General features: G+C 51.6%; 48 protein-coding genes and 4 pseudogenes across 48 annotated transcripts; 28 read left to right on the forward strand and 24 right to left on the reverse strand.

Moving 5' to 3' along the window:
• Positions 1-3,718: 3,718 nt before the first annotated feature.
• Positions 3,719-5,645, forward strand: SAPIO_CDS3631 (putative histidyl-trna synthetase protein; the record flags this gene model as incomplete). The annotated part of the gene is made up of 4 exons (XM_016786385.1): positions 3,719-3,904; positions 3,992-4,660; positions 4,740-4,959; positions 5,035-5,645. 4 exons carry the CDS (start codon positions 3,719-3,721, stop codon positions 5,643-5,645), a joined length of 1,686 nt encoding a protein of 561 aa, XP_016644391.1.
• A 7,159-nt stretch (positions 5,646-12,804) lies between these two features.
• SAPIO_CDS3632 (Uncharacterized protein) lies at positions 12,805-14,128 on the forward strand (the record flags this gene model as incomplete). Its single annotated transcript, XM_016786386.1, has 2 exons — positions 12,805-13,188; positions 13,265-14,128. The coding sequence occupies 2 exons, from the start codon at positions 12,805-12,807 to the stop codon at positions 14,126-14,128; spliced, it is 1,248 nt and encodes a 415-aa protein (XP_016644392.1).
• Positions 14,129-16,459: 2,331 nt separating this feature from the next.
• On the reverse strand, positions 16,460-18,203 carry SAPIO_CDS3633 (Calcium/calmodulin-dependent protein kinase; the record flags this gene model as incomplete). Its single annotated transcript, XM_016786387.1, has 6 exons — positions 16,460-16,843; positions 16,954-17,339; positions 17,423-17,579; positions 17,675-17,882; positions 17,949-18,000; positions 18,197-18,203. The coding sequence occupies 6 exons, from the start codon at positions 18,201-18,203 to the stop codon at positions 16,460-16,462; spliced, it is 1,194 nt and encodes a 397-aa protein (XP_016644393.1).
• A 2,561-nt stretch (positions 18,204-20,764) lies between these two features.
• Positions 20,765-21,551, forward strand: SAPIO_CDS3634 (uncharacterized protein; the record flags this gene model as incomplete). The annotated part of the gene is made up of 3 exons (XM_016786388.1): positions 20,765-20,809; positions 21,026-21,176; positions 21,283-21,551. The coding sequence occupies 3 exons, from the start codon at positions 20,765-20,767 to the stop codon at positions 21,549-21,551; spliced, it is 465 nt and encodes a 154-aa protein (XP_016644394.1).
• A 1,711-nt stretch (positions 21,552-23,262) lies between these two features.
• On the reverse strand, positions 23,263-24,844 carry SAPIO_CDS3635 (uncharacterized protein; the record flags this gene model as incomplete). The annotated part of the gene is made up of 4 exons (XM_016786389.1): positions 23,263-23,287; positions 23,508-23,995; positions 24,083-24,545; positions 24,654-24,844. 4 exons carry the CDS (start codon positions 24,842-24,844, stop codon positions 23,263-23,265), a joined length of 1,167 nt encoding a protein of 388 aa, XP_016644395.1.
• A 2,816-nt stretch (positions 24,845-27,660) lies between these two features.
• On the forward strand, positions 27,661-32,640 carry SAPIO_CDS3636 (ABC transporter transmembrane region; the record flags this gene model as incomplete). The annotated part of the gene is made up of 12 exons (XM_016786390.1): positions 27,661-27,849; positions 27,920-27,997; positions 28,057-28,084; positions 28,178-28,322; positions 28,397-28,451; positions 28,518-29,024; positions 29,115-29,209; positions 29,287-30,058; positions 30,139-30,718; positions 30,784-30,962; positions 31,068-32,531; positions 32,614-32,640. 12 exons carry the CDS (start codon positions 27,661-27,663, stop codon positions 32,638-32,640), a joined length of 4,119 nt encoding a protein of 1,372 aa, XP_016644396.1.
• A 569-nt stretch (positions 32,641-33,209) lies between these two features.
• On the reverse strand, positions 33,210-34,676 carry SAPIO_CDS3637 (Uncharacterized protein; the record flags this gene model as incomplete). Its single annotated transcript, XM_016786391.1, has 3 exons — positions 33,210-34,103; positions 34,164-34,304; positions 34,422-34,676. 3 exons carry the CDS (start codon positions 34,674-34,676, stop codon positions 33,210-33,212), a joined length of 1,290 nt encoding a protein of 429 aa, XP_016644397.1.
• A 3,240-nt stretch (positions 34,677-37,916) lies between these two features.
• On the forward strand, positions 37,917-39,794 carry SAPIO_CDS3638 (Uncharacterized protein; the record flags this gene model as incomplete). Its single annotated transcript, XM_016786392.1, has 4 exons — positions 37,917-38,743; positions 38,850-38,955; positions 39,058-39,114; positions 39,183-39,794. 4 exons carry the CDS (start codon positions 37,917-37,919, stop codon positions 39,792-39,794), a joined length of 1,602 nt encoding a protein of 533 aa, XP_016644398.1.
• A 4,296-nt stretch (positions 39,795-44,090) lies between these two features.
• On the forward strand, positions 44,091-48,855 carry SAPIO_CDS3639 (C2 domain-containing protein; the record flags this gene model as incomplete). Its single annotated transcript, XM_016786393.1, has 4 exons — positions 44,091-44,288; positions 44,379-44,679; positions 44,761-47,456; positions 47,527-48,855. 4 exons carry the CDS (start codon positions 44,091-44,093, stop codon positions 48,853-48,855), a joined length of 4,524 nt encoding a protein of 1,507 aa, XP_016644399.1.
• Positions 48,856-49,875: 1,020 nt separating this feature from the next.
• Positions 49,876-50,866, forward strand: SAPIO_CDS3640 (Proteasome subunit beta type-5; the record flags this gene model as incomplete). Its single annotated transcript, XM_016786394.1, has 2 exons — positions 49,876-50,013; positions 50,147-50,866. The coding sequence occupies 2 exons, from the start codon at positions 49,876-49,878 to the stop codon at positions 50,864-50,866; spliced, it is 858 nt and encodes a 285-aa protein (XP_016644400.1).
• Positions 50,867-57,172: 6,306 nt separating this feature from the next.
• On the forward strand, positions 57,173-59,761 carry SAPIO_CDS3641 (annotated as a pseudogene; the record flags this gene model as incomplete).
• A 599-nt stretch (positions 59,762-60,360) lies between these two features.
• SAPIO_CDS3642 (uncharacterized protein) lies at positions 60,361-61,768 on the reverse strand (the record flags this gene model as incomplete). Its single annotated transcript, XM_016786395.1, has 2 exons — positions 60,361-61,272; positions 61,421-61,768. The coding sequence occupies 2 exons, from the start codon at positions 61,766-61,768 to the stop codon at positions 60,361-60,363; spliced, it is 1,260 nt and encodes a 419-aa protein (XP_016644401.1).
• An 878-nt stretch (positions 61,769-62,646) lies between these two features.
• Positions 62,647-63,743, forward strand: SAPIO_CDS3643 (uncharacterized protein; the record flags this gene model as incomplete). The annotated part of the gene is made up of 3 exons (XM_016786396.1): positions 62,647-62,997; positions 63,237-63,276; positions 63,346-63,743. 3 exons carry the CDS (start codon positions 62,647-62,649, stop codon positions 63,741-63,743), a joined length of 789 nt encoding a protein of 262 aa, XP_016644402.1.
• A 252-nt stretch (positions 63,744-63,995) lies between these two features.
• On the reverse strand, positions 63,996-64,425 carry SAPIO_CDS3644 (uncharacterized protein; the record flags this gene model as incomplete). Its single annotated transcript, XM_016786397.1, has 3 exons — positions 63,996-64,021; positions 64,075-64,188; positions 64,314-64,425. The coding sequence occupies 3 exons, from the start codon at positions 64,423-64,425 to the stop codon at positions 63,996-63,998; spliced, it is 252 nt and encodes an 83-aa protein (XP_016644403.1).
• Positions 64,426-65,111: 686 nt separating this feature from the next.
• Positions 65,112-66,595, forward strand: SAPIO_CDS3645 (uncharacterized protein; the record flags this gene model as incomplete). Its single annotated transcript, XM_016786398.1, has 2 exons — positions 65,112-65,467; positions 65,536-66,595. The coding sequence occupies 2 exons, from the start codon at positions 65,112-65,114 to the stop codon at positions 66,593-66,595; spliced, it is 1,416 nt and encodes a 471-aa protein (XP_016644404.1).
• Positions 66,596-70,485: 3,890 nt separating this feature from the next.
• On the forward strand, positions 70,486-74,299 carry SAPIO_CDS3646 (uncharacterized protein; the record flags this gene model as incomplete). Its single annotated transcript, XM_016786399.1, has 2 exons — positions 70,486-71,120; positions 71,383-74,299. 2 exons carry the CDS (start codon positions 70,486-70,488, stop codon positions 74,297-74,299), a joined length of 3,552 nt encoding a protein of 1,183 aa, XP_016644405.1.
• A 3,339-nt stretch (positions 74,300-77,638) lies between these two features.
• SAPIO_CDS3647 (Ammonium transporter 1) lies at positions 77,639-79,417 on the forward strand (the record flags this gene model as incomplete). Its single annotated transcript, XM_016786400.1, has 4 exons — positions 77,639-77,758; positions 77,851-77,915; positions 78,006-78,766; positions 78,846-79,417. The coding sequence occupies 4 exons, from the start codon at positions 77,639-77,641 to the stop codon at positions 79,415-79,417; spliced, it is 1,518 nt and encodes a 505-aa protein (XP_016644406.1).
• Positions 79,418-80,294: 877 nt separating this feature from the next.
• SAPIO_CDS3648 lies at positions 80,295-82,844 on the forward strand (annotated as a pseudogene; the record flags this gene model as incomplete).
• Positions 82,845-83,240: 396 nt separating this feature from the next.
• SAPIO_CDS3649 (uncharacterized protein) lies at positions 83,241-85,895 on the reverse strand (the record flags this gene model as incomplete). Its single annotated transcript, XM_016786401.1, has 2 exons — positions 83,241-85,606; positions 85,700-85,895. The coding sequence occupies 2 exons, from the start codon at positions 85,893-85,895 to the stop codon at positions 83,241-83,243; spliced, it is 2,562 nt and encodes an 853-aa protein (XP_016644407.1).
• Positions 85,896-86,708: 813 nt separating this feature from the next.
• SAPIO_CDS3650 (uncharacterized protein) lies at positions 86,709-87,503 on the forward strand (the record flags this gene model as incomplete). The annotated part of the gene is made up of 2 exons (XM_016786402.1): positions 86,709-86,774; positions 86,826-87,503. 2 exons carry the CDS (start codon positions 86,709-86,711, stop codon positions 87,501-87,503), a joined length of 744 nt encoding a protein of 247 aa, XP_016644408.1.
• Positions 87,504-87,760: 257 nt separating this feature from the next.
• On the reverse strand, positions 87,761-92,413 carry SAPIO_CDS3651 (uncharacterized protein; the record flags this gene model as incomplete). The annotated part of the gene is made up of 10 exons (XM_016786403.1): positions 87,761-88,207; positions 88,364-88,574; positions 88,696-88,756; positions 88,851-88,983; positions 89,084-90,393; positions 90,461-91,047; positions 91,129-91,157; positions 91,224-91,826; positions 91,939-92,032; positions 92,376-92,413. The coding sequence occupies 10 exons, from the start codon at positions 92,411-92,413 to the stop codon at positions 87,761-87,763; spliced, it is 3,513 nt and encodes a 1,170-aa protein (XP_016644409.1).
• An 866-nt stretch (positions 92,414-93,279) lies between these two features.
• On the forward strand, positions 93,280-95,154 carry SAPIO_CDS3652 (uncharacterized protein; the record flags this gene model as incomplete). Its single annotated transcript, XM_016786404.1, has 2 exons — positions 93,280-93,670; positions 93,758-95,154. 2 exons carry the CDS (start codon positions 93,280-93,282, stop codon positions 95,152-95,154), a joined length of 1,788 nt encoding a protein of 595 aa, XP_016644410.1.
• Positions 95,155-95,591: 437 nt separating this feature from the next.
• On the reverse strand, positions 95,592-95,957 carry SAPIO_CDS3653 (uncharacterized protein; the record flags this gene model as incomplete). Its single annotated transcript, XM_016786405.1, has 2 exons — positions 95,592-95,730; positions 95,857-95,957. The coding sequence occupies 2 exons, from the start codon at positions 95,955-95,957 to the stop codon at positions 95,592-95,594; spliced, it is 240 nt and encodes a 79-aa protein (XP_016644411.1).
• A 1,341-nt stretch (positions 95,958-97,298) lies between these two features.
• On the forward strand, positions 97,299-100,555 carry SAPIO_CDS3654 (uncharacterized protein; the record flags this gene model as incomplete). The annotated part of the gene is made up of 6 exons (XM_016786406.1): positions 97,299-97,716; positions 97,784-98,214; positions 98,924-99,185; positions 99,292-99,393; positions 99,460-99,537; positions 99,615-100,555. 6 exons carry the CDS (start codon positions 97,299-97,301, stop codon positions 100,553-100,555), a joined length of 2,232 nt encoding a protein of 743 aa, XP_016644412.1.
• Positions 100,556-111,138: 10,583 nt separating this feature from the next.
• On the forward strand, positions 111,139-112,985 carry SAPIO_CDS3655 (Hex2 protein; the record flags this gene model as incomplete). Its single annotated transcript, XM_016786407.1, has 2 exons — positions 111,139-111,815; positions 111,950-112,985. 2 exons carry the CDS (start codon positions 111,139-111,141, stop codon positions 112,983-112,985), a joined length of 1,713 nt encoding a protein of 570 aa, XP_016644413.1.
• A 1,131-nt stretch (positions 112,986-114,116) lies between these two features.
• Positions 114,117-117,533, reverse strand: SAPIO_CDS3656 (uncharacterized protein; the record flags this gene model as incomplete). Its single annotated transcript, XM_016786408.1, has 4 exons — positions 114,117-116,733; positions 116,794-117,128; positions 117,211-117,321; positions 117,507-117,533. The coding sequence occupies 4 exons, from the start codon at positions 117,531-117,533 to the stop codon at positions 114,117-114,119; spliced, it is 3,090 nt and encodes a 1,029-aa protein (XP_016644414.1).
• Positions 117,534-124,019: 6,486 nt separating this feature from the next.
• On the forward strand, positions 124,020-125,904 carry SAPIO_CDS3657 (putative beta-glucosidase btgE; the record flags this gene model as incomplete). Its single annotated transcript, XM_016786409.1, has 2 exons — positions 124,020-124,188; positions 124,451-125,904. The coding sequence occupies 2 exons, from the start codon at positions 124,020-124,022 to the stop codon at positions 125,902-125,904; spliced, it is 1,623 nt and encodes a 540-aa protein (XP_016644415.1).
• A 1,981-nt stretch (positions 125,905-127,885) lies between these two features.
• On the reverse strand, positions 127,886-130,325 carry SAPIO_CDS3658 (uncharacterized protein; the record flags this gene model as incomplete). The annotated part of the gene is made up of 2 exons (XM_016786410.1): positions 127,886-129,088; positions 129,180-130,325. The coding sequence occupies 2 exons, from the start codon at positions 130,323-130,325 to the stop codon at positions 127,886-127,888; spliced, it is 2,349 nt and encodes a 782-aa protein (XP_016644416.1).
• A 5,176-nt stretch (positions 130,326-135,501) lies between these two features.
• SAPIO_CDS3659 (Chitin synthase 4) lies at positions 135,502-138,930 on the reverse strand (the record flags this gene model as incomplete). Its single annotated transcript, XM_016786411.1, has 2 exons — positions 135,502-135,947; positions 136,065-138,930. 2 exons carry the CDS (start codon positions 138,928-138,930, stop codon positions 135,502-135,504), a joined length of 3,312 nt encoding a protein of 1,103 aa, XP_016644417.1.
• A 10,061-nt stretch (positions 138,931-148,991) lies between these two features.
• On the forward strand, positions 148,992-151,523 carry SAPIO_CDS3660 (uncharacterized protein; the record flags this gene model as incomplete). The annotated part of the gene is made up of 2 exons (XM_016786412.1): positions 148,992-151,116; positions 151,285-151,523. The coding sequence occupies 2 exons, from the start codon at positions 148,992-148,994 to the stop codon at positions 151,521-151,523; spliced, it is 2,364 nt and encodes a 787-aa protein (XP_016644418.1).
• Positions 151,524-153,400: 1,877 nt separating this feature from the next.
• On the reverse strand, positions 153,401-158,496 carry SAPIO_CDS3661 (uncharacterized protein; the record flags this gene model as incomplete). The annotated part of the gene is made up of 8 exons (XM_016786413.1): positions 153,401-153,961; positions 154,033-155,923; positions 155,994-156,442; positions 156,522-156,835; positions 156,924-157,007; positions 157,718-157,935; positions 158,086-158,344; positions 158,412-158,496. 8 exons carry the CDS (start codon positions 158,494-158,496, stop codon positions 153,401-153,403), a joined length of 3,861 nt encoding a protein of 1,286 aa, XP_016644419.1.
• A 537-nt stretch (positions 158,497-159,033) lies between these two features.
• SAPIO_CDS3662 (uncharacterized protein) lies at positions 159,034-160,859 on the reverse strand (the record flags this gene model as incomplete). Its single annotated transcript, XM_016786414.1, has 4 exons — positions 159,034-159,639; positions 159,763-159,870; positions 160,466-160,589; positions 160,696-160,859. The coding sequence occupies 4 exons, from the start codon at positions 160,857-160,859 to the stop codon at positions 159,034-159,036; spliced, it is 1,002 nt and encodes a 333-aa protein (XP_016644420.1).
• Positions 160,860-163,224: 2,365 nt separating this feature from the next.
• On the reverse strand, positions 163,225-163,873 carry SAPIO_CDS3663 (uncharacterized protein; the record flags this gene model as incomplete). Its single annotated transcript, XM_016786415.1, has 3 exons — positions 163,225-163,284; positions 163,350-163,666; positions 163,816-163,873. 3 exons carry the CDS (start codon positions 163,871-163,873, stop codon positions 163,225-163,227), a joined length of 435 nt encoding a protein of 144 aa, XP_016644421.1.
• A 5,334-nt stretch (positions 163,874-169,207) lies between these two features.
• On the reverse strand, positions 169,208-172,658 carry SAPIO_CDS3664 (uncharacterized protein; the record flags this gene model as incomplete). The annotated part of the gene is made up of 7 exons (XM_016786416.1): positions 169,208-169,923; positions 170,223-170,444; positions 170,521-170,785; positions 170,852-171,070; positions 171,156-171,356; positions 171,426-171,743; positions 171,810-172,658. 7 exons carry the CDS (start codon positions 172,656-172,658, stop codon positions 169,208-169,210), a joined length of 2,790 nt encoding a protein of 929 aa, XP_016644422.1.
• Positions 172,659-175,859: 3,201 nt separating this feature from the next.
• Positions 175,860-179,074, forward strand: SAPIO_CDS3665 (Calcium-transporting ATPase sarcoplasmic/endoplasmic reticulum type; the record flags this gene model as incomplete). Its single annotated transcript, XM_016786417.1, has 4 exons — positions 175,860-175,977; positions 176,052-176,209; positions 176,294-178,920; positions 178,984-179,074. The coding sequence occupies 4 exons, from the start codon at positions 175,860-175,862 to the stop codon at positions 179,072-179,074; spliced, it is 2,994 nt and encodes a 997-aa protein (XP_016644423.1).
• A 495-nt stretch (positions 179,075-179,569) lies between these two features.
• Positions 179,570-180,996, reverse strand: SAPIO_CDS3666 (uncharacterized protein; the record flags this gene model as incomplete). Its single annotated transcript, XM_016786418.1, has 4 exons — positions 179,570-179,713; positions 179,844-180,295; positions 180,378-180,396; positions 180,988-180,996. The coding sequence occupies 4 exons, from the start codon at positions 180,994-180,996 to the stop codon at positions 179,570-179,572; spliced, it is 624 nt and encodes a 207-aa protein (XP_016644424.1).
• A 325-nt stretch (positions 180,997-181,321) lies between these two features.
• On the forward strand, positions 181,322-182,910 carry SAPIO_CDS3667 (UBX domain-containing protein; the record flags this gene model as incomplete). The annotated part of the gene is made up of 2 exons (XM_016786419.1): positions 181,322-181,455; positions 181,536-182,910. The coding sequence occupies 2 exons, from the start codon at positions 181,322-181,324 to the stop codon at positions 182,908-182,910; spliced, it is 1,509 nt and encodes a 502-aa protein (XP_016644425.1).
• Positions 182,911-183,393: 483 nt separating this feature from the next.
• Positions 183,394-184,124, reverse strand: SAPIO_CDS3668 (uncharacterized protein; the record flags this gene model as incomplete). The annotated part of the gene is made up of 4 exons (XM_016786420.1): positions 183,394-183,474; positions 183,543-183,624; positions 183,844-183,944; positions 184,068-184,124. The coding sequence occupies 4 exons, from the start codon at positions 184,122-184,124 to the stop codon at positions 183,394-183,396; spliced, it is 321 nt and encodes a 106-aa protein (XP_016644426.1).
• A 1,368-nt stretch (positions 184,125-185,492) lies between these two features.
• SAPIO_CDS3669 (uncharacterized protein) lies at positions 185,493-186,098 on the forward strand (the record flags this gene model as incomplete). The annotated part of the gene is made up of 2 exons (XM_016786421.1): positions 185,493-185,863; positions 185,921-186,098. The coding sequence occupies 2 exons, from the start codon at positions 185,493-185,495 to the stop codon at positions 186,096-186,098; spliced, it is 549 nt and encodes a 182-aa protein (XP_016644427.1).
• Positions 186,099-187,306: 1,208 nt separating this feature from the next.
• Positions 187,307-188,470, forward strand: SAPIO_CDS3670 (annotated as a pseudogene; the record flags this gene model as incomplete).
• Positions 188,471-191,135: 2,665 nt separating this feature from the next.
• Positions 191,136-192,584, forward strand: SAPIO_CDS3671 (uncharacterized protein; the record flags this gene model as incomplete). The annotated part of the gene is made up of 5 exons (XM_016786422.1): positions 191,136-191,147; positions 191,361-191,368; positions 191,451-191,804; positions 191,971-192,058; positions 192,219-192,584. 5 exons carry the CDS (start codon positions 191,136-191,138, stop codon positions 192,582-192,584), a joined length of 828 nt encoding a protein of 275 aa, XP_016644428.1.
• Positions 192,585-194,364: 1,780 nt separating this feature from the next.
• On the reverse strand, positions 194,365-194,991 carry SAPIO_CDS3672 (annotated as a pseudogene; the record flags this gene model as incomplete).
• A 1,320-nt stretch (positions 194,992-196,311) lies between these two features.
• Positions 196,312-201,241, reverse strand: SAPIO_CDS3673 (uncharacterized protein; the record flags this gene model as incomplete). Its single annotated transcript, XM_016786423.1, has 7 exons — positions 196,312-197,722; positions 197,789-197,898; positions 197,978-198,087; positions 198,150-198,682; positions 198,762-200,054; positions 200,137-200,880; positions 201,156-201,241. The coding sequence occupies 7 exons, from the start codon at positions 201,239-201,241 to the stop codon at positions 196,312-196,314; spliced, it is 4,287 nt and encodes a 1,428-aa protein (XP_016644429.1).
• A 1,249-nt stretch (positions 201,242-202,490) lies between these two features.
• Positions 202,491-205,049, forward strand: SAPIO_CDS3674 (uncharacterized protein; the record flags this gene model as incomplete). Its single annotated transcript, XM_016786424.1, has 5 exons — positions 202,491-202,562; positions 202,631-202,843; positions 202,960-203,063; positions 203,589-204,797; positions 204,875-205,049. 5 exons carry the CDS (start codon positions 202,491-202,493, stop codon positions 205,047-205,049), a joined length of 1,773 nt encoding a protein of 590 aa, XP_016644430.1.
• Positions 205,050-208,232: 3,183 nt separating this feature from the next.
• Positions 208,233-209,479, forward strand: SAPIO_CDS3675 (Cytochrome c peroxidase, mitochondrial; the record flags this gene model as incomplete). Its single annotated transcript, XM_016786425.1, has 3 exons — positions 208,233-208,722; positions 208,812-209,185; positions 209,267-209,479. 3 exons carry the CDS (start codon positions 208,233-208,235, stop codon positions 209,477-209,479), a joined length of 1,077 nt encoding a protein of 358 aa, XP_016644431.1.
• A 1,996-nt stretch (positions 209,480-211,475) lies between these two features.
• Positions 211,476-213,400, reverse strand: SAPIO_CDS3676 (uncharacterized protein; the record flags this gene model as incomplete). The annotated part of the gene is made up of 2 exons (XM_016786426.1): positions 211,476-212,951; positions 213,068-213,400. 2 exons carry the CDS (start codon positions 213,398-213,400, stop codon positions 211,476-211,478), a joined length of 1,809 nt encoding a protein of 602 aa, XP_016644432.1.
• An 18,234-nt stretch (positions 213,401-231,634) lies between these two features.
• SAPIO_CDS3677 (Glycerol-3-phosphate phosphatase) lies at positions 231,635-232,519 on the reverse strand (the record flags this gene model as incomplete). The annotated part of the gene is made up of 3 exons (XM_016786427.1): positions 231,635-232,128; positions 232,219-232,328; positions 232,413-232,519. The coding sequence occupies 3 exons, from the start codon at positions 232,517-232,519 to the stop codon at positions 231,635-231,637; spliced, it is 711 nt and encodes a 236-aa protein (XP_016644433.1).
• Positions 232,520-233,405: 886 nt separating this feature from the next.
• Positions 233,406-235,179, forward strand: SAPIO_CDS3678 (Nuclear GTP-binding protein NUG1; the record flags this gene model as incomplete). Its single annotated transcript, XM_016786428.1, has 2 exons — positions 233,406-233,433; positions 233,555-235,179. The coding sequence occupies 2 exons, from the start codon at positions 233,406-233,408 to the stop codon at positions 235,177-235,179; spliced, it is 1,653 nt and encodes a 550-aa protein (XP_016644434.1).
• A 438-nt stretch (positions 235,180-235,617) lies between these two features.
• On the reverse strand, positions 235,618-238,642 carry SAPIO_CDS3679 (Exosome complex exonuclease dis3; the record flags this gene model as incomplete). The annotated part of the gene is made up of 2 exons (XM_016786429.1): positions 235,618-238,373; positions 238,447-238,642. 2 exons carry the CDS (start codon positions 238,640-238,642, stop codon positions 235,618-235,620), a joined length of 2,952 nt encoding a protein of 983 aa, XP_016644435.1.
• A 14,680-nt stretch (positions 238,643-253,322) lies between these two features.
• SAPIO_CDS3680 (Chromatin structure-remodeling complex protein) lies at positions 253,323-255,005 on the forward strand (the record flags this gene model as incomplete). Its single annotated transcript, XM_016786430.1, has 2 exons — positions 253,323-254,076; positions 254,131-255,005. The coding sequence occupies 2 exons, from the start codon at positions 253,323-253,325 to the stop codon at positions 255,003-255,005; spliced, it is 1,629 nt and encodes a 542-aa protein (XP_016644436.1).
• A 2,195-nt stretch (positions 255,006-257,200) lies between these two features.
• Positions 257,201-258,375, reverse strand: SAPIO_CDS3681 (Nardilysin; the record flags this gene model as incomplete). Its single annotated transcript, XM_016786431.1, has 4 exons — positions 257,201-257,622; positions 257,749-257,867; positions 257,947-258,080; positions 258,175-258,375. 4 exons carry the CDS (start codon positions 258,373-258,375, stop codon positions 257,201-257,203), a joined length of 876 nt encoding a protein of 291 aa, XP_016644437.1.
• A 3,217-nt stretch (positions 258,376-261,592) lies between these two features.
• Positions 261,593-263,291, reverse strand: SAPIO_CDS3682 (uncharacterized protein; the record flags this gene model as incomplete). Its single annotated transcript, XM_016786432.1, has 2 exons — positions 261,593-262,956; positions 263,273-263,291. The coding sequence occupies 2 exons, from the start codon at positions 263,289-263,291 to the stop codon at positions 261,593-261,595; spliced, it is 1,383 nt and encodes a 460-aa protein (XP_016644438.1).
• Between the last annotated feature and the right edge of the window lie 14,850 nt (positions 263,292-278,141).

The raw sequence follows: 278,141 nt of genomic DNA on the forward strand, positions 1-278,141 counted from the left end.
ACAACAATGATACCAGCAAGAGGGACTAACAGAGCCCGCCAATAACTGACGAGCTGACAACCATCAATCTCGGACATAGTTCATGCCAAAGAAAGCAGTATGAAGAGGAACATGGAACAAAAGCAGAGATGCGTAAGCTTGCCAAAGCGGAGCGCTTGTTCTGTCGCTCTCGGGGACTCCGAGATGACATAAGTTTGGAAATGTGCGGTCATGGAGAGCTTTAGACCGGGAGAGTAAATACTGGAAATCTTGTCCCACACTGCTGGCGAGGATTTTTTATGGCGACGAGATCGACCTACACTGGCAGTCGAGTCACGGTACTTGTCTTCATATCTCCGCCACTTTGGATGTGTGAGCATGGTCCTGATAGTGTCCAGGATAGATTCCGTTTCCCGGATGTGTTAGTACAGGAGATTCTTCGTATATTTGAGGCTAGAGAGGCTTCAGAAATAATCCTCCTGGGGTAGGGACGTCCACTTGTCGAGTTTGTGATCAATGATATTGAGAAAGTCCCAATGTGAGGTGGCCACACGAAGCGGAACAGTTCACCAAGAGCGTAAAAAGGGTCACAAGCCATTAGATCTGCATGTAGTGACCGACCATAGTCGAAGTGAAGCTGGGAGGCACGCTGTTTCGGCTTGGGCAAAGATGACCCCGAGGCCTTTGTGTCGTGGGGTGGTGAAATAACGTAAAGGTGGCTCAGAAGTCCGACCACGGGTTGATGGCAACTTGCCGGGAGGAGAGATCGCTTGCGCAGCATGGGGATATTGTCGTCGGGGATATCCGCACCGGAGTCGAGCCAGGCAAGCACTATTTGATTGTCAAACGATCCACTTAGTAGTATCAAACTGAAGCGAGTTCGTCGAATAGGGAGAGGAAAAGGAAGGAGAGGCCATGGAAGTTAAAGTGTGTTACAGGAATAACGATGTAGAACCAAGGCACGAACCCGAGAGAGAGAAGGGCGAAAAGGGGGGGGAAGTCCAGGAGACTTACAGGTGAATGTTTCTCCATGATTAGCTTCTTTCATATAAATTTCAAAGTGTTCTTCGCCGAAGACAGCAATCTCGAATCATCGAGTCACCAATCATCAGTCCCGAAGATGATAGTTTGCAACTTCGTGGTGATGGCATTCCATTGCCTTCGCTGCTCCCTTTCGCAGCTCCTCAATCTCTTTCGCACGCATGCTAACACGATAAGCGGCAAAGCGCCGTCCAAGCGTAATAACAGGGAGCTCGATCAAGTTCCACGACGAAGATGACAAGGCGGGAGCAGAGAAGTTGTCGACAATATTGGCGGTGAGAGTGAAGTGGAGATGTCGACGAAAGAACTCGGGGTCGACCTTATAGAAAGCACCAACAGTATTGAGCCAGGATGGTGGCATGAAATCTCGTAGGAAAACAATGCGGCTCTGTGACGTTTTCTGTGCCAGGTGAGAGCGGAGGGAGTCTTTGGGATCGGCGAAAGACTGAGGCGTTCTGGGTTCATGACGCCGTCATCCGGGGACTCGTGTCCCGGGGACGGGCCCGGATCTCGGCCCTGCTCGGAAGCCGCATTTGGTTGGGCCGTTGATGCGGGGGGCATCGATGGCTCTGATGGAGCATTCTTTCGGCTGTCGCAAAGGGGATACATTGTGACATCTTCCTTGAGCCGGGGGAAAACTATCCCACGTGACGCCAGTTTCTCAGGGGAAAGTAAAAGTTCACCTAGATGTAGTTGCGGCCCAAGGTGTGATGTTGGCAACGATCGACCGCTGCGGCATACTCTTCCGACTTCACGTTTTCTTTATTAGAAGAGCCGAGTTAGCTTGTTTCCCGGATCACTGAGTCAATAAACGAAAAGGGGAGGTCGCCGGATTCTTCCTTACGCGTTATCCTAGCACCCGGTCTCACCTTTTGATGAGTTTCTGTCGGAGGTGCGTCAGCCGACAGGAGGGGGCCTTCGAGGACACGCTTGAAATTGACCGTCCACCAGAGCTTGTGCTTGGGGGCACTCTAAACTGTTGATGGCCACCTTACAGATAATTTCTTGGAGTCGATAGATAAATGGCGATGTTACCAAAAGCGACTGAGCAGGCGTGGGGCAATGGACTCTTAAATAGGTGTAAGTCCGAAGTAGTAAACAAGATGGGAGCGCCTGTGTAAATGAGGGTTTTTTTATTTCTTTAACGGCTGAGCTAAGTAGGTGAGTTCTTTGGCTATAGTCTAAAAGCTTAGAAGCAGTGGGATCCAGAGGAGAGTATTGAGCTTTCATTCCCTCAGTCTGCTTGATTGATATAAGTATAGATGCTGCATTATTGACATAAAAAGATTGCTTCTAGTGATTGGCGGGAGCTTCCTTTCTCCCACCACTCTAAGAAAAGCGAGCCGAGTGTGGAAGAGGCATTCAATTCCAGAAGGTTTAAGCAACGAAAGGAAGCAAGACACTGGTCGAAAAGAGAGAACGAAGTTGATAAGGGGGAATGAATTGGTCAAGAAGAGAACAGACTGATGGTATTGATGGGCATGAAGTGGAAAAGATGAAACGAGGGGCAGAGATAGAGCAGAGGAGAGTCTGTCCTCATCCTCCTCATCACTAGCATTCCCAGATATCCATCCACCAGTAAACACTCAGCTCAAAAGACAGGCTTAGTAGAGGACGCCAAAGGTCCAGCTACAGCTGCTAGAGACACAAGGCTGATCTCAAGCACAGAGGTGTTCAATGCAGTATTATAGTTACAATACACCCCTTAAGCTACTAGGACCAAGGATTAGACAGAGAGGAAGAAATAGGGGTACATATTCCATCGGGCTACTAGGAATGGCTCATGTAAGTTGCAATACTTCCAAACACTGGCGGTGGTGGCTCAATGCCATCTAGGGTTTGTTCTAGAGTCAGAGAAGCTTCATCTGTTGACGTAGATCTTTTGTTGAAATAATAGATTTGTGACCAATCACTATAGAGTGGCGCGTTGCTCATTTTTGGTGCAGTGGTCTAAATCTAACATCTTTTCATACCTTGGATCTACTTTTCTACTACATGGCAGTAAAAGTTATAGATTAGTGGAAAGACAGTCCATTTCCGGTGTACTGGAGAGGTTAACTAGAGTGCTACATCAGCCAAAGGGGGTTTCACTGCCATTCGCGTCCGACAGCAGCCTAGGTTGTTCGCAGCAATCAGTGAAGCCTGATGTGTTGGATAACCAGCGTGTGCTGTCGAAGTCGACGAGCTCAGTATGGTGATAAATAAAGTACACTGTACTTCTTACCTCGGCCCTGAGACAATACCAAGGACAGTACCTTTGTAGTCGGGTACTTGGTCCCTGAAGTAGTGTAGTACGACGAGAAGGCTCCTGAACTCTGGGCCAATCACAGCCCCTGCCCCCAAAAGATGGTCAGTCGCAGCCTTGTTGTACCTTGAACTGTCAATTGCAATCTTAAATTTTGATCCAGAAGGTAAAGCATCTCTCGTTTCGCTCAAGGAAGTCGAGTTCCACGTCTACCTTTAATTCTACCTTCCTTCAGATGTCCCGGGGTGATCCTCCCGGCCGGATTGGATGAAGGGCCTGTTGCCGTCACGCCTAAGGTCGGCGAGGCTGCTTAGGGTAGTGACTCATCACCCACACGAGTGTTTACGCCTAAAACCTTTGGTCTGCCAACTGCAATTACAGCCTGCGATCTCCGCCACCCTCTCCAAGTCCTTCACCACAACCATCCAAAATCGACGACACAGGCCGGACAAGATGCCTCCGAAAACAAAATTCGAGCTTAAGGTCCCCAAGGGGACCAAAGACTGGGAGGGAACTGATATGGTCATTCGCGACAAAATCTTCAACACCATCACACAGGTTTTCAAGCGCCATGGCGGGGTAACCATTGATACGCCCGTCTTCGAATTGAAAGAGATTTTGGCAGGGAAATATGGCGAGGTGCGCCTGACTTATACAGAATATAGTCTCAATGGACTCGATGTTCTAATTTTATCATTTGCGACAGCGTTGCTAACAATTTTCCAGGACTCCAAACTCATCTACGACCTTGCCGACCAAGGAGGGGAGATTTGCTCACTACGATACGACTTGACGGTGCCGTTCGCTAGATGGCTCGCCATGAACAAGGATATCCAACACATCAAGCGCTACCACATCGCAAAGGTGTACCGGAGAGACCAGCCCGCCATGACCAAGGGCCGAATGCGAGAGTTCTACCAATGCGACTTTGACATCGCCGGTGTCTTCGACGCCATGGTGCCGGACGCGGAGATCATTCGAATTATCAGTGAGGTCTTCGACGGCCTTGGCTGGAAAAACACATACACCATCAAACTTAACCACCGCAAGATATTAGACGGCATCTTCGAGGTTTGCGGTGTCCCCGAGGACAAGATCAGGACAATCTCCTCTGCCGTTGACAAGCTAGATAAACTACCCTGGGCCGATGTTCGGAAAGAAATGACGGAAGAAAAGGGCCTTGCCGAGGATGTGGCCGACCGTATCGGAGAGTGGGTGGTTCTCAAGGGGCAGCGCGATCTCCTGGAGAAGCTGCAGGGTGATGAGAAGCTTGCTGCGAATGAGAAGATGAAGCAAGGAATGGCAGACTTGGCGCTCATGTTTGAATACCTCGACAACTTCCAGGTCCTAGACAAGGTGTCTTTCGACCTAAGTCTGGCTCGCGGTCTTGATTACGTGAGTATATTCCCACCCTCATATACGTGTCCGCTCGCTTGACAGCGCCTAAGGAGAGCGGGGCTGACTTATAACATAGTACACTGGTGTGATCTACGAAGTAGTAACGGAAGGCTCAGCGCCCGAGGTTAAAGCGCCAGCCCCCGCGGAGGGAGAAGTGAAGCCGAAGAAGAAATCCAAGGGCAAGCAGGATGCCGACGATGATCGCTCGTCGGATCCTACCGTTGGGGTTGGTAGTGTGGCCGCGGGTGGCCGATACGATCACCTAGTTGGCATGTTCTCAGGAAAAACGCAAATCCGTAAGTTTCAGATTCTTCCACATTTGCTGTTCACCGTTCTAAGCATTGGGTACTAACTTGTTGCTCGTGCCCCAGCCTGTGTTGGTATCTCCTTCGGTGTTGACCGCATATTCTCCATTACCAAAGCCAGGCTGGCAGCCGACAAGGCCGCCGCAGCTGTGCGGAAGAACGAGGTCGACGTCTACGTTATGGCATTCGGAGGCAAAGGCTTCACGGGTATGCTGAAGGAGCGCATGTCCGTGTGCTCCAAACTTTGGAACGCGGGCATTAAGGCCGAGTTCCTCTACAAGGTCAAGCCCAAACTTCCCAACCAGTTCAAGGCCGCCGAGGCTGGTGGTGTACCTTTCGCCGTCATCTTCGGCGAGGACGAGTGGAACAATGGCAAGGTTAAGGTCAAGGAACTTGGTTTGAAAGACGGACACCCTGAAAAGGAGGGTGTTGAGGTCACGCTGGATGCGCTGGTGGCGGATGTCAAGGCTAAGCTCAACAGACGGGCGGCGCTTGAGGATATAACGAGGCAAGCGCAGGGTTTGAAGGTAGTTGATGGTATCAAGGGAGAGCAGGTTGTAGCTCCGCCGGTCGAGGTTCCCGCCGAAGCTCCCGCCGAGGTTCCCGCCGCGGCTAATCCGGAGGCGGCACCGGCGGATGCCCCTATCGCCGATACCCCTTCCGTTGAGAACAAGTAAGTGGAGGAAAACATTACCGTAGTCGGGTAGCACGCCGATTTCGACAGAATAATAGACAATAGCAAGAATAAAATGTACGAGAAGAAGAAACAGAAAGATGATCTGTCCCAGTTCCAGTCCGTAAAGTTAGGGCTCTTGGATAATGGTTCTCCGGGTAGCGAGCTTTATGAATAGTTCTCCTTCCACACTCTATCGCCCGTTGACGCAGTCTTGGTTGGGTGTCAACCGTCCACCAACGACATCCATCCCCTCACGTTACGAGATCGATATAGATAGGTGTCATCCTTCCTATCCCTCCCACCAGCACCGACATTTATACTATGGGGAGTAATGCATTCTCCGCTCCTCTTCTACAATTTTATATGTCCATAAGCGTCTCAGAAATGTCCTCCGCCTCGGCTACAGGTTCCGGTGATTACTATATCCCGGCTGCAATGGATGATCCATAGTCGAGCAGACTGAAGGGCTCTTCTTCGCGACATAAAGCATGCTGGGAGTGAACTGGGAGTCTTGCGGTGCAAAACACATGCGAAAGCGGCGCTTCCTAGTGCCTCAGATCAACGAGACGGTCAGAGCACCAAACCCAGTCCCATTCCGTTCATCACAACGAGGTCTCCACAGCCACGACCTCTTTTGTCCCTGAGTGCTTCTCCGCCACCTCCACTTAGCACTTAATTCGGACGATCCGCTATGACATTGCGAACCGCATGCGCGTGCCTCCTACATATGCGCTTCTCTTCTGTGCGCCTGCAGGTACATGTGTCCTCGAACGCCAAGGGAGGTCCGTTCCTTGTGGAAATGGGCGGTGCATGGACGTGATGTTCGCGGTTTACACAGGTGCTCTTACTAGTGTTCAGTCCGCTTGCCACGCTCGCAGCATTGTTATTTATCATTCCACTAGTACAAAATTGGCCTGTTCTCTATCGGAGTGTATTTCGCAACCGGCGAGGGTATCCCAGGCTCCCAGAGGAGAGCGGACGCAGACGCAGGCATGCAGCTGCGCACATGAACGCCTTTGACGTTGCGGCGGAGAGGAATGCTTCATGTCAGCCGTCATCCTTTCTGGTGGAAATGGCGAACGGTCACTCTTGCTCGGATTCAGAAATGTCGCGTTCACCTGAGGCGACGATCTCATTCCTGGGGAAATAACCATCTTGGGGGGGAGGGAACACAGATCAATCAAGTATTCGGCCGACAATGAGAGTGTCCCACAGCCAACCCACGTGGCTCAAGAAATAGTCTTCTTCGCGATCCTCCCAAATGGCTTGGCCTCGTCGGTTGATACCTTGTGTTGTTTACTTCGTATAATCGCTGCACATTCCCTCCGATCCATCCGCGACTCTGAGAGCGCGATGTTGCTGGACAACGTGAAAACGAGGTGGCTGATCTTCATTAGGATGGCGTCCCCAGCACAGACTTCTTCGGTCTCCCCAAGAGGACGAAACCAGCCAGTCGACGCTGTTCTCCGTTCGATAGTGGATTAATGTTTCCTAACGCAGCCCTCAACTCGGGTCCTGGCTAGGCCAACCAGAACTCTAACTACTTGTAGCGCAATCTGCTCAGTGCAATTACTAGGCACTCTGCAGTCTGGATGGAGTACTCCTTCGTACCTCGTCCTCCTCGGTAGCAGTGCGCCCCTGACTACTGGGATTAGCTCCCCAAATGGGCAGAGATGTGAGGGCTGTTATTTCCGCGAATGCGCTAGGAGACAGGGCGGCTTATTTCTACTTCGTACTTCGTAGTAGTTTTATCAGACTTATCAAACTGGAGGGAAGTTGGTGCTTCGGCGATGTGGTGATCGACACGCGAAAAAGTCGCCTGCGGCATTACTTCTTCAGACGGGGCTCGATTCAAGAGGTCCGATACTCCGCTTGGTCACTGGAGAAAGAAAAAGGCGAAGGCTCGAGACACTAGAGGCTGACAGGGAGATATGTTGAGATCTGAAATGATGAATCGCCGGATAAACTGGAGAGCGACCAAATTCCATGGGTCACGATTTTATCCATCTGTGTTGTCCTGAGCAGTCAGTTGGGCAATCTCACAGACCAAAACTAGGGTTGGGACTTTGGAGGGTAGGCCTGAGGATGAGGGTCCGGTTGCATCGGTTGCGCCACCCACCTGCTGCTGCAACCTTGGTGGGGTTCCTGCCAAGTCGACGACAACGAAGCAAAATTGAATATTCTCTGATTTTGAAAGTTTCCTCCTGCCTTAAAAGGCATTTGAATGTCGTAGGTGGTATTTCCAGCGGGTACTGTGCAGGTTACTGTGCGGTCCAGCACTGAACGGAGCTACAGATGCCCTGAGCGCAGTGGATTTCTGTCACTGTGCCATCGGTCAATGGACCAAGATCCCCGCCCTTTTCTCCACGACCGACCAGGACAGGACCTTCCCTCCTCTCCCAGCCACAGTGTTGTTGTCACCGTCCCTTATCGATAAGCCATCAAGTATCCTCATCAAACCATGGTTCTGAATGGCGACCCCAGTTTCGGATGGCCGAGTGGTATTGTTGCAGATCACCAACCTTAACGGCGCGGCAAAGGAGGGGAAATCCTGCCCCTCGGTTTTGCTTTTTTGTCTCTTCTCTATTCTCGTCACCAGCCTCTTTCTCTCGGATTCCGAACCAGATCTCATCACCTTTACAATGGTGGGAGGGGAGGGAATATATCTCGGGGGGAACGACTCTGCAGTCCAACGAAAATCCAACGTAACAGGTCGGTTTCTAATCACCGGCTTTTTATCGAGATGGAACGGAAACTCGCATAGCCAAGTGTGGTGAAACGGGATAGTTTCCATCTGATTTCTTGTTGTTGCTGCGCTGGGACACACAAACACCAATCTCGCACCCACTCACAACCACCGAGGCCCATGTGCCGCCTCTCGTTTGATTGCACTTGTTCCTGTCCAAAGTGATAGCACCGAGTGAAGAAAAGAAAACAAAAGAAAAGGATTTGCACCCCACCATGGCAAGCATCAAAGTTACGCATATGATCCTCTTGCGGTGTCGTAGGATATGCAGTAGGACCTGACACACGGACGTAGGTTGCAGAGGACAGTCGAAATCTGACCGGGGTGCGGCATCAGAAGGGTAAAGTGCCTTTCTGAAATAGATCTGTGCGACGGGTGAGCGATGAGTCTGTCTTGAGTGTTTCGTTTCAAGGTCGCAGCGACGAACAAGGAAATGACCACTTACACGCAGTTTGAGAACAAATTGCGGGGGTTGTGGGATGGAGGGTCACTGTTTGAGGGTTTGCCGTTTGGTCTGAGAGCCTGACCTCGGTGGATTTCCAATATTATCAACAGCATATTACTTCATACCAGAAAGTAGAATTGCAACCCAAACAGTACATTATCAGTGTGATGGAGGGGCAGAGCATCCCGACGGCAACCCCCCACCGGCGAGGTAGGGTGACAGCAACGCCCAAACACATCTCGAGCACACAGGACAGTTTTGTTTTTCAAAAGATCCCGTCGAATCCTAGCTCGATTACACTTCATAGGGTGCGGAGTTGCTAGCATCTGATGAGCAGGACAAAGTCCGATCTACATAGATAATGAGCACAGAGGTGTGAAGATTGCGCCAAGATCCTTGGAGGCTTCGAACCTGGCTTGCTGCCTGTGACGAAAGGGCAATAATTTTCTTTGGCTTCACACAACGTTACCCACTTGGCTAGGGAGAGACCGATGGGGGCAGCCGACGAGTGGCACATTGTGGCGTTTTCCTCGCCTCGTCGGATTGTCTTCTTTGAATGGTATCATGCTCTCTTCCTCTCTTCCTCTCTTCCTCTCAGCTTGCTGTCCGGCGTGGCCCTCCGGCAGAAACAGTTGCTGAAATTTTCATACATGCAATCCTGGCCATACATACAATTAGTGCCGAGCCGACATGGCGGAGGCCTGGGATAACCAGATAGTGGCTGGCGATTAGAGACATAGAATCGACATCAGAAGACCGGGTTCATGGGTTTTCATTCCTTGGATATATCGAGGACTAGCAGTGACGGCTGAATCTGGCACCACGCGACGACGCCCAGCTACGGATGTTTTTGTCGGGATCTTGGTATCGGCAATTACCCCCCTGCTCGCCGCTTCAGCTCAGAGGAGCTCCTTGTGCAAAGTAAAGACAAAAATCCGATTTCTCGAGAACCTCACCTCCAGAGCCTTCCATTGTCTTGGTATTCACGGATACGAACATACTTCGTACTTCCGACCCGGATGCGCTGTCAATCTAAGTCGACGAGGATTCAGGTGTCAGTTAATGTACCAGAAATGTCATTTATCCGATGCAAGCTCCCGAAGCCAGTAATTGCAGAGAAAATACTTCGTATGGTGCGCCTATAGTGATCTGGCACAGGGATGCCTTCAGGTCAACCTAGCCGCTCGTGGTTGCACATCGACCCGACGGCTCTGGCCGGGTGAGGAATCGGAACTTTGGAACAAACTTTGTCCATTTATCAACAAATCCTCGGCTTGCAAGTGCTCCGGGGCTTTCACCGAGGGCTCTACACTAGCCTCTATACCACGTTTCGGTCCGCGTTTCCTCGTGGTTGGCGCAAACGATTCGCCGTCCTTCGAAACCAAAGGTCCCCCCGGAGCAGCGGCAGTCGAACGATGGCGATGGGCAAACCATAACTCTTAGCGTTTTCATGCGAGCTGCAGCGAGATCCAAAAACCCAACAGCCACAAGAAGGGCTACCCCGTTCTTTGCGGACCCGATCATTATTGATGGAAACCGCCCTCGGGAACTATGCAGAGTACTCTTTTCCACAGGGAAGATCCATCGATCGAGTGCAAACTAGTAATATACTTTCCAGTGGGACATCTGCCGAGCATTGGTGTATTGATGAGCTCTACCAAACCTCGCTTGTGCGTGGTTCTAAAGGATCTCGATATTGATCTCTATCGCCTCATCATGTCAACGACGCGCCTCGAAAAACGAAATGACGCCCTGCGGCGAGCCGTTATGCTGAGAAGAGCGGACAATAATAATATCGGCGCTGGAATGAGTTATTCTCCTTGTTTAGTCCAGGCCATTTCCGGATCTGATTGAATTGACGCCATGCAGTCGATAGACACGCGGGAGGAAATTTCCCTGGGCCAGGCTTGTATGTTGTACTCCGTGCCATTCCAACGCTTGCCAACCGTGTGTCCTTGTCTACGAAGTAGACTGGGCAGCAAACGAAGGCCACAATGCATTTTCAGTTTTTGGCATGTCTCCTCTCCTCTTTTCCTCTCATACTGTGAAGCTAGGGTGCCCTGAAATGCACCAAGCTTCGGTACTATTGTGGTGGACGAGGTTCGAGAGTACTTTGTACTCTGTGCTGTCGTGTAGCAATCTGCATTCCACCGCCTGGCTACGGCCCTGGTCCCTGTCACCCCTTCCCTGTCGTCGTCTACCCCTGCCTCCCTCAATGACTTTCCAACATTCAAGTCCTCGCCACCCCTGTCTATCGCTCCCTTGCCCCCCATTGTCCCCATCCTCTTGCGTCCTCCTCTGCAACCTCCTCTCCTTTCTTCAGACTTTGGAAAGGGTCGAGCCTCAGCTTGCTCTTTTGCTCACCACCCCCTGACCCCCCTGTACCTGACGCTATTCCGCTTTAGGCATAATAGCTTTCATGGCTTGACATCGAGGTTGGCGTTGTTGACGCAAGTCGACTCTGGCTTCCTTCTCGACGTACGAGGACTACAAGAAGGCTAACTCGTCTCGAGCAAGTGTGTGTGCGTGTTAGTCGATATACGAAGTATGACAAGAGCACACTCAGGCCTTTGGGCACATGCACTCTCAGACTCGGTGTTATTTACGGTCGACTTCACCCACATACCCTCCCTTCCCATCTTGTTGCCTCTATCTCTCCCCCCTGCGTATTCTGGTGTCCCATTCCAGGCCCAGGCCCCACAGTTGGACGCTTTCTAGCTCTTCTCGACTAGATTAATCCTCCGTGTTCGTTCTTAGAAAAGTCTAGCTATGCGCCACCCTCTTGGGCTGCGCTAGATCATCCCCTTTTACTTCGTACCTGTGTATATATCCACTCAGATACCCATCTGCCCCTGACCCCTACAAGTAACATTCTATCTATCATCTTGACTTGTGTGTGTTGGCATTACTCTCTGCCTCTTCTCATCTCTTCTTTTCTCCCCTTTTCCAACATACCCGGACCCGAAACGGAACCAGTTCATCATTTCCGCACATCATCGATAAGCATCGCGACATCCCATCAGTTGATGACATTGTCTTCGGTCCGTTGCCCCTCGCATTCGACATCGCGACCTCGACTATCGACCGGCGACGCATAAGCCCAAAGGGCTCTCAGAATCATCGGGTTTCGTCATCCGAAGTCCCATTAGTATACAGGCTAAACGAAACTTCTAACACGGCGTCGAGTCCACCCACCTCCTGACACCAAACCCGGTTGAAGATCATTTACCACCCGCTCTACCCACCCACCTACGGACGGCTTAGACGATCTCCTGGCAGGATAGGATAGGACGAAACTTACTGATAAAAGTGTCTTGCCATTTCGCTCAGCAGCCTCACCACTCTCTGGCTTGGGACGAACGATCTACGGGCAAAAAAGGGCTCTCGTTTCAAGAGCACTTTCACGCAAACCTGTCTTCGATTCCTCGACCCCGGCTTTGTTCCCTCTCTCTCATCCTGTACCGTACTTCTCGGTTCTGCGGTACCAGTTTTTTGTCTTTTCTTGCGCTTATTCGTCGTACAACTCGCCATCAGTTTCCGGACATAGAGTTGGGATGACACTGACACATGCAACTCAACCATCATTGACGAGTTGACGATCTAGTTTTCCAGCATTTTGGAACACATATCCCGGACCTTTGCGATAACTAGACAGTCCGAATCAGACGAACCGGCAAAAGGAAAATTACGATATTATCCTGATCTCATCCTCTCTGCTGGTCTGCATTGCACCCGCACCCGCACTTTTGTCCGCTCACACCATCTCCCCCTCTCTTTCTCTCCCCCTTCCAACTTCAACCTCTGCAATTTCCAGGAATATCTTGCGATTTTCCAAGATTAATCGGAGCATAAACTCATCTCGATCTACATTGCCCAAGCGCTAGAGTTAGAGACTCCTACGAGTCGAACATCCACCTTCCCTGCTCTCGCCCGCATCACGCTCATCTCCACCCACGCCCACACAAAGCCATGCCTGGTCTAATACCTCTAATGCTCAAGCCCGCAACGGCGGGCACTCGGCAAAGCGTCCTATACTCTTCAAATCCCCAGACTACTTCCCCTTCAGTATCGCGGTCCCCATCTGCGACGTCGGGGACACCGAAGGATGCCTTGCAACGGTTGTCTTCACCTCCCGCCTTCCCGTCAGGGCAACAAAGCCTACCGCCTGTCGCGATTCAGAAGCATATGAGGCGCTTCTCTTATCAGGCGGCACCGACCACTCTTCCCATGGTGCCTTACACCCAGGCGGAGTGGATCAAAGCGGTGAGCGAGGTAAAGCGTCTGTACCTGCACCGAAGATACAGGCCTTGCTCCGTAAGGTGCAGCTCCATCTTGGACAACATCAAGGACACTGTAAGTATAACTCCATGTTGCAAATATAGGTTCTCTTGAGAAAAAGGTTTCAACTAACATAGTCTCCCCCCCTTAGTCTAATGTCGAGCCAGCCTACCTCATCTACCTTAATTTCTACGCCGCCATCTCTAAGGAGATGAGCTCTAGGGCCCTTCACCCAGCGTCGCCCTACAGGACGACCTTGTTGCGGCAGGCGGAGGCCCACTACAACTGCGCAGCCGACCTCATCCAGGCCGAGGATAACACCATGAAGCGTTTCTCTCGTGTTTCTACTGCTTCGTCCAACATCAACTCGCCCGCTGGCTCTGTTAGTTCGAGAGCGTCGACCACGTCAACCCGCCTCTCCTCGCCCACTCCATCTATCTACGGCGTTGATGACAAGCCTGCCGCAGGGGCAGTGACGGCGCCGGCGAAGAAGCGTGTCACTTTCTCTGATATGGTGGTCGAGCCCATTATCCGGCCTGATTCCCCAACTCTTGGTTTCGATGACTGGGTAGCCCCCACTCCCCCTACCGAGCTCAAGTCGGCTCTCCACATTCCCCAGCCGCAGCCCGTCTACCAACCGGAATCTACCGAAGCGCCGGAATTCGAGGACGAAGAGCGCAGAGTGTTCAACTTCCGAGATAGCGAACTTTTCTTGCCCGAAACGTCGGTCGACCGATACTGCTCGATACTTTCGGGCCTCGGCACTCAAGTCATGATCCATCTCGCGTCAATTCGTGCCGAACTCGAGAAGCCCACGACAGAGGATAACTTCATGTCCGGTCGGTCCACACCAGAGTCCACCACGGGTGCCACTGACGCGGCTGTCGAAGCCGCCAAGGCACTTGAGCTTCGAGCACGCATCGACAGACTGAAGCAAAACGGATGGCGCCGGAGGCGATTTGATCCGTCGAAGTACCAAGCTCTACGCGAGAGTGTTCTTGCCGAGCTCGAGTAACGGTCTTCTGCGCTCGGCTCGGTTATATTCGCGGCGTTTTCGGTTAACTGTTCTTGCCAACTGTTTCCTATTTCTTTTACCTTCAGATACCCTTCTTACACGACTGTACTCTACGACATGGTGTTGACGGATAAGACGCATTTATGGAGTCGACTTGATGCTTTCCTTTCCCATCGGTTTTCTTTCTTCTTCTTACATATCACTTTGGACTCGCCTTTACTAGTGTTTTTCTTCGTTTATACCAGATAGCGCATACCTCATGTGACTAATGTATTGATAAGTCTGAATGTATAATCAGAATTTTGATATTTTCAACCTTGTTCGACCTGTCCCCCTTGTGCTGTGAGCTGTCATTCCAATCGACAACTTGGCAACTATCAATTTGAAAATAAGTGGTAAGACCCGCAGGACCAGGTAACTTGAAACATGCCGTTTGGCACCCTCTTACCGAATCTCCAAACCGCTTATGTCTCGGCTTGGAGCAATCTTTGTCTGTGTGTCCCCTTTAGCCGCCATCACCTGCTTTTCTGCCAGGCAGATCTCTATCAGAGGCAGGGACCCGAGTTCGGACGGAGAGCTTGGGGCGCAAGGGAGACAAGGCATTGACACCATCTAAGTTTCCTTGGGTGAAGACTTTGAGGGCATTTTGGGAGAAGGCCGGACAGGGACTCTTGACGCGGTCATCAATTTTCCCCCTCGAATTATGCGGTGGAATTCGCTTGCTCTCCATACTTCGCACATCTATGGGAGTGTTCTAGATAACTCCAAGAATATGACGAGGCGTTATGCTCGCCAAGGACCCAGGGCTAACATTGAAAGAATTCCGGTAAGCTACACGAGGGAGATAACCAGGTTCACAGGATAGAGGGTTTAATGATTCTTAATTAAAGATGTTTTTCTTCTTCTTTCCAATCTTGGTTCCCCGGCTGTCGGACAATATATATAATATAAATATATAGCATGGAAGTTATAGATGGGGCTCTTCATTGCAACTCGGGATATGACCGAGTTGGGGCACCCGAAGATTTGGACGAGTTTACGCGTCTCTGCTTGACGACAACGCGTGTTGGGTGTTACTCTTGAGGCAGCTCGGTGAGCCTTGCATTGGTTGAGATTAGGGAGACCGGCCAAGGGATCCTGTATCGTACATCTATAGCTAAATAGTTGATGTTCCTTCAATACAAAGAAAGGGTTGGAGGGTCAACTGTTCCCGATGCTAGAGAGAAAAGCCCAAAGAAAGAGAGGAAGGAAAAGAAGTTCCGGCTCCTGCGACCTAATCACTCTGGTCTACCCTCGAGTCGGACTCGAAGGGGTCCTCAGGCTCACAGAGAAAACCAGACGGATGCTCGTTTTCATTCCATCATACAATCAATTCCGCCCTTGACTTCCTCTGCGCCACCTCAGAGCGTGTAGTCACCCAGTCTCTTCATGTTCTCGACTTACACCTAGCATCAAACATCCAGAGTCGGCTCGAGGAAGGTCCGCCACCAACCCGTTCCTTCCCTCCTCTCGATCTCAGAGAATGCCCTCGTAATAACTTTATATACGAGGGCAAGGCCGGAACTTCCAACCTAGCAGCTCAAGCACCAAGACTGCAACCAGTGGCCAAGTGGTCATTGGAGCGCTCAGAAGGTTAGAAAATTGCAATTTTCGTAGCTCGTGGGAAGCTCCCGGATTCGATCCTAGGAGCAACCCGCGAGCGAGCTTTTTGCCAATTTTTTTTTTTCCTTTTTCTTTTTTAATATATTTTCCCTTTCACTCGTACCTACATATCCAACCGAACCGAGCTTTTCTACTACTTCTTCATATATTAGCATTTAAGGGCTTGATTTTCGTACATTTCTTTTCGGATTTCCGTGCAGTTCGCGGGTATTAGTCTAGTTCAGTTTCGGTCGGGGATACGGGGCTTCTTTGGATATCTCAAAGACATGGAAGAAAGTGTTTGGCACCGAGGAGCAACGAGAACTGCATTAAGTATCCTAGTGCCAGTCCGAGTCCCAGCAAAAGAAAAGCAGAAGGATAGATCAGATCAAGGGCATAGAGTTCGAATACTAAGCGGAAATGCGAATGACAGAGACAACATAATTCTCAAGAACCTATGAAATGACACGGAAAAGGGACTTAAAAAGAAAAAGACTGAGAAAAAAAATGAACTTGGTAAATGCCGATGTGGACTATTTCGTTACACCCTTTTGCACCTGGTGTATTAGGTTTCTGCTCCTCATAATACCCCTACCAGCTCCGCGGTAGGACGCGGTCAACTTTTTAACCCTCATACTAGTGCTTCACTTTGCAGCCCAACAGGAAAAATATCCTGGGATGACCCTCCTCTTACATGTTCTGCGAATCTTTCGTCGCCTGCTCCTGGATCTTACGCGTCTCTTCCTCCTGCTTCATCTCACGCACCTTGGCCAACACGACCTCGCGGAAGATGGCACCCTTGATAGTCTTTGATAGAGAGCGCTTGCCCTCTCCAGTTGATGAGCCAGCCGCGGCGTTGCTCGATGGCTCGCCGCCACCGAGAGCGGGGTCGTCTGGGACGTCGGAGTTCTCGGGGTCTTCCTCCTGGGCCTTGAGTGCGGCGATGCGGTTCGCGAGCTTGACCATCTCGACGCCGCGTCGTAGCTTGGCCTTGGCCATGTAAGAGCGGATCTCGGGCAGCAAGTTGTGGTCGGTGGCCGTCTCGCCGGTCAGCCAGGGGTGACTGAGAGCTTCCTGCATGAAAGTGTTAGCAAAATCTAGGGATATAACTAGGGAAAAAAAAAAAGAAAAAAAAAAAAAAAAAAAAAAAAAAAAAAAAGGACATCTATTTTGGTATAACACACCTCACTCGTGGCTCGCTTCTCGGGAGAGGGTTGAAGTAATGTAAGGATGAAATCCTTGGCATCCTGGCTGACATCTTTCCAGTAGCGCTCGTGGAAAACGACCTGGGAAGACATGCACTCCTCGATGAGGTCCTGGAGGTTCTCGGATCGGAAAGGAGAGTAGCCGCAGAGGAGAGTGTAGGTGATGACGCCCATCGACCACATATCTACGGGCTTACCGTGTCCCTGCTTAAGCATGACCTCGGGTGCCGCGTAGCCGAAAGACCCCGCCATCGTGGTGAGGACCTCGTCCTTGCGATCCAACATCTTGGCGATACCGAAATCGGCAAGTACCAAGTCAGAGTCGGGAGCCCTTGTAAGGTAGAGGAGGTTTTCAGGTTTGAGATCTAAGCAGAGCTGTGTTAGTGACTTAGACACTGTGGAGGTTGAATCCACGGGCTGTGGGTTCATCAAGGAAGCTCAAACGAACCTCGATGGACGACATTGTTCAGGTGAAGGTAATTGACGGCGTCAAGGATCTGCTTAATAGTTTGCGACGCATCCTTTTCTGTGAATTTTCCTTGCTCGCAAATGCGATCGAAGAGCTCGCCTCCGGTCGCTAGTTGGGTGACGATGTAGTACTTGTCCTGCGACCAACCGGTCAGATGCACGAAAGAAGCACGAGGCGAGAAGGCGCAGGCCTAGCTAGGTCAGGGACAGCTGCACGAATTCGGCAACTTACTCTCGATTCGAACCAATCAACAAATTTGACGATGTGCGGGTGGTTAAGACGCTGGAGGAGGTCGAGCTCGTCGTATACCATGGTCTCGTTTCCCTTCACATTCTTCTTCAAGATGATTTTGACGGCGACCTTGCCGCCAGGCGAATCGGCCTCGCGGACAATGCCATATGTGCCGGCGCCGAGGGTTCGACCGAACTTGTATTTGGACCTAGACGCGACCGAGTTAGCAAGGGACGGAGACGGGCGTGCCTTAGCTATCATGTCGCAATCGTACTTCTTATCATAGCTTTCGGGCTGGCCGTGAAGCCGGTTGAGCATTCCGGAAACTAGCGAATTGGGAAAGAATCTGATTAGCATATTGAGAAGATCACCCGAGAGAACTTCAGTGATCGATGGTGTGGTGTTGCGACGTTGCCCCGAAGCAAGACTGTCTTCCAAGAGTTGACTTGGGTACCATCGCCGCCACAGAGCGGACTGTGTATAAATCGAGTAAGCCTGTAGGGGAGTCGATCATCAACTCACAGCTCATCTTGGGCTGGACAACAAGTGGTGACGCGCAATAGATATGGAGTCGAGTCTGGAGGCGTGGAGACCTGCGCTGGGCAGGAATGAAAGCTAAAGCTTCGAAGGTTTGATTGGCACAGGAAGCACCAGATGGTACAAGGAGGGGTTGTTGCAGACGACTGCGGACAGGCGTGTCGTATGGGCAGACGAGACGTAACCAGGTAACAAGGAAGGAATATCGATGAAGGAGCAGCGAATGATGGAATGGGCACACCAAGGATCAGGCTAACAGAGAGCTTAGGAGAGAGGCAGGGTAAAGCTAGGAAAACGGGAAACCAGTGCGCCTGGGACTTTTGGTTCAGGTCGACGGATCAAGAGATCAAGGATGGCGGGGTTCGCAATAGGGGAAATGACAAGGAGGAATGACGGAGAGCGGGGTCAAGTCAGCCTTATTATCTGTGCTGCTGCGATGGTGGGGGAGCCCAGTGGATAAGTACAAGTAGTGTTGACAACGAGGCGCAGGAAGGCAGATGGCTGGAAATCAGACCCGAAAAGACGGGTCGCGAATTTCTCTCGAAAGAATTGGAAAAGAGACGTGACACGGAGAGGCTTTGGGAAAAATAGAAAATCCCCTATTGATGCGTTGGGAGTCCTTTCAATATTCCGGGATGCTCCGGGGATGCAGTTTTGGTGATGATGGTTGGTGAAGGAAGACGAGGAAGCAACGAGGCAGCCCCAGACCTCAAGATTTTCGGTTTTCAATCGCCGCCTAAGCGCCAAGCTCGTAATATACGCTGTTCGGTGTTGACAAGAACGGGCGGCTATGGGCGCCCTCTTGAATCTTGAGAGAATCGGGAAGACTGAATGTATGAAAGTCGCTCACTACAAGAAGTCAAGACCTCGAACCCCCCCCCTTCGCCTCGCTTCATTAGACCTTCTAGCAAGGCTCAGCTTCCCGGGATTCAAATTACTTGAGACTAGTCGCCTTTCCACTTTAAGCGACCAGCTGGAGTCGACCTGCAGCTGCATGGGAGCTGGGAACTTTGAGACGATGGGCGGGCAGTGTTAACCTGCGCCTGCTTCATAACTACTTCATACGAAGTACGGAGGTGGAAGAGACCTGGCGCCAAAAAATATGACAAGTCCATTCTCGCAAAATCCGGCCCGACCAAGAGTAATTACGAAGTATATGGAAAGGAGACTGGGAAGGAGACCAAGAGGAAAAGAAGAAGGGGTGAAAAGCGAGGTCAACTTTGGTGAGACTTGATCCCAGAACTTGCCCTCTGTCTCTCTTGCATGCTCTCGCACATAGTCCTCGGAAATTTAGTCAATTCATTCTGTCTTCAAATGTGCAAACTCGAGATACAATGAAAATCCAGACATTAATGCTGCGGACGACTAATTATGTGACGTTATGGGTTGCTGTCAGAACTCAGTGTTGCGATGACAGACACCTCGAGTCGAAGGTTCAATGACGCCGATGATCACTTGGTTGGATTGATCTAATCAATGACACCAAGGTACAGGGCTGCAGGCAAGAGGACATTAATTGGCGAATGATCTCTACTTCATACTTCGTGCTTCGTGGCTGCCAATCCTCGGAGGCAGCCAGCACGATGTCAGCCAGGCTAGGCCGTGCCGGACCTGTGGAACTCATCAACAGCGATGGTGCCCAACCTCACAGACCTCAAGATTGATCTATTAGACGTTGCTATTTCCATTGTTCCCTGAAGCACAGTGCTTCGTAGAGCACATCATCGTCAAATCGGATCAATTCAATTGTTTTGAGAAAGAAACGCATGCGACGCTGGGCAGATTCCAGTGACAGGACGAAGTATGAGCAATTGCAGTGTCTGTACGAAGTTACAGGCCTGGCCTCCATGAGCTCACAATGCACAGTTCCACCAAAACATTTCTTACTCATCAATCTCATGTCAGAGCACGTTGCGGGCTTCCGTCATTGTCCTTCGTCCCCTGACACGGCGGGGAAAGCTGGTGGACATTGCTGGTCGTTCAATTGTTGTCCGCATCGATGGCAGATCATCCTGGCTACTTCACGATCAGTATTCTAAAATTACCACCATCAAAATCATATAAACTGCAAGGACACGCCGCTTCGATATTACATCCTAGCTATACTGATTGACATTGCGCAGAAGACAAGTTCTTGGCCTTCTCTTTGACCCTCGAGTTCTGGTACACCTTTCCCCGGTCGTCCGTCCTGATACTCTTGGCAGCCTGACGCTTTGCCTGGCACCATCGACACTTGCGGAAGAGCTGCCCCTCCTTTACTCTCAGGCCCAGGCTGGACCGGTCACATCGCGAAGCACAACCAATATTTTTTGGAGGGTTACCGCCTCAGCCACCGCCAGCCAATATTTTCTCCATCTCTTCTGTCACGCTCACCTGTTTGTCCGGTCCAGCTCCACGAGTACGAAGTGATGGGCATTATTGCCACGGCTTAGAGATTGCGCAGCGACCTTAGGAAACGCCGGACATTACCGTTCAGCCTCGAGCCGCCCCCAAAACAACACCTTCCCGTGGCAACGCAACCGTAAACATCCTCGTTGTCACTTGTCACCGAAAATGGCCAACTTTGCGTCCAAGAGACTAGCAAAGGAGCTCAGCAAGGTGAGCTCCACTCCCCTCCACGGCTCGGGCTTGCATTTCCCCTCCAGTCCACCCCCCACCATCATTATGTCGCCGACACACCTTGCCCCACAACCTCACGGCACGAGAGTCGAGCAGTCTGGGGAAAGTGCTTGAACATCGTGCATGGGCTTTCGAGATCAAGCTGCGATTTGAACAATGTCTAATGGACAGCCTCTAAACATGTGTGGTTTTTAGATCAATAACAGTCTTCCTCCTGGCATCGAGCTAGTTTCAGCGGACAACTTTGAAGAATGGCTCCTCGATATTAAAGTCCTCGACGAAAACCCACTGTACAAGAACGAGACGTACCGTCTCAAGTTCAAATTTTCCAGCTCCTATCCCATCGGTTAGTTTACTACGCTCTGCTGTAGAAATCTATACCCCTAGAATCTAGATCTATGTCTCTTTACCTGTCCCAGATCAGCCCTCTAATGCGCCGTGCCCACGTCTAGAACCTCCCGAGGTCACTTTCGTGAAAACGACCGACCGGCCGATCCCGATCCATCCGCACATTTACTCGAACGGGATAATCTGTCTTGACTTGCTGGGTCAGCAAGGATGGAGCCCAGTCCAAAACGTCGAGAGCGTGTGTATGAGCCTACAAAGCATGTTGACGGGTAACACTAAGAACGAGCGACCCCCCGGCGACGAAGAGTTTGTACGAGGAAACCGCCTGCGCCCTCGAGACATCGATTTTTACTATCACGATAACACCGTGTAGTTGTCATGCTGGGAATGGCAGGTGCCGATGCCGATATACGTTGATGAGATATGAAATTGTACGGCAGAGAAATGTCTTTCGAAGAGCTTCTCTTGTATTATTGCGGTTATCAAGTGCATTCTAAGTGGATAGGTCTGGCGGCTGGAGGAGCGTTGTTATTAGGCCTTCTCCCACCCTCCCGCGTCTACATAGCAAGGAAGGCGTGCGCATTATGGAGTTCGGCCCCTCTTTATTCTTTATGATCATCATACCCTTCTCGCCTCCTTAGCGCGCTCTGATTGCGGACCCTTTGGCGCGTGTGGAAGTGGATTATGGAAGCGAATCGAACAGGCTCGGTGTGCAAGTGTAGGCTGGCTATTGGAGATGGTAAGGGGCCATAGAGCTAGCATGGGATTCTACTAAAAACAGGGCGTAGGCGGAATACTTTTTTTTTTTTTTTTTCTTTTTCTTCCCTTTATCCTCTCCTTTTGCGTTACTGCGAGTCTGGGCTAGCCCGGACAGTCTGGATGGTTAAGGCTAGATAGCGGCAATGTATGTGGCCTCGTGACGCTGTCGAGGCCAGGTTTTTAACCTCTGGCAACTCCAGAGTTCGTAGCTCGAGGACTTGATCTTGACAGCTTGTGACGTCGTGTGTTTCCTTCAAACTTCTCGACTGTTTGTGATACTCATTGGCGATGGTTGTAAAGAGTGAACGATTGAAATACGGGAGACAGCAACGGGTATCCCATAAAGCATAACGATAGACAGCATGTTACGAGGTGGAAACGTCCTACTAGAAAATGTAGCCGATGCCTTTTTGAATGGTTGGCGATTCGCATCTCGCGGGTGTGTGAGTAGTGGGAGGTAAAGATTATTATGCAAGGAGCTGTCCGATCTCATGCGTGACGTCATGAGGCTCTTCGTTGCCGAATTGTGAGGGTCCCACCTTGCGATTCCTCGGGCGACGGTGAGCCTGAGTTGCCGGCTATGGCGGCCATGCCAGTGCATTAGATGGAAACAGCAAGGAGGGGGTAAAGAGTGCTAAAGAAGATTACCTCGGTACTGTCTTTGATGGAGGAGAGTTGGGCATGCCAGGATGGCTTGTATGTAGACGAAGCAACAGGTGGTTCGTGGGAGGGCGACGAAAGCCACTCTCCTCCTTCGCCGCCCAAGATTACACGCCCTCCTGATGACTTTATAGGCCACGATACAGCGGGAACTCCCGGTGGGGGAGCTCAAGCACCAGAACATGTGACCAATGGCGAAATGGTCTTGAAGCGATGCTCGTAAGGTCCTCGGAACCAAATGGGGTGGGTATTTTTGCCCATATGTTCTATCTAGTTTAGGTCTACATATATACGTATCCTTATTTTGACGTCTCCTCCATCTATTCTCCTGTACTAAAGTTAACCCAGACAAGTATGAAGGTTTGTGAATCTTACTTAACTCTCTGTTACTGCCCAGCCTTGAAATGTTATCTTAACTATTGCCCAGAATCCTCATCGCTCAAGTTAATCTCCAAGTACCTTTCCTCTCCTGACCTCCGCGAGGCGAAATACATTAAAATCGGAATCAGGGAGAGGGATAAGTTAACTACTGCAATGAGAGTGTTCCCCCACCCGTAACTGATGGCATCGAGAAGAGGGAAGGTAGAGAACGGCACAATGGCTCCGCCAACGGACGAAGCCACCATAAAAGCTGACAGAGCAGACGCCGTATTTCTTCACGGCTTCTATGAGGAAGAGTTGGGCCGATAGCTATTGTTTTGAGGTCAGATGAAGAAGGCATATGAATACGGCCGTGTCGAGAGCCTAGGCTTATAAGGAGGAAAGAAAGAAAACAGAAAACAAAGGAGAAATGGGCGAGTGCGGGAACGGGTCAAGCCTTACCCTCGTACACATGTAACTAAAACCGAAGAACTGGAGCCCAAGAATGGGAAAAATCCAGTGGGTCGTCCCTTGCAGGCACCATCCGTACCAGAGGAGCCCGATCGACGTGGTAGGAGTGACAGCTGCAAGGAAGAGGAGAGACGCCTCGCTACTCTCGGCTACACCCTTTGCGATGAACATGCCAGCTAGATACCGTTTAAGTCGTTTCGTCGCAGCCAGCGCAGCCAGCCCGCCGACGCCGATCCCTAGATATGAAAGCCCCGCCGTGGCGGGTCGGAAGTGGTATTTCCTCTGGTAGATGGATCCGAGCGAGGACAAAACCATATTCACCAGACCATTGAACACGGCGATGAGGACTAGCATCCAGAGAACGGTGGAGTGGCCTGCGATCCTGGTCGGCAGGGAAACGGCACAGCTGATGGTACGGATGAGAAGTTTGATGTTCCAACGGGTAGAGGCACGTTCGGTCGGGTTTTCGTCAGAGTTTGGCCGGGATGCGCGACGGGTTTGGCGCCGCTCGAGAGTCGGGAGGTGGGTCTCGGGTAGGATGAGGAGCAGCCCAGCTGCGACTCCTGACTATAACGGTTGGAATTAAGGGAGAGTTCGCACCAGGGGAAAGCCGCTGTCGCTTCTTGTCATGGCGGGGGTTGGCACATAACTTACAAGAATTGCGGCGACCCAGAACAACCATCTCCAACCATAATGACCCGTGATAACGCCCCCTAATACTGGACCGATTGTGGGCCCCATCATGGTCCCGGCGGAGTAGGATACCATCAGCCAATCCCTTTTACCAGGCTCATACATGTCAGCTATGACAGCGCCTCCAATGGCCATGGGGGCGCCACCGAAGCAGCCGGCAAAGAAGCGGAAGGTGATAAGTGCCTCGAGAGACGGGGAAAGGGCACAGGAAACAGTAAATAGGATGAATCCGACTATGGACAGCCGGTAGATTACAATACGTCCATAGAGATCGGTTAGAGGGCCGAGGAGAAGCGGGCCGACGCAGAACCCCAGGATGTAGACGGTAACCGAGAAAGACCCGAGTGACTTGGATCCGCCGAGGGGTCGGAACTCGGCGAGAACTTGAGGGACACTTGGCGCAAGCATCATGGAGACGAGAAATCTTGATGGAAAGTTAGTCTTGAAGTGAGAAGAGATCAATTGCAAATAGGACTCCTTCCATCGACGGCCTGACAAAAGACGAGGGCTTGGTAGAAGGGGCGAAACGGACGTGAGGCATTCGCAATAGCCAACGATGGCAATATACACCCATTTCCACCCTCGCGGCCACTTTTGAGGCTTCTCTGAGTTGGGCAGTGGTGAAGCCGTGACGGTCGTGATATCACCAAACTCTTGTAGGCGGGTGTTAGTTCCCGGGCCTCGCCGATCACTCGGTAGTGATGGCTTTGAATTGTTGTCCATGGTGAACCGGTTGCTTTTTTGACCACTTCCAATTGCAATTTACCTTGCGGTGATGACGATAGTCGAGAGTTGAACGGTTTAGAGCTAGACTCGGCTATCCGGGCGAGGAAGACGTATGCTGGTCAACATGCATTCATTCCATCGGGTTCTTGGAATGGGGAAAACATTGCTTGATGCACGTGCCAATACCGGTCCGGCATAGACCGACTGAAAGACCTGCAATTATATTCATGTTCTTTGTAGAAGAGGAGGTCCTACCATCTGCGGATCAGAAGCAGACAAAAATAACCTTGGTCTCTATCGCGGTTGCTCCCCTTTCATCTTGTCTCAAGCTAATGTCGAGCATTGAAGCTTGGCCATTCCTGAAGCTTGACGTGTTTCTTTGGACAGGGGAAACGGACCTGTAGTTCCTACTGCTTACAGCCTATACGCCACATCCATGCTAGGTAGCCGTCCTTCCCTCTTCCGTACAGGCTGCTTTCTGAGATGACCGAGCCAACGTCCGACGGGTTTCTATGAACGGTGGGATGGCTTGGATGCTCTGCATATGCCACAGCTACTGGCTGTACAAGAGTTCCACATAATGGTGGGTTTTGCATGCGCATCTGATGCCTTGGGATTGCCTGGGCCATCGCGCCTCTTAACAGCGACGAGGCGGAGAATATCACGTTCCTAATAGAGGTTAGCTAGAGGAATTCCTCGATCTGGACGGACCGGGAGAGGATATAATAGATATAGCAATATTTCTAATTTCCACTAAGGGTTCCGGTTCGCGCCATGTCGGTTGCCGACAAAGACTCGGAGCATCAAGAACTAAGGCCAAGGCTGGCGAGACGTGTATTCGGATTAATCCATAGGTGTTAGCTAACTTGCAAACACATTCGACAGTGACTGGCGGCTCAGCGCCATTCCGGTCCGGAGCTTTGAGTTCTTCGAGAAGCCGGTAACAACCCTGTCCTATTATACAGACACCTGGGCCACGGTTCCGTAGGCCAGACCTGGAGCCGGACGGCACGGCTTCCCACCTTACCGTGCTGTTGCTTGAGGGGCGTAACGCGTTCTCCGGCCCTCTCATCAAGAGCCACTTCGCCGGGTCGGGCAAGTCCAGAGAAACCATTTGTGTCTTATCCCCTCAACACGCATTTGTCTGCTGATTGATCAGACGAGAAATTCTTATCCGATCAGGGCTGAAGGTTCCGGACATTCTTCTTCTTCTCTCTTTCCCTCTTTCCCTCCTTATTTTTTGAAAGAAAAAGAACGGCAGCGATGACTCGGATTCCCAATGCCATTCGCTCTTTTGTGGTAGGCTTGTATGAGATCGCAGCGTGTTGGAAGAGCTCAAGGTAATGTTGGGAGGTCCATGTCTAAAAGTAATTCGGGGTACCGGGGGAATGTGGAACCCGAGAATCGGGACTTCTTTCCCTGGTTGCAGTGCATCGACTGTTACGTAAGGTAATATTTTGGAACAAAGGTACATTGATTGTTCGAATTGGGTTGGTTCAATGACCCGCTTCCTTCGATCATGCCCCAAGCCTGCTCAGTGCGACAATGATCATGGATCTGTGGGTTCGGGTCACTCAACTCTGTCCCCCACAGGTCATTGGTCGCCCGAGGACCTAAGAAGCTAATTCCGTTCCGTCTGGAAAACGTGGCGGACTGACCAATCGTATTCGACCCAGTTGAGATTACGCGAAACGTCGCATGTTCCTATTTTCTCTTTTCCTCGTCTGGAACAGTGGAAGCACCCAGATGACCAGGTCATCTTGACGCGCAAAATAGTCCGATTGGGATCTAGGTGGCAACCTCTCGAGGTGAGCAGGAAAACTTGACACCTTTCAAGAAGATGAATTATCCATTTCAACTGTTCTGCCTCTTATTTATTTTTGCAGTGACATACTACGACATACTAGTCTGCTATGAGGCGAAGGTTGATGCTCTTGAAATGTTGCTGCCTGGCGGGGATGGCAAAGATCGGGTCAATCAGTACTTCGTATTATCCGATATCAGACAAAGAGGCCAGCCAAGGCCAAGCTCTCTTTCACAACCAGGGTGAGGCGGTACTTCTTCTTGGCCAGAATGCCGCTTGTAGCTGGGGTACATCATATCGATTGGGGTTCTACGAAGTATAGTAGCCAGGATGCAAGCCGGGGAGCAGAGTCATCTATCTTTTCCGTCCCTACCTCATGGCAGGCTTGGCAAGCCCTGTGCAGGGTGTCTTCACAGAGCATGAGTTGATGCCAGCAACACGAGAAATACGGCCCTCTTCCCCTGGAGACCCGATTTCACCCTGGGTCTTGACAGAGAGCTAAAATTGCATACTATTGCCAGAAAGGGAAGTAAGATGTACTTGTACACCTTTAGGAGTCTAGTCTATTTGAACATCCCCTCTCTTCTTCGCATTTCATCAGTTCAGAGTCTCTTGGTCCTGTCCTTGGGTCTTATTTTCGGACTTCATTCTCTCTTCAAGAACCTATTCTTCTCTATTTTTGTTTTAATTTTTTTCTTCTTCCCTAATTCTACGTTGGTGGACGCTCGTGGCGCTTCTTCTCATACTCACTCCCCTTATTAGCTCCTTCATTTCCCTCTTTTTTCATCACCCTAGTCACGTCTCCCGCCAGTGAAGCCTGCCGCATCCTTAGGCAGCCGAATTATTTATCGAGATATTCTTACACGACGTCAACGTCTGGGAATACAAGCTCGAGGGATACGGACTGCACTTCGTACGGGAAACTGTGATTGCAAACAAGAACGCACTCCTCCTTGTTTGTCCTTTTACCCTACTCCTGTCCCTCCCCATGACCGCCACCTAGAACGCCATGAGTGAAAAAGAAATCACGCCCGCGGAGCCGCCGCCTCGGGCTTCGGACGCGCTCAACACTGGGCAATCCAAACCCGAGACCACGGCGGGGTCTGATGACACGGCTGTCCCAATGCCTACAGAGGACAAGCTGGACCCCAAAGCTCATCCTCAACCCGAAAGGGAGGCCGGTTTCAAAGATCTAGTGGTAGGTTTCTTCCTAACAGGAGCTTCGTGGGCTCTTCGTCTTGGTGAATAGTCACTAATACCAGATTCAGCGCGTCTTCTCTTATGCGACAAAATGGGACTATATAGCCTATCTCATTGGAGCCGTGAGCTCTATCGCTGCAGGCGTTGTAAGTATCTCAGCTGCAGAGAAGATCTATAGGTGGCTCAAGGCTAATAATGCTGCTAGTCTCTGCCGTTGGTAATGGTTTTATTCGGTACGCTAGATGCCCTGTCCAGCCAGGACTCCCCGTGGTTGCCATCATGAAACAACGTCTTGCCGCGCATTTCTTAACACCAGCATCGTCTAGGTCAACTCATTGAGAAGTTCCAGGCCTTTTCCGCTCCTGGAGCGTTTGATCCGGCCGCTTTGGACCCGTCCTCTTTGTCTCCAGAGGCACGACAGGCGATGGAGGATCTAGAGAATGACTTCCGGAAGGAACTCAACCGACTTTCGTCAGTTTCGCCAGTATCCCTCGAGAATGCTGCGGCCTTGCGCTCTTTCCGCTGACTAGTGCTTTCGTCCGTAGCCTCTTCATGACCGCTCTCTTCATTGTTCGATTTGGGTGCAATTATATCAACAAGGTACGACGCTCGGGTTTTCGATCTTTCACGCTCGCTCGTGTATGTCGTCTAACGCCAGTACTTCAGGTCGTTTTCCGCATGGTGGGCATCCGGATATCATCCGGCGTGCGAGCCCACTTTATGCGCGCTCTCTTCGCCCAGTCGATCCATGTTCTCGATTCCCTCCCCCCGGGTACTGCCGCTTCCATGATCACGACTACCTCCAACACGCTGCAAATCGGCATCTCTGAGAAGCTCGGCGTGCTGTTGGAGTTTACTGCCACGATAGTGGCGTCCCTAACCATCGCTTTTATCTACAGTTGGAGCCTGACACTCGTGTGCTTCTCGGCCACTGCATTCATCGTCATCACCTTGGGCGTTCTCCTGCCTCTTATCTTGAAGGGCGTTGCTAAGTTCAACAAGGCTGAAGCGAAGACGACAGCTGTGGCTACTGAGGCTCTTGGTAGCATTCGCATGATTGCTGCCTGTGGCGCCGAGTCCCGCATGTTGAAGCGCTACACAGAGTGGTCCGAGGAAGCAAAGAGGTTGGCCCAGAAAGTGTCTCCTCTTTTGGCTCTGCAGTTTGGTCTCGTCGTAAGTACTAGCAGTTTTGGCTGCTCTCCTTACCGACTACAAACCTGTAGGTAGGGGATGGAGTACTAACAGAGAGGTGGGAAACACTAGTTCTTTGCGCTATGGGCTGTCTTCGGTCTCGCCTTTTGGTACGGTATCAAGTCCTACCTCGATGGTCGGCTTGGCGGCGTTGGAGACATTGTTATGTACGTAGTCACCTTTCTCTCCATGGTGGTGCTGTGAGACCGGTGTTGGGATGCTGACTTGTTTTTGTTTTTGTTAGCGTCCTCATGTCCTCGATGATGATGGTCATGTCCATGGAGAGAGTCTCGTCGCCCATCCTGGCCCTCGGCAAAGCCACGCTCGCAGCATGCCAATTCTTTATCGTCATCGATGCGCCGCCTCCTAACCCTGGCCACCTCAAGGAACCTGATGTTTCGGCAAATGACGACATTATCTTTGAGAAGGTTACCTTCGCCTACCCGAGTCGGCCCCATGTTAAAGTCCTCGATGACCTTGATCTCACCATCGAAGCCGGCAAGCTTACAGCTATTGTTGGTCCTTCTGGTTCCGGAAAGAGCACGATTGTGGGTTTGATCCAGCGATGGTACTCTCTCAATGACCAGTACGTTCTCGAAAAGGCCATTGGAAAGGAGGAAATGGACAAACGGAAGAAGAAAGAGAAGAAGGCCAAGGCCAGAGCAAAGAAGATGAAGAAGGGCAAGGCTGTTTCCGCCGATTCTGATTCCTCCGACGAGGAAGATGACAAGCCCCACAACGCTGAGGAGCATGGTACTGGCGAACCTGTCAAGAATGCCGGCCGGATTATCAGTGGAAAGACTCAAATCGACGATATCGAAGCTATCTGGTGGCGAACGCAAATCGGCTTGGTACAACAGGAACCATTCCTCTTCAACGACACCATTTACAACAATGTTGCTTATGGTTTAATCGGCTCTATTTGGGAGGACGAGCCTGAGGAGAAGAAGCGCGAACTCGTCAAGGAAGCTTGTATCGAGGCCTTTGCCAACGAGTTCATTGACCGATTGCCCGAGGTAAGAACATTCCAGCGTTGATATCTAGTCCGGCCCCCCTGGCTAATCGTCTCTAACCACTTCTCTTCCACAAACCACAGGGATACGACACCCAGGTTGGTGAGTCCGGAGCGAAGCTCTCCGGTGGACAGCGCCAGCGGATTGCGATCGCGCGTTCGATCGTGAGGAAGCCGAAAATCCTCATCCTCGACGAGGCCACGAGCGCCATCGATGTCCGCGGAGAGAAGATCGTGCAAGCCGCTCTCGACAAGGTCGCCAAGAATCGCACCACAATAACCATCGCCCATCGTCTGTCTACCATCAAGAAGGCAGACCGAATCATCGTTCTTAAGAAGGGAAAGGTGGTCGAAACTGGCACCCACGATTCGCTCCTTGAGAACCCTGAAGGTGTTTACTCCGGTCTTGTCCTCGCGCAGAAGCTGAATCTCGGTGATACGGCCGCCGATGATGACTCAGAGGACTCGGACCACAAGCTCGACACGGTTATGAGCCGCGTGAGGAGTGGTGCGCAATCTGCTACGGAGGAGGGTAGTGAGAAGAAGAAAACGGCGGTAGAGGCGCATCGGACCTTCTTTGCCAGCTTTGGCCGTCTTCTTCTCGAGCAGCGTAGCCAGTGGCTCTTTTTCGCCCTCACAGTCTTCTTCGCTGCTTGTGTTGGAGGTATGATATGAACCCCGCCGCCTCCCTAAACAGCATGTTTCTAACAGCCATTGCTTCCTGAATAGCCGGTATTCCCATCATGGCCTGGCTCTTCGCTAAGATCGTTGTCGTCTTCAACTACGCTAATGATCCGGACAAGATGAGTTCGGAAAGCAGGTTCTGGGCTCTGATGTGGGTCGTCTTCGCCGTTGCCATCGGACTCTCGTATTTGTTCATGGTAGCCATCGCCCAACGCGCTTCAGCAGTAAGTCTTCGCGCACCTATCTCCCTCTCTCCAGCCGGGAAATGGCCTCGCTCGTGTTTATGTTGTTGTCGGTGGAACATAAGCTAACCAGCCCGTGCTTAATAGTTTGTCGAAGATGCATATCGGAAGGACTATTTTGCCTCTATACTCTACCAAAAGATCTCTTTCTTTGACCAGGAAGAGAACGCTCATGGCATCCTTACTTCCCGAGTGTCGGGAGATCCCAAAAAGATGGAGGAAATGGCAGGTCTTAACGCCGGAATGGTGTACTCGGCCGTCTTCTCTCTTTTGGGTGGCCTGATAATCGCCTTCATTTTCTCGTGGAAACTGGCTATTCTGGCGTTCTTCGTCACGGTGCCAATCGGTCTGGCCTCCGCCTTCTACCGTATCAAGTACGAACTCGAATTCGACAAGATGAACAACGAAGTGTTTGACGAGAGCTCCAAGTTTGCTGCCGAGACGATTGGAGCGTTCAGAACGGTGTCGTCGCTCACTTTGGAGAACACTATCGCCACCCGTTACGAAAAGCTTCTACAAAGTCACGTCGTGACCGCTTTCCGCAAGGCTCTGTGGACTAGTCTCTTTTTCGCCTTTTCGGACAGCTCGGGCTTGGGATGTCAGGCGCTCATTTTCTGGTATGGTGGTAAGCTCATGCTCGATGGCAAGGTTGACAATACCTCTTTCTTGATCTGCATGATGGCGGTCATCCAAGGCGCCGAGAGCGCAGGTCAGGGTCTTAGTTTCGGCCCGAATGCGGCTCAGGCGAGCGAGGCATCTAACCGAATCCTCAACATGCGCGAGAGCCGCAACACAGACACCGTCGCTGGAGACGAAGGTATCCCCGACACCGATGGCGGTGTCAAGATTGAACTGCAGGATATCCACTTCAAGTACCCTACTCGCAACGTTCCTGTGTTTAAGGGCCTGAACATTACTATCGAGAAGGGCCAGTTTGCGGCGCTCGTCGGCGCCTCCGGCTGCGGCAAAACCAGCATCATTTCACTCCTCGAGCGCTTCTACGATCCTTCCCAAGGCCGGATTCTTGTCAACGGTAAAGACGTTCGGGATGTTAACGTGTACACCTACCGTAACTACCTCTCACTCGTTGCCCAAGAGCCGACCCTCTTCCAGGGCACGCTCCGTGAAAATATCCTCCTCGGTGTCGATCCAGAGACCATCACGGACGAACAGCTCCACACCGCGTGCCGCGACGCCTCGATCCACGACTTTATTGTGTCCCTACCCGATGGCTACAACACTGATGTCGGCAGCAAGGGTGTTTCTCTCTCCGGTGGTCAGAAGCAGCGCGTGGCCATCGCGCGTGCCCTCATCCGCAACCCCCGAGTCCTCCTCCTCGACGAGGCGACGAGCTCGCTTGACTCCGAGTCAGAGAAGCTTGTTCAGGCGGCCTTCGAGCGCGCTGGTAAGGGTAGGACTATGGTTGTCGTTGCGCATCGCTTGGCTACCGTGCAGAATGCCGATGTCATCTTCGTCCTTGGCGAGGGCAAGCTTTTAGAGAAGGGTAGCCATGCTGAGTTGTTGAAGGCTAAGGGTGTGTACTGGAATATGGTAGGTTTCTTTTTCCTTTCCTTCCTTTCCCTGTGCCATATCTGCCATGAGAGTTCAGCTGCTAACGTTTTCCGTTTTACAGTGCCAGAGCCAAGCTCTGGATAGGTAGGAGGAGGCCGAGTCATGGTCTCGGGGATTCGATGCATTCGAAAAAGGAAAAAAAAAAAGTTTATTTGTTGTCTCATCCATGATACCTCACTTCCTTTCAGGGGATCTTTAGCCACACCGAGTCGCGTGTGAATGGCCTCCCCTCTTGTTACTCGAATTATTGTATTTGTATCATTTTCTTTTCTTTTCACCACTCCAGCGCGTTTATCGATGCATGAAATAGAGCAACACATCCCTGCTCCCGACTTCCATAGTTTCTAATACACGCATATATTTGCAAGGGGCATAAATGTAAGAGGAGAGTATCATTATAAGCTTGTATGAAAGACCATGAATATGTGAAACCTTATCTAGAATGCGCCTAGCACTCCTTAACGGCCAGAAAGCTGTATACCACCAACGCGCATCCAAAGTCCCGTCCATCCAACCTCCAGGCCCGAAACCACCATGCAATGCAAATTACTAGAGCAAGAGACAGAAAGAAAAAAAAAAAAAGAGGGGGGGGGGGGGGATCTGATAAACAAATAGGTGCGTATACGTCTGCCCCCTTCCATCCGAAGCGGACGAGCTTTAATTCGCTAGCTCGGCCTTAACACCCCAAAACCGGTCCAACTCCTGCATAATCTGCCTCGAATGCGTCATGACGAAATCATGCCCACCATCCACAAGAGTCCAAGTAACCCTATCCTCGCCACCGACGAGATGAAGGCCATCACTGCGGTAATCGTCGGGGTTGATGATCTCGTCGTCCCTCGCGAGGAGGATACAGGTAGATCCGGGTTCCCTCTCGCCAATCTTCACCCAGGAATCGTGCTGGTCCATGAGGGGCGCATGGCGCAGGCTCGAGAGGAAGGCGGGGACGAATCCGGCGTGGTGTTCGGCCATCCAGGCGATGTAGTCGAGCACGCGCTTCTCGAGGGCCGTGACGTGCTCAGGGTTGGGGGGATCGGCCCCCTCGGCGGCGCCCAGGTCGGCTATGGATTTCTGGTGGTGATGGTCGTGGTGTTGAGAGCCGGATCGATGTAGCGCGGTGTGGAGCTCGTCGGCCGACACGGCAACCACATCGTCGGGAGATCCAGCGCGGTTGGGACTCGGAGTAGCCGACTTCTTCTTCGTGACGCTACTAGCGATGGGTTTCCGAAGCCGAATGCGCGCAAGCTCGCCGACGAAGCGGTCGGGCACGAGACCCGAGCGGAAGAGCACGCGACTGACGATGCCGAAGTTCTGGGGCCGGATGAGCCCCGCGGGGGCGAGGAGGACGAGTGACTCGACCATGTGCGGGAAGGCGCTGGCGAAGTGCACAGCTATGCCGCCGCCCATGGAGTAGCCGACGAGGCGGAGGGAGTTGGTGCCGGTCCAGGGGAGCGGGGAGGAGGCGAGGGCGAGGAGGGCTTGGCTGACGTAGAGGCGGGCGTCGTGGGGGAGATCGCCGACGCCGTCTGAGAAACCTCGGCCGAAGAGATCCTTTTAGAAGTGTTAGTGGACAGAAGGCGGGAATTGGGGGTGGGGTTGGAGAGTTCGTACGAAGAGCATTACGCGGTAGCCTCGGTCGACCATGGCTTTGGCGAGTCTTGAGACGGTCATGCATGAGGTTGAGATGCCGTGGATGAAGAGGACTTTTTGGCCGTCTTCGGGTCCCCATTCATATACTCTTATACTGCCATACTAAATAGGGACAGGAGAGTCAATTTGGGTTCTTTCTCTTTCACTTTTTTTTTTTCCTCATTCTTTATTTTTTCCCTGTATTCATCGCAAACGGCTTTTGGTTTGAGTAAAACGTACCGGTGTAATAACATCACGCGCACCCGGATACGAATCGGGCTTATATTCCAACTTGGCGACCTCCTTCTCCGAAAGCGCCGGGATCTTGGTCTGTAGGGGATTGGGAATGACGGACGGTCTGCGCGGATACAGGACCGAGCGGGCGAGGGCCATGGTGGTGAGGGTCGCGAGGATGGTGATGGCGACTATGGCGAGCGCCGCGCGAGTCGACTCGTCGGCCAGGTCGAGGCCGAGGAAGTCATAGAGAAGCGACATTTTCTTTCTATTGCCTCTGTCTCCGTGTGTAAAGTCCTTTGATCAAGGTGGGAAAACTGGACGCGAGGAGCTTCGGTCTCGCGCGTAGTGTAGGGACAATTTAGTGGACGACAAGACTACGTCACCGACCGAGCTGTTCTGGTGCGCCTAAACTCTTGTACCAAACGTCGGGTGTAAGTCGCAGTCGTCAGTCGGGCAGCGGCACTCGCAGTCGAGTCGGGGTCGTGGGAGCAAGAAAGATGAAGACGGTAAAGGAGGGAGAGCAAGAAGAAAGGAAGAGAAGAAAATAGAGAAAAGAGAAGAGAAGAGGGAGATTCTAGGAATTACCAAAACGGAAATAAGCAGCAAACTTTCCATAAAGTAAAACGGTGTCTGGCAATTGCATTTGGGGAATGGTGAAGCGGTGCCTGGCCTGGCGCCAAACAGGGTGTGTTCTGCTCCATCCTCAAAGTGGAACTGGAACATGGCCTCGGAGGCTTGGGCCTGACAAGGCGCAGCCAGCATTACGGAGTACATGGAATGATTGATCAATATCAAAATGGGCTGGCCTGGGCCAGGTAATTTCCTTGGTTCCCGAACCACAAGATCATACTCCTTGCAAGCTTGGGCTGGCACTCCCCAGACCCCCTTTTGAGGCCTATCGAACAAGCAGGTCACTCAGCCCTGTCCATGCGGGCAACCTTGTGAGCTCTCCCAAGATTAGTTTATGAGAGATACCTCATGATCGTGGAAGATGATGTAATTCCCTCCCCTGTACGAAGTATCTTCCCACCTTTCCCATCTTTTCTCTCCCTTTCCCCACAGCCCAACTCCGGGCCGGAATGTTTCTCAAGTCCGAGGAATAATGATACCCTGGAGATTCCCCAAATGCTGGGTTGAAAGCATCAGAAAGTTTACGCAGTCTAAAACGTGCTTGCCTAATTCAGCAATACTGAGTACCTGGTACCGTACCTGGTACCTGTGCCACTTTGCACTTCAGACGTCAACATGAAGTCTCTTTTTGCTGGCTCTTCCACGTCCCACTCAGCTTCGGTCTCGCGACCATGTGTCGCCAACACGTGTTCGAATCGTTTGTATCTGCGAACTCCAAGTCTCTCCGAGAGAGTCGAATTCTTCCACGACTGTCACTGTACAAAGTACTTGGAAACAATCGAACATCAATGATGTTTAAAGCCTCGACTTCGCCGATGACAGGCAGTCAGCTAAATGCATTCGAATTCACTTAAATGGTGTCTTCTCTCTAGTCCTCACTTAGTACGCAATGTATCAGATTTCCCACACCTAGTTGACTCCGACTTCGACCCAAAATATTAATAGTACCCAGCCGTATTAGTCTAGGGCTTTTGGCAAGGTTATCAAGAATGCTAGACCCTGCGAACTTGCGAAGGTACTATTCCCGGATCAACCCCGGTATCATCGAAGGGTGACTGCGAAGGAGGCATTTTAATATGTAGCCCCGTAGTTTATCAATGGTAGGACAGAGATGCGACAGTCTCACCGAGCCATGTTACTTATCATCCCCAAACTCCGGGTCGTACGGAGTAGACCACTGAGAATCCGGAGTGGAATTCGCACCCACTTCCTGATCTACGGAGTAGGTATTTCTTCCCTAGATGGCGAAGACGATTGACACAGCGCAATCGAACCCTTCGTTCTTAAGGACCGAGTAACATGTTGCCCTTTGCTTCGGCCACCATGTCCCAAGGATCTGTCAGATGGGATATACCATGTTCATCACTAGAGACACTACAAAGATGTTGCATACAAAATCGAGACATGTTGCAGAAGACATGATACCCATCACAGGGTGCATCAATAGACATTATTCTATGCCCTAAGGAAAGGTAGATTGTCATTTCGCGGGCGACTGTTTGAAGAAAGAAACACGGTGCCTAGACGGCTGTGATAGCAGTAAGCTTCAAATTTTGGATGGAAGATCCCCGTACTCATAACTGAACTACGCGGTTCGAGGGGGCGGCGTGGAGGCCACTCAGGCCAAACCGGCCGGATCGGAGGAGGAAAAAGTGATGTTCTGCTTTTTCCCCTTCTAGCTAGTAATTTCATTATTCTAGCCACCGAGATACTTCAACTCTTGGGAACGGTGTTCTGAAGATACCGTGCGTGAATTTCTCGGCCATCGTCTTGGGGTTCCCTTATTCGAATCCACCCTGTGCACTTTTTTTGTTTCCCCCTCTCAAGTTCAGTAGGTTTTTAAAAGTATCTTGCTTCCCTCGGTCTGAGTAGAAACCTCTTCTTGGTAGGAGGTGATGTACGTTAAGCGATAATGGTCCGAAGTTATCAGAAGCTGACTGTTTAAGTAGTGTAATCATAGACAGACCTACCTCACTATTTTCGAAGCTAAAAGGTTAATCCTATCGAGCTATATTTTAGTCAAATAATCTTTGGCTATCGAACTGGTGATTTTACTCTCGAGGGCGACCCGGATATGCCGGCCTGGATTCATGGACTTCAATGCCAGTCCGCATGAACCCGGGCTCTTATGAGTGCCTCCATTCGCGATCGTATTCTATTTTAGTTTGAGATTGGAGAAATGATACCCCGCTACCTGTATTACGGAGTATCTCGATTATCATGCTTGCCGGAGTGTCCTACTAATACAGGAGCCAAAGTGCAGGCGGGCTTGGCAGTTGAAGGTGCGAAGTTCGTATTTGTACGGTATTCACACGGTGAAGTAACAGGAGTGCCAAGCCAATGCCACTCCTCTGACGCACGCTAATCCTCAGGCGGCTACAGCCAACTAGCGGTCGTCTTAATAACATTGACGACCAGGCAAGTGTTGCAAAAGATAGGCGGGGCTTCCATCCGATTTGACCACTCCTTAACAACCAACAACAGCAGACACGCGACTCTGACTTCGCCACAAGCCTTCACCATCTCCCAAAATAATTTTCGCGGTCGCCTTGGATTCCTAAGTTTGGGGCGAATGTCGTAAGTCCTACCGGGATCCTTAATTCCACTTCCAATGTTATCGGAATCTCAGCCTTGCCGCCCTGCCTTCCGTCCCCTCGACGCTGCGCATCTTCCACACTGACTGACCATCACGATCCTCCTCCTTTAGGTGCCCGCAATCAGAGAGGCAGTAGTCCTCGACAGCGCCTCTCCGCGTTGGTCAATAAGGATTTTTATTAATTCGTTTCGCTTTCCGCCCTGTGATAGACCATCCGACTGATCTACGATCGATAACGATTGCCGTACTCCGTCCCACCCATATGCGTCAGAATGCCCACTTCTGCCGATGAGGGCAGCAGCCCCCCGGCCGACCCTTCGGCCGACATCAATGATGCAGACGACCACGAGTCCTCCTCCTCAGGGAGCTCTTACATAGGCAGCGACGCTCCTGCCGTGCCGAATTTCAATTGTCCATGGAGGACAGAAGAGTTTCATGACGAAGAGTGCTCGAGATACTTTGACTGTCCGACACACCTCGTCGAACGTCGTCTCTCTGAGTCCGGGTCGTTGAGTCAGCGGGAAGATACGGTTGGACCCGGGCACGATGATGTCCCATCCTCCGGTAATGAGCAAAGAAGCTCCGACAGCGAACATGTGTCAGACACTAGCTCTCTTGAACAGGAAAGGGCCTCGAGGTCGACATCCCCTGTCCAGCAGTCAGAAGAGGAACCACGCTACCGCGATCCTGCATCTGCATCTGCACCTACTCTCCAGAATACAAGCGGCGATATCACGAGCACAAATCCCGAACCAGCTGCTTCCAATCCCGTCCTCTTACTACCCACCCGAAATGCGAGCCTCCCTCACCCTACTACGAGCGCATCCCAAACTGTCGACGCCAGTCAACATTACCGCCGCTTTCCGAGTCCTCCACTCCCGCCAATTCCCCAGCAGAGGAGTCGTCCAAGCACTTTAGAGTTGCCTTCCTCCTCGCATAACCGGGGAGATCCTCTGGGTTCTGGCACGTTCGCATCGGGATCTAACTATCAAGAACCCCCGGAGATCATTCTACCTCGATGGCAGCCCGACTCTGACGTCACTTTCTGTCCAATCTGCCGCTCACAATTTAGCTTCTTTGTTCGCAAGCACCATTGCAGGTTCGTAGCCTCGTCATTTTACTTCCAGGACAACCTAGCTGACATTACTCGTTGCTTGCTACAGGAAATGCGGGCGCGTAGTGTGCAATTCATGCTCTCCCCATAGAATCACCATTCCATACCAGTACATCGTGCGGCCGCCTAGCCAAGTGCGCATGTCCCAGTTGTACTTTGGTGAGGACGGCTTACCCTACGGTGATGGAGGAGAGCGCGTAAGACTCTGTAACCCATGTGTACCAGATCCCAACACGACTCCTCCTTTAACGGTGACGTCACCAAACCAACACTCGCCTCGATCTCGGCATCGATCTCAGAGCATTATGGGTAATGCGCTGAGCGACCCTTACTCACGTGGTCGAAGCGTTACAATGGTGAGCATTTCTAGGCCTAGAGAATTTTGTGGTCAAATTGATGGGTTCCATTGCTAACTTGGAGGCAGAACTACCCCGCCGCCTCGGGGTCTAGACGCCCCTTCACGTCGACGGAGAACCAGATTCTCGCCGGTACCCCGCCTGTCTACTATTCATCATCGGCATCGGCATCGACATCCCAGCACCCTTCTTCCCGGATGAGGTACCGCGCGGTCAGGGATTCTGCGACCGCATCTTCCTCAAGCCAAAGAGCATTACCGCCCACTCCGCAAATTCCGGAGGAGGACGAATGTCCGGTCTGCCACCGAGAGTTGCCGTCTCGCACCCTCCCTAACTTTGAGGCGTTGCGAGAATCGCATATTACCTCTTGCATTGCCTCTCATAGTGCCTATGGAAGTAGTACTAGCGCCGCGGGCGAGGGCGGCGGATCTCCTGGAGACGGGACGGCCCTCGCTTCCCCCAGGTCCATAAGACGAACGGGCATGTTCCCATACCTAGCGACAGAAAAGGACTGCGTCGACTCGGCCGAGTGCACGATCTGCCTCGAGGAATTCGAGGTTGGCGTGCCCATGGCGCGACTGGAGTGTCTCTGTCGTTTTCACCGGAGGTGCATATCAGCATGGTTTGTTAACCACCCTGGTCGTTGCCCCGTTCACCAGCATGATAGTTACGGTTATTGAGACTTTTTTTTGTGATCTCTCACCTCTGGCCTTTATACATTTCTTGGTGTTTGTGGGAATTTTTGGGGTTTTGGTTAGGAGTTTCTTGTTGTGGGTGGCTGTATTTTCCGCCTCTTTTCTTTGATTGACTATGTCGTGTCATGTTTCCTTAATTTTTCGCTGTCTTACCCACCTGGCGATGACGGGATTATAGATGTCAGATTAAACAAACACATGTCCAGACTCTGTCCGTTGGTAGGGGCTTCTGCGGTGGGAAGCTAGTAGGATTCCCCATACCCTTGGGATAGTGGATCGCAACCTCCGCTCATTGATTCTAGAGCAATTAGGAGAGCATAGTGGTGTTAGTGGATAGGAAATAGAAATCTCATCGAATGGCACTGCTAGATGTGCCTCTATATTATGTGTGTGGGTGAAGGAAGGTATCATCCCCATCTGCCCAAGACCGCACCAACGGTCAAGTTCGCTGTCTCGGCCCCATATCCATAAACCAATTCATACCCCTCGGTACAATAAACTTATAAACTACCCCGAAGAAGAAGAAAGAAAATGAGGGGGAGAAAGGAATAGGAATCTACATGCGGTGGGGGACATGAATGGCGAAGTCGTCAGCATCTTAATGTACTTGGTACGTGGGGGCGGAGGGGGCTTAATACTTCTGACACTGCAAGTCAGATAAGACTAACGAGATCGAATGCAACAGCGGGAATAAGCGAAATCGATCGCGAACATGAGACATCACTTTTATTCCCTCACAACCTAATAAAACTCGGTGGCTTATTAGCGAGAACACTATGACTTATTACCTCTCGGCATCTTCCTTTCTTTTTTGTGCACGAAGATTTGCCAAATTCGAGTGGCTGGGGGGATATCGTGAAAAGTGCGGCTGGGGTTTTGGGGCTTCACAGATCTTCGGGGCTAAACCTGCAAAAAGATCGATTTGATGCACAGTCTTGGGAACTCTTACCTGATAGGGGCAGCCGAGAAAGGTTTGGTGTCATATGCAGCAGGAGGTTTCTATCGATGCTTGACGACAAGGAAGTGATCGTTAGGGCAGAGGTCTGACCAGGATAGGCGAATTTTTTTGAACAGGAGGGTATCTGACTCCGAGAAACTTGATCGACTATTCCTTGATGTCAGAAGTACGTATAGTAATATTGATTCTTTCTGTTTACTTTGTATGGGAAGATTGAAGTTGAATCATAGATGAAGTCACTAGCCCACTTCACAGAGGCTTTGCGGTGTCGTTGCAAGCTCCAAAAAGAAAAGGCAAAGAAAAGGGCAATTGAGCAAATCTGACGTCGGGGAATGTTCCATCCCAAACATTAGTCGTCCGTGATAGTGGCGGATTGAACTCTTAGTTGGTACCTCAGTACACTAGTGTAGAGCCAGCGGGATGCACGGACCGCAACACCCAATGATGCCAACCGAGTAATAAACGTACAAAGAAAACTAAGTTGACGGCACTCTGACATCAACCGGTCATCGGGAAGAGGCTGTCCAAGGACTGGGAGAGATTGGACGTCTGTCAAGATCGCCGATCGCTTGGTGGTTTTAGACTGGAGATGAACCTTGAACTTGCAATATGTCGCTTCTCCCGCAGCGGAGGAATCGCAAGTCCCGGAGAGTGTGGATATCAATATCTCCTGTTCAATTGTTCGTCCCACGACGGTTCAAAGAACAGAGTCCACGGGCATACCGAGGTGTGCGCCGTCTGGAAGTTACTCGTTTGGTGTGGTTGGGATTTAGCACTTTTATCTATTTGGAAGGGATTGCGCGGCAAGACCCTTCATGGTCTGTCAATCTATGTGGGGATGCTGAGGTACACTATGGGTATGTACTAGTGTACATAGATTACTTCGGGGGGGGGGGGGGGGAGAGAGAGAGAGAGAGCGTAGTGTCGGGGAGGGTGCGGGTTAGCGACAGCTGGAGGTGGGTTGGAGGTGTAGTACATTAGAGGCGGCACCCTTGACCAGCTGAGAGTGAAACTAACACCGAGTGGCTAAAGTGGTTGGGTCCAATTCACGACATTGAAGTATCTCGGTCTGTCCATCCGCTTGGGCAACCTTGTGCAGCTCGGCACGAGTAGGGTTGGAGAGTTCGGAGAACCCACTGATATTCCGCTCTTCCTTCGTACACTACAATTCGGCAGTCCCGCAAACCCCAGCATCGAATCGGGCTTACCCTGTGCGTCTTGCATTTTTCCAAGCTCCAGTGCGTACCAAGACCGAACGACCCAGGACACCCAGGACCAATGGTCATCATCCTAGGGTTTTTGGGGTCCAGCGCGTTGGAACTAGCCCGGATCGACAGCCAGCAACGGAAGCTGGGAACATGTTGTAACCCCAGCTCCTGCGGACTTACATTTGCCCAATTTCATGTCGATACTTCTGTCACCTGTGTGATAGTGGCAATTTTTAACGTTTTTTCCCACAACAAAGTAAAATTACTTCTCCCAGCAGACACCAGACACTAGGACGAGAGCTGAGTGCACTGCCTTTGTGGAGCCGCTGAGGGGGCTTGGGGCAGACTGACCGACCACCTCTTCTGGGGGACAAGTTGTCAAATTGAGCTTGGCGCTCGCAGAAACTCGTTAGTTCAGTCATGAGCTTCCTCCTTTGAACTCCGACGATTAATACCTTTGGGCTTGTTGATGGTTTTCGTAGCTGCCGATCGACTGTCAATCAGGCGAGGATGCCCAGAAACGTCGGGATTCATGTCCGATCTCCGCTCGAGAATACCACTGAACCCCCTCGACAAGGCCTACTCTCTGGAGGGAACCCACGCTGCTGGCGACCAGGTCGCTTCTACATTCTGTCCCTGTTTCGTGGCTTCAGGACCCCAGGGCCACACTGTGTAATCTTGAATCTAGGTTCAGATGTTCAGACTCTGGTCGCTAGTAAGTTTAGTGATCTGGCCATGTAACAATAACGGCGGGATTCGCCCATGTAGGACCAGCAGTTTAATTTGAGAATGAGTTCATCTTTGTCCACACCTGCAAACTTTCAGAGGGGTCGATGGTCAATAAGAATTCAGACACTGCTTCGGACGGATGGGCTTCTGTTGAAACACATCCATCAATAGATAGGTATACTCAGGCTGCAGGATATCAACTCATACTAACCCATCGGGCAAGATTGGCCTCCCCCATTAAGTACGACCTCCAAGTAGTAGAACTGCGCGGATCAGCGCTTATCAATTGGTGCTTGGGAGACCACCTTCGAGGTGCCACTTAATGCTGAAATTCGATGTCTCTTTGATGAGTTGGGCTTTGAGCTTGAATTTCTTCCTTTGACAAACGAACATGGAACACACAGAGGAAACAAAACTCACACTGATTGTGGACTCTGGAGTTGATGGAGACACACTGTATGGATGCTGGAGGCTGTGCAGGTACCTAGTACGACGTAACATTGACGAGAGAAATCTTTAATGATACCAGGTGCATACTGAGTACATAGTGGTGTACGAAGTACTTCAATACTTCACCAGACCCCAGCCAGCTAAGCTAGACAGGCACAGTTCACCAATGTTCCTTGTATCAATCATTCCCAGCACAGCTGGCATTACGTCGTGCTGCAATCCAGCTTGAGCCAAATTGGGTCAAGATCTTGGAATTGACGTGCATCTGCTTTCAGCGACCTTCCTTCACTTCATGTTCCCTTGTGCCTCTGCTCTTATCCTGTCTCCATCTCTGTCTCCGCTTTTCCTTTATTCTTCTTCTTTTCTCCCTCCTCTCTACAAGTGCATCCTGTTTCTTATCCCTTGTTACCTTCTGCAAGAACTAGAATGCGGCTACGGCCAGCTAATTAGCTACTAAGCCAAAGCTGAGAGAAGGATCACGTCACTGATGGAGCTTGGCTAGCCAGGTCGTCCTCAACATACCCTTGTCCTAATTTCACTTTCTGACCCAGCTGCCTTGCCTATAGGGCCATCTCGGCCTCCTCAAGCTAGCTCATCCCAATTCCCTCTCATTTCCATTCCTTCTTTTTTTCCCCCAAGTCCCCAACGAAACCATACTCCCCCAATTTCCTGCGACAAGTTTCTGCGAGGCCGCGAACCGATTCCCCTTGTTCGCGCCATTCCTGTTACATTGCCTCAGCTCCCAGCAGATTCAATTGGGGGTTGCGCTAAGCATCTGATCCTTCGACAGAGAAGGGTACGCACTTGGATGCAGTGATAACGAGACCGACGAGAAGGACTAGTCTATCTTTCTAGCGGAACGGTTTAGCCTCCAGCTTCGATCGAGAGGAGACATCCATACTCGGTGTCGCGGTCGGCGCCGAATTCATCGCCATTATGGGGACTGAACAAGATCCGGTGGACGTCGGGCAAGCGGCCGCCGTTGAAAATGCGAAGGCCCAGGAGGAAGCCGCCCTCGCCAGCGCTAACAGAGCCCAGGAGCGGATGGTAGAAGAAGCCAGGAATGCTGGTGTGCCTGCGTTTACGTTCGACCCTGACGCCACCCTCGAGGAGAAGCGAGCCAAGGCACGAGCTGTAAGTTTTTTCCCAATCTTATTTCAGCCGTTCGGAAAGTGGTATTCTGAGACCACAGGCTAACCTGGCTTTCTTCCTGGCGCTTTCTAGGCTATCCCGAAAGACCTCCAACGACCCCATGGCTTCTCCGTCATTACAGACGCCGACGAGAGCGGCATGCCTGTCACTGACCTGCCCGAGGCCACAACTGCCGGAGTTTTGGATGTACCCAAGGATATGGAAGGCAGGCCCGTCAGGGACGGCGAAGATCCGGAATCTGGCGAGGTTCCCTTCTCCAAGACCGGTTGGGCGCCACAATTCGGTTGGCCAGCGGAGGGTGTTCAAGAAGGCGAGAGCCTCTTAGATCATTCTACCTGGTTGGAGGATAGCCTCCCTAATCATCTCTATGGAGGTTAGTAGTAGTTTACTCTACACACTGCCATGTGTCCTGTCCGTAACCAAGAAGGGATATTCTAACTTTTGACGGATGTAGACTGGTACCATAATGCCGCCGTCATCGTCTTCGCTTGTCTGTTTTCGTGGCTTGTCGCGGTGCTGGGTGGTGGCCTTGGGTGGGTCTTCATCATTATGGCCTTCTGCGCTACTTACTACAGAACCTCTCTTCGGCGCGTGCGACGAAACTTCCGCGACGACATCACGCGCGAGATGGCGCTCAAGAAGCTCGACACGGATACCGAATCCCTAGAATGGATCAATTCGTTCCTTGTCAAGTTCTGGCCGATCTACCAACCTGTCCTCGCCCAGACCATCATCAACTCGGTCGACCAGGTTCTCAGCACCGCCACTCCTGCTTTCCTCGATAGCTTGAAGCTCAAGACCTTCACTCTCGGTTCCAAGCCGCCGCGGATGGAGCACGTCAAGACTTATCCCAAGGCCGAGGACGATGTCGTCATCATGGACTGGAAGTTCAGCTTCACCCCCAATGACACGGCCGATATGACCTCCCGCCAGATCAAGAACAAGATTAACCCCAAGGTCGTTCTCGAGATCCGAATTGGCAAGGCGATGATTAGCAAGGGCCTTGACGTTATTGTTGAAGATATGGCTTTCTCAGGCCTCATGCGACTCAAGATCAAGTTCCAGATTCCGTTCCCCCATATCGAAAAGGTTGAGATGTGCTTCCTCGAGCGACCCACCATCGACTATGTCTGTAAGCCTCTTGGCGGTGAAATGTTTGGTTTTGACATCAACATTATTCCCGGTTTGGAGAGCTTCATCCTCGAGCAGATTCACGGAAACCTTGCCCCCATGATGTATGCCCCGCATGTCTTCCCCATCGAGGTCGCCAAGATGCTGTCGGGTACTCCTGTCGACCAGGCCATCGGCGTACTCGCCGTCACCATCCATGGTGCACAGGGCCTCAAGAACACGGACAACTTCGCTGGCACCGTCGATCCTTATTCCGTCCTTACCTTAAACAGGCGAACAGAGCTCGCAAGGACAAAGGTCATCAAAGACACTGCCAATCCACGATGGAACGAGACCCACTACATCATTGTCACCACCTTCAACGATACTTTGTGCATGCAAGTCTTTGACTTTAATGAAATCAGAAAGCACAAAGAGCTCGGTGTTGCCTCGTTCCCTCTTGAAAATCTCGAGGAGATTACCGAGTATGAGAATGAGCGACTCGAGGTTACGTCCGACGGCAAGGCTCGTGGTATCTTGTCCTGCGATATTAGATTCTTCCCCGTCCTTAGCGGTCAAAAGAACGAAGATGGTACGGAGGAGCCGCCCCCAGAATCTAATCAGGGTATTCTGCGCTTCACCGTCGAGCAGGCGAAGGAACTCGATGGCAGCAAGAGTCTTGTCGGCCAACTCAACCCGTATGCCATTTTGCACCTCAACGGCCATGACGTCCATGCTACCAAGAAGTTGAAGCGCACAAACAATCCCATCTGGGACAATGGTTACAAGGAAATGCTCATCACAGACAAGAGGCATGCCAAACTCGGCGTCACTATCAAGGACGACAGGGATTTGGCCGGCGACCAAACCCTCGGAAAATACCAGATTAAGCTCACCGATCTTCTCGACTGCACCGAAGAAGGCAAGGAGTGGTTCATGCTTTCCAACGCCAAGACCGGCCGTGTGAAGATGAAGGCTCAATGGAAGCCCGTTGTTATCTCTGGTGTCATGGCCGGCACTGGAGGCTACGTCACGCCTATCGGTGTTATGAGGTTCCACTTTATCCGCGCGAACGATCTCCGTAACTTTGAGGCTATGGGCAAGTCGGATCCCTATGTCCGCGTCCTGCAGTCTGGAATCGAAAAGGCCCGAACTGTCACCTTCCAAAACGATCTCAACCCCGAGTGGGACGAAGTCCTCTACGTCCCTGTCCACTCATCTCGCGAGAGACTTACCCTTGATGTCATGGATGCCGAGAAGATGGGTAAAGATCGCAGCCTTGGTTTGATCGAAGTCCAGACGAGCAAGTATATTCACCAGGATGAGAACGGTGAATACCTCGTTCATGATGAAAAGGAAGTGCACAAGGATGGTCTCCGTCTCCACGGCAAGGGTATCGAGAAGGGTCGTCTGACTTACACCGTATCGTTCTACCCCTGCCTCAACATCGCTGATCCTGAAGACGAAGAAGAGGAGGCGGCTGCTGGTGAGGCGGCTGCTGACGGAACCCCCGATGGAGCTGCCAACGGAACTGTCAGCAAAACTCCGAGCCCGAGGCCCTCGTCCGATCTCAGGTCCATCTCGACGGCCAAGAGTCGACCTAGTCTCGAGGCTCCTGCAGTCGATGGCGAGCCAAGCACCCCCAGAACTCCTAGAACGCCAGTTACTCCGACCGCGAATGGCCATCCTAAGAAGGAGCGACCAGAGCCTCCTAAGATTCGCATGACACCGGAGGAGCTCCTGAAGCACGAAACTGGCCTCCTCATCTTCCGCCTCATGGATGCGGAGTTCCAGAGGAGTAATTGCCGCGTCGAGGTATTCGTTGATGATATGGCCTTCCCATCCTACGTGTCATCAGTCGCCAGGTCTAGGACGCATAAATTCGAGGAAGTTGGCGACTGCGTGATTCGTGAGCTCGACTTCTCTCGGCTGACGCTCAGAGTGACGGAAGGCAAAGGTGACAAGCGTCGTGAGGGTGCCGAGGATGATGTCATTGCTCGATTGGGCGGTAACACCCTGGATACTTTGAAGCAGTGCTTGGTAAGGCATATCTCGTTGTTCTGGTAACTTCCACTTAGTGTACAATTACTTTACTAACATGTTGTTCCAGAATAACCCCACGACGCTCAAGCTCAAGGGTGAAGATGGTGGCATCAGCACTATCAAGATTAGCCTCAAGTACGTCCCCATCCAAATGCGGCTCGATCCCAGCGAGAGCATCAACAACATGGGCACCCTTCGTGTCGATGTGATCGAGGCCCAGGATCTTCAGGCTGCCGACTCGAACGGCAAGAGCGATCCTTACTGCAAGTTCGATCTCAACGGGCAGGAGGTGTACAAGACCAAGACAATCAAGAAGACGTTGAATCCTGTATGGAACGAGTACTTCGAAGTGCCGGTGCCATCTCGAACGGGGGCCAAATTCCGCCTCTCTGTCTGGGACTGGGATCTCGCGAGCCAGCCGGATCCCCTTGGTGAGGCTGACATCAGCCTTTCGGAACTCGAGCCTTTTAGGCCAATGGAGACTCGGGTGTTGCTCGATGCTAAATCTGGCTCGGTGAAGCTACGGATGGTCTTCCGACCGTCGTATGTCACTCGACAGCGCCAAGGTACTTCGACTTTCGCCGGAACTTTCGCCTCAGCGCCCGGTCGCGTTGTTACCGGTGTTGCGGGTGTGCCCGTCAAGGCAGTTGGAGCCGTTGGCCACGGCGTGGGCAAGGGAGCCTCGTTCATCAAGCGTGGTTTCAGGGGCAAGAAGGATGATGACTCGGGATCCTCGACGCCAAGTATCCCCGAGGTGCCTGTGCCCACAATCACTACTAACGGTGGTGGCGGTATTCCCGGTCTCGGAATGAAGCGCGCAACCGGACTTTCCCTCGCAGACGCCGATGGCGCTGCCAGGCCCAGTACGGCGCACAGCAGCTTGGGCCACTCTCGCACTAAGAGCATAGGTCAAGCCTCGATAAACAGCATGCTTCCTCCGGGTGTGGCGTCGGGTACAGCTACCTTCAACGTCATTTCGGCGAGCGGTTTCCCTACTTCAGATGACCTCTACGTGGCGATTTTCCAGACGGCGCCCAAACAGAAGACGGTGGGCAAGACCAAGCACCGCGACGCGTCGGACGGCGTGTTCAAGTTTGATGAGACGTTCAAGTTCGTCTGCCAACCTGACGCCGTCTTCCAGATCCAAGTGAAGGAGCACCACAAGCTACGAAGCGATGATGACCTGGGCGAGACGATGTTCTTCATCGATGACAGCGGTAGCGGTCAGGAGAAGCAGGTCAAGATAAACGAGGGCACCGTCGTCATCAAGAGCTCATTCGTTCCAACTTCGGACTCTCTGGCGCCTACGGATAGCCCCAAGTCTTCCGGGCTCAAGAGGGGTTTCCTCAGCAAGCGGGAGTCACGCAGTAGGGAGACGACTCCCATCGCGGAGTAATTTAATACATCAGTGGTGGTTAGCGGTATAGAATTGGGGGCCGCTTCTCGAAGAAGAAGAAGAAGAAGAAGCTCGTCCGTGGTGAAAAATTGGCGGGACTTATAGGGATATGATGCATGTTATGACTACCGGGATTTCCTTTTTCTCTGTTCCTCTCTTTCTTTACTTCGTTTTTGTGCTTTCTATTTTAGTCGCAACACTCTTTGTTTTGTTTTCTTGTGTTTTGGGTCCTTTTCTGCCGTGTTCTTTACCTGGAGCAAAAATTTTTTAATAAGATGAAAATTTATTTCATGTTCGGTTAGTTGAGAGTGAGTTCGTGATGGCTCTACCTGGAAGGGTGAGCGAGATTGGTTTCAAGGCTCGATGAGAGGAACTGTGAAAGAACGGCGATAGCGGAAGGATTTTTAAGGCAAACCTAGACACGATTATGATAGGAATAATTCCATGATATACATTTTCTATTTCTATTTCTATTTTCCATTTTCCATTTTCCATTTCAAATACTCAAGATCCCTTGATGTGAGTTGACGGCGTCTTCAGGCTCTGTGAGAGTGTCAAGATTCTGATCACGTGAGTTTACACCAGCCTGATCAATCAGCCACAGACGCCACGGACTATGCAGAGTGCTTGGACGGGTACGAAGTACATGGTAGCCTTGCTGTGAGTGAGCAGGAACAGGAAGGAGCACAGCTGTCGAGGTGACGCGCTCAGAAGCTGCCTGAGCTCTTGACTCTTCGTCACCCAAGTTCCGCTCAACAACCACACAACTATTTCGTCGGTCATTCCATCACGTTTCCTTCTCTTGATTCCCGACATCAAGACTCTGTATTAAACCAATTTGAATTTACTCTGATCCCACCGAATTATTGAGTTCCTCGTTTTCCGATAATAATTCTCCAACATTCGCCCTACCCTTCCGATAGAGATCCATCGATCATCACCTACTTGGCCTTTCCGCTCCCATAGCCTTTCGAACCTCCGACCACCGGTATCATTGTCGTCAATTAAATATCATACGAGATGGACGCACTAGTAGCCAAGTATCGCCGTCCTGCGGCCATGATGCAGGAGCAGTTCGGCGAGGAGGAGGAAATGGACATCATGGGCGCTGAGAACCCTGCCCTGTCCCTCAAGTTTGCCATGCCTCCAGTTACTCACGTAAGTTCATACGCTCCAACTTCTTCATTACTCTCTATCTCTGCCGATTTCACCTGTATTCAAGCTGGTTGGCATTTTCCTCCACTGCAGATGAAATGATACTGGAAAATGCTGACCTCGCCTCATCAAACAGCCCTCAGCCTGGCTCCGCTCAGCGACCGACGACCGATCGAACCCGCAATGCCCCATCAAGATCGCCCACGGCACCACCACGCTCGCCTTCCTCTTCCAGGGCGGCATCATCGTAGCCACAGACTCCCGAGCCACGGCCGGCAACTGGATCGCCTCGCAGACGGTCAAGAAGGTCATCGAGATCAACTCTGTCCTTCTAGGCACCATGGCTGGTGGTGCCGCCGACTGCCAGTACTGGCTCGCTTGGCTGGGCATGCAGTGCCGTCTCCACGAGCTCCGACACAAGCGCCGCATCTCGGTGGCGGCGGCGTCCAAGATCCTGGCGAACCTCGTCTACTCGTACAAGGGCATGGGTCTGAGCATGGGAACCATGTGTGCTGGCGTCACCAAGGAGGAAGGCCCCGCGCTGTACTATGTCGACAGCGATGGGACGAGGTTGAAGGGGAACCTTTTCTGCGTTGGTAGCGGACAGACGTTTGCCTATGGTGTGTTGGACGCTGAGTACCGATACGATTTGACGGATGAGGAGGCGTTGGAGTTGGGGAGCAGGAGTATCCTTGCGGCGACGCATAGGGATGCTTATTCGGGTGGTTACATCAACCTGTACCATGTCAAGGAGGCCGGATGGGTGAAGCATGGCTTCAATGATACGAACCCTATCTTCTGGAAGACGAAGTTGGAGAAAGGCGAGTTCACCAACGTTACGAGCTCGCTGGATTAAAGGGATAGAAGCCGCTAAGAACTCGTCTTCTGCCCAAATCTTCGGCATCATCTCTCTCAGGAAAGTGGCATCAGGTCGGTGACGGACATCTTTACCTCCATCGGATCCTAGAAGGGCGCGAACGGGCTGCTGGGCGTGAGAAGGGACCATTAGACCATGTTTTTCGGTATTGTTGGAAGGAATGGTGCGTGACCCCGGACCCGGGCCTCCCGCGCCGACCTGGATTCGTTTGCTCGGATGATTTTGGAAGGGGCGACGAGACCGATACGGGAAGGATTGGGGAGTAGCCGGTCGTGTACCATGTATAACAGGACAAACCTCGTATACTATTTTACTTGTCTTTTCTCACATTCTTGATGCTTTGGGTGAACTGGTAACCTCGATGCGTTAGGTATAAACTACGATATAAACTACAGAAGACTAAAAGTTGGTCGATATAGAGCGCACTTCCATCAGTTCCCACTCCAAGGACTCTTCCACCTGCAGGCAATCGCTGTAAAACAATACCCGTATCGAGATGCATCTCCTCTTTGCTCTGATGACCGATGTTACCTCTGGTACAGCTTTTCTTAGCTGTGCTCGTTTTTTCAATCGATACTCGCAACGCTGGCGATAACACCTAACTTGAGGGCCCACGAGGTGTCCTAGATATGGCTTAGACATTGGGGCTATATGAATGCAACGGATCGGGCCGAGTGGGAGGCTCAAGACGACTCGAAAAGGCTGTGCCTAACTTCAGCGAGCCACAACCAGTGAACGACAATATCCTATCTCCGTTTTTTATTCTTCAATCTGACGTTTCAGCCTTGCCTGGAGGTTCTACGCGGCGGTGCATCGGCAGCATCGGGAAGCGAATGTATGGCTTGGACAAGGAGGGTGCACAGGTTCTCGAGAATGGATGGACTTGGACCGGTGAGAGGTTGGATATCGGGAGCCGAGATTGCCGGATTCGATTCCGGAGGCTGTGGGTTGACCCTCGCAGGTTACCAGCCATCCTCGTTATTAGAATATGGGTCATTACATTGAATGTTTGAGGTGCAGATGGAGCCATTGACTATCTTTTGAGGAACTGTTTTATTTTCGAAGCTTATTTTCTGGATATGGTTTTGTGTGATAGACTGAGGGCATGTAACAGGTGCAGTGAAGACTCAAGCTTAAGATGAACGACACATGCCTTACAACACGGATGAAAATCGTCAGGCCTACCAAGAACATGAACAAATATCTTGGCAAGAGGGAACATCTCCAGAGACTAGAACAGATGACTGGGGCAAGGTTTGAGTGCAAATATCCCGCCCACGGGAGACGAATCGCAAGCAACCAAAGACTTAGCAAAGGTCATCAGCAACAAGGGTGTTCTCCATGCAGGACAGTATGCCTCGCTAGTGGCATATCCACTTGGTGGCTTTGTTTCAGCCACGGCCCTGCATATTGAAATCTGGGTCTTGGGATCTGAAGGAAAATAAATGCCTTGATATGAGAGGGTATCGTGATGCGGTGGCTCGTGGCTCAGCCACGAAGTGTCAGCTTCGCGTTGACTCGGGGCGTTTCGACGATCAACCTACTTCGTACATACATCATACGAGGAAGAGATGGGCAGTTTCTGGGCAAATTACTGTAGAAAAAGAAGAGGGAGTGTGGGGGTGGATGAAACTTCAAACCGATGATGCGCATCGAGAGGTATGGTACGGGGGAGGTTGGAGAAAACGCTTGGCAATAGTTCGCCCTTAGCTCTCTGTCCACGGGGAGGCACTACCCTGGCCTGTTGGGCGGATATGCGTTTTGAGGAAGACTAGTTCGTGTTGGTGTTCGCTCTTGTCCAAGGACGTGCTATTCTCGAAATACGAGCCATGGCTTTTGGGGCCCTTATGCAAGAGACTACGTACGGAGGCGGTCTTGAAATCCTCACCTCGGAAGAGCGGAACTAGGACGGCGGCTGTTGGACACCACCCAGAACCAAGTTGATTCAGTTAGTTCGTCTTGGGCGAGTTGGGTCTGACAATCCTTCTGTATCTCTCACAGAAATACTACACCACGAGCGAGAGAAGGGTGTCGTAATAAGCGCCGCACCAATTCCACTCGGCTGCAGGACAAGAATAGGAAGTAAGACACAAAAATGTCAAGAAACAGAGGAAAGCTGTATGATATCAGCGATCCAGCAAAAGACGGCACACTGGCAGATCTACGCCACGCACAACTGAGACGTAAACTATAAGTACGGAAGGAATTAACGCCGATGGTGCCGGGCAAAGCAGTATCAAGCGTCACATTTTGGATTCTTTATCCACTTCGGAGCTAAGCCAAGATTAGACGTCGTACACGCCGCCCGGGCTGTGATTGGGGGAATGTTCGATATTCCGACCCGTGGTTGTGGCTGTGGAGTTGGAGACTGCAGCTCGATGCATCGCGAGAAACAAAGATACTAAGTACTTCGTCATGATATGATCCCTCTGCTGGTACAATCCAACGGAGTCTTGGCTCACGCACCTCTGTGAGTGTTTCTATTCCGGGAACGAACGAAGATGGTGGGTGGGGGAAGGCAATGAGTCGTGAGAACTGCAGGTTGTCGGTGGTTGTTCCTGGCTAACATCTGCAATTCCAAGTTTTTGATCACATTCCAGGAATTCTCTTACGGCGAGTTTGATGCAAGGGAGTAAGGGATGTTTGAGTGATTGTTGGTGTCTATGTAGTGGGCTTTTTGGGCGGCGTCTGTCCCACGACAGGATACAACATCGAACTTTGTTTCTCTTCGCCAAATGGATTTGCCCATCCAGTATTAAAAAGGCGAACTTATATTTGGAAACACGAGCAAAGCGAACTGAAGCAAACATACAAAATGTAGAGGGGTTATACGAGTTCCCATTTGAATCTAACTTAGTTTTGGATCCCCGGTCTTGTTCATCCTTGCTCAGGAGATGGGGGTCGCTGTGCGAATTGCTCAGCGGGCTTCCGGAAACTTAAAAGACCCTTGTTCTTGAGGGGCAGGCATCCGGGCGAGCTTGAACAGCAACGGGGCCTATGTATGACGACGCCTAGTGGACGGACCTAGTGGACGGACCGCTGATGAAGACGAAATCCCGCCCGCATTCATGGTCAAATGGCTCGCGTTCCGTTTTCAACACTATTATCCCGGAGCCGACAAAAACGGGCATGGACAGAGGAGCCTACGCATACATGGGCAACGATAGCAAAAATATGGTGCCAGAAGCTCACGATAGTTGGAAAGGCCTTGCCTGAGAAAGGAGTCTGGGCGTGGCAGTACCCGCATGCACCATCGAGTCGACACGAACCGCACTGCAACAATGGTCTGCCCTATTTAACAGACATTGCCCGATTTTCTGGGGGGGTTTACAGGGTGACGCCTCAACCGAAAAAATCAAGATAGATTGATACGACACCACACCTACCTAGGCTGACCAGACCGTTTGATCGTTGCTGACGCGATGCGCATGCAGTTACCGATAATTGATCCAGTGCTGCGCCGTCGCCAATCTTAGAACGAAAGAGGCAGCGAACCCTACGGACACTCTATTTCGCAGTTGGTACTATAGCCGTGAAATCAACCCATTCGCTCGTCTCCCTCGTTTGTTTTAGCCAAACGCGATCGCAAACTGGCGGATTACGGCTGCAAATTAAGCGAGCCAGGCCATCATATCGCCAAGGGGAGATCGGATTTCAGTGAGACCTCTACTTCGTAGATCTTGGCAGTTTCACAATTTCCTTTCTCAGATATGAGTTAAAGAAGGTTAAGAATCTGCCCTCAATTGTTAATTGGGTCAGCTTGACCCATCAATGATGTGGATATCGAATCCTTCGATGCCCAGTTGGTCCATGGCGTGCCGGGAGCTCTCAAGGGAGCGTACTATGTAGCCGAAGAATTCAATATACTCAGTACCTCGACCGGGATTGAAAGACGGGATTTGAAATCTTCTTCAGCCGTCCACAAAGTGTGAGCAGATTGATTCCCCTCCTCCGGAAACAGTAATATTAATTATCATTGCGTGATGATCTGCCCGGGATGAAAGAGGCGGTGGAAGTTCTTGGAGCGTTACACAGCCCCCGTCCCAGCGAGTTGATTCTCAGTGATTTTCCACTTTCTGCAGAACACTTACAAGTGCTGAAGTGTCCGCCCGAGGCAGAATCAGAAAATGGCTGGAAGGTATCATTCGAGCCCCGGTCTCGTATGAAGAAACGCAAGTCATGCCACGGGGCAACGGCGGAACTGTGGAGAGTGGAGAAGCCGACCAACTTAACTGCTTGACTGCGCCCGAGAGGAATCCAGGTATCCCGCATGGATCTGGGTCCGGGTCTGGGTCTGGGAAAGTGAGGAAATCGGGGCAGAACAATTCCAAGTACGAAGCATTGGTGTATACTTACTGTAACTTCGCTTCTCTACATCAGTCAGTCGAACTAGAGGCCGTCGACTCTCGAGTACTTGCTCGCGACTCGGCTCGTCTTCCTACAGCCCTCTTGCATTTGGCTGCCGATAAAGGAGGGGCGAGTGTTGAATCGTGATAGGGCCTGGAGCCGCGCAACACTAAAATTGGCTGGCAATGGCTGCTCACCTGCAAAGTGGCATTACGACATCGCGTAAAGGGCCATGGGTAACATCGTTCCGATGGCACTGGTGAATCTGGTCTCTCTTTCTCTGGGATTTTTGTCTCCCGAGTTCTGCCTGCCGTACTCGATCTAGTACAAAACTACAAAGTTCACTCACATGTCACCGGCTAATGTCCTGTTGCTGGGGGAAGGTACGGAGTACGAAGTGTACTCCGTAGTGTTCCCAGCTGTAGTAATGGCAGGCAGAGTACTTCGTAATGGGCATTGGATCGATGCATCCCGCACCTCTTTCCTCCTTCCCATGCAAGCAAGAATAGTCTGAAGATCACATACGAAGCATGGGTGCATCCCAAGGTCTGTTCTCGAATCCTGTCCTCCTTCCAACTGCAGCTTTCACGCCGTCGGACAGTGAAGGATCACTTACATCTCATCGATCCGGCTCGCTTTTACTTCGTACTCTCGTTGATGTTGGTCGTTGAATATTGTTTTGTCCAGGCTTGGCGCAGCTCAATTAATGGTATCTTACAGGGCTCGATTCACATTGATATACTTCGTACAGCAAATGGAAATAAACGGTCCTCGTTCCACCCTAGGCGAAGTAATACCCCCACCTCCAGATTCTCCTCTGAACTTTCTCAAGCGACAGGGTTGGTCATTGGGTCGCCCTACTAGGAGGAGCAGGTGGTCGCTTGTACCAGAGATAAGTGGCCAGCCAGGCAGAGGGATCTTCAATCTGCACCGAAGGTTGATCACTGGGAAACCTGTTCTCTGGCAGTTGAAGAAGTGCTGACAGTGGGCAAGGGGGGGGGGTCATCCAACCGCCCCCAAACAAAAGCCCAGGTTAAATGGCCGAGAGCTTGAGAATCCTGCCTTTTCGATGCCATCGGGTACCATGTGAATACTCGTCAGCACTAAGCCCCAACGCTGTTCTGGGCGGAGATCAAGGGTAGCATCCGGGTAGTGAAGCGTTCGGATCATCCATATTGGTTTTGATCCTTCCCGTCGTTCCCTGCCACCTTTTATGCGGCCCATAATAGCACCGGTACGTTAATCGGACCAAGACTGCAACGCACCAGCAGCCTTCGCATGCACTACGCACGCAGGGAGGTTTATCTGGGAGAAGCACACCGACCATCCTCTTCTTGAGGAGGCTGCCTTACAGGTACGTATCGCCGGCCATTGGTAGGCACCATGCAACCCGCCGGAAACGATTGATCAATGGATCAATAGAGTGCCTTTTATTCTGTGGAACTTGCCGTCCCATAACTCTCCCCGCCAAGGGCTGTGTCAGTCGACTAATACTTCATAGGTGCGTGCAACACCGCCAACACAACCCCAATATATGTACGAACTCGTCCCATCCAGCTCATCTTTAGCACCTCCTTGGATCTTTTCCCCATTTCCTTGGGTCTGTATAGCGTTTATAATTTGAATTTTCTTTTTATTCTTCCATTTTATTTTGTCTTTTTAGCACTTCCTCCACATTACTCATTGATCCTCTCTTCATTCGAATGCTCTTGCCTCCGGCCGTCCTTGCATTTGATGTCGTTAATCACACTCCTCGCTCCCTGCAGCGATCACTCGCCATAATACTACTTATTCTTCCGGGGCCCTACTGCGAATGTCGGTGAATTAGTCGCGGTCCTCGACTCTCTCAGGAAGAAGAATAAATACACTCGTTACTGGGTCTCGTGGATCATCCCACTCGCCACCATCGTAGAGTTCACGAAGAAAACAGAAACAGTCATGGCCCCGATATTACATCGCCGAGCCGAGTCCACCACCTTGAGAACCGGAATCATTATTGCCGCTGTCGTCGTTTCCGTCTCCGCCATTGCCCTCACCATCTATTTCACCGTTGGCCGGTTACGGTATAAGCAATATCTCGAAGCCTGCAAGAAAGATCCGTACCTGACGAGAAAGGAGTTCTTGAGGCGGCGGAAACTCAGCGTAGCAGAACGGATTGAGGAGGAAGAGGATCAGCGCAGGTTAATTTTGAGGAAAACCCTGTACAGTCGCCTGTCGAGCCGGAACGAGTCGGAGGCGGGCAACGACCTAGAGGACCAAGACGGTAGCCGGGATGCTCGTCCGAAATCGGAAAAGCCCAAGGAAGCGAATCATGAGAGAGAGGTTAAAACCTGGGATGCTGGTCTCGGCCGGGAACAGGGGCGAGAGGTCGGAGAGAACAGCCCGTTCTTAAACGGCCCCCCTGCCATGGTTGAAGTAGAGAGGCCTAAACCCCACGTCGAGACCATCATACGCCCTCGGAGATCGAACTCACTTACACGCACTCCTCTACTTGCCGAGCCCGATGTTGACGAGGAAGCGGATAGGGAGCCTGAGAAGGCGCCCGAGAGAACATCCGAGAAAACACACGAGGAAACCAGAAATGAACCTCGCCGTGCCAGCGTGGCCCTCTGGGAAAGGCGACAAAACGCTAGGAGATATGCTAGTCACGAAGAGATGTCGAACAGAAGAATTTCCCCGTCACCTCCTCGAAAGGCCCTACCCGCAGCCCCAGTCCAAGCCGCCTCACCTCAGCCTCGAATCCACCAAACCTCGTTAGGGCAAGCAAGGGCTATGGAAATGAGAGGCGTTGAACTCATGCCTCCTAGGAGAGCCCGCGCCATCTCGATGGAACCCTTACAGCCCCGGCAATTGCCTCAATCAATTCCTTCGTCCACCTTGTCAGCCCACTCCTTGCGGCTGTCTAGCCCCCCACCTACCAGTCCTCTCCCACCAATTCCTACTTTTAGATCGCACATCCGGTCTCACTCGGCGTCGCCGGCGATATCTCCCGTTCTCGTCTCTCCTCCGCCCCCCACGGCCAGGATAAACTCAATAGCTCCGCAGAAGAATGAATTACTCTCCCCAGATATAATACAAACCACAGTTCCGTCATCGGAACAGAGACATAATAGGGCCCTCTCGTGGGATCGGCAATGGCGGCCTGTATCTAATGGGAACCTACACACATCGTCATCTACCGAACGAATACGTTCCGTGTCACCTCTGCCCCGAAGGAAACCTGTTCCTAGCAGAGCCGTGACCCCCAAGGCTTCATCAGCTTCCATCATCTCAGCAGCCGCGGCAGCCCCGGCCGACCAAGGCCAGCCATCCGGCAGGCCTCTCTCCGCGTTTTCCATCCTGCCTACTCCCATTGAATTCATAGCCAAGGCACCTCCACTACCTCGAGCCGAAAAAGTCGTCCCTGCGCTAGAGGATGAGGCCACTATTGTCGCCGAAACTACTCTCCCTATCTCTAGTGAAAAGATACCAATATCCTCGCCGAAGCTTTCTGATCGCGTATTTCTCCCCAGCCAAGGTCCGAGGCCTATCCAGAGGGAGTCTCAACTAGAGCGTCACCGATCACCTCCTCGTAGAGTTATTAAACGGACCACCAGTCCAGTGTCCTCAGAGTCGGGGACGGAAGACCTAGTTCAGTTCAGAGGACCAGGGTTGCTAGCGGATCTCTCCCCGGAGCCGTCCCAGGCCCGCCCTCTTAGGCAAATTCAGTCTCAGCAATACCTCCCGGTGCCACGACCGAACCGAAATCGATCTAATTCCGTTAATAACGAAAGCCAGGCGTCTGGACTTGGGCAACCTAAGCCGGGTGATAACGCTGCTACCGGTCGCCCCGGTCGCCATCTCCGCTCACAGTCCTTCGACAACCGCCTTCCCGTGGCACAGGGAAAATGGGAACTGAAAGTTTCCCTTCTCGATCAGACCGGCGCGCCTCTCCCGAAGCAGTCGTCATCGAGGTCGCCGTCTCCGAATAAATTAGGGGAGGATGAGGACTTGCAGAAACCGCGGAGGCAACCCACGCCTCCGGCGATGGCTCGGCCTACTGAGCTCGTACATCCGGCCCGGCGTGGTGTGCCTGCTCAAATAGAGCCTGGTTCCTCCACAAGCTCCGTATTTACGACCTCTCCACCGCAACCTCAAACGCCAGGCACTCCCGACACGGACGAGGCTTCTACGCTCTGCCGCGCAAACTTTGCTAGCCCCGTTAAAGCCAAGATGCTGGCGGAATTTCCGCCAAAGGCGCCATCGAAACCGCCGCCGCCACCACTCTTCTACGCTCCCACCCCTGGCTCCATTTCAAATATATCACCGCCGCTGTTCTACTCGCCCGACTTCGCGGCTATGGCCGGGCGAGTGCGTGATCCCAACACTCCGCGCGATGAAAGAGGATGGCCCACATATGTGGAGTTGGAGTATGGGCGTGATACGATGAAAGAGACGTTTGGGTCGCCGATAATATCCCCCTTGAGCGAGACCAGCGAACTTTCATCCCGGCTGTCGGGTCCCCCTGACATGCCTGCCTTCTTCTAATCTGCCTCTTATCCTGTCGGATATGTCACCGACTTTCTCACATGTTCTAAAGCTTGTATCCTTTATAATGCGTGGAGACTAGGATGCAGTCGTCTTTTCTTGTTTTGTTTATGCAAGGAGTTCACGGACTCGGGGTAATCATGGAACATTCATTATGATGCTCTATTTTTTTTTATCTTTCTTCTCTGCCTGTCCTTTTCGAAGCGTACTTGCTTTGAACCAGTTCGTTTGACTCTCTATACTATACGCTCCTTTGTCTACACCTGCATTACACGCATAGACAAGGCGTCTTAGGGGAAAGGGAAATCCCCATCTCTCAAAGGTTGGGAATGGGTTGGCTGCTGCTTTTTCAAGGCCCGCTCTAGAATACGAGGGAAAAGAGGCGAGGCGTCTCTGTACTTGAGCTTTTTAGATGCGGTCCATCAACCCAACAGAAATTAATCAAAACATATAAAAAGAAGAAGAGATCACCCGACAGAAAGGTCGAGTCGAGATAATCCTTTTTTGTGAAACCCAAATGCCCTTGAAAGAAAAACGCAAAAAAAAAAGGCCCTAAAAGTCATATCAAGCAAACCCTCGTAAAGAATTTTCTCCCTTCTTCATTTCGGCCCCGCAAGGCTGTTCGTAACCTCGACAAACTTCTCCCATTGCTTCCACGCCTCGCCACTCTTCAGCGCCCACCTCGCTCTCCTCACGCCCTCCTTCCAGCGCTGCCCACCGGGCCCCCTCTCCGTCACGACGACGCCGTCATCATCGGGGCCCATAGAGCTCGAGTCCGCCTCGCAGATGCCCGAGATGACGAATAGAGCGGCTGTATTCATGAGGACGAAGTGTAGGAGCGGGTTATCATCGGGCAACTCGTTGTGAAGAATCTGTCTCAAAATCTCGGCGTTCTCGCTGGGTTCCTTCCCGGATGAGACAGTATCGAGGGCGTGGGCGGGGAGGCCAAAGTCGGCGGGTTCGACGGTGAAGTGCTCGATGGTGATATCCTCGGGTTTCGTCCCGCGAACCAACCAGCAAAACGTCTTCCCGGCGCAAGAAACCTCATCTAGCTCCTCGGCACCGCAGACGATGAGGGCCTTGGTAGCGCCTGCGATCCTGAGAGCCTCAGCGAAAGCGGGGCCGAGCTCCTTCCTCGCAACACCGATAACGCGGGCCTCGAGGACGTCCTCGACAGGGTTCGCCAAGGGACCGATGTTGTTGAAGATGGTGCGCCAGGGGAGCTGTTTCCGGACGGGGGCGACGTAGCGCATGCCCGTGTGGAAGACGGGGGCGAAGAGGAAGGAGTAGTTGGTGGCGGAGTAGACGGCGTGGAGAGTGGTCGGGGTGACGGCCTCGATGACCGGGGCGCGGGGTTGCATGTTGTTGATGAGGTCGGCGGAGCCGGATTTGGAGGTGCTGGCGCGGTTGCCGTGCTTGGAGACGAGGAGGAGGGAGGAGGCGATGATGGAGGCTGTGGTGGAGATGTTGAAGGTGTTGTGGGAGTCGCCTCCGGTGCCAACGATGTCGCACTGCGCGTAGGGAGAAAGTGAGTTAGCTTTTTGAGTGTAGACGGAGATTTTTTTTTTTTTTCTTTTTTTTTCCTTTTCCCTTCTTCTCTTGTATGCGTGTATATTGTATTGCCCCAGGGGATTGAGAAAGAGGATAAAAGAAACATACCAATCCACCCTTATAGCTCCCCTCGGCCCTATTCTTCAACGCAATGAGCTCCTGCAGCGCCGGAACATCAATCTTGGCGGCCGCAACCCTCATGACGCGGGCGCACTCGGCGAGCACGTCGCCCTGGAGGTCGAGGGTGGTGAAGTGCAGACATATCAAGAGAGAGGCGGCCTGGGCCTCGCTGACCTGGTTCGTGAAGAAGTGCGAGATGGCGTCGGCGATGCGCGAGGGGTTGATGTCGGGGTGGCCGCCTGGCCAGAGCTGTTGGAGGAGGGGCTTGATGTCGACGGGGGGTAGGTCGACTGCTGTCGATGCTGATGGCGGGGGAGGGGCAGGTTGGGAGGTCATGGTCGCGGCGGTGTTTGGTGAGGTTTTGAGGGGGGGAAGAGAGGACAATTGGGAAGGGGAATGAAGAGGGTGTCTGATGGTATCAATTGATGGGTATTATGGGTCTGGTATTTTGCTATTTCGAGGTTGGACAATGAGTCAATCAATTGATGCGAGATAAAAGGTGCACAATCTCAAACTTGGGCTCCAGCTGGCTGAATGTTGGGCGGCGCGGAACGCGGGACGAGGAACGAGGAAATTGGCCTCAGCTAATTCGCGGATTTGGATTCGGGGTCTGCAGCTTGGTGAATCAGAATGGCAAGCTTGAACACTCAATTGTCGCCCTCTCCGGGCTTCAGTGGATCAATGATTCAAGGGAACGACTCAAGCTCTCTCTGCAGCTTGACTTTATGTCTTGAAGCTGCACTGAGATTTTGATCCGATTGCGGAATGAGTCAGCCATTGAAGCTATGAAGTACAAGTAAAGATGTACTTGGAGACAATTGTGACTGCTCCGTTGCCATCAACTTGAAGTTCACAATTGCATCTCATTAACCCGATGACTCGAAGAATTGAGTTTCCAACTTGGTACATCGAGAACTGAAAAGAATGACCCTCGTAAAATAAACAATTAAAAATCCGCATTCACTATTCTGTTATCCGTGTGGCCAACTTACAAGTCATCTCCCCCTCCTCCCCGCATGGTCGGTCTTCACCCACTGTTGCATCCATTGATGGCGTCATTCACTTCACCCACTCTTCTCCTATCCCTACTCCGATCTTCTCGTCTTTCCTTTTCATCTGCGGGTATACGTAGAATCCCTTTCCAGCGAAACTTTTCAATAACACCCCAATCACATAACCAACCCCATCCGTCCTCTTCATCGCCACCCCGCGCAATGCCCCCTCCCACCATCGACCAAGCCGCCGTGCACGGCTTCCACAACGGCGCCCTATACGATGCCCACCGGCCCTCGTATCCTCCCGACGCCGTCGAGGCGCTCCTGAGCGAGCTCGGCGTCGCGGGAAAGCGGGGTGCCAAGATCATCGAGGTCGCGGCGGGCACGGGTAAGTTTACGGTGCCGCTGGCGGCGAGGGGAGAAGGGTTTGAGATCAAGGCTGTTGAGCCGCTGGCGAGTATGAGGGATCAGTTGGCGGCGAAGAAGTTGGAGGGCGTGGAGGTTTTGGAGGGGTCGGCGAATGCGGTGCCGGTTGGGGATGGGTGGGGGGATGCTTGTATCGTCGCTCAGGTGGGTTCAATGTTTGGGAAGTTTGAAGCGCGAGAATTGAGTTCTAAGTTGGACGGTATGGTCCGGGAGCTGCCTTGCTTACTTTCTTTCGTGTGATATATAGGCATTCCACTGGTAAATGATCTGCCCGCTGTTGTCCTTCGCAATCACCCTCCGGCGCCTATGGACACTCACCAGGTTTCTTTCGACACAGGTTCGCAAATATCGAGGCGCTAACGGAATTTAGACGGGTGATAAAGCCGGGAGCATCCCTCGGTGTTGTCTGGAACATTGAAGATTGTTAGTTTTGCCTTTTACTTACGGCTTTGGAATATTCGATGGTGGTTCCATGGCTCATTCTAAGCATAGACAACAAACCCGCCTCCTGGAAGGCATCCACGCCTTGGGAGCAGAAGCTCAACGAGCTCATCTTCTCCCTCAAGCTCGACGGCCAACCGCGATTCCGAGAAGAGCGTTGGAAGGACGTCTTTCTGGACAAGACCGGTGACAGCGGAAAGATCCACGAGCTATTCGTCACGCCCATTGGCGAGAACATATTTCGCTGGACCGTCTGGCTGACCGACGAGGCGCTGTTGCTGAGGCTTCGGACGCTGAGCCAGGTCTCCATTCTTGAGGGGGAGGACGCCGACAAGTTCACACAAACGTTTTGGGATATCCTAAAGTCTCCCGAGGTAGAGAGGAATGAGCAAGGCCAGGTTCACTTGCATGGGGCGACTGTTATTGCTTGGGCGAAGAGAGTCGACTAAATGATATCCACCCAACTATGTATGTATATACATGCAGATGGAAAATATGATTGATAGCCTTTTGAATGAAGATATATTTCATCTCATTACTATTCGTTTCGTTAGTCATAGATTGGTTGCTTCTCTCGTGGACCGGGCAGTCTGGGAGCTCGAGTTCTTTCTCCAGCCATTCCCTATCCCGCAGAACATCCACTCCTTGACTTTGGTTTTAAATCCCGTCTCTAAATTCTCATACTGCTAAGCCTTTGGTTTTCACGAGTCTGCCGAAATGTACATGACTGTGTGCTTGTTAGCTAACGTTTCGGTCTAGGATATGAATGTCAATGCTCACCATTGTTCCCCCTCACAAAAGCATCGCCATAGGTTCTCCTCTTGACGCCGTTGACGTACTCCACAGTCTTTTCGAGAGCAATGTTCATGTATCCGTCAACAGACTGGAGTTCTCCTGTTTAAGAGGTTAGCAGCTGCGGTACCAGTAGGGCATAATATATCCTCAGACACAAAGGCGTCTTATACAGAAATGGCGAGAAAATAAGGGCGCCTCAAGCTCCATTCACACATTCGACTTACCCTTGTATACCACGCCGGAGTTGAGCTTGACCGTGACGGGGTTGCCGATGATGTCGCTGAGGAAGCTGGAAGGGTCCTTCCCCTCACCTTGAGAGATACCTCCGTTCTCCATTTGTGTGTTATCCCGGCCTCGGGTCGGAATGGGCGGAAATAAATGACTGTCCTCACGCTGGGGCCGCTGTCAAGAGTGTGATGCAGTTTGACTGAGGATAAGACAAGCAGTTGGTGAGGTTCAATGTTTGTGAGCCCTGCAAGTCACACTGTGATCTTCCAGCTTCTATGCTGATCAACTTTGCATTTGACACTGTGGATGTTCTCACTTCTCAAGCCTCAAATGAGGCTCTCCACAGTGTCAAATATTCCGCCCAATGTATTTGACAGCTGCCAACGGCTCTCTGCTCCGCGACCATCATCCCGCTATTTTGGGGCCACCTTGAGGTTCGCGAGCTGGTGACATGGGACATGCCTAGCAACCAAAGTACTCTGCTAACTTCGACATCGCAAGAAGGCATTGATGAACGACAACAAAGAAAAAATGCCACCAGCGCCCACGCGATTGGGGGCAGATATAACCCAACATAAACATCGCGCCATCCCTCAGCACCTCGAGCCAAAATTACTACAAAACAATTTCTGCTCTTCAACCATGCGTTGACTGAGAATTACTTCTTGTAAACCTCAACTCCCAAGATCAGCAAGGACGTAGCTCCGTAGCCTTGCGCGCCCCGCGTTCGAAACGCCCGACAAGCTCTCTACACGAAAGGAATACGATACAGGTCGCCCCTGTTCTCTGCAAATATGGGCGACTCTACTTCGAACAAAAAGAGGCTCCCCTTCAAGCCCACAGCCCTCCGAAAGAAGCCCCCCCCCGCCTCGACGGAAAAGCCCAGCAAAGATGAGGAGGACGACCTCGCTCTTTTCAAGCGGTCCAGGGAGATTCTGCCCATGGTCGCGGCGGAAGCTGAGCGACGCGCGCAGAAAGAGAAAGCGGACAGGGATGCGCGACGACGGCGTCGGTCGGAAACAGAGGAGGAGAACACACCTGAGGCTGGCCAGAATGCCGAAGCGCGAACGCCCGGCTCGTCGCAGAAGAAGCGGAGGACGTCCCGAACTGTGGATCACGATACTGAAGGCATTTATGAGAAGGCTATTAGGTACGAGTGGAAAAGAAAAATTGCCAGTGCTTTATAGATATTATTCGCTAACTCTCACGGCCAAAAAGAGAATCGCCGACTCCCAGCACTCGACTGTTCCAGCGCAATCAGAGCGGGATATCACAGGCGACCACCGATTTGTCGTCAAATTCCGGACTAGATAGCGGAATCATTAGCGCGTCGAGCACACAGCCTGTCCCTGCATTCAGTAGTCCGACTCCGGACCTTTCAAGAATCACACCACAACCGGCAAACGTCATTGACGATGACGACGATTTTGTCATACTCGACTCGCCCGTGGCCCCCGCCAAAGGGAAAGAGAAAGAGGAGGAAGAGGAGGGCATCTCGATCGTAGAGGATACCGCAAGATCCTCCTTTAGAGAAGACGAGGAGGACCCCGAGCTGCAGAAATACGTGCAGGCCGCGCAGGAGCGCAAGCGCCAGCTAGAAAAAGAGCAGGAGCAGGAACAGGTTCTGGCGAAGAAGAACTTTACTGTCGAAGTCGTTTCCGACATCCCATACACCCACGCGGCGGGGCCCTGCGTGTTTAAGCACTTTGCGAATGATCCTCTCAAGCAGGTGCGAGAGACGTGGTGTGCCATTATGCAGATGCACAAGATAGACGTCGTTGCTAATGACGTCTTCTTAACGTGGCGCGAGAATCGGCTGTACAATACCACGACTCTTCAGGGACTCGGCATATCCATACTTGGTAACAATCAACTCTACTCCAAGAGCGGCGGCCGCGAAGGCTTCAGTGAGGACAGGAAGAGGGTGATTCTGGAAGCATGGACGGAAGATCTATTCGAACAACACCGGCGGGAAAAGGAACGGGAACGGCTGAGGCTTCTGGGCGAGCTTGATGAGGGTGTTCCGGTAGCGGCTGAGCCGGAGCCGGAAGAGAAGTTCAAAGTGACGATGAGGCCGAAACAAGGGGACTCGGTCAAGGTATCGGCGACGGCTTCTTCGACGGTGTCCGTTTTGATAGAGAAGTTCAGAGCTAAGAGGCACATACCGCAAGACGTCAAGATATCCATTTATTTTGACGGAGAGAAGCTTGGAGACGAGATCACTCTGCAGGAGGCGGATATTGGAGATGAAGATCAGGTGGAAGTACACATGGGATAAGGTTTTTATTCTTTTCTTCTCCTGCTTTACCCCCCCCCTTTTTCCCTTCTCCTTTCTTTTTCTTCGGATTTCTGTCTCATGCCCGTCTGCCGTCTATTGGGAGTATTTTGGCAAGACAATCTTGTACGTTTTCGCACATTGGCTTCTTTTACTTTTAACCAAAGATACCCACTTTTTTTTTTCTGTTAGGTCTTCGGAGACAATGTGAGCTGGACCATTCTTGAAATGAGATATGTCCTCTGTGTCGACGGGATCTACAGCAATCCTCTTTTTGTTTGTCGATCTTGCTGTACGATCCGGAGTGTAGCCCGGGTGGAGCGGTGGCACCGAGACGGAGTCCAAGAGAAGAGCCATCGAGGCAATCGATAGATCTCTGCCTTCCGTCATCGTCTCGGGCGCTCCTGCTCAGTTGAACGCTGAGCTGGGCCGGTGGAATCAAGCTCGAGAGCCTCTAGGATTCTCGAGGCTTCCACTCCTGGAAGAGGCTGTCGGAAACTCCGGAGTAGGAAGGTTGTTCCCCAAACTGGCTTTCAGGGAGCCGTCTGTCAGAACTACATAGTATGGGGTCCTTTTTGGTCCGAAAAGACCGTTTTTATTCCGTGTCATGAAAAGTCTTGGAACTCCTCCGTTTCCGGGCTGTATTTCCAACGCATGGTTAGCTTGTCTTTACACATAAGAATATGTAGATGCCCCCAAAGCCTAGGGACTGGAACAACTCTTAGATCAGTCTGATCAAGCCTCGTTTCTAGCTATCCAAGCCTCCGCTCAAGTACTCCCATCCTCTCACCAAGCCTTTCGAATCCTTGGTTGATGGCTTGACTTGGCGGAGGTTCTCAATCGCCGTCAGAAGATCTCTGCCCTCTTGAACGGCGGCAATATTCTCGCACTTTGCCATTTCATTTCCGAGTGATATACCGAGGAAAAGTCATTAGCGATGGGTTTGGAAGTTGGGTTGTTGGTCTGCCCTGGTTGGTTGTGGATGTTGCTTGGAGTGAGGTGGGTGTAAGGAGGGAAGGAACGGTGATGCGCTTATAAAGCGTTCTTGTTCTTGGGAATGTTTCCCTCTGAAGGAAAGAAGGTTGCTATAAACATGGAAGAGGTTTGGTAGATGATGGCTTCCTGCCTGTAAATCACTGTGCTGTTGAGAGGATTTTGGCAAGACCTTCTTCTTGTACAGGACCGTATATCGGCCTCTCCCGTTGTCACGGCGCTTTTCGTCAGAGTTGGGAAGTTCTTTTTGGAAGGCACCACGATGCCGGTTTTGGAAACACGTGCGACGACAGGCCGGATCCTTGGAAATTCTCCTTTCAGAGGAGGACCACAGACGCGTGAAGCGGGTCATTGCCGTTGTTTTCGGGGGGGGGGGCATGAGACGATCCTCTGGCATCCAAGCCATATCAGCCACATCATGAACAGATATCAATACATGAAGTATTATGCTTTTTCCAGTGTATTGGCAAGTTCGGGGTGGTTCTTTCCTGCACTACATATTCGACAGGTTCATTGGTACTTCTTGTCACCCATGGCACTTCCATTGCTTCAATCCCTTTGCAGCTTTGCTATGCGAGTTAATAATAATTAATTGATGACTTCCGAGAATAGGCCGACTGACTTCAAGGACAAAGTTTCCCGATTTACGAAGTACAACAGAGTAGTATCACTAAAAGGCAACATACGAAGTAAGGTTATGAGGTCGAGACTAGACCATGACCGACACCGACCAGATGCAGAGGTCATCTCACATCATGTATCCAAGACGAGGACACAATTGGCTGTTCATAATCCTAATATCTCTCTCTCTTTTTTTTTTTTTTTTTTTTTTTTTTTTTCTTGTTTCGTCAACTCGCCTCCCCCTTTCCTTCTGGCAACACCATCAGGCCGATGCGCGTGCCAATCAGGGAGATCCTCCTCGCTTCAAGCCGTTGGCGCGTGGATTTGCATTGGTAAATGTCTCAGCTGTAGGGCACAAAGCCGGGCTCTCTCGCTCGACGCTTGGAGGTTTTTGGAAAGGGCGGCTGGGTGGGTTTCTTCTTATTCTTATTTCCCTGGGTCTCGCTTTGTTCGTTTTGTTTCAAAAGGGCGATTGACACGGCATATCACCTCAGGTTTCAGTGACCTCGCTTGGCTCCCGCCCCTTACACGTGGTGCCTGGTTTGGAGAAGAGCCTTCTACGGTTTTCCTAAGATAGAAGACAAACCAGCCTTTGATGGTGAAGCAGTTCGACCAGCCAGACTCGTAAATTGAAGGTCGGCGAGAGCGGGATTTGATGTATGTATAAACTATGAAAATGTGCCTCGTTTTTCTGGCCTTCACAATGAAACCGAGCGCACATGCTGGCGATATTCTCCACTTCAGTGCTCTCTTTATTTCTCCGGCGAAATTAGAGTGTGTGTTGAATGACGGTGAGTCTAACCCGACTCCTGAGTGGCAGGCCCCATCCCCGGCACACTCGTCTCCCCCCTGGTCTGTCGTGTAATAACCCCTGGCCGACCCTGGCCCGTCTTGGGGGTATTGAGGTGACAGGTCAAGGTCGTCTGCGGCAGTGATTCGCTGGATGGACTCGGACGTCTGTCCAGATCAAGCGCTTGGTCCTTGCAGAGATCAATTCCAATGGAACGGGAGACGATAATGCAGGAGGCGAGTGCGTCCCCCCATCCATCAACATTGGAGTGTACGAAGTACGAAGTAAACTTACAGTAATTCACTCCAGCACAACATGCGCCATTGCCAGCGCTAAAACTAGACTGCACTGGACTGAGCCTGGACATTGAGGCTTGAATACGACCTCGTGCCATCACGGTGCTACCAAGTACAAGAGAGTGACATTGGAGGTCTCTGAGAATGGGGGAATCCTAGTGTAGCTTCATGTACTCAATATCACGCGTTAATGATGAACCAATTTGACCAACTGGACGACAATGCTGGCGCTACACAGAACTCTGAACTTCATAGTGCATTTCGTAGTGCGCTCTCTCGTGAAGCATGAACCAATACTCTTCGTCCTAATCATTTGATGCTGTTCAATTTAGCGCCCAGTTGCTTCTTCCGTCCTGTCTCATTTCACGTAGGGCTCGTCACGCATCAATTGATTGATTCTTTGATGATTGATCCATCCCCATGCTGTGCTCGTGCCGCTTCTGCTCTCGGCCGTCCGAAGGCGTCAACCGGACTTTGCATTTTACTTGCATTGATGCAATCTTGGCTATTTTCCCCAGCGAGATTGGCTCAGTGATGCTGCAGAACTAATGTACACGATGAAGGACAGCACTGCACCCTAATTACTTCGTGCTTCTCAGTGTACTTGCGTAGTTTACATGCAACTACTTCGTACATACGAACATCTTCCCTCAGTCCAGTCTTAGTGCATGCTTCCTCCACAATAATGAATACGACGTCAGGGTCTCCCTCACCACCACGTCTAACCCTCCAAGTCTCCACACTTTCAAGGATGGCCCCCTGCTTCTCGCCAAAGACCTTCCCATCTCGAGCCCCCTTCGGCCAATGGAAATCATCACGCTAACGCAAGGGACAGGGCGAACCATGTCCTTGTGCGTAAGGGGGGCGTCCGGGGGGCATCGAGCACTTGACTGGTCAAGGTCTTTTCCCAAATGGCTCGAGCCGCCGTCCATTTCACCCAAAATGAAAATGAGCAGTGCAACGGTGTGATCCCCTATCCAGCCACTCATCGTATTCGAACGTCCGAGTTACCATTGCCCAAAAGACCCTACCGAATCTATTCCTAATCTCCCTTTTCTCCCTCATCTACCAAGTACGACGTACGGTGAGAAAAGGGAAATGGGCGTTGCTGCTCTTTGCGAATGACAGCTCGAGCTCGGCGTTTCTCGTGTGTGGTGGTCATCAGGACATGATAAGCGAACCACACCATCACCATGGCTACTTATAATGATCGAGGCTACTTTGACCTGGACCTCCGGTCAGAGTCCGGGTCTGCCTCCGTTTCTGCTCAAGCCTCCTCCCATCAGCGACAGGCCTCTGACACTCCTTTTGCTTCATCTGAAGTGTCTCAGCGTCTAGTCTCACCACCCTCTGGTACCGCTCTTCCCGCTCCTACTACGACGGCCACCACAACCACTACCACTACCACTACTACCATCACCTCCTACACGGCCGCCGCAGACTTTGCTGCCTACTACGAGATTCCCGGATCCTCCCAGACGGCTGCCGACCCGTCCATCGCTCCCTCACCGTCCTTCCCGTCCGATCCACGCATCGGCTCAGGCTCGTATCACAACAACTTCAGCGCTGGTATCGCAACTCAGAGGACTACCAGGTCCAACACATTATCTTCAGACTATAATCCTAATCAGGTCATCAAGCGGAAACCGTTGTCGTCCACCGCTTCGGCCATCGTTGCGCGATTCTCTGGCTCGGCCCCTGGAACCACCAACATCGTCTCCGGAGCCTCACAGGAAACAAGTGCGCTACACGACGCACAGCCGTACCGACCTTCCCACTCGCGGGATACGTCTGTCTACTCGTCTTCTGAATACGCATTCAGCGAAGTGTATGTTGTAGTTTGTCTTGTCGTTTCTTCGTTGTTTCTTCGTTCTTCCTCCTCTTCCCTCATGTTCCCCCCCACTCACACGCACCCTTACGCCTTCCTTTCCCAAACAACGGTTGCCTCAGCAGGAAACAATGCGACAGAAACAGTAAAGGAACGGGACAGCCACAACTGGAACCTGTTTCTTGGTTTCTCTTGCCTGCTTCTCTTTTTTCCGCCTACATGATCTGTCGGAGATCACGACCGCTAACGGAAGCGCACCCAGCAGATCTCCACCGGACTTCCCGGCTCCTCCATCTGCCCACTTTGCCCAGGTCGACCAAGAGCCTGCTACAGGCTCTCAAACGGGACAACAGCTCCTCCTGCGACGTGGGCATGAAGACCTGACCATAGAACCACTTCAGACTCGCTCCCAGGATCCACATCACAGCGCGATCGCCGAAGAGGACGAAATCGAAGAAGTAGACGACTCTGACGACTCCTTGTACGACTCGATTTATAATAATCTTAATGCTACTAATGATATGTCATACCCCGTACTGGTTGAGCAACAACCATCCTCACCGACCTTGAATCCCGAATATCTCGACTCCGACCTTCAACGGACAACCACCACCACCACTACGACCAGCACAACCACGCAAATACAAGAAATCTCAATCACCAAAGTCGACAAACACCAATCTGATAGATCAGCACCTACCGACACAATCACAGGCCCCAAGTCTCCCCTCTCGCCGGCTTTTGCCAAGCTTGGAACCTTTTTCTCTTGGAACACCAATTCGCCCTCCAACAGCGAATATTCCCCCCTTCCGTCACCTACATCTCCCAGGCCGACCACCACCATAACCGATGATACCTCTCTCCCTTCGGCACGTACAGATCCTACCATTACGGAAAAGTCCTTATCGGATGCGCCAGACATTCGCCATTCATCACAATCGGCCATTGAATACTGCGAATCTACACTACAGACACCCCCCTGTATTACTACTCCATCCTCGACGGCGGAAATCGAAGAGATGGAGGATGAGTTGAAGGCCATCAGCGCCGAATTGGCTTCGTCAATTCGGCGCGAGATGGATCTCGAAGACATAGTGGACCGTCTTCAATCAGAAATTAATAACCCCCAAGCGCCCGGAAAGCGCACTAGCGACTACTACTCTGACTCGGGTATCAGCTCCGCCAAATTTAGTGAATTTGATCAGACCCGGGAAGAGGTGGAGAGGATTCAGCGGAAATCTGAACAGGAAAAGGCGCAGCTGCGCCTCGAGCTAACGACGAAGCTTCAAGATGAGCGAGATAAGCGGCGCGAGCTCGACGCCCAGATCAGGGAGCTGTCCGAAAAGGCGTCGCAGATCGATGCCGCGCGCATGAACAGCCTAGACGCGACGGGGCGGCTCAAGGATCTCGAGTCCAGCTGCGAGGACCTACGGAGGAAGCTCTCTGAAGAGCGCGAGATGAAGACCAACTTGGAGGATCTACTATCCGCACTCAAGGGCGAGCTTCAAACGGCGACGAACGAGCGAGATAACCTCCGTGACGAAGTTGTCCCGCAACTTCGTTCGCGAGTCGAGGGGCTCGAGGCAGAGGCGGCCGATCAGACGAACATGACTTACGAAACGACGAGAATGCAGCAAGATCTTGAGGCGCTCCGTCTAGAAAACGAGAAGCTGAAGAAGTCCAAGGAGGAAGCGGACGCCCGGGCCACGCGTGCGTCGATGACCCTGACGCGGTCCAACTCGATTGCGCAATCGAAGCCTTTCAAGCTACAACACCCTCCCGCGACCCTCGCAAGATCCAATACGGTCAAGAAGCTCGAGTCCAAGGAGGCGCTCTCGGAGCGGCTTAAGGATGTCGAGGCACAAAGGGACGCACTGCACAATGCGCTGAAGAGCCTTCTCGAGCGCCAAGAGTACCAAAATCGGGAGAACGAGAAGAAGATCCGGTTCCTCGAGGCCGAACGCGAGCGCTTACTGCAGGACTCGCCCCAAAAGGCTGGTTACGAGAGGGATATCGCCAACCTCCGGGCCGAGGTTTCAGTGCTCCGTCGCCGGGCTGAAGACGCTATCGACCAGAAGTGGAGGATAGAGAAGGGCTTGATCAGCCTCAAGTTCGACCTCGACCGCGCCGACGAGGAGATTGCCTCTCTCCGATCTCTCCTGGCTGCGAACGACATCCTTATCCCTCCCGTCGAGGGCTACCGATCGAGCGGATCCAGCAACCTCAGCGACGCCGCGGGCTTGGTAACTTCGGAGACGCTTGAGCGCGCCTACAAGGAGCTCCAGGCGAGCTATAGCGAGTCTCTCGAGCGCATCAAGAAGTTGGAGGCTTCGGGCAACATCAGCGTGTCGGACGAGAAGACGCAGTTGGCTCTTCGGCGCCTCGAGACGTCCCTCTCATCGGCGCTCTCCGAGCGAGATGCCGCCCGCGACGAGGCTTCGTCTTACAAGGACCAGGTGGATTCGTTCGCCGCCAGCGAGGCAAAGCACCTCGACCACGAGCGTGCGCTTTCGGATGAGCTCCAGGAGTCGGCTCAGCGCGTAGAGCAGCTCGCGGCGCAGGTGCAGGCCCAGCTGAACGCCAACTCCGACCTCCGCCAACGCCTTTCCGATGCCGTCTCCCGCGGCGAGGCCGACCGGAAGTCCAACACGGAGCGCATCACGCGCCTTCAGAACCGCCTCAAGACGCTAGAGGAGCAGCTCGTAGCGGCGCAAACAGCGTCCGAAGAGCGCGTAGCCCGGCACGAAGCCGAGATCGCCTCCATCAAGGAGGCGCACAACACGCAACTCCGGCGCGTCACCAGCTCCCCGCTCGCCAGCCCTCTCCGGTCCCCGAGCCCGCTCCGCCCCTCGATGGCGCGGCTTTCCCCGCTACCCTCGCCGCTGTTCCCCAGGTCTCCCCGCTTGCCGCCGGCCAAGACGCTCGAGGACGACGCCGAGGTGTCGAGGCTCCGGGACCGAGTGGCGGAGCTGGAAACGGCGGTGGCGGAGTCGGATCGCGAGATGCAGGACGTCATTGCTAAGATGAGCGAGGCGCAGATCGAGGTCATGGGGTTACAGGAGGAGAGGGATGCGGCGGTTAGGCAAGCGAAGAGGTTGCAGAAGGAGTTGGATGGGGAGAAGGTGAGACAGTTTGAGGATCGGTTTAAGACGCTTGCGCGGAGCGGAACCGTTTCCTAAGGAGAAGACGGTGCCTTTTCTCCGGTGAGGTCTGGGCCCCACACCGCCTGGCGGTTTCATAATTTATACTGGTTCATGAGAATTTGCATTTCAGCCGAAGAACGGCTGATTACATGGAGTTGGATTTTGTTTTCTCTTCTTTCTTTTTCTTCTATTCCCAGTTTGCATTTCTTCAAAGAGATATCCCGGCCCTAATTTACCTTCGCTTCTTATTTCCTTTTCTTTCTATATCCAGTCCGAAGAAGTGTGGATTCTTCGGACAAGCGCCGTATTGGCCATTTATTTTCTCTTCGAGTCTTTCGTTTCTAGACATATTGCATGTACACTTATATATATTCAAGCTAAAGTCTAATAGCTAGATATGGAGGTGAGAGGGGGGAAACAAAATTGGGAGGAGGGATAGATGGGAGCGAAGGGCGAAGCTGAAAATGATGGCAAGGATGGATGTGTTACAGTAGTGTAGTATCAAGAGGAATATATTGCCGTGAAAGCAGGGTGGCTTTGAAGATTTCTATACTGAAGTGTTACTACCTACCAGTGAAGCTTCTAAGGCCGACGGGGAGGATGGACATCCAATCAACGTCGGTCGGCAAATCCAGATGCCTCTTTTTCAACAGTTGCTTGAGTTCGTTGATGGATCGAAGGCCGTCTGGTGATAATGACGGTCATGGTCATCAGTTGAGAGTATCTAGCAAGCGTTACGTCCCTCCATCCCCACTGGAGGCGAAGAACCACGAATTCGTCAAGTTCAAAGTGGACCTTGATCTCGGTGTAAAGCGAGCGCCCGCAAAACGACGGTGGTACTCGAGGAGGCGAGAACTCTACTCATCTCACATCGGCACACTCCGCTGTCAAAGTAGACGGGTATTACATTTGAGAGAGCTTTAAATGGTGCTTCTGTGGAGCATTCAATTGCTGCGCGATATAAGCTACTACAACTATAACTAGCAGTGGCAATGTCTTTAACTGATCAAAGCTCTGATGAAGAGATGGAAAATGCTGATATAGCACGGATTTGTGGCGTCTGGCGTTCTTTTTTGCCCTTCTCTCTTCTTTTTTCGGGTTTTGTTTCCGGAAAGGTTCTAGGCTGCGCCACGATTCCGAAGGAAAATAACTCAAGGACCTGTGGAACCAACTGAAGACTTGTTGCGGGAACGACGGGCAAGCAGAAGTAGGTCTGAGATATGTAAGCCCCGGAGAGTTTGATGGTTGAAGATGTTGCATGAGTTGATGGACGGGAAGGTGGGTTGGAGCCCCCCACGCCACATGAAGCGGGAACCAGGGTTTGGGGAAGGATTGGGTTGCTGGTGTGGGGTGGTACGGAGCACACTGCCAGGTGAAGTACCTTTCTACTTTCTACACTACGAAAGTACTTGGAATGAGTCGATCCATGCCTCGTCTGGGCTCAAGTGAAAGATAAGGTACAAAGGCATCCCAGACCCTAGCCTGCGGTGGATGTACCTTCGTACTACTTCGTAGAGTGGCACGCTGTTATCGCCCCGTCTTGGCGAACTGATCTTCTATCTCTGGAGTGCTGATATACTCCAAACCTATTTCCTACTTTAACCCCCTTTACGACACCGAACTGGCTTATCTCTTTCACTTTCACTCTTCTCTGTTTGAGTTCCCATCACCTCTTCTTGGCGAACTCTCTGTCCTGCTGCAGACTAATACCGGGCGTTAATATCTTCGAGGAGGCGAACTGTTTTTCTCCTTGCGGCCGCCAATCGACGAGGACACGAGGACGAGAGCACAGTTTTAAGCCGCACCGGAAAGTTGGGAATGAAAGGGAAATAAATAATCAGCAATTGCGAGTAAGTGGTGCTTATCTCGTTGATGTGTCACCTATCACTGGGCCAATCTCGAGCAGCTTTGAAGAAGGAACATGGAACCGAGGAATCAAGCTAGTACGTACCGAGTACCTGGGTCCGTCCAGCTGAAGGTTCATTGTTCTCCCCGTTGCTTCTCCCACTCAGTGTTGAGATAATCCGTGGATCCCGTCCAAGTTGGATTCTCGAGTTCTCGAAAATATCGGAATGCTTGATAAATCAAAATGCCTCATCGCTATTCATCTCCCTGTGTACTGTATCGTCAATTCGAGCATCGTATACTTCGTAGCTCATTTCCCCCTAAATTCGGTGTCCATCATTCCGTTTTCGCTCTTTGCCTCCATGCCTTTTTGTCCATTCCAATTACCTCAGTATGTGCGGTCAGACGCTCTTCAGACTTGTCCTGATATCAAACGAGAGAGAGAGAGATAAGGGTCTCTCCCCTCCCTCCATCTCCAACCAATCTACCCCATGATTGGCCCCATGATTGATCAATTGATCCCTGTTTTACCCCATTTACTTCGTACCTTTTCCATTTACAGATTCAAATTCCTCCCCTTCTCCAAGTTGTGGAGCACCCTTGCCCTCCATCGAGTCTATCCATGCCCCGTTTCTTTCGCTCCGCCTCCCCCGAAAATAAAAGGCAAGAATGATGTGCTACGGAGCGTCATCCATTATTACGCCGTTTACAATTGTATGCTTATCATCCACCTGCTCCACTCTCTATATCATTCCTATGCCCGTGCTTGTCTCCCTTACACTCGTTACACTCGTAATCTGTGGCGAATGCCCCCCTCTGGGCCTTACTTTCCCCCTTGTAAATACAGACCCTGCAACAGAGGCGAAGCTTGCACGGGAAGTACGAAGTAGTACACTACCGCCCACTTAGTTCCCTTCCACCGCCAAAGTCGTCAGCCACCAAGAAACGGAACTCGTGCCCAGATACCAGGTTCGGTGCCTTTGGGGTGTGGTAAAAGAGAGAGCATTAAAAGCCCATTGAACCTGGTGGTGGGATAACACGCCCCCATGCTCCATGCCGTTCACTCTCTAATACTCTAATGCTCCTTGCCTTCCTCTAATGAGTATCCTGTAATCTCTCGATTCCATATCAGCCCATCTTCGTCCTACACTACAAGACTTCTGCATATACCTGTGGTTGAACCTCGTTTCTTTTCTTCTCCCTCCCTCCTTGGGCCGAGCAACCTCGACATCTTGCGCCCTTTTAATACACCTTATCCGCCTGCTTGCTTACCTGCCTGCCCACCCCCCCGTCATCTTTGATCCGATCCCACGGGGCTGAAAAGGACTGTTACGCCTCTTTGTGGTCTGTGACATACCTGTTGTGTTTCTGCTGCTGCAACCTGCACATCCTTTCGCGAATGAGAAGCAAACTTCGACGACCAACTTCATCACCGAGAACAGAACTCGTTTGTTTCCTCTACATTGCGTACGCTCGGCAGCTGTGTTGCTAGTTGTTGAACCATAAGTCTTGGTTATTGGTCTCTTGATAATGTCGGACCAAGATAACGTCGATTTGGATTCGTTGAATTATGTCGTCAAGGCTCCGTATAACGGCACCGGGCCGACGGGAGGGGATCCGCTGACCGAGAATATGAACATCTGGTACGAGGTGAGTGATGGCCATCAGTTTCATTACATGCGAGATGTGACAAGTGGAAGTTGTAACAACGAGCTGAACTGACTGGAAACGGGGGGATACAGTCCGGCGATCTGGGTTGGGTAATAATGGCGACGGCTCTCGTCCTGTTGATGGTCCCTGGTATTGGGTACGCATTATTTGCTCCCTCTCAGCTAGTCTTCCTTCCGGGGAGGATCTTCCAACTTGAGACACCGAGAGCACTAACACCGCATCACAGATTCTTCTACTCCGGCCTCGCTAGACGCAAGTCCGCCCTCTCCCTCATCTGGCTCTCCGTCATGTCCGTCGCCGTCACCTGCTTCCAGTGGTTCCTCTGGGGCTACTCCCTCACCTTCTCGCACACCGCGGGCCCCTTCATCGGCAACCTCGAAAACTTCGGCTTCCGCAACGTCCTCGGCGCGCCCTCCGTCGCCTCTGACCGCATCCCCGACCTCCTCTTCGCCGTCTACCAGGGCATGTTTTCCGCCGTCACCGTCGCGCTAGCCACGGGCGCCATCGCCGAGCGCGGTCGCATGCTCCCCTGCGTCGTCTTCATGTTCGTCTGGGCTACTGTCATCTATGACCCCATTGCCTGCTGGACGTGGAATCCCAGCGGTTGGTCGAACAAGATGGGCGGTCTTGATTTTGCGGGAGGAACGCCTGTGCATATCGCTTCGGGGACGGCGGCCTTGGCGTATTCCATGGTCTTGGGGAAGAGGAGGGGGCACGGTACGCACGAGCTCAACTACCGCCCGCACAATGTGACGCACATCGTCATCGGGACGGTTTTCCTCTGGGTCGGGTGGTTTGGTTTCAATGCCGGTTCGGCGTTGAGCGCTAACATGAGGGCCATCATCGCCACAGCTGTTACGAATCTTGCTGCTTGTGTGGGTGGAATTACGTGGTGTGTGCTCGACTACAGGCTTGAGAAGAAGTGGTCGACCGTGGGCTTCTGCTCGGGTATTATTGCTGGCCTTGTCTCCATTACCCCGGGTTCGGGTGCGTTTAGCCCCTTTGGTCTCTCTTTTTTCTTCTACGTTTTCTCCAAAAGCCCACTAACATGAGATATTCTACTTAGGTTATGTCCCCGTCTGGGCAGCCGTCATTTTCGGCGTCCTCGGCGGCGGCTTCGCCAACTACGCCACCAAGCTCAAATTCATCCTCGGAATCGACGACGCCCTCGACATCTTCGCCGTGCACGGCATAGGCGGTCTCGTCGGCAACATCTGCACTGCCTTCTTCGCCTCGCGCCAGATCGCTCACCTCGACAACGTCCAGGTCATCAAGGGCGGCTGGATCGACCACCACTGGATGCAGCTGGCCTACCAGCTCGCCGACTCCTTCGCCGGCGGCGCCTACTCGTTCGTGGGTACCTGCGTCATCCTCTTGATCATGAACTTGATCCCCGGTCTCCGGCTGCGCGTGGGCGAGGAGGCCGAGATCTTGGGTATCGACGATGCGGAGATTGGGGAGTTTGCTTATGATTATGTTGAGTTGACGAGGGAGGTGCTGGCGGATGTGGAGAATGAAACGGGGAGTGTGAGGTATTCGGGGGATGCGGGGACGTTTAGGTCGTTTGAGAAGCATAATGCGCCGTTGGTACCGCCGAGGGCGCCGCAGTTTAGGCATGGGCAGGGGATGCATAGATGAGGAGAGGCGAGAAGTGAGTGAGGTTGAGGGATGTTGAGGCATGGGTGGGTGGCATCGTGGAAATTGGCTTCTTCTTAGAATTCATTCATTAATTTTGTATGTAAATATTGCAGGAAATACCCTTTTTAACTAGAGTAACAGGATCTAGATATCTTAAGAAACAACTTTGCAGTCTAGGCATGTTAGCTGGGATCTCTTCTTGATCGAGCCATCGTGAACAATTGTGGGCAAGGGTGCGAGAGCCGATGGATCCCGTCTTCCGACTTGAGCTCGGCCGGCTCTTGAAGAAAATCGATATTTAGTGTTTGAGCTAGTGTAAACGCTGTCGAGGAATTGGCCGCATCTCGGTGTGAGTGACGGGAGGAGGTGAGGATCAAGATCGAGGTTACGGTTACATTGGGTACTTCGCACTTGATGACCCGCTAGGCAACGGCCCTGTCGTAGTTGCCTAAACCCACTAAGGCACGTGCTAAATTAACCCTCCATGCGCGTCATTCCAGGGCCAAAGTACACGTTTCAGTGTCCCAAGTACCAGTTACGACTTGAACAGACTTTTGGACTCGCCTGATCGAAGTTGATTCACATAATCAGGCCCGGACAGATTTGGTGATCTTTCCTTTAGGCAGGTGTGCTCGAGGGAAGAGCTGATGCTTTGCTCCACCTCAGCTGAATCACTTGATGATTATATTTACTGAAGCACTGGAGACTGGGTGATCTCCCAAGTCGTTTCGACTGATACTTCACCTCATCCAGTTTCTTTCAAACTGAAGTATTCTTTGTAAACATCAATTTCCATTCCCTCGTGTGAACCACATCTCCTCCCTTTGAACCTTGGAATCTGAGCCCCAAAATAAGGTTTTGTCTACATCAGCTAGCCATGAGCGCCGGACAGCCCTCCCTAGATCAAAAACGTCAGTACTTCCAGGAACTCGACGCGCTGCTGGGCAAGAAACCCTCCGACGCAGATGTCGACTCCGACTCTGATGCCCTAGACGAGGAAGAAGAGGCGTATCGGAGAAAGTGCCGCGGCTTCCACAAGAAGGCATCGGTCGACGCCGGTACACCACGCAGCTTTTCACATCTCAAGGCAGACTCCAGTCAGAACCAGTCCCTAGAAAACAAGAACCAGGAGGAACATAAGCGCCAGGATCCGGTGAGCTCGTCCCAATCATCTCAGCGCGGACCGCAGAATTGGCCCGGCGCACCCCCGAAGAGAGTGGTTTCTGCACCGCTACCAACTACTATCAACGCGACGCCAGCTACTGAGCACGCGAGGCGAGGGAACCGAAAGGCGGTGATTGATCTTACAACGTCGTTTGTCGAAGAGACGCCCATTCCTGTCCCGGACTACGCCGTTCCTGCCCCCAAGATTCCCGGATTGACGAGGAGCGAAACTACTCCCTTGCCGAGGAAGAGAAGTTTCCTGACGCTGGGCCAGGAGGCCTCGCCGTCTGTCGGGTTGGCGATGAAGAAGCGGAAGAGATCCGACGGCATACGCTTGGTGCCCGAGGCAGATCGTATTTTTGCCGGGTTGAGGTTTTTTTATATACCGGATGACGCTATCGCGCCTGCAAGGAGGGCACGCATCACGAAGGCGAGGGAGCACGGGGCGACTTGGACGAGGGACATTGCGGACGCGACGCATGTTGTCGTTGACAGGAATCTAAAGTACGCCGATATAGAGTCCATGCTTAAAGCGGGACCGGTATCGGGAGATGCTGTTGTTGTCAACGACGAGTTTCCTCTCGATTGTATTGCGTTTCGGCATGTCCTCAATCCAAGGCAAACAAAGTATGAGATCGTCGGTGATCCCACCGGGGAGCACTATATGGAAACCGCGCCACCGACGGAGGTAACGGACTCTGCGGCTCGGAGGAACTCACTTCCCTTAAAACCCCCACCTACGAACGCGAAACGATGGGACTATCTTCCAAACTTTGACACGCAGTCCCAAGACTCTGTATCTACTCCAGCAGAGGATCCTGGTTCCGGAGCTCAACCTGTACCTGCACCTGAGCCTATATTAATATCCGACGATTCCCAGTCAAGGCTGGCGCCGTCAAGCGTTGAGACGTCCATGGTCATGCCTCAACCTCCGGAGAATCCTTCGAAATCATCAGAGCCGAAAGAAGACGTGGTTGGTGATGAGTTATCCGGTTATATCAATATGATGCAAAAGTATAGAGCACTGCCGATTGATCACGACGAAGACGACTCTCATTCTAGCACCGAAACCGCGACTATAGCTTCGGATCCTGATGATGAGGGACACCGCAGCTCCGGGTCCGAGGAGGAAGGCCGGATGAAAACCCGCTCCTCCAAGCGCCGTAGGAAGAACATGCCTTTCGAGGATCAGTTCGCGTGCAACCACGGCGGAATCAAGGACAAGAAAGATACCAATCCTAACGCCCGGACGATCGAGATCCTTCAGGAGATGTGCACATACTACACGCGCATCAATGACACTTGGCGATCCCTCGGTTATCGCAAAGCCATAAAGACACTGCAGCACCAGGATCATAAGATCTGTACGGCTGAGGAGGCAAGGAAGTTACCTAACATTGGGGACCGGCTAGCGCAGAAGATCGAGGAGATCGTGACTACAGATCGGTTGCAGAGGCTCGAATACGCACAAGCCGAGCCGCACGATGGCGCCCTACAACTCTTCTTGAATATATACGGCGTCGGGCTCGCGCAGGCGAATCATTGGATAGCACAGGGTTACCGAACCCTGGATGATCTCCTCGAAAAAGCGAAGCTGACAGAGCACCAACGCATCGGGATCGAGCACTACGATGACCTCAACACGCGCATCCCACGCCGCGAAGTCGAAGCCCTCGGCGCCTACGTGAAAAAGACGGCAAGAGAAATCGACCCAACCGTCGAGCTCATCATTGGAGGCAGCTACCGCCGCGGCGCCGACTCCTCGGGTGACATCGACTTCATCGTCACTAAGCGCGGCACGAAGTCGACGGCGGAGCTAGCCCCGTTCCTAGGGAAGCTCGTAGCCAAGCTTGAAGCCGAAAACTTTCTCGTCGCCACCCTGGCCGCTTCGCATTCGCGTACGGACCCGAGTAAGTGGCACGGCTGCTGCGTCCTCCCGCCCACGCCGTCGATCAACGTCGACCCAGTGACGAAGGAATATCGCAAGGTTTGGCGGAGGATCGATTTCTTGCTCGTGCCGGAGACGGAGATTGGGGCGGCGTTGATTTACTTCACGGGGAATGATATCTTTAATCGGAGTATGCGGCTGCTTGCGTCGAAGAAGGGGATGAGATTGAATCAGAGGGGATTGTACGCGGATGTTTTACGGGGTCCGGGGAGGAAGAAGCTTTCGGAGGGGAGGTTGGTGGAGGGGAGAGATGAGAGGAGGATATTTGATATTCTTGGGGTAAAATGGAGAGAGCCGAGTGAGAGATGGTGTTGAAAAGAGGGGAGAAAAAGGCATTGGAAAGTTGGCAATGGATAATGATGATGGTTTAAGGGTGGATAGGATAAGAGCACGCTTTGGACAAACAGTCGTGCGATGATTATGTTTAAGAATGAATTCATGAAGATACCCTCGTACATCGACTGGGTTGGCACAAGTTGAAGGTGTACAAGTTTGTGGTATCTTGATCTCAAGGCAGCCGATGGATCCTGTAAGTAACATGCCGAAGAGAAGCAGAGGGGCTGACAAAAACAAGAGAGGGAGAGAGGGAGATGATATAAAAAGCAGAACACCAAGCGAACCCTTCATAAACCAATCGACTACATAAAGACAACCCATCCCCTTCCTCAGATCCGTCGTATATATATATACCCTGCTCATGACCAACCACATCTAGAGACCCGCCAAGACACTCTGTATCCCCACAGACGACGAATCATCTCTCTTCTGCACAAACGCCTTAAAATCCGCCTTGCCCAACTTCCTCCCAGCCCCCGTCGGCCCCGTCGTCAGCGTCCTCGACTTCTCCCTAAGCGCCTCAGGACCAACGATGAAGAGCGACCCGACCTCTGTGAGCACCTCGACGGTGCCCTCGACCTGTTTGCTCAAGGCCCACTGCTTGAGCGTAGAAACGTACTTCGACAGGTCCTGCGTGACCATGAGCCCGCCCGTGGCGTTGACCTGGAACTTCTTAAAGTGCTCGAACAGCAGCTTGAGCAGCGCGAGGGCTAGCTCGCTGCTGAACATCTCGAGGTTATGCCCGTCGACGGCGAGGCGCGCCTGCCCGTTCACGCGGGCCAAGAACGTGCAGATGGTCTGGCACGTCTGCGTCTGCAGGGAATCGAGCTCGCCGTCGCGGGGGCGGAAATCGAGCTTCTTTTGCCCGTAGAGGGACTTGACGACCCAGTTGGAGACGACGGCGACGGTGCTCTTCATGATGTCGTTGGTCTTTTGCTCGATGCTGTCGATGGCGACGCGTTTCTGGGCTTCCATGTTGCGGCGCACCGTGGTGTTGGACTCGGCTAGGCGGATGAGCACCGTGGAAATGAACCGGTCCATGACGTTCGTGATGGTCACGGCGGGGCGGATGGACGGGAGGTACGTCATGTCCGGCTCCGTCTTGGAGTTTTCTTGCGACGTTGCCTGGTCGAGGGAGGCGTCCAGCGCTGTCTCGACGTAGACTTGGCCCATGCTGTTGAGGAGGAGGTTGAGCAGGATGTTGACGTCCTTGGGCGTCTCGCTGGCGGAGCCAAGCTCGAGGGCTCTCCTGACACTCTCGGCAAGCCACTTGATCATGCGCTTGGCGTACTCGATACTCAAAATACCATCCTGTTCGGAAACTTCGATTTCGTTCTTGGATTGGTCGTCTTGGATTCCTGCGATTCGGAGCATCATGGCCTTTTGCGTCACGGTCAGATCGGAGGATTCGAGGCGCTCCATGTAAGCATCCTTGGCGGAAGCGAGGAGTTGGGTTCCTTGCTGCGCGAGAGACGCCATGAAGCCCGTCGGTGCCTTCTTTCTCCTAGAGTGGTAGATTGTAAATTTGAGGAGCAGGGAGTTGTAAAGCTCCTCTAGGTTCTTCTTCTCGCGGTCGATGTACGAGTTGCCGACGAGGTATGGTACGAACAGCTCTTCCAATTGCTGATCGAGCGTCTGGGATATCTGGGAAGAACAGGGTTCCGGGTGTTCTGTGAGCCCATGGGCCTTCAGATCTTCTACGAGAGAGTTGATGTAGCTCCGAGAGGACTGAAGAGTTCGTAGGAAGGCGAGTGAGGATATGGTGTTGGCTTTTTCTAGCACGGCCTCTAACCTCTGCTGGATCGATTGTTGGAAGACTCGCTGAATAAATTTGGCTAGCACCGTTTCATAGTAAGGGAATGCTCGCTTAATGATGAATGATTCCTCCTGCATCACAATCTTGACCTCGTCAACGAGAGACTGCAAGCTCGGCTCTACGCCGGGCGACTCCGAATCTGGGTCTGCCACGGCCTCCCACGCCCCGGTATCCGTCGTGACCTCATCGTTAACGAGCTGGTCCCGATCAATGAAGAACTGGTGCTGGTTGACAAAAGTCGCGATCACGCTCGCACCGCCGTTGAAGTCGTGGAGCACTTTGGCACACTCCATCATATCCTCGAAGTTCTGGCGACGATAGCTGTTGTTAAACTGCTTCAGCAGGTCCTGCTCCAGCGTCTCGCTAAACTTTTCTAGCACCTCCCTCGTGTTGTGGCTCGTAGAATTCGCCCCGTTGGCACCGTTCACGCTCGGGGCCCCGTTTCGCGTCCCGTTCGTCTGCCCACCCCACGACGCCGTGTCAAGGCGCTGACTTATGCGCATCAACTGGCGCGCAATCACCGCGCATCGTACCTTGCTCTCAGCACCGCCCTGTTTCTGGATATCTTCGAGCGACGTGAGCTGTCCCGTCTCGCTGAGTTCAAGCCAACAGCGGATCAGAAAGTTGGCATCTCGCGCCCGGCGTCGTTTCCGGTCGAGCTCCTCGAGCCTCTCACCGATCTGGACGGCGGCGTTTCCGCCGGCGCCAGCTTTGGAGCCATTTTCTGAAGCGTCGGCGTCGCCTTCTCCGGAGCTATTGAGGGAGATGTTGAGGGTTTCGAAGGCTTCGATGGACTGATCAAGTTTTCGGCCGAGGGTGTCGAGGGTCTGGTTGTGGGAGATTTCGGCGCGGCGGACTTGCGACGTGAGTTCCGATTCCCTCTCTTGGAGGTCTTCGGAGAGTTCTCCGAGTTGGGCTAAGGCATCTACATTTTCAAGAGAAATTAAAAGTTAGCCATGCGCCAAACCGGGGCAGCGGAGGAGGATACGGCGTGTAGGTGGGAAGACAATAGACGTACTCTCGAAGGTTCGGATTAGGGGTTTGGGGTCGAATTGGACTTGCGCCGGGCCTGACCTCCGGTTGGCGGGGACAGCTGTATTCGCGAGATTGTCGATGAAGTCTCTGACGGTGAAGTCCTTGTTAGAGAAGTCGTCCAAGGTGAAACTGGGCCCTCTGGGGAAGAGGGACTTGGCCTGGGACCCTGTCCGCTCCATTTGCCGTCGAATGTTGGTCAGGACGCGGGCTGTAACATGGCGGGATGGATGAAGGATGGTATGTCGAGAGATAGCTCCTTCCCGTTGGCGATAGCCTGCCTCGTAATGAATGCGCGATTCGGGGTGATCTCAGTATTCGATATGTTGATTCCTGTCTTGGTCGAGGTGTCGATTAAAGCTGGAGGGGTGAAACGGAATTTAGGTGGTGTGTCAGGCATGCCGTTTTCTGATTACTCCAAATATTGTACACAGGTACCTCGACTTTCAACTATTACCTTTGGACTTTGTACACTCTGAGCAGCCCGGCTCGCCTGTTGCCAACTGGGCTTGGCCAGTAAACTTCAAACGGTAAATGGCAACATACCAAGGATTTCCCTATTCTAAATTTCTTCCTAAAATTAAAAATAATGTTTATTTCACCTCTTTATAAAAGAGAGAGTATTATGAGAGAAGACTTGTAATAAAGGAGATGAGGAATAATTGTTCGATCGTTAATTCTAGAAGAAATTTCCTAGGAGAGAAAAAAACTTTACTGTCCTGGGGACTTGCTGTTTGCTTGTGGAAACCCGAGATGCTGACAGGAGAGTCGAGGAGTTGTAATATGAGGGTTTCGTTTTATTCCTCTTTGAGAAGATACGTACTTTTCCGCCAAGTTTCTGTGTAAGTTTACTATAAAAGTAACTATGTTCTACCTTTGTCCTGAGATAATTGAGTCCCAAAAATACAGACGCTACTTTCCTTGCACAACCTGGACCTTAGCTCAAAATAACCCGTCCCGCCAGTCCAGCCACATTGGGACTAAATTTACCAAGCATGGAGCCTGAGCAACAGCCTGAGCAATATGAAGAAGAACCCATTCTTTTGGATGAGGATGGCTTTGTATGGCTTTAGCTCTCCTTATAAACAAAAGAAACTAACACTTAACTCTAGGAAGTTTTGTCTCTGCATGAGCATGGTGTCGACTTTGAAAGCTACCTCCCACCTCTGCGGACGATTCCTGAAGGCGGTACTCGGGACGACGCCTCTTACGTCAACTGGGGATTCACTATATACCGTACGGCATATGGTGGCACCACCGATCAAGCCTGGCAGACACTCCTGAGAAAGATACAAGACGACCTGGCTGAGGAGGGCGCCTACTATAAAGAACATCACGATGACTATTGGAGCACCAAACCTGCCAACCCGGAGGCAGCTGATAAGTTCATGTCCCTCTTTAAATTGGATCCGCGGAGTGACCCTGATCTCCTGGAGGGTGCCACCATGGCGCAGGTCCGCGAGATTTACCAGAAGGGTATCGGAGGCCCGCCTATGACTCACGAAATCCCGCAGTATCATCTATTCCTCCTTGCTGATACCGAGGTTCTGGATGCTGTTGCCAAGGGTGAATTTTGGATGAAGTGTGTTCAGGGAGAGTATAAGGCAGAGGATTATACTATCAAGGATGAAGAGGGGGTACCAACTGAGCAATTGTTTTATTACGGATATATCAAGATGACTGTGCAGAGCCTCCTCGTACTCTGGGACCGCTTATCGATTCGGAACTTGGGAGACTTTTCGCCGCCTTTTATTGAGGAGCCTGTGAGGATTTGGAATGGTGACTGGTAGAGCTCTCGGCATAATGAATAAATCAAGTATTGAGACTGAACCGCTGGAGTATCCATTATACATCCATTGCATTACGTTAATGTAAATTTGGAGTGGATGCTGTAGGCAATATCTTGGCTCCTTTGAAGAGAGTAGCTAGAGAAAAACAAAATCATGCTCAAGAGATATATCATAAAAATGATAGGAGAAGAATCAGAAGCTGAAAATCTCGCCTTAATCCCACATCCAATGTGGGATCCATCCTCGAGGTCGGAGCATCAGGGGAACCCGGAGATGTCTATAAACAGGTCCTCCAACTCAGCCATCAACCTCGCGGTGCCTTCAACCACTACATTAGCCGTATCTCCAGTCCTGAACGCCCACATCCTCCTCATCTCTGGAATGAAAAGATTGCATATATATCTTGCCCTGTTGATGAGGAAGGTTCCGAAGTAGTCTCTTGTCCATTCACGCCAAAAATCAGCTATCCGGGCAGGTGACCCGGGGTTGGCCAGGTTATATTGGGTCTGAGCATATTGGAATTGGTCATACACGTCGTTGACAACGTTAGTGAGGCGCTGATTGGCATTTGGTGTCCCGGAGTGGTTCAAATAGTGGATCACTGCAATCACCGTTCGCATTCGCGATATCAAGGAGACAGGTGCCGTTTCGACCCTCCTGTGATTTGCTACCGAGTCGGCGATGGCGTCCAAGCCCCTCATCAACTGTCGTAACCCGTTAGTTTCGGTGGGCTCCTCCGGCCAAAAGAAGGGAAAAAAAAAAAAGATTCAAATTCCTCCACGTGATGACCGTGCAAGGCTGAGGACGACCAGGGTGGCATAGCAGGAGCGGAAGGACTTAGGTGGGAGAACAAGGCTTACCGGAGTTTTGTGTCCGTTGATTTCCCTGTGCACGAGCATCAAGTTGGCCGTGTTACGGCTACTTCCCAGGCACTCCATGACTCTCTCCCATAGGCCGCTGGGATTGGCGCCGCCGCGAAGAGGTGGTGGGTTTGGAAGCGGCATTGTCGGCGCCTGTATGAAGAAGTCTCTGGGGATGGCACCTACTTGAGAGACCGCCCCGCTGGGAAGCCTGTTATAGATGAGAGTGAGCACCAGCACAATGAATCAATGAGGCTAAATGTAGCGGAATGATTTGATGGAAGCCATTTAAAATCTAGATCAGAGGGTGGATGGGCGATGGAGTAGATTACCTTCCTTGCGCAGCGTCTTGGATGAACATGGTCATGACGTTACCATCGAACACATGCTCAACTAAAACGGAGTGCCATTAGCATTGGGACACTAAACTCCTTTACTCCCTCTCAGAAGGAGACGAAGAGAGCGATCTATCTGGGAGATTGCATACCATTCCAAAAGCCCGGTTGAGCAACCGCCCACGAGATGTGAGTGAGCTGGGAATTGGCGCAGTCGGCCCTATTGACGAACGTTACCATCTCGGATCGCATAGCGTGTCCTGCTGTATCGCCAGCTTGCGGGTGCTTTGATACGCATCGAGATAGTTAGCAGAGGTTGAGGAAAACTCGGGCCAGTCCAGAGGGTGGGCATCGGATCTTAATAGATCCAGCGGGATATACATACACCAGGGAGGGTAACTGGATTATCTAGCGTAGTACCATCTAGGAAGTTGATGGTGAGTTTAAATGTCCTCGGAGGGCCATCTCTCTTCTGCAACGTGAAGTCGACTGCTGTCTGATTTGGCAAGGATAAAAGGCCCCGGCGTGCAACAGAAGCTTCGCCTTCCTCACAACCGGTATCGGGATTGCAGTCGGGATCTGTGCAATCGAATAGCCTCGACCCTGAACCTTTTGCGCGGTCATTCCACGTATAGGGACTGCACGTAATGTCCCTGACCGCTTTGATCGGCCCGTCGAGCTTGACATCGGGCTCCCCTGTTACAAAGTCGCGGAAGGAGGGCAGACGCATTTGAGGGAAAAGGTTCGTCATCTCGCTATTCCACAGATCGGTCAGAGCTTCCCGTAGATTTGCCTTGTGCGTAAAGTAAAGAAGCCCCAAGATGAGCTCTCGTGTCTCTACCACAGCCGGTAGTTCAGCTCTCTTGGCGAGAGAAGAGGCCTCTAGCAAGCCGGCCAAGTCTTCTTCCGGGGCTTCTCTAGACTTCAAGGGCCCTGAAGGGTCCTCGCAGGTAGGGTTTCGCAGGTAGGCTTCCAAAGCCGTCCTGTAATAGTCCAGCTCCGGAGGTTCGTAGTCGATCTCTTCGCCGTACTTTGGCTGACAGCACCTGGCCCTGGCACCTCCTGTGGCCAGGCAGTCCTGAGATTTCGCATCGAGGGCCACTCGGACACGGCCCAAGGGACAAGCGCTGCGGCACCAGCCGTCGACCGCGCCATCCGGAGCACTACCCTCGCTGGTATACCATTTGCAGTCGCCAAACGTCTCGTTTTCATCAGACGCATCACAGCAGAATTTGCGTTCCTGGAAGATTATGACGCCCTGTCCCGGCGCGTAAATGAGAGGATAGGGGTAAACCCGCATGGCACATGTAGCCCCCCCTGTGCCGGTCGCGGAAGAAGCCAGAAGATCGGGCTTGGACGACGGGCAGCTGGTTTGGGTGTCGCAGACAGGCCACGACCCCCATTCACACTTGGTGTAGAGCTTCATGCTTGGGGTGTTGGTCGTGCAGCACGCGGCCTGGTAATTCTTCTTGCAGTACATGTCGTTGGAGCCAATCTCAACCGTCCCCGAAGGGCAGCTGTTGTCGCACTTCCCATTGTTATGGGTATACCACCCGCACGTTGGCAGCACCTGGCTAGCAGGACAGCAGAAGGCGTGGGTGCCGCTCCCGCCGCAGCCAGTCTCATCCAGCATGTATTCTTTGCCTCGCTTCCCCGGGTCTTCGCGGGTCATATGTACATAGCCAAAGGGGCAAGCTATCGTGGGATTCGCGTCAGTCTTTTGGGCTTGTATACATTGGAAACAACAATCATCGCCACTCACTTTCGCCGCAGCCTGTCCATGAGCACTGGGCAATGGGAATACTTTGTGTCCAATCACTATTCTTGATCGGCACGTCGACGATGTCGCGCTTTGCAACCTCCGCCAGCGCCCTGTTATACTTAGCGTCTTCAGTGTCGTGGCTTATAGCCCAAACCATTACACCACCGAGGCAGCGGCTCTGGGCATATTCAGACTTCAATTTGAGGGTGTCCTTGTCGTCGTAGGCTACCCATTGGTCGCCCCATGCGGCCACCTTGACAGCCTCTTTCTCATATAGCACGGGAGTAACACCATGCTTCTGAACGAGGTCATCAATTTCCGAGTTTAGCAAGATACCAATCTCTCTGCTGCATTCTCCCATTTCGGCACCGGATTCATAAGTGCAGCCAGGCGCGGTACATGACGGGTTTGTTACCGTAAAGGCGCGGCCATAGAAGCCTAGCCCCATGACGACCTGGTTAGAGTCGATGTCATTCCTCCAGATAAGATCGAGAGCAAGTTCAATCTCAGTCAAGTTCGTATGCGCATTCAGATATGCGCCAGTCCATTTATTTCCTTTGTCCCAGGTTCCATGTAGATCGTAAGACCTGCGGAGAGGGTCGAGCCCATCGCATTAGTTCCCCGTTCAAGTATCCGTGGCGGAGTGAGGGCTCTCGGACAGCACTTACATGACATTGAACCAGTCGACAGATTTGGACTGCGAAGTTACAATCAATCGTTAGGAGGAGACAAGCTGAAGCGTTTGTAAGTAAAGTCGACTCACTAGCGCTTTTAGATCGAAATGCTGCAGATACCAATACGAGGCGGGAATAGTAATGGAGAGTTCCTTGCCGAAAAGACCCAGCGCAGTCTTTAGACGCCCCATGAACTTGGGGAAATTCTCAAAGTCTTCCGGCCGGCCAGATCTATCATCAGCAACGGGGTATTCCCAATCCAAATCTATTCCGTCAAAGCCGTAGGTATTCATGAAAGAGATCAACGACACCATAAAATTGAACTGGGCGGTCTCTGACGCAGCAAGATCAGAGAAGGTGGATTGCGTAGGACCCGGATCGTTGAACGTCCAGCCTCCGACGGCCACAAAGATCTTGAGGGCTGGATCTCGCTTCTTGAGGAGCATTAGACGCTTGTACAGGTTAACGTCGGTGCTAGCCGCCGGGCCAATTTTGAAGGTCTGGGGATCAATAGTAGCAAAGGCAAAGTTGATGTGCGTGTAAACACCATCTGGTATCTGCTCGGGCCAGAAGACATTGCATGGCCTATTGCCGACCCAGCCTTCATAGTACCCGATGACGCGGGAAACACCGTTGTCTTTGGGACATGTTGGGCGTTTGACCGGCTTGTCGCCACAGAAGTCTTTGGTAGTCTAAAAGAGAGAGGGAAGACATGAGTACTCAAACCAGGTTTTCCAAAGTAGTGGCGTGGCATGAAGATGGGGTTTGGCGCTTGCACAATAGACATCATCCATTGTAACTTACACCGCAAAAGCCGTGCTTAGAACAGCAGACATTGAGGGGGCATTTGTCCTTCTCAGCCCACTGCGCACCGTAGCCGGGGTTGCACTCCGACTTCCTATCACAGTTGGAGACACAAGTTCCCGAACCACAGACTAGTTCCCCGTAAAGAGCCCTGGTTAGCCTTGGACTAGAACCATACCGGACTGCCAGTGGTGTTTTGGATAGGACATTGAACTCACAATCGGGGCCGAAACCGCAGTTTCCCCATTCGTTACAACAACCTATCTCGCAAGGATTCGTGCTGCTGCATGTTTGAGCTACAACGGAGGTAATTAACAAGGCAAGAGACCAAAAGGTTCGACTCAACATCATGGCTACGGTTGCGTTGAGCATATAGCCAAGTCCGGAGAGCTCTGAGAAAAAGGAGAGACAAGAGGTCGGAAAGTTGACGGGCTCACAGCAGATGCAGCACCGGGGTGCGCACCAGAGCCTTCATATGATGGCAGCTCTCCCATCGGCCACCCTCCTCACCAGCGGTAGTCCTCGGCTTCCTAACCTCGCCGAGTTCGTTGGAGTGGGGGTGTTGGTTCTTGAGGCCTCAATCTCCCAGGGTGCCATATCGCGGGCCCCTCCCATCTCGCTTAGACCCCATGACAACTTGTGGGGTTGTGAAGATATTTCGAGATGTGCAGCAGGGAACCAGTTGCGCCATGGTGATTCGAGTACGTAGCACAGAATCCCTGACCCCATGTAATGTGGGAAAACCGACATCAAGAACGGAAAATCGGGTCTTGGTGAAGCAAGAGAACTGGTTGAATTTCTGGCTGCAAACTGATGGATAACGATGATCTAGAACGGATCATTTTGAAGTATGAGCTGAAATCGAGGGTTTTGTGCCCAAAAAGGGATATCTGTCGAGGAGAGTTTGTGCACGGCTGCCAAGTGCTTCTCCTGCAGAGAATCACCCATGATATCACCAACGCAAGGTTACAGTGTTGCTAAAATTTCGTCGTGGGGTGTTTTTCTAATGACCCTCTTTTCCTCGCATTCCGGCCAACCAGCGCGGAAGAACCAGGGAAACTCCCACCACTTCCAATCTAACCTACATCCCCGGAATGACCGTGTCGGACTTGGCGTCTTCTGTCGGGAGACTTGGGATATTGGAGTTAGGTAAAAGAATCAGAGTTCCTCGGCCTCTAGGTTGAAGCAATCTCCGTTCGGGCATGTCTGCCGGGCAAAGCGGATCAGGGAGAAAGAAAAGGGAAAGATGTCTGCCCTCGCGGGGTGGATAGCAAGTCCGTCCCTGGCCACTCGTGTCTCTCTTTTCTTTCACGATCACCGGGCCTGCTCGACATCATCGCCATGGCGCGGATCCTCTACCTTGCCCTTGGTGCTATCCTCTCTGGCATCTCGCCAGTCGAGGGAGCGTTCACTCTCTACAATTCGACTTTCCTGGACGTTACTTTGGGCGAAGGCTGCATCAGCGCCCTATCGTCTAGCATAAAGTGTCTCGACTACGTGAAGTTGTTCACACAGCCCACCTATCGAGGCTCGCTGAACAATGACACCTTGACGGACCTCATCTGCGCCACCGGCTGCTCGGCTTCCCTGAAGAGCTGGTTCGATTCCGTCGCGGTAAATTGCGAGGGAAAGCTTCTGAATAATGCCCTCCCTACCAAATTCGGAGGGTATATCTGGGCTGGGTTCAACGAGACCTGCCTGAAGGACCCGGTGACTGGCGACTATTGCAATGGTATGTGCATCTAAGAGGGCTGTGAAGAGAAGGGAAATGTAAACGAAAGCTGCCCTATAGACTAACTACTCGGCTCCGCCTCTGCAGACATCATTGACGAATTTAGCCTTGTGTCTGATATTACTGAGATGCCACAAACAGAACTTTGTCACCCTTGCCATATCAATCGCCTTGCGATGATGCAGTCCTCCCAGTACTCTACCTACGACGGTTTCTGGAAGGAGCAGCTCGAACATGTCTATGAACACTGTAGTGTAACTGGACCTACGGAGATTCCTCCTCCGCTGCTACCTCCTCAGCCCGAGCCCGAGCCGTATTGCTTGACCGGGCAATGGTATACTACCCAGGCCGGAAATACATGCGAATCGATCGCCAATGCCACCAACGTGTCCGGCGCATCGCTGTACATGGGAAATCAAGACCTCATCAAAAACTGTTTAGATATCGACGCTGGGGTCGAGGTCTGCATTCCGTTGACCTGCCAGACATACTACGTGCAGCCTTCCGATACTTGTGTCACTATCGAGTTGGCAAAGGGTATCGGACTCGGTTCGCTGATGAAGTACAACTCATGGATCGACGCCGCATGCACGAATCTGCAACAAGCCACGGAATTTTATGGCAAAGTCATCTGCCTCGGGCCAGCCGGCGGAGAGTGGACCGGCACCTCGCCAGAGACCCCAACCGGGCCTCAGCCCAACGATGGATACTCAGACGACGTTACGCCGCCTCCGGACGGTGCGGTCGTGGCGGACGGCACAACCCTCAACTGCGGAAAGTGGCACGTCGTCGGAGGCGAGGACTCGTGCCCTAGCATCTGCCTAGAGGAGGGAATTACTGCCGCCCTATTCCGCATGGTCAACCCCTCCCTCGACCCTGAGGACTGCACCGAGACTTTACAGGTGGGCACTGCGCTCTGCGTCGGCCCTACGTACAGATGGAATTCCACGGAGTCAACGGAGCTGAGCACTACGATTACCCTCGACCCCACGGCCACCGAGACTAGCTCTTCAACATCGAGCACAGCGCCTGCCGTCACCACGCCAACCCCCATCCAGCCGGGCATGGTCGATAACTGCAACGCCTTCTATTTTGTGACATCTGGGCAGGGGTGCGCAGAGGTTGCCTCAATCAACGGCATCTCCCTTGCGGACTTCTACACCTGGAACCCGGCCGTGGGCTCGACGTGCGGAGGGCTCTGGGCTGAGGTATATGTCTGCGTCGGCGTCACGGGCACCACGCCAACCACACCCACGCCCACGCCCACGTCCCCGGGCAACGGGATTTCGACTCCGACGCCGACGCTGCCCGGCATGGTTGACAACTGCAACGTGTTCCACAAGGTTGTTTCCGGCGATGGGTGTTGGGACCTCGCGAACTCGGCGGGAATTAGCTTGGCCGACTTTTATGCTTGGAATCCGCAGGCCGCGCCGGACTGTGCCGGGCTGTGGTTGGACTATTACGTCTGCTTGGGACGCTTGTAAGGAGAGGGTCATTATTCTTCATCGAAAGGCAACTAGATCACTATTTTGCGCTTTTGTAACTTAATCTTCGTTATGTAGATATTCTTGTTTATATTATTATTATCATCAGTCATGTTTTATTCCTTTAAACTCCTCCTTAGCCTGTTCATCTACCCCTCCTTTTCTTGAGGACTCGGCGGAAGACCTTTTTCATATCCAGGTCTTCGCAACATGAGACTAACGATTCGTCCACAATCTCTCCACAGACGACTTGGACTGGACCAGAATGTCATGTCTTGTGTCTTATTGATAACTCGAGGCTTTCTCGGGCACGGAATGAAGAGTTTGTTCTTAGATATGCATTAAATCGGCAGCGGCAACTCATCAGGGCGTGTAGGCCATGCTATCTACTGGGCTAACTCGGGTGAGCGAAGAGCTCCTGGCAAAGGCCGCCTGAGCTAATCGACAATCTGCTTCACGATATAGTCTCGGAGCATCTCCGGATCATCAGTGGAGTTCACCATGATGGCATTGTCTTTCGGCCGGAAAGGGTGCTCAATCCACTTCTTGAAGAGGGCATGAGAGTCAGAGTCTTTGCTTAGACGAGCGCCATATGCAGCAGCTGGAGGACAGTCGACACCAGTTCACTGACTCGTCATCGGATCTCTAGTGCGCAGCCTTTGATCCAACAAATCGATGTCTTGAACCTTGCACTCGACATACCAGTAGGTGTAGCTATGTTGTTTGGCAAGTGCAGTTCCCGGGTCAAGAACCTCCTGGAAGTTGCAAGTGCTGTCAATAATGACGCTCAGACCTTGCTTCATGACGTCGTGGGCTACGGCCCATTGAAGCTGATACGCATGTTTTGCCGCCTGGTCGAATGGAATACTGCCTTCAAGAAGAGAGGATCTGAGGACATCATGTCGATGACTACAGCACTAATGCAGCTTCTGAGTAGCCTTGCTATCGTACTCTTCCCGGACCCCGGTGTACTAGACATCTGGATGAAGAGATTTTGTGGTGTCTGCTGTGACGACGACATCTTTCTGTGTCTCGAGAGATGTGCTTGAGGCGGTGAATCTTTGCTTTCGAGAGGCGGCGGGGAATGTAGTTCCCTGGCCCGTCAGACTTGGAGAACCCGCAGCAGCGTGACCACGACCTGAGATGTAATAGGCACATAGACTACACAGGTACAGAGGAGGGTACACGGCATAGACGCACCCACGTTCCACAGCCCCTCGGAGGCGAGCATTAGGCTTGAAGCCGCCCTGTGCCTCTGCTTCGAACCCACAGCAGGCAAGGTGCAACTGGAGCACAGAGCATCCTGCGCCACTCACAGAGCATTCAGTGACACTCGTAGGCTGAGGAATGATGTGGAAGGAACACAACCAGCACCAATGACCACGACAGATTTCATGCACCTTCCCCGAGTCTCCTACTCGACCGTAATACCCAAGAACAATATCGACTTTGAATAAACCAATTATAATACAAACAGCCATCCCTATAAAGGAACAGTGTACGGAGTAGGTTGAAATTAACTGGGCTGTTGTATTCAAACCTTACAGGTGGTGTCACGTGTTTTCTCGTGTCAAACGTACGAACAGGCCGACGTTGCTTCTGAAGCTCGATTTCTCTCTGCACCACCAAATCTCCCAAAAAATACGAGGTGAGACGATGTGGACAGCGCCAGCGACCATGCTCTCCCACTGCGCCACCGTCATTACGTGGGAATCTTGAGGAGCCATAAGCCATACTTGGAGACATTTCAGACCTCACGATCTCTCCAACTCGATATTTCCCCTTCCCTAATATCTCTACACCGCACCTCACCCCTTCAAACGGAGCTCCGCGTTATAATCTACGAACCTCCATCATTTGCGCCACGGGACCAGCAAGTACGAGTTTCACCGACAACACCTAACAACACCCGCCCACTATATAACGAGTCGCGAATACGTTCTCCCCATTTTCTGCGAACTTATTTATCGAGTATATTTAGCGATGGCCTTAAGTTTACGCGATCGCCGCATCTATAGAGCGGATGAAAAAGAGAACCACCGACTCCTCAAAGATGACGAACGAAAGCGCCTCCTCGAAGTACGTTTCTTAACTTATATATGCGACTGAAACCCCGAGTCCTCTAATATGTCGAATAGAACTATATGCCCGCTCCCCCTCCGATAGCGAAGGCCAAGCCGAAGTCCCAAAAATCGTGGGACAAGACGCAGTCTCAAAGGAAATTCCGGCTCGGCGTCCGCCGATTCCTCAAGAACCAGTTACACCTCCTCATCTTCGCCCTCCTCCACTCGATATTCTCCCTATACGTAAAGATCCGTCAGACCTGGAACAAAGTCTGCTATAGGATATCATCCATCATTTCCTACCACCATCGCACCCCCGAGCTCATCGAGAACGACGTCCGCGGCCTAGCCCGGAAACCCCAACACCTCAGCGCAATTTTGAATATGCATGAAGATGGTCGAGCGGCCGAGCTAGAGAGGCTTATCGGCGAGGCCGCAGATCTAGCTGTCTGGTCTGCTTGTGCTGGGATCCCAGTTCTGTCTATCTATGAGCGATCTGGTGTGTTCCCCGTCCCCTTTGCGCTGCTTGCGCATGTCAGGCTAACAGGACGTTTGCCCCCTTGCAGGAATTCTGAAGAGGTATCTTCCACAGATCCACCAAGCCATTCTACAAAGATTCGCCTCGTATTTCGGAGAGCATTACCCCGGGCTTACCGTCGCGGCCCCCCACACCGAACCCGTCGATTCGGCAGCCACCGGCCACTTCCAAGACTCGAAGCTGAAGCATCTCAATGTCATGTTCATCTCCTACAAGGACGGTAGGGAAGCTATGGTCGACCTCACCAAGACCCTGGCGGAGATGTCCCAGAAGGGCAAGCTCAACCCGTCCGATATCCAGATCGACCTCATCGATGCCGAGCTTTCGGAGGGCATCATGGCCGAGCCTGACCTGCTTCTCCTCTTCTCGCCTCACGTAGAGCTGTATGGCTACCCACCTTGGCAGATCCGCCTTACCGAAATCTTCCACCTCCCGGACAACCAAGGCGTCGAGTACCAGGTCTTTATCCGGGGTCTGAGGAGATATGCCGGTGCCCAGATGCGTCGTGGGAAATAATCAGTGGGACGGATCTTTTTTTGAGCTTTTCGAGAGTAGAGAAACGTTGACGGCTGGAACGCCACCTAATCGAAGATGAGAGACGTCGAAGACAAACTAGAGGCATACCACTAATGGATATTGCATTCATGCGCACATGCGCTTCACCAGCCAACCGAGGCCCAGTTCATTTTTGTAGTATAGCTAACGAGATGTGATTCATATTGATAGCTGGAAATAGACATCTCAATCTGCCATGACCACCCTGATGTTCGGGGAAACGGTCTCCACGCAAATGTAGTGCGAGATATGGAGCCGACACAGGTCATACCCGTAAAATGCGTTCTCAAGAGAAAAAGAAAATATGAAAACTATGGGAAAACAAGAGCCCTATCGCTGTAACGTGGCCTCTTGACGTCACTAAACATCTTGGGGGAGCGCATCCATGCAGCCTTACAGTATCCTCAGGATCTGATTCGCCAAAACCACGTCGCAAGACCTTAAATTTTCCAGCCTTGCGATCTCCACTCACAATGACTCGACATTCACATCCCCTCCCAATTTCACATCCCTGTTCGCAATGGAGGTATCGCAAATTTTAACCCCCTCCCTTCCCTAGCAAATCTCTTTTTAGCCCCATTTGCGAGATTGGTCGCGTTAACCTTCTCGCTAGAATGCCGACATGATGCAACTCCGGGCACCGCTGGCCCGGGCCATGACCGCTCTGGACCGGAGCCTGTTCTCCAAGACCTTTCAGCTCGCGGCCGCCGCGGTGAGGGATCCGCGCAACATCTCCCGGTACCGGAAGTCGCTCGTCGATGAGGGCAAGCTGTTTTCTCGCCCAAATTTCAGCGCCATGGTACCGCACCCTGAGGAGGAGCTTGCGAAGAAGGGAAGGAAACTGTTACTTCTTGACCCTGAGGTCAAGTATGAATGTGCGTACTTGGGGATTATTTTGTCATGAAATGGCTGTCACGTTCTGCGGTTATGCGTTTTCATTGACGGAGTGGATTCTAACATCTGGGGGTTTTTTTTTTCCAGTAACGCGCACATGGGGTGAGACCCTTCGATGTGGTTACAAAGCCGATGAGGTGGACGTGATACCCTATGAGCTCACTCTTGGGTACGACAAGTGGACTTATCGTAAGTGACACCGATGTCGTGTCTCTTTTTGTAACCCAGTGGTAGTTACTTACAAAGAGGACTTAGACGAGGTGATCGAATCTATTCTCCCAGAAGAACTTCAAAATGAGGTTCCATCTGGCTTCAATTCGGTTGGGCACGTAGGTGAGTCGATGGCATCTCGAACCAAACTCTCACCAGGGCGGCAGCACTTATTGTATATTTTCCCTCCCCAATTACAGTTCATCTGAATCTCAGAGATCAATATCTCCCCTACAAGAAAGTCGTCGCGGACGTCATCTTAGACAAGACGCCGCGCTTCCGCACCGTCATCAACAAGGTCGACAACGTCGGCCAGGAATCCCAGTTCCGAACTTTCAGCTACGAAGTCCTCGCGGGGCCCGACGACCTCAACGTCGAGGTCAAGGAGAACGACTGCATCTTCAAGTTCGACTACGCAAAAGTCTACTGGAACTCCAAGCTCGAGCACGAACACACGAGGCTCATCAACAAGTTCCAGCCCGGAGAGGTGGTGTGTGACGTTATGGCGGGTATCGGACCTTTTGCAGTGCCCGCGGGAAAGAAGGGCGTCTTCGTATGGGCAAACGACATGAACCCGGAGAGCTACAGGTATCTGAATGACGCGGTCAAGCGGAACAAGGCGGATCAGTTCGTGCGCACCTTCAACGAGGACGGGCACAACTTCATCCGCCGCGCTGCGGACCTTGTCTACGAAGCCTCGAAGAGCGGTGACCACGCCCTTGTCCGCCCCCGTCACAAGTTCTCCCGCAGTCATCCGACTCCTGCTCCGAAGCCCAAGCGCGTAGCCGTTCCGCCGACTATATCTCACTTCGTCATGAACCTTCCCGGGTCGGCTACTACCTTCTTACATTGCTACCGTGGCTTGTACGCCGGTAAGGAGGAGCTCTTTGCACCTCACACGGAGACGAAGCTTCCCGTTGTTCACGTTCACTGTTTCGCTCCTAAGCTATCAGACGAGGAGGTGTTTGAGGACATCAATAAGCGCATATACGATGAGATTGGAGTCAGGCTACCAGCCGGCGATGACCTAGACTCAGGCCAAGTATCGGTGTATGACGTCCGCGATGTGGCTCCGAACAAACGCATGTTCTGCGCGAGCTTCAGGATACCTGCCGAAGTAGCATTCGCACCTCGGGATTGAGAGATCACCGAGATAGAGAGAACGAAAAAAAAAAAAAAATGATATATAAGAAGAAAAACAAATAGAACGTACGTTTTATGAACTCTGTATTTGAAAAAGCCATACAGTACCAGCTCATTTTTGTTCCATCCTCAGAACTAAGTAAATCTTGGTGGGAGTTGACACCAGGGGTTCAAAGGGGCAAGGTCATTTGCCACCCTAAACGTAATTTCTATTTTCCCCAGGGCAACGGTCGAAAGGCAAAACGGGGTAGAAGTGAGCCTTTTTCCGCATTGGAGTGCTCGCTCTTGTTTCTATTTTGTGGGATTACGTTGATGTGAAGCAGGAGGAGAGAGGCAGACGCCAGATTGACGTTTGACTAGCCTCTTGTAATGGCGAGATTGGAGGTGAGGGGGGAACAGCTCCCAATTGTTGGAAGTGTTGTCTACGGGTATCCTTTTGGGAGGAGGGGTGAAGTCATGTTTGCTTCAACCAAGAATATCATCTCTGATGGCGGGTTTACGGATCATTCGTTCAGCACATCCTCTGATCTCGATCTCAGGATTCATTCCTTTTCATTCCAGATTTATCCTATTCCAGATCCCACGTGAAGACGCATCATGATTGAGAGCTGGACTCGTCATCTTCTTATCTCGTCATCCTCAAGCTCACGCTCCCATATCTTGTACGATGAATGCCTTGTTTTAAGCTCATCCCATTCTGCCTACGTAGAATCCTAACCGTGTCTCCTGAGAGACCAAAAGAGAGATAAAAACAAAAAAGGGCCGGTCTTTCTCCTGCTTCCTATGCCATTTCCAGGAGCGGGCCGCATCAGGCAAAAAAGCCAAGACGAGTAGCCCAACTTTCTTTTTCTTTTTCCGTACAACCACCCCGGGTGTCGACAAACTGTCGAGAAATAAGGTTCGTGTCGTTTTACTCCTCTCCTCTAACTCCGCCGAATGAGGGGGAACCGTGACAGTCTCCACGGAGATGGTGTAACGAGAAGAAAGAAAAAAATCTTACGTTTTCATTTCTAACTAAAGATTCGTCGTCTGAGGGGTGGGTTGAAGCCAAATACAGATGAATCAAGGGTAAAAAAGAAGCACGAACTGGAACAACTAGCAGTCTTTCCGGTGGAGTAGTAACGCCGGCCACATGGAACTGAATGTTGATCTTGAGGGACAAAGGGGAGAATGGATGACGAGTCCTCAGATCAGCAGTCCGTTGCCAGAGGGCCCTTACCGAAGCTGCCTCGGATACGAGCATCGGGGGGCACCAAAGCTCGGGATTTATGTGTATTCCGGAGCGAAAGGTCCTCCCGGCCCGACCAACTGAAGAGGGGGATCTAGAGGACGCCACAACGGATATTTCTCCAGGGCGACCCGTTGTTTGCTTTGCCGCCAAAGCCTATATCGCACCGGGTGAACGCCTCACACGCGCCCGGGCCGCCATTCTTGTCTAAACCTCCTGGCCCCGGTTCTTATTCGTAAGCCACTAACTTGCTATAGACTTCGACGAGACGGGTTGGGTAGGAAGGACAGGGCGGGGAAGGGAGGAGAAGCTTAGCTGTGTGGCGTCAAGATTCACAACAAAAAAGGAGACGGGAAACCGGGGGTTGATAAGAATGCGGGATCTGTAGACTTGCAGCGTACGAGGCAAGGTTTCTCCAACAGTGGAGGCGGAGGGTACACTAGAGATAAGCCTTTCAAAGGGGCGTACAGCATAACCATGAGAGAATCGATGGGATAGGGATTGGCGCAGTGTGGAAGGCAGGTAACAATGAATAGAGGCTTAGCCCAGTTTCCTGTTAGAGTTGGTCTGGGAGAGGAGAACACCAACGGAATATCGTTATCTTAGATAGGAAACGGAACATTGCAGTAGTTTCGCTGCAGGTGATTAGCTTGAAACTCGTGCTGCTAATTCATGGGCCCATGCTTAGTGTACTGCTATCTTGCACCCCATCGACTATCGATGATAGAGTATGGACGCGCCGTGGAGTCAATGATTGTTGCACCGGTGAATGGAGATACGACTTCGGCGATATCAATGGGGGTGTTACTGCGTGAGGGGTGTCCTGGTGGGTTATCAATTGTACTGGGGTGCAACGGCAGGACCAGCAGGGTGCCGTGAGTCCGGGCACGAAAAAAACCTGGATATCCTTCCCTGTTGCGCACGTCCGTCCGTCCATGCTGCTTCTCCGAGCCCTTGCGCGATGCCGGGACATTTCCTGCCGTGTCCGGTCCGTGGACTTGCAGGCGAGGAAGACAAGGGCCAAGAAGAAAAAGGGCGTCGTCAAAAGTGGAAATAAGCGCCCGCACAGAAGTTTAAAACTGAACCACCACGTTTATCATCTACTTGTATGTCCCAATTATGGAGGGCACGCGGTATCACCGCCGAGTGCGAAGTATTGCTTGTATGCAGACGGGTTTAATGTTGTCTCTACTAATAGTGGTTTTGAGTATTTATCTGGTTCCCAGTTTCACCGGTGGAACTAGACTGGGTTAAGACTGATCAATAAATCGGAGCGTATACTTTACTCAGTTGACGGTTCGATGTTCAACTGGTGCCGGACTGGATGGACTGAATGACGCATCGGAGTGATACATTGAGAAGATAACACGAGAATCTTGAGGACCTACACCGCACCAGGCACAGAGTTGAGATCGACGGTGTCCGTGGTCGCTCCCGATGACACAATTCGCGGTGAGCATGATAACAGCAAACATTTTGAGCTGTTGGATAACACTATAACACAGCGGTCGGCGACGGGGTGGAGAACCTTGAAACCAATCCAAAGTATCTGAGCCAATCTGGAAGTTGGCAGAAGAGCTTCGATTGGCCTGGCCAGGCCGAGGAGGATGATGGATGAATTGAGGGTGTGTTAATGTTCCCTCGGCCAGAAGTAGAATAAACTAAATCGAGAACTCGTCAATTGATCGGACGTCATCATCGAGCCGGTGCCGCTTGCCTTACGGACCATTGCCCAGACATACGCATACACCTTCGCACCGCCATGAACAGGCGGCAGTGTGTGTGGAGCGGTCATGTAAAGGAGGGAGACGATCTCCAGTTGGAGTTTCGATCTGTGGCTTGGTGGATTCCACGGGGCTCAGTCGATCAATCTTGTCACCATTGATCCAATCCTGTCGATTAATTTACCGTGCCATTGAAGCTCCAACGTTGCTTGCAGCTTAGAACGCCGGACCGTATTTCTATCATTGACCTACAAGGATGAAGTAGTCGATACGATGTGCTCTTCCTCAGTACATCGACACAATCTCGTACGTTCCACCCCCAATACCTCAGTACATCAGCCGTCAATGTATCAATTGAAGCCATCTATTGGACTGATTTATCTTGGGTGGGATGGAAGATTGATGCATGTCTCAGTAGCTAGGCCGGAGACGAGTCCAACTTTACTGCAAAGTACAGAAAGTACAGAAAGCACAGGATATACAGGACATACTTAGTAGGGTGGCCATATTATTTCATAGGTCGAATATTGCTAAACACTACACGCGTCCCCTCGAGTATGAGCAGTAAATCGACGTACGGAGTAGGCCCACCACCGCGGAAGGACGTCAGGGGAACCGTTCGCATATTCCGTGCTGGGCGTGTTGCTTTTTGAGAAAGCTTACACCTCATTGCTTCCAGGTTTCTCTGATGTGAACACGCACCGTCGATCACCTCCTGTCCATGCAATGGAGCATTGTCTCGGATTTCTAGAAAACACCGACCTCCCGCGGTATAATAACTAACAATTCGAATTCACCTTTTTTCTCAATCACTCATGCGGATCGACACGAGGTTCAATTGGTGTTCATTGTAGGTTGATATGAAGTATGTAGTGTGCTTCATAGGGCTCGGGGGGGAAACTTCGACATACCTTGACTCACACTTGGATCGTCCAATCAAGGACCTGGCTTGCACCACTTGGACGAAATGGGGAGAGAAGAGGCGCAATCGAAGCGCCTCGGAACTCGACGCCGTGGAGATGCAAATGCAAAGTCACCTCACTAACGATGCACTTGGATGCACCTCAGTTTTAAACCGTTTTAGACAGCAGGGTTAACATTGGGTTGAAACTTCCCTTGCCAGTAGATCAATTGATGCATGTATGCATGTGATTGGGATGTCAAACTCGCCATTCAAGCTTCCTTCCTTTCAAGCTCCCCTCACATGTGTCGGCCGAATCTACCTTCGTTAGTCGAGGAAAGAACATCTCAATCCAAGTCCACATCACCTAATAAGGCCCAGGGCCTAATGACGCGCGAAGCCAGGCAGCCAGCGAGCGATGCGCGAAAACAACGTGATATCATGCTCTATTAATTTGCAACTAGAACGCGGCTGGGTGCCTGGGCTGGGCGGCAACTTACACGGAACGGGTAAGACCTGGTGTAATTACGAATAAGCCAAACCCAAAGATGGAGGGTTGTTCATTTGAAGAAGCTTCATCAAGACGAAGGGACAGAAGCTCCATCAATGGATGAGAATCACGAGCACCGAGGCTGGTCTAGCACGGCATATTGATATCAGGCAATGAATGCGTACTCAGTAAAGGAAGCGGGACAGACGTCCCGAGGTGGTGTGAAATGACATCGAAGCCTACCAGTCTTCAGTGCTACTCAGACTTTTGAGGCTGGTCCAACTATCTAATCTCCATCCGATCCACGGTAATGCTCTTGTGGTTTCGATATATATGGCCTTCAAGATATGCACAAGATGGTTGCAAGGCATGGATACAGGACGATCATTGCAGAACGGGGAGCAGCGATGACAAGTGAAGGCGCACACCTTTGGCTTGCATTGCAGCTTATTGCGGGGACACACCCCTTACTTCTGATCTATTCTAAGCACCCTGATCTCGGTCTACAACTATTACGATGTAACTACCTTTCCGCCCGTGGTACCCTCCAGGAAGAGGAAGCCGACCTGTAAGGATTTATTCTCCTATCCCTGAGCTACGAGAGAGTTAAGGTATAACACAAAACGTGATTGGCCGGAGCAGAAATACACTTGCATACACGGACAAGCAGTAATGTCAACATGCGGAAAGGCGTGAGCAGCTCATCATGTACTGTAGCGTCGAAACGTCCTGCAGGAAGTGGAGCACAAGGTGTCAGACGTTAATCGGTGTGGAGTCCGCCAGCGCTGCTCAACGCCCGAACATACACCCTCGTGCTATCTAAACTTATTCTTGGTCTCCTTGCATTACAGCACACCATTCACACACCTCCTCTTACGCACAATTGGCCTATAAACACATCAAAACGATCCATCCAAAACGTGCTTCCCCCACGGGTGGTCGGCACCGGTGGACCCTTGGAGAGGGGGAGCAGGAGGTGAGGACGAGAAAAAGAAGAAGGCGCTGTCCTTTGGCATGCCGCCGTTGATGCCGTGCAGCTTTTCGCAGTGTTGCTGGGATCGCAGGCCATACGAAAGCGGGGTTTGGCAGGTCTCCCCGTGCAGAGTGTGGTGTGTCCGTGATGTCTGTATCTGACATGATCGTCGAACCATAGGCACGAGGAACTCGTTGATACCGAGAGAATTATGAAGGCCAACATACGAGATGCCAGGAGGCCCAAAAGCTGCTCTTCCAGCCCAGTTACACCACTGAAGTGTAATTTAGGATCCTTCAATTATTCTCTCCATGTGTCAGTCAGTGGTCAAACCGCGTTGTCTCTAACCCTTGATTCGATCCGGCGGGGTTTGCACGATATCAAGCTAGGGTTGCCCGCTTGCACCATGCGGGAACGGGGAACGGGGCAGAGAAATGTCTGGTCACCCTCCAGTATCATACATCATACATGCTAGGCCTTTCTCTCCGCCAGTAACTCTGCAAATGTACTTCGTACGAGCGCTAACACTAGGAGAGGACTATTGGTGTCAGAGTGGGGCTGGACGACCCTTCGTGTAAACTACACGGAGCACTAGCTTGAGCTCTACGTCCTCTCCTCTCTTGATTCCTTCGTCCTTTGTTAGTTGTCTCGGTACGGCGAACAGGGAAGATCCCGGAGACGCACCAGAAGAAGCGTCTCTCTGCACATAACATTTCGTCAAGGCGAATAACCTTATGATCAATGTCAACCCGAGCCGTGCCCCAAACAAGGCTCGTCCGAGGCTATTGGAAGACTCATAAGCGGTGGGTCCCGGCCTCAGTAACTGTCATGGGTGCCACTTCGTACGTAAAAACCGACCCAGAGCCAACCACAAAAAAAAAAAAAAAAAAAAAAAAAAAAAAAAAATACGAATGGGGCCTCGAGGAAACGGATCAATGTTTAGGGCCGGGGCGTTGCTCGGGAGAATATTCGTAACTGCTAGAATTTCTGCCCCTCCTCCCCCCTCCCTTTTTTTTTTTTCTTCCCTGAAGATTCTGATACCCTTTCCGGTTGTAGTTGCTGTTCACCTCACCGAGGGTTTTATCACTGGGCGAATTACTCGGGCACGGATCAGAGAGTTTCCATCACACTGGACCGAACTAGCAGGGCCCCCCTGTTGGAACTGAGAATTTCAAAATCACTTGCTTCGTACTTCGTAGGGAAGGCTACAGTAGGCCTGCCGTATACAGTAGCATTCCGCAAGTTCCAGTTCGTTCCAGGTTCCCCAGCCCCCAATGTTCTGAAGAGTAGATTATGCACAAGCCAGGCTAGTCTCCGCTCACTAGTGTACTTCGTACTCGTCAAGAATTGGAGCGGCGTTAACGGGATCTCCTATTGATGCCTTCATGACCACGACCCTAGGGCTACAGAATTGATCGATTTCTGCTTTCCTCACATAGACCGTTTTTAGCTGTTACTACCGCAAATGCGCTATGCTCGAAGCAAAAGCTCACTGACGATCTCTAGGCTAACGCAGGAGCCTACCTCGTACCGGGTATTTTCGGCCTCCCGGATCCTCAAATATGATACATCACAAGATCGAACGACAGCGGAAACCAACACTGAACGGAACGTGGGCCGTGGGCACAATGTAAACTAGTTAACGCGATTGCGCGATTGATCAATTGATGAGTCGCTACCTTTGTAGACCCACCTGCCTTTTCAAAACCAACGCGCTTAAGTTAGTATGCGACGTTCTTCGTACGAGGGCTCGAATGGAATTGTGTTCCTTTGCTGCAAAGGCAACAGCCTCTTGACCCATCCGGGTATCAGCACCAAAGAGGTTAAGATGCATCAAGTGAGGTGTGATCGAGGGGACCCGCCTACACCTAAACTACTTTGTACAAGGCTGCAACTTATTTCAAAAGAGATTGATGAATCGTAACCACGGCTTCTTCATACTTCGTATTATCCCGAGCTCGGGATGATCAATTTTCGCCTTCGCCACCGCCCGGCTTGGCCCAGCTCGGCCCATAGCCACTGACGCAGATTATTACGGAGTAGTCCTCGCCGTTCATCCCCTCGTGTTGCGAGTCGCAAAGCCGCGGAATATTGTCAAAGAGACAAAAGATACGAATCAATTAATGTCTTCTGGGCCAGAGTCGGGTCTGAGGTAGCCATATTTGTAATCCGATAAGCAAGGAACTGAGATTCACTTGTTTGAGCTCGCGACTCTCGATTTGACGGCATGTAATTATGGTGATTACATTTGTACTGCGCTGAAGCAATGTCCCGAATCCCTTCCCTCAACTCTATCTACATGAAAAAAGAAGAACCCTTCCTTTCCAGCCAGTAGTGGTGGTTGCGGTAGCATTGGCATTTGATCGCCTCATGCCTTCCGTTCCTCCTCGGCCTCGGTCACAGTGCAAGCGCCGCCGCCACCGTGTGCAACCTCCTCGGGTCTCGGCTCACGGAGCATCGGCGCATGGGGAAAGAAAAAGAAAGCAATTCAGGACGCGGGGGGGAAAGGAACCGGGGAAAAAAGGGAAAGACAAAAGTGCAAGAGAAAAGGGGGGAAAGAAGAAAACAAAAGGAAATAGCCACCGAGACCACAATATTTGTGCCGCGTCCCTTACTAGTACTACGCTACGAGTAGAATATAACGCCATCTCTGGGGCCGTTAAGGTTATTGATGGCCAGACTAGAAGGGATTACACGCCGTGGAATCTTTGCAAACCCCACCCTGGTAGTTTCGGGCCTCTTTGATTTACATTTGATTTTTATCCTTTTATTCTCTGCTTCTGGAATTGCACGCGATACATACTCATATGTGCACGCGATGGAGGCTGTGGGTGCCCCACGGGATGGGTAACACAGCATCCCACTCGACTGCGGGCACACATCAGAGACATCCTTACATCCTCCATGTACGGGTAGTGTGGATGCGTGGAATGAGGGGTGGGAGGGATGATTGTCTTTGCTTCGGCAGGAACAAGAGACAGGACGAGCGTCCACTGCTTCGTAGATTATGTAGGTACATGAAATAGGCCAGGCGACGCTGTCGTCCGCATACGCATTATGTTCTAGTGCAAGACTCAGTACAACATGTACCTCACATCACAATCTCTCCCTCCACCTATCCATCAAGTTGCTTTCTCTTCCCCAGTCCAGCCGTACGCATATTTTCGTATGATTACGAAGTACGAAGTAACTACACCAGAGCATGTTCTCTATCGTCGTGAGTACGTACTTTGTAAGAAACCCCTCTCCTCAGTGTGATCCACTGCACCAGTGACCTGCACCGCCTGGTAGCATTCGCTTAACAGGGATTACCTGGAAGAGCCGCACTTCTGGGAGCTCCAACCAGCCAATGCCTAGCTCCGTTCGACTCTATCCCTTTCCCATGCTGGTGTCCGAATCCAGTTTCCTGATTCCCTGTATCAACAACGCATCACTGGCTGCGTACGAAGTACTCTCCACAATGTCTCGCAAGAACTGCTCTGACCCCGTGGAGTGAAGACACTATCACCCGGGGAGACTAAGCTATGATCCGTCCCGCGCAAACAGTTAACAGTGAGCCGTAGCGTCTCAGTCGTGAGCAATCGGTCCCCTATGCTCAGAATGCCCAGGATGCTCTGATTCGTCTTGTCTCAATCAAGTGTTTTTATCAAAGTAGAACACCACGCTCAAACCGAGGGCGTCCAAAGTATGCAATGTGCTGGTCTCAGCCATCTCATTCGCCATCGACAGTCCTTGGTCTGCCTTGTTCCTCGATTTTGCCTGTTCAAGATTGTCTTGCAACTTTAAACTCGAGAGGTGCAGGGGCGCTAAGGAGATAGTATCATACCTAATTCCTATCGATCGATATGTCCTTAAATGACTACGAAGTACGAGCCGTCCTTGAGACTTCGGTTTCCCTTCCTCAAGGCTCTTCTTCAGTTAGTGCCAGCAAGGGAGCATATGCTTTGCGTCATTCGCAGGTCACTTTACATTGAATACCACATAAAACCAGATTATCGATGGGTATGGGGGACAAGAATGGTCTCTAGTGCGCAGACATCCATGGATCAATGTCTTGTCCTCTTCACTTCTTCACTTGTCAGGGCGTCCAACTTTGCTACAAGTACCCCGTACCTCATATCAACACCTTCACAAGAGAACTGTAACTACCTCATAGTATTACAACATTGAACTAGCTTGTCTATTAGCATGTACCATACTTTTTGTGCAGTTTACAACCGCTTGCAGCAACAAGCTGCCTAGTCCCAGTCCTACCTCACGCCCCCCCACCACATGCATCCTCTTTCACGCACCCCCTGTTGGGAGCATTGTTTTCCCTTGCACCCCTGATAGTGCGAGGGGAGTAGCTATAACATTGAAGGAGCTCTCTTTCCTGATAAACTTTGGTCGGGGGTCCTCGTCCGTCTTCTAGGTGGACTGTCCTGTTTTTCCTGCCTGTTTCTACATTGTTTGACCGGCGAAGAAAACAGCCCCTAATTGACGAGAATTGCGAGATCAACGGTGTTGGTATGAGGGCGTTGTGGCCAAACCCCCACACACACCACATGTGCAAGTATTCACCATCAAAACGCTTTATTGTGTGCGCCTTCGATAAGTACAAACTACGCACCAATACCACGCGCTAACACACAAGTACTCCGTACTAGTCACCGCTCTTCCCTCGAACGCCACCTTCCGAGTACAAAATCGCCTGTGCGTTTTTTTTTTTTTTTTTTTTTCCCTTCTTCTTCCTTGGCTGGTATCTTTGGTACCGTTAGTATCTCTAGTGTAGTGCCCTGGGTACCGGGCCTATATGAGCACCGCTCCCTCCCTCGCACCACGCCGCGCACACAGGGCAAAACAGCACAGTACACAAAGCACAAGCATCGACTCTGAACAGCACAGGCCCTGCTAACATTCCTCGAGACTCCAGATGTCTGATCCCGACTAAGCGGCTCTGGGGTAAATACCTTTGTACAGCACGGATATTAATCCTTTCCTCCCCCACCCAATCCTTGGCGTCTCCTTCCTATCCTTCCAGAAGAAACAACAATCGGCTTCACTTGCTGGGCCCTACCTTCCTCCTTTCAACCCAACTCCTATCCTGAATTCCAACAAGGTTCACGATCTCTCCCTTTCGCCTTGATGGGACTCTACAGCAGCCCACTTGGTTTATAGGGTCCAGGCGTTCTGGCTGTCACAGCAGTCGTCCCCCCCACCTCTCACAACTTCAAACCTCTCATCATCCCCACGCCCCAAACTCACCGTCTTCCTCCCCATTGGAAAATGGCCGTTGTGCTCTCGTCGGAGGACGACTATTTCTCGTCGACCAGCTTGAAGCGATCATCGTCACAATCTAAATTCGTCACAAAATCCTCTCTGCGATCCTCTGCGCCAACAAGCAAGATTGAGGATCCATACTCGCACTTCCCCAGACAATACGCCGATTCCACCGCCTCGTCATCCGCACCCTCATCTCCACGAACAATCCAGCCCTCCGACTCAACAGACACATCTTTCGTTTCTACCCCCGCAAGCAACATTTCCGTATCATCATCCTCCGATTGCGACGAACTTCCAATCGACTTCCAACCCGAAGACCACTTTACTCTACCAGACTATGAGCATGCTTTGTACCATGATCCTTTAGAAGACCTCGAACCTCCACCGAGTCCGACAAACTCTCCGGACAATGACGGCTCTGGAAGCAGCACTTCAGGGCCCGTGACACCGGAAATCATCGACCGTGCCGAGGACGACACTGCCATCCGACAACAACCTACACGCCACGTCGACTATCTCTCGCACAATTGGACCGAAGAGGAAATCTGGTCATCGTGGCGATACATTGTGTCCCGTCGCAAGGATTACATGAACGCTGCGCGACTCGAGAACGCTTCGTGGAGGACGTGGCTCAAGGCCAAGAATAACCTGAAGACGGTCTCTCCCGAGACGTTAAACTGGTATGTGATAGTTAAATTGGTGTTCCCCCCCAACCCATTATGGACTCTTTCTCCCCCTTGCTCCCGCTCTTCGGGAACGAAACATGAAAATGAATTGAAAAGCCGCGCCGTATACTAACTTTTTATCTCAACAGGCTCAAGGAGTGCGACGTTACTTGGTTGTACGGACCGTTACAAACCCCACACACTTCGACGGGCCGAACGACAGACCCCGAGGCGGGAAGCTCGACGCTATCCAAAACGAACTCCTTCATCAACAAAAAACCAATTCTAAAGAAGCGCAGCATGTCCGAAATAATGTTGCGGCGATCCCTTTCCAGCTCGTCTCTCCTCAAGCAGGCGGCGGCTGCTGTGCAAGCGCAGGAGAAAGATCCCAGGCGGGGATACAGCCGGCCGGGTTTCGACAGAGCAGCCACCGACTACGTTACCTTCCCTTTCTCGTCGCCGCGAGAGAGCAGTGACACGAGCGTTCCGCCTTCCGACTCCAGCTCCGGAATCATCTCACCTACTTCGGGGAGGAAACGAATCCATTTCAATGAGCAAGTTGAGCAGTGTATTGCTGTCGATATCAGAGGCGATGATGATGGCAACGACACGCCTGTGGATCAGTATGGATCTAGCGATTCGGATGATGGGGCAATTATGATGAAGCGAACCTCGAGACGGCGGAAAATGCCCCTAAAGCGTAATAAGAAAAAGGCGAAGGTATCTGAAGGCAAGACGATTGCAATGTTGCCATCGACGACTCTCAAGGATCGTGAGGAAACCTCCGAGCTGGAAACCGCCATGAAGCACGGCCCCCGAGTATACCGGAGCCCCATTGTCTCCCCATCGTCATCGCAAGAGACTCTCCGAGCGGAGACCGTGAAGTCCCCCAAGACGAGACGCTTCTTCTTTGAGGAGGAAGAGGATGTTGACGAAGATGCCTTCTTTGCTGATGGAACCGCTTCCTTTGATCGAACTACAACTGCCCTACGTCGGACACCATCAAGCAGCAGTCTAACGGCCGAGCCTGCCGGGATGCGCCGCACGCCCTCCGGCATGTTCATGCCTTGCGACGAGGCAGAACCGCAAGCAGGAAATGGCGGACTCTTCAGTCGCGTGCTTGACACGGTCAACACGGCCCGCGACATCGCCCACGTAATCTGGAATGTTGGCTGGAGAAAGTGAAACAAGTGAAGAGAAAACCCAGTTTGTTTCACGCTAATCACACCTGCGTCCACATCCGACAATTTCTTCACCTCCACTCGTAATACGCCCTCCGATGTCTTACACCATCACGCCGAGATGTCCGACGAACGTCAGGAGATCCTCTGAGAGAAGTATCTCTCCCAACCCTACGAAGTACGATATTATTATGTTATCATACCTGCTTTTTTTTCATTTCCTATCTCCTTTGTCAATCAGGTGTCTGTATTCTATGGAATTGAATTACATGGGGGGAGAGGTGCCAGCGATGGCCAATTTGGCCCGAGTGCCGAAACACGACGACCTGACACGAGCTGGCCAGCGATACCTACCGAAGGTAGTCTTTTGGGTCTTTCCTTTGCCTTTTCCTTTCTTTATTTCTTCCCAACTTTCTTTTCGATTTGTACTCGGCAACACGGAGGCGAGCATGGGGGCGAGGGAAGCGTGGATCTTTCTCATATTTTTCAAAAAAAATGCTTTCAAACATGCTGGGAAGGTGGGGTTGGGGTTCCCAAGGGATTGATTCTATCTTGTGTTTCTTGTGATCTTGCATGTTTTGGGCAGGTTGGTTGCTCAGCAATGGCGTTTACAGGGCATCTAAGGAGTCCAACAATCAAAGGGGTTTTCTTTTTCTTTTTCCTTTTCTATCATCCTCCTTTTCTTTTCTGTTTTAAAAGCAAACGCGGGTTTTCATAATGGGGTGTTAATTCTGCTTTCTAACGGTCGTGGGAAACTAAGGGAATCATCTATCTGTATCTTGTGGATTTGGATTTGGGTGGAGGATCGAATATGAATTGCGGGAGGTAGCTGATTCTTTGGTGCGACTTCGTCTCCCCTGCTCTTAGCCTCGCAAAGGGCACATGCTACGGGCTTTCAACAGTTTAGATCGGGGCGACGAGTAATAGAACCAATTGAGGTGTCATTAACCATTGATATTTTGTCTATATTCGTGTGTTGTTGTATATCTCGTGAGTTGTGTCTATCTATCATGTAGTAGTCATACAATCTCCCCAGAAGTAACTTACATACAGCAAGCCCCGAACCAACCACCCATGCTTTTCTTTCCGCGGAAACCTTGACCAACCAAGTCGAGAATAAACCTAATAATAACTCTTACACGCTCACCGGCTTCTCCAGCCTCCTGAGAGCCCTCACGAATACATGCATATCGTACACATTAACATCTACAATCTCTACCTCCAACACATCCCCGTCCTTAACATCCGCCATGAGCGCCACGCCCTCCAAATCGCCCTTCCTCAACATGGCAGAGAAGCCCATATAATCCAGCTCGCCCATCAGCAGGTGTCCGTACGCGCGCGAGACGACAAACTTGAACGTGTCGGGGATGTCGGCCTCGCCGAACTTCCACGCGCGAAGAAGCGCCTGGTAGAGCCAGGGGCGGGACCCCTGGCTCCGGCTGAGCGTGTGTGAGACGAAGTGGCTGAGGCGGAGGGACTCGAGCTTGGCCTTGAGCGCGAGGGTGTCCCAGGGTAGGAACGACGCGCCGGAGCAGTCTTCGCCGGCGAGGGAGCGCGACAGACGCGCCTCCTCGGCGAGCGCCGCGTGGATCTGCCAGTGTACTATGCAATCGACGAGGCGACGCAGCGGCGAGGTGACTTTCGTGTACATTTCTAGCCCGAGCGGGATGATGGGGCTAGGTTCGACGGATTGCGCCGTCGGTCCCGTCTCGAGGTCAAACGCGCGCCACACGCTCATGGGCACGGCTTCACCGCTGTCGGTCATGGCGCGGATCTGCTCGCCTAGTGCCCGGAGACCCTGAGGGTTGCGTAGAGCGCCGGGCTGGGTGTGGTAAGGGATGGGGATGTGGCGGCGGGAGCACCATTTTGCGGCGGATTCGCCGGCGAGCATCATGGCCATGCCGACTAGCGTGCCGTCTTTGCGCTCGTCGAATGCCACTTCGATGGCTGGATCGCCGGGCCACGTTGGGGCCTGGGGGTCCTCGGAGCGGGGCGGCTCGGGGGACCCGGCGCCGTTGAACTTGACTCGAATTGAGCGCGAGGATCGGGACTGCGGGATGGCGCCGCGCCTTAGACGCACGTCGTCCACGGCCTTGAGAAGGCGGTGCATCGTCTGGAGATCCTCTTTCTCGGCTTCCGACAGGTCTTTAACTTTGCTCATGGTTCGCCGCTCGCCGGGTATATACTGTTGTTGCGCGGGGCCGACGACCAACCGGCTCAGTCCATTTGGTTCTGGCGTTACACGTATCGGCGGACAAAAGGCGTCCACATCATACGGAGTTAGGAATGTTATGTTTTGAAGGATACCAGGTTGGATCTTCACGTCAAGCACTTCCCCTTCCTCGTTTAACCTTGTACTAAAGGTCAAGCAGGGCCGGCCCTTGTCCAGTGAAAACTTCTTCATGACGACCTCGTCGTAAAAGTCGGTCGGAAACATACTGCACCGGTATCCGGGGATGAAGTGATCCATTGCCATGATGGCCGCATAATCGGCGAGCTTGGACTTGGGATCGATGAACGCCGCGGGATCGGCAATGTGTGCGTGAATCCAATACTCTCCTGCAGTGTCTGTACTTTCGAGAGAGATGGCATCGTCCAGCAGAGTAGTTGTCGGGGCGTCGATGCAGTAAGACCTAAGAGGACCCCAATCCCGCCTGTGATCTGCGGCAACGTCTTCTCTCATCGATTCCGAGAAGGGTCCCGGGGACGGCCGGATATATCCACCTCCACTCTGCACTCTCGCCCCTGGAATTGGGGACTTGTGGCGCGTAGGTAGTTCCCATGATGGGATCCAGCCTAGCTCCTGTAGGAAAGCCCAGCCCGTCGCCGCGTTGAGTTGCTTCGCGGGCTGGTACATATTGGTCAGATGGAGAATGGCGGAGCCGAAGGTGTGCAGAGTGCTGCCTCGGTGCACATGGCTGCCGACCCACAGTTCGATGAAGTGGAGAAACTCCTTGTCTTCCTCTGTCCAGTTTTGGAACGTCGTGTAGGGATGGTAGTGCGGCACCAGCATGCCGTGATCCGTCCAGGCTCGGTTCGCTCGGCTCTTCTTGATCACTCGTCTAGCCTTCAAGATAAATCTCCACAGACTGTTGTTCACTAGTGCACCCCTATCGCCGCCTTTGCCGAGCTTTTGATGGCCCAGTCCCTCCATTATCTGGCGAACTTGCGTGCGCACTTTGCGGATGACCTGGACCGAACTGGCTGGAGTGATCCTGTAGAGGTAGCTTGCATGCTTTGCTGCATGTATCTTATTTAACGGACGGAAGCTGTCGGTTTCATCATTCATGAGTGCGATGTGGACGGCGTAAAGCATCTCCGGGCCGTACTGCCCATTTCTCTTCGCCTTATCTGGCAGCAACACTCGGGCGATCTGGTCAAGGCTCATTGTAGAGAATTCGGTGGCGTGGGGGAGTTTCTTATCAGCCGCGGACAACGCAGTCATGTTGTTCTGATACAGGAGACTAGAGGCGGTGGTAAAGTCTGTCATCTTCTTTTGCAGATGCGCGCCCAGCTCGAGTGGAGGTTGGTATAAATTGGCGACATCACGCGGGTGGATGTATTTGTCCTTGGGTATGAAATCCACGAGACCCTGCATTTCTGTGGGAGTGGCGAAATTGGCGACGCTGAAGAGGACGGACGGGATCCCCTCATCAGCGGTCAACTGTCCACCGTTTGCGAGGAAGTAATACACACCCGAGAAGCGACCTAATATTATGGCCAGCAGCGGGATTCGAGAGTCAGACAACCTGCTAGGAGTCAGCTATACGAGGTCCTCCATGGTCCGGCACTATAAAACCCAAGTATACCTTAGTTCTATAAGTGTTCCGGGACGCAGCATCTCCGTCGGTGCCGCAGAAACACTATCAATTGTATCGAATTCATCCACGGCGAACTCCCCATCCTCAGCTTCGTTAACCTGCCGAGCCTCTCTCATTCCGGAGAGCGCCTGAGATTTAAACATGTCATTGGGGGTTTCGCCCGGCGCAAGCGACGCTGACACGGTGAACTGATTTTCTTGCGGGTTGTCGAGCTCCCATTTCTTCAAGGTCTCTCGGATCGTTGATCGCTTCTCGAGGTCTGCGAGGAAGTTTTCGTCGACTAGCTTTTGTGCAGTGCGCTGACCATATAGTTGGGCATATGACTACAAAACCGACATATTTAGTATTCTGCGCACACATTTTCTTCCTGTTCTCGATTGAGATCACAGAAGCCCGATAACTTACTCTTCTCTGCGGGGTGGCAACGTCTTGTGCAGCCTCATGGAAGGCTATCTGGGAGGCCACGACTGGAGCTCGCGCAAGACCACTCGGACACCGGAGACCGCGGCATCTTGACTGCCTACAGGTTATCCGGAGCATCGCGACTGGTCCGGAAGCATGCGGGACTATCTTATCAAGTTCGGGTGGAAATATTCCACACGTTGCGCTCGCTTGACATTTTTTCTTCAAGCACCATTTCTTGTCCCTACGTCACGATATTATCGCCCACGCGCTATCACGTGATTCCAGACTTCACTTACACCACCGCCACTTGGAAGAACTTCCATCTTGAGATTCAACCTAGATTCAGTGCGTATAAAATAGGAAGAAGTCTGGGGTATCGAGCTTCCGTAATACGGCGCGGACTGGCAACCTTTCTGGCAGTTTCCGAATTCATGAGAACACTTCGATATTGACTAGGGAACTGGTGCTTGCAAAGTCCCGATTCACTCCTCCCTGCGCACTCGCCACTACCTTCGGAGAAAAAGGGAAAGGAATAAGTTCTTCTTGCTCTAGGCCTTGACGACTTGAATGACCTTCGTTTTACTCAAAAGTTGGGCAGAATAATGGCTGCCCTACTCTACACGACACTACTTAACACTCTCATGGAAGCAGTTCGACTTTGATATCGAGTCTGCCTGTCGGTCGAACATGTCTTTCTGAGGTGGCACCTGGAGAGGGAACCGCAGGAGAACACACATCCTCGGATCGAAACTTTACATGGAAGATTTTGGCAGATAAACTCTTCGAGCCATGTGGGAGGACCTATGCCGGGTCCTAGGATAGGGCGTCGACTGCCATCGATAACGCAAGCGTGCAAGACGTATCTATAAAGCCACCATCAACAATTTCAGGCTACGAGACAGCTAATATAGAACGTACGAGACATCTTCAAAAATCATACTTCTGTCCACCTGTCCAGTTATTCATCAGGAATGCAGGTCTCATGCCCTACCACGACTCGATCCGCATATCAAGAATGTAAAGGGGGCTGGCTGCATATGCAGACTCAGATCGAAAATATCCATGCCTCATCACGCTTCAGCCAATACTAGCCAGTAGAAAGTTACGGTTCTTGATGAAGAGCCTGTGGCGGCAGCCAGCTTATGTTTTACCTTGTCTGTGTTACCGAGATATGTATTGATTGCTTTTTTGTGAGGTCTCCACATCGATCGGATTCCTAACGTGGAAAGCAAAACTCATCAGACCTCGAGGGGAACACTGAGAATAATGAGTGGGCGCACCTTCACAATTCTGAAGAGACCTGGTAGTGCTGATCATGTATGATTAGGATGCGGGACGGCATCAAACACCGCACACTCAACCCAAGTGGGAGTACGGTCAGTACGATAGGAGCAAGCCTGGCAGGGGAACAGAAGACTCTGTTTAGAGGCGAGACCGAATGGGCTGCTGTTATTGCTTCAGAACACCACCCAGTGAATGAATGATTTGCAGTACACGAATACAGAGCAAGTTCGCGGATGTAGTATTGGAGATGGGGGGTCTCTTCATCTAACATTTTATATTGCCGACCGGATACGCCAGATTAGAGATGGCACGTAGAGTCTCATCGGGCAGTCTCATATCCTCCCTACCTCGTAATATTACTTCTCCCCAAGATAAACCCATGAATCTACCGAGATAAACTCATCTCCATAGCGGTTCCACCAAGACCATCTCTATTACTAGGTGAAAATACAGTCATGGGGGGGAACGTGCTTTATAGTTCCTCCACTTGCCTGTAAAGTAAAAGCAGAAAAAAAAATTTTTTTTTTTCGAAATATTATTCCTATTTTATTCCTCCTCTTTCCCATGCCCGGTCGGAGACGAGGCTGAGATTTGGATAGGGATGGAATGAAGGAGCTTCTCGAAAGGTGAGGATCGTTAACCTGGCTTCTTTCAATCCTTGGTTTCTTGCGCTTAGCGGACAAGTAACATGGAAGTTACCGGGGGCGGAGAGGGGCTTTTGCCGGATCGAAGAAGCGAAACTTGCCTCGTAGGAAAAACAAAGGGGATACATTACTACAAAGTATGGTATACCTCGGTATATATACGTGAGTACGAATGAAGAGCTTATTGACACCGGAGCCCACGAGAAAGGCTAATACTTCGTAGTTTGTTTGTTTCCTCATCGACTAGGGGTCAGGAGGGGAGGAGAAAAATCGGCGGTATTCCCATCCACAACCATACGATGAGTGAAGAGAAAGAGAGATCTGCACAGACATTGCCTTTCATTGGAGTCAATATTGCCTGGCTGGTTCCTGCGCAAGGCCAAATGCGGTCCAGTTGAGTCCAGTCAGTCAGTGCGCGGCACTCTCTCCTCGGCTCATCGCTGATCTTCCCAGGGAGAGATGGCCTGGCCTGGCCTGGCCTGGCTCGTGTCCCTTGGATGAACAATATATAATTACATACACATTCAACAGAGGAAGTACCGCATGAAAGAATGATAATGATTATGGAGAGTTTGGGAGTGGACTTCGCTGACCTGGCTCGCCCACATTTCGCTAATCATACTAGATGCCTGCTCGAGAGCATCAACAGCAGGTCCCGTTCATGAATTAAGAAATACTTTGGAGAGAAAGATCCAGCCGCAAGCCCGGATATACCAGCCAGTCCGACTCCATTTGATCAGGATCGGAGTGGAACCTGGCCTCACATGGGGTGCGGATGTGGCATTTTCTCGGGAACTTCCACTCCTGTCATTGCTCGATGAGCCCCGTAACACCTTCAATTACCGACTCTACCTCGTACTCGTGATAGGGGATGGGATATTAGTAGTGTACAGAGATACTCCGTAAGTTCAGTGTCGTTAATGTCACAATCACTAACAAAAAGGGGGTGATCATTCCCCAGTGTACCTCGTAACAGGACAATATCGCTTAAACCTGTCGCCCCGCCCGGCATGCGGTGCTGTTACTGTCACAACCACGGCCACTCCTTTTGTACCTTGACAGCTCATAAAGCTCTCTTCGTCCTCTTCTCGCGGACGTTAACCGACGAGGTTGGCAAGTGCGAAGTAGGGATTGAAGAGTTCCACCTGTAGGCTATGGGCATTGTTGCTTGCGTCTTGGCAGTTGCAAGGGAGCACAGCTCTGAAAAGTCAGCCTCTGCTGTTGGGGTATAAAGTAAGGGGTATTTGCCTGGTGGCTGCAGCACCGGCATGTATGTAGCATACTACTTCGTACTTCTAGGGCGCACTCATTTACGAAGAAGGGGGAATTGTAAAAGGAAGGCAGGAAAGCTTCCTAAAATGTTCGGTGGCGATTCGTTCCTCGGGAGGCTGACGCAGCTGGGCTGGCGATGATGCGTTAAACTGCGCTAAAAATCCAGGCACTGTCCTTGTAATACAAACAAGATTTGCCCCACAATTGAAAGTGCGCCAGGAACGATCCAGGAACGTGAAAAAACTCATCAAAATGTTCGAAATTTTTGGTGCAGTGAAGGACATCAAATGGACCGAACATCTCTAATTTCGATTGATTTGATGTTTTTGTCCCCACCGTCACTGACGCCACCCTCCATGAAATAGATTTTCCCCACTGTAGCTTCGGTCAGCCAGACTTCCTACAAGGGATTTGGTGAGGTAAGTCAAGACCCCTGCAAACCGGCCACCCCCCCAACCAGCCACTTTCCAGAACTAGATAAGAATTTATTATATATACTATACTAAAATATTAAATATAGTAAAATTATTAATAAATACTTTAATAGTATATAAAGCTATATCTAACTTTTTATAAGTCTACTATTTATATTAAATTTATAAAAAATAAAAATAACTACTTTTATTTAATTAGTTTTATTTAAATATAAAATTAAATAAAATAGTTAATTATATAAGCTAACTATTTTTAAAATATAGATTTTTAATATTAATTTAATAAAATATTATTATAAATATAATAAATTTACTTAATAATTTAGACCCTTGTAAAATAGAAATAAAATAAATATTAAAGTTTTCTTAATATTTCTATATAAATTCTTAATATTAAAAAAAGTTATATAAATTTAAAACTATATATATTTATAATTTTTAATTATATTTAATAATTTTTTTATTATATATATACTAATATAAAAATATTTATAAAATTATTTTAAAATTATTATATATATTTTTAATTATTTAAATATATATTATTTTATTAAATCTTAATAAAATATAAAAAAATATTATAAAAGTAAAGATTTTATTTTATTTATTATTTAAATAAATTTTAAATCTATAAAATTTAAAATTTAAAAAAATTAATTTTATTTTATTTTATTATTAAAATTAAATTTTAAAAGTTTTATATAAAAAAATTTATAGGGGTCTAAAATAAGTAAAATTTAAAAAAATAATATACTTTTTAAACTTATATATAGAAAGTTTATTTAAATTTTATATTTAACTTATTTTATAATTATATTATTTTTTCTTAATTAATAAATAATAAATTAATATTTTTAATAAATTCTCTTTAAAAATTCTTAGAAATTTAAAATTTTAATCTTTTACTTTATAAATTTTTCTATATAATTAATATACTATAGTATATTTAATAAGAATTTTATTATATTTTAATTACCTTTGTGCTAAATGTAGTATATTATAAATCTGGATTTGAGAAGTGGCCGGTTGGGGGGGTGGCCGGTTTGCAGGGGTCTTGACTTACTTATACTACATCAAAACTTGGACACTACAAATAAGTTCAATTGAGGATGCCCAGACTTCAAGGCAGTTGGAAAGAACTAAGAAATGCATACGGAGAATACACATATTCGTATTTTTTTTTTCTTCCTCTACTTGAACAAGAGAAATAGAGTAATTCTTTGTAAATGTCAATGGAACAATGGTACGAGTGCCACGCACGTGTTTTCGCCTGTCCACATTGTTTACGAGGAAAAGAACCGGGCTGCGCTAATTATCTGTGGAGAGCAGTCCGGGAGATGAAGATGCTCTCCTGACTATTATGCGTGGTGTCCGGTGGTCCACTCGTTTTGAGCTCAACACGTCCGCGTTTAACTGAACGAATTGTACACCGCGAAGGACGAAGTGGAATTGGTCAACCTTATCTGAGATTACTGCGAAGCAGGGTCACCTCCATCATACCCACAGCTTCAAGTGTACCTTTGAGTTTTGACAAACTGGTCCACCAGAAATTCGGGATTACGCATCGATTCCATTCGTACGAAGTACATTCTCGTTCAGCGGATAACCCCGGCGTGGTGTGCATCCCATCCTAATCCGCCCTCAGCATTTACGTACTGATTACTATTGATCTGGTCTGGGAATGTTGCTCCTGCGAGATGTTATCCCTCTTCTCTCAGAACGTTTATGTTGGTTCAATAAGTAGTACGAAGTACTGCCTGAAAGGAGAGAGACGAGGGTTAAGAATCAGAGGTCTCGAGATGCATTGGTGCGTAAAGACTCGATATTAGTGATCGGTTCTGGACAAGCCTGCTTCGTTCGTTGTGGAGGTCGTGCAGGAGCTTTTCCCATACATCGATGTACGAAGTAGTGTAAAACCACCGTGTTATTACTCCCTAATCCTAAACTATGATCAACGATTGAAGATCTCAAAGTCTAAAGCCAAAGGAGTGGTATCATTGACTGAAATCTGGAGAACGAGATCAATTGATTTCTTGGCAGATCGCTGTGCGGTTCACTGGTGGATGGACTAATAATTTATTATCGTGGGAACTGGATGCGTTGAAGATGTGCACGATGCACAACGCCTACTCCGTATGATCGTGGAGAATAAATGAATTAATCATCTCGATACATTGCCATTCAGGGACAGAACCGGGGCAGACAAGTCGAGGAGAGTACTTCCTACGGCCCTCTTTGGTCAAGACTGTGCGCGTATTGTACCGGTGACTCGACCATCATCCCAAAATGAAATCTCGGGAGATTAAACGCTCTCGATCAAAAGAGTTTAGGTACCTGAAACGTCCAATACAAGGGCGCTCGACAGCTCAAGAGTACGCCGAAGCTACCGCCGTCAGATTGTGTTTGTGGGGCTTCTTGAAGGCAGGAGAGGCATGATTGGCTGACCGAATCGGTGCCTGCAGGAGGAAGGTGCAGGACGGACCTGAAAAGTACCACTACATTTGCTAGCCCGGTAATTTGGTGACAGGGGTCCGATCCCCAGGCACAACGCAGGAGAGGAAGGACGCACACGTCAAGCTCTCGAGGTTATGTCAAAATTCTCTCTTTCTCTGGAAGTACGGGTACTTCTGCACCGCAAAACATTGAACTACCTCTCGTCCACCCATCTTCGTCCAAGTCGACAGAGAGACGTGGGTCGCCAGGGTCAGGGTTGTGTTGGCGATACTTGCTTCGCAATGGTAACAAGCGTGGTCTTCTCGGTAGGGTGGCCTGCTAGCTTCGCAATCACACCCTGCCCTGTCGAGGTACAGACAAGCACTGCCCGTGGCTGGAAGGAGCCAAGTCCCCTGGGGAGATGAGCAACTCGGGGGACCCGCCAATGGTATTAATCTTTGCTTGGCTCTCTCATTACTCTTTCCCCCCTGGGTCTTCTCCTTCTCCTTTCTCCTTTCTCCATCTAAAAACGGAGCCGTCCCGACTACATGTAGAAAGCAAGATCCACCCTCACCTCGCTTTCTCTTCTTCGTTTTCCTGTTTCCTTCTTGCAACCCACGCAATCCAACTTACCGCTTCACTCGTTCAGCGGGCATTCTTTACGAAGACCACGAAAGGAGGTTTCGACTAATATATATTGTATATTTTCTTTCAAATATTTGGGAAAAGACAAAAAAAGACAATGAAGGCCTCCGTTGCTGCCGTAGCGGCTGTGGCTGGCGTTGCCAACGCCGCCGCTCACGCCCACAACCACCGACGGGCTCACGATATGTTTGCCCGGCGGGCCGGTCTCGAATCCTGTGTCCCCGAGTGCACCACCGTCTGGGAGACTTTCTACGGCGAGCCTACCTGTAAGTTGCTGGAATACATTCACTCTCCCGCTTGCACAACAACATACGCACAGATGTGGTACCGTTGAACATGGTCGCCCCGGATCCTGAGCGATAAGCGTGATAGTTGGCTGCGGCCATGTCATGGGAGATGTCGAGACATGGTTTTGGTTAGGCCAAGTTTGGTCAACCAACATGTTTCGGTATTTTCGTTTCGTGTCATGATTCGTCTATTGTCTTTGATCGCATAAGGGCGACATCACTAAACTTCGTTACTCCGTAGTCATTGAGCACGGTCCCGAGCCCGAGCCCACCACGACCGAGATCCAGACCCAGGTCCAGACCGAGATTGTCGATATCCTCCCCACGCCCGAGGTTGAGATCTTCCCTACCCCCGGTACTTACTCGTGGGATGCCACCACCATCACCGTCACTGAGAGCACTACGGTGTGCGCGGCTACCGCCACCAAGGTTGGCCCCGGAACCCACACCTTCGGTGGTGTCACGACGGTTGTCGAGACGTCGACCACGGTCGTCTGCCCTATTGCCACTGAGACGACTGTCGACGGTGTTATCACCAGCACCATCGTGGAGACCACTTATGTCTGCCCGACTCCCGGCACCTACACTATTGGTGCCTCCAGCAGCACCGTCACCGTTGACGAGACCGTGATCGTCTACCCCGTTGCCACCAGCTACGAGCCCGGCACTTACACCAGGCCCGCCGCCACCGTCACTGTGACCGCGACCAATTACGTCACCGTCTGCCCCTTCGAGGGTGGCCCGACCCCTGCTCCCCAGCCCGAGCCCCAGCCTGAACCTGAGCCCGAGCCTGCTCCGGCTCCGGCTCCCCAGAAGCCTGCCGAGGAGGCCCCTGCTCCCACCACCGCCGAGACTTCCAAGCCCACTCAGGAATGGACCGCCAGCACTGGTCTTGGTGGCAACGGCAAGGACCACTGGGCCATCACCTACACCCCCTACACCGAGGACGCCGGTCTCTGCAAGTCCCGCGACGAGGTGTTCGCTGATATCCGCAACATCAAGTCCCTCGGCTTCGACACCGTCCGTATCTACTCTACCGACTGCGATACTCTTGCCAATGTCGGTGACGCCGCTGAGGCTGAGGGCCTGAAGATTATCATCGGTGTCTTCGTCAAGGAGGCTGGCTGTGGCTACAGCGGTGTCCACAAGCAGCAGGTCGAGGAGCTCGTCGCCTGGGGTAAGTGGCACCTCGTCAGCCTTGCCGTCATCGGTAACGAGGCTATCTTCGGCGGTCACTGCAATGCTGGCCAGCTCAAGGGCCTCATCGACACCTGCAAGTCTATCATTGCTGGCGCCGGCTACACCGGCCCTTTCACCACGGCTGAGACTGTCGATGTTTGGCAGCGTGACGGTAGCGTCCTCTGCGACTCCATCGACATTGGTGGTGCCAACACCCACCCTTACTTCAATGCTAACACCTCGCCCTCCGCCGCTGGCACCTTCGTCCGCGGCCAGCTCGATATCGTCGCCAAGATCTGCGGCAAGCGCTCCATCTCTCTCGAGTGCGGTTGGCCCACTCAGGGTAACTGCAATGGCGCTGCCTGCCCTGGTGTCGCTGAGCAGGCCGAGGCCATCGGCTCCATCCGATCGTCTTGCGGCGAGGATGTCGTCTTCTTCACCTACGGCAAGGCCTTCTGGAAGGATCCTACCTCTTGCGGTTGCGAGCCTTACTTCAACGTTGAGGGTGCTTTCTAAACCAAAGAAGCCCGAAACTGAAGTAATGTCCTACCTACTGTCAACTTTTTTTTCATGGCCTTGGGAGAATAGAAGAGGGAATATTGTCAATACTTGAGCATTCTTGGATAATGATTAGATGTTACAAGCCAATTAATTAGCGTCTTTTGCTTTGTTCTTTTATATATGTGGATCTCGTTTTGTTCTTAGCGTCACTTGCCGAGGGGAGAACCTTAATGCTTCTTCCCTCTTTCGTTCTCTTATGGTCATGGATTTCATTCCCCATCTGTCTGCTGCCGAGATATTTAAGTGGTGTGTGTGTGTGTGTGTGTGTGTGTGTTGCGAAGATGTTCTAGTTCCTGATGACCCTCTACTCCTGACCATTCACTGTTGTAAACGTTATGTGAGAGTGTCTCTCCGCCATGTCATGATCACTTTGATAATCTTAAACCATTATTTTCAGTGCCATATGAGTCTACCATGCTTAAGGGAAGGTGACGAAGGATAAGTGCTATTAATGGTTTGTATGGTGGCCTGAGGTGAGAATTATGTTTATTATTCGGACAGTGATTGGGCGATGGAGGTTCTGTGTGTCAAGTCGTGTCCAGTTTCCTCGAGGACCTCCAATGTCGAGCAAAGATCACATGGGTTACAAGCTCTCGCGTGGTTTACATTGATCTGTACGAAGTAAAGACTCGGCAATCCCTGGGTTCATTCATCCCACATCGTCCACATCGAGTAAAATCTCGACTCATTTGAGGCGCCCGACCTGCGCTCCCTTCCTCCCTAAAATCTACGCTAGACTGCTTCGGGGTGTCGCGATCGGACGTTGTTGACGGCACTACTGCAGCCATTGGAATTAAAGGCGGCTCTAGAAATGTCCAAATCTTAATCCTACCTTTCTCGTGTATGGTTGGTGTGCTTCGTTCAATATCTAACGGGTATATTACAGCTGATGTTTGAGACCAATGGGTCTGTATAACTGAATTAATCTGACTTTGCATATCATGAGGGCCCTCTCTAGGAAGGGTGAGGTAAGAAAGGGACCAAGCACAACATAGAGGGGGCGGTTGGCCGCCTTGCCAGGATCAAAAAGTAGACCCTTAAACTTAGATATCAATTCCATTTTTCTAGATTCTAACTATCGATGAGTCGACAAGCTCGAAAGCGGTGTCGATCGAGATGGGATCGGAGGAAAGAAAAGCGCACATTCTCTGCTCTCTGCCAGCAACATGAAGGCCAGTTGACCCTGCCCCCGGCATCAAGTAGATCTATTTTATTATTTTCCTCTCACTCTTTTTGCCTACCCCTAGCTACAAGAGATGTCGGCCCTCGGATCTCGTGTTCTAGCCCCATAGCATCAAGAAAGGCCAGCGTTTATTCTCTTGTATCTCCTTCCTCCCCTAACCCATCCCATATAATCCCATACGCTTCTTACCCTCGCAGGGGACAATTCGAAGTAAAGACCCTTCAGGGGAACAGTAAGAGAGGGTAAGAGAAGCAACATGAGTATTCAAGTATGTGCCTCTCCTATTGTAATGTGCCCAATACCAATAACCAAAGCACTTCGCATATGTCAAAAAAAAGAGGAGGAAAGAAGAAATACTCTGGTTTGTTTCCCTTGAAGGAATATGTATCTCTTCGCTTGAAAAAGGTGAAAGATGAAACTAGCATGCGAGACAGGAAGCAAAGTCCGGTATCCTTCCAAACACTTGAATCATGAAATTACTCCAATGCGAAGAACCCCTCCTGAACTGCAGAGCCAATCCCTCTTTTTTGCCCCATGGAAGAAAAGAAAATGCTGCAGGGTAGCCATGTAAATGTATCAATGATCCATTAAACCAAAAAAAAAAAAAATGAAGGAATCAATAATGCCCCCAAGGCCCTATGACCAAAAAAAAAAGAAAAAAAAAAGAAGGGATATCACTCGCCCGGAAAAAAAGATCATATAGACAACCGCCTCCCCATCCACCCCTAACTTCCATTGCATCATCACTTCACCTCAAAAGGGTTCCAAAGGCTCCAACATAGCCGCCCTCCTCTTCCTCCTCGTAACCGTCCCCGTAGCCCGAGGATGACTAACGACCTCCTCCACCGACGGTGCCCAATCGAACCCGTCGCGATGCCGGTCCCGATCATGCCTCCAACCGCGGAACCGGTGAAACAGCGGATCGTAGAGAGCCGCCTCTGCCGCCTCGGCCCCGAGATCGCACCGCTCGAGTTGCAAGAGCCCACCACGCGCGCCGTCGCAGCAGAGAACCTGCAGGTCGCGACCCTCATCGGCGAAGCTGACGCCGCCGATCTCACCAAAGACGTCAAAGGTCTGCTTGCGCCAAAAGTCCCGGGCGTCGATGACGTTGACGAAGTCGGCCTCCTCGGTGGCGACGAGCACGCGCTTGCCGCTGCCGACGGGGGAGAACTTGAGGTTACGCACGCCGGCCATCTCTGATCGAATGGTGCACACGGGCGTGTTCTCGCCGTTGGCGTTGCTCCAACGCCGCGCGTCCCAGATCTTCACCGTCATGTCCTGCGATCCCGTCGCTACCGTCCAGCCGTCGTCGGCCCAGTCGCACGAGAAGCCGAAATCGAGGTGGCCCTTGAGTTCCTGGAGGACCTCGCCCGTCTCGGCGTTCGTGACTACGGCCGTGTAGTGGTCGCCTACCATAATGCGCAGGCGCTTATCCGGCGATAGGACCGTGCAGTTGACGGGGAAGTTGTACATGGTCTGCAAGACAAACTTCTGCGTTGTTACGTCTAATATCCGGAAGCCGCGGTCGTTGGAAGCAAACGCCGCTAGAGGTCCGGAAGAGTTACGCGATTCATACACCTGAACGTGCGTCGTGATGCCGCTCGTGTCGTCGGTAAGCTGCCCTTCCACATGTCCCGTCTCACGCGACTCAAGGTTCTTTATGCAGTATTCTCCGTTAAAGGTGCCGGCGACCAGAACGCGGCGGTTCGCTGATAGCGTGGATACGAGGCCGCCTCCGTCCATGTCCTTGAGGTCCATTAGAAGCTCATCCTTACCCGTGATGGGGTTGATCTGACGAATCCCCCGCGCCTCTGGATAGAAGGACTTGGCTCTAGATGAGGTGGCGAGGATGTTCCTGAGCTGGAAGTGATTTAATCGAACGTTCTTTCGGATATGCATTTGGCGGAACCTAAAGTAGTTCTCGCTCCGTTGAAGCATCCTGTCCGAGCGGTTCGGCTGCAAGCAGGTATCCCGTCAGCATCTCGTGCAAAATATGTATGTGGGTGTAGATGAAGAGATGAGGCGAAATGAGGGCAGTGACACATACGTTGAAAGCATCAGAACCATCTACGTTAACAAAATTGGTATACGTGTTCAGCCGCCGCTCGCGGGCTTCCCTACGCGTCACCCCGAGCTGCGTCCAGTCAATGCCTTGTACATCGCACTGGTCACCCATGAGATCATCGTAGTCCACACTCTTGACACGCGAATTCTCCAGTTCGTTGACAGTGGGCAGCCACGGGCTTCGGAACCGCGGCCGCGTGTCGTTGGAAAGGGAGAGCCCGGGATGCGCCCATTTGCGCAGAAAGGGAACTAAGCCGGGGTTCTGAGGACCGAGGATCCCCGGTGTCTGAGGTCCTTGGAAGCCCGAGTTTGTGTGGAAGGAGGTCACCGGAGGAGGGTGCGGGCCCTCTAATTCCTCGGCATCTTCGTCGAGCTGGGTAACCATATGAGGTTGGTGGGTTGGAAATGGGATTGGGGTCTGAAAGGCCGTATCGAGATCATCATTAGGCGGGGGAGGGGGAGCGGGGTTGTATGGGTAGTTCGACGGCGGTATATTATTGTAGCTGGAGAATTGAGGGGGGGTAAATGGCTGAGGCGGTATAGCGGCAACGAAAGGCAGATGCGGTGATATTAAAGAGGAGTTTGCGGTTTCGGGTATCGTGTGAGAGTTGGAGGGGGACGAAAAGGGTGGCACAGGAATGGGAACGGTATTATTCGCAGGATTCGTTTGGTCGTAGGACGGAGGTATCGCGGAGTGAGGATGGTATGGCGTTTGGGGCATATTCAACATCGAGCTGGTTGGCCATGGCGGTGGACCTTGGTAGTCGTGAGTAGTAAATGTCAGAGGTCCTCCTCCATAGCCGAGGGGCGCACCCCCGTCGCTATCGCTCATGTCGACGTCACCGTCGCCATCGTTATCCTCGTCGTCGTCTGATGAGTCGGGTGCGGGCATGTAGTCGTGGGTATAGGAAAAGAAGGGGTATCCGGGCGGCGTCATGGTCTGAGTGGTGTACTGAGAAGGGATCTGGGCGACATGGGGAGCATGATTAAGAGTGGTCGCATCATCGTCGTCATCGTCGTCGTCGTACATAGTATCAAAGCTGGACTCGAGGTGGTGGTCTTGGTCGTCGGAGTCGCAGCCGGAATCCTCGTAGACGGGGATCGCGAAGATGGGACCCGCCGAGGACATGGTGAAGTTTCGGTCGATCCTTCGTTGGTCTTTTGATGAGGTCGCTCGATCTTATCCGATATTCTTCTCTCGGTTCGGGGGCGACAGAACACCACGCCTTCACCTAGACTCGAGCAGCATCTGGGACCGGCCGCAACAAGAAGAAATAAGAAATGTTGAGGGAAGTCGTTAGAAGAAAGAACGTAGCCCCAACAGACAATGCAAAGGACTCGCACGACAAGGAGGAGGGGTAGCTCGGCCACCACCACTGGGCTCTTCTCGCCTCGTCTCTCCCTCTCCCTCTCCTTCTCCAATATATATATATATATCTCTTGGTCAGAACCAAGAAGCCGGAACCGGAATCAACCAGTCACCGCGAGCTCTTCTCAGACCCAGTATCAAGGAGCGCACCCTCAGCTGCAAATCGTACACGGCGCACCCCGGCCCCTAGTTGAGCTTGCTCCGTAGACGCCTCAAGCAAGTTTGGGAATGGGTCTTGTACTGAACAACCAGAGACGCAGGTACTGTGAGGGCCAGAGGCTTCTGTATCCTCCCCTCCCTTCCAACGTTTTCGCGTTGCTTCTCCGGGTCGGGTACGTCCGAAGTGACTCGGAGTTGAGCTCGCGCAGGGTGCTTGGGGGTGTCTCGGGACGGGTGTTCGAGTGACGGTTTGTGGGAGCAGAGCGGGAGAATAAATGGGACGGTCCGTAGGGAAAGCTGAAAAAAAGGCCGAAAGATTTGCTCTGTACTTTGGCGGAGGGTGGTGCGGTACGATCGCAAGGGAGAGACCCTCCTGTTGGTCAAGGCTTCCTTTGTTCCCTCTTTGTTTTCCTCGGCCTGTGCTCACGGGAAAGGCAGACGCCTGTGTACGATGGTACGATGGTACGATTGTATGATCGAGGGTTGAGGAAAGAGAGAAAGTTTGACCGGGTTTTGCGAAAGGAGTGTTGGCGACCAGGATGCCCTCTCCTTCGTAGCGACGGCTGGCTTCAATAACTTCGTGGGGGAATTAAAGGTTAATTCGTTCGGCACCGAGCTCAATGCTCCTAGTGGCAGAGGAGGGTGGTGGTGGAGCGGAGGAGTGACAACGGTCAATACAACACTGAAAGTTTTACTTCGCGCCTTCAAGTTCGCCTTTCGTAGTGTACTTCGTACTTCGCACATTGATCAAATATGTAGGGTCTCCGCTGACATGGGACAAGAGCGGTTTAGTGCCAGTGCAGTTGCAGCCAGGCGGAGTCAGCGCAGGGTCTGAATTGCAACAAGGACCAGAGCAGGAAATTGCTTGGGGTCGCGGAATTATGGCTTGAAGTCTGGGGTCTAGACAGCCATGTAGAAGTATAACTACACAGCTTCAGACTTGAAGGCAACGGGACGACAAGTTCCCATTAGGGTAACGGTATGTTGGTTGGTAATAATAAGCCATTAAACCACTTGATTAAATCCCTTGACTCGGTCCTGCCCTTTGCCCTTGGTCATCTAAGGGCGGGTATCGGCGTGACTGGAAGCGTGAGTGGGTGGGGAAGAAAAGGCTCAGGTGGTGGCTAGACCATAGCGCAGGCTTGAACTTGACGAGTCAATCAGTGTTAACAAATGCTCCCGCGTTCCTATGACTGCTCTGTAGTGTACCTCGTATGTGAGGTACTCTGGTGGCGGAGCGGGGCTTCACCAGCCAGGCGATCGGCCTGGCTGGCGGGATGAGAGGAGAGATTGATACTTCCTACATTTGATGTACTGTACATTGTAGGATTGTAGGAGGGGTTGTTGAAACTTTGGGTCATTGTTGGGGGATGGATGCGCACGGCAAGTCCCAAACCTGTTTTTCTCACTGCTCCTGCCCCTCGCACACCGCACAAAAGCTTGAGCTAAATGACCAGGCAATATTACGAAGGAAGGTGCGGCAAAATAGAATACAAGCAGGAAGTATTTGTAAAGCAACGGAATATTATGATCGATACTGAGGTACAAGTACGTCCTCCATATCGCTCCGTGGAGGGGAGCTTGCGCGGGTGCGAAGGTGCGAGTTGAGGTGTGACAGTGACAGCGATGGCGCCGGTGGGCAGGCGACCTGGGGACTCGAGAGGTTGGAAGATCAGCGCGGCGGCTGGGCGGGGAGGTATCAATGGAGCGAGTGTACTTCCTAGTATTGAGCGACGTACATTATTACTGGGCGGAGACCACAGAGTACCTCCTCTTTCAAAGGCTCTTGAGACCTCGCCGTTCCATCTTAGAATTTAGGGTCACGGACTCTCTGACCTTAGAGCGAGCGCTAGAAGGGACCACAGGGACCGGGGAATGAGGGACGACGAGGGGGTAAATTAGCCTGCTGCAACCATCAATCAATGTTATTCATCAGTCGACGACAGTGATTGTGTTTCTGCCTTGTGCCCATCTCGGTGGTGCACACAGTTTAAGTGAGATCCCCTAAGACTTCGTGGGCGATCGCATTTCCGAAATGCTGTACGAAGTTTAGTACGAAGTAGACTATAATGTTGCTTCTATACAGGTACAAAGGTAATTACCACAATTGCATGTACTTCGCTGAGACTAGCCCACTTGATAACAACCGGTGTGCCTTGTACCTCGGGTACTCATGTCATCTACCAAGTAACTAAGTAACCAAGTAAGTGGACAACAAAGTACATACGAATCGACCGAGACCGCCTCTGATATAAACTAATAATAAGGAGCCTTGCTTGCTTTGTAAACGGAGTCTCGATCCCACAGCATCATGGAACAGGTCTGACAGGTCTATCCTTTTGCTGCAACCTCTCGGTCCCATGTATGTGTGGTGATCGTAACTGTACGGCAGTGGATCTAGTGCAGTTGTAGACTCTCCTCCTCATGACAGACAGGTAGCACAACGACTCTTAATCCTCTGTGCTCCTACTATTCTTCCTACGGCCGAATACGACGACCCCAGCCTATTCAAGGTTGATATCGACTTGAGGCGATAACCTTCATCTTCATTCACCATGATTGATCAAGACCAATGCATCTGCATCGCTCCCCCTGGGGCTGGGGAAGCCAAGCATATTGATGCTAGGTATGAAGTACGTCGACTCGCAATGTAAAATCGCCGGGTACTCGTGTACACCAACAGACTGACTGGATCCCACCAACCCACCACACCCACATCCGCACGCAGCAATTCTCATGCACTGCACCGCGAACGGTCTTCCTCCAACGCCCTCAACGTTGTCATCAATCCCATCCCCCGGTCCTCCTTTGTGGGGAACCTTCTCCAGCCGGGAAACGACCCTCCCCTCAAGAACATGGGCCATTGTTGCGCTGTCCTGCTGCTCCTCGAGCATTTGATTCATGCAGCTCTGTCTCTTTCGAGCCACACGTCTTAATCTCTCAACACCCGTTTTAGCCCATATGATCCGAGTTTGGCATATTACTTTCGTGGAGACATTGAAATCTTGCATCTTGCATCTGGACCTTCGTGCGGCACGCAATTACTTTGGTTGGCAAATGCCAGTGTTTCTTTTTTTTCATGCGGGAGCACCACTTTGTATGTTCGTATATTCCTTTGTACATGAGCACTTGTGCTGCAGAGTACTATATCTGCTATCTCCTGGTGTTACGTTTGTCGCACCCGATCTGTCTTTAAACTCGTCAGATGGATCCAATAACCTGCTCGTCCCCGGTTCAAGTTAGCCAATCCTCAACCACATGGTTTCATGCCCAAGATCGAGGCTGAAGTCTAAGACAACGAGACGAGATGGAAATTGGCCCATGATCATTCGCTTCATCGGTCTCGGAGAAACCTTGGAAATCCTTCTGGCTGCCGAGAAACCAAATATATTCCACATGGCATCCATTACAGTCAACGAAGTACTGCTTCGAAGACTGCAAGGGGAAAGGAAACCTCCAAGGAGAAGAAAGGGGCGGGAAAGGGGGGAAAAAGAAAAAAAGAAACCCTCCCAAAAAAGAAAGTCGTCAGGATTCAATGCATCTACCCAACCGAACAAGCCTCAATCGCAAGCCCAAAGTACATCAAAAGCATACGACTTCCTGCACCTAACCGTTTGTTGCTCTCCAATACGATTGTTGCTTCTGTCACGACGTTGAGATTGCCGAGTCTGTGGTGATACCACTTGTCCCCCCTCTCTAGCTTCCTCGTAGCCTTCGACGGCGTAGACATGAAATATCAAGGTAAACCATAAATGATAGGAGGGTGTGAAGGGCGAGTTGCATGCACAGGTAGTAGACGAGAAATGACGTTGCAGTTGGGCCTCTTAACTTCAAACTCTTTCTCCTCGGACAACTGCCTGGCCCAGCAAGGCTATGCCATACCCGTTTCATACATAGAGCTTGGAGCTGGAAATACCACCCACAACAATCAAAGTCGTAGATCAACCCGATCAACCTCCTACGCCGACCTACAAAACGAAACGCACATCACTCAACCTCCCAAATTCTCCTTTATCCGTGCAGACGCATCCCGTCCACCATCATCAGCGCTATCCTCTAGCCGCCACACCCAATCGTTGAATCGTTCAAAGGGGGTCGAGAAGATCACCCGCAGCAGCTAACCAAGGAACAGTTAAAAAAAAAAAAATAGCGTTGTGCAAAATGTGTATTTGAGGCTCCCATAAACAACTACCAGGCGTAGCCAGATTGGTTTTACTTGGCTTGCCTCATACAAAGTCCGGTTAGGAAATCATAGAACGTGGAAAAACTCCCCGAAAAAGAATAAAAGTATGTACATAGGACCGTCTTAACAGAAACTCGGTGTCAAGAATGTACGCCGCTCGGATGCCACCTAGAAAACCGCTCTCTATACACAACAACAACCGTTAAGCAAGATGGGGGAATTAAAAAAGGGAAAGACAGTAGACGGGGGTTGAAACCAACGGAACAAACTGAAGCGCAAGTTACAATAGACGGCGGGAAGGGGGCGAGGGTGGCATACAAAGTTATGAGAATAAAGGGAAAAAATAACGGAGAAAAAAGAGGAAAAAAAGAAACCAGGCTCACGCTCCTAACCCTTCTCCATTAAGTAGTAGTGATTTTCATGTGGGATACGTGTCGTGCCAATAAGTCTCGCCTCGCCCCCTCTTGCCCACCCAGGTCTTCTTTCTTGATATTACTAGGAACCTGAGACGTGACGTGAAAATGGTAGAAAAAGGAACAAAACAAGAAAAAACACTCATCATTCCTCCCTTAGCCAGGAGGAGTCAACGCAGGGTTACGCGTCCGAATAATAGTCATCGTGGTACGCCTGGCCCGGTGGCCCCGACCATCCGCCAGCGCTCGACACTCCTCCGTTGGCGATATTCTCTCTCGACGACCAGAATTGGAGGCGCGTTCGACGGTCGCGCTCGAACTCGGCCCATCTCTTCATCGTGATCTTGCTGCTGTCGAACTCTCCTTCATATTCGATGCCTCCCTTCTTAACCTTCTCATCCGCCGTCTTTCTCGTGTCACCCCATGAGAAGTCGTCAAACTTCCAGAATGAGTACGTCGGTAGAACAAAGTTCCAAACGGGAAGTGAAAAAAGATAGATGACCATCCACCCCATATACGTCCACGAGTGGGCGGTAACCACAATCAGGACTGCAGGGAGACCGAGAATGAGACCCAAGAGAACCAGAGGGATGATCTGAGGTGGTGAGTTGATGATGGAGATGATTACTGGAGCCGCATGTTAGTATTGTCAATAAATGGAGGGAAATATTTTTTCAAAAAAATCGGCGCAAGTATGAAGGATAATAATGATCATGATAGCAGCACGAAAAGCACAAAACTTACCAACATAGAACGTAAAGGCGATGGCAGCGGGAAGTACCAGAGTTCCGATCAGCTCAATGAACACAACAAACTGCATACTGAAGCAGAAGGTACCGCAAAGATCTCGAACGAGGACAAGCTCCATCAGGTTGTGAATGGTAGAGTTGATCCAACGACGTCGCTGCGACAATAGCACGCTAAACGTGTCCGGAACCGTCGTCTTGCACACAGCCTGAGGCACAAAAACTTGCTTTCGCTTGGGGAAGGTTCTAAGCATGAGTGTCGAAAGGTATCGATCCTCGCCGAGGAGCAGTAGGTTCTTCTTGTGAAGAGTGTCGACCACATTCTCCGAGTAATGCTCAACAACGTCAGGGTTCGCGAGGATGGGGACCCAGTAGTTCTGGGCGCCCTTTGGCGCTTTGATTCGGTACATACAGAAACATCCGGGCAGACAGGTAACACCGCCAAAGACGGACTCGAACGACTTGGACAGATGGTGAGAAATGAAGTATTCGAAGACCTGAATGGCAGACACCCAGCTCTGGCGCTTGTTGGCAATCTTCGTTTCACCACAGAGGCCCATAATTTCGGGATCCTTGACCATGGCCGAGATCATGTGCGTCAGACTGTCGGGGAAAACCTTCGTATCGGCGTCGACCATGAGAACGACTTCGTAAAAGTCGGGAGAGATGCCCGTCACCTTCCAGAGACCGTTGAACATTTCGTATTCGAGTTCCGTCATGCGCTCGTCAAACATGACCTTCTGGAGGAAAGACATGAGCACGATTTGACTGTCGCGCTTACCACGGTTGCCAGGCTTCGCTGTCCGCATCTCATCGGGAGTACCACACTTGACCACAACCATCATCGGCACGCGCTGTTGCTTATCGGCGGGTATCGAAGAGCCGGCACCGTAGTCATAGAAACCTGAGTAGATCTTGGCCATGTTGTGCCGCTTGGAACCGCTAGCCACGGCAACATACGAGAAGGCCTGGACCTCCTCGGGAGGCATCGTGTGATCCTTCAACATGCTAAGCACAATCTCCGGGGTCGAGTACTTCTCACCCTTCCCTTTGATGATACCGTCGCAGATGACAAGAATAACCTTGTGGCTGTTGGGGTAATCCGTCATGGCAATCGAATCCAACGTTGTTCGCAAACCTTGTTCACCTTCTGAGTAGGCGGTAACGAGGCAGATGGCATGGGCAAGAGGGAATCCGAAAGGCATCCAGTCACTCGGCGGCTGCGGAACGACGGCCTCATGAATGAAGCCAGCAGGTCCAGGGCCCTCGGTGGGGCTCGTAGTGCTGGCGTAAGGATCAGACCGAAGGAAGCTAGTCTTGCTATCGTTGCGCTGCTGGTAAATGGAGCCAGGGTAGAGGGTGCTGCCAGCACCCTGGCTTGCCATGGTTGTTGGCACACGCTTGTTCATGCTGCGATCGGCGTTGATAGAAGAGAAGCGAGACGTGGTGGGCAAAAATGAGCTGACGCGCTTGCTTCCCCTGTCGGAGCCGGGGCCGGCGACACTACTGCCGACCTCGCCCGGAAGACGGGGAGGCGCGCTATAAATGTCCTCACTCCAATCCTCAATCTGCCGATTCCTCTTTCTCTGATCCGACGTCTGTGAGGTTTTCGCAGCGGCATAGTTGCGGCTTATGAACCATTGGAAAATCAACGCAAGCGCAAACCTGGCGCATACGACGGCAAGAATGAGCGTAAGTGTGCAGTACAAGACGACCTTGGCAGCAATACAACCGACAGTCTCAGTATCCACGGTTCCAACCTTGACAATCTCCTCGAGGCACTCGGCCACCTGCTTGTCCTCAGACGCTTGGAAGATTCGTGTTACGTCGCGGCCGCGAATGGCTTGGTTGACGGCAGTATTCTTGTCGCGGAGTTCCTTGAAACGATCTGGGATAGTCACCTGGGTCTCATCGAACCAGTTGAGCAGGTTCAGATCGAGCACGTTGCCGGAATAAACGATGAGATTGCGTGAGTTATTACGAATGTCATCCCAGGTAAAGTAAACATCGGCCGAGCCACGGAGGCCATGATAGAAGGCGTCGCGAGCTGCCTGAGTAGTATGGCATGCGTATCCGACATAATATGGTACTGTGACGTTCGGGCTGCTAGAGCCGTCCTGGTTGAATGTCGTACAGGGGAAGTACCATGCCAGATCATTGTTAGAGTTGGTCGGGACGTTGGAGTTGGCGGACCTATTGATCAGGCCCTTGCAGCGACCGTTGACGTTTTGGAAGAGGAAGCTTCCGTCTTTGCCGCTATTCTTCTCGGGCAAATCGAATAGGACATTAGCTAATTGTCCGTTCTGGCGGAGAGGAATGCCTTCGGCGGCAGGATGGCCAGATCTTGAGAGGTCGTAGGCTACACCGTGGAAGATCATGAAGCCGCCGGTTACTTCGTTGATACGAAGCCTTGGCGGAGGTGAGCCGCAGACAACCTGATTGAAACCAAAAGTCAAAAAGCCCACCACCGCCATGATGAAGAGAATAATGCTGATGAGGCCCATCTTTTCTCGCCAAGCGCGCTGTTGTTCCTTCTTGACCTTTCCAAAACACTTAAGAATGAAGTCGGGGCACCAGAATGTGACAATGGCACAATACACATTCCACAAGCTTGGAGGGCGGATCTGCTCCTGTTCCTTCTGCTTCTTTCTATCCTCCTTTCTAATCTTGGATGATTTGGTTCGCTTCACCGGCTTTCCACCAAGACCCTTCTCGGGATCGTCGTTGCGCCGAGGGCTCCTCGGGTCTCGGGGGGGAGAAGCATCCGAGTATGCGTCAAGAGTTCGCGAAGGCGAACGATCGGAGCCTTCCTCAAGATCCTCCGCTAACGGGTTATTCCCCGTAGTCGAGGGTAGAGTGTCCATCTTGGCTGCATGTTTCCGGTAATGATAGTTTGGATGATCTTTTCCGATCTTATTTCTTTCGGGTCGGATAAGGCTTCGCTTTCGCTGGAAATTGCTCCCAGAGCCGGGATTTGGGGAGGTCGCATCGGGCGAAAGGGGGGTAGTCTCTGTATTACTATTAGGACCCGCGATGGTATCGGGAAAGGATGTGGCGGATTGCCCACGTTGATGTGCTGGCATGGGGCCTAGGGGATAATATCCGCCTCCCTCCGCGTCCGCAGGGCGGCTTCGTCGGGAAGGTGAGTGTCGATATCCATTTCGCTGCTCGTACGAAGGGCTCGCACCCGGCCTCTCGGGGAGAGACATTGTCCTATACGAAGGCGGATGTCAGTGCTGGCTGTCAACAAGAATTGTTCGAAGCGACCGTCGATTGAAGTGAGGAACGGAGCTGGCGGGGAGTAGGACAACAAAGGGTGTGACAAAAATAAGAACTAAATAGTAGCACCAACGACGACAAGACAACACACCCTTCAGAGCAGAGAATAGCTTAGATTTTCGACTCGTATCGCTACTCAATTCTGTATTCGGCATTCACGACGTCGCAAGGTTCGAAAAGGGGAGAAAATGTGGTTGAGGAAATGGTCTCGAAATGGGGTAAAAAGGGCATGAAACGTGATGCAAAGGAACAAAGCTGAGGCGAGAGCGGGAAAGAGAGAGAAGGTAAACCCACGATGTTGATTTGTTATTATGCGTGGAAACGCCAATAAAGCCAGGTTGTCGAACGAAGGGGATATAGTAGGGGGCCGTTAATGTCGAGCGGGGGCCGTTCCTTGGGAGACGGTAGCCTCTCAGGATTTGATGCGCGAACCGTGAACCGTTTTAGTGGGCCAGGTCCAGCGACTCTGACTGGTGCCAAAGCCAACTTGAAGCAACCAAAGTCAGGGACAAATCCCTCGGTGGCTCAGCACGATGAGAAGGAGTCGGTCGGCCACCCCCGGAAAAAGGATAAATTAAAAACTTGGTTGAAGCGACGATTTTGACGCCCTCGGGACCACGAAACGCCAGTCTCAAGCAAGCCGAGAAGCAGAAAAGAGCCAAATCCTGGAGCGAAAATGCTCTCGGCCGTCTGAGCAATACCGCGTCTGTTTTCTCGCCTCCTTTTTCGTTGACCGTAGACCGTAAGTATGTCGGTTTCGCGACTCGGAAGAGGTAGGATGCCGGATCTGAATCGTGTCTCGTTCAGAGGGAAGAGGGCGGAGTACTCGTACAGTCGCGGAGGAGCAATGCCCCGGTTGAGGAGCGTATATTAGAATAACGAAGGAAGAAAGAAAAAAAAAAAGCGCACAATAGAACGAAGGGAGTTTCGAGGCTTAGAATGAACGACTGTGTTGTCAGACCATGATAGCAAAGGCGAGACAACACGAAGCGAAGGACAAGAATAGATGCCGGGGCTCTGGAGGGCAAGCGTGGTGGATTGAAGAAAGGCAAATTTCTCTTGATGGTCAAAGATTGATTTGATGCTGCCCTATGGCTCTCCCTGCTTTCCTCGTTGTGATCAGACCAGCGCGAGTGTGTGTTCCTGCTTCTTCTGAGTATTTCGTACCTGGACAGTGTGCACTTAAAATGATGCGTCGAAGAACCTCGTACAGTGCCTAACATGCCGCAATTTACATAGTCTATACAGTCTCTTTGACTTTAGACGACCTCCACTTTCGCTGTTTTCGATGCGTATCCAAATACGAGGTTTGTCTTCGGGCACTGTCTTTAGAAGGTACAACGTAGTGCTGTACACAGTATCAATATTATGCATTCGGCGCACCTGGGAGCGATCTTCCCCCCCTATTGCCCCCAACTGTGCAGATACTGTACTCACCCGACTCATGCAGGGGTTCTACTTCAGCTCTTTCCCATTCTACGAGTGCGCTTAGGTACGAAGTTATTAGTTTATCACTCAGGAAGTTGCAAGCTGGCAGGCACAAATCTGCCTTGACAAGCGAACTCTCTTCACTTGGAGAGCAAAGTCAGGTCGAATACCTGTGGAGTATGTTTCGGGCTCACATGCGAAGTAGGAATCTCTGCACTCCTCGAACAAACTGCTCTCTAAGGAAACGGAAAGGATAACGGCTAAATACTTCGTACAGCGTGTTACAATTCCAACATTCCCCTTTCGGCGTCTCCAGCAGGTCAGCGTTCTGGCTCGTTAAGGCATTGGCTCTGGACGAAGGTCCGACATTTTTCTTTCGCCCTTGGGCAGTCTGTGCCCATTCCACAAGACTTCGATTCGCCATTGAACCCGATCTGCGAGAAAATAGCGGCATACTCCAACAACCTGATTAGCTGCATCTCTCTCTGACGATGCTTACAGAAGAAGCAAAGGCAACCTTATTCCTCGTGCAGCTGGAAGTGCCAGCTCATCCAAGCAAGTCGGCCTCAGGAAACTTCTTGCCTTTCCTATATACGGTAGACTACCGAGGTAGGCGGAGAAGGCTTTATTTCGCTAAATGTGGAAGTATGCCGTCATAATCTCGACAAGATGAGTTCGTGGTAGTAGTTTAAATGGAGCTTTGAGTGATTCGGTAGTGAGACTGTTAAAGCAATAAAGTGCTTGAAGATCGCAGCAGCCTCATTTTTCCCTTGTTGGCATCATTGACCCGTTCCGTAAATATCCGAATTGCAGATTGATGGACCCCGATAGTTCGTAAACTGTGGACAATATAAAATAGGCCATGATTCTTATTCCCTCTCATGCGTCCCTTCTTCGAAGAAATCAATTACTTACTTGACACAGTTCTCATACAGCATCGTCGCAATATCCCGTTTCCCTAACTTCTAAGGTCACCAATGACTTGGGACTGCAGGATAATACAAATGTACACGGGGACAGTACTATCGTATTCATGAACATGACCTCGAATTGATGACCTCTCTCCATCAAAAGAGCAATGAGCTGGACCCATTCCTCAGCAGCATTTACCTCCTTGGAGAAAGCGCTAAGATGAATTGGGCTTGAAAGGTTATTCAAGCTGTTTCTGACTGTGCAAAAGCGCGTTGATTCGCGTCTTTCAGTCTAGATTGTCAGTCGGCCTCGTGCATGCCATCTCTGTCTCAATCCAAGACACTCTATCTTACCAGTTTGGGAGTTGGCTCCTTGAAGCTTGACGAGGCAGCGATAACTAGTCGAACGATGTTGTCACCCGTTGGTTCTCATGCCGCAAACCGAGGAAGCCAGATCTGTGGGAAGCAAGCATGATCTGACGGGTAATGACAGCCGTATCACGTCCCGCGGCCATGTTTGTCCACATATATAAGAAAATGTAAGAGCTTAATTTATCTCTGGCGAGGCCATCTTCACAATGACCTCGCATGATCAGAAGGAGAGGGTACATAATAATACTCAGTATCCACTCTTACGTATTGTTCCTCTGTTCACACAAACTCTTGGAGTGAACTATCATAGCGGCGGGATATTGAACTTTCGGAGCACAGGTCACCAAATAACGGCGCTCTCTCTTGCGAAATAGACGGTGGAGCTGTCTCTCCTCGGCGGGAAGCAAAGCTTCTAGGTTTTCTTCTAGTCCAAGCATTCCACCGCTCGTGTCGCAGGTCCATGGGGCTAAAGCATCTGCCGCGCACCATGCTTCCTCCAGATGGCGGTCGAAGGTGCACATCCGGATCTGAGGTGCATTGGATCTCGGGGGGGTTGAGTGAGATCCCTTCGCAGATCAATCGATGCCACGAGTTTATCCTGAGCCTATTACCACTTCCTACTACATCCTTTTTTTGATCGACGTTGCCGCTTCGGACGAGTACTTGGTCGGAGAGAGGTGGTGCTTTGTTTACTGGAGTACACATCAGCCTGGTGAATTCGTTCGCCTCTCAGATGACTGAGTACTCGGAGGTACTTATGATACCCTCATTCTGTGTCAGTGTCAGACACCAGTTCACTCTTCTGCTCGGCGTCAGAAACTACTCCGTAGAATCAATGTCTCGAGAATTCTTCTAGCACACGCGCTGAATGGTGTTATCTACCTCAGTAGTTTGCTCAAAATGACTCAAAATAACAAGCAAAGAATGACCGGGAAAATCAAAGGAACGTCATGGTTTCAGTCTTCCAATCTACTAACTGTACTGTTTCCGTTAAGCGACTCTCAAGGCAAGACATTGGTCTTCCGAGGCACCATCAAATGTCAGTGAAGTGTCTTTCTTTCTTGGCTGATTGGTTCCAGACCCATCACCACACGCACTAATGGCGTGCTGAGCAGTATTAGTCGGCACTACTTTGCCTCGCCATCCACTCCAGATGCATGTTGACGCTGGTTGCCAGGGGAGCAAAACAGAAATCAGGTTGGGGTTGGCGTCAGCAATCCGTCAAGTCCACCGAGCATTTCTTTTTTTTTTCTAAACGCCTCTGTCCTCTGTCGGAGTTGGATCCTGTCGACAGGACACACCATACTCCGCACACCCCACCGTTCGTCAAGGTCCCGCCACTGAGCGGGCTCGGTGTCGTCCTTCTTGCCGAGAGTAATTTACGGGAAGAGGTGCGCAGTGGTCTGGCCGAACAAGGTGGCGGCTCAGACTCGCCAGCGAGCATCAGGAATACGTGGAAAACTCTATGCGCCTGGAGCCGGAGTCGTGCTGTGGCTGAGGGCACGACATCTTCAATCCTGATTCCTGAATCCTAACTGGGAATGCCAGCCCTATCGCAATGGCTTCAACAGCTTTGGACTTGTTTTTAGCAGTGCATACACTGCTCCCTAGTGTACACTTGAATGGTGTAGAAATCCACCGGGATCTGGGAAGGGTCTTCAGGCTCGCCAGGCACTAGCCAGGCTGTGCTATTTCCCGAGATTGGAGAGCCCCGCCGGCCACCGATCTCTTCCCCGTCATCTTAAAACCTCGTAATCGCTACGAAGTCTACACTACTTCGTAAGTCGGCTTGGTCAACGCCGAGTCGGTGAGATTTTTTTTTTCTTCACTTTCAAGTTTTCTGACTTCAATGCGCCTAACAACAGAGCCACCAAGTGAAAATTTTCGGCCTATGTTCGCAAAGAGATACTGACTCCAGGTCGACGCTAACCCGGGATGATTCGTGCGACTTCATCGTGCAGGCGCATTTGGCAGCCCTTGCCATAGCCGTCCTGCAAGTAAGCCCGCTCGCTTGGTAGGAGGGACAGGTTTAATTTCCTTTTTTTAGCAGGTTAATCCAAGCTCAGCTAGCCGATGCTTTGGTGATTGACGCCAAGATCGATTCGCGCTGGCAAATGTTACATTGGGTCTACATAGGCCCCTTTCCTTGCTGTGAGGGGAGATCATTGATCACGGACCCTCGCCCAGAGAGCTAATTCGGATACCATGGCGAACTGGTGCCCATGAGAAAAATTACGAAGTCCCTTCTCTTGGCTCGGGGTCTCTCCTTTTGCGCGGAGAAGTCCACCGGGTTGATGGAGTCGCTGTCAAGAGACCTCTGATTTCGTCAGAGGCGGTGAAAATCACCTTCACCCCACCTACTCGAAGAAGAAGAATAAAAAAGCTCCGAAGGAGAATAGATCATCCTCTGTCTCGGTCTCTCTCCGACGAAGCGCCTCATCCAACACCACAGGAGTCATAATTACTACAGATGTGTCGTGTATTATTAGCACCTTCCCAAGTGGTTGTCACCCAAGGCTTAGAAGCCGCGGTATTGAACGGATCAGAATGGACATTCGGGGTCTTTTAGCTCGCTACCAGACAGTCGTTGTGTGGAGGGCAATATTATTGATTTCCTTTGGTCTCGCTTTTTTCCAAGTACGAGGCCGGCCAAGCTCGTATGACTACATGACCCGTACCAACCACCGGGGTTGGCCGTGGGGTGGAGTGAGGAAAAGTCGACCTCCATACAAACAAATCTATCCAGGCTACTACGGTTACACCCCTCGACACCTCGTGAGTTGTTTCTTGATCAATTATGTGTTCGTATTCCACGCCTTCCTGTATTACCTTCCCACCCACTTGATTCCAAAGACCGGTCTTTGCTTCCATTGTTACATTGTCAAACCGACACGGCATGGCCAAGAAAGAGACCCAAGAATCACGATCATTGAAGGGTACATCAACGGCGCAATATTTATGGAGAAAGACTCCAACATTGCCTGGCGGTCACCACAAGCATCAATCCGAGCACCCGAGGCGAGAGACGGGTACGAATAATACTGTGTGTATTATTATATTTCTCACTGTCCATTACTGGATGCTACCAAGTGGAGGGAGCGAAAATTAATCCTCCATTCTGTATGAAGGAGTGGAGGGCAGTGGTTAAAACCGCTGCTAGAATTAGAGCATAGGACAAAGTAGTCAGTAGTACGAAGTATATCTTGATTGATATGAGCCGTTGGTCCACAGCAGCACTGAGTGTTATACTTCGTAAACTTTGGTCTGCCACGATGCGGCAGCGATCGGACTTACCTTTCTCTCCCGCCTGCAGGCAGGAGGACATGGGCACGCAAGCAGCTTGTCCGGGCCTGGTGCTGCAGGTGCATCACGACGCCTCGCCTTGTGTGTGCTGCACAATGAACACTAGGCGTCCCACACGAATAACCTCACCACTCCGGATATAGGATCAGCTCTCCGGGGCTTCGTGCTGAAAACGCCAGGCACGATTCGTCAACGGCGGCTGATGTTGCGACTTACACGGACACAAGGATATTTTGTATGTGCCCTGGTCACTTTCTCAGTATCCAGGCTGGCTGCGGTTAGTTGGCGAGGGCCAAATGTTCTCTTTGCAGCCACGGCAAAAAAACTAGTGGCGCCTTGGCGCATGTTAACGGATCGGGAAAAGATGAAGAAAAAGAAATATGTAATAATAAAATGAAGGAACCGGACACTTCTTGAGACTCTGGATTGTGTACCCGAGCGCAGGTAAGTAACAATTGATATTGATGGAAGAAGATTGTGTCCTAGACATGCCGTTTCACGCAACGAGGTACAAAGGAGTGCCCTGAAAATAGGTTCCAGCCAGCGGTCGACTTCATGGAGTGCAACTCCGCCTCAAGCCTGCGCGACGAACACTGCAGGCAGGCGGGGCTGAGCAGCTGAAAAGCTGCGAGGAGGAGATGCATCCATCGTCGCAGAGATGCCCGACTAAGGCTGTTTTACACGCTTGTGTAAGGAATGTGAGGCCTAGGCAGACCGCCCTGACCAGGCTTCACTTATGGCAGATCTGGTGGTGGGGCACGCCTCCTCTCAGGCAAAACCAGCGCCCGGTTGACGGCCTCTGCTGTAGGCCGACTGCAATGGAGTCCGACGAAGCAAATATGTCCAGCCTGGGCAGGAGTCGCGGCGCAGGCTTGGCCCAATCGCTTTGCAATGTTACTCTCGTTGGTCGGAGGTCTTCATTGACGAATGTGAGAATTGCAAGACGTGCTGACGCCTCGACCAACCTGGAGATAATCCGGCCAACCTCACGAAGTTTGACTCCGTACATGTTGGTGAGACTGGCAACTGTCGCGATGATGCTTGAAGCTGACGAAGTCTGGCATTGCGTCAGCACCAACAAGAATCCAATGATTTCATATATCCCGCGCACACGGATAGACTGATGGACGGGTAGATACTACTTCTGACTTTCCCCCATATTGAGGTGCAGCGGCAATGCGGTAGTGATATTGCTCGAAAGTGGGAAGCTAGAATCCCGCCTTGCAGAGCATCATATAAGCTCTGTTCGATGAGCTTCTAGTGGCCTGTGGATTGGTTGCCCAGACACGGAAAAACGCACAAACCTGCTGGATCTGGGAAAGGGATATTTCATGGGGGTTTCGATGTTGGTTTGTACTTCGTACATCGAGTTGTCCGGATCCGAGGGAGTACGATGGATGTACATATTAGGAAGTAGCTCGGGCAGATGTCAGTTCGAGATTGATGTCAGTTTCAGAACCCTATGGGCTTTCTTTCCATATTCGGGATCCAACTCGTCATCTCTACCATGACCCAGAGCCCCTTCCCAGTTTCCCCTCCCTAAGAGAGAGGGGCTCTTGACCTTGAACAACATCGACCTCATCTATCCCCTACGCTGCATCTCAAAATTATACTACCAAGTATTACTCCCCACGCGCCGAGAGGAGTCGTGCAGTGTGCATCAATCGGACTCACTTTGACTCCATTGTCGTAATGAGGCCTGTATCCACTTTTACGGGCTCCATTTGGACAAGGCTCAAAGAGGCAACCGGGACCAGGATTGGATGACGACGCACAGTGTACCGAACAACGTTGTATTCGGTACCCACGTTTCAGTCTTTTCTTGAACTCTGACCTCATCGACACCCGAACTATAAGTAAAATGAAAAGCGACAAGCTCAACGAAGCCGGCCTATCATGGCGGTACCTTTGACAAGATGTCATCATTGCTCTTTATCCAACCAACAACCATCAAATCAATCTTGCATCGATAATCTCAGCGCCAGAAGAAGAAGATGGGAAGGCGTCTCCCCGCCTAGCTTTCCACAATTTGCAATTTGCAACTTCCTGTGCAACTGCAAATTAGATCACATGTACGATCCCAAGTACAACAATTTGAATCCGTGATGGAAACATTACCTCGTAATGGAAAGAAAGAGCCTTGGCTGGCACGACGATAGCAATTTCGCCTGGTGATATTAGGCTGGGTCAGGCCATGTGTTTGGGGTTTTCTCGTGCTTCAACAGCGAACCTAGAAAACAAACTCGCTCCTGCCACGACCTAACCATGTGCAAACGTGGGTGAGACTTGCCAAAGCCATGCTCTGAGTAAATTTGGTGGTATCAACCAGGGTATCCACTAGCTTTGGGGGGTCTTGGGGAAGTCTAAACCTAGCGCCGCCCCCTGGGCGGACGGGGACCGCATGGTACCTACTTCCTGGAGACATCCAACCTCACTCGACTGCGTCGCGATGTATGTACAAACCTCCTGGATCCCTGGACGACTGCTAGGATGTACCTGAGACCTCCTTCTCTTGTCACTTGCTTTGTTCCGTTCTTGCCGCCTGTCAACCCACCACAGACAATAGTACGAGTAGGTGCAGGCAATCACTGAATTCCGGATTGGACGAGACTGCGGCATGTTGTATTATTACCACGCCTCTTGCTGCTACACCCTCTCTGGCCTGGTACGTTTGTACTTTGAGACTACGAAGTACACTAACTCCTTCGTTCACTACGAAGCATGTCTGGGCAAAAACGCTCCATTGATCGCTGACGCTGCTGTGGAGCTTGTTCTGGCGCATTGCTGGAACTGGAACGGGGCCTGCCTAGTATTATTGCTGGACCCTCAGCCCTTCCATGCCCCCATAATAGCAAATCTCCTAATCCACTTTGCCTTCTTCTTCCTTTCCAGTGTGTTCAGGTTCCCTTTCCTTTCTTGCATCTGTACCGTACCAGAAACCTTGTCAAAGGTCTCCCCAGTCCTTGCCCACCTCGGAGTGTTTTAAGAAAAAGGACTTCGTTGCCTGCGCATTCTCGGCTTCACTTCCTTCACCTCAGCCTGTTCCATTCTACCTCGTAATATTCCCTCAACCAGACTGTCGACATACCAGTATCTTACTCCATTCCGGCCTCCGACTAGTTTTTCTTCTTGCGAAGCATCAAACGGCGAAAAAAAAAATCACGTACTTTCGATCCGCGAGGAAAACAGGCTGCGCAAGAGGCGTACATCGGTTTGCTCGAGGGTGCAGGACAACAGTTTAAACCCGGCCCAGCCTATCCTGGTGTTACTCCGACCGAACGACGATCATCCCTCAAGATTGCGTGAAACTGCCTGCAACGGTCTCTCTCTCCCTCTCTTTGCCAACCCGCCCTTACCCAACCTTGTTCTCCCGTCCCAATGCTCTGATGCACGATCGGTTTCCACAATAACCACGTCGTAAAGGGGTTAATCCGCCACTCGACGACCTAAGATTCCTGGAAGCCAAGTTCTTGTTCGTCGGCTTCAGAACACGGCGGTTTCGATCCCGTTAGTCACTCGTTTGAATATTCACACTCTCCTAATTCGCAGGCAGCGAGGAAAAGTCGACACGTCTGCCAAGTTTCGACTCTATTCCCCCCTCTCTGCTCCCTCTTCCTCACACCCTAGCAGCAATGGCCGCAGTCTCGCCTCCGCGAACGGTTCCCCCATCATCACCGAATGCAACGCGACGGAAACCGATCCCTTCGTCCTTGACGAGTTCTCCCGAGAGGCCAGCTAGCAGCGAGAGCGGACCCCACAAGCCGCTGCCCATCGTTCCCTTGTCGACGGGAGCTCTCTACCGAGATGCTCCTGTTTCCCCCGTTAGGGTGAGCCACCAGACCGGTCCGCTGCCGACGCCCTCGAACGCACACATCGAAGTTGCCCCGTCGCTCCCCGATACTCCCACCCTAGAATTCCACCATGCCGAAGATCGCGAACTTCCTCGGGCACCCGAAGCGCCCCCCCTTCCTGCGCATCACCCTTATCATCAGGATCCTCCGATTAGGGATGATACCGCGGCTCCCGCTGCTACCGACAAGCCGCTTCCTCCTGTTCTCAACCCCTACTCTCCTACATTGCCCCGGGGAAGGATTCCCGAGTCGCTTCTGGCAGAGCGGGCTGGCAACAACAATACCTTGAGCACACCAGTCACATCTCCGGAACCTGATGACGGTAGCAGTATTCTCAGCCCCTCGGTTGATTCTAGATTTCTAGACCCTCATAGACAGAGCCGCGAGTCCGATGCTACGTCGAGCACTACTCACGCCCAGACATCGACGGAATCTTCCGGTGCTACGAGCGCCAGTTCGGTTTCTGTGGTCAATGAACAGATCGAATGCCTTGAAGACTCTGGAAGCGGCTCTGGCGAGAGCTCGGTGATCGAAGGAGGTCCACCCGGGAGCCAATCCGTCCCTCAGTTCCAGTATCACCACAACTCACAGTTCCCTCCTCGGGTATCCAGCGTGCCGCATGAGGGCGATATGAGGACTGTCTCGAACCCAGATCTCCTTGAAACAGCCACCGCCATGAACCGTCACTTAACCCCCAGCCAACAATTCATCAGGAGAAGCTCCCTACCCCGGCCTAACTCGGCATATTCTATCTACTCGGACTATGGCGCCAGGGGCCGGTCCCCCAACTTCTACCCCGGCGGCTCCCATATTCGTGCTCCCTCGGTACAGTCTCGACGGTCTCCCGATCTCCGGCCCTCCTCGTACGCCGAGCTTCTGAACGTTCCCTACCCGCAGCCGCCGCCCGCGCCTATCACCTTTGACAATTCGCACTTGAGGGGCGCCGTTGGGAACAATGCAGCTCTTCTCAGCACTCAGAAGACTCTGGAGATGTATCGGCAAAACGTGAAAAAGACGAACGACTTCTCCATCCAGTACTCTTTTGCTGTCTTCTTGATATCGACCGCTCAGGAGATGGGCTTGAACCCCGAAGAGCCCGAACATAGAAAACCTAGCCCACAATCCAATAAGGCGGGCGACAGCCCCAGCCCTTACGGTCAGAGTGGCCTCTCCCCCTACGAGCTAGTCAGGGAAGCGCGAAGCATCTTGCAGCGGTTGTCGAACGCCGGTTACCCATTCGCGCAGTACTACCTGGCTGACGGCTATGCGTCCGGTCTCTTCAGCAAAGGTAAAGAGGATTACAACACAGCTTTCCCTCTGTTCATCCTAGCAGCCAAGCACGGTCATGCCGAGTCAGCCTACCGCGCTGCTCTGTGCTACGAGTTTGGCTGGGGCTGCCGAAAAGACCCCACTCGAGCTGTGCAGTTCTTGCGCGTCGCCGCTACGAAGAGCCACCCGGGAGCCATGACTCGTCTCGGCAGGGCCTGTCTTTCGGGAGATCTCGGTGAGAGGCGGTACCGCGAAGGACTGAAGTGGCTCAAGTTGGCGACGGAAGCCGCGGATGCTATCAACAACTCTGCCCCTTACCACCTCGGTTGTCTCTATGAGATGGGATACGGCGATGACATCTTTATGGACGAGAGCTACGCCGCCGAGTTGTTTACCCAGGCGGCCGAACTGGGTCACGCCGAAGCTAACTATCGGATGGGCGATGCTTACGAGCATGGCAAGCTGAACTGTCCTCGCGACCCGGCTCTAAGCGTTCATTTTTACACCGGCGCTGCCGAAAAAGGCCATGCTGCTGCCATGATGGGACTGTGCGCGTGGTATATGGTTGGAGCGGAACCAATTCTAGAGAAGGACGAGGAGGAGGCATATGAGTGGGCGCGCCGCTCTGCTGAGCTTGGTAAGTTTACTCAATCATACCTCGCAAGAGGAGACCATCGCTTTACCAATACCTGGTTTTAAACGCTAGTCCCCCCCCCGTCCCTTTCCACTGCCCAGGGAGAAGGTTTAATCGCTTCACGCATGTGCTAGGTCAGGATGAATGATGCTAACTCCTCGCGACCTCTAGGTTACGTCAAGGCGCAGTATGCCGTTGGCTACTTTACGGAGATGGGCATAGGCTGCCGTCGCGACATTTTAGAAGCCAACGTCTGGTATGTCAAGGCGGCGGATGCCGGCGATGAGCGGGCCAAGCAGAGAATCGCTACGATCAATGCGGCTATCAGGGGCGGCCAGGGTGCGGGAGCTACCTCCCGCGGCGGAAAGATCAAGAAAAACAGTGATGATAAGGAATGCATCGTGATGTGAGAAGGGTGCTGGCGGAAGCATAATCGCAACTACAAAAAAGGGGAACGAAAGCATTTCTGTTGGCGAAAGCAACACTATCATGATACACAGGATGATGAAGATTAGACTTCGTCCGGTTGTTACCGGGCTATTCGGCACTAATGTCCCCGGGGTTGGATATTCGATACGTTACAGTGGTCCCCTATCCTTTTTTTTTTTCTATTTTTTAAACGACAGGAATAGCAGGACGGCGGCGACGGCACCAGCTGCCATTTCCAGATTTGAGGCGCGATGACCTCATTCTACGACGCATCTCCTCGGTCAATTCTTTACCACCTGCTCCCTTCCTCTGTTTCCACCGGATCGACTGAATGATCTCGACGACCATCGAGGGCTTCTGTTGGCCGGGTTCATATTTCTCACGCAAAAATACCCTTTTTTTCGTCGGCAATCGCCTCGAAAGAATATTCGTATCGTATGATGGTTGAAGTTGGAACGAGGCAGCATCAGCGCGAGGAGGTTAATAGCGAGACTCGACCATCGGGCTGCATTTACTCTAGCATTCCTGCTACTTTTCTCTTTTTTTTCCTTTTTTTTATCATTACTCCTTACCAACCTCTGATGTTCGGAAAAGACCGGCGAGAATATACTCAGCACATTCCCTCTATCGCTAGTCTCCTAGTCTCTCCCTTTCTCTTCATTTCTTTCATGGGGGTTTATTGGCGTTTTCATGAGATGGCGAAAGAAAGGAATCGTTTCTTGAATTGCTTGAGTTATTCTTTTTTGTTGAACCTCTATTTTTTGCTTCCGCGCTCTAAACCACTTGTTGAGTTCCTGTTATTCCATCCGTTTGTTGTTTGGCAAACCTACTCTCCGGAATCACTCACTCATCCCACTGCGCTTTGACTCCCTGTTTTATTCTCGCCCAAACCAAGACATGGAAGAGGCCGTCCGGGGGGGTGTATGAAGGTGGAAGAGGGGGATGCCAGAGCTTCGATTTTCAAGCAAAAATTGCGCTGTTTTCCTGTTATCCAGCCTGGTTTAGTTGTACATACCAACTATAGACAGTAATAATGCCCTGTTCGAGATGGGACAGGTGGTGGTTTGCCTGTTTTTTTTCGCCCGAAGTTCAGACCTGCGTTGATTGAGGATGTTTTTCAGTCATCACTAGGGAAGCGCTGAATCGCGAAGGGGTATGTATGCCAAGTCTAACACACAAAAGCATAGCTTCAGGACTCTGACCATTCCTAGATTGGAACGTGGCCAACCTATTCACAGCAACATTCAAAACAGCGAGTTCCGTTTCGTTTTTCAATGGCTCCAATTACATTAGAAACGGCAAACAGAAGGAGGGGCTTCTTCTTCAACAGTTGCCCGAAGGAATCTAATCCCCAAGACAAGAAAAGTCTCACACGCGATGTAAGTGCGTCTACCTATCAACAAAACCCCTGTCCCCAAGGTTCTTCGAAAAATATTTCCTGTAATGTGGTTGACTTCTGGTGCTCTTCCTATGCTTACAAAAACTTGAACGGATGGGAAAGAAAAGAAGACGAAAGAGGAATAAGCTGAAGGAAAAACGGAAAAACGGAAAATCAAACAAGTCGTCATGAGTTTCATGGCTTCGTAAGTTTGTGTGTGCTTGTCTCGAAACAGAGCCCGACTGTTGGTCGTTGGTATTAGAAAGGATAGTCGAAACCCTGAGACGAGAATGCAATAAAGTGAATGGGAATTAGAAAAAAGGAGAAATATTCATCCCGGAACGCCCTTCTTTATCCCGCAGAATCCCGAGCAGAACAAAAAGAGAGACGGTAAAAGAAAGGAGAAGAAAACGGAGGAAAACAAACTCCTTGACAGACCAAAGGGTATATATATCCCACAACTGTTGCCCTCGGCCTCTCTTACATGTCACTCCTCGCAGCAACTTTCTTCCTCCTCGACTCGTCAATATCCTCCCCAATCTCCTCCGGCTTCCTCGGATCCACATACGCCGTAAGCCTCCGATCCCCCCAGCGAGCGCCGACGGTAACCCAAACGTGCTTCTGCGGGATAGGCACGTTGACCGTCTCGCGGAACCCCGTCCACCGGAGCCTGCTCTCGCGGCTCATGGAGCTGTTTCCGAGGCCGCCGTTGGACACCCATTCCTTGACCACGCGCTTGACGAAGTCCACCTTGCGGCGGAAGTCGTTGGCCGCGGGGATGCCCTGCAGCTCGGGAGGGATTTCGGGTCGGCGGCGCGTCGAGGCCGTGGTTGAGCGCGTGGAGCGCGTGGCGTTGGGTTTGGTCTGGAAGTTGAGGAGGGTTTGGAGGGGGTAGGAGAGGACGCCGCGCTCGTCGAGGGCGTTGGGGATTAGCTTCCCGGCGTTGGCGAGCTGGGTGGCGGCGAATTCGGGGAGGTGCCAGAAGTGGCACCAGGTGCCCGTCGAGTCGAGGACGAGCTTTGTGTGATCTGGGAAATTGAACTGTAAAAGCGAGTTGTTAGTCTGATTTAAATTGAAACAAAACGCGTCTGGCAAGAGAGAAGGATTCTTACCTGAAGGTGGCCGTCGCAGAACACCCAACAGCCAACGTCGCCAAATCTCTGATAGAAAATGACGACCTGAGCCGGATCAATCTCCTCCACGCCCGACGGCATAGCCTCCTTCAGCGGTGATGCATCGCCCGCAACTCCATCATCCCTCCCATAAGCGATCATGTAGTTTGCAAACTTCTTCCAGAGGATGATCCTCTCCCGCTTCCGATACTGGTACGCGTCCGAGCCCGGCCCGAGCTTAGCGGGCACCCCGTTGTCGCCGACGGGCACGCGGAACTCCTCGGGCGAAACCGTCAGCTGCGCGAGTCCTGCCTCTCCGCGGTTCTCGAAGAAGTGGATGTTTCGGTTCATGGGGACTGGTTGGTGTCTGTCCGCGTATCGCTCGTCCTGGCGGAGCTGGACGTGGCGCTCCGAATTTTGGATGACCATGCATGCAGGGGGCAAAAGCACCGCCTTGCTTCCCTCGGGCGTCGCGATTTCGCGCAGGACGCAGCCGATGCTGCCGTCGTTTAGGATGTAGCCGAGGCCGAACTTGTTCGTGTAGTCAACCCACTTCACAACCACTTGAGGGTGAGGAGGCGCTACAGTCTTGGATGTGATGATGGCCATGGTGCGCGCGTTGAGGGCTCGTTCCAGCTCGGTCTGTAATCGCTGCAGACGGCTTAGGATGATATCGGGCTGAGTACCGGCTACCTCCGCTGTGCGTTCCAAGGGACTGAAAAGAGATGACTTAATCATGGGAGTAGACGGCCCTCTTACGGTGGCCGGCGCTGATTGAGTTTCCCGAGTTAATGTCTGACGCTCAGCCGAGGCAGAAGAGGCCGCGCGAGTGTGACCTGAGGAGGATGGCAACTTAGTCCTGGCTGGCGCCTCCGAATCGATTCTTGGGATCGTTTCACTACGTGATCGCAGAGCGAGAGGTTCGGCAGCGACTTGGTGTCCTTCCCGACGGGGACGCGAGCGCAATCCAAGGCGCAGCTCCTCGCGCTGGATAGTTTCAAGGGCTTGTTGTTGAGTCCTCTCGGACGTCACCCCTCGTTGTCGGGAAACAGTACTGGCGGTCGTCATAGAAGTCTTTACTGCCGAAGGAGGGGCCATTGGAGTCGACGCGGCGGAGTTGATGGAGGTGGCTGAAGTGGGAGGAGGAGCTCGAGGAATCATGACAGCTGCGGGTCGACCCTGCGCTCGCTGCTGGGCGGCGAAGCTCTGAGGTGGTTGCCTAAGTAGACCGGTCGGCACAGTACCAGATTTGGTTGTCAAGTCTTCAGTGACGGTCTGTAGCTTTTGGGGTATTTGCGCCTGGATCTGTTGAGGCGGCTGTTGTTGCTGCTGCTGGTATTGTTGATGCGAGGGTAATAGCCTGCGCACCCGGCCGGAAGAAGACTGAGGTTGCTCTCCAAGCCACTCATCGAACGGTCGGTAAACAATTCCTTCTGCTAAGGGGATCATGGGAGTGAGGCAAGCCTTCTCCTCAGCGGCCATCTCCTTCCACACTTGAGAGTGGATCACCTGCACGGGGGCATAAGGGCCAACCATGCAGTCCATAGAAAGAGTCCTCAAGTTTTCAAGGGACTCCTTGTATTGCTCCTCCGTTAATTCATCCATGTAGAATTCTGAGCGCTCAGGTGGAAGCTCGCGAAGCCTGGGTGTGATATCGGCAGGCACAGGCATGTAGCCTACGCGGAACCAGGGGTGCTGGACAATGGAATCCGGGTCGGGACGGGACTCTGGACTCTCTAGCATACTGGCGACCAGGTCCTTGGCCTCCCCGCTGATGAACTTTTGGGTTGTTTCCGGATCAGGCCATTCATAATCGCGGTCACGCGCACGGCGGTAGATTTCGTCGGTCGTCGAGGATTGGAAAGGAGGTTTTGAGGTGAGCATCGCAAACCTAGCAGAAAATATGTTAGCCCTTTCCTTTACTTCTTTCCTTCAGAGTCAACCGAGCCGGGGAGTGGTACATTATAATGCCCAAGCTCCAAATGTCTACGCTATGGTCATGGCCCTTCTTCCCCTTCTCCAAGATCTCGGGGGCGATGTAGTTAGGGGTGCCGCAGAGAGTGGTACGTCTTATGGTCTGCATGTCTCGTCCGGTCACCACCAAGGCAGCGAGGCCAAAGTCGCCAATCTTAGCATTCATCCTCGAGTCGAGAAAGATGTTGCCCATCTTCAAGTCACGGTGGATGATTCCTTTACCGTGCATGTATTTGATAGCACCAGAAATCTGGACGGCGTAGAAGCGCACTTCGGGTTCGGTGAGACCTTTTCTCCTCTTGACCATATCCATGAGCGAGCCGTTGGGACAGAGTTCAAGGATGAGGTATGTGGATTGCTCAAAGCTAAATGCGCGGAGGAAGTTGACGATATTCTTGTGCTTCATCTTGGAGTGTATTTGCAGCTCGGTTTGAAACTGAAACGCGTCGGCAAGGGTCAAGGATCAGCAGGTTATTCACAACAGACACCGAGGACAGCACCATCGCGAGACATACCTTCTGTTCCATCTTGGGCGGCATCTTGCTCTTCACAATCTTAAGAGCGTATCGCTGCTTAGTACCCTCCAGCAGGCCATAGTAACAGATGGCGAAGCCTCCTTTTCCGAGGAGCTTTCCGACCTGGTACACAGAACCCTTGGGATTGCTAGGAGTGGGCGGCTCGAGAACTTGAGCGGGAGGCGGAGGGGGATGTTCCTTCTCCTTGGCTGCTTTGAATTGCGCGGCCTTGACCTTGAGCTCAGCTGCCTTGTTGTTTGGCATCCTTTGGGCATTCGCGTCCCTAGGCGACAGAGCCTCTAGGTCAATGCCCCCTTTTACGGCCAGCCTCTGGGCCATTGCGGTTCGAATCGATCGAGGGTCCGGCAGGATGGTGGTCTGGGTTGTGACGGGACCTCAGACCTCGGAAGCGCGAAAGAATCGTATGGGCGGGAGATCGGGTTCTTCCTCGCTCGAAGCTGTCGGGGAACGATGAGGAGGAGGGGACTACGAGATGTCTCCAGTTAGTCGAGTAGTCATCCCAAATAGAAAAGGGATATAGAAAGAGAAAGGCACACCTGGTGGAAAAGGGGACTCTTGTCTTGGAAGGAAGAACTCACATTTGTTATACGTCTACACCTTGAGTGCATACGGCTGTGTTGTGATGAGAACTGAAGCTTGAGGCGCTGTGATGGGAATAGCCTTACACACCTACAACAACGGGGGGGATTAGGAAGGAATTATCACGGCTGAGAGTAGAGCTGGAGTTTGGGGAGAGAGTTGTGGTGTGTATCAGTAATAGTGTAAGTGTGCTCCGGGGTTTGATGGGAACATTGAAGCCGTGGATTTCGAGGGCAAAGCTCTGGTGCGGTGTGGTTTGTGTATCTTCTACGCCAAATTTGGTTGCCGCGCAACGACGACGGCGACTGCAACCACGACCACCACCATCTCCACATCTGCACTCCTTATACAATCCTAGAACTCCTCCAACAACGAATTGATTGATCAATGCAACAAATGCCGATAATTCCTAAATCTGGACATTTCAAGAATGGAGTGTGGATGTGGCCTTAGTTTTCGATTCCCGTTGAATCGGCATCAAGACCCAGCACGCGACTCATGATTGATCGATCCCTCCAACCCTGCTCAACCAGTTCATCAAATCAACCGCGATCCGCCCTCGAAGAACTCGACAACCCGATCCGCATCCCACTCACCTAAACACTTGCGCAACGAAGCCTGCCCTTCCGCGCTCATCGCCGTCTCCGCCAGATCTTTCAAGCTATTCGAAATCGTACATAGAACCCGAGCTTGCTTTTCTGACAGCGGGTTCCCGATTACACAGCAGGCGACCTGCGCAACTCTCCGAGACATGTCGTCCGTGAGCGTCCGTGTCGCCGGTTGTTCTGATCCGTGAGCCCTGTTCATCCGCCTTCTGAGATTGTTCAGGGTCTCGTGTAAGTGCGACGGAGACACTAAAGGAAGCAGCGTAATCGGTAGATCCATCGCAATTCTAGATACCAAATCAGACGCCGGCCCGTGCCCAACGACATTCAGTAATGTCCCTCCTTGCTTCGAAACTTACTCGACCTGTAGCTTGAGAAATGCACTCATACCATAGTCTTGGCCATTTCCTTCGCCCGGCCCTGGTCCCGCTGTTTCTCCCACCAAAACTAGAGCAGCGATGTCCGTTCCGCCATTAAGCCGAGCCAGCGTCTTCAAGCGTTCCCGTCCTTCTGATGTCCTGACACCCGTAATCGTAAACAGGGAGATCCTATAGGTCCTCGTGCGTTTGCCCGGCTGGTGAACCGGAAATGCGATGTCATGGCTGCCAATCTGCGCCTCTGGATGCGCTGCTGTCAGCTGGTGACGAGCTCACTTCTTGTTCAGAAGTTCAGCGCCCGTCCTTACCTCTCCACTTCAGCGACTTGTCCACGAGGATGTCAGGAACCACAGCACCCCAGCCTAGTCGTTTTCGTAGGGAAGAGCAAAGCATTGTAGTTTTTTTTTTTTTTTTTTTTTTTTTTTTTTTTTTCGGCCCTAGTTGGCGTTGACACCAACAAGATAGACGAGGTAGTCAAGGATCATACGGCGATTAAGTAATAGCAAAAGGATGAGAAGAACGGAAAGTCGTGCATATTGATCAGACGCTTTCACATATTGGGGCTATTATCGGTAACTGATTGGAGATATGAAATCTATGATCCTAGTCTATCCTGAGATGTAGTGAGAGTTCTGGTGTATCGGAAGGAACAAAGCTAGCCGTTCCTTCCTTCCATGTTTGGACAGCGGAGTGACATGACTTCTCGCAGCCGGCAGTCGTGAGAGTCCCTACCTACTCTTAGATAGCCCCATGACTGCCTCTATAGCGCTGCGTCGTTTTTCTCTGATCCAATTATCCTACAAGTTTTGTGTTCCAAGATGAAGAAAAACACCACTCAGAAGCCACACTGGTGTCCTCTCCAGATACTTCAACCCATGTCTTGAAGCATCCCGCACCCGGTGGCCCTCCTCTCTCTCACCAAGCAAAACCTCACGTCGGCTGCGGCTGCGGCTCACTCGGCTGCAAGCTCGGCAGCAATGGCTTCTTACTCTTCGGATCCTTCAAACCCCTCAACGCCTCCTCCAATTGATCCATCCTCACCCTCTGCTTCTCCTCCGCCTTCAAAAGCTCCTCCTCCTTCGACGTCAACTCATCCACCCGCTCCGTCAACACCTTGATCCTCTCCAAGTTCTGATCCGGCTTCCCTGACGACCGCCAATACTCGAAAATCAGCAACCCGCCCGCCACGCCCAGGATAAACATATCGCCCACCACGTCGGCGAAGAGCGCCACGGCTTTGGCCTCGGGTAGCTGTCTGAACTGTCTCCTCCATACGCTTTTCTTTGCTGGGGCGGGCTCACCGCCTGCTGCCGCCTTCTCGCCGCCACCCTTTTTGGCTTCTTGCGCTTCTTTCTCTATTTGTTCTTTCGTCTTTACTGTTGGCGCCTCGGCGAGGTCTTTCGCTTTCATTTCGGCTTCGACGTTTCGGAGGGATGCGACGGATAATCTCATATTGAGCTGGTGTATCCGTTGGCCGTTCCGCGCCGCGAATGCTCGGAAGCCCGGGTGGTCGTGCGCAGCTGTCTTGATACGGTTCTGTGGGGACCATTAGTCTCGCCTTTTTTTTTGGGGATATTTTTCCCCGGTGAGGGCATGCAATTTAGTGACTAGAGAGAAGAAAAGAAATAGGTAGAGTGTGACCGGGGATAGGGAACATACCGCGCCATATTTGGAGATGTGGCGGACGAAGAGAGCCGCAAGCTTGAAAAGTGGGAGCGGGACCATCGTGGTGAAATGTGTCGCCTCCCTAGCCACGCGGCTTGTGAACTACGGGATTCGCCCGTGTTTAGGTGTCGATAAATGTTCAATCGCTCGTCCGTATCATCACAGGCAGGAGATGTCGCAATTCAAATAGGTGAAGGGATCAAGAGAAGAAAGAAAAGCGCTCGCACCACCCCTAGTGTTGACGGAGCCCGTCGTTATCAAAATGAGTAATTGAATGGCATAACGCCTGGGGACGGTAAATTTTCGGGTTGGATCCCGATTCGTTTCGGACTTAACATCATCGTTGCTGAACCCCGGAGGTCAGCCTGTCGTCAGCATCACAGTACAATCGGCCTCGTAGGACAAGAGGATTCCTTTTGAATCGTTTTAACTATTTTTTTTTCTCACTCGTACAGTAAGTGTTGTCAATCATTAAGACTGGGCATGCAAGCCCCTCATCTCCTCCTTCAATGACATCATCGCCTGCTAAACAGCGCACCCAGCTTCCCACCCTCCACAACTAGTATTATACACGAATTCAAGTTCGGGTTCTGTTCGAGCTGAAAGAATCGTTGGTGCTTCCTTGCCGTTCTGGCATCTGCACTGGCAGTCAGTAAAACACCATATCATCCAGAGCGGGGGTCATTGATTTACTAACCTCAATCTCTTGCGCTTCACCTTCCTCAAGAATCTTCTTGATAATCTCGTCCTCATTCGAGGTGTTGAACTCGTTCTCTAGTATCGCCCTAGGAGGAGCATCGTAGATGCCTTGGGCTCCTTGTCTAAACGCAGCGGGTGCCCATGTTAACTTCATCCCCAACAATGCTCCAAACAAGAAGCGAGTTTCCATATTGGGTCGAAAGTAAATGAAAAGGGGACTTCACTTACCCGCCGGTGCTAAAGATCTTGTAGCTGGAGATGAAGTGAGGGAGGGGAATTGACTTGTCCGACATCCACTTCTTGTACGTCTCCGAGTCGTCAACAAAGACAATGAAGTCCTCGTGCTTGCCTCTAAGATGAACTCGAGTCTTCTGGGCTTCTCCACGTGCCATTTTCAATGATGGTTATGTATCTTCCTTGGGCTATTTGTTGGCGTATAAAGGGTTGTTGTTGGCTTGAGTTTAGGGTCTCGTTCGTAGGATATTCAGTAGTCGTCAGGATGGATTTATGGTAGTACAATGGCTAAGTTGTAAGAATCAAGAGAGGAAACATCTACCTATAAATACAGCAAAACGAACTCGACTCGATGCCTCCCAGATCATGATCTGATAATAAGACGAGGCTTACCACGGCACCTTGGCGCGGAGGCACGCGCAATGTCGTCGGCAACCGCCCACCTGCCCTTGACAACAAAGTAAACCTTACGTCATAGGTACACTATACCCCACCTCACACATGTTCTACACCATTCCGCCAAGTTTCGTATACATCATTCTCAGGTGACTTTCAACCACCACTCTGACAACCTCCAGATGAGTGGACAATCACGTTTTGGCTCGAATAAACTCGTGGATATGGCATCATTTTCCCCTATTTCCCTGCTATACGTATCCCCCGCCATAGAGTAGATCCTGCCGTCAAGAGTCGGACTAAAAGCTAGGTCGAGAGCTTGTTCCTGTTTCCGGTCGACTAAGCACATGGTTGACTGCCCGTCTTGGAAGCTCGAAAGCTCCCTCCATATTCAAAGGATCAGGAACTCGGGGTTTGCAGAGAACGCTAATGGAATACAGACAGAAAGCTACGCTGTGCTAGCCCCGGATTCAATATCTTGGCGGCCTGAGGAGGATTTATCATCAGTGTACACGAGGCGAATGTTGCTTCCTACAGATCATCACTCGTCAATGACCTCATTCGACATAGGATCCTCCAAGTTCTTTTCCACGGGGTAATAATCGTCACCCTTGGTCTTACCATCCGAACTAGCTCCGGCTCCACGGATTACTCATGTCAACGCCTCCAACAATGACAATGGAAGTCCCAACCCACAGCCCCTCCGAGTCCCCACCACGACCGCACGCCGAGCCCCGTCTCGAGCCGGCACTGCTGTCTACCGCTGACTAAACCTTCGGAACACCCTCGCCGAGTCCAATTCTCCCACCTACCTAATTCGGAAATACCCATCCCTACCTTCAACACCAACCTCAACAACCTCCCATCTGTAAATCACGACCCAGATCTACCCGAAAAGACACACGCACAAACTAGAATCGAATCATGACCAGAGGATCTTCCTTCCGATTTCCCTCGTTTAACCCATTCCTACAGTTTTTTAACTCCCTTATTCCTCAGAAACGCAGTGAGAAAATAAAGTTCAGGCACAGCCCTGCTGGTGATCTGCATAACCTCGTTTCCAATCCGTTTCGGACCTTGCCCGAGCGGGACTCGGCCCCATGAACATGCAACCTCTTTGATGGAACCCCATTAATGAAAGGGGAAGAAAATTTCGCCCATTGTGCTGGGAGGAGGCTTTTTTTAAATTTTTTATGCGGAAAAGGGTTCTTTGTCTCGGTGGTTCCCGAGAGGGGTGAGAATGGCAGGGGCAAGAGCCTCAAGATTGGTGAGTGTTGAAAAAGATGAACGAATCCGCAGAAACAGTCACGATCGAGCTTGGACAAAGGCATTGGCGGAATTTCAAATCGTTATTGTTCCTTGCGATAGTAAATGATTCATTTCATCATTCATTCGCGGCGCCGTATGCTAAACAATCCTCCGCTGCCAAACATGAACAAAGAGTCCCGTCCCTTGTAGAAAAATCCATCGTGGCCTCAACGGCCCCGGACATATTTCCTGCCAGATCCATCGCCATGAAAAGCACATTTCATGATGTAAACTCTGGCAGTCCTCCGTTAAATATGGAAGAAAATTCCACGTCTAGGATACACAACCCTCATCCCCTACCCTCTCCCTCTCTCGTTCCCCCAACTACATCTTCATCCACTAAGACCATAAATCAGCTCCTCAAGGCGAATAGCACAGCGTACGATAACCGAGAATCTGAGGGGGGTTCTAGATGTCGGTCGGCATTCGACTCTCGCAGAATACGCTTCTTGATGGACCGGTTCGATCGTAGAGAATGCCTGTTGTGAAATCGAATGTCAAAATGGAGAATAAGAGCAAAGGAAACGCTAATGCAATATATGTTGCCTGAAAACTGGAAATTCGAAAAGTGAAAAAAAAGAAGCATATTGTAAGAAAATGGGCTCTTTGTCTTGGTTAAGGAGACGAGAAGACACTGTTGTCGGCAGATACAACAATGCTCAAGCTCCTTGGCCCTCTAGATAAGTCGAAGAGTAAAGACATGTTCGGCGGCTGGATATGTACACAAGTCTCTCAATGGAGAACTATCGACTGCAGCTAAACCGCAGAGTTGCCAGGCGCGAAATATGGGAGTCCAATTGTTCTTTGCCAGTGCGGGACCTACGCCCTCGCACCGCCTCGTCCACGCTGGGGAAGGGTCCAAGGTTTCGCGCAAATAATCTAGAGTAGAAAATGTTAGTAACCGGCAATTTAGGGACATACACATGAAAGTGGAGAACACAAACCTCTCCTTCGCTGTAAGCCCAGAAGTACACCAAAATGCCAATAACGTAGTAGAGGGCAGCGTTGGTTCCCTGGTAGATGAGGGCGGCAGCCAAAGCGGCCAGGGGCATGGTCGCCAGGCGACATTCGAGGCTTCGGTGAAGAGACGTTCCCGCGAGGAGGGGAAGAGGCCACTCGAAAGCGAACATCACGATACCCAACACAAGATTTATTACTTGCAAAATCGGGATGGGTTTCACCGCAGCATCTAAGGACAGCGTGATGAAGTCCCAGAAGATCTTGGGCCAGAAAAAGCTCTCGATCGCAGCAGCAACCTGGTCTAAACACGGGAAAAGGTCGGGTTAGCAATCAAAGGTTCACCATCCAAGAAACCCCGATCATTCCTTGAACAGGCTCGCTCCGCCAAGCAAAGCAAGGCAGAAAAGCCCTTTCCCTCCGCGGGAGATCTCCTTCGAGGGAGTAACATACAAGCTGAAGCGCTGAGGACGATAAGTCGAGCCCAGTGGTTCTTAATAAGTCTGCCCATCTTGACTGTCTAAATTTCGGGTGACGGGTAGAGAGTAAAAGATTCGGTTCGGTTCGGTTCGAATTCGAGTCGGTTCGATTCCTTGCACAGATCCGCCTAACAAGCCTCGTGTTCCCTTTCGGTTTACTTGTTTCTTTCCGTTTCTTGACCAAGCAATTGCCCACAAACAAAAGGTTCCTAGAGATTGGGATCGATCGAATGTAGGATTATTAGGAAAGACTGGTGGTTGGGTGAGGTCGTCGAGATCTGCCCTCTTTTCTGTATTATAATACTACAAGGAATAAACCGGCGGCTCTGTCGAAGAAATCCGAAAAAAGACGAATCGAAGTCGGGCGAACGCGAACAAAAGGGTGGATGGGGAAACAATAGGAGTAACTAATAAAGAGAGGAAAAAGAAAGGAAGCAGGTATCCAGACCTGGTAGGGCGAAAGCGTTGAAGAAAAGAAAGAACCAGTCGATGTTAAAAGAACCAGTCGATGTTAAAAGAACGCTATCGACAGGCTACCGGGCAGCGCTGACGAGCAAAGAAAGGAAGGGTGGGTAGAAGGAGAGAGAGAGAAAGGAGTGGGAGTGTAAGCGTTAAGTCGTAGTCCGATGGGGACGGAGAAGTCTATATTGGGGCGGGCAGATTTCGGGATCGTCAAGGATGGGGATGGGGGGAGAGAAAAGCCAAGCAACGTTAATCGTGTGGGTGCGTCTCAGGGAGGGTCCCTCAGGCTGAGACTGGGAACCTGGGGTGCCGTTATTGCCCAGTGGACAGGGCCAGGGCAGGTAGCCGATAAGGCTTGGGAGGGCGTGTCAGGTTATTTGACAGCCCTTGCTGATGGGTATCGGATGTTTCTGGGTTGAAGCTAATCCGAGGAGGTCTGGAAATCCACGTTCTGGTAATCCGATCTATGATGACAGCTGGCATCCGAGCGGCATGGGACTGAATGTGAACGCTTTTCTGGAGGTCAAGGAGGACGGCGGACAGGGCAAGTGTAGTATGCAGGAGAGCACCGAGGAGAAGAACCGAGAAAAAGTGGGACGATAGTACACCGTTGAAGTGGACTGGGCATTAACACACGATCTGAGGCAGGAGGTGTTTGACCGTGGAGAGTAGTGTGTTTAGTATTAGGAAAGGCAGCGTGTGTCGAGGGTCGAAGTGGTATGCCACTAACAGACGGGCAAGTCTTCGAGAGGGTTTGAGGCAGGTCAGATTTCACTCCTGGTCCAGGGCAGGGGGTCTGACGGTTCTTCGTCGTTGCATTAAAGGGGAGGTATGAAGATCAGACAGGACCGTTGCTATGTGAGGATATGAAGCAGGAGGTGGTCGACCACGGGCGAGAGCGGCGACACTCCTAGTTTTAAGAACAGACTCTGGGCCGGGGGGTGTGGTCGGGACCGAAGAAGCATGAGGCGTGCCGCCAGCCATGGAATGGGGACCAAGTGGGAGACCCCGTCGAAGAAAAAAAAAAGGGTATGCGGGAACCCTTGCAGATAGGCCGATTCCCTGTAGGAATGGTGCTTCTTGGGTCTTGGAAGGGTACGAGCGAAGCATGGCAAATCTTATCGGGCGCCTACGGACTATTTGACCATTTGTTCTTGCATTTTGATTGAGCATTTTTGACCAAGTCTCTGGGCTCCGTGGGCTGGGGAAAGAACGAAGGAAGCAATATTGGAGCGGCTCCCCGGCTTCGTCACTCATCGTCACTCACTGCTTTGGGCGAATCCGGCACGTCGTAGGAGGGGGTGCAGGGGCTGGGCGGTTAGAGAAAGAGCAGGGGCCAATCACACCCCTCGACTCTTCTTGGCAGCAACCGAGTTCCACTATGCAGTCACAGAAAGTATCAATTGATGTACGTACTTACACTAATACTTCGTACTTACACCACTTCGTATGCGGTGACGGTGTGCATGCATTTGACTGTCGTACTTACTCTGTTCTGCTAGCACCGTCACTGTGACTGCGTGTGCTTCTCGTGCTTCTCGTGCCTCTCGTACTTGCCCGAAAGCGGTGCTTGGTACCACCCTACCTCCCAGTCAACGCTCGCCTCCGCAACTTAAAATTTGAATAGGTACAGGTACTTGATATCCAGCCAAGAAGATGTGATCCTCGCGGTGCCTTTACCTCGAGCCGATCTGCGAATCTTCAAGCCATCACAGGTACCAGTGCCATTTCAGCCAACCTTGGGGCTTGAGAGCATCATGACATGGTGTAATTCTTGATTCCACAGCAGTCACATCCTGTGCTTGTCTGTGTCTGTCCTATTAAATCAATCTACTCATACTAGTGAATTCAATCCAAGTGGTTCTTGAAGATCCCTGGTGAACATGCTCGTCCGACGCCAAGAACAACGCATCAATCACCAGGATGGCGGAGTGTGCCAAAAAGCCATGGCTCGGACTGCAGGCAGGGATTTGATTGATCCGCTTCCCGAGATCAATGTCCAACAATTAAAGTACATTTGGTTATGTAATCCGGGCTTTCCCTTGACTCAATTTTCTGTTCTTTTCTTAGAATCAAATTGATGCCAACTGCATCTCCAATCTTGGCAGTCAACCAGACGACTCCAGCGAAGACTCTTCCATGCCAAAGAACAATCTAAAAAATTGGAAAATTTCACCGAGAAAATCGTAAATATTTCACATACGTCTAATTCAATACCTCCAACTTGAATTCACGGGCAAAATCAAGGTTTTTCCATGCTCATGCCATCCCATAATGTGAGACTCCGAGATCTCCACGATGAAGCAAAAGGTGTTTGAGAAGAGACCCGCTCGGAGGATACTAATGCGCCACCAAGACCCATCTTCGTCCCAGGACACCCCTTCGTCCCTTATGCTCGCTCAGCCATCAACAAATCCCATTTTGGCCAGGAATGGGCAGGAACGAGCATTCTACCGTACCTGCGTGTGTCACGGATGAGTTGGGACTATATATCGTCCAGCCCTTGCTTCGGAACAGCCATCGACCGAAGCACTGGCTTCCATCTCGATTCCCCAGGAGAGTGCCACGAGACGAGAGAAAAGAAAAATGCTACCCAACTCCCTAGGTTGAGATAATAATGTGTGGTTCGCAATCCCGGCGATGTCAAAGCTTCTGTCCCATCAAATACGAAGCAGTATATCGGACCATCTACGCCTGTTCACTCCGTACTTTTGTCATACTTGAGGATGCTTTCTCCGGTCGCGCTTGCGGCCTGGAAGCCCGAACGGAGTTGGGTCAGACGAGGATCTCCCGGGCCGCGAGTTGGCGCCCTTTCTTGTGTCTGACACTAAAAAGTGGCACGAGATTGTTCCTCGTTCTGACACAAGGCCAGGAGATCCTCTCAAAGACCGCTTTCGCGGCGAGGAAAATAGGCCCTTCCTCCCACAACGGTGTCTCTGAGTGGTGTCTCCATGAGACCATCCACGATGGCCTCGAGCGCTTGAGTAGGGATGAAGTGTCACAGGCGCTTTTCTACTGGATGAGGATGGGAAGCCGTCTTCTTGATCGGGGACGACGAGAGTCTCCCGTCCTTAGTCTCCATGTTTAAGGACATGAGGCTATTGAATTGCGTTCATACAATAAACGTACAATAGCCTGCAGCCCACCAAAAAAGGCAATGAGTGACTGCCGATGGTCCTGTGCATTTGATTTGATGGTCATTCATTTGACAGATTCTTCATCGCGTTGGTAGGGTTCGGCTATCTCTCCCGCTCACTAAGAACATTAACGGAATTGATCAACAAATGACTACTTCGTACTTCGTTCAACAAAGTACTAATGTACTTCTCGTCCTTGGTTCACGAGGGCACAATGCAAGGGAATTCTCTACCGTTTGCACGTTTGCACGTATTCCGCTGTGTCCTTGAGCACACTAATGTACGGCACCGCCTGGACGCCGGATATGTTGGCCCAGGCCAGCCCCGCCCCGACCCCGGCGAGACCCAATATCGGCGGCTGTACGCAGCCTCTGATTGGCTTTCCTCCAGAACCATCATTGATGGCAACATGACAATGGCAACACTTCCAACTCCTCATCCTCGGAATGGTCCCAGCCACCGAATCCAAACGGATCAAGATTCTTCACCAGCCTATCCCTCAACTCTCAGCTGTCCGATTCGAAAAGGACGAGGCCACTTACTGAGACCTACACTGATCTCGAGCCTTGCACACCGAACATGGTTGTCATGCGAAACACTAGCAGGAAGGGAAAAGTTCCAGCCCCCCCTTCTCCCTTACATTCCGCGGTGAGGTCTCCCTTCCTTCAATCCATCCGAGATCAGCCTCGAGGATAGACTACGTAGCCCCTAGCTAGCTAATGGTGGTGTGCTAAGCAAATAAAACCTGCAAGCGGAGGCTGGTTGACGTGCTCTCTTGGCAGTTCGCCTATTATTCATGCCTCCATGACGTCGTACCACGATTCACTGAATGCCGTTAGCGGTGGTGATTGCCCATCATCAATATCACACCGACCCCTTGCTAGCTCGATCCTTACCGAAGGCCCGTGTGATTGAAAAGCCTCACCCTCAATGGCATCGTACTTCGTAATCGTCCAAACGTGTTTGGTGGCTCTCTCGCCGTTGCTCCTTGCTTTCTTCCGCCACAGTTAATCATTTTGATTCGAGAGGATATCAGCCACTAGATGCTATAATTTCGCCTTGAGCTACCCTCGACAAGCAAGGGAAAATAGGAAAAAATGGCAATATCTCAAACTTCCTCCGATTCACAAAGACACGCCTTGCTTGGAGTGCTCCGCCACCTCCTACCCCATCCGTCACGCAGCGTAGACAACAATCAATTGACCTGACGTCAATTGATCCGAATTACCTTTCAACTCCTAGGAGGGGCAGCCCAGGGATTGATTGAAATATCCAACATGTGATTCCCTCTCCATGCTCTTCGGCGAGCCTAACCTCGCTCACTATGGTAGGGATCTGCTCCTTCGTAATCCTACCAAACTCAGGGAATATGGTCTACACAATTAAGTTGGTGGTGGTGATAGGGGACACTCTCGATATGGGCATATCGCTGCAGATTTTCGCTTCCCATTGACTCCTTGATCGCACTAAGATAGAATGAACGGATCTAGCATTGTAAGCAAGTACGCCTTTATCCCTCTTTACTAGTAAATGGGTATCAATGAATGAATGACTTAAAACACAACTCCTGAAGCTCAGCTGTTCCAACACCTCCCACCGTCTATTCCAGGCGAGACGGCCTTTAACCCTTTTCTCGTCAGTGACAAACACCGGCCTTGTTCGAAACGGAGAAGACCCCCCTTCCAACCCGAACAGGTATCAGTACGAAGAAGTGCAAGGCCCAAAGGCCTTACGAACTCGTGAAAGCAGCCCAGCCTCACATGCTGTTCATGTAAAAATACTCTTGATCCCAGATAACACCATTCCCTTCCTTCGACTCGTTCCCTTCGGCACCTTGGACCATCCTTTCGATTCCCGCTTCTCAATCTCTCTCGGTTGTTTCTCTGGTTGCTGGTTTTCTTTTTCTGGCAGCTCTGGCGACGGCTTGGGCAAAGGCCAAGCCGGGATAGACGAGTCCTCTGTCTCCGCTGCCCCCTTCTCGAAGATAGAGGAGCCTGGGACGCTGTGGGTAGCGAGCAGCTCCTGTCTACGAAGCTCTGGCCGAATTGCGCCGACGTCGCAGGGGCGGCCGTCGGACAGGTTGTGGAGGTGATCATTCGGAGACAGATGGCTGTCAATAACGTCTGGTGTCCTCGCCTCGTTCTCGTCTTGGATCATTGGCAATCCAGCGTCCTCACCAAATGTTAACTTCCACTCGATCGGACTATCGGGCTCGTTGTGCGAGGCGTTCCCACTGCCCTCATCACCTTCCCCAGCGTCTGTATCCGCAGAAGTCTTAGGCAGACTTGTGAGGCTGCCCGGCCGGCGACTAAAGGAACTAGCGATACTCGCGACACTCAACTTTCGCATTACAGACGAGGCAGACGACCGCACAAGATGCTCGCTTCTTGACCTTGTGGTCATCCCGGGGAAAGGAAGGATATCACGGCTCCACACGTCCACCAGAAGAGCCTCGATTCTGGCTCTCTCTCCGCGCGACGGTGCTAAGATAGGAATTCGATGATGTGTTGTAAGCAGCGACTGGGAGCGATTCATTGATGCAGTCGCCGCTGCGTGTGATGTGTCTTTTACCACGCAGGTATTTTTCAGGATAACCTGGCACAGTGATGACTTTGGATTGATTGTCGTAGCTCTGTGAATTGAAAGGCGCCGAGCCACAGTTCCTGTATCCAGGAGGCACTCGTTAGTTACTATCTTCGGAACAAGGTTCCATCATCAACTTCGAGGGGTGTCACGGAGAAGGACTGCTCAGCATAAGAGATGTTTTCCGCTACACACTTACCTGGCTTGCCGAAAACGGTGCCCAATGGCTTTATATCGAGGGAAAGCCAGCTGAACCAGTTGGGCTCTTTTTGGATTGCCCGGTCGAAGGAGGGGCTTGCTAACCTGCACCTCCATTCCAACTCCTCTTTTGCTGTGCACGCTGTCATCATCACCTCATACAGCTGGCAATCACATTCGAAGACGACCTTCCAAGAATATGGAGCCGTGTGGCATTGTAAGCCTGAGATCAATCGAAATGTCAGTAGTCGGCTTAGAAAGATATCCAGGGCACGGAAGCCCGCCAGACGCTGACCAACCTCTTCCGTTATCAACCTCCTCCACTTTTAGGGATGCTAGTCCGACGCAGAGCTGTATATTGTAAATCTGATCCGCCTTGCCAGCGGAAGCCAGACACAGAACGTCCGGGTATAGAAGGCAGACCATGTATCGGCCCTGCACCCCCTCCTTCGAGGACCAGCATACATGGAGAGCTCCACAAAGTTTGATATGTCCAAAGGAGCGGATTCGGTTTTTGGAGGCAGCATCAAGTCTCTGAATCATAATCAGACCCTCTCCATCTATCTCGGTAAAGTTACGAGCAAAACAAAGGGAGTAAAACGAGAAGAAATTTCGTAATATCTCACATACCTGGTTAGAGAAGACAAGGCGATCCTGCAGAGTCCACGTTTTCTCTAGGATAGACTTCATCCTCACATCATCAGTAGCTCGGTTGATCTCTGCTGTCGCTTCACGAAGCCGAATCAATGTGTTCTCAACCTCCATATGTGAATTCGCGCAGTCGTCCACGGTGGTGTACTTCAAAAGCTCCGCAAACAGTAGAGGGTACCGGCAGACCCTTTGAATTGGCTAGTGTTGTGACAAGGTTAGCCCACAAAATCAAACCCACAGAACATGAAAACTAGAGTGTCTTTTTGGGTGGAAAGTGCCTCACCTTCATGAGAAGATCTGCAATGGTGAGAGCCTTCTTCGCACGATCTAATTGGGTTTGTTTTGAACCAAGGGATGTGGCTAGAATTTCAACGCCTCGTTGGTAGTTCTCCCACTCCGGCATGGTGCGGTGCATCGAGTTTATATCTTTGATCATCATTTCGTACTTGGCCCCATATTCCTTATATATGAAGAAACGATTCATCTATAAGTTCAGTGAGCTCTCTGAATCTGCGCAGAACACCCTCTGAGGCGACTATAAGAAACATCTTACCCTTTTCCCGAATACTTTGGCAACTTCTTCGGCAACCTGGGCATCGGCGACCATTCCCGGAACACGCTGTAGCCAGGACATATGCCCAACATTCTCGGGGACAGAGTCTAGGCTCTTCCAACGCTGATGTGCCCTGGGCTGGAGACGTTCTGGCGGCTTGGGAACTTCCAGCTGAGTATATTCCGAGTTAGGGACAACTCTATGGAGTTCTCCAAGGATATCCTCGTGAAGCTCAACAATGTCGGTAAGGTTACGATTGATCGAAGATCTAAGGCCTGCTGATATTGCGGGTAAAGAGGCAAAGGTAGTCATATAAACCTAGTCTCGCCCAGATTAGTTCGAGTGGGGAATGCGAGATTAGGAAGAAAGAAAGGGCCGACTTACATTGATCAAAAAACGCACGTCTCCAATATAGTTTTCCTCGGTTGCGATAAGTTCTTCTAGTATGCTCCGACGCTGTATCGAGCGACTGATCCCAGCCTTATCCATTGCACCCAAAACGACGTTATTATGCGTGCTATCCTCTGAGAACCGAGGAGGTGCTGCGGAAAGCCGACTGCTCCGGTCGGTCCTTGATCGAGAATGCATGGTGCCTGGGCGGCTCCTCGTGTTTGTGGTGACGCTTCCAATACCAATACTAGCACTTTTCACGGCCGATACAAAGGCAAATGAGGAACCAGATGAAGATTTCGAATGGATGTGGAAGCCGTCTTCAAACCCATTGGTGGCCGTGTGTCGCGAGTGCCCGAACCTTCTGGACCGGTGGCTAGCACGTCGATGAAGTGAGTCGATCCACTTTTGGAAAGGGCCCCTCTGCTCTAAAGAGCACGCTCCAGGGTGATCGGAAGTTGTAGAAAGAGGTAGTAATAGGGGTTCATTGGGAGAGTGTCTGGGAGACGATGAAGCAGCTGATGATGGGGAAGATGAAAGAGTACTATCGTCAATTGTGATCTGGGGGATAGGGCCCGGATCGTCTGTGGTGTTAAGCTCCCCGGTGAGGGTGTGCAGGAGGGAAGCAATCCCGGCCCATTCCGTCCATGTTTCAGCAATAGGTGTCGAGGGTCTCTCCGGATTATCCACAATCTGGAGCACTGCAGTACTTCTATCACTGGGGTGACTCGATGGCGTGACCGGGTTTTCGCAGCTTGGCCTCTGGGTTGCAGTCATAAAGCTTCCGTCGGAGCTGGAGAGAGGCGACTCAGGGCTACTAGGAAGCGTCACGGCGAGGGCCATTGTGGAATCTTAGACGACAGCCAATGCACAAGCGGACTGAGTATGGTTGGACGAAGAGTAAGATAAGACTTAGACCATCTCGAGCCAAACAATAGGGTAAGCAGGGATCAATCGATAGAGGGCAATACGCACAGAAGCTCGCTACGAGCCTGTGTAATGCTGAAAACAGGGCTATACGCTGCTTGACGAAGGTAGATGTAAACTGGATAGGCCGATGCATAAACCAACGTTGTATGAGAGGATAAGCGCGAGGGAAGTGAGGAAGTGGAGGGTGATGAATTGGGGGCCCGGGATTCGATCAATGATTATTGTTTCTTTTGGATCCTTGAGGAAAAGATGCAGCCAGAGCTCCCACTGTTGAGGCTTGACGCCGTACTCTGCAGTTCTCTAAAATAACTCCAGGAGCTCCCTGGATCTGTTTCTCGTTCGTAACTTCCTGTGTGGGGTTCGGGGAGTACTTGGTATAAGGAGGGAAGTCGCAGGAAGTCGCAGTTGGGAGCGGTACTTCGAGGCGTGAGCTGCAACCAGGGACAACTCATCACGGCAGTCGCAACTGTCCCATCTCTCTTCTCTATAGAGGCCGTGAGCCTTCGCGACAATGTACTACCTCCAAGTAGGCCGGCGGCGGCGCCGGCGGCTGGGGCGGAGCCTGCGCAACTCCCTGAGTTCGAATGCCCTGTATCCTCTTCTGTTCGGCGAAGGAGGGGGACGCGATATCCCGTTCCACAGATCTGCCGTACCTCGTCCCACAAAGCGTGGCTTCCAACCAGATCAGAGTGCCTTATGTTGATGATCGGGCGCAGCTGTAGATACCTTGGGCTCACAGGGCGAAGGACTTCAGGCCAAAGGACATATGGCAGCCAATCCTGTCGGTCGTGGGGGTTATGGACGAAAGGGATGTGGTTACAAGACAGAAGTTTAAACAGCAGTAATGGTCGTTGTCATTGTTGGCATCGTAGTCATGATCGTCGTGGCAATGGATTCTCGTCGTCGTCATCGGAATACATTGATACCGTGAAACAACCTCGCGGCCTGCGCAACTGGCAATTAGAAATGTGCTAGAATGAGGGCATGGTGATTCACACCGAGGTAGTAGTCGGGAGCTGGTTTATACGTTTTCTAGATGGCCTCAATTTCGGCACTAGATTATGGTGCCGTCGCAAGCGGCCAGGTACGGAAACCAAAGTACTAAAGGTCTCGTCTATTCTCACTCACGAATAATGTTAATGTTTGCCACGTCTGCTATGTCGAACCAAGACAAAAAACAGCGAGTGCCGGACCTCATAGCCCGGAACAAGAACCGCTTGTCCGAGTTCGCGACGTCTGGCCATGGAGGGGGCCGAAGACATCGGACTAGATCTAGTTGGATTAGGAGTTGCCTTAGCCATCACACCTCAGGTCCGGTTACCTTCTACGTTGGAATGTGTGGATAGGGCCAGCTTCGGCGACTAACTTAAGACTAGATCAAGCTTTCGAGGGAATAATCATGGGATAGTTTCCTCGATAACAGGCATGGAAAACCCAAAAACAATCCATGGAACACAGATCATAGAAAATCAATGTCTCAAAGGCTGGTCCTGGCCGCCGCTAAAGTCCGGACCTCCGCGCAGACTCAAGCAAGCTGGGCCTGATTTCTCGATATTGCCGCCCACCAAGCCATGGCCGACTCGACATCTCCTCATCCGATGACGAATTCATAACCGCCGAACTGATCCGAGAAACCCGCCATTTTCCATTTCCCCTGCATGTTGCCGGTTGAGATCTGAGCTCGCGCCGAGCGGACGGAAAGGGGGTTGGTGCAGATGAGTCCTTGGTTGCTGAAAACAGTTACGAGGAATTCAAAAGGATTAACTTCAATCTATCCCCTGGGCAATAAATTGCTGGAGCTTCCACTCGCCGAGCTAGGCAGTGAATACGATTGGCCGAGGTTTGGGGAGCTCGATTCCCTGGAAACAGGAGGAGAGGAGAGGGACATGGAACAGAGGGGCAAAGGAAAAACTGAGTTGCGTATCACAGCATCGGGTGGGCCGAGTAGCACGAAACAACATTCTTCGCATCATCCAAGATCGGAACATGCGGTTAAAACATATTCCCCATGCCTTCAGAGGAATCATATGGGAATGTTGTGGCACACTAGCCCAGCTCTCACGGGCAACATGAGACATGGGGTTAGTCCGGTGAAGATAGCGTTCGAAGTAAACTATGACTGCGAAATCGAGCTTGTGACCACCATCAATTGATGGATATTCTCGGGCCGTGCTATTATTTTAATGTACGCAACCTCTTGAGATTTGGTCTGGGTCTGACACACTAGAGTTTTGCTGCCGAAATCCCAAATGCCCAAGATCTTGCAGCGGACCGATCAATCAATGCTCTACGAAGTACGAAGTAGAGGGTTAAAACTGCTGTCCTGGGATCTCTTGGCCTTATTTCGGCTATCTCACTGGCCGGCCGAACCTTCCGTTTCATTCGAGACAGCGGAACGTGGTTTCCAAGTTGGAATGTGATTCGAGTTCGGAGCAATTCCGATTAGTAATCACTCTCTTTTGCCCCCCATGGGGCGACTTGCTCCAGCTAAACTTAGGACTTGCTCGGAGACATTTTGGCAGGCACAGGCAGGCGGTGAGAGTCGCCGATCGAATTTTGCCTGGCAGAATATTCAATGGCCTTCCGGTTTTGGAAGTCATCGATTGGCTTGTAGTTAAACGACACGTACACTTTTTCTTGAGACTTCTTCAAAGGGTCCAAACGCCACCAGAACCACATCGTCGGCATCCAACTAGTTTCTCTCATAAGCGTAGGATTGGAAAAGGAGAAGTTGTCAGGGACGCCCTTTACTTGTCCCTATTTCTTTCTTTTCTCTTCCAAATTTCTCTCTTTTTTAGTATCTTTCTGAACTTCGACGTCTCTCGTCCTCTCATCAACACCGCCCAGGTTTCAGCCGTCACCGTTCATTCCGCAGAGGTACATCGCTACCCTTGACCGCGCCCCAATCCCCCACTTGTCTTGTCGACCTCTACACTCAGCCTTGATCCTGGGGTCTTACTCGAGGGTTAGAAAAAAAAAAAGGCGTGGAGCCTTATATTTATCCCATTTACAACAAGTCGTAATCGCTGGGGTTGCTTACGATTCGGTTCAGCTCAAGCTTATCGTCGAATTGACCAGGGCGCATCTCCTGGCGCGGTACTCTTCCCTTTAACCATGGAGGCCGCATACGCGCAACCCACCAAGCATGTTATTAAGGCCTTCAACTCTGATGCTACAAACGGATTGACCGATGAACAAGTTGTTTCCCTACGCGCGAAGCATGGAAGGAATTGTACGTCTTCCGCCCCGGCCTCTCACGAAGTTCCCCCTGGCAAATCTTGAAAATCACTGCTAATGCTGGCGTAGCCATTCCCGAGGAGCCTCCCACACCACTGTGGGAGCTTATTCTTGAGCAGTTCAAGGACCAACTTGTTCTGATTCTTCTCGGCTCTGCCGCAGTCTCCTTCGGCCTCGCACTATTCGAGGAAGAAGAAGGCTGGAGCGCATTCGTTGATCCCGTCGTGGTACGTTGTCGCCTAAGCGTTTGCGCATTCCCCAGCCGATGTCGCATTCAATGAGTTTTGCTCTAACATCCCCTCGTGCCCTAGATTCTGACCATCTTAATCCTCAATGCCGTTGTCGGAGTTTCCCAAGAAAGCAGCGCCGAAAAAGCCATCGCCGCCCTCCAGGAATATTCTGCAAACGAAGCCAATGTTGTGAGGAATGGCGGCCACATCTCTCGTGTCAAGGCCGAGGAGCTTGTCCCTGGCGATATAATTTCCGTGTCTGTTGGTGACCGCATCCCTGCCGACTGTCGTCTTGTGGCAATCGAGAGCAATAGCTTTGCGGTTGACCAGGCAATCCTCACCGGCGAAAGCGAGAGTGTTGGCAAGGATGATGCCGCCGTGGTTGGCGATGAGAAGGCTGTTCTTCAGGACCAGGTCAACATGCTGTTCTCAGGAACAACCGTGGTCACTGGCCGAGCCAAAGCAGTAGTTGTTCTCACCGGTTCTTCCACCTCCATCGGCGGTATCCAAGAGAGCATCACCGCGCAAATCTCGGAACCTACCCCCTTGAAGCAGAAGTTGAACGACTTCGGTGACAGTCTCGCCAAGGTGATTACTGTGATCTGTATTCTTGTCTGGCTCATCAACATTCCCCACTTCAGCGACCCCACTCATGGAAACTGGACCAAGGGCGCCATCTACTATCTCAAGATCGCAGTTTCGCTCGGTGTCGCCGCGATCCCCGAAGGTCTTGCCGTTGTTATTACGACATGCCTTGCCCTTGGTACTCGAAAGATGGCGGCCAAGAATGCGGTCGTCCGCAGCCTTCCTTCTGTGGAAACTTTGGGAAGCTGCAGCGTCATCTGCTCTGATAAGACTGGCACCCTTACCACCAACCAGATGAGCGTTAACAAGGTTGTCTATATCGATGAGTCCGGCGCAAGTCTTCAGGAACTTGATGTTGAGGGTTCGACTTTCGCTCCACGAGGTGTCGTCAAGTTCGACGGACAAACCGTCCAAGACATCACCCAAACTTCGGCCACGGTTCGACAGATTGCCGAGGTCGCCGCGCTCTGCAACGACTCTCATCTTGCCTATGACGCACGTACTGGCAGCTTTAACCTTATCGGCGAACCTACTGAGGGTGCGTTGAGGGTTCTCGCCGAGAAGCTTGGTCCTTGCGCCCCCGCCGACTGTCCCCCTGAGGATTGCGTTCATTATGCTAGTGCTTGGTACGAGAAGCAGTACCCTCGTCTCGCCACGTATGAATTCTCGAGGGACCGGAAGAGCATGTCCGTCTTGGTTAATGATCACGCCCAGAAGAGGCTTCTTGTCAAGGGAGCTCCTGAGACTATCATTGAGAGGTGCACGCACGCCTTGATCGGATCGCAGGGAAAGAAGGTTGCTCTCAACAAGAAGCTCGCCGATATTCTCTTGACGGAAGTTGTCGAATATGGTAACCGGGGTCTCCGTGTCATTGCCTTGGCAAGCGTCGACGATATCGGTTCTCACCCTCTCTTGGAATCGGCTTCTTCAACCGCTCACTACGCTCAGATCGAACAGAACCTTACCTTCGTCGGTCTTGTTGGCATGTTGGACCCCCCTCGGCCTGAAGTTTCCGGCTCTATTTCGAAGTGTAAGGAGGCCGGCATCCGCGTCATTGTCATCACCGGCGACAATCGCAACACTGCGGAGAGCATCTGCCGAAAGATCGGCGTCTTTGGTGACCTCGAGGATCTGCGTGGAAAGAGCTATACTGGTAAAGAATTCGATAATATGAGCCCGGCCGAGCAGCTCGACGCGGCTAAAACTGCCTCTCTCTTCTCCCGTGTTGAACCTGGCCACAAGTCTAAGCTGGTTGATCTCCTTCAATCTCTCGGCGAAGTTGTAGCTATGACTGGTGACGGCGTGAACGATGCCCCTGCCTTGAAGAAGGCGGATATTGGTATTGCCATGGGCTCTGGCACTGACGTCTCGAAGCTGGCCGCCGACATGGTGCTTGCCGATGATAACTTCGCTACTATCGAGGTTGCCATTGAGGAAGGTCGATCTATCTACAACAACACCCAGCAGTTCATCCGCTACCTCATCTCCTCTAACATTGGTGAGGTTGTCTCTATTTTCCTTACCGCCGCTTTGGGCATGCCCGAGGCTTTGATTCCCGTTCAGCTCCTCTGGGTCAACCTGGTCACCGATGGTCTCCCCGCCACCGCTTTGTCGTTCAACCCTCCGGACCACGACGTCATGCGCCGCCGGCCTCGTCGACGTGACGAGGCTTTGATTGGGGGATGGCTCTTCTTCCGGTACTTGGTTATTGGCACCTACGTCGGCCTCGCGACCGTCGCGGGTTATGCTTGGTGGTTCATGTACAATACCGACGGTCCTCAAATCTCCCTCTCCCACCTCAGCCGATTCCACCGCTGCTCCACCGATTTCCCCGAGATTGGATGTGCCATGTTCACCAATGACATGGCCAAATCTGCCTCGACGGTCTCGCTCTCTATCCTCGTTGTCATCGAGATGTTCAACGCCATGAACGCTCTGTCCTCGAGCGAGTCGCTTCTTACTCTGCCTCTCTGGGAGAACATGATGCTTGTCTATGCCATCGCCCTGTCCATGGCCCTGCATTTCGCTCTTCTCTACACCCCAGGACTTCAAACCCTTTTCTCCATTCTCCCTCTTGATTGGAATGAGTGGAAGGCTGTCGTGGTTATCAGTGCTCCTGTTATGTAAGTTCAAAACGCCCCCAAATGCATGCACACGTGAAATTTTTGCTGACTCCCTGCGCTTAGCCTGATTGATGAGATCCTCAAGTTTATTGAGAGGCAATTCTTTCTTCAAAAGACAGCAGAAGACTCGATCTTGGAGAAGAAGAGCAAGTGAAGAGAAGGAGCGGGGATTGGAAGGAAACAATAGAGAAATGCCATCATTCGAAAAACACGAAGGTCATTTGATGGCTGTAAGTAACGAATGCCCACAGATGCAATCAGGCGCAAGCCGAAGCGTGCGAGGCACCTATTTGCATCATATACTGTAGATGTATCATAATTTCTCAGACTCTGTAACGGTGTTCTAGAAGCATAGGCGGCGGTATTTTGCAAGAAAAGAGCAATCAACACATGTCATGTCTGTACTTTCAGCTTTCGCCATCAGTGAAGCCTACATCTGCCCTAGATGGGGGTTGCCTTCAGATCAGTGGCCCTCTCAGTCGGCACGACTCTCGATGGTGACCCGGGGAGGGGATACCTGAGAGCTACAGGGACCGAGTGCGATAGCGTGACAAAATTGATGTCTATTGATACATGGTATACGCCCTTAACCTATTAACGGTCCAAAACCTATACCCGATATAACCCACTTCCCGCATCCAAAAGGACTCTAATCCTGCCTGCCCTTGAGTAACCTCTTCGTCACCTTGTCCTTCTCGATGATGTAGACATGTGCACCCCAGCCGGAAAGCGCGTCACGGTCGACAGCGTTCAGCAGGGCTTGCGAAATGGTTTCGAACAATTCATTAGGGCCCTATTCAGATTACCACGTGTTAGCATTGAGGAGCTCCCTAATTTCTTCAACCTAGTCCATCTCCAAAGCCGAAAAGTATATTTGATGAAACAAGAGTAATATTAAAGATGAAGGGAGGGAAGAAACGTACCAAGTCCGGCTCCCAGAGGTTCTCACACATTCCAAACAACTGCTCAGTCGCCGTTCCCGAAACAATAAAGTCCTTCGCAAAGTCGATACAGCCTATGCTGTCAAACCCACAAATAAACGGCTTCCCCGTCTTGGGATCGAGGCCCGCGACGACGGGGCTGACGAACCAGGGGCCGAAGCGGCGCTCGTAGAGGCTGCTGCTGACGAGATTGGCGAAGGTGGAGGGGGCGATGTTGCGCTCCTCGCGGAGGCGGTAGAGGTTGACTTTGTAGCGGAAGAGGTCGGAGACGGTGGAGACGTCGGTCGCCAGGCCGGTGAGGCCGAGGAATACGTCGCCGTATTGGAAGATCTTGGGGAAGTTGTTGGATACGGTGAGGGCTTGGAGGCCGAGGCGGAGATCGCAGGCGATGGCCACGCAGTCTTTGCCGACCATTGCCACGCAGGCACCGCCGTCTGTGAGAGGGAGGAAGAGATAGCTGTTAGATTTTGGGGGGCTAGTGAGGAAGAGGGTTCGGTTCGTGATGCGGGAACGTACTTATGGAGAAGGGGGAAGACTATGGATTGAGGTTAGCTTAGGATGTCCGTCTTCGCAAGTTGGGAATCAGGAAAGGTGGAAGGAACTATACCATATTAGCTTCAGTGGATATCAATTAATCGACTGTGTCGTTCTAAGTTAAAGAGAGATCGCCAAGGAAGGGTATCGAGAAGCTGTGGGCGCGGGCAGATATGGAGCAGCTTCGTCGTTGATGCTTAGATTCGGAGGTGGATTCGAGAGATGGGCAAGGTTACCACATCAAGCTGGGCCAGTTCAGTTGCTAAGCTACGCAGCGCCAGACGCCAGGCTGGAGCGCTGAGGTGTGCAATGCAAGGCAAACACGGTCTGGCGTGGCCAGCTCGGAACGGAAAAACATGGCACGGGAAATACATTAGTTGATTGGTCCGAGCTTGGTTTCAATGCCTTCATAGACCCCACACAATGTCAAGGCAACTTCGGAGAGCTTTCAGCGACGATAAAGTCTCTAGTACCTATATCTCTTACAGATCAATATACATTCAAAGGTCTCTAGTACCTAACTCCTTTCGCCTCTTGCCCCGCCATTTGTTGGTTCATCAGCCTCCATCATCACAGAGCAGGAGACACTGACAAAACACATCTTGGAGGGGAGAAGAGCTGGGCAAACACAGTATTTTCTTCATGCTCCCTGATGTTCTTTAAGATTCTCCTCATCTAACTTCCCCTCCCCGATCTATCTTGTATGTGGTGAAACGCTATCCTCGCCACTGCTGCCTCCTTAGAATCTATTGTCCATCGCACACGCCCTTTGACAAGAGTCACCACCATTCCCCTTCAAAGCTCCTCCATTCCTAGCCTCAAAGCAATCCCATACATATAGCCACAGATTTCGCCCTCTGCCCCCGGACTGCCCCCCGATCACAGACTCTATTACAGTCTATCCAGCCTCGCTGGCCCTACCCAAGATGTCGTCCCATGTGGTGGTCACATCGTCCTCTGCAAGGTCAACAAAAGTCAAGGTTTCGCCAGGGACCTACATGTCCGATGTACTAACCCAGGCCTGCCAAGCTTTGAACCTGTCGGGCAACTACATCCTCAAGTAAGTCAAGACATCAGCACGTAAAGAATCTATGAAGGCATGAGGCTCCTGTCTCTAACGAACTCTTCCCCTCTGGCCAGACACAAGCAAAAGACCGTCGACCTTTCCGTACCCTTCCGTCTTGCCGGCCTGCCGGGCGGCGCGAAGCTCGACCTTGTCATCCAATCCAAGTCTCCTGCCCTAGTCACCGTCGCGGTCGCCATACCTGCGCCTGAAGGCAATGCGTTCCCCAACGGACGCCTCGGCGGCAAGTTCCCCAGCAACTTCACGGTCTGGCAGATCCTTCGACAGATCGAAGACCTGCCTGAAGCCGTAAACGCGAGACTCAATATCACGGCGCGAGGTGTGGCGGCCACGAACGCCGGCCAACCGAGCGGCAGTGGACAGCTACTCTACGAGCAGCCGACTCTCAATATTATGGGGAGAGAGCTGGGTAGTTTCCAGGATTTCCAAAAGACGCTATCTCAGATCGGATACAACTCCGGAAGTGTTCTGATACGCTTGTCGTATAAGATCACGGACATGACATTTTTCGATGCCCAAAACCAGATCGCACAGTACTTCAAGGCTCTCGAGCTAGCGAAGCCAGAGACTTCTTCAGCCTCTAAGTCAACTTCCGAAGAGGCGTCGCCTACTCCCGTCGCCACCCCAGCTTCGGCTGAGAGCTCTGAGAAGGACTCCTCGGTTACCCAGGAGCAGGGTGCTGCAGATGCCGTCCCTCCTCACCGAGTGGCGCCTGTGATCGAACACCCAGCTGCCCCCAGCGATCCGCTGCAACCTGTACACATTTTCGCTGCGCCCTCCTCGTCGACGCCGGCGGCTGCCCTCACTCACCACAACGAAGCCGACTTCACCCCTTCCATCGTCCATGCCCAGATGCACCAGGCCCGGCTCAAGGAGAGCGGCAAGAACAAGCGTCTTCTGTCCAACAAGGAATTGGAAGAGCAAGCGGCGGCGGCCGAGGCTAAGCTTGCTGCCATCCAGTCCATTGAAGCCAAGGTCCGCTTCCCGGACAACACTTCTGCCAGCTGGGTCATTACAAAGGAGGAAACGGGCGCCAAGCTTTACAAGGCCGTTCGCACCGTCATGGCCGATAGGTCTCTGCCTTTTAGGCTCGCTATTCCCGGAACGCGAGAGACAATTCGTGACGATGACAGCCCCGGAAATGAGCTGATGAAGGCTTACAAGTTGACCAGTAACGTTGTTCTCAATTTCATTTGGGAAGACAGCGTCGCCGACGCCGTCCGCAGACGGCCTTTCTTGAAGGCCAGCGCTGCCCAGGCTGCTGAGCAGATTGTTGTTCCGGACCTACCAACTGTTGAGGATGAGGAGGAGCAGAAGAAGCCTCCCGCTTGGCAACAGAATAGTTCTAAGATCGTCTCTGACGTGAGCAAGCACGGTGACGAGGCTATGAAGAAGATCGGAAAGTTCTTCAAGCTCCCTGGCAAGAAGTGAAGGGCGGATAGGCCGTTGCCTCTTGTCCCCCAAACGAATTAGGGTGGTCGATTTGTCTTTCATTATTCCTTACGGAAAATTAACGATCATGCAAATGGAGTTTACGGAAACTGTTCGATGTATGGAAGCAGGATGGGAGCATAGGAGTAAATAGGTCTCTTTTAATCCGAGTCATATACACCCAGTCTTTGGCCCAAAACTCGCAGTTGTTCAATACACATTCACCGGGTATGCAAACAAAGGTCGTGTAAAGATGAAGAAACGAAACGCCGTAACTGTTAAAGAGGTTTATTCCATGGTGCTTTTGCTTTTTTGTTTTCATGAGCGACATTCGTCAAAATTCGTATGCAGCTCTGTCCGGAAACCGATGCCAAGGACCAAGATACCCGCGCCTTTTAACCATGTATAAAATTTTCATGCTCCTCCGCCCTTCCACAGTTCATACACCGGGAAACTCCCAAACCTCTTCCGATAGGGGTATATTTAGTGACCGGTGCGGCGGGACTCGGCGATGACGCGCTGGAGCTCGTCGACCTTCTTCTTGGCACGACCGAAAGTTCCGAGCTGGGAAAAGAGGATTCGTTAGTAAAGATTGAACAAGCTGGCGGTGTCGATCGTGGGTATTTGCTTACCCGCTTCTTCGCGAGCTTCCTGGCGCGCTTGTCCCTGCTGTTGCGGAGCAATTCGATAACTCGGCGCTCGTAGGGGGCGAGACTGCAAAGACAAGTAGGTTAGCATATGTAAGTTTCAACCAGAGATGAGTAGGTGCCATCCAAGATCCGAAACTAACGTCCGGGAAACATAGGCAGGCATTGAACCTGAACCCACTGCCCTCGAAGGCCCGGACACACTTTTCGATCTCCTTCCACCCACCAGTCCTTCCACCCAATAGCCCATGCACCCCAAGCGGAAAGACGGAAAAAATTAACTTACCCAGCAACCTCCTTGACGACCTCACGGACGAAGGCGGTACGCTTGCTCAAGTGACCCTTGGTCCTGGAAACACGGGGCTTGGCAACGCGGGGGGTGGTTTTCTATAAACATCCATCGACGAACTGTCAGCTGTCCATCGTCTGCATATGCTTTCCTTGGTTGGCCTTTCAGGGAGAAAGGAGAGCGCAGAGATCCTCCACGAGGTGAGACTGTGACAAACGTACATGGCCGCTGTTGATGCCGGCGGCGATGCCGCTCTTTGGGGCAGCTTCCTTCGCCATTTTGTATTGTTGATTGTCGAATTTGGCGAATTTGACGGTTTGGTGATGGAGATTTTGGCGGATGGAGGGGAGGGAGGTCAAAAAAAAAGAGGTGATTTTGTGGGCTTGGTGGGAGTTGTGTGTGGTTGCCAAGATTTCTCCCTCTGATTCGCCCAAAATTTAATCACGTGCCCAGGTACTCGACTCTAGACATTTTGATGGCAAGGTCAGTGTGAGTTACGTAATCACAAGGTTTCTGAAGTCCCTCTTGTGTCTTGCTCCCAACGAGCCGGACTCGACCACACCTCCTCGGTGCCGGTTGATGGACTCTGGGTCTGGTATGCTTGCGTATGCCCGTACTGCAAATTGCCTGGTTCATTTTGATCCTGGTGCAATGCCGTATATGTCGAGCTCGGTGAAGGCGACTCGAAATTCTACCCAACTTCCATGTGCCTATTTCTAGGACTCTTGCTGGGCGTTGCTGGCTAACCAACTTTACCCGAGATGTCTTAATCTCGAGCTCCTGCCCGGGCTGCTTGCCATGGGCATATTGCCCGTCTCCATCAAACGCTGTCCGCCAGCTAAGGTGAAACATGAAATTTAGACGGCCTGACCAATCGCAGCGGGCGGCCGTTTGAAAACCAGCTCACGAAGGATTGAAGCAAACTGGCCCCAGTGTACCCTGACCCATCTCGGGCACAGAAAACACTATGACTGCTACGTTCGATCATGATTGTTTTATCTCGCTTCTCAGGTCAGGGAGGTTATACATCTAATTCGACCGACCGAGAGCCGTCGCTGCGCCGCAGCTCCCAGTGCCGTGGGATTTCTGTATCTTGGGCTGGTACCCTGTGAGATCCCGTCACTGTGCCTCCGAGACGCGCAGACACGTTACACTCGCAGCCCTTTTCCCACTCCCTCCTTCGGCTCTATTGATGTGTCTCTCGCCATTGCTTTTATACGATCTGCAGTAATAAAACCGCAGCGGTCGAATACGAACCACCGATCCGCTGGTCCCACAGTCCCACAAAACTTTCAGGGACCTTTCTCAGCATTATAGGGCGCAGCTTCACAACTGAGCTTGATGTCCTACCCACTCAAACCCATTACGTAGAGATCGGCGCCCAAGTGCATTCCTAGGAAATGGGGCCCGCTTCCAACTCTACGCACTACATGTTGGCTATTCCTAGCATCCGTTTGCCATGCCATCTCATAGCTAAAGTCATCCAGATCTTAGGGTCTTTATAACTGCAGCGTTCCCCATCCCTTCCGTAGTCTCCGTCTTGATCCCCAAGCCCGTAGCATTTCCTCCGCAACAATATATCAACCTCTTGCATATATTCCCCAAACTTTAATTCTTAATACCTTATTTCAGTACTCCCATCCACGATGAGGTTCCAAGTCTTATACTCTGTCTGGCTCGGCCTAGCTGCCATAGCGGTTGCTAGGAACATTCCTATGCCTAAGCTGGCAAGACAGGCCAACGACTGCGATATTTCTACACATCTCCCAGCCGAATTCAGCATCTTAGACTTCAAGGGCCAATCGACCGACAGCGGTGAAACTCTCACGTCATTCAATTTTGGCTACTTAGAAAAGACGAATAACGTCACAACGCAATGCCATTTCAACTCCAGCTCGGAGAACGTCGGTCCTCCCGACAGGACTCCCAGGTTCGCCTGCGAAAACAAAATTACCAAGTTCATATACCAGGATCAGAGGATCACATTGATCCAGGCCATTTGTCCCGACGCTAACGGGTAAGCACCAATATTCTCCTCGCCTCATGATCAGCCGCTTACACTGAGATCTTACAGCGATGCCCTCGTTGAAGCGTCTGGGGCGGCTGTCGTCGAACTTGAATGTGACGACGCCGACCTGAGCACGAATTCCACTGATGGGAGCGAGCTCTGCAAGTCGAAGGAGGCAGAGTTTTCTGGGAAGTTCTTCAGTCTTAGCCCGGTACCTCCCAACCCGAATGCAGGTGCCGTATAAATAGCGCCATTTTCAAACTAGAAGCTCGGATATTGGAGACCAGTGACAACGACTTTTTGATGGGATTTCAGGTTACAATGGACAAGGAAATAGAGTATGGAAAGGCCAATTATCATAGGTAATGCGTAATGGGTATACATTTCGATGGAGGGATCAGCTTAATGGGTTTAATGGCGCACGGGGACTGAACTCGGAGGAGGCAACATGCATGATGGAAAAGGGATAATGAGGAAATAGTTAGATTACACTTAATATTCACGGCGTCAACTTACGTGTCTAGCAGGTTTAGGGCTCCGAAACTACTTCGTACACAGAGCGCCCGAACCTCGCGATCATCGAAAAAACGGATTATTGGCGGTGTACTTCGTAGATCGCTGCAATTGACCTCGTCATGGTGGGCCCACTGGACGGCAGTGTCTCGCCCAAGTCTTACATGACACTAGACTGGATTTTTCTTTCCATCATAGTCGCCGAGACTCCTTACTCAATAAAGGAGTTACACGAAGAGAGGGCCCTAGAGGAATGGGCGTGCTAATGCGAGGAGCCGTCTGATGGAAAGAAGCACTGATGGATGTTTTTGACATGTTGCAAAGTGCATTTGCAAACGTACAGGAAGAAAGTCCCATACCGGCAATCCACATCCAACACTTTAGATACCCCTTTGAAAAGACAGGAATGACCAAGACGAGCATATTACGTCGAAGAGCGTTGAGCATCACTGATCGAAACCCTCCCTCAGTGCCACGAAACATCTCGAGCAGAGAGAAACGAATATCACGTGATATTTTCCGATTCTGCGGGCACTTCCGATTATGGTTGCGAGAAGATTCGAAGCTGATTCTCTGATTGGACCACTTTTACCCCGGACTTCTTGTTCCTGTGAAATCTTGGCAAGTGTACATGTGACCTCGCTTGTTCAACAGGCTTGGGTCACCTCAACAAGAAGCGTCTCGGCTCCATACGACTAGCCGACAAGGACGGATGACTTTCAATTCGAAGAGAGTCATGGAAAAAGGCTCATGTGGTTTCAGAAGCCTATCGAGACCCAGAATATATAATTTCTAATCATCTCCCACGCCGCCTAGCACGCATTGGAACCTCATGTTTCCGGTCTGTTAAGCGCCTCACAATATGCCTCGGAAGGCCTAGCATTATCGAACTCGATCTCCCAAACCACGTTAATCCCTTCCTAGCATGTGGGAATCACAATGCAGTTCTCTACCACAATATTACTTCTTCTAAATCTGCAGGCGCTGGCGCTCGCAGAACCGATACCTGAACCGCGCCACTCTCAACAACAGCTGGGGGATGACGATAGGCCTGGTGATGGGGGCATACCCGTTTCGCTTTTTGCCTCTTTGGAGCGTCTGTCCCGCCTGGTTGACATCGCCTACTGTGTCGGCACTTCGGGATTATCAAAACCGTTTTCATGCGTCTCGCGATGCAAAGACTTCCCTTCACTTACACTAATATCTACCTTCAGCACCGGGGTTCTCCTCGGTGACAGCTGCGGGTACATTGCGGTCGATCATGGCGTGCGGCGTCCTGGGTACGGGCGCGGAGATGACGTTGGCGAGAAAGCCATCATCTTAGCATTCCGGGGAACTTACAGCATATCCAATACCGTGGTTGACCTGAGTACCATTCCGCAAGAATACGTTCCTTACCCTTCGCCAGACGAGCCCGAACACAATTGCACGAACTGCACGGTACATATGGGTTTTTTGGCATCTTGGAAGAATGCGCGGAAGGAAATTATGCCGACCTTGACGGACTTGAGAGAAAAGCATCCCGACTACCCAGTCTATGTCATTGGACATAGTTTGGGGGGAGCAGTAGCGGCGCTGGCGGCGCTGGAGCTAAAAGCATCTCTTAAATGGGAGGATGTTGTCGTCACGACCTTCGGCGAGCCTAAGATAGGCAACAAAGGCCTGGCGCGTTTTGTCGACGATGTTTTCGACCTCGACTCGGATATCGAACCAGAATTGAAGACTTACAGGCGTGTAACTCACGTAGATGATCCTGTGCCTCTTCTTCCACTGTCTGAGTGGGGCTACCGCTCTCATGCGGGAGAGATATTCATTACGAAATCGGATCTTCCACCGGAGCCTGAGGACCTCATGTTTTGCGTTGGGGATGACGATGTTAGATGTATCTCCGACTCGAATGATGGTGGTAGCGGAGACGAAGGCCGAAGTTGGTGGAACAAGATGCGGTTCCCGGCGCGGTTTAAAGTCTGGGAATTATTGTTTGCTCACAGGGATTACTTTTGGAGACTGGGACTGTGTGTCCCCGGCGGAGATCCTCGAGATTGGGGAAGAGAGCAGTACAACTTTGGTGACTTGGGTCAAGCTAAGTCAGACGAGTTATGAGACTGGTCATGGAAGAGCGGTAGTAAGGCCGAGGCCGAGAGAGCTGGGGGATGGGCTCTGGTTACGAATGATTATGTTGGTTAAGGTGCATAGCTGATTAGGAGTCGTGGGGCATAGGGTGCATTTTCATGGATGACGGTAGCGATTTATGATGAGTCTCACATAGTATTTCACATTCTTCTCCAATTAATGAATACGAACTCCTTGATTGAACACCCACTTCTTCTCTTCCTCTTCTCCAGGGCAGGACGAACTAGCCGCCTACGAAAAGAGGAGAATGTGAAATCACATCATTGGGCATATTGAGGCTCAGCCACAGGGCGACGTCACATGGATCCTTCAGTGGCACCTGTGTCCAACCAGTGGAACAGGCAGGCTCCCATCTCAGCAACCCGGCATGACATAGCACTCGTGCTTAGAACGTTCGTCGTCTCGCTATGTTAGACGGAGAGGTGTAGGGGATTTTAGCTCGCAAAGGCGGAGACTCCCGCGCATTCCAGAGAGAAAGCGGGGCATTTTATCGGAACAACGGGACGGCGCACCTCTCTCTTGTTCGGTGTTGAAGATGAGACCGAAAAAAAGTAGATCGCGTGGACATGTTGTGCCTTGCACGTTTCGGTCCATGGGACTGGACTATTTCGACATCTACGAAGGATGGCTGTGATAACAGGTGTTCGCGGACCAATCCTGGTCTCGACTCCATGGCATGTGCGAGAAAGAGCACCGAACTTTTCGGTGATGAGCCTAGAGAGCCAGCAGGTTGGGTGTCATATGGTTCCGTCGGTCATGGGTAAGGCAGCAGAAGGATATGAATTACTTTTGTCCTAGTTGGAATGATGAGACAGACTTCACGAGGAGAGCATTTTCTTCTTCTTTTTTCAGTCTTTCAGAAGTCGAGTGATAACGCCTTGAGAGGCGGGGGAGTCGGTTCCAGTGGATAGATTACAACGCCACGGAACGGCTGGCTGGTTGCGAATAAAGTTAGGGCGGTGCACTGCCTTCCCTGACCATTCTAGATTATTACGCTTCCGTTTTTCGCACAATTCCATGTGTCTTAATTCTGCCTCTACCATAACGGCCTGCTCCGCAGCCAACCGTGGAGGGGGAGGGGTCGAAGTGATGACCGAGTCATGAGCGAGTCACCAATAACGTCTGACGGAGGATCTGAGGGACTTGATTCACACACTGATATGATTTCGTCTTGTGTCACATTTCTCCCTCCCTTCCATCCAGTAGGAGAGGGTCATTGCGTTGCGGAACGAACAGGGTCGTAAGGCTGGGTTATGACGGGCGCCGATTGTATGGTGCCAACAAATTTACGGAATTTAGGGGGAACGGGAGGGGTGGGAAATGGGAAAATACTGTGTGGGCTCATGGAAGTGAATGGAATCGCCAGAATGGCAGAAAATCAATCATGGCTCCAGCTGTCATTACAATTCTCATTTGATTGAGGCGAGGAGGTACAGGGTACAGGCGTCTCCGCTACGGTGTGGGAAATTAACCGAAGGGATGTAAATCCGTCTGGCTGTCAGGTTCAATATCAACCCATGGATGACCGAAGACAATGGAGTTTTCAATACCTCGACATTTCTCCACTCGAGGCAGAGGAGAAATCAGCGCATCTTGGGGAATGAGTCTGTCCTGTTTGTTTATCCTGGACATGTGATTGCTTTAAGCCGTACAACCACGAGTACGGAGTACACAACTTGCGTGACGAGAGTGTCCAAGAGAGAGAAACGGATGACCTTCCGTTTGGTAGTTTAGGAGGGGGAACTACGAAGTACACTTGTAGGGCTTGCCCCCCGAATTTTACATCAGTCACTGCATACAGGTACAATTGTAATTATCGCCCTGGCTCTGGACAACGCAGAGCCTCGATGGGCCCCGCCGAATTCCGTTTTGACTGAGTAGTGCGCACAGAGTAAAACTGGACCTACCTGAACGCTCGCTGGTTCATTGTCGAGAACCCCACCGTTAGTCCTTGTACCCAATACCCCATCTGGGTACTTAGCCATTAACCTCCCCTCCAACACCGCAGCCCATTTGATGATGGCGCCCGTGACTCCATCGGCCTCTCACAGCCCACCCTGGCCTCGCAGCGGGTACCCTCGCTCGAGAAAAAAACCCCGCCTCAGTGCTCAACGTTCCGGGAAACAGGCGTCCGGGAGCTACCATTCGACGGTGACTAGAGGTAGAGGGTACGGGGAGTACGTACCACTCCATTCACGATCAACAGACCAGACGGTGGTGCTCGCCCAATCTTCAGGCTGCCAACACCAGGCCCTGCCAGACGCCCAGACACTGTCAGAGGTCAACAGGTCAGAGGGGGGGGAAAGTCCCGTTCGACAGTGGGCTCAGCCATCACCTCAAAGGTCTTTCCGTCTCAATCCTCCACCTGCATTTTCGACCTTCGCGACCTCTCAAAACTTTCCCACATATCCCCCTCCAAAAACGTAAACACTCCGATCCTCGATATTCTTCACCCGCCTCCATCTTTCCTTCTTACCTCGCAACTCTTTTATTTTTTTTTTTCTTTTGCCCTTCTCTTTCATCGACTGTCTTTGCCTAGCAGGTCTTACTTGCCAGTCTCTTTTTTAACACTACGCCCGCACCCCTCTTCGACCCCCCATCAGTCTTCGACTCCACCGTCAGCCTGTCAACCACAATGGCCTCCGAGGTAAGTCGACGCCCATTTTGAGCTTCCCTCGATATTTGGTCCCTACGATCAAATCCTCCTGTGTACCCGGAGCGCTCTTTCTTCACAATAGTGGCCACCGGTTTACATGTCGCCCCTTTCCGAACTATCCCTCCTACCCCGTCCCCTCCCGAAACCACGAGATTCTTGCCGGAGCCATTTCGAGGTTTGCTAACATGCATTTTCTCTCCGTAGCGCGAAAGGTAAGCCTCAAAGAAACACCAGGCGTTTACTCTCCCGAGGCAATTCCCGGTGCTTCCCCAGTTTGCTGACCGCCTCTTACAGCAAGACGTTCCTCGCCCGCCTCTGCGAGCAGGCCGAGCGCTACGATGAGATGGTTACTTACATGAAGGAGGTTGCCAAGTTGGGCAGCGAGCTCAGCGTCGACGAGCGCAACCTTCTCAGCGTCGCCTACAAGAACGTTGTCGGCACCCGCCGGGCCTCGTGGCGCATCATCTCCTCCATTGAGCAGAAGGAAGAATCCAAGGGCTCTGACAAGCACGTCGCTACCATCCGCGAATACCGCACTAAGATCGAGGAGGAGTTGGAGAAGGTCTGCCAGGATGTCCTCGACGTTCTCGACCAGTACTTGATCCCTCAGGCTGCCAGCGGCGAGTCCAAGGTCTTCTACCACAAGATGTTAGTTTCCATTTCCCCCCTCGCTCCTTAACGCACAAGGTGGCACGCGCCATACTTTGGACGCATTCTTCCGCCAGCGTTATCCCCGCTCCATTTCCAAAGTCAATCCTTCTGTCTGGCGGGCCAGGGCGGTATGCTAAGCGGTGGATCTTCTCCCATGAAATAGGAAGGGTGACTACCACCGATACCTCGCCGAGTTCGCTTCTGGTGAGAAGCGCAAGGTCGCTGCCACTGCCGCCCACGAGGCGTACAAGGTGAGCTGCGACAAGCCCCACCCCCGACCGTTAGAATGCCCTTCGTTTGTTGGGGGCTCTACTATCGCGTCATTACGTCGCATCCTCTCCACGCGATGCGGCCTCTCTTATCATGTCTTGATGACTAACATGGAGGGGCACTTGCTGTGCCCCATCTTAGAGCGCCACCGATGTTGCTCAGACCGAGCTCACTCCCACCCACCCCATCCGCCTTGGCCTTGCGTTGAACTTCTCTGTCTTCTACTATGAGATCCTCAACTCGCCCGACCGTGCTTGCCACCTCGCGAAACAGGCGTTCGATGATGCCATTGCCGAGCTCGACTCCCTCTCCGAGGAGTCGTACCGCGACAGCACCCTCATCATGCAGCTCCTCCGTGACAACCTGACGCTCTGGACGTCATCTGATAGCGCTGATGCTGAGGCCGCCCCTGTTTCGAACGAGCCTCCCAAGAACGCCGGCGAGGGTGAGGCTGCGAAGACCGAGGAGGAGCCCAAGGCCGAGGAGCCTGCTGCTCCTGCCTCTTAAAGCCCATCACACATACATCGATACCACCTGCAACTGTGATGATGAGTTGAATGAATGAATTGGTTGCGTTTACTCATATGAGCCGCCTGGCCTCAGGTTACCCGTATTGGGACCTGAGAGGGTGGGCCAATGGGACGAAATATGTGCGAAGTAGTACCCTTGGAGAGGGCAATTGTTGCGGTTGTTTTCCTTGTCTTTTTCTGATGTTTTTAACCACCCAATTGTTTTCGTTTTGAATCTATCACGGTAACGGGGCAAAGATGGACTGCGGGAACGGACAACCTGATTTGGCAATAGGAGGTATTGAGGAGAATAATGCTGGGAGGCGAAGGATGCCGGGCGATTTTTCTTTCCTGTTTTCCTTATTCCCGGGGCTCGATTTCCGAGGCTTGGGAGAACAACAATCATGAGAGGATCTCGTTGACGGGCTTCTTCCTTCCTGTTTATTTTCCTCTGCCCTCTCCTCACATGTATCGGGCACCTGGCCTTCAAGCCTCCGTATGTCCCATTTTTGGGGGGCTCCTGGGAACAATAACCTTCTTGGATATCCATTTCCTCGTCACTTAAACAGCCCCATCACAAGGATTTGTTTTAGTTCTCCCCCCAAACCCCGCTTAGTTGCCGACTGCACTGCACGCTCGCGCGTACAAACGGATGAAGATCATCCAATCTCCCTAGTTCCTTTTGAATTCTGTGTGTTCCGTTCCCGAATTCCCATATTCTAGGCTACGGTTGTTGCGTTTTTTTGTTCCGAATCTATGGTTACCCTGCGGGAAGGATATTTGAGAGTAAATCAAGGTGTGAGGGTATGTATGGCAAGGGAGGGTCTATCAGCAGGGGGTTTTAAACCTGCTTTGGTTGATTCTTCGTTTCTTTTCCTTTTCCTCATTTCTTACCTAAATTTAAAAAAAAAACCCAGTGATATCTATATTGGGGGGCCTGTAAGCGTGGTGAAGTCTCTTATTTTTGTTTCACTTTCCTTCCCCAGGGACCTTAGTTCCGCCGCCGCAAAGTATTGACTGGACATATCATCCATGACAACCACGCTCTATTCACGCTCTCTCTCACAGCTCTAGGATGCATGGTCCTAGAGCTATCTCGGGCTCCGATTCCCTCTCATGTATTGGAACCTCTTAAAATCAATTTCACTGAAACAGCGGGCGTGAGACAAGTAAAGTTGGAACCTCTGCTCCACCATCCTCCGGAAAAAAAGAAGCAAAGACCAGTCTCTCGGAACAGGTCCGCGCCATTCACAAGACTCGCAGTCGACCCCGGGCCTTATTTTCTGACAGCTGTTGATTGTGGGGGGTTTGCATGACTCGTTAGGATGCGTGATGAAGACGGGAGGAAGGGGACCGGGGGGGATTCGCGGGGGGGTTGTAGGCTTTGTGGAAATTGGAAAGGAGTGGATCCCTTTGCTTTTGGGGCCATGTGACGGATGGAGAGTGGGCAAGATGTGGAGGACGGGTTCGGTAAGGGTAGATGAAGACGAGAGAGAAGTTAGGATGTGGGAGAGCTGGTGGTGAAAGTGATGGGCGCTGGCGGTGGTGGTGGAGGGATGGAGAGAATTCCCGCTACATTGTAGGCTCACCCTCGCCCTCGAGCTCGCGATGCGTTCATAGGGTTCTAAAATTCGTTCATTAGAGAGCAGGGCTTATATCCCGATATAAAAATCTTTCAATGGTATATCCAAAACTAAATAAATAAACAAAAAAAAGACATCAAGAGCTCCCACATACGCCCCTCACGATGTATATATAAAACTCCCACGCAAGATTTGTCACGCAACGTTTTCCCGCGCAGGAAACTCCCTCCCCATCTCCTCCCTCTTCTCCCTTAACCTCCTCTGCTCCTCCAAAAGCCTCATCCCCCTCTCCAGCCTCGCAAACCTCTTCCTCCTCATAGCAGCAATAGGGTCCTCATCCGACCCGCTGGTACTCCCATCCTCGTCCACTTCGTCAGGATACGCCTCCCTGAAGCTCGAATACATCTCGGTCCTATCGACATCACACCCCGGCATCTCCCCATCCTCCTCCCCCTTCGCCCCGGAACGCATCCCTCTACCTAACCGCCTCGTGAGCCGTTTAAGACGCGTGCGGAAGGGATTGTGTCTCGCGTTGTTATTGTTGTTGTTGCCGTCGCGGGAGGTGGGAGGGGACGGTGGGAAGGATGGGGCGGGAGTCGTGGGTGCCGTGGAGGGGGGCTGGGAGGATGGTGGCGAGGGGGGCGTTAGGCGGAGGACTTCGTCGAGCCAGATTTCGATGCGGGCGTTGCGGGATGGGTTGGGGGATGCGGAGGGGGAGGGGGGAGGTGGTGTTGAGAGCGGCTGGGGAGAGAAGGATGGAGGATTGGGGTCTTCGGGGAGACCCATTGGTAGGGTTTGCGGTTGGGCTGTTGTGGTGGCCATAGTTTATGGTTGGGAAGGGCGGTTGTGTTCGGATGTGAGTTTGGGAGTGGGTTTGTTTTTGGTCGAGAGCGTGGGTTTGAGGTATTATGGTGTTACATTGTTCTTCTAGAGTTGTAGACTAATACGGGAAGGAAAGGAAGAGGTGAGAGGTGAGAGAGGAGAGAGGAGAGAGGAGAAAAGGCTGAGTATAAAGGTCATGAAGTTGTAGAGACAGTCCGATAAGAGACAGAATCAAGATCGGCTACACTGGACCAGAGAGAGAGATTTGCAGCGGCCCGTCATGATCTTCGCAAGTTGGGGACGCCGACTCCCGCCTCCCCCCCTTTCCTGTTCGAAGAAGCAAGTACGAGGGAAGCTAGGCGGAGGATTTTAAGTTGGTGGCCTTCGATTCTGCTCTATGGCTGTCGTCGGCGAGGACTAAATCGGAGCTGGAAGCTGGGGTTGATCAACGAGATGAGAATTTGGCAAGATCAGTGGTGATGTCACATCCGCGGGGGGAAAGAATTTGATCTTCAACACTTTTTTTTTTTTTTTTTTTGAAATCAATCGTTTTTACAATCTCTCACTTCGCACAACACTAACACACGCTAGTCTCCTTTTAAAGGGAAAAATGGGAAAAGCTTCTCAAGTTGCTTGCCACCGAGCTCTCTTTCTTTTCCTGCATTTCCTCGTACACAAAATAAACCGGGAATATCCCGACGCCGTCTCGAACTTTGCTTCTTCTGCTTCCCGACGCCCGTCAACAATCATCTACGAAGTACTGACCGAGTGTTTTAAGTTTTTTCTTTCAAGCTAAAACTGGGCCGAATGCTGACTCGAACTCGGGGTGATCGTGGAGGAATTCGTAGTACTGTCGATCCTGGGGTGAAGCCCCCTTTCCACGTCTAGACGAGAATCGGGAAATATATATATATAAGAAAAAGAAATAAAAACAGAATGTTCTAATTTGAAAATGCATCCGATCGGGACCTTGCGGTCTTAGGCCCGATTCATACACTATGATCAGAATCAATATACACTAGACTTTCATGTCTTTAGAGTATGGAGTACTGCGTGTAATTGCAGCAACAGGCCATCATGTTCGCAGAAGAATAGTGTAGATACTCGTGGTTTCTTTTCTTTTTTTCCCTACCAAAAAACATAGCCGAGCCGGATGAGCACAAGTTGGAAGACAAGTGCCTCATATTCCCAGCGTACCACATACCCGGTTCTATAAACGCCGTTATGCATCCGTGATAAACCCTCGAGACTTTTTCCTTTTTTTGTCAAGAATCACAAATACCCTTTGACACGTTTCCATGCATCCATCCGTAACCTGAACTACCGCATTTGCGGCTTTAATGTCTCCCAGCCCCCTAAACCGCCGTCCCCATCACCATCAAGTGAATCCAAAAGATCAACTTCGGCTGCAGCTCCATGCAGCGGCTCCTTCGTCTGCGGCTTTGCTGGAACTTGTGGCGGCGGCTGCTTCTTAGCGTGCGCTACCGCTGCGGATGCTGCTGCCGCCTTGACACCTACGACCCCGCCGCCGCCCGACATGCCCGGTAAACGGACGGCCCCCGGAGGCGCAGGCGGTGTGCCTACATCACCTTTCGCCGGCTTAATTCCTACCACCGGCTTGGGTGGCTTCGGCGGTGCGACCGGCCTCCTCTGTGTGCTGGGAGCCGGAGATGCGGACCTTGTGCCGTTTGTCGAAGCGCTCTGTTCAACCGGCGCCGGGCTGCGCGCAGGCAGTGGCGGCGGGGATTCCTTGTCCGTCGTGCTTCCTGGCACTAGGGATGTGCTTGTGAGATAGGATGGCTTCTTCGCAACAGGTGGGGGTCCGGCGCCAGCACCCTTGGTTTCCTTGCCTGGCGGAGGAGATGGCCCTCGTTGAGAAGAGGGTGGTACGGCCCGCGGCGGAGATACCTGCCGCGAGACTGACACCGATCTCGGCGGCGGAGGCGGAGGAGCTGCCGTCCTCGTCCTCTGCACCGGTCGTGGTGCGGCTAACGATGTGGATGTGGCCTGTGCCTGTGATATCGGCGCGGTTGCCTGTCGCCGTGGAAGAGGAGGCGGAGGAGGCGTCTCGCGCTGCTGAGGCGACCTCGACAGTACATCGTCCGTAATAGCCATCCTCCCGACCTTAGCAGGTAACGACCCAGCATCAAACGGCGGTGGAAGCCTCCTGCCACTCGGTGTTCCTCCCGACGTCGAGAGAATGGTCGAGTGGTTAATGACTTCGTAGGCCGAGCTGGCCAGACTTGACAATGACTGCCTGGACGACGACCGCGGGATAGACACCCAATCGGGCTCCTCCGTGGGAGTAAACGGGTTGTTTGGCCGGTTGGGATTCAGAACCGTCGTCATCCCGCTGTTGGCGGGATTGGGCGGAACCGCATCAACTCGTGCGGATAACCCGTTAGCTAGCCACCACTTCTGCCGATCGGAGCTAGCCGGCGGCAGGCCCGGTTCGATGGCATCGTAGCCTACGAGATCCTCGTCCTCTTCGCTATCCTCATCTTCTATGTTCGTCACGCTCCCTCCGACTTCACCCATGCGTTTTTTGTACAGAGTCTCGCTGATTGACTGCCGCAATGCCTCATCTACAATGCTGACCACGCAGTTGAACACGGCATATACAGGCCTATGGTCGGAAAACCGTAGGGGCGCAGAATCGTAAGCAATCTGCTTAATGTTTGAGCCTTTACGCAGAATCCTATCAGTCCATGCCGGGATTCTGGCTTTCTCCCTGTGCGACACCAGCGATATTAGCATTCTTGTCGAGTTCGAGTCCGTGATCTAGGGGAAAGCGTACGAGCTATCATATTCGTCGGTCCCAAGGTCAAACTTATATGTAGGCGCAAAAGTAATCCTGCTTTCAGAATAATACGGGAAAGAAAGCCCGGCTACCATTTGAAGGTTGAGCTTTTACCAAGAGAACGTTAGTACATGCTTATTGCCAATGATGTGATGCGTTCCTTCAACCCATCGCCTCAAGCCTTACCTGATCGTTATCATAAAGCGTCGCGAGGTCTCCCCGTTGGATGTAAGAGAGTGTGGTCTCTCGATCGAGACCAATGCGGTAATTGAAATCGCCAAACCAGATTACAGTATCTTGATGTCTATGTTAGTAGCCTTTCACATTACAAGGAAAGTAAGTGGCTGGTGGTACTCACCATGATCGTCGATGCCTCTATTCCTCTGGAACCGGAGCCCGCGATGAATTGTCGCAAAGTCCCGATTCCTCTCATCGTAGTTCGAGAATCCCGCAGCAAGATGCGCCGTGACAAAGCAAATCGGGGTGTTCGCATAGTCAAGCCTAATCGCGACGGCGCCCTTATTGCCCGCCATGCCGGACATGCCCGTCTTCTTCACGCTGCCCTCTACGTTCTTGATATTCCCCAGCACCGACGACTTCACGAAGAGACACAGCGCCGCCCCGACGAGCTGCCCGCTGCGCAAGAGTATGTATTTTTCTCCGCTAGCCTTGGCTCGGGCGTTGAGCGTCCTACGCACCGCCTGCTCCCAGAGATGCTTTCTTGACGGGTCGCTGTTCATGATCTGCTGCGGGCTCAGCTCGACGATTTCTTGGAAACCGACGGCCACGATCTCGGGAAGCGTCGTGCCAACTGCGGCGGGCCATAACCAGCGGGATAAGTCCTCTTCAATGCCGTGGGTCTTGCCATTGAGGTTGAAGGTGCCGACGAATCTGAAACGGAAAATATTAGCGGTAAGAGAGAGACGGGGGGGAGGCAACAATGAACTATTAGGAGCGTGTTTTCACATACATTGTTATCGATCGATTCGACGAGAACTCGGCGCTCCGCTTTGAGAGCTCAACAGCGACATAATCGCTGATCGGATCGAACAGCTGAACAGCCTGCTGCCCCATTAGACGACCAAGCAACAAATCAATGGTCAACTGCCGTGACGAGTCGGTGAAGTTGTTGTGGTAGAGTCGCTGTGCTGATTTGCGAAAGTCTGCCATGGCACCCGAAAGCGACATCTTGCCGTGCCTCGTGAAAGACGTCTTGAGCGCCCCCGTTCCGGCGTATATCTTAGACAATGCGTCGCCATTGTCCGCCCAGAGACTGGAATGCCTCATCCAAAAGTCTGAGGCCGCATATTCTCCCCTATGGCCCAGGAATGTCTCCACCGCCATCTGGGAAATCATCGTCTGGATGAGGTTCGTCCTGTCTAAGCAGTCTAGACAGTTTGTGCGAAACACCCCCTCCTGCTGAAGGACGACGACTAATCTGCTGTCCTTTTCATGGAGAGTCGAGCCGTCGTCGGCGCCGTCGTCATCCTCATGAGCAAGGTAATAGGCGAATGCGTCGATGGAATCTTCAATGTATCGCCGAATTCCTTTGGCTGCCTCATACCCGATTGCTTTGGTTTCGGCGTGGAAATCGTATTCGCTGGATTTGAGCAAGGCGTGGTCTCTAGACTCTTTTCCTCCAGGGCGGCTCAGCGGACAATGTGCGGTTCCGTACCGATAGAGCTGCGTCAGCTCAGCTTCTCCCGGCTTAGCGTCGCTAAGCAGATTGATGATATGGACGGCGCCGTACACCTCTTCTAATCCTTGAAAGTGCTTGTCAAAGGCCGGCTGCGTGCCGTCGGGCGACCTGGTAATGGTGATTTTTTGTCGTCCGGGAATGAGGTCCGGTGCTTGTTCCCAGAAGACAGGAACAGAGCCTCGAACTTGTACGTAGGAAAAGACGATGCCTGCGGGGCTCCAGTACGTTGTCTCAGACTCGACAAAGTTGGCCACATTTCCATCATCGTCGATGCCTCGGGAGTTGAAGCGGGTGCCGACACGCTTACACGAGAGCCTCGATATCACGGAAAGAAACGAAGGTAGGCGCGAAGACTTTGGCGCAACCGGGGCAGCGGCTTGAGGTATTGTCATGGTTCCGCAGAAGCCTCGGATAGCGGAGGTCAATATTCTCGAATGGTCAAGGGCCTCCCTTTCCGGGGGCATTAATCTCGACCTGAACTTGACCAACGGGTTGATCATGAAGAAGTTCCAGAGGAAGGACTCGTCAAAGTTATCAATATCGAACGTCGTGTTGCTTGCTGGTCTATATCGTGAGCATGAATTAGTATCATATTCGAGCTATCTAGGCTAATAATTTGGACATATCGAATAGCACCGGTCCCTACCTATTTTGTAGCCTGCTAGTCAGGTCGAAATCTGTACTGTAGTAAAAGGTCCCGTTGCTTAGGAGCTTCCGTAGTTCCTGACATGGATGTTGCTCTATCGCCAGGTCTCTTCGCGCTAGGTTCTGTCCGTATACGGACGAGGAATCGGAGAGCTCTGGGTCCAAGTTATCCAGAGAATAGACGAAGTCATAATCGGACGTATTGAGGCAGTAGAATTCGACGCTTGCGATTCGCTCGACCGTCTCGCCTGGCCGAATCGTCGCGGCTCGGGTGGCTTGCGTAACGACGCAGAGGAAGACATCGCCATCGACGGAGATGAGGCCCAAGGTGCCGTATATGGGCTGCGGCGTCAAAGGCCGGTAGTGTTGGAGAACATGTCTTGTGTTGCGAGAAAACTCAACCATGCATTTCGATTCGAACCCATCACCGTTGCGGGGCCGGTGACCGTGGACGGAGAGTGGGGTGCTATTCCCGCTGACGGTGGTGCTGTAACGGAAGATCAGAGAATGGGAGTCGGAGACGATGGCGATGGCTCGGTGAGGATGTTCGCGGATGAAGATCTGGCTCGATTTCTCGGGCCCTGGGGATGGGCGATGGACAGGCCACGAGCCTGTCGTGGAGGGTCGCTCCATTGGTAGTTTGCAGATGCCTTCGTTGCGGTCGAGGCTAAACTGTTGGGCGGAATGGATGACATCAAGATCGAAGGCGCAACGAGGGCTAGGATCGAAGAAGGGGGCCTCAAGGCTGGGATAGGCGTCTAGCGTAGCTTGATGATATCATAATCAAGACTTAACAATTTGAACTTCGAGTTCTTGGTCGCCTGGCTCTCTGCGCCCGAAATTTCAGTAGGGGGGAAACGATCAAGAAGCACAACGGTCCGAACAGAAATATTTACGGTTTCTGAAAGGCCAACGCCATTCTCGGACACATTTACATGGAGATTTGAGGTCGATCAGTGCAGGTTCTTCCGGGGCGATCGACGAAGGAGGCGTCGCTGGTGACTGCTGAAGAAGAAGTACACGTTGTCAGCGCTGGGCGACGTGGAGCACAAGTGTCTCAGCTCCTCCGTTCTCGACAGTTCGCAGTTGGGCTCAAGTGACAACATCACACCTCACTCGACCTGTCCAAACGGAGAGAAAATTTATCTTCAAATCTCTCAAGTTCGAGGACGACGACGGTATATTCTTCTATTGCATTAATGTACGGAGTTGCTCGATTCCTCTGTTGGACTCTGCGATTCTATCTAACACGCAGGTTGGCTAGGAGCTGGTGCTTCTTGCTCTTCATGCGGATACCAATTTGCTCCTGCCAGTGCTCTTCGTAGTCGACCTGTTTCTATGCCTAGCGGTCCAGCTTGCTTGTCTACGAAGTAGATTGATAGGTTGATAGGAGCGAATCGACCGGACTGGAAACGAGGGAAAAGGACGAATGCCCACTTGAGCTTCGCTGCAGCCGAAATGGCATTTAGCAGAAATGAGTCGGTGCCGAGAGATCCATGGCATAACACGGACAAAGGCGAGATGAGACGAAACGAAACACGAAAGTCAGGCTTCAGATACAATAATTTGAGATCAAGCATCCCCGTAGGGAGGCATTCAGTCTCTTCCTATCATATGTTTTGTTTGTGCATCATCATAAGCCATTGTAGGATGAAAGAAGAAGAGAAAAAAAATTCCTTCTTGGTCCTGTACCTCCAATATTGTTCAATTTTCGTTGTCTCGCGAGATTCTCCACATGGCGCTTATGTAATTCTCAAGTCCGACAGCAACAGCGCTGGCTGGACTTTCCCTGGACAGCCTTGTGGCTGACTCTAAGTCGCTTTTCAGACTGTCCAGTCGGTAAGCTTTGGAAGGAGGGTACTGAACATGGAGTGTACCTCATTTAAAAGTACCACTTTTCTCTGATTGGCGCGGAAATTTTTCTGGAGAAATACTCCACGTAGACAATCTCTCCGCATGGTACATCTACCTGAGGTACCCCTCTTGAACCTCGCTCAGCGTCGATCAGAAGCTTCTTCCCAAGTGAAAGTGGCAGAAAAATCCAGCCACCTTATCCAATCCTCTGATGAACTTCCCTCCTTCCCACCACCACCAACCAAATCATTGTCACCACTTCTCTACTTCGTACTTTACCACTTACTTTCCACCTCGAACTCGAACTCCCCTCGCCTCTCTTGCATCATTCCCCTCCGATTACGGCATCCAATTTCAGGGATTCTGCTATTCTCATATTGTCTAGTCATATTTGTCCGACCTCAACTATTAGCACTCGCGATTTGTTTCGCGTAGTCGCATGCGCATCGGCCTGTATTGTTATCAGCGATCAGCCCCAGACCTCCTGTTCTAGTTGCAACCATGGCGGATTTCGGCCACTTTGCGTCCTCCGACGAGGAGAACGTCGAGGTTAAGCGCCTCAGAGCTGAAGTGGTACGCTTCTGTGCCAGCCCCCTCTTCCACCTCTATTTGTATGGTGCTAATCGCGCCTTTTCTTGCAGGATGCCGACCCCGATAGCTTCGAGAACTGGGAGAAGCTCATTCGCGCCTGTGAGATGGATGGCACACTAAACCGAAACTCGAGCCCCCAAGCGATTGCCGCGTTCCGAGATGCATACGACGGTTTTCTCCTCAAGTTTCCTCTTTTCTTTGGGTACTGGAAGAAGTATGCCGACCAAGAGTTCAACATCGCTGGGCCCGAGTCCGCGGAGATGGTAAGTTGCTTCTCTTAAATCGATGCGCCTTTTCCTCCTTTCTTTTTGTCTCTTTTTCTCTTCGCGTATCGTCGCCGCACCGAATCCTCCCTTGCTAACACTGCTTCTATTTCTAGATATACGAGAGGGGCGTCGCTAGCATCGCCAAGTCGGTCGATCTGTGGACTGAATACTGTTCCTTCAAGATGGAGACAACACATACACCACACTTGGTTAGAGAGTAAGTTATAGTAGGGGTAATTTTTTCCTTCCCTCCCTTAACCAGAATCAAACTCGTTGTCGTCGACTATGCAGCCCTCCCCGGGATGACACGAGTCCTGCCCTACCGCTCGCTTGCCGCTGTTCTCTTCGACGACGACAATCGCATCGGGCCTGCTTCTTCCCATCTACCGCCTAGATATTCACTGGCGCAGGGTCAATGGATTGTTCCACGGCTTCTTCCGTCAACGTTGCCGCTCTTATTCTATCTTTGCGTTGCCAGTCCATGCCACCCAGAGTCGTCGGCCGCCTCGCGTTCCTCCCTCAAGTCTTGCCCCCCATCTACCTGGATTCTTTTTTTTTTTTTTTTCTATGTGTTTGGTGGTGTTGGATTTTGCGCGTCGCTTCCACTAGAAACAGCACTTCCTGTATATCACCTATTTCCCTTTGCTTATCCCCTCTCTTCCCCTCCCCACACCCCCTCCCTCTCCAGAACCACTGTGGGGTTCGCGGACTTTTGCAAGACTAACGTTGGCTCTGTTAATAGGCTCTTTGAACGGGGCGCTACCGCCGTAGGCCTCGATTTCCTTGCCCACCCCTTCTGGGACAAGTATATCGAGTACGAGGAGCGTCAGGAGGCTCACGACCGAGTCTTTACCATTCTTGCACGAATCATTCAGATCCCCATGCACCAATATGCGCGTTATTTCGAACGCTTTCGCCAGCTATCCCAGTCGCGCCCCATCGCTGAATTAGTACCTGAACAGACGCTCGCCAGGTTCAGGTCTGAAGTTGCCGCAGAGGCTGCCGCCTACGGTGGTCAACCACGATCGGAACTCGAAGTAGAACGCGATATCAGGACTAAGATTGACAGCCACTACTACGACATCTTCACGCGCACGCAATCCGAAACGACGAAGCGATGGACGTATGAGTCGGAAATTAAGCGCCCTTATTTCCATGTGACGGAGCTTGAACACCCCCAGCTCCAGAATTGGCGAAAATATCTCGACTTTGAGGAAGCTGAAGGCGATACCACCCGGGTTATGTTCCTGTACGAGAGATGCTTAGTGGCGTGCGCCTTCTATGATGAATTTTGGTTCCGATATGCTCGTTGGATGGCGTCGCAACCCGGAAACAAGGAGGAGGAAGTGCGCAACATCTACCAACGTGCAGCGACGCTCTTTGTTCCCATCAGTCGACCCGGAATTCGTATGCAGTACGCATATTTTGAGGAGAGCTGCGGTCGCATCGATATTGCGCGGGACATTCATGCTGCGATTTTATTGAAGCTACCCGACTGTATCGAAGCCATTGTTTCATGGGCTCATCTCCAGAGGCGCCAGAGCGGCCTCGATGCGGCGATTGAGGTTTACAAGAGTCAAATTGATTCGCCTCATGTTGATATCTACACCAAGGCAGCCTTAGTGACGGAGTGGGCGTTCTTGCTCTGGAAGGAGAAGGGATCTGTTGACGAGGCTCGTGCTGTTTTCTCGAAGAACCTCCAGTGGTATGGTGACAGCAGGATCTTCTGGGAGAAATGGATCGAGTTCGAGCTCCAGCAGCCTACGAGCGTGACGCTGGAGCCTCAGCATGCCGAGCGCATCCAGCAACTGTTTGAACAACTTCGTACCAAGAGTCGCCTGTCAGCAGCGGTGAAGAAGGAACTCTCGCGCAGTTACTTTTCGTACCTGCAGCAGAGAGGAGGCAAGGATGCTATGAAGCAGTTCCTACTCTTGGATCGTGAAACCTTTGGGTAAGCTTCTTTTCCCATTCCCTTTCAATGACCGTCAACTGTTTTAATGTCGTGAATTAACATTTGCATGATTCTAGTCCCCCATCAGTATCAGTGTATTCTAAGACACGAGCCGGAAATAAGGAAAACGGCCTGACCTTGGCCGAGCTTGACGATGCGACCAAGGTGAAGGCTGAAGCCAAATACTGGACGTATTACGACCTTCACGGAGATGTGAGCCCTGATGCTCAGGGCCCAGCCAGCTTCAACTAGGAAGAGGGTCTTTTTCGACGGAAACCCGGCCACCCGAGCAAGGACCGACGAATGGGCTCCTATCAAGTCGAATTTCGAAGGTTCTTTTTGAACGTCTAGGACTACTCTGTACTATAGTTTTGTGTTATTTTTTTTTTTTTTCCTCTTCCGCACAGCACACGTTGATGTTTGCGGTCTTATTACCTTTTCTTTTCTTCTTTTTATTATCCGCCTTCTTTTTGGCGAGGGGAAAAAATATTACGGCGGTTGGATTCTTCGGCATCAACAATGAGTTTATCACGACTCGAGCGGCGGGCATTCTCACCGTTGGGGGGAGAGTTATATGTGGAATGGATGGAACGGAAGCATAAGGAGGGAGGGAAGTCGAGCGGCAAAGGCATGGCATGGGAGAGGCGAGGCCTTGCTCGCATGCGCCGGCAGAAGACCAGTGGAGATGGAGGTCGAGTTTCATCTGCTCATGTAACCTTTTCATGTAGTTTAAGGATGTAGCTCTTGGTCTCTAGTTAGCCAACAAGAAATGATAGAAAAGGCATACCTGTGTTGTGTCAAGTCAGCCCCAGACCGATTGTAAAAGACTCATTCATATGAAGTTGCTTCTCGCTAGCGTCACCGGCCGCCATGGAACCGACTTCGGGTAAGCGAATGTTCGGGTTCTTCAAGTGCTGTTCGTCTCTTTCGCTTGCCGGGAGGTCATTTATCATTATTTTACGCGTACATGATAGTTTGCGCTCGGCAGATCGTCAGAATCAAATACAGAGCTGACAACTGGGCTGAGGCCTGTATGCTCGGCTCGGGGATACCCTTTCCTTGACCTTTCTCCTTTGAGAAGGAGGAAGAGGAAGAGGAAGAGGAAGAGGAGAAGACTTTGTTCGTATCCGGAGCGCGGGACAAGCGCGAATCTCTCTTAACTATTACTCCAGGATGAGTTTCATTTCTCATGGGATCCGGGGACATGGGCATGGGTTCACGGGAGTGATACTGATCAGTCGGATTGCAAGTATCAAATGCGATCAGGTCCTCATTGGCTGGAAACCACTACTGTATCCATTCGAGGTTGCACTCCTTTGACAAGCTGGGGCTTTGTTAGAAGGGCAGAGATTAAGGGTCCTCTCGATGTTGACGACGAGAGTGATGCCCTGACCGAAAACATGCCACTTTTATGAGAAGACGTCGTTTCCCGTCGTGTAACATCGGCAGCAGCACTCCGGATTGATTTCCGATGTCCATTATAGAGCAAGCTCTTCCATTATGCAGCTCGATGCGGCATATCAAAGCATCAAAGCACACGCGAGAAGGATCAATGGACGAAATTATTACCAGAACTGGAAAGAACCCACACCTTGCCCGAAACGGACAATGGCACGGGCTTGGCAAAAGTCATGTGATTTGGCGTCAGACCATTGGAATGGCGTGTGCTGGAACGGAAACTGCAGGGCGATTTTGGCGAGTAGGGAGGCTCAATAAACACGTGCAGCCGAGACGTCGTTTTTGGGGAGCACGTCGGCACGGCTGGTGAAATTGAGAAAACGCGCTCCGTGGAGAAAGATTTTTCTAGAGCAGCTAGGCTGAGCAATTACTATGGAACATCGGCGAGATCGGATCTTCGCATTTTAACCATGGCAAAGGCACTTGGATTGAGTCATCTTGGAAGGATTGATTGAGCCATTGGATGGAATGGGGAGGGGGGTTCTGGAGATGATGTGATGCGGCGTTTTCTGCAGGGGGATCAAGCAGGGCTGGCCTCAATGATGGACTCCTCAGCTCGCGGAGAGAAAACATTGAAAGAATTTGGTACCAGCGGCACTGTTTATTCGGCGGGCCAATTGGCCTGAATATAATGCTCCGATCAGACGATTCATTCGACAATCCAGTACTGTCCTTGCAGGGTAAACTTATGCGCACACAAACGATCAGTGCTGCAACATTGAAGTGAAACATCAGTGAGGTACACAGAGCTGTGATATCAGAAGAGTAATAGTGGACATGTGTTTAATCAGCGCCAAGCGGAACCTTTTGCCACAAAAACTCTCAAGGTACCAATGTTGCTCTCACTCTACGAGATACGCTCATTTGCTCATTGCTTTTGCCAAAGTTTGGTGGCTGAGGTCACCAGGTCTAAATACATCTTCTCCCACTCCTTATCTCAACTGGGATTAGATAGCTACTCGGCAGGCATGCGAAATAATGGGTTGTCTAGTTGCTTCTTGGAGGGTTAGGACAACGGAGCGCAAGATTGTCTGTCGGGATCCGTTGTGGGTGGTGGATTGATATTGCATTACGTTGAACGCTTTATCTCAGGTACGTGTACTTCGTACTTCCGTGGATGAAGTACCTCAGTAATCGGCGTTCACCCACGTTTCCAGAACCTCGGTCTTTGAAACGTTTTGGATGGATGTCCTTAACGAATAACCATAGAGCTCTCCACCATTGTACTCCTTGGTCGAGAACAGGCACATCACAGAGCTACCGAAAGCAGATCCGGAGCTGTCTCGACCAAGTACACTAGCGCCTGGAGCTTCCTCATGCTCGTCCAAACTCCCCACAACTAAGCAAAGAGCAAGAGCCGAGTCTCCATCCGGCAAAGCGCCAGTTTCTCTTTCCCCGTTTTCCCACCTACGTAATCAAGTTATTTGCTTGCACCTTCGAACTGTTCCGGGCCAAACTGAGTGGATCCCGAACCTTTTGGCCCATTTCGGCCAATCAGAACACTTCAATTTGCATTCTCGCTCATCCTGCCCATCATGTCCCCACAATAGAGCAGTGGAACAGGAAGGCCCCCCTCTGAAGCGAAACCCGATCTGTTCCTCCCAGCTCGATACAATTGTATCTCGGGCTTCTCTCGATTTCCCCCGGTTTCTCGTCACTCCATTCTCTTCTTCCCTCCTATTTCTTCACCTCCAATTCCATCCGGGCATCCTTAGGAAGGTAAGAACTCCCTATTCCGCTCCTCTTGATTCATTGAGCTCTCTTCTTTCGGAAGCTTGATTCTTTGTACTCTCTTTCGACTTTGCTTGTATCTATCAAGCTGTGTCACCAGTCTCCCCATCCATCTGATTCCGAATTCTCCCAGTTCGCCCACCTATTTCCCCTCCCTCTCACGCACACACTCCCTGAGCCTGTATCTGACCCGGCACTGAACAGTATTTTCAGTATTTCCTCTTCGCCTCCTACACAGATCACACGATGGCTTCGACTACCCGCCAATTCGCCCGTGTGGCGCTCCGAACCACCACCCGTCGCACCGCTTTCGTCGCTGCTCCCAGGCAAATCCTCCGCCAGGGTGGTCGCCGCTATAACTCTTCCGAGGCTGGCAAGTCCGGTGGCTCCTCTTCCTTGATCTGGATCGCTGGTGCTGCGGCGGCCGGTGGCGCTGGTTACTACTTCTTCACTCAGGGTGGCTCTAGCCCCTCGATCAAGGAGTTCAAGCCTACCCAGAAGGACTACCAGGAGGTCTACAATGTCATTGCCGGCCGCCTTGAGGAGAACGACGAGTACGATGACGGAAGCTACGGTCCCGTCCTCCTCCGTCTTGCCTGGCACGCCAGCGGTACCTATGACAAGGAGACCGGCACTGGTGGCAGCAACGGTGCTACCATGAGGTTCGCTCCCGAGTCGGAGCACGCCGCCAATGCCGGTCTCAAGGCCGCCCGTGACTTCCTCGAGCCCGTCAAGCGTGAGTTTTGGACCACCCTATTCAAACTTGACTGAAAATTCGATGTTCCCTTCTGCTCTGCGCAGATCCGGGGCTAACAATCTGAGCAGAGAAGTTCCCCTGGATCTCCTACTCGGATCTCTGGATCCTCGGTGGTGTCTGCGCCATCCAGGAGATGTTGGGACCTGAGATTCCTTACAGGCCCGGCCGTACTGACGGTGACCTCTCTGCCTGCACTCCCGACGGCCGTCTTCCCGATGCTGCCCAGGGCCCCAAGCACATCCGTGACATCTTCTACCGAATGGGCTTCAACGATCAGGAGATCGTTGCCCTCTGCGGTGCTCACGCTCTCGGCCGCTGCCACAAGAACCGAAGCGGCTTCGATGGTCCCTGGACCTTCTCTCCCACCGTTCTGACCAACGACTTCTACCGCCTTCTCCTTGACGAGAAGTGGCAGTGGAGGAAGTGGGACGGCCCCGCTCAGGTAAGCTATGACTGACGACGAAGCTGGTTTAATACGCCATGTTGATGAGAATACTGACGTAACTCTTTCTCACCGGAATAGTACGAGGACAAGAAGACCAAGAGCCTTATGATGCTCCCTACCGATATGGCTCTTGTCCAGGACAAGGAGTTCCGCAAGTGGGTCGAGCTCTACGCCAAGGATAACGACGCCTTCTTCAAGGACTTCTCCGCCGCCGTCGTCAAGCTCTTCGAGCTCGGTGTCCCCTTCGCCCAGGACGCCAAGAGGTTCACTCTCAAGTCCCCCAACGCTTAAAGCATTCGACCACAGGTTGAAACAATCGACACAATCCGGTCACTCTACTCTCTCCCAATGTGGAATCTGTACAATTGGATGAAACGTGGGTGGCGATGGAGTGATAGTGATGTTGAGTCTAACTCTTTATATTTTCTCCTTTGTATTCTGGGGAAAAAAAAGCAGGGTTAGACGCGATGGGCCTTCGTGTGTTGGTGTGTAAGAAGGAGGGAGGACTTGGCGGATGGATCTTTTTTCTCATATTTTTGCCTTGTTTTAGAAACCTGTAACAGATTCCCGCGATGGTAGAACATCAAATTCAGAGTACATTGAAACTCACACTTAACAACGAACCTGCGTGATAGGTGTAATCCATAAAACCGTTTGTTGTGAGAACACATGGTTAAGATGCTCCGAGTATTCTCCACAGTTGGCCATTTTATTTTTGTAAAGGTCTTCTTTATTATTTTATTATATTTTTCTTCTTATTTTTATTCCTTTTTCCCTTGAATTTGTTTTCAAATCTTCGAATTGTCTCCTTTTGTTTTCTTCCTCGGAGGATGTAACCGGAGCTGCCCAAGGCAACAATTCTCATCGGCCGAGTCCAAGACCGGGTCCGTCCGCACTCCGTCGGCATAAGCACGCGTCCCTAGAACCCCGAGTCCCGATATCAGAATCTTTATTATTAATGAATGTAGTTCCGAGCCGATCCGAGAAGGATAGCGCAAGGTACATCTAAAATGTACCTAACGACAAATTTCCCTTCTATTTTTGGCCTTCCATGTCGTCGTTCCTGTTGATCCCCTGGAAAGGCCCGTTAGGAATCTGTTGTTTTTTTCATCCTTTTGGGCACTAAACTTTGTTAGTTGCGTGGGTTTTCATGTGTGAGCGAAGTGTGTATGAAAGGCCCATCTATTCTACCCTCCTTTCTAGAAGGGGCCGGTGAATATAGGCATTGATATAAATAGTGTTATGTACAATCCGAGCCAGGTATTACTGAGGCACGGCAGCATCTCATCAAGGTGAACCCTGTTTGCCTCAGACGCACCAAGCACACCAAGCACCTATATCGATCATTGGGATCTTCACGAACAGCATCGAGCCAACACAAAAATCGCGATGAAAATCGAGGGTATTCCATTTCCCTTGTTAGAAGAGTACACTATCCCAATTCCTTTGCCCGAGGGGCCGGATGTCCTAAACACCTCCCCCCATCGGTACAGGCCTCTCCTTACTCGATTGAGGCTCTCCTTCCTCAATGGAATCCATTCAAGTAAGACCCAGATCGCCCTTCCGTTTTGTTTCGCTGCCATTACATTAACCCAAAAAAGAGAGAGAAATATTAAGTCGCTGCTGCTTCTCCAATAATTTGTAAAGTATAATATGTGAAGAAGGGAAACAGAAGAAGAGGGAAACAAGCAGCTGCCTCGGAAAACGTGATGATGAAAGAGGAAAGCAACCCTAACTCGATATCCTCCAAGGCCTCATTCACCCCTAGTAATTGATTCACCCTAAGGGCCCAAACATCACCCGAGGGGTTTGAAGGGAGGGATCGAACGCGATGGTGAAGCGTTGCGGTTGTGGAAGAGCCCACGAGAAGCTTGATTGGTCGCTCAAGGAGTAATATTGACCTGCTTGTCCCCTCCTCCATCGCGTAACATCACAACCACTACTCACAGAAGAAGAAGGAAAAAAGAAAATCCCACATTAATCCCATATCTGTCATGATGGTACAATTGTTGCTGAAGAACTCGCTTTTCAGTTGCCGAGCAAAATAAAAAACAAGTTGTATGAAGAAGACTGATGAAGAGATGACGTGAAGATAACCGCCAAGTACGATGAAACCCGGTACGCCCCGCTACCCAGCTCCGTTAACGTCGTAAACGGAAAAGGCAAAAACAAAGAAGAAAAAAACAGACGAAAATGTTATCTTATCGGTTTTGGTCTATAGGATGATAATATGTATGACGAAGGGGGTATTATCGACTGGAATGGGAAAGGCAAAAAGTATTGGCGTTTATTTGCCGCCATTAAAGTCCTGAGCCGTAAAGTTGTTGAACTGCAGTTGCCGCCTATGGTTCTGATGAGGAGAAGACTTGGAAACCATCGTGGCGTCGGTCCAGTTGAATTCCGTGTTTCCGCTAGGCATGGACGCGTAGTAAGCTGTCGACATGGACATCTGTGGTGGCGGGAAGCTAGGGGTTGAGGGTTGGCTCATATAGCCATCGGACACATAATTTGGTAGGCAAAACTCAGTGCTCCTCATCGGGAACTCAACGCCAGGTGTAAGAAGAGCCTCGTCAGAAGGCGCGAAGCCAAGGGTCGCCTCAATAGAGTGAGTGAATGTGTCTCCAATGGTAACAGGAGTCGCAGGCGGCGTTCTAAGGCTCTGATCCAAGGCCGAGGGGTGGGTAGACACCTCCGAGTAAACAAGGAAAGGTCCATTGTCATCGGATGATGAGTTGGAAGAGACCGTCGCCTCGCGTAGAGACTGTTGCGTGGCGACCACTGGAGTGCTGGGAGTAGGCGGTGCCATCGCACTGTTGAGAGATGAAGCCATCACATTAGGTGAGCGGGCAGCCTGGAGAAGAGACTCTTGCCTCCGGTCGCTGAACTGCCTTTGCTGCGCAGGGAATCTTCGGATACCTTGGGGTCCGAATCCAGATGCAGAAGCAACCCTCCGCATGGGACTTCCCGGATCCACACGCCTGGCGCCGCCAAAGTCCATACCTGTAGTCGGTCCGTTCGAGGAACTCCGAAGGCCCGAGAGAGCGAGACCTGGCCGCTTCCTCCGCCCAGCGAGATCCACTGCAGGTGGTGATTTAATGCGGAATCCCTGCTGGTTCATTTGCTCCGACGCGACATCGTGAAAGCCGGTTTCAATGGCTGGTTGAGTCGCTTCCACATCTTGGTACGCCATTGGCATTTCCCGTTTCATTGGCAATTGCGTCTCGAACGAAGTCACCTCGTCCGTGCTACCGGGAAACATCATGTAAGGGTAGGAGAAGGCCCCGATCCCGTCAGCGCCGCCTTCAACCGAACAGTTCATCGGAGCTGAGACCGACATCGCCGTAGGATCGGAAGTTGCGCAAGGCACTGTCATCATGCTGGAGAAATCCTGGCACTGGGTGGTGCCATAAGAAGCGCTATTGACCGACGTTGTGTTGAAGGCAAAATTGAGAGCATCTGGGGATGCATGGCTCGAGTACGTGGTGTTGGGCTGCGATTCGGGTCGGCTGTGCTCCTGTTGTGGTGATGCCCGAGTCGAAGGGACATTCACATCAGCGAGCGGGCCCGGGGAGCTGATTTCCGTCTTTATCGTCGGCTTAGTAGGCGTGGTGTCATCTGGCTGCTTGGTCGAGGGGAGGGGCTCTTCGGTATCGACCGTTGGGGAAATTTCCACCTTGACGTCTTCCTCGGCCTTGTTCTTTGCCTCCTGCATTTGCGCCTTGAGCTCCTGCTTCTTCTTCGCGCGCCTGTTCTGGAACCAGTTCTACCCGAGGGCCAGTCAGCTTAAAGTCCATTTGCAAACAGTCGAGAGAGGTGACCTGGGCAGGGCTTGCAAGCCACCACCATGATTAAAGGAAGACGGGGATGAGATGTAACTACATTAATGCGGGCAACCTCCACCCTCATTTGCTCGGCGAGTCCCTTTTTGACATTTGAGGTCGGCTTGTTGTTCTTCTGGAATTCGGCCTCTAATTGCTCGACCTCTCCCTTGGATAACCTAGGTTTCGTCTCAGTCCGGTGCGACTGGAGCAGAGAGTTGCGCGCGTATGGGTCCATCCAGCGGTGACCTTGGAACTGGAACTGCGGTGGTATCTCGCGGACCTGTTGTTGTTGTGGTTGCTGAAAACGGGGATTTTGAGTGTGGTAGAGGCCACTGGTGTAGGCAGTCTGGGGCAACCGGTGTTGCACTTGCTGGTAGGGGTAGTACTCCATTCTGTCGTCGTCCTCCCTTAAAAAGGGATCCCGTTGCGATCCTCGCTGGTGAGCCAATGGGGTTGTTCGGTGTCGGGGCGCGTGTGTGTATGCTTCCTCCGCGTAGCGAGTAATAATGGGACCAAGGAACTGCTGATCAAGATCTGAACTATGAGAAGTCCCGAAGCCCATGCATATGGATGGCTTTCTATCCGCCGAGATAGACAGAAACTGAAAGAGAGAGGCCGAAACTGAGGGCTGAGGAATAGAGGAGCAACTCGGTAATAGTGACCGCAAAGGGTGAGAGTTTAGAACACCGGCTCTCAAAGATAGTAATGATATAAGTGAGAGAGCCGTGGCGGCCTTTATGTTAGTGGAGGGTTTGGACGCGGATCGATAGGCAAGAAAGGATAAAATGAACTCGAGCTTCGCTTGGCAAGGCGAGGGAGGGTGGTGAATGCTTTAAACATTCGTGAGACCCCACAAGTAAGGAGCAGACAGGGGGAGGGTCAAACTAGGACAATAAGGGGGGGGGCGTGTGTGGTCCAGAGTGAGACAGCAGCGAGTACATGTAGGTGAGTGAGCAGGCTGGTATGATCTGAGACCTCCAAGAGAAGAGAGAAGGGTCGTGGAAAACACGAAGGAAGCAGGAGGAAGGGGGGCTTTTCGCTACGAGCAAGAGGGGTGTGGAAGGGTAGATATGGAGTGTTCGACAGGTACGAAGTATGCCCACACCAGTTCTAACTACTTCCCACTTCGTACTGACCAGTTACTGGGCGCAAGGACGGAGCAAGTCCTCAATGTGCTGTGGTGTGTGTAAGTGCTAACTCCACGGGGCGCGCCAGCAAGGGGAGCAGGTCCACGGTGATTCCACTCGAGCTAGGGAGGATCTCTTAGCTCATTACGAAGAGACGCAGGAGAAAGTACACTATCACCCTCGAGGGCTTGGACAAAAGGAAATCGACATGGGCATGGACAGGACAGGCATGCACTGGCATGGCAAGAGACATGGGCGTGGGTGGGCATGGGCTTGGGGAAGACTATTACGAAGTAAAGTAGGGTACAACAGCGTTGTACATCTCAGTACCTGTTCCTAGGTCAGGCGGGGGAAAGTGCGCCAAACCCATCTTTCTTGGGCCTCCACAGACACACCCACAGGGGCGTTGCTCGTGGAGGCATCGCCGACCGGAAGTCTTACCTCTCTCTTTTAGCGGCCGGGGGAGAGAGTACTAGCAATACAAGTTAGTGTGAGGGGGGGAGGGGCGAGATTAAGCAACAAATACCCATATCCACAGAATTGCCTGCCAGGGTCGGTCCCGAAAGGCGACCATTCCAGCGAGAACTGACTGTTGTGCAATGAGTTTGTTGTGCTGTGGGCTTGGGACTGGCGTGAGATTGTGGTGTGTGACTAACGCAGTAATTTTACCTTGGCTTCTACACATGTTGTACTTCGTACTGCTTCGTACTTTTAGAAGTACAAACCTGAACTACAACTGTACTTTGCACTTCGTACGAAATAGCCTACAAGTTACGTACCACTCAGATCATGGAGCATTGGATCAGCCCAACGAGCAGGGGTTGAAGCTGGCGGCCCACAGGGTGCACAGGACGACAGGTACGAAGTACACTCCTGCCAACGTCGAAACCCACTGGGGACCCGAAGTGTACAATCCGTGGATTGATAATTAGTGCGGGTTGCACTCTTGGCGGTACTCTTATGGTACCCGTTCAAGGAAGGCACCCGCCCATCAATGTTTTTTGGCAGTCCATGATGAAATTGATAATGGGAACTGGGAGGTGCCGTGCCGTGCGATTTCAAAGATCTACAGGTTGTATCAATCATATCGATCAATACCTTCCAGGTCTCCACCGAGCAAACCAGGACCTCCTTGTACACTAGAGTCTATATACTGGAGAATCGAGCGCCACATCGCTGTACTTGTAAATACTTCAGAAGCGGGCATCAACTCGAGCTCGGCTCAGGATCCATTGAAGGGGGAAGGCCCCCGATCCTCTTCGGACCTGACCCTTTGCTCTACGCCTCAAATCCTAGGTAGCACTTGTCCCACCCAGTAAACTAAAACAGGCATTGTGGTTTGGGATTGGAAGAAACAAGCGGAAAGCAGTGAGGCACACGAGTCCGCGGAAGGGTTTTAGACTTTTAGTTAACAAGAACACTTGACAAGTAAAAAGTGATTCCGACCATGGCTGATGGACAATAAAAAATCAGTTGATAACTGACGAAGACCTTTGGCGGAAATTTTACTTCGTGCATTACGGCGTCGCCGCAAGCCGGCATGCGAAGTACTCATAGCCTGCCGCATCGTCTAGAACAGTACACTAGGATACGAGAAATTCCCAACCAAAAAATCGCAAAGGGAGGTGGTCACACTGGGCAAGACAAAGAGTGTTGAAAACCTATGAGCTGTGACGAATCGGGAGACGCGGCTTTCAGGGTCGAGGATAGCAGTACCTCGGTACTTCCCTTCAGAATCAATGGGCACAATTAACATGATTTGTACACAGTGTCCTAGGGACAACTTCATCCTCGAACCATAGTCAGTGAACAGGTACCACGCAACTCTTAGCGCTGGTCATTGCACCGGAAGGCAAGTGCGGAACCCCTGCGACCTTTCCCACGCAAGTGGGCTCAACGTGCGGAATAACAACGCGATGAGAAAGATTGAGACAACTTCAACTGCCTTGGCTGTCAGCCAGAGAGACTACAAGGAGAGAGATACCAGACTTCAAGGCATACTGAGAACCCAGATTGTTAAATGGCAAGCGCCGGTGAAAAAGCGATCTTCGGCAATCACAAGGTGGCAGATACGACAGAATCGACAGGTATTTTACTTTGTCGCAAGCCTGCACTTTACGGTAAACGAGCTCTGGGCTTGCCGGGAATTTAGGGTATCCCTCCGTTCGCCCACTTGCACGGCGCACTTGGACGTTAGGCGGAAGGCTCATCCCAAACCAACATACCACCCAGCGCGGTGCCTGAGCACCATTCCATCGTCATAGCACCAGATCACATACCATTGACCAGGTACTCCAGGGGCGCGATCTCAATGCTGGCTCAGTTCAGGCTCGGTGTTTGTCCCCCCCGCTCCCGCTCGTCCTCAAGGCTACCACGGTTCCAAGAAGTCTCTGGCGCCATGTAATTTGGAGTGCCTTGCGAGAATTTAAAGGACGAAGGAAGAGTACAAAGTACCTGTCATCTTCTCCTTTGTAGTACTTCGGACTGCCTTGTGGCCCGACCCAACCCCTGTCAAGAACCCAGCAAGTTCCTATCCCAACAGGCTGGTTGACAATGTCGATCAGCGGGCATACAACGTAGCTTAGTTGCAGCCCCTGGAAGCTGAGGATGTGAGTGATTTCGATGTCCTTGGCGATGCCTCAAACCAAGGGAAACGACTCGGCGGTCCCGCATCCGAGATACTTGCCAACGCCGGCTTCTCAAAGGTTTAATTCCTAGTCACCTAAAACCTCGCCTGACCCAGCTGCTCCGACCTAGCTAATTTTATTATTATTTTTTCGGTATATTCCCCCCCCCCCCCCCCCCCAAAACCAACCATACCGCCTAGCCAGATCTCTTGACGATCCACTTGACTCTGATCACGGAGCCTAGAGCCTGCTTCGCGGAGCGCGAGGCCGGCATGGGGACGGCCTCGAAAAAAAAAAACCAGAAGTAAAATAAAATGAAAAATGAAAATAAACAAGTATCGGCTAAACGCACGCACGACTCGCCCTAGACACGGGAGCTTAAATCACCACGGAAAACACTTACAAGGAGGCGAGAAGTAATACCGATCTCACATATTCGTGTCGACTTGCGTAGTCTTTCTGCATGCTAATCATGCAGGAGAGTTTCGTTTCGTGTCGGAAGCAAACTTCACAGAGTCCACACTATTGGCACGGCTAGTCAAGCTCAGCAATTGTAAAGTCCGGGTTTGCAACGACATCTTGATTACGATATTTTCTTACTCTTCCTCTCGCTCCATCATCCGTTTTCGTTCTTAATAGAAGGGAACCCTGTAATATCTGGTGGGTTTCGATTTCCACATCTTTGGGGTCCGCAGGCGCTTGCAAGGTCAAGGGATTGTCCTATTTCGAATATATGAAGTGCGAAGTCTGGAGATAGTGGCAAAGCTGGAGTTCCACTAATTTACAGGACTACAAATTTTTTTCTCCTCAAGGCCCGACGCTTCAGTGACAGAAACCAGCCTGGCTATTCGTCAATCGCGAATGACGCGTGTCCCGGAAACATTGAACACCCCAGGCGTCTTTGCTGGCCAGTACAGCCTTGATCACGAAGCGTGAGGTTCGTGAGAACCCAGCAGTGTGGATAGTATCGATTTAGGTACCTTGTGCTAGATTGGTTTGGGAAATCCAGAGGCGTCTCCACCAATGTTAGATTAATATCTGACGAAGCACCTACAGGTCTTTTCATCCATGCAAATCGGAAGATTGAGCCAGCTTGCCGGTGACCCGTAAAGGAAACATGAAATCTGTTTTGAAAGTACACTATGGATCACTCAGCTCAAGCCTCAACAAGACTTCGATCCCTCTGTCAATCTTTGGGCGCCACGATCGGTGGTGCCACCCCTGTTAGTCCTCGTGGGTCGGGAACCCATGTTCTGGGGATCGATAACTCTATTCGAAAGCAGTAGTTTAAGCCAGCCAGGCTTGCTGACCTCGATCATCTACTTCGTACTTGTAGAGATATCGACATACACCGATTAAAAATGTAGACCCAGCCAGGAAGGAGTCGTTGAAATACGACGTAGAGCGGCCAACATCCAGGCACAGCCGCCAATTTGTTGTTGTTGGGTGTGATTGTGAGACAAAGTCGCTCTCAACCAGCTTTCGGCCGGCGGGAGGGACCACACAGACACAACACAGCTATTCATTTGCGAAGCAGAGGCAGGCAATAACACGGAGAACAGCAAAGCAAATGCCGCTCAGCACTCCGTTGCCATCCTCGGTCAGAAAGTTGGGAGCTTGGGACGCGTTCCCGGCTCGTCCCTTGTTCTAATCGCATTAACGTTAATTTTACCCAAGTCCATTCTTGCAGATGTGCCAGATGGGATGATGGGATTGAGGACATCAGATATGCGCTGTGAGCCGTGTTGGTCTGTTCTTATCCAATCATAAGACGAATTGCTACCCCCACTCAAGTTGATGGTCAAAAGCAATAGCCCCTCGAGGTGACTTGCACCGCACACACACCCCCCCCCTTTCGTCTCTTTCTTTCCGCTTTCCCTTGACACCCAGACCTCGGGGTACTTCGTGCTTGTGCACTATGGAGAACCCAGGGCGCTGGAGCGTCCTGCAGTTCGCTGATTGCATTTGCGGACATGTTGTTGTTGCACACACTGTGTACATGAACAATCAAAGTTAGAGCGAAGGCTTTTACATTCTGTGGAACTTCCTCCATTTGTGACAAGGACCGACCGGGGCATGTTCGCGACAGTTCGAAAACTGAAGGACACAGATCCACTACCACAACTTACCAACTTCGTATGACTTCCAACTCGCCCCTCAAAATCCAAGCAAAATAAAAGCTCCGATAGTGCTATACAGGATGCAGATAATAGACAGACGGAGCCTTGGCAACGCGGGCACGTAACTTAAAAAGCAAAATGGCAAAGGGAACGAGAATTGGCGGGACTGGCCATTCCATGACCTGTCAAGTCTCTCTCTGCTTTGAGGCTTTACCTGCGGCAGCTCTCGACTTGATTGGCCGGTGAGTCGACACGGCGACATCCGCTGCACACTCCACACAAGCCCGAAAAGATCGCGAGAGAGACAAACCTTTCCATGCCTATAGCACAGTATTTAATACTATTTTCCAAGGAAAGAAAAGAATGATGGGGGGGTGGGACAAGAGTGTGAGCTGAGGTTGTTTTCCAGGACCAACCCTGCCCCAAGGTCTCTTTCCCCCTGAGGAATTGATGTGCTTTGGTGAGTCTCGATGGACCGTGCAGACTTGGGTATGTCACCTCCCGTGGTGGGTGTGTGCCCCATTCCAAGAACCAAAATTACTTCATCCAGCTCTTCTTTCTTACTTCGTCCTTTGTATGAAGGAGTGAAGGAAGCGCACCAAAGTACGAAGTAATACGTATCCTCCACTCTCCTTGACACGACACCGGGCCTTGCATAAATTACGATCCCGCCTTCTCGACCCTACGAAGTAATACAAAAACGCGGCATGAGGGAGCGGGGAGCTCGTAGGCACCCGGTTCGAGCCTGCAGATTAATTTACACCTGCCGTACGAAGCTGTGTTAATAATACACTTATTTTTAGATGATTTTTATTCATTGTGGTACTCGCTTGGCGGGTTGTAACTTCAGATGGTCTCCATGCCCAGGTTTTCGCGGCACGAGCGATCGCGTGTTCTCTTTGCCGTAGATAGTCTTGCTCGGGACCCGTGTTTTCCGCCGGATGGGATGGAGAGGAACCGTTTGCTGGCACCATGGGGACGGACAGCTCTCGCTCTCTAACCAAGTACCTGTAGGTACATTATGAATGAGATCAACTTGGTGGCACTTTCCCCACCACCAAGTTCTGTCCTTATCTCGCACCTGCATGAGCTTAAGATGCCAATTGATGCCCGGCGGCAGTTCTTGCTGGCAGCCGAACGCCACAAAAATCGGACTTTCAAGGAATGGCCTCAAGGGGGGGAGGAAACTCAAAAAGGAGAATTGCTTGAATGGGATTGGATCGACTCAAGGACCAGGTGTACCTTTGTACACTAATACGCGAACTTCGGCAGTGTGCGTAGGGCAAAGGAAGAGCCTGCCCAGAGGATCGGGCTCAGTCTTTGCCGATCATTGCCTCTCTCGACAATGATTAGCAGAGCGGAAAGCGGATTTCGCGAATAAAAAACAACACGAGGGTCTGGGGTTCGTTGGACTAAAAAATCCCCGTAAGGGTCTCTGGGATCAATCCGTTGTCAATCGTCTCAACGGCCTTTTATTCCCCATGTGCTCTGCAGTGGCCAGGCCATGACCCGCGCTAGGTTCGGCGCATTTTTCCACCCGGAGCAATTGTGGCCATCACCGAGCGGATGGTTCAGTGTCACCGGCATCAACGTCTTCGGAGAGGAGACCTCGACACACTCCTGTTCTGGCATTCTCCCCCGACTTCTGCGCTAAGAGCTTGGAAACCCACTCGGACCGCTGCGGAATAAACTAATCCAGTAGCTCTCAGGAAGGTGGCGAGTTCTGTGAAGTCCATGAATGCCCTGCTGATCTGCCATACCGACGACTGAAAAGGGCAGCTGCTTCGGTGATACCAATCCCGTTCTGACATCTTGGGGCATGACAATCACCAAAGACATGTTGTCTGGTACTAGATTTCCGGAACCTGCTTCCGTGAGACGCATCTCCTCGCTGGCTCTCAGCCCGGCCGAGGTGTGAAGTCCAGTGTACTTCGTATGCCCATCCATTCCGTCCAATGTTCAGTGTATGTAGCTTCGTGTGACTGTTGCATTGCTACCCACTGTTAGGTGGGCTGTTCTATTCTTAGGCGCCCACGTCCGGAGTGTGAAGTCAGGACCATAACGCATGGTGCATACTGCATAGTTGTACTTCGTACGTCACTTGCCAGCTGTGAAGCCAGCGAGAGATTTGCACGAAGTCGCAACTCGATTGGACGGGTCGCTAAGTCTGCAATTGCGGAGCGGAATATCTTATCCGTGAAGTCAGGAGAATAGATCCCCCACCCCTCCAAGTCTCCCTCAAACCTGAAGACACGGCGGTCAACTGGTTCATGTTGGACGCCCCATAAACAAGCCATCCCCGTTCAATGCACTCTCTATCCGGCGATTTATCTGCGCTTGTCCCAGCAGCGTAGCCTGCTTTCAAAACATGGAGACGGAGGAATATGGCGCGCATACAACACAGAAACCTCCGAAGTAATAAGAGATTCCGCCTTTTCAATTCAGTGGTCAAGAGTGCATCGACAGTCCCCCAGGCCAGGTGGCTTAGTCCTGTCCGCAGGAGTTGTTACCGGCTCCCAATCACACAAAGTCACGAAATGAACGGCGACTACTTCCTTGCTCCCCGTAGCCAATGGGAACGAGGTGGCTGCCGGAAGATGGGCTGTCGGTGGCCAAAACGCCACGAGCGTGCATGGGGAAAAACAAGGCGTCAGGGTGATGGAACAAAGGAAGGCCTCCTCGAGAGCACTAAACTATAAGCGGTCATAATACCAGTCAGACATTTGGGGTTTTGTCATTTCTCGGATTCTAGGCTGCATCAAGGTGAATTCGACGATTCGACTTCTTTTCCTTTTTCTAGCCTTGACGGACTATCACTCGAGACACATAGGCGTCTGGTCTATTTTGCTTCTTGCTTCATGCTCATACGATGTCTCTCGCGCCGGCTGTCTTGCCATGAAATTGCAAAAGAAAACGCCCCCGGACTTAAGACTCTCGCCGTCTACAGGAAGCCCAGGTCAGGAGAAATAGTACTCCCCCCATCTTCTTCTGCGGGCCCGGATTCGACATGTGCGCTGTGACATCAAGATAAACCCATTGCTCCATCCATGCCTTCTGATTTTGAACCTTACCAACCCCTGTTCGCCTGAAAACCTACCCATCTCGACCTGCAGGACTGACACCCTGTCTCTCTCTGCCCCCACCCTTGACCCTTGGCTTTCTCCTCCATTCACGCCCCCTGTATCCTATGCAGCTTGTACGAAGTACCTCCAAGACCGCGGCTTTGTCGAACTGACTTGAAGTCATAGTGTTCTGGGCTTTGCCACTGGAGGACTTTTCTCAAAACCTACTTCGTACGAGTCTAGCCGTTGAATGCTCTCACACATGTCTGTCCGTGCTATGACCCTGCCGAGCCGTAGAGCCGTCCCGAGCTTTTGAGAGAAGACCGGCTTGAGAAAAGAAAGTCTGGTTCTCGTCATATTAGATGCGGACCGGTTTTTGTTATCCTAATGGTCGGTCTGGTAAAATTCTAGTTTTTGCCCTTCTTCCCCCCCCACGCTTTGTGAATTGTGCAACCGGGCACATGCCTATGAGATTGCCGCACTCCTCCATTCTTTTTCACAAAGTATGACGGGAGACGCAAAATTGTAAATTCGAAAGCGATTCTTCGGGTTCGGAATACCGCACGCCATCGTCGTGAGTATCATCTCCTAGTGCACACTTCAGCGTCGGGTGGTGGGTCAGCTTAGCGTGGGGCCAAGGTTCGATAACGGATCGATGATGTACACTGCTTGGATTGATTTTATCTCCGGAGTCGACGAGGAAGATCAGTCCTTGTCTCCGCCCTAACCCAAGTGCGGAGATATCCTTCATGCGAGAAGCAAGCAAGTCTTGTTCGTCTCACCGAAAAGGTCTCGGGGCTCCGGTCTTGTTTGAGGTTGACCCGTGGTTGAACTAGTAAGCTACTAGTTATGAAGGAAAGCTTGAGACTACTCATCACGATGCTGGACAATTACGCTATCTCCTGCACCCGGAATTGTTTTACAAAAGGTGCTGTAAAAGGGAGAAAAAGGGAGGAGGAAGAAGAAGCCGCTCTTGTATTTCCCTTCCGGCCGACGAACATGGGGTCGTGGGATCCGTATCTCTCTACGCGCTTGCTGCCTATCATGCTAAATAGAGAGAGCTTGCACTGTCTCAGTAATGTGGTTGTAGGCTCAAACCAGCAGTAATGTGAAACCCTCTAGCTGGAGAGAAACCTTCGATGGAGTCCATTCCGGCCCGTGAATTCCTGTCTCAGTAACAGTGTTGAAGAGCGTCCTGTACGAAAACTACTCAGAGTGGCAAATGCCTGCCCTCGTCTCCAGTCTTATCAGACACTTCTTCTGCCAGAAACGGGGCACATCAGCATGTTGAACCAAAAGGGCAAAAGACTTCACAGTTCCCGTTCGCTCAGTCCACCAGAAGGTCTGAGTGGTGAAGCAGGTCTCACCCGGAAACAAAACAAAGCCTGGCCGGGCCTAAGCCTGCACCCACATCCTGCACGTCCTTCATTAGGTTGGACGGAGCAAACTGGGAAAAAGGAGCTTGAGAAAGTGGTCCCCACACCACAGAGCACTATCCCCAACAGAGGCTTAACCGCCGTGGAGTCGTGCTCAGGCGGGCCATCGCGTCCCCTCATCGGAGCGCCCTAGCCCTGCATCAATGCTTTTTGCTTCCGTTTGGAGCCTTCTGCAGAGGGGTTACGAGAGCCGGCTTTTTCTGTTCTCCCGCTTGTCGCCCACTTTGTCCCCGATTTCCTGTTCACAACGGAATTTGGAGTTTGAAAGTTACCTTGTAGGTGATTCAAATGTGGCAAGTTGGCATTTTGGTGTCAGTTTGGTGTCACTTGTCAGTTGAGTCTGGAGATTTAGAACAATATTGTCCAATTGACTCCAACAAGACAGGGTCAAAACATCACTGACGATCATTTTCATCACACTTCGTGCCGCGCACTACGTGTGCCCTGGCATCAGGCTCCGTGTCTGTCCATCCACTCGCTGCCATGGTTGAAGTTACTTCGCGGGAGCTGATGTACAAGTAATATGTGCTTTGATATAGGCCGCAAGGATGGGGGAGGATCCAAATGTCAATCATGGCCGGCCATTACCCAGGAAGGTCGCAGTGCGGAAATGAGGGTAAATCAAGAGAAGTACCACGTTCGTACTATTACACTACACTACAGTATGGAAGTGCAATCCCAAGGCGCCGGTAATATCACCTCAGGGCTATGACGAGCTGACGGCCCGCTGGAGATGCGAGCCTGCCATCTGCTAGCCACGTCCAACTGCGTTACCTTCATGTCATGCCGTTACACTCAACCAGAAACGTCACAACGGAAAAAGCGACCTGAACAAATGTGGTTTACTTCGTGCATTGCTTCGTACTCGTACAAGTGTGCGGTATTACCTTTGCACCTTTGAGTACGGAGTAGCGGGTCGAAATCCACGCCCCCTGGGCCAGAACGAAGTTTACTTCGTACTTCGCATGCTCTGTTAAACGGATGCAACAAAGCTTGCATGAGTGCAGGATGAGCGGTATGTTTCTCTCTTCTTGAAGAGGGCTGAGTATGCTGGCGACTTCCCAGCAGTTTAATTACTTGTGCAAGTAGTATTACCGTCTCTTCTGATCCGGGTACGAGAAGATCCAGGAAGCACAGGGTCGTGTTAGACTGGGGAAGGTGTCCTGGACGCCAAAGAGATGGCATCCACATTGGTGTGCCGAAGTTCTTCCGGGAAATAGCGCGCATCCCGCCGATACGACCTTCAGCTCCCCTGCAACTTTCTCGGGTGGAATACCATCCATCCCAAGAAGAGAGGATGGGGCGCGAATCGAAGAGCCAGGAAATAGGGAGAGGGCAGTTGATGTGCTGATCTTACTGACACCATCCATCGCCGCACACTCAGCTGCCGCCGAAGCGGTCCAGCCTGGTGATGCAGCCATCATGCAGAGTCTGAAAAAAGCTCAATGTACGAGACTGCGAGGGAGCACGATATTTGCGTAGCATCTGCGCCTCCTGGACTACCCTTCCCTTCCTTCCACCGAATTGAAAGAGGGATATTTCATCACAAGGCTCCAAGGCGGGATTGAGATATATGGGGTTTGGTGGTATGCGGTATGCAACCCGGCCGGCTGGATGGAGGACAGCACCACGCCGATTGCAGGAGACGAGTGGTAGCATTCGTAGCGCTCTCAGCATGCAGTGAGATCCATTAGGCCACTCTGACTAACCGCCACCACCTTCCCAGGATAAGGACGGTTGGTTGCATCCTGGGGTTTGGATGATGGATCTTTCCCAGGGCTGGGATCTGCCGACCTGCAAGAACAGGCAGACATTCTAGATTCTCGTCACACTTCCCGCACTATATCGGATGGTTTACCTAGCAGAGAGGTACGAGTACTGTCATACCCCAATTCATTCCGAGTTCAATGTGTCCCTGTACGCATAAGTGCGAGGCGAAGGATTTGGCTCAGCCGTAGCTATGCGATTCAGACAGAGATCCCTTGCAGGTACTAAAGGGAACACTAAAAATCGTATTTAGAGAAAGGAGAAGAAGAGAAGCGGAAAGATGAAGCCGATGAGCGTATCTCAAAGTGCGCATAGGCTTTCGATGTACTTCGTACAGCGGAAAGCGCTTCAGTTGTTGCTGCCATCCAATCACTCCACCTTGTGGACAGTGTGCCGTGTGACTTGCACCTGCTGGATGGCCTGGCCTGCCCTTAGACTTGGGGGTTCTTTTTCCTCAACTGAAAGGTTACAGTACAGGCTCAGCACGGCGCAGCAGCGCTGCACACGAGCCTGACGGTGCAGAGCCACAACCACCGTCCTTCGTGCTCCCTGACATTTCTTTTCTACGAATGTTCAGTTTTCCGCCTAGTTGGGGGAAGTTTGCAACTAGGCTGTCGGGCTTACAAGTCTCGCTGCTTCAACGCTCGGCTGAGTCATGCTCAGCGACCTCGTTGCGCATTGTCCAATCTCAAAGGGGGGAGCCAGGTCAAAGGGGCAGGGAGAGGGTACCCGGTTGGGAACAAAAGAATGGGATGACGCCCAGCACCCGGAAGCCGGCATTTCGTCCCATTTCCGTGATTGCTCATGTTCAACAATTTCGTTTCTTGATGTGTTATCTTTCCTCCATCTAAACTCACTCGCACAGTAAATGATGCGCTGTGGTGAGGTGGTAGTCAGCGACAAGCAGTGAGCGACCATTCCACACGGAACATCCCCTTTTTGAGATACTATGCCCGATGCCCGACGCTCGGAACAATTCCATTCCCTCTTCTCCGAACACACACACAAACGAAGACCGGGGTGGTATGTACAAGTATGTGTACGTGACTCGTCCATTTGACGTCCGTTTCTTTTTTTTTTTTCTTCTGTTTTTGCAGAGTTTAATGACCCCGGTTGACATGACGCCAGGCTCTGGGCTACTTCCAACGCAGCGTTACGACTCGTACGGGACCGCATCGTTGTGACGCGATTGATAGGATGATTCACGTTGGCCTATATCAAACAATTATACGTGAGTATTAAAACCACAACGACTCCTATCCAGCGACTTCCGGGTTTAGAGATGGGCGTGTGTGCTTTTTCAAAAGATAAAAAGCGTTTCCCAGGTCATAGAGAGTTACGCTATTACATGACATCGTACCCGCGAGGAAACGAGCGAGGCAAAGCGGCAGTTCCGGCATCGACACCGCCGTTCCTCCATCCACAAATCCACAGTGGAGAGTCTGATGCAACGCCAGGCCAGGCTACCCTAAATAACCCCCTGTTACCTGGCCACGTGCGAAAGGGCGCCTCCGCCCGCTTGACGGACAGGGCCCATGACACTAACTGACCACTGGGTGCAACGTACTTTTTCCCTTTTGCAGTGCTTCGTTCGTCGTTCGACTTCGTACAAGCATGTACCTTTAGTCGTGGACTGCGAAGTACACGATGCAACACCTTTTGGACGAAGGAGCGAGTTAATTCGAGCTAGCCTGGAGAGTTGTGATCTTTCCTCTGCTAGGGTTGCCACCCTACTTCGTACAGCGTAAGTCGTCGAATAACACCGCCTGGTCAGAGCTCTTTTCAAGATCGAAATAATGTACACTAGTGTAATTACCCCCATACTGCCTCGTAGGGTTCCACTGAATGCCCAAGTACCTGTGTACCTAGTGTTACTTTTCCAACCAGCAGGCTGTCTAAACCTTTTCTTCTTGGGCGTGGGCGTTCACGTTCTTCTCGGAGGGCATGCGCTCATCGTAGAGCGGGCTAGCGAGACCCGGGTTTGAGTCTAATAACGATTAGACAACCTACGGAGTACGACTCAGAGATGAGAATCCGAGACCGGGACAACTTCCAAGAGATATCTGCTTCATAGGTCAGCTCGACTTTTTTCCCCATTCTCTCTTCTTCCCCTTGTCGGCAATCATTATTTTCTCCCTTTCCCCAAAACCAAACAAACTTCTTCTTTTCACACGGAGACCACTTTCCCCTGCATCCCTGCATGGACAAGGGACCCCAGGCGAAGGGGGACGTGTCTTGCGCGGAACAGAGAATTAGAAGAGGTACACCTGAGTACTTCGCTACGAGCCAGAGAGCTTCGACCGGTCTTTACCTGTGCGCTCCTTTTGTCTCCCTTGCTGGTGAGCCAGTCTCCACATCGCGCGAGATCTCATCTTATGCCCTAATCGAGTAAAGTTCGCCAGCATCAGGAGCTGGCGCGGAGCACAGCCAGCAATGCGCGTGGAAATGAAGATTGGGCGCGAAGCAGCACAAAGGAATTTTTCATCCCAATTTACAGAAGGTAATTTCGACGGGAGCTTCCCTGCGAACCAACAGCCGTCCATCTTCCCGAGCGACGACATGCCGCTGTTAAGCATATTACTCGTTCGAACTGGGTCAAAAACAAACCTCACATGTCAACCCGCGCCCGAATAAACCACTCATCCATCCGCCCTGTTGGTTTGTTCAGGGACTGCATATGTTTACGGCACAGGGACGGCAAGACACAGCCTGGCGAAGAACGATTGCGGTTTCTCTCCGGCCCCTGTCGCCTGTTGACAATCATGATGCTATTATGACGCTCTTGACCTGGCGGTGCAACGATGCTAGACGTGCCAGATCATCGTCACCCGGATGCTAGAGTGCAATCAAAAAAAGACGTGGGGAGGTCGCATGGCGTAATTTTAACGCTCTCCCATGCTCTGGTGGAAAATCAAAAGTGATTGATCATCCAGGACCGGGAGATCAGCGTGCGGCTAGGCCCTGGATGTCTGCGGGAGTACCTGGGATGGAGGGATTGGTGTTCAATGTTGTTTGCCCAAAGGTACTCGGCAGGGTATGTTGTATTAACCAGCAAATCCCGGCACACCAAGACCTTTGACAGAGGATCGCGGTCCAGCCCAGAAGAGATAATTACTTTGGAGTACTTTGTCCTTCGTCCCTCTAAACCTGGTAGTTACTTAAAGCTGCCAAAGCACCCTGTTGCGAGGCGGTACATTGTGGTACTTCGTGCTTCGTTTGGCAGGGCAGGCCACTCTGTCCCAGCTGTCTGGGCAGCTAATGCTAGCCCAACCTACCCTGGAAATAATCTTCCTCCAGGCTGGAAGACTCGATCCAGAGACTGGAAGCAGCGCTGCACATCCATCCATCAAATACTCACACACACGAGGAAGTACTTCGTAACTCGGTACTTAGTAGGAAGTACTTTGCAGGCGGTTGTACTCTTCCACGACCAACACCGTCAATCCAGTGTCATGCCGTAGGGGCTTCAAACGTTGCCAGTGCAGGAACCACTCTATGGTGGTTTTTCCGCCCCCAAAAGAAGCCGAGAGAGCGAAATGGGTTTGCCATTCACTAACTCAAAGTCTGGCATCCCAACGCCCCAGCGGAGACGCTGTTAACACCCCGTTATCACCCAGAGCTCCCAGTGGATAGCCTGGCGTCTTCCTCGCCGGGCTGCCATCGGCCCTGTTGCCGGTATCTAATCATCCCTACGAAGTAGGCCTGATGTTTGAACCGCCGAGAACGGCAGCGCAAGCCTAAAAAAAAATAAAAAAATAAAAAAATAAAATAAAAAATAAAAAATAAATAAAAATAAAAAAAAAATCTAACACTCCCAAGCATGTGCCCATCTTATGGTGCAGCAAATCGCTTCACTTGGATGGCCATTTCAAACCCGCCAACTCAAGAACCCCACCGCGATGCTTATAACCTTTTGCATCCAAGTCTGCCACTGGGGGGGAATATCCCGCGTTCATGAGTCCCTCCACAGTGGGTCCCCAAGTCCTCAATCTTTGGAGCGAAGCCCCTTTTAGCAGGCATTCTGATCTGGGCCTGGACCAGCTTGGCACGGGCGACCAGCAGCAGACACCCTTGCAGTGTGATGCTCCTGCCCTTCTGAAAAACCTCACTCGTGGTAAGGCCTATGATTGGATTCCAGGCGATTGCAGCTTGCATCCTCCTCCTCCTTGCCAAGATGTCCTATACTAGCCTGATACACTCGGGGGAGCCGGTTGAAGAATGTGCAGAGGCGTGGAATCAAAGTTCGCTCCGCATGCCGGTCACGGAATGCTTGTTGAATGCTGGTGTAGTGTACGAGGTAGTCATGTCACCAACTGGTCAACGAAAGGAGTGGATGGGCTCGCCCGTGACACGGCAGCATCGGGGGAATGATGAGTGAGGCGTCATCTGATATGGCATTCCCCCAGTGTTCCACGTGTCCGAGGGCGGTTCCCATCGACACTTGTCCGTTCCTGTGGAATGTACAAGGAGCCCTTCCCCTGTTGTGGATGTCACTGGGCTTTGAGTGAAGGCCTCTCCCGTCCCTCTGGGCCGACGAACTTGCTTACAAGGCGTATCAAGTGTCATGAATAAGGGGAGAGAGAGGGTTCGGATCAGGAACCGAAAGGTCCGCGAATAATCCCGCATGCGCTTGCCCGTACGGCCATACTCTTCTTGGAGATATCCTTCAAGCAAAAGGGCATCTTGCCATTCTGCTTGGTCCTCCCAGTGTCACAAGTTGGTGGATCATTCTGTACGAGTCCAGATGCGTAAATGCTGTAGCGCGAAGTAATCTCCTTTGCCCTACCCCCGCGAGACGAGATCCAGCTGCCCTCTGGCGCGACTCGAACCACTTGCTTGTTACCATCGTCGTTTCGCTACACCCGCGCCCCCCTCCGAAATACTACGTGTCGGGACCTTGCAGAACTACCGGTTACCTATGCAGGAGGTTCAGTCAGCCTCCTTTGCCACCTCCCTAGGGGTAATAGTAGCTTCATCCGTGTCTATGCGTACTACAACGCGTAGGAAGGGATGCATGTTGTCTCACTCCTTCCCCTGTGTCTTTCGTCTCTACTGCGCCGTGGTGTTTAATTGTCGCGGCAGGGGTTGTGGCAATGGGGAGAACACTGAGACTCGCATCCACCCTTTGGAAGAAACCGAGGAAGATTCGATGCTAGGCCCGGTGTTTGTGTGTACGTTTCCGAATGATATTACTGCTTTGGGCATGTTCCGGGTTATGGCTCCTTCGTAGACCTGTTCCTAGACGTATTTGCCAGGGGCACGCCATCGAGGCTCAGTGAGAAGGGCGCAGCGTAGGCTAGAAAGACTTGCTCCTTAATCATGATGCTGTAGGCCCCTCGATGGGCTGTTTCATGACAGGCCACGTCGAGAGCAAAAGGGGGGGGGGGTAGGCATTCTATGAAGTTTAGTTGAGTCTTGAGATGGTAGACCTCAAACATGACCGGCCTATCGTCTCGAATATGCCCATGGATCTTAAGGTCGCAGGGGCGACTAGATGACCCCCCTCCGGCCATCACCGCCCCAAGATATGGTGCCATGTAGAATATCTAAATCAACCTCGAACTCGAGCCGGGAGGCACCCTTCTTAGAAGGGTACAACATTCGAGACGGGAATGATGACCCCCTGAGAGAGAGGGAGAGAGGGGGAGAGAGGGGGGAGAGAGGCGTGATTCGATTCAGGGACACTTGCTACTTTTTCGTTCACGTCTCTGCCCTTATTTTCTCCACCTGGCGTTCACCGCTAGGAGTTGGCTGAACCCTCAGATAGGGGCCGACAGAGTCTTACTCATTAGTCGGATCCTTAGAGAGCGAAGTATCTCTCCTTATGCCAACGTGAATGGTCCCCGGACTTCGAAAGCTCAGGAGCCCTCGCCTTTCTCGAGAATTCCAAAGGATGCATGCGTATAGTTACTGCCCTTCGCAACCTACGCGAGGAGATATCACCCAAAACAAGACTACTCTTGACTGTATCCCAGAAGTAGCCTTACCCAGTTTCTACAATCCCTATACCTTGGACCAAATTCTGAACCGTGAGGAAATAGACCCATATTCAGCATCCCTGCCTTATCGATTGCTTGGTGACTGCGAGCCACAAGTGAAGGAAGTCCTCAGGGTTACCGCATCTTTCTCAGAGCTCGCACCCTTGCCGTCGTGTCTCAAGTAGGTCGCCTCTTCGACGGATGGTACGCACGAGACAGCCTTGCTTGTTCAGAGGATTGTCCGAGTTCATTCGACCGAGAGTATTTGACCTGGATATAGCCTTTAGGGGGATAAAGAGCGGGTATCTAGGACAGTCCACCGATAGAGATGAGAGCTCAATTCTGCAACCGGGCTCTGTGAAGAGGCTGTATGTTCTTCCATTTTGAAAAACCCCGATCATGCTTGAGCAGACAGAAAACGGTCTATATCTCTATTACCTGGTGATCTAAGGTGACACCCTCGCATTCATTGCCACAAGGACATGGACGCCAAACGAAACACAAAAATCTAAACGGCAGAGGTCCACAGGTTTGTGAACTCCAGAGTAACACCACCACCCTCAGACTGAACAAACCTCACCGATTCCAAGTCCTTGACAATCCAATCCGGCTCTGCCGCGACGACCTGCTCAACGGTATGACTCGTCACAAGCCCGATGACCTTGCAGCCAGCAGCCTTCCCAGCCCTGATACCGGCAGGACTATCCTCCAAAACGAGAATCCTCTTCTCAGGCTCGTGGAGGCCGGCCCGTTGGCGACCCAGGAGATAACATGTGGGATCGGGCTTGCCATCCTGGACGGACTCGGCGGTTACGAGAACTTCTGGCCGTGGGAGCGAGAGGACACCGAGCCAGCCGGTGACGAGAGGGAGGGTACCGGAGGTGACGATGGCCCAGTTTGTCTTGGCCTTGATGAGGGGGTCTAGAAGGGATCTTGCTCCGGGGATCTCGGTGGCGTCTCCACCGTAGAGCCTGGGAAGGGTGGCTTCCATTTCGCACACATCTGAAACGAAAAGGTCAGCGTTGACGACACATTGCGGATGTTGGGTTCTCCGGGGGTGGGAGCACGAGAACACGGCGGTGAAATACTGACAGTCCCAATTCGCCTTTTCAGGAGCAAGAACCTTGAGCACGTCAATACTGCGACGGCCGTGAGAAGTCTCTAGAATCACGTCGGGGGCTACACCGATCTCCTTTCCGATGCTAGCTCACGAAATACGAATGTTAGCTGTGAGTGGCCCTGGTATTGAGACGTCAATACCCAGCGGAGAGTTTCAATATCCTCACGTGTGCCAATGCTTGACTACGGCGGGAGTTGAGTCGATAATAGTGCCATCCATGTCAAACAGGAGTCCGTGGAAGAACTCCTGGACGGGAGCGCCAGAATATGACATTGTTGGTTCTCCTTTTTTGACCCTTTTGGTTATGCTCTGGAAAGATGCGGGATAGAGTTCTCGTTGGAATGAACAGAACAGACACACACGGGGAGAATATCAGAGTTTCTACGAAGCAAGCCAACGAAGCAAGCTAGGAATCCGGTTTCTTCCAATGCTACTAATCCGGGGCATTTATTCTTTTAGTCCTGTCAGATTTGAAGGGCGTGGGCGGTGTTGACGTGCATTCACGATGGGCGACGAGTCGGAGTTTGGCCGAGAAGAGGAAGACCGTCTATACCCGTTTGGGCAAGCCCGCCACTGTCACCGCCCCATTGGGTACGAAGTATGAACTTGGATGTGTATGGACCGCTTCTAGAGTGCCGAAGCTCGGTGGTTTTTGGTGGGATTGCATTATCACTTATCACAGAGCATTTTGCAGACTTGCAGAGAGTGGGATTGTGTGTATTAGTCATCTTGTCGGAGGACGAACGGAGAGCGTATGGCAAGAGTTGGAGACATTGACTGGTCCATTTTGGAAATGCCGTCTATATCAATGTACAGGTGCATGTTGTAGCAGCCCGGATCGCAGCAGCTGTCTTATGCGAAGTCTACTGTACTCTGTACTTTGCATCTGTCAAAAAGTCGGAAGTCGTGTTACTTCGTATGGGAGCGAGATTCAGAATTTCCATGGTAATGCCGAGTAACCAAAAATTATGGTGGGGCTCGGGCGGTGGAATCGGGCAGAAAAACTCCCCACCAATTTTTTTCTTGGACTGCAATCTTTGGTGTCCGACTTTTTTGAGACGTGCAGGTCGCTGTTGACGAGAGACGAGAAACCCAACTCAGCCTCCTGGCCACTACTTCTCCAGCAACCAAGGACGGCACCCAGTCTTGACCGTAAACAATGGCGGGATCAATAAATAAGCCAAAGAGTATGTCCATTGAATATTGTGACTGGGAATCGCGAAGCTCCTTTTGGAAGCATTGCAGTATCTGCACATCTGCACCAAAGAGGTAATCGAGTCCACACCGCTAACTGCCACGCCTCTGCAGAACCCAAGTCGAAGCGCGGGACCTCGCGCCTACGCCACAAGATCGAGAAGAAGTCCGCCGCGAAGCAGCGAAAAGACCGTAAGCTGGCCAAGAAGAACCCGGAATGGCGCTCCAAGATAAAGAAGGACCCCGGCATCCCCAACATGTTCCCCTACAAGGAGAAGATTCTGCAAGAGATTGAGGAGAAGCGGCTCCAGAAGCAGGAGGATGCCGCAAGGCGGAAGGAGATGGCCAAGGCTGCGAAGACGGGCGTTACGGAAGAGGCTGGCAATGAAATGGCGGATTCTGACGGTGAGGATTTGGAAGGCGACGACTTCGACGATACCAACATGGAAGTGGACGACGGTGCCGTTGACGAGTCGAACCCCATGGCTGCCCTCCTGGCCAGCGCTCGTGCCGCGGCGGAAAAATACGAGAGAGAGCTCCAGAGCGGAGACGAGGACATGGATGAGGATTACTCCGACGATGACTCCGAGGACGGCGGTTTCCGCGGCCAGAACGAGATTCCCGTCGGCCAAGCTTCGTCGAAAAAGGCTTTCGAGAAGGTATACAGGCAGGTTGTCGAGCAGGCCGATGTCGTGCTATACGTCCTCGACGCCAGGGATCCCGAGGGCACCAGATCTCGGGAGATCGAGAGGAGTATCATGGCTGCGGCGAGCGGCGGCAAGCGCTTGATCCTACTCCTCAACAAGATCGACCTCATTCCCTCCGATGTCCTCAAGGCCTGGCTCGCATACCTTCGCCGGTACTTCCCCACCCTGCCCATTCGAGCGTCCAGGCCGTCTCCCAACGCCCACACATTCGACCACAAGGACTTGACGATACAGAGCACATCGGCGACACTCTTCAGGGCTCTCAAGGCCTACGCTGCCTCCAAGAACCTGAAGCGCGCCGTTTCTGTAGGAGTTATCGGCTACCCCAACGTCGGCAAATCATCCGTCATCAATGCCCTCCTCGCGAGGTTGAGCGGTGGACGAGGTGCCAATTCGTCGAGGGCCTGCCCGGCCGGTGCCGAAGCGGGCGTTACGACTTCCATCCGCGCCGTCAAGATCGACAACAAGCTCACCCTTCTCGACTCACCCGGTGTCATTTTCCCCTCTAGCTCCCTCCAATCATCTGGCGGTGCCGTGCCCCTCAAGACTCCCACGGATAAGCACGCCCACCTCGTCCTCCTCAACGTTGTCCCCCCAAAGCAGATCGAAGACCCAATTCCTGCCGTCACCCTCCTCCTTCGCCGCCTATCCGCTCAGCCCGAGTTCGTCAAGAAGTTGATGGAGGCATACGATCTGCCTCCCCTCATGCGCGACGAGAAAGGCGACCCCACGACCGATTTCCTCGTGCAGGTCGCTCGTAAGCGAGGAAGGCTCGGAAAGGGCGGCGTTCCCAACCTTAGCGCTGCTGCCATGACTGTCGTCACCGATTGGAGGGACGGCAGGATCCAGGGTTGGACGAAGCCTCCGGTAGCGGCAGTCGCCGAGGCCGGCACTCTGCAGGGCATGGAGTCCGGCGCTCCCACAGAGGTGACTGCTGATGAGAAGGTTATCGTTACGGAGTGGGCTGAGGAGTTTAAGCTGGATGGCCTTTGGGGTGACAATGCCGGGGGTGATGAGACGATGGAACAATGAGTGTTGTGGGGGGATAAAAAAAAGAAGACTGGTTGGGGTTGGCTATATGGTTCATGTCCAGTTCTGCTGCTCTTGTGGGTGTTGTGTTGTTTCGTATCATGATAGTTAGAGATTTACTGGCGTCAAGGAAACCAGGGAACGGGTATTTGATCTTAATGAAAACGTATTTCTTTCTTTGGTTCCCACAGAACTATCGTAAAGTCTTGTGAATAGCGCCCTGGATTTCCATCCATCAGGCTGTACCTGCTCGTCTCTATGGAAAGAAAATCTCACGCTAAAACTCTCATAAGAATCACCACGCTTGTCCACACACACAAAACTTGTATTTCCTTGGTCCCGAGTTCTTTTTTAGGTACAGACTCCTATTTTTAATTCCCACCACTATCTAAACTACAAACGAACGCACCGCGCCCGGCCTGGTTAAACAGCGCTTCCCTCTTAATCAACCAACTCCATCTTGACACCCCTCTTCCCCGTCAACTCATCCTTCTCATCCCTGACCAACACCTTAACCCTCTGGAACAGCTCCACGCGAACCTCCCGGCTCCCACTTGTCCTCAACACATAATTCTCCGCATCAAACTCGCTCTCAGGCTCAGGCGTCGCCAGATCCCTCAACCGAATCAAACCCTCGATACCAAATCTCGGCACGAGCACGACGAAGCCGTTACTAAACACCTTCATGACGTACGCGTCCTCTCCAGCGGCTACCTTACCCTTGAGGGCCTGGCCGACGTAGTACGCTATGCTGGCGCGGCCCGCCTGCTGCGCGTTACGGTGACGCACGTTGATGTTCTTACAGACGGCCTCGAGACGACCCCGGGAGCGCACAGTGGGGTGAATGGCCTCGTAGCCGATGGCCGCCGCGAGCTGGCGATGGGCCATGAGGTCGGCATATCGACGAATCGGCGACGTGAAGTGCGTGTAGATCTCGCTAGCGAGGCCGTAGTGGCGGAACTCGGGGTAGGCCTGCGTGCCGGAGCAGAAGTACTCGGCGCTCATCATGCACCGCGTGGCCATGATGCGGATGAGCGTGTTGAAGAAGGGGTTCTGCGGGTCCACACACGTGTCGAGGGAGTCGGCGAGGGCTTTGCTGGAGTCCGTGCGGAGTTCGAGACCCTTCTTCACTTTGAGCTGGTTGGCGAGCTCGTCGAAGTTGGTCTTGGGCGGGGGCGCGTGGCGGCGGAGGATGGCCGTTTGGGGGAAGGCTTCGTAGATCTTTCGCGCGACGCTGACGTTGGCGAAAAGCATGAATTCTTCGACTAGGGAGTTGGTGTCGAGAAGCTGCTTCGTCTTGACGTCGATGGGGTCAGAGGTCTCCGACTCCATCTCGACTCTGACCTCAGGAGAAGACAGGCTAAGAGCACCAGCGTCCATCCTCTTCTGTTTGAGTTGCTTCGAGAGCTTCAGGAGGATTCGCATCCCCTTCGTCAGGTCATCTTGCTGCGAGGGATCGTCTATCCTAAGCTGTGCTTGTTCGTAGCTGAATGCCTCCCGGGACTTGATGACCGACTTCGTGTATCGAACGTTAACAATATCAGCGTTCTGATCCAATTCCCAGAGCACCGAGAAGGCGAACCTTTCGACGTAGGGTTTCAAGGAGCACAGGTCAGTACCCAAAAGCATGGGAAGCATGTCGATACGCTTGTCCACTAGGTAGACCGTGGTGCCCCGAATACTGGCCTCCGCATCCATTGCGTTGGCGGGCTTTACGAAGTGAGACACATCTGCAATGTGGACGCCGACCTCGTAGTTTCCGTTCTCCAAGAGTCTTGCGTGAAGTGCATCATCGATATCCTGACATCCAACAGGATCAATACTGCAGATGAGAAGATGTCTCAAATCAGCGCGATCCTTCCAGCCCGGATCTTCCGTGTTAACGGGTACTTTCCAGTCATGGCCCTCCTTGGGAAGACAATCCAAGACGGTCCTCGGGAAGGGCCGATATTGGACATCCCACTCTAGCAGCAGTGCCTCTGTTTCGGCAGCCTTGGTCTCCAGCTCGCCGAGGGAGCGAACGAGGTGGCCGGTAGGATGCCGCGTATCCCGTCCCCAGACATCAATAGCCACAAGAAGCCGCTTCCCAAGAAGCTCCGCTACCTGCCTCGTCCTGAGGCGGATCTTGGGAATTCGCTTGTCCATGGGAATCAGGAAGACGTTATCCATCTTGCGGCCCTGGCCACCGCTACGACTAACCGAGGACGGATCGATATGTCCAACATACTGGCGCCAGTTGCGCTTCAGAATGCCGACCACCTTGGCCGTGGGCTGCGCCCTACCCTCTGTGCTCCTGCTGTGGGTTTTCTTGACTTCCTCCTGAAGGAGCTTTCGCTCCTTTTCGGAGACAAAGTCTTGGGCCTCTTCTCCGTCTGCGTTTTCATTCTTGGTCACCGCCTCCTCTTCAATGATGACCGTCGACGGTTCCTTCCATTGGTCCTTGGGGAGAACTTCCACAACGACAACGTCTCCGTCAACGGAGCGGTTGATGTTCTCTCGGCCTAGGATTAGAAGCGGCTTCGTGAAAGCCGGCACCTTGATCGAGCCTTCTAGGTAATTGTACGGCGAAACATTGAAAATGCCTTGGTGTAGAAGACCGGCTTTGATACCAGTCATCATCTTGGACAATGTGTAATGCTCGGCATAAATGAACTCCGAAGGTTTGTGGATCAGCTCCCGACTCTGGGACTCGGCCACCATGTCTAGCAGCCGTTCACCATCTTCGACGCCGCCGAGGTAGTCGGCGAGGGTCTGGGCGGGGACGCCGATTTCCTTTGCCTTCTTGATGTTGTTCCGATCGTCCGTGAGCATGACAACAGCGGGAATCTTGGGAGCCTTGGTCTTAGCAAGGTGCTCGGTATACCACTGCACAGCCCGCCGAATGGCACGGTCATTCCTATCGTTAATGGTCTCGTTCTCCTCGCGTTTGACGTAGGTCTCCAAGCGAAACTCGTTGAAGAAAACATAAAACCTCTTCTCGTCGCTTTTCGTCAAGTTGATCAGACGGTTGTAGAGCGGGAGGGATCTGTTCCGCAACTCTTCTAGGACAGTCTGAAGAATAATGACATCGTAGAATACAGAGCTCTGCTCAAAGACATCCATGGCATTTAGAAGAGCATTCGTGTCAGGGACGACATAATGCCCTTGTGGAAAGGCCTTGGTCCCTGCCGGTTTCTCAGAGAGAACGAAGGGCATGACTACACGGGTTCCGGTTAGTGATCGCAATGCCTGGTTTTCTTTTCAATCGGGGGAAGACTCTGAGATCCTTACCCTTTCCTGCAGCGTTCCTGGGTGCTGACTGACGGCATTTTTTACACAGTTTTGAGGAGCAGGGGATATCTTGGCGAAGATAAACCTCGCGCACGATCTTCTGAACCTTGCCCCTCTTCGTCGAGCGGACAAAGCTCCTGCTCGAGATATTGCTGGCAAAAGGGTCCGCCTCGAGGGACCGTTTTAAACTTGTCATGTTTGATGTTTGTGCTAGGTAAAAGGTCCTTTTGTTTCTGGGGTTCTGGTTTTCTCGAACGGGTCCCTCGTGGAGCTTTTGAGAGATGTGAAATGCGCCGTGTCGATGGCGAGAAGAATTTGTAGTGGAGGACCTGCGTTTGTAGGACGAATTGGAGTCGTCCTTGCGCTTGCTTATCAATATCAGGCTCTATCAGCCGCTGGCATGGGATAAATTGCGTCTCTCCAGCACAGTGAAAGGGCACATCCAGGCTCTAAGAATTAGCGAGCCAGAGTCCACACAAAAGCATGTCGCATTCCGAAAGTCAAGGGGGCAAAAAAAAGATATTAAGGCGCCCTCTCCATGCGAACATTAATAGGGTTACAACTTACTAACTCGAGACGTCGAGTTATGTAGATTAAGTGTGATGTCTTTGATGTGGGCAATTCATACCACATTGTAACATTCGCACTGTAATAAGGTCACGTGTAGACGCAGCATGGAAAGCAGTGAAGTAGTGAACGCGCCTTCCTCGCGAAAGTGGGCGGTTGTTGGCTGTGTATGTACGTGTTATATATATATATATATATATGAAAATTTGGATCTGGATTCTCAACGTCTCATGGAAGCTCAAGTGGTCGAGCGGTGACGCACTGCTAACAAACTACTTTCGCAAGGCGCCGGCGTGGAACTCGGTCTGGTCAAACCGTGAGACGTGGAGGAAATGGGAATTGGGGAGGGAGAAGTGGGAATTCTCTTTTTTGCTAGATTATCTATATTACTATAGACATCTCCCCCCCATATTCTGCAAGCGAATCTCTTGTTATGGCTCTCCGTTGAAGTTGTGATAACTCGAGGGATATCCGGGCCTCCGTTGAGGTGGGCAGAAACTTGGAGAAGTTGTTGGTTCGAAACTGACGTTGGACTTTGGCACGATGTTTTTTTTTTCTTTCTTCCCCCTTCATATGGTTGTCTATATTAGTACTGCGCAACTATTAAAGCCCCTCGCAAAGCCCATGAAACCTAACGCGGATTCGGAGAACTAAATACGCTTGATAAGATACCTTTGAACGATTTTACGATCGTCTCAACCAGTCAGATGTCGATGCATATGCAGCAGGAAATCCGATGTCATGGATTTTATTAGCCTCCAGCTCGACCGAGCCGTGCCCGAATCCACCCGTCAACTGCGAGTCCGTCTGTCCAACCCGACGCCGTGTTCCCCGGCTGTCAATCTTCCCTCCTTCCACAGCAAAACGGTCGCCCGAGGAGTTTAACCGTCATGACAAAAACCCCCACTGAGCAACAGTGGGCTCGTAACCGATTTGCTTGGTCAATGAAGGATGGTGAAGTAGAAAGAGCTTATTGATATGTTAATGCTTGTCGGCCTGAATCATATGATCTACGGTGCAATTCAGCCGACGACTTTTTCCAGATTGCTTCATCCCGCTTCTCTTAACCGTTTAGGAAGGCTGGCATGCAGGGATGCAGACGATGCAGCAGTCCTGGGAGCGCCTTAAAACAGCATTTGGGCACACGGCGTCTCACAATGTTTGTGCCTTTGCTGTGGTGTCGCGTCTTCGCGAGGGTGACGGCTCGGAGATCGACGAGAGGACGACCTGCCAAGTTCCGGTGATGTGCTATCCGTGCGATCCTGGATCCCCCGGGGGGCGCTTCTTCCTCCTGCCCGGACCGCCTCGATTAAGTGTTTGTGAGCCTCCGTGAAGGAGTCGTGCCTCGGGGCAAGCGATGTTGACAAGTATAATCGGCGTCGGGGAGTCGCCGGCCCGAATAAGTGTCGGCGACCAACACTCTCTTGACACTACGAAGTAGATGCGCCAGCACGGCCCAACACACGGCTGTTGCGTCTACGTATTCATAGCAAGCACAGGGGATGATAACGAGCCTGATAAAAAACCGGCCTCGCCTGCGGGATGAGCCTTTGAGGAAAGCAGTTATATCGGCGATGATAGTCTGGAGGATGGAATGCACCTGGTACTTCGCAGCCTAGGGCATGCTCTCATTTGGACACCATCCCTGCTAAGTCGGGCTCGGAGTTCAGAAACTTAGCACACACTGATGAGGATAAGGGATATACTTAATTTCGTTACGACCAATATCTTAGACGAGTGCCCATAGACATCGCGATGCTAGGTCCAAAGGAAAACCTTCATGCTCAACGAGATCGCTTGACAAGATCGCACAACAGCTCCCAAGAAAGAGGTAATCCATGAACCAAGAGCCGCCATCAACGAATCGACAACTTCTTGCGGCTTTAGAGCCTCATCGCAACCTCCAATATCAAATTGACGAGCGAGACGTCTCCAAGAGTGGGTCCTAAGTCCCCGTCCCCCATCCTGTCGGGATATCTGGTGCAGTGCAGCAGCCAGCCAGCCTCCCTCTCGGGGTGGTGTGGGTGTTCGCCAAGAACCGAGAACAAAACTTGAAGGAAACAGGGATCATGGGCTCCCCCCGACTCGGGAGGGTCGAAGGATCTGGCATGCTGGGTTCGTGTCTTCGAAATTTTGGGAATGAGAAACAGCCAATTATAGCCAGGTTTCCGCCCTTCAGCAGCGCCAAGCACCCCCCGACCCCCTCCCTCCCTTTTCCCTTCCCTTGCCACCCCTCCTTCTCATCTGCCAGTCAACAGCACCTCTCCTGCAAGTGCAAGCGGCATGAGCTTCTACTGGCATATTGATTCTCCCTCCTCCTTACATGCATTCGTCTGCGGTACCCCCAATTCGCGTCGAAGCAAGTGGGACTCCTCCGAAGGAGCAACCCTCCATCTTTTGAACGCCTTTTTGCGTCCCGCACCCCTCTTCATCGGTCAAAATTCTAAAATGATTTCCAAGCCTTGAGTCATTCCCGGAGCTTAAACTGATCCCAGGCTGTGGACTTGAACCCGAGCCTGGCATGTTGGGTGGTCGGTCCGAGGGCCACGGGGGGGCGGAAGAGGGGGTCTGAGGAGTACATGGCAGCTGAATGACTTGCAGCTTAAGGGATAGACGAAAGAAGGACAGGCTCGGCTGCCTCACCCTACGAACTACAGGGACCAGCCCCCTAAACAAAAGAATAACGGTCCCAAGTTAGTTTCCACGTTGATGCTGAGAATTGACCGAATATCCCCAAAAACACCCTGTGAAAGTGTCGAAAACAGCCTCACATCGCCTTTGGTGTACATCCTTCGTAAATGACCAGAAGTTCAGATTAGACAAGGTAGAGGGGGGGAACGATCCAAGGGATGCTCTTATTCGTCGACTTCGAGGTCGAAACTCCATTTCAAAGAGGTCTTCTGTGTGTCTTATTACATGTACGATAGGTGAGGATTCGTATTCCGCCCCCCGATTTTTCTCTGAACCTGTCCACACAGCCTTGTCCTTAACATGATGTTTTTGTCTGACTTGCTTGTCTGAGATGCCATCTGATCCGTGCTCGCCCTATCCGGTTAGCCACACATCATGAATGTCAAACCGAAAGCATAGGTAAGCTTCGACTTGATCGTTCATACGAAGTACTGCACAGGAGATGTTTCTCCTGTTGTCCAAACCCTGAAATTAGCGTCCCCTGTCACCGCCAGTTAAACCGGTCCTCAGTTTGTCTCAAGCCACCATCTTCGGTCACGCACACTACAGGGTGTTCGACGCCATACCGCGAGGGGCAAAGATTCCCACGCTTAGCGTGGTCTGTATGTCGATGTCAATGTCAATGCTAATAGAGATAAGTTTGCGAAGCCCGCTACAGCCGGGCCTGCGAAGTGCGAAGTAGAAATGCCCGCAAGTTACCGCCAGCCGTAGCTTGGCTTCTGGGGCGGACTTTAGCACCTCTTCGGACAGATGTTCCAACAGGCATCCTGCTTCCAGACCAATCATGAAAGGCAAATGTATGATCCAGATAGCCAGATCTATGTGTGGGATATCTTGCTGCATGCGGCCCACTGGGCTGGCCACGACGGGCATGGAACAGGTGCGGCGGGTGAGATCAACGCAGTCTTTGGCGTTTCGTCGTTCGTCGACAGCAGGCTGTGTCCATCTGAAGAAGAAGCCCGATTGGTGATGCCTGTCAGTACTTTGTACGTAACATGTACTTGCCAAGGATAGAAACGCGGGTAACGCGAGTTTACATGCTTCAAAGTGGCTCTTCTCTCCGCAGCTATCATTTCTCGTCTCGTTCTACTGTCTTTTAGTGCTTCGTAAAGAGCACACTACCGATCACTCGCATTCACACCGAGAATCATCTGATGCGAGCAATGCTACTTCGTACTATACAACAAGTAGACCTCATAGTCAATCCAAGAAAGGGAGAGGCAGGAAGAAAGCGCGCAAAACTACCCTTGTCAGAGGACTAGCCGATTCTGCCTTCTCTCACCATTCATGGATCGCGGAACAGTCCGATTCCAGCTACCTGCAGCTCCGTCGTCCTACCTTACCGTTTTGGCGACATGCTCCACCATCATGAAAGCACACCGGGAGTGTAGCTATATCTCCACCGCCCGTTATTTTAAGAGGACACATAAACTGTGAAGAGCTGAACTGCAGGGGGGGCTGTCCCCCGTCTATCGCAGTTAAGGAAACTGAAACGGAAACAAGGCATAACAAAACCATGGTTGATTCGAATGAGCAACCGCCTCTGGATGATGTTGCATCGGTTCGGTTCGAGCTGCGGTGTGCCCTTAGCGGGAAACTCCCCACGATTAGCACTTGACAGATATTCGTATGTTCTTGGCGCGACAGCGGAAAAATCCACTTCTTTTTACAGAAACAGCTTTAGCGTCTGCTTCGCGTCTTTCTCAAGGGAAAGATCCAATGTTCGAGGTTTTGGTTGGCTTACGGCACCGTTGTCTGTCGAGGCATTCGGGTCTCATTCGCAAGTGCGCCCGCAACCTCGGGAGCCTTCTCCCTACGCGCGTCGACTCCTTTCGGTACTTTGAGGCGCCCAGTAGGCTTTATCTTTTGAAACGCCGAAAAAAAGAGAGAGAGCGAGAGGGAAAAGAGCTAAACTACTTGCGTACATGGGGGTTGCTTTTCCCGTCACCGTCTCCTCCGTATGCACGCTGCAAGCGACTAGAAGGAACAGATGACTCGGCTGATGCATGTCGATTCTGCACCAAGAGCAGGGCGGGACCCATAGATTGTGGCGCATTCTATCAGCATGAGGAAATACGCTAGGGTCGGCGTCACCAATCTCACCAGCATGTGGGTTCAACAAGGGTATGAGTTGAGAGATCCCCATTCCTGGATGAGCTTGGGAAAGTCTGATAAGTTCGGCATCTTCGGCGCCGTCCAATTGCAAGCGGGGTTCCCCCAGGATGAAAGGGATTGGTCGGCGCCGTGGATGGCTTTCCATTTGCAGGGTAGCATTCAATCTGCATTACTGAGACCTTGGTCAAGCCAAGTCTCCCAGAATCACGGTCACTTGATCCCCGTTTTTGGAGCTACGGAACTTGACTTTTGATGGAAGTAGATTACGAACTCTTCCACGATCTACGGTCTCCCCGGTACAATTGTACGAAGTAAGACTACGCGGCTTTCTCGACAGTGAAAGTCGCGGGAGTGGGCTTGATTAAGAAAGGTAAGAAAAGGCTAGACGGCGCGATGGTCCCCTCATGAACGAAGAATGTCTTCCCTCATCAGTCATGAGAATGGCACGCAGCTGCATATTATCCAAGGGGACCCATTCCTCACATCATCCGTATATGTACGTAGGACAGAACATGGAAGGGCTCGTCTCCTATACTTGCTTTTTATTTTCTCCGACCATATCCCTCAAGTCATGCATTCTAAGATGGCAACTTGCAAACATTGATACTTACGAAGGAGGTATTCAGTTGTCTAGGACAACTAAGAACCAAGACGGTGTCTTGCCTGAGGAAACGTTGGGTTTGATACAGCCTCAGTACACGCGTTATTCGAGGGTCAGTCTAATAGAGCCAGGCCAAGATCTTGAGGGCGGAAGAAAGGAACAAAAGCGGTATCTTTTGCGATCTTGCGAAGCATCGCCTGTAAGAGGGAAAGAGTACGATGTAAGAGTGACGCGGATCTGGTTGAGCATTTGAAAGAAACCGCTACTATCTCGTCATTGTGTTGCTAGCTAGGAGGTATCGATTGCAATTTCGAAAAAGAGAGCAATGGAGCACATCGGCCCGCCTCGACTCGATTCCAGTCTATTTACAGCCACAAGACAGATGGAGATCCGCTAGCCCACTATACACTATAAAGTGAATTTAATAAACCTCGTTGATCGAAACCCGGGAATGGATCGAAGAGCCTGCTGGTGTGCCAAGTGGACTACTAAGCGTTTAATCAAGACGGGCATCAATTCATTGTTGATGCAACCGATCGAATGTTGGAAAGTTGTGGGTCGCCTTCTCTCCCAAGCCGTCGTTCCCCAAGACACAATATCAGAATTGAACCCTTCGTACATCCACCCCACCCCTACACCTGCACCTAGAAGTTTTCGACAAGAAAAAGAAAGGAAAGCCATCTTGAACAAGCGGATGCCGACGCTTGGAAGTGAAAACAGAAAAGACGTTCCTCGTGTTACATGGTGGCCAAAGCGATATCCGTTCTGCGACTAGCCCCCAGCAGCCTTGCAGATGCTGTTGCGGCGATCTGTACACCCCGCAGCATCCTGAAATCTAAAGAGAGTTCAGACGGATGCCAACGGCATTAGGACACACAGAAAAAGCCATGAAAGCATAGAAGGGTTAAGCATCATCGATGCCATTCTGCCACGGGGCCAGTGGCGAAGTGAATCCTTTGTGGATACCGCGAGTTACCATGCGCCTGCGGCCGACGCAGGCCATCATCCGAAGAGTAGCTCTCGGTCCACCGGGCGGTCGATTTCGGCGGTCGTTATCAATTGCGCCTCTGATTTCCCCGAATCTTTTTGGGTCCCTCTTTTGGGTCCCTTTCGACGATGTTCACATCAACAAAGGTGATGATGTGCCGCGTGCCGATGACACCGCCACTTTTATTATCCAGAGAGTGCAGAGGCCCCGCGAGTTTGAGAATGACAGCTCGAGTTCGCAGCCCGTGTTACCTCTGTTGTACTCGGACGAAGTGGTACGAAGTAACGGTAACTGTAAGCATTTACACTTTCTCTTCCCATGGCGAGCCACTGTATACTCTGGATGTGAGCATGAAGTACTCGCCTGTATTCAGTCGACTCCACCGTTTCGACTTTCGATATGGGCAATGATCAACACGTGCTCGGTTGCCCTCGCTGATTTGAGCCCATTCCAGGAATGGCGTAACGCCCAACAAGGATCCGGTCTGTAATAATATACCAGAAATCTCGGATAATACTTCAGATTCGTCAACAGGTTTTAACTTTTGTACCTCGAGACTCGGCGAAGTTGAGAGCGGGGCTCTGACCCTTTAGAGTTCCGCTGGCATATGTCTCTAGCACCGACGACTTTGTAAAAAGCCCGTGCGATGGGAAGGGTCCTCGGCGTGCTCTTGAAACGGTTTCGCTTGCATCAATGGCGAGTCCCTCGTGTTGTGTACCTCGGTACACTGGGCGTTTCGAAGGGTCGCGGAGATCTGCTTCTGTGGACAAGCATATCTGAATGTCTGGGGAAAGACTCCCTGAGCCTGGCTGGGGTGTCACTAGCGCATCTGGTCTTGTCCAGTACAAAGTACATGTGCACAAAGGGTAGTTCTTCGTCTGGGCTTGCAACTACTTCATAGTGTTGAGATACCTCTGTACCGGATAATTGAATATCGATTCGATGGGATACAATCAATGCTACCCACCCTGGGCCTTGCTTCCATATTGTTAGGCAACCTTTTAAGTTGCCTCAACCTGCTAAAGTTGAGACTTCCAGTCGGTCGTCAATGCCCTCCACCCAACCATCTTTTTTTGGAGGTAGTGTGCGCGGGCGTCCATCCATTCCAGAGTCGACTCCATACTCCTGGACAACCCTACCCTTCCGTTCCCCACCATCCCTCCTCTATGTTGAGCATACATAAATCTAGCGGGTATCCTTATCCTTGGGTCTCGCGCAGGAGGTCGAAAACCCCCTGTCCTTGTCGCACGAACGAGCACACTGCGACCGTCCGTCCAGTCCCGCGCAAAACCACCACCCACCTCGAGCTAAATTCTCGGGGTGGTGATCGGCTCCCGCTCTGCACCTACCACCTCCCCCAAAGTGAAGGCGACCTGCCTCCGCTGTGTGGCACTGGAGGAAGACTCCCAAGTCGTGGCCCGCACCCACTTGGCTTCCTTACTGGATAGCTTTATGATCCTCCCGATACACTAAAGCGTACCACCATCGTCGATCACCTATACTAGAGTTTCGTGGAAGTGGATTGGCAGTTGACCCAACGAAATAAGTAGCACTACTGAGTATACAACGATTCGCGGATGTGGTGTGCCGGGTGCACTGCTCCTGGACCCTCCTCTCGCGCATCCAGTCATTGCGCAAATCCAGCGCCTCGGGCGCCCCCTCCTCTCACCTCCGGAAACGTCATTCCGCCCGAGGCGCAGTGATTGAGAACAAATGGAGTTTGGCCCTAATCGTGATACAAAGTATGCTTTTGTGCAGCACAGCATGGCCACGAAGTAGGACGCCCGTTCTTGCCGCCCTTGAGTTCACACGAAACTGGAGATGGAGATGAAGGGTGCCGACTAGCGTCGTGGTCTCACCTGATAGTTGGGATGATGAGCGACGATCTTCGCCCTGCAAAACATGCCAAGCTTTTTTGGACTTAGTCAATGACCCTTGTCCATATCCTCTTCCCTCTCCACACCCACCTTTCATCCCATGGGTCCCAGAATGGGTGGAGACGGCAGCGCTTCACTGACGCTAGTGGGGGAGGGGGGAGTTTCCCACATGGTCCCGAGGATATTGCTTCTTTCTTTCTTTTTTTTTTTTCTGTGTGTTGTGATGCAGAATGCCAGATACGCCACTTATACTACTGCTACTTCGTACATGTGCTCAATGCTGCATTCCATGGGGTGCGTAAAGCCTAAATGGCCCCCTGACGGCTGGCTTGCCGCAATACGACCATTATGAGTAAAAGCAAATATTACCTGGGGGAGGGGAGGAAGGGCGCCAGGACGTGTGTAACTCTGCTGTGAATAGTTGCGTTGACAGTCTTGACAGCGCACGGTTCCCAATGTGGGGATCAATAGCTCATTTGATTTCTGGTCTCGGTCTCTGGGGGAGACATTTGTGTCAATGGCTGTTCTCGCGAACAGAGAGAAATCCTAACTTGAGGCTCTTCGCCATCCAAGAGAGAATAACAAGAGTTTCCTGGATTCCGAGAATATTTACGGCCCCCTTCCCTTCTCCACCCCCCACCAGTCTTTTTCCTTCTCGTCAATTTCTTGTGGAGCAGGCCTTTCGACCAAAAGCGGCACAGGTATGAGGTGGTCTACCCGAGCTGACGGGAATTTACCAAAAAGTGACACCGGTTGCACCGGCTTAATCTCATCCGCCATATCCGTGGTTATATATAGTAGAAAGTGGTCGAAAGGAGGGGGATCGTTTAATAAAGCCTGCTCCTTAACCAGGCCGGATATGGAAGGCAGATAGTAATGACTAAAATGGTCAAAAAGACGAGGCGAGCGCGACACGAAGGCCGAGACGAGACCAATCACTTCACGTACGAACGAAGCAAATAAGCCGACAACAAAAAGAAAAAAGCTGGACAGAGCATCATTCTCAGCCGGGTGAAATCGATGCGAGATTAGTTTATTTGTATGAGGGGCGTGCCTAATGAATCTCTGGAAAAGAACGTTCTAGGCTACTGGGAATCGAGGGCTCGGTCTCAGAGAGACGGTTATTGCTACTGACGTGATTCGGCCGCTGGGAAGATGGTCGAAGATCACCTCACCGGCTTGGCCGGATGAAGCTCGCTCTGCATGTACTTGGGATTGATGGATTTAGTAGCTGTGAAGTACGTCCAATACAGTGCCATAGGAATGACGGATAAGATATCAATCAAATCGTCGATGATGAATCGAATACGTTATCAGGATGACTCAAAACTGCAACTGTGGTCAGAATTGGCGGTTCCACTCCCTGGGATACAAGCCAAGAGGAATCGATGTTAACTAGTTCATCTCAGTAATGTACGCAGTATGCAGAGAGGTTGAAAACAGGAAGTATTAATGCTACACTGTAATTTCACGAATGCTCAAACCGTCAAAGATCGTACTTCGTACGGCGTCATCCGGCCGGTATTGCTTCTGTGAGTACAGAACATCTACAAGTCCGCTTGCCGTATTGTCAATACGGAGCAAGTGCCATCTCATCCTGTGACCCCATGCTGTCCTACTTACTGCGTCCACACCACTACTTAGAACCCCATCTACGCCCCCTCCTTCCATAAATCCTATCGCTTTGGTCTGGGTAGGAGCTTGGGACGGGAACAGAAAAGTCCGTGCCTTGGCCTACGCTCACTCGCCACACAATCTGATCGCATTCTTGATCGAAGAGCGAGACATTTCCCAAACCGTCTTCTTTGGCTTCGGAATAGAACCAGAAGCTAACTCAAAAATAATAAAAGAAAAAGCAGGGTCCTCACTCGCATTGGCTTTTCTTGATAGACGACAAGTTTAGTATCCGTGCTCATCTACTTCGCACTTTGTCCTCCATCGTAGCATTACCCCGCTCGCACCCTTGATCTTGGAAACCGCTAGGGGGATTTATGCTCGAGAAACTAAGATGTACTAGTTGGCCCATTTGAGGCTCGGGGTTCAGAGAAACGAACCGTGCTTGGGGCTCATGTGAACGTGAACTCGACAAACCGATGAGACTTTTCTCCTTGTTCTTACGCATAACCAGGAGACAAGAGACATTTTTGTTTCTCTTTATCCCTGAGCATGCCTTTCTAGATGTGCCTCCAGGGCGTCTGGGGTTGTCTTTCCTCCTTAGGGATCTGATACCTCGATCGCCTGGCCTGGAATTGTCAGCATGGCGATACACAACAGGGAAGACGCGTGTGCTGCCTTCCTTGATGGTCGCAGTTGTACTCTCTGACTCTATCGTCGTCGGCTGTCATCAAATCAGCTACCTTTGCCGTCCCACCGAGGAAAACACACAGATGGGGAATATTTGAGCACCGTCCGCAGGGGGTGCCCACATTTAACAAGTACGAAGTAAGTTGATGGATTTCGGTACGTGGAGCCTGGGGAAATCAAGCTCGTTTCCGTACCACCATGTCAACGAAATAAACTACAAGCATGGGCACGATTGCTTGAGTGAGAGAAAAGAGAAGGCATGAAGGGTGCGGAGTGGAGTACTTCGTACTTCGTACAGATGACCTATGACGACACGAGACCTTGGCTCGGCAAGAGCTAATTGGCTTTCTCCATGAAGTACCTCCTGCCGCTCAAGGGACTTCAATTCACCGGTCACACCGTGGTCTTGAACGCCCGTATTTCCATGTTTCGATGCATATCTTGGGTGGGATAACCTTGTACATCCACTCAATAGAGTACTTTATGACGATGCAAGTTCTGGTGGTCGGCAGAAAGCAGAAAGCGCAGTCCAGGGATCCTGTCAGAAATACATGTACAAAGGGATGTCCGTGCTCCACTTCCCTTCCTCCCTGGTCGTGTTGCATATGCCCCCCCGCTTGTACTCATCAACTCGTATCGCGGTTGTACACACCACCGGAATTTACTACACACCCCTGCGACCCTGTCGTACGAAGTACTTCGTACCATGCCCTCCTTCCAGTCAACCCTGCATCCCCGGAGTAAGGGCGATCGGGATGGACGACGAATGGATTCATAAGCTTGTGTACCTCAAAGAGATCCAAAGTTTCAGATGCTTCATTTCGTTCTCTGGCCGATTCGAATGACAATCGACATATGATACTATTTGGAACTGGATCACTGGCGATATTATATGGCCTTCGCGAAACCTTGGCTTCTTCTCCGACTGCTGACAAGCCTGTTCATATGAACACGATGCTCGAGAATCGATTTTAAGTATTCGGTATTCGTATCATTGCCTCGCCTCAGACCCTTCGTGCGAAGAAACCTGTTCTTGTTAAAAGTCCCCAGGATATACCCGGCGAATGGCAATCACAGCAAAACCTCTGGGACAAGGAGCATTTCTGTCCTCGGTATAAGTTTTTTTTTCTTTTTGAACGCCCTCGACACAGCGTGCAAGGTCCCGAGGAGACATGGGCGCTGTCCCGTCTTTCAGCTTTTGTCAAGTCCATTGTCGTCGGCTACACATGATAGATACCACCCCCCGAATGTCTGGAACGACTGTTACCCCGACTTTCCTCCACCCCGTCTCCAGTAGCAATCCTTCGTAACTTGGTATTTCCGCCCTGTCCCGCTTGGGTATAATCACCAGCCTTTCTCATCATTCATTCATTTTCTTTTCTTCTTCCTTCTGTCTTACTCTTCCTTTGCATTCTCTTTCTCTTCGCTTCGATACGAGGGTACGCATACTGCTTTACTCCCACTTCCAGCCTCGGATCGTCTCGAGTTCAACCGGCTTTCTCTCGAAATACAGATGATGGGATGATAGGAAAGGCTTCGTCGCCGAATCCATCTACAACATTTGAACCTGCCAAACAGCACATGTCTCCGAGCTGTCTTGCACAACCGCATCCTCTCATCAACGGGGTTAACCGATCCAAGTAATCAGAGATCGCTCGAATCCAGCCCATTCCGCACAACGCTTGAGCCCTACCTTGCCCATCTCCCCGCCTTCCCTCCCCTCCCTTTCGCGTCCTGAACTATTACTTCGCACATGCCTAGTCGCTGCCTGGGTTCGGGTCCGACTCGACTACTTTGAACGGCATCCTACAGTAGTCAGCACCGTATCACTACTTGAGGCGTGTACTTCGTACAAGCACCTAGTACACCTTTGCGACATTCGTCCTCGATCGGCTGTACAGAATCCCTACGATTCCATCGCAACACAACAACTCTCCTCCTCTTTGCAACCATAACCCATTGCACGGTACCTACTTGTACGCACCTCCAAACGAGAAATCCCATACACCCCAATCTCCCAATGTCCCAAGCCTCCTGGGTTCTCTCCGCCCCCGGAACTTCATCCACCCCCCCATCCGGACGATAAAGCACACACCACACACCCACCTCAACTTCGGAATCCTGTGCGCTAGTACCTCATACAGTACACTAATTTTCCAGTTTAGTCAGGTGGATACCGCCGTACTGATTAAGTACATCGCACTTTAGCGATATTCTTAGTCTGAGCACGAGTATTATGACTAGCGGGTCCCGATATACTTAAGTCACATCAATATCCACTAAGTAGGTAAGTTGTACCATTGTACCCTCCCCTCTTCAGGTACTTTACGCGCACGCTTCACCACGCTCCTCCGCTCCGTACTCCATCCGCACCGCACACTACATCAATGATGCACGCCCCCAGTCATGTTCCCGCCGCCGCCCTGCGACCCTACTGGAGACCTCATTTCAATCTAACCTACCCTGTGTTTCCCTATGGTCCCCTACCCTCGTCGTCTCCTCCCTTCTCCTCATATACTCACGTAACCGGCCAGGACCCACGATTGACACGCCCCCCAAAGAAAGAACCACGCTTCGCACTTGCGCCAACCATATGCACGAATAATCCTGCTTGCATCTTTCTCCCTCCAACTCCACACGCTCCGAGATTCAGAACCTGCTTCTCCCAGCGCGTTCCATCAGAAAAGAGGGCAGCCCAACTATTTCACGACACGTCTTTGTCGAACTTGACTTTTTGACGTGTTGGTGTTGCTGCACTCATGTACTCCGCCCAGCCAAGCAGCGCTGATAGTGCGACAATCAACCCAGCAGCTCTCAACTCACCAGGTATGTGATTGTGATTGTTTATTGCTCTTGCTCCTACAATTTGCTTCTCTTCCTCCGTGCATCTCATTTCCCGCGGTCCTTTGTCGTGGAGAGAGCTCTGGGCCTGCCATCCGACGACGCTGCAACGAGCACCGCCAAACAATCGCATCCGCGCGACGACTGGCAGCTCAATATCGTGACCATTTTCGAAAAAGCCTCGACCGAGCTCTAGTAGCCGCCAGCTTCTCTTTTCCCTCTTCCCAGGGCCCCCAGGGCCGCGTCCATGCTTTCTTCCCGAGTGCGCTAGTCGCAGCGACTGCAACAACGCCACCTCTTGCTCTCGCCACCAAAAAATGGAGCCGTTTCCAACCATTTTTACGCCTTTTTTCTTCCATTCATTGCTTTGTGGTCATTTGTTAGCGAATTTGGAAACTGAGATTTTTTTTATACTCTGAAAAAGGAAAAATAAGCGTCTTTCTGGAACATTAGAACGCAAGGCGTTTGCTGACAGCAGACCTTTTTTTGGTGCGCAAAAAGACTTGATCGAATCGGTCCCACGAGGAGTCAAGCGAAGCCGCTCCGACGACGACCAACAAGATCCCCTCGTGTCTGGTGCGACTGTGAATGCTACCAGTGAGTAATACCTCCGCCGTTGTTGCATATACCCACAGGCCCACCATTCCTTTCATACTAGATACATGGTCTCTCGCGTAACACTGCTCTATTGCCGTGCACTAGAGACACTGCTCTTGCGTGACAAATGGAAAGGGACGCTAGGGACACTTAAGCTAATCATATTCTCTCCCATTCTGCAGGCGAATCCAACCCGAGAAAGCGCGGGAGATCTATGAAATCGAGACAAACGAGTGGAATCGCCGGGGCCCCAGGTCAGGCCACGACTACGCCGAGCACCGTATCCCACTCCACAATGCCGTCCCAAACACCACAAACACAAACCGCCTCGCACGCGGGGCAGGTCGCGAATGCCTATACTTCCGCGCCCGCACCGGCACCGGCACCGGCGCCAGCTAAGACAACGCCGACAAAGACTACTTTGAAGGCCCTGCCAACGGTTAGGGACCACACGACGGACCAACTGAATGCTGCCGGTGACGAGTATATCCCGAGGGAGACTGATGAATTTGGAGAGAAGAAGGTGATGCCCAACGGACAACTGCTTGGTGGTCGCGAATATCGTTGCCGGACTTTCCTGGTTCCCCACCGTGGCGACAAGCTGTTTATGCTCGCTACCGAGTGCGCGAGGGTTCTCGGGTACCGCGACTCGTATTTGCTATTTAACAAGAACAGGTCTTTATACAAAATCATTGCAAGCCAAGTCGAAAAGGACGATCTGGTCGCTCAGGAGATTCTCCCGTTCTCTTACAGGTCGAGGCAGATTGCCATTGTTACTGCCCGATCGATGTTCCGCCAGTTCGGCAGCCGGGTGATCGTCAACGGTAGGAGGGTCAGGGATGACTACTGGGAGACTAAGGCGCGCAAGCAAGGCTTTACCGAAAATGACCTGGCTGGCGAGAAGCGGCCGGGAGGTGCGCGAGCAAGGGAGGCCGCGGCCGCTGCCGAGGCGCAGAACAGCGTCATGATGGGTGGACCGCATGGCGAGATCGTCTACAGCAATACCCCGGCGCCATTCCCAGGAGCACAACCCCAACTTGTTCAACCAGGTATGCTTGGAGGACCACTAGGAACTGCGCCAAGAATGCCTGTGATAACACTAGGACCAGACCTCAATGATACCACCAGGACCCGCGATTATAGTGGCATCCTCAAGGGCGGACCTCGACAGGAAATTACGGGACCAGCCTACCAGGACCAGACCCGGCCCTCCGCAGTCCCGGAACTCAATGCCCAGGCACACCACGCGGCCGAATTTAACCGGACAATCAACCAGCAGCGCGACATGCGAAACGACTATCTCAACAATGTATGGAGGCGACCCCATGAGCAGCCCGCTACTACTAACCTCACTCCTCCGGCTCCTGCTGCCGACACTACTGCCACAAGCCAACCATCGCAGTCGCCACACACGACTGCCGCTGGACTACCGCAGTCGGGGATCATAGCGAGCCAGAGCCCGCAGATGATGATGGCCGCGCCCGCCTACTCGCAGTCGATACATTCCCAGAGTACCATGAGCCAAGCACCGATACGAGGTATGACTCAGACGTCCGCTCAGAAGAGCACCAGGCCAACATCGTCTCTGTCGCCAGGAACTACGGGGACCCTAGCACAGGCCCAAGGATACAACTATCCGCAATCGAGCCAGATGTGGCCACCAACCCCACAGACGCCGCAACATGGATACTCCGGTTATACTACACAGACGCAGCAGTCGCACTCCCAACAGCAACCTGCTGCCTCCCAACTTCGACATTCTAGTAGCGGGCAGATCCAGCCTGGGATGCCATTTTCGAACATGCCAGGGATGAGCCAGGGCTATGGCGCTGCCGGCCAGGGCATGTATCCTGCCGAGTCCACCCCTAGGCAATACATGCCTCAAAATACTCAGGCCTCTCCAGCTGTTTCTCAGACTTGGTCCAACCAGCAAACTCCCGCCACCCAGCAGTGGTGGGCCAACGCGCAGCAACAATGATTGATCGGGGAACTACCAAGGGACTTTTATTCCGGGTTTATTGGCTGGAGATTCGAGGGCTCGGAACTGGATTTTTTTCCCCTTAAGGTTGCTCTTCTTGTTCTTCTTCACTTCTCGCTCCTTTTTTCGGGTTTCTATTTCTCTTTATTCGCAGGTTGGTACGGGAATACGGTGAATCGGGTTAACGTCTATATCCCTAGTGTTGGACATGTTTATAGTTTTATACGTTTTCTCTCTGTTTCTCATACCTGCTTCCTCTCTCCTTGGGTTATTTTCTCTTTTTTTTTTTTTTTTTTTTTTTTTTTTTTCCCTTTCGTTGCTTTGCCCCGAGAAGTAACTCCCGACAAGTTTGCTATTTTCTGTCCTTTTCCTTTCCGCCCCCATTGTCTTACCAGATCCGTCTTAACCTCTCCCAGTATTACGAGAGGATGGAGAGGTTAATGTCTTTCTTTTACCACCTGGTTGACTTGGTACCTTACGACGTTCGAGCCGCGTGCTTCGGATGAGACGGGAGACTGAGATGGAGTTATTTGTGCTCGCATCATATATTTCGAGTTGAGCGCTGGTCAAAGGATGATGGGAAATATTCTGAAAAGAACAATTTCTGTTGCAAAATCCTCCCCTGACTGGTCGTCAATCGACGCTCGGGAAGACATTCGCCTCGCATGGGCCAACAAGCAGTTATTGTGGACGGAACTTCGATACTCCAGACTCGACGCGGTAACTACGTTCCCGCAGAGTTCTCGGCGATTTCCGCCTGCCCGACATCTTCTGCGACTCGATATACTTCCACGCCTCGAATAACTTTCTCCACTCGCCCTATCCTTGCACCCTCGAACCGCACGGGCGATAGCACTTCATAACTGCTTCACTGCTTCCCTCTAGCAGTGGTCCATTCCGTTGCTACAAAGCGTCTCTCAGGTGTTGGTCGAGCTTCGGTTTTTACTCGTGTCCAAACCATGACCATTACCACTTTTTTCTTTCTTTTCTTTTTCGTCCCTTCTCCTTTTCCCCCCTTTTGTTTTACTTCTTTTTTCCTTTTCTTTCTTTGCTTTTTGCGATCACGGCCGAACAATCAATGAGGACATCTGAAGGGGAAGCGTTGTCTTATACTTGATGACATGGGTAACTGCCGGAGGTATATGTGATGTGGAACGGAATCCCTAACGGCGGCAGGTAGATTGTTTTTGCTTGTGTGGTTTTCAGATGTTCCGGAGGTTCTTTTGTTGCCCTCCCTTTTTTCTGGTTTCATCCCCCCTCTTGTCTGCTTGTGTATAATGGGTTCATCATGGTATTGTTAGTTTGTACTTGTGTGTCCTGAGTCTCTGCTTTTCGCAAGACCTTTTTTTTTTTTTTCCTTTTTCTTCTCTTTGGATTTGATAATGGCACATCATCAAGGATACCTCGGCAATGGAAGGGGCTGTTGGGTCAGGGTTTCTCGTTTCTTATCTCTTTTTCTCTTCGGAAGATATATTTTACCTTTCTTTCCTTTTTCTTATCTCCTAAATCCTATCCTTTTAGTTATTTTTCTCCTAAATTCCCCTTCTGATGTTTTCCGTGTTTCCTAAGTGTAGTTCGCTGCTCTGGCCCTGTTGATGTTAGGATCGAGGAGTCAGCTTCCTCCTTTCTATTTTCGACACACCACTCCTCGTCTTTTCCTGTTAACGGACATATGAAACTATGTTTGGGACGACGACAACAGCGTTTCTACTTTCTTTTCTAGCTCCTTCTCTCTTGCTGTATTTTTTCCCCCCCTTTCCTTTTGGCACATTGGCGGACGGACAGAAACCGGATGCATTGCAAGGTGCTGGCGGGTTTTCATGATTCTCCAGGGTCTCTGCTTGTCGGGCCCAGTTTATCGGGGACTGGGCTAGGTTACGTTGGGGTTTCGGATTTTGGGATGGGTAGGGATCTTTTCTATGCTTTCTACTTGGGGAGGATTTTTCATTTTTCTCCTCTTCTTTGAATTGAGGGTTCCTATATATGATTGTTATTTTTGTGCTTCTTGTCGTATGTCAGTCTGAATACATACCTGCTTCCTTCCTTGATCAAAATGCCATGCACATTTGACTTCTAGACTTTGAAGTGAGTTAGGCTATTCACTTCTAACTTAAGTGATCATTTTCAAAGCATAAGATGAGGTGAATATTCCATTGTTAGCTATTCTGGGTCCTTACAAGGATTCATACTGTCCATTAATCACTCTCATCACCCTCATCATCCTCATCGTCATCATCATCATCATCATCATCCCTCTCTTCCAACACACCCACCTCCTCTTCATCCTCTCCCTCCTCATCTTCCTCGTCCTCATCCTCATCCTCATCCTCTTCTTCTTCCTCCTCCTCCTCATCATCCTCTACCTCCTCCTCCTCCTCCGGCTCCGTCTCCGCATCATCAGCCTCTTCCTCCTCCACACTTGCCCCCCTCTCAACCTTCGCCTTCTTCGCCTTCGACCCGCCCCCGCGCTCGGGCTCGGTAATAGTTGAGGTGTCCGCGTCCGTGTTAACGGTGGTATCGGCGGCGCTGAGGGTGGAAGAGTCTGCGGCTGCGCGTTTGGCAGCGGCGACTTTTTGGCGGTAGTTGGAGCGTTTTGCCGTTTGGATTTGGTTGAATTCTGGGGTTTTGTGAGTTAGCAAGGCTTAGGCGATGGGTGTGCTTTGGATAGATTGGTGGCAAAACAAATCCAAGGGATGAGTTTTGTTCTCAATCCTTTATTTTTCCTCTCTCTCTCTCTACATACTAGCAAATTCGGCCTCTAGAGGGCCTTTGAGGAAGCCGAATTCGGTGTCCTCGAGGGCTTGGAACACATCGGCTGGTAGAACAGTTTTCTTCCCCGCATTTTGGGCATGTTCGTTTGCACTGGTCAACGCTTCTTAGTTCTCTCTCTCTCTCTCTCTCTCTCATCTTTATACCATCTGCAGGGAGAAACAAAACTTACTGAGAGGCAAGGTAGCTGATAAACACCGTGGCACTCTGCCGTAAAGCAATCACGGCGTTGCTCTGGAGCTGGATATTCTGCGGTAACGCTCCCTTGGCCAGCCTCGTGATGATGGACTTGGGCAGATTTAGATCCTAAAATCGGTTTTAGTATCTCCAACTCTTGGGCGTTTCTAATCACGGGGAGGCCCAGAAGGAAAAAAAAAAAAAAAAAAAAAAAAAATCTCACATCAATGCTAACTCCTTCCTTCGTCTCTTTGCTCTCCTTATCCTTCTTCTCGCCCGTCGCCGGAGTAGAGGGTTCAGGCCGGGGCTGAGTCGGGGTCTCGGCGGCGGGGGTGGTCTTGGACTGGGGCTGCTCGGCGGGTTTGGGGGCGGGACGGACGGCGACGTCGCTTTTGCGCGAGGCGTCGCTTTTCCTGGGTGGCATGGTTGTTCTGTGTTTCGTCCTGCTCTTTGGAATGGAATTGAGTGGGTTTAGGATCGGGGGGTGAGGAGAGGGGAGGGGTGGGAGTAAAGGGCTGAGCTAGAGTTGGCAAGGAATGAGGGTGTGAGGGTACGAAGTCGGGAGACGGCTAAGGATGGATGAGAGGGTGTGTGAAGAGATGAGTATCAAGCCGTAGATGCCAATAGGGTGTGAACGGCTTCTGCGGACTTGTAGGTATCTAGGCTCAGACTCGTGATATCGAGACGCCTCTTCCCAAGATCTTGATGGACACAACAATGGAGATACAGCAGATGTGGTGCTGAGGTAGACGGTAACGAACTGAGCCCACTCAAGGTCAGTCCCAATCCCAATTCTAACCGAGTCCAAGCCCCGACAGAAGGCGACCAGAAATATCCCAAAGGCGGTGGCAGCAGCAGCGTGCAGGCTCGGTCGAGGTGGCCCCTCACTAGTCGAGCAGAACGAATTATGAATTATGGGGTTAATGTTGTTGATTTGAACACAATTCTTCGCTCCAGCCTCGTCCTAGTCCTTGTATTTGTTCTCGACTGCCACTGGTCGGTTTGATGGGGACTGATGCACAGGTTGCTCGGGTGGGCTGAAATTGCGGTTGAAGTTAGTTGAGGCGCGGGCGAGATTGAGATTCGTACTGAGCAGAGAGCAAGTCCGTCGCGTCGGGACATTTTCGCGTTAATTGGTAGTAGAGGTAGACTTGCAAAAATGGTACATTGTCTACGCTGCAGCTTGTAAAACTTCCAAAGTACCTGTACAACCAACCCTGATGTCAACTGCAAATACTTCGTACTGCAAATATTACTTCGTACTGCCCTTCACTATCGACAAATTGATGATGCTAACTCAATTCTGACAACATTCCAATCTGAGGTTTCTTTCAGGTTCCGGGTAACTTGAAATAATATACTCCGTATATGTAGTCTTAGAAGGTACGATTGTATTGTCCAAAGTTGAGTGGGCCAACGTCGAGCGTGCTACAGGAGCTTGCAGTGTCAAGGGTAATAAACGGTGCCTGAACGTATTTAATATCGAGGCGAGTGGTCTCTTCCCATCTTCTTGCTCTCTCCAGCTCCAGATACCCACGACGGATATATACAACCCTCCTCCTTAGTACTACGCCACTCTCCCCGTTCCCATTCCCATTTCCCAACCCCAGCCTGGCGATAATCTACATTCCAACCGCAAACCTGTCCCTTGTCAATATCAGGCCTCGCCTCCTTAGCTCGGTGAACCATCCAAGCCGCCCCGCAAACATCCAGGGAGGGCTCTAACTAAGCCCCATCCATTGCAGCATTCCAACGGCCTCATAACGTTCCGGATTCTTTTCTTTCCGGAGGAGCACCGGCTTTGTGTTCTCGTTCTATTTTGGTTCGCTTAGCAAAGATCCCGACCGGGAACCCTACCTATCCTGTAAACCGTGGGCCCCTTGTTCGACGCCCCTGGGCAGGGCCATAGCCACAATCGACCGGATGAGTGACGCCCGTGGAATATCCAAAGAGAGGACCCTCATTTCACAACTTCCAGTTTTATCGATCGAGTAAAAGGCCATCATTGAAGAGCAACATCGGGATCTTTGTTTAAAAACACCAGCTATCAAATCTATTGCTGTATGTACGTTCCCTTCCCATGGGAATGATGATATCGACTCTTCACCCCACGAAAAGTCCCCGAGCCCGCAAACCCAATAACTGCCCCGTACCCGTGTAACAGTACGCCAGTTCGTATGCTCCATCCCATGAAGGAAGTAAGGGAGAACTAAAAAGAAAGAATGTGTGCTGTGTGTTAAACAAGATGCCACTACTGTGCCCGGCCGACACCATACGAGTTCGTACGAGTCAAGGGGGGAGGCAAAAAAGAGAGTGGGGAGTTCAAGATAGAAAGAGGGAGAGACAGAGAGACCGGGCACGGTAGCACACTGACAACGTTCAACTCCAAATCCAAAAAAAAGCCGGCATCATAATCCCAGCTTTCCACCTTCGCCTATGTGGGTTCTTCCGATCGCCGGGGGTATATCCTCCAAGGCTCATATGCGCCACACATGAGCCTGATCCAATATCCAATCATCACAAAAGGAAGAAAAAAACCATTTGCTCCCTCAACCGTCGAGGGTAGCAAGAAGAAAAAGAAGAAGAAGAAGAACCACTCGCAAAAGCTAGGGTGGTCCCGCCCGAAACAAAGGAGAAGGACAAAAAAATTTAAGGGAAATGCAGCTTATACTAGCAAGCATACCCAACCTCGAGCAGAGACGCAGCGAAGAGGCATGGAAAGCCCAATATGGCCCTCCCGGCCAAGAAGAAGGCAGGGGAGATACAGGGAAAATAGATACATCAGAACGTAAAAACTATAGAGAGAGATAAAAGGAAGGATTTGGGGGGACGCCGCGGGTGTGCGGCCAACCCCATGCAGCCCTTGTCATTCACCGACAGCTTGGGGGCTCAAACAAAAGAGAACCGGATCACATCACAGCGCAGCCATGATTTCCGATGCAGGCAAGGGTAGATAGTTCCCATCGCTGTCATCTATTAATAATAGACGCAAGCGGAAAGACGGGGGAATAAAAAATAAAGAAAAGGAAAGAAGTTTCCGTGGTGGCGGAATCGTTCCCACAAAGCCGTGGGGAACCTGAAACTTGAGATACGCCGAACCCCGCACCACGTTCAGCGGTGCAAGAGGAGCCGAGGTGCAGGGGTGCAGGGTGTAAGAGTGCGTCGCCGAAGCATGGCGGAGCTGACGACCGGGGACAGGATTTTTGGAACTGCCTTGCATCCATGACTTCCCCAAGAATGCGGTAAGAACACTTGCCGTGACGTATAGTATGGCAAATATACCCCGGGAAAGTATCTTCGCCTGAGACCCAACCAAAAACTAGCGTCTTGGTGTCTGAGCAGGCCCTCCCTCTTGCGTGCTCGCTCGCGTTCCAGGATAAGAGAGAGAAAGGTCGAAAGAAAAGAAGAATGAGTGGCGGAACATGGATCCCTCCATTCCAGCGATTGGCACCCCCGGTCATTCTTCTTGCACCCGTGCGGATCATCACCCTTCCCGAGAGGAAGATGGAATTCTGACCCACGGAAATCCTGGCAAGTAGAAGATAGGGAGAGGAAGTCAGCCGTCTCACATGTTATGGGTAGCCACCACACATAAGTTCCCCGTCTATCTGGAGAAGAGAAAGGGCGAGGAAAAAATGCGCTCAACCGATTGCCCGCCCAATCTGAGACTCGGGCGTGGGGTTGCCCTTGGGCAGCAGTGGTCGGGGAGACAGGGCACCCATGAAGAACTCGTCGTCAAACGATGCCCTGGGTGGGTTCGATGAGTCGCTGTAGATGCGTGCGTGCTTCCGGTCATACGAGTGTGAAGTCCGCGGGTAATAGTACGCGTACTCGTTGCTCGCCCGGGGAGACGAGCCAGGCCATTGGCCCTCGCTGCCACTCCTAGGCCGGAATCCCGCTCCCCGCATACTGCTCTGGCTGCTTCGCGATCGTACATGTCTGTACGACTTGGATAGTCTGGAATGTTGCCTCTTGGGCGTAGGGATGAATGCTTGGTCACCTTCGACCGTGTCGTCCGTGAGTCCTGGCCGTGAGTTGGGAGCTCGCGCGAGCACCGCCGCTTGTGGAAGGTCGATGCTCTTGTTCACAGTATGAATAGATTTCGGGGAGAGCTCAGGAGCGCCTGCTGTAGACGCTGCGTTCTGATAGACAATGACGCTTGGGGGCTTCCTAGTCGATACCGTCGATGAAGGAGGGCGTGTCCCTGCCGTCGTGGGGGCGCTCGTGTACTTTTCGTGGGCTGCACTTCGCTTCCATGATTCGATCTCTTCGTCGCCGATGGGCGAAATCCCTCGCGCGATGAACGGTAGCCTACCCTTCTTGATTCGATAACACACGAGTATCGTTGCCAAGACGATTAAGAAAGCCACAACTGATAGAACAATACTAAGCGTAATAATCAAGGTTCGGTTGTTGGAAAGCCCGGAGCTGGCGTTTCCGCTGTTGGGCGTATTGGGGTTGCTGTTATTCATGTCGTCGTCGTCTTCACCTCCGTCACTGTTGGGGTTTCCGTTGCCGTTGCCGTTGCTGTTACCGTTATTCCCGGTATTGTTCGGCTTGTCAAGAGGGTTTCCAGTACTGCTAGGAGTCTTGTTCCCGAAGGTAGACGTGCTTCCGGGCACGGTTGAAGGGTCGTTCGGTTTGTTGCCAGCACTCGGACCTGACGCCTGGCCGTTCACCTTGCCATCGCCCGTGCTAGGGTCGTTCGTAACTGGAGGGGGTTGATCCACCGGCTGGCTGGGACCGCTGCTTCCTCCTGGTTGCTGTGGCTGCGGGGCAGGTTCCGGCACCGGAGGGGGGTTCGGGTTCTGCGGTGATGGGCTTGGCACCGATGGAGAAGGGGCGGGCTCGGGCTCGGGCTGGGAAGGGGGCACTGGGGTTGGTATCCAGACCGGAGGAGATGGCGGAGTCGGCGATGCTGACGGGTCCTGGGGTTGTGGGAAGTCAACTGGTCGCCCGGGGCGTTCGGGGCGTCCGGTCTGAGCGTTTGCAGGAGCTAAAACAACTATAAATGAGAGGATTTAGTCAGTTGAGCTCTTGCGAGGATAACGAGAAGGCTTGAGACAAAAATGGTAGAAAGGTCAAATCCGGATCCCGCATAGCCGTTTGTATTAAATGTTCGCAATCTGTGCCCTCATAAGTGATCGGTCGGGAGCTTCCCCTCTTCACTAGTGGTTGGCGGGATGTCTGGTGTCTCATCTCGAACTTGTGCTCAGAAGACACCACCCAAGATTCCTCATAACTCCCCAGACTCCACAAATCCAGCCAAGGCCGACAGGGCAACTGACCTAATAAGCCCACTGCTGTCAAGAGCAGCCTACCCAACGTCGTGTTTGTCATTTTCCACTTATCCGTGCGAGAGGTGTTGATGCGAGGTGTGTGCAGGGCAGTCGAAGGGGGGAAAGGGTATGGTTAAGAAATAACCCCGGGTCACACGTCGATGGCCATCGGATACAGGCTCGAGCAGTGAAACACGCAGCTCGAGTTCACAGGCAAGCAACCAGTAGAGTAGGGCAGCAGGGTGAAAAAGAGGGGAAAAAAAGTGCTCGAGGGAAGGGAGTAGAACCAAGAAAGAAAGCTCCTCCAAAACCGGCGCTTATGGAATGGAGCCTTTTGGGATATGGACTTACACAAAAAGGCGACAAAGACGTTGAACAAGGGAAATCGAGTCTCGGAGCCAGAAATAGCAAAGGCGCGGAGAGAACGGGTGATTGTGGCTAAGATCGAATAAATGGAATTCCCAAGCCTTGGACCGGCCCAAAGCAATTCGGCTACCCGGGTGGACAAAGAAGCCGTTGTGGTTGATGAATGGCAGGCGAAGGCGAGGGTGTGGAAGGAAAAGGATAAAGAAAAGCGTAGCGAGGGACGCCAGACGGGAAGAAAGCAGTCTTCGGGATGGGCAAAGGGTTAAAAGAAGAAGGTCAAGAAAGACCTGACCAGGCCCATACACAGGGACGCAGTGGGGGGAAAAGAGAGAAGAGGATGGGAAGGCAATATGGAGCTGTGTATATATATAGGATGTATAGCTTCAATGTTGCAATGTTCCGATTGGGATAGCGGCAGATATAAGTGTGGAGGAGTCAAGCATCAAGCACGGGTCGAGACATGAACCGAGTAACACAGAGATCATGGATCGACAGCAGCCACCTGGGTCCGAGGTGAGGGTGCAGAGCGGAGAGCGGAGAGCCAAACGGTCTGGCCAGCCCAACGTTGTCATGTCCCAGCAGATACTACTGCTTTGTACCCTGTGTATACTTCGTACGAGTAAGTCCAGGGACAGGAACAGGAACAGAGAAGCACTGCTGCACCATTGATGTAAGTGGTCATGCAGGAAGGTAGACCACGCCCCGCTATAAGTACGAAGTACAACAAAAGCCGCTCGCCGGATGGGTGGAGATTCCCAACGCACATCTTGATAGTCCATCGTCGCAAGGGATGTACCTCGGGAACTGCCCCATGTCCTCGCGTACTCACGGACTATTTGGAAAAGTGGCATGCTGCAGTAGCCAGCTTGGGTGAGGAGCGAAGCATCGTGGAGTGGGCTTGTAGGAAGAGACAAGAGCGGTCGAGGAAACGGTAGCAGAAGAGCCTGTACTAGTGCTGGCATTGTACAAGTACGAAGTACATGGGTATGCGGAAGTGCGTGCATGGGTACCTGACGATTGCTACGAAGTACTGATGTACGTACTTGTAGAGTGGCAGTTGCTGTATTCGTTAGAAGCCAACAGTCCTTCGTAAAGTACATGTGTGAATTCCAGTCGGAATGAAGGGAAGGGATCAAATCATGTACTTCGGACTTGGTCTTGAACCGCGCACCTCGTGTGTGTGTCAAGTAATAGCCGACCTCAAGACCAGCCAAGCTGATAGACGAGACCGTGCGCCAGGCCGGAGTTGGTAGCGTAAACCCCCAAACAGCAAGGGACAAGGGGCCATTGAGCATCCATCATGGAGCGCATGGGTGTTTACGAAGTATTGAGGGTGTGGGTGTGTGTGTGGAATTGATATTACGCAAATACGTAGATAGGGTCGGGTGTATATGTCATTAATCCCCGTCTTAAGAAGTAACAGATCAATTGATGTTCCTGACGGATGAAGCAACGGATTTGATAAAAGTACGCTCAGGTCAAGAACGTCAAGAACCACCCACAGCAACTCAATCTTCTGATCGCCCCGAGCAGGTACCGCAGAAGGAGCGGTGCAGGGTTTGGCTTGTCAGTCTACCCATCCCGCTTCAAACTCCGTACGAAGTACTGCGGAGCTCCTGCTGGTGGGATCAGCCGGTCAGGGAAGCTGCGAAGTACGAAGTAGATTACACTGCTCGTTGTGGCAGACGTTCCTGGCCATGCCAAGCCTTGTTCCCGAGCAGGGTTGCGGATAAGTGTGAGTGGGTCTCCGACGAACCCATGGCTAGGTCGAGATGGGCTCTGGCTGTTTTGGACAGGACCCCCGAACTACCTCAAAGTGGCTGAAGTGTCGGTGATCGGTGTCTTTGCTGGCCTGCCTGGCCCGTGCTCACCCGCCAGTATTCTCCGCAGTACGAAGCACACTATGGAGGAGGAATCAGCGGGCAGAACACTTGAGATTGACAGATGTTGGACTTGCCCTGTGGGGGAAGGGACGATTGATGGCAGGAAATCCTCACCGTCTCAAATGTTCCTATCCGCTTCACCTTCACTGACTCGATCCTAATGTGTTCCAGGTCCGCCCCCTCTTTCTTTCCCTTGCAAATTGCTTTCTTAAAACCTAGCCGAGCTCTTAACCATGCACAGAAGGAAAGAGCGGGGTAGCCTGATTCAATCTCGAAGTGGTGGATTCTTTCTTAGTGTGGTTCGCACGCAGCATCAAATTTGACCTGGCGGGGATGCGGATCCACTGCGATACTACGGAACACGTGCCACAGAGGATGATTCCAGGTCGAGAGTGTTGCTTCGACGAAGTGCGTAATTTGTAGTTTGCAATTGTACAAAGTACAGGCCCTTGGTATGTATGAAGGGTAATTACCAATCTGCAACTGTATTTTGCAACCGTGACTTTTTCTCCAAGACCCCTCAAGTCGATTCTAGCTTTGTACATTGGGGGAGCTTGATAAAGTCCAGTCCAACTGGATATCGGCCAAGGGGTCCTCCAAGATCAGACAAACGTCAGTATTACTTCGTATGGCACTTAGGTTTGACTCTCTCCTGGTCAATGCTCCCAGTTCCCGCACAACAATCAGTCCTTATTGAGCCTAAATCAACATCAAAGCCTACCTACCACCAGCCCCCAAAGCGGCACCATCCCCGACTCAGAGACTACAGTCCTTCGTACAGCCAATCCCGAGTTACAGAAAGAAGTTGCGGACAGCCATGAGAACAGCCAGAACGTAATTTTGACAACCACCATTCTACGTGTTTGACGCCCTCACATGGTCAAAGTAAGATTGCATCGCCTCCGACAAAAAGCAACCTTGACGATGTCAGTACTGCCAGTACCTTACATTCAAGCAAAAATTCGTTGCATTCACTGATGCTCCACACCCTCATCGCCTCATATCTGGACAGTACCAGAAAGTAATATTCCTCCCCTCCCTTATCCCCATTCGGACTGCCGCGTTGCACTTTGAGCCAATGAAGCCGCTCGCGTATGGCAGCTTCCACACCATTTGTTTATCCACCGATATCGAGAAACCTTGAGCTTCTCCTCGGTGGGGGTCTATTACTTCGTAGACGAGCGATGGATGGTGGGGAGCGCTTCTCCCAGTTCCTCCGCCCCTCGGGGTCACAATCTGCCGCTGTGCAGAACAAAGGCGAACTTGCAGTTGCAGTGCATCTGCAACATCCTCCAACTGTCGCACCTACAGCTCTTAACTGGTGCCATGTGGTCATTGCTCTCGGTGCAGGAGGGGGGGGATCCAGCAGCCATCCAGGCAGGTGAGATATTAAGGATCTCCATAAATAACCCTACCGGCATGCTTCAGTGTTGCAACCATTACATCAGGACAGCACCCTCCTCCTTTCCCGACGAATCCGCACGGCAGGCTGGGGGGAGAAAAGGGGGGGATTATCACGAAAGGAGCCAAAAGGGAGCATACTCTTTGTTTTTGAATCTCACGCTCAGCCCTGTCTCATGCGCCAGGATCTCGGGTATGCGTTGTCTTACTGTCATCCACTAGACATCAAAGTTCCCATCACACAGCTGCAAAATAGAGACTCTCATCACAAACATGGAATCCTAGAAATTATTCCTTTTTTATTTTCTTTTTCCTCTTTTTTGCCCACACTACTTGGCCCCGATGCAAGAAGTAAGGGTACCCCTGTCTACCAAGAGCTGTGGACGCGACGGCAAGAGTAGGGGAATCTAATCAAGGGGATATTTGGAGAACTTGGGGTGGATGAAGAAGATGCGCAAGTCAACACCAGCCAGTCCTGAATCAGATACACGCCACTTCTAGTCATAACCTAACGGATTCATGCCCTGGTAGCCTGGCAGAAGCCTATCATGAATATCTCGCCAGGTTCCCTCATCGCTGCCAGTACTTTGTGGGCGAGCATGCCCCCATGAGGCATGAGGCATTTGTCATGAACGGCACAAAACACGACTCGTACGTGCAGCAGCTTCAGGAACGGATAAGAAATGGGTGTCGACTTGATCGATATGTCCGGCCGTCTCTCTCATGTGCACGCCCTCGAGACACCTCTTCAGCATCTCAACACCCCTTGGTCCCCCAAATATCTACCAAGTCTGTCCAAGAAAGGTAAGTGGGGAGAGCCAGGCAAGCCAGGACAGCGAGCCTATCCTGAGGCTCGCCTCCATGCACGCAATAATATCCGTCTTTGATTCAACCATGTGTGGTTCCCGCCAAAATCCCGTCGCGTATCCACCCACCACGTTTTAAATGTGTCTTAATAACTAAAAGCTCTCAAAGTGGCTGTCCTTCTTCATGGGAAGAAAAGGGTGGAGATGTCGGGAAACTCGGTTTATGCCTTTTTTCCTTTATGCTCTCCGCGATTGTACCACTATTCAAGCAGCGTTTGTGAGAGTCTGCGTCACCTAGTACTGAAATAGTCGGACCCAGGGTCCGTTGTGGTCTGGAAGCGAGAGCATGAATATCATTGATGATCATCATCAGACTCGCCAAGTCTTTTCTTCCTGCCTCTCCTTGGTTCTTGCTTAGTGACTATCCTACTCTGCAGCTTTGAAAAGCAGGTACAGAGATTCGACCTCGGATTTTTTTTTTTTTTCCCCCAACCTGGGATTTTTGGCAGCTACTGACCTCTCTGGTTTAGCCAGGTCCGGTCGTCTATTGTCTCTACTCCAGACACGGCCCGGCGGAAGGCGGAAACACTAGTCGGACCAAACGCGCCACAGCCCGACAAAGCTACGTACTTTTACGCTCTTTTGACTTACACATTTTTTTCCCGCCCCGATTCACGTTTACACCGGGACTCTTTCTAAGATCTTGTGTGAGCATCAGCATACGGAGACTTTGGAAGCGGCTAGGGGGGCCTTGTTTTTCTACATCGATTGATGTTTGGCATTGATGTTTGGTGCAGAAGCGCAACGGTTTTCGCCGTTGGCGGGAGTGGTTGGGAAATCTGACGGACACATTTTTGCTTCTTCGTTCTGGGCGGTGTAGAAAAGAAAAGCAAACAGTACGAAGGTAGATCGGGGCCAGGATTAATGGAATCTGACTCCCCAGAAATCCCCTGTGTAGCAAGTTTATTGGAGTAAGACATACACAAACGTTGGAATCCTGGGGATTCACATATTCCTTCGGGAGACGATATTAGTTATTGGGCTCAGATTATCGGATCCCTCCCAGCCAGCCAGTTGCTTTACTCTGCTCGCCCGTAAGATGTCTGAAACATAGCGTGGATTATTGACTCGAGAAACTTCGTGTGACCATCTCATTGGTTTTCCAGGGAGGGGAAGAAGGAGGGGAAGGCTTGTCAAGGACCATTCAATGAGAGCCGGCGAATTGTAACTTAGCTTAGTTCATACAATTGTGTTGGAGACGGCAAGGGAATCCAAGGAAAATTTGGAATTGAATTTAAAATTCCGTTTAAGCCTTGCATCCAGGGTAGAGGTCCACTTGATGGTGGTGAGAAGCCCGGATTTCTACGGCCCAAGTCCGGTGTAAGTCTGGTGTAAGTCAGGCTCGTTTCGTCAATACAACTGCACATTTTACCTCTGTCGCTTCTCACTTGATGCTGACGTCCTCGACTACTGCAGGGCTCGACTACTGCAGGGGAGTAATCGATATTATCTCATCTCGTCTGAAGCCCAATTTTCATCTGACAAATATCATCAAGTAGAAAAGGACAATAGCATGAATCTCGTTCTCATCCAGGCATTGGGGCAAGGGTCTCATCCAAACAAACGGGGCCCCATCGTTGATAGGCATGATCCGCATTGATGGCCCAAGCATCGCTACATGGGGAAAGGAAAATCTAGCATCGAAACGTAAAACGAATCATTGGTGACAGATCATTGAAGCCTGCCTACCTCGACTGACTAGTGGTTCCCGGAGTTGATGAAGGTCCTGCCACGCCATTCGATCCGTTGAATCGTGTCGAAGGCGAGCACGCCAACTTGCACGTACGAAGAAATTGCCAAAACAGAACAATTAAGATTGGTGAGAATCGTATCAAGCTAGCGTTGAAACTGGAAACCGGACGATCATATCATCACTTTTCGCTTGGATCAGTTGTTGTTATCAATCTCGAGCCACAACCATCTTGTATCAACACCTCAGAGCGCATGCACTGTTTATGTCTCAAGCCCCCTCAAATTGCTTAAAATACCACGAGAAAAAGAAAAGACTAGACGAGACGAGAAGAAAAAAAGCACCGAGTTTCATGGAAAGACAGCACACACTCAACTTGCTTGGGCTTGGTCTCTTTCTACCCCGCGCAGAGAGACCAAGGGCCTCACTACTGCAGGAGAAGCTTCTTCGTACCAGTCAATATCGTGTTATCCGTCCCATCAAGCCGACTTTTCTCCAAACAGCCAGGTTGAGCAAAAGCGTGGCGGCAGGTCAGCCAAAAGAAGCAAAAAGGAGAAATAGTGGTTGCAGTAGCGGCCACAGGGGAAATTAAACAATCGACCATCTGACCAACCCCCCCGCTCCCTAAGCCCATCCCCCTCCCATCAGATACCGAATAAAAATGAGGTTTGAAAATTCACCGATAGGCTCGGTCGCTCCCAAACCGACAAGTTTAGTGGCCGTTGATCCCCTGGAGTCTGCTTCCCTGCTTCCCTGCTTCCCTGCCCCCCTTTCCCCTCCCAGGAAATCCACGATAGGCTAAGCGTAGGAGAATGCGCAATGCCCACCGCCTGGAGAAGGGACGATGCGGGCACGCCATGACGTCCGGTGTGGTTGCACTTGGTGCATTTTATTGCCCGCTTCCGCCAATGGACGGCGATCCCCGCCACATTCATCTAGCGGTGAAGGTTCGAAATGGTGCCCGAGGACCCATTTAGCTTGCCTTCTTCTTCCGGTGTAGTGCAGGGCAAGTGAGCTGGACCTGTCAAAATCGAGGGAGTTTGAAAAGGGGATGGACTACGAATCAGGGTTTACAGGCACACTAATTACTTGTATGCAAGGTACGAAGTGCGGTGCTGGTGATGATGGCGATGATGGGGGAGACACGCCATCGTAAGCTTGACCAGTTCCCTTGGTCTCATGTTCTACTATGTACGAGGCAGCCGACGAAGTATGGAGACTCGTTGAGTTGGTATTGGGGTTCGCTTGTCATAGCTCTTTGTCACCCATGGATCAAGCTTTCCCTGTCCGGCCCAATGCCGGTGGAGAAATACTCTTTTTTATCGAGGCCCTGATATGGAAACGCGGCTTGTCAGAGACCGGCCTTTACATGAATCCCGATGCTTCTCATTTCGGAGGACGCAGTGTTTTAGTCAATCGATGAGAAATTTTGCAGAGCCTCAGCAAGAATGCAAGTGGGTATTTCGCAGGCAGCATGGCTTCGCGGGGTATCAAGGGGCCCGGAGCGGCGCGGAAAAGAGGCCCACTTCACTACTCTACCGAGGTCTCGTCCAGGACACTTGAACCGGGGTTTGCCAGACCGAACTTCTTAGTGTCTGGTCTCGTCTTGTCGATATTGATGCTCGTAAACCTGGATCATTTTTTCCTTAACCGGAATCCAAGACTGTCCACGTACCAGCCGGACCCAAGGCTTCTCAAACCAGGGAACTAGAGTCTACTTGTACTTGTACTCGCAATTGTTATCTCTCACAAAAAGGAGGGTCGATACGCATCAAGGGTCAAGGGACCGATGATCATTTAAGCTACCGGTTGAAGTCGGCATGGGCGCATGGCGCATGGCAAAGGAAACCAGCGGGAATCCGATCTGACACGGGAGCCAGGGTCCCAAGGACAATGCCGATCTCCTCAAGTCCCCATCAGCTTGTGTCAATACTTCGTCAGGAGAGCCAGAATCCTTGGGTGACTTCCAAAGCCTAGCAGTTATAATCGGCCCCGCTCTTATTTATGAGCACAATAGAACGTGGTCCCGGCTGCTCCCGCTGCGAGGGGCGAGGGAGAAGGAAGTGTGGTTTGCAACGAGACTGCAGTGTAGTCCTGCCAAAAGATGATAATAAATAATTTTCTATAAACTCTTTACTATGAATAACTTGATGTTATTCATAGAGCTCGCTAACCTACGATAGACACGAGTTCCCCCTGACACCCCGATGGTGTCTAGTGAGAGACGGTGGAAGCGTAGGAACGGGCTCTATCTGGCTAGGATTGTCGAGCCCAAACCCGAGTTGCAACTCACTATAATGCGGTAATGAGACTTCTGTGTTATCCTGGAAGAAAACCGCTCGGCACTTTGTCTGTACACCCTCTGCATGTAAGGCAAGCGGAACCTGGATGGAGTGTAGATAAGCTTGGACAAATTGCCATATAAGCCTCAACAGAGTGCTCATGAGCCTTGACAGAGGGCATGTAAGTGTCAACAAAGTGTAGATGAGCATTGACAAAGTGCACATGAGCATCGACAGAGTGTAGATAAGTGTTGATGGATAACATGAATCAATCATCAGCCCTATTAGTTTCCATGCAGCGCTGTGACGGTATTCCTCGTCGGGCGGTTGCCTTCGATGATCTTGTTAAAATCGGAATGGAGAGGCACGACATCGTGACGGGCATGCATGAGCCAGGCTCTCTAGGATAATGCCGATCTCCCAAGTCTCGTCAGCTTACGATACCTGTTGATACTTCGTCAAGGGAGCCAGAACTGTTAGGTGACTTCCCAAACATTTATGATCACCTTCGTCGAGAACGCCGAAACACCACAGCTTTAGTTAGATTTCCAAAACACCAAGTCTTGGATGATCCCTGCAAAGCTGAAAATGTCGCCTTCAGTGGACAGGATGTTCGTCCTTGACACTGAATGACGTACGCTCACACGGCTCCTCCCTTCCCTCCACCTCGCTCGTCTTTCCATTCTGAGCGAGCCAAGAAGCATTGGCCAAGGTCCGGTCTCATTTTTGTCGTCCACCAAAGAACTTAGCCGGGCTATCCTGTGATAGTTTGAGACGGGGAAAAGGGAATCGTTTTTGCTGTGAACACAGACGGCAAAAACTGTTAGTGCAAGAACACGATCGATTGTAACGCCATGCTAGTTGGCATTTCCGCCGCCTTCCTCGTGTTTCAATATTGGTGATGAATAGGAAACTGATAGACAACATTACCGTCCTTTCCCCTTCAGACATTGGGCGGGTATATGATTGGGCGCCGGGCAGACATTGTCCAACCTCACCGAAAAAAAAAAAAAAAAAAAAAAAAAAAAAAAAGAAGACGAATTAATCACCGCGGATACATACCTTCAATATATTGATATTTGGATATTGGATGGATCGCAAAATAAGATCAGTGATAGTATCTGATCTCCCCGCGAGATCAGCATCCCATTGTCCCGTCCAGTAGAGAAAAAAGTGCGGGGAAATAAAGCAACCTGATTATGCGACGTCAATGCTTGTCCGTTCTCATCCTCTTTGAATCCAGGGTTCTCCTAGCCGCCTCAAGCCATGGTTCTGTGGCAGAAACAGAAACGCAACAAAAAGAGCAAATCCTCTTCCCGCGCAAAGCCAAGGGCCAAAGGGAAAACATGTAGAGTAAAGGTGCGGAGTCTTCAATTTGGGCCATTATGCCATGGGGAAACATCCAGATGGAGAAAAGAAAGAGAAACCTGTGGTATGAAATGACAGCAGGAATCTAGGGTCTCAGATCTACGAAACTGATGGTCGAGAGCAGGGAGCATGGCGCATCGATGGATCTGATGCGCGAAGAAAAAGCCCGCACATCACCCATCCCGTTCGGAGGCTGGTACCGAGTGCGGGCGAATCGTGGGAGAGGTGGCATTGAAGACACTGACCTTGTTTTTCGCGGGACATGGGTTCCATTGACACCAACTTCGTTTCGTACACATCAAATAATGCAGCGTCCATGAATGAGCCATGCTCCAAGTCCTGTCCTGTCCCACGTCTTCACCATCCACTGTATCCATCATCCCCACCAAATCCAATTCTCCACACACGCTTTACTCTACAAAGGGCCCCGCAGCAGGTACGGTAGCGTCCTGGCGCAGAGTGTCATCCCAAGCGCAGGTTCATGCTGCAAGTCATTGAAAAACCAGGGACAAGGCCCACTAGCAAAAGACAGAAACGGCCGGGGACAGATTGACGCATTGCATTTTGATTGACTGCATTTGCAGAAAGAAAAAAAACATGCAGATACGCCTCATTCGCCCAGTCGTTAAACCCGCCCCCTCCTTTGTCTTCACCAGGCTCGCGCTGCTGTCCTGCCCTGGCTTGGGCGGGCGGGCTGCATCGAGGACTTGCATGCGGAGTGGTATCGTGTGGAGTGTGTGTGCACTATCTGGCATTGCTGCCCAAAAGAGAGTGAAGAGGGTGAAACTCTGGTTCTGTGAGGCATTACTGAACACTTACTCAACCTCACACACGCCAGGTCCCTTGCATCTCCACCATCGTCTGCCCTGCCGCCGCGCTCGTTTGTCCTTAATTTTTCAAGGAAGGTGGCGAGGAGATGCGGGATTCACAACATCATGGACAACGCCAGCGAGTCATGTTCAGGGTCCGGCGTCGTGCCCTTGCCTTAGTTTAATGACGACATGAGCACGAGGCAGGAAGTGCAGAATGTTCGTACGTCTAATATACCTCTTCACTCTGGATGTGAGGATGAGGGGTTGCGGACTGCGATTCGAATTGAAAATGGGGAGAAAGTGGGGAGCCAACGGCCTGTTTCTCCATTCTTTTAAACAGGCCATAACAGGGGGAGGTCGTGGGGCTCATGGTGCTAACTCCGGCGATATCAAGAGGCGGTGAAAGGGGATTCCTCGGAGAACCTCTGCCTGTTCAGATTTTGCTTTTTAGCAACTTCAACTTGGAGTAATTCAAAGCCGGGCACGCCTTCATAGTCTGGCCAGGCTGTTTAGGACGGAAAGGGACAACATTGATAAATTGATTGCATGTTGATCACTGATCGCAGCGGGGCGAAGTCGAGATCCAAGTTAACCCGGCTTGAACCGTTCAAAATACGGCCCGTCCTCAAGCTCTCCGCCTCGAATGCTGTGGAACAGGTGGTGGACATGGGCGGCGATGAAGCAAAGAGTGTTCACTTCCACCGAGGTTCTTGGCCTCCTACAAAGCACTTGCTCCGTACGGGCCCATTGACGCCACCTTGCGACTTGGAAGCTCACTCATTCGTGGTAGAAACATACCATAATAATATTACCTTCGTACACTATACTACGCATACGTTCTCCGGGGCAAGTGAGGTGGGAGATGACACCTTAATGATCCGAGCCATTTCACAAGGAAAGAGAGCAGTTCAGAGCTCCTCGGCGTCCTCGGCTTGGTTAAGCTTCAAGTTGTCCATCTACTTCGTAACGCATCGACCAGAACGGCAATCAACTGAGCTGACGAGAGAGGCTGTGTGTGGTGCATATGGGTGTCCAAACTAGGACTCCTCTTCCTTCGTCCACCGCGAAGTAGTTTGTATGTACCCGTCAAGAGGGGAAGCACAGACAGATGACCCGCCTCATCTATATGAAATATGAAATGCTTGCGCCCGCTCCCACGAACGACGGTCGTGCTCAATTGGGGCACGGGGCGGGAGCACGGGCGTGCCTCGCGTATCCTCGCGTCGTCTTGTTGTATTATGCCATCTGATGCATTTTTACCATATTCGCATTCGGTATGTTGAGCAGGCAGCTCTTACAAGTACGCCGCTCAGACGTCAATAGGACGTCAATAGGCTTACCTCCAGCACGACGACGTGCGCAGTATTACTGGCATACCTCGGCACAGGGAGGGAATTAACGATTGCTCTTCGCGCTTCACACCCAAACGCCTCAACGCTTCGTCCTCCCTTCATCGTAGGAGTTTTCTTTTTGGGGCCGGGGGGCTACGTGGCCAGCATCCCGCCACATTCCCCTGCCAAAATGATGCTTCATGATCGGAGGGGAGCACAAACGGAACAACATTCCTTTGGCCCCTCCCCCCCCCCCCCCCCCCCCCCAAAAAAAAAAAATGAAACTCGCGTTGACAAGCATTGTCTCGACGACACGGCCAAAAGAAAGACATGGTGCAGTTTGACAATCCCACACACTGCTCCCCTCCCATTCAACCCTCACTGGATTCGCAGCTGCCGAAAACACATATCCCCCTTGTTCGGCACATTCTGATCTGGACGGAGAATATCCCATTTTCCGCTCGCCACGTACCATGTAAGGCAGGTCGCGGATAACCATAAATCCTCGCTCCGGAACCAGCGGACGAATACGGAAGCCCGAATGGCCTCAGCGTTCGGAGGATTGCCATCTTGACGAAAAACCTTGCTCTCCGCCTGAGCATATCGTGTAGACAGGGGAGGGGTTAGAGAAGGTCGACCACACAATGGTATTGGAAGGCGGAACTTGGCGTTCAATTTCGAAACCTGACCAACGACGTTTCGAGAACAGGGATTTGTGAGAGAGATTCGGTCTCAGTCGAGGAGGGTTGTATCGCGGCATTGGGAAGGAGGGCGCTGAAAAGGGCAATGATTCGCCGGCACTGAGCTCTGAGTTGGCATTTTTTCGAGTGTGGTTGTGGTCAGAAGTGCGGGCAACAACTTGGCACGATTGTGCTGATTCCGAAAGTTCCAAGTCCACGTCGAGCTGAGGATTTCTGAATGCCATGTGGCCGGTGTAATGAAACTACAAAGTGCACGATGCTTCGTAAATCCAGAAAAGTCGGTTTGATGATAATCCTACAATTGTAGAGAAACTAATACCCTCTTCTTTATTTGATCACCGAATGCAGCATCTTAGATCTTTACGAACCTGTGTGTAATCTTAATTGTTCCCGCTGGGAGCCATCTTATCACCGAAAGAAACGTATAATGGACGTTTTAAGACGATTCAACTCCGCCATACTTCGTACCTTGCAGAAAAAAAAGTCCACGAGATTGAGAAAAATATCTGAGGGGGCAGTATCATTGCGTCAGTCATGGAACCCCCGCCTCCCCACTCTCTTTTACACACACACACACACACACCGAATCCAAGGTGTCTTCGACCCTTTCTCACGATATTATTCGTGTATTTCAGTTTGAATATTGCATCGTCTCTTCGTGGATTGCTAAACCTGAGCTGTGGTCGAGGAAATAAGAAGAAGAAACATCGAGATAAAGTTGAGCATACAATTGTATGACCTCTCAAACGTAACCTCGGTGCTTCCTCGAATAGTCTCTCCCCGGATTTAGAACATACCCAGAACATCCAGAAGTATCTCCTCGACCTGGAACTGCCAAAATACCAGGGACAAAAGAACTCCTGCCGTTTGACACTAATCCTTTTTCCCCTCTTCCTCTTCCTCTTCCTCTTCCTCTTCCTCTCACGACCCGGTTTGGCCGGAACGGTTTCCACGCCGCCGCCTCAACCCGCCCAACGCATCGTATAAACTGAAGTTTCGGAAGCCACGGAGCCACTACCACTTGGGTTCTCCGGGTTTTGCTAAGTGTGCACGAGTAACGAACACCATCAAGGATCTCAGCCGGTTCTTGGTCCCAAATCCCCCACGGAAAGGAATACTCGAGAACAAACATCGATTGAGCTAACGCCCGTCACGGCCGTAGTAAAGCCGAATTGACGAACCTGAAATCAGTGCTAAACTAACCCTGACACTTGTAGGATTGAAGGGATCGTGAAACTAAAGTCAACCGTGTATTATGACCAGGGCTTCATAAAACCCAATCCCCGCTGCCGTCGTGGGGGGACGAGGCTCCATGATCCATTGTTACCAAGACGTCGAAAGGTGAAATCTTGGCCCTTGCATTTCCCTCTTTTTTTTGTTCCTCTCCCCCGGGCTTGGCACTTTTTCAATGGTTCGTCCACTCTTCCTTGTTTGTGACATCTGACGTGTCTGAGTCTGTCTCTTTCCAGAAGCCGACTTGCAAAACCCTTAGTCTATTGAAAATTTCCATTGATGCTTCCACGCCGGAATCTCAACAGTTTGCCAGTTCATGGTGGCCTCCTTATGTCCCCTCACAGTTTGCAGCTGTTCCTTGTCGTTCGGGCAAGATTACTTCACTGAGGCTAGTATACAACAAGTCAAGTAAGCTCCCCTACGAAGTATACCCAGGGACCTCTTCCTGACATCATGACGACTCCCCCGCCTGATGTAGAAAGAAAAGAAAGGAAAGCGATTCTAGCGTCGCATTCGCTTGGCCCTGCGTGCTTTTTTTGGTCTTCTCTCTCATCGTACCTCGTAGTGCTCGTACCTCACGAGATTGCGGATTACGACGATGCACCTGCGCGAGCACGAGCGTCGAGCACGAGCATCCATTACAAACACCTGCGTGATGTCCGTGATGCCCGTCTTCTCTTGGCGTCTCCTCCATGCAACTCCAGCACGACTTGCAAGTGTCAATTGTCAATTATTGGTGGGGTGAAGAAGGAGATGAGGTCAAGAGAACGGAATGCCACTCGGACTGCCATTGATATCAGTGCTCCTCAAATACGACGACACCTTCCCCCACGTGGAACCGCTCAATACGACATAAAACATCAATGTCGCTCTTGCCGGCAAGCAAGCGAAGATGCAGTGGTAACGGCAATAATCTCTGTCGTATCCAAGTATGGCTAACAGCGGTATCGCCTTATATTTGCAGATTGTCCTTCCAAA

This window comes from Scedosporium apiospermum, assembly GCF_000732125.1.
Source record: "Scedosporium apiospermum strain IHEM 14462 chromosome Unknown SEQ_SAPIO_0088, whole genome shotgun sequence".
Lineage (NCBI taxonomy): Eukaryota > Fungi > Ascomycota > Sordariomycetes > Microascales > Microascaceae > Scedosporium > Scedosporium apiospermum.